Raw genomic sequence first — 288,358 nt, 5'->3', positions numbered from 1 at the left:
CCGCTGACATAAAGAACAGTGTATCAAGTGGTAACAAATAGAAAATATATGTGGAGATATTTGTCTTTTCAAACACATGGCACAAGACCAAAACCAAGTAACTGTTATTGGAATCATCATTGAAAATTAGGGACATAAATATTTAAAATAAATAAATAATACATTCATTTATTTCATTATTAAATTGGTGTTATTATAACTACTTCACAACCGGAACACCTAAACTTTGGATGGTGAAATGACACTTATAAGGCAACACAAAAATTAAGAGAAGTACATGGGAACTCCCTGCCAACGATGTATAAGTTTGTTTCATCTGGCATTTGCCAACTTGAGTGGCAATATATTGTTTCTCTCGTAGATGTCACAAATGATCTAGTGAGATAAACTTGCATTAGCTCTCCAACTAAATAGAGTATGTGGCTCAACTACTGCCTCCCCTCCCAGACACACGTGTAGAACCCACACGTACAGCATTGCCTACACTCAAGAGTCTAAAATCCATTCCTAGAATTAGATTTTCTTAATTAAACAATTTGTGTAATTTTAAGGATCTTGAAAGGGCGTACCAGTCTATACCTCATGTGCGTGCGTATGTGTGTGTGTGCGCATTTGGTGTGGTGTGGTGTGTGTGTGGTATATTCCTTTTTTGTTCTGTTAATATGGTGTATCGTACTGATGATTGATTTTGAAATTTTAAACCAACCTAGCATTTCTAAATAAACTTCACTTGGTCACAATATATTGTCCTTAACATATATTGTTAGATTTGATTTGCTATTTTGTTAAGGATTTTGTGTCTACAGCGTATTTATGAGGGATACTGGTATGTAGTTCTATTTTATTTAGATACATTTTTCTGGTTTAGAATCAGGGTAACACTGGTCTTATTTAAGTTGCAGCGTATTCCCTTCTTCTTGATTTTCTCAAAGGATAATATTGGTATTACTTCTTTCTTCATTGTATAAAGTTCACCAAAAAGCCACCTGGGCCTGAAGTTTTCTTTGTGAGTCAGTTTTCACTTACAAATTTAATGCCTTTAGCTGATAAAAGGCTGCTCAAGTTTTCTATTTCTCCTTTCATCTTTGGCAATCTGTGCCTTGCAAAAAGTTTGTCCATTTTGTACAGTTTGCCAATTTATTGTCATAAAGTTGTCAAAATATTATTCTTCTAATGCCTGAAGCATCTGTAATCATGGCTCTTCTTTCATTCCTAATATTGGTAAATTGGTTATTCATGTCTTCTCATTCTTTTCTTATTTTTTATTTATTTATTTATTTTTTTGAGTTGGAGGCTCGCTCTGTCGTCCAGGCTGGAGTGCAGTGCTGTGATCTCGGCTCACTGCAACCTCCGCCTTCCAGGTTCAAGCGATTCTCCTGCCTCAGCCCCCTGAGTAGCTGGGATTATAGGCGCCCACCACCACGCCCGGCTAATTTTTGTATTTTTAGTAGAGACAGGCTTTCACCATGTTGGCGAGGCTGGTCTCGAACTCCTGACCTCAGATGATCCACCGACCTCAGCCTCCCAAAGTGCTGGGATGACAGGTGTGAGCCACTGCTCCCAGGCTTTTTTTTTTTTTTTTTTTAATCAATCACAGGAGCAATTCCTGTGAACTAATAGGGAGAGGTCCAGGTAGAGCTATCTGATTGCAATGTAATTCTGACCCTGAGTGAAGGAAAAAAGGAAGGAAGACTGGGGAAGAGTTCCATGCTGTCTCACAGTCCAAGGAAACTTTGGTTTGGCAAGGCCATCAGGGAGTCATTAATCAAAAACCAGCTGTCAGGGGAGTCCCATTTGTCTCCCAAATAGCAAGCCTTAGCACTAAGTCATGAGCTAGGTGCAGCCCGTAAGAACTGTGGCTTCCCTTGGTGTGATCATGGAGATTTCAACTAGCAGCAGCTAAACTCCCTATAGAAAGAAGGCTGGGAGGCACATTCTCATGGCTGCCACATTCTCTCCTGTGCATTCTTAACATCCTACATTTTCAGTGCCTTCCTGACTACTCCAGCTCACAAAGATGGCCAGGCAGTACTTATTGAATGAATGAATCCTCTGAATTCCTTAGCAGTTAATAGTCTCTGGCTTATATTTGTCATTTGCCATATACAGAATTACCTTGTATTCTAGTTCTATTTTTACATTTATATATCCAGGTTATATTGAAAGCCTTGCTTCATCAAGATTATTTTAAAGTACCTCAAAAACTTTATTAATTTGTTGATTAGCAATCTTCCTAGGTATGCACAAAAGGAAAAAAAATAAGATTATGACAACTTCCAGCAATAATTTACTTAAAAATAAACAGCTTAAAGTTATTAAGGGCATGATATGGAAAATGTCACTTATCTATTTATTCAACAACAAACACTTATCAAGGATCTATTGTGTGTCAGCCATGTGCTAAGTGAGTGTCTCACCATAAGGAATAAGACATATAAGCAGTCATCATTTTGCTTATAGGTTTTTGATACAGACACACAATAAACACATAAGTACATAGACAAATATGTAGAAGCGCTAGGGTTGGAAAGGTACCAAATGATAGCCCCCTGAAATTTTATTTATTCTATGTAATTGGTTAGTATTACGAAATTGAAGCATGTTTATATATAAAAGATAAGCTTAAGATAAATTGTCACAAAATTCAAAGTTGAGAAATCAGTAAATAATGGTCACATTTCCCCTCCAGATAGAGAAACCAGGCTATCTTCTTCAAATATTTCCAGAATTGCATCTGTCACAGAGCCTTTGTACCCTACATGAGATAGAGATATCTATAAAGCTTTAATAGAATCAGATTGATTTATTAATTTATTTACCCAGTCTGTTTTTCATGCTTCATTACTTAGTTCCGGGAAACACAAAGGTGAAGAGGACATATTCCATATTCATAATTGTTTAACCACATGAGTGAATGTCTAAAGGTGACAATTTGCTTCTAGTATCTAGTGTTTATTTGCAGTCTATTTCTTTTTTCCCACTATGTCAATACTTTAACAGCTGTATATGGAATGCTTGCAACAAACCTGGTGATGGGGAATTATAAATGAATAAAATACACTTTTCTCAGCCTCAAAAAATGTCTGCAATTAGATAATAATTCTAATAGAAAATATTTATGAATCTCCTATGGATATCTTATACAACTTTACATTGTAGTCTGAAGGAAATCAAGCTTTAACTTTATAATTGAAAAATTTCTCCAAGTTAGTTATACACAGTTTACTTTGGAAAACTGACATAGTGGATATGAAATAGTTTTTGTTTTTCTTCTAGGAAAGTCTTAATAGACATCGATACTTGAATTCTTTATTTCCCAGTGAAAACTCCACCGCCTTCTATGGAATAAATCAGTTTTCCTATTTGTTTCCTGAAGAGTTTAAAGGTATAGTCCGATGTTGCTATTTAGGTGGTTTCCTGATTTTAATTTGCTTGCTTAACTTTTGATAAATATTTCATTGTAAATCTAATATATTGAGTAATAGTTAACATTTATTAAGTGTCTACTAAATGTCAGGCATGTACCATGTGCTCACATAAGAAAATAAATTCATGGCCAGTCTCTTCTAATTACTGCTTAAGAAATGAATGTTATAATTATGCACATTTCCATGTGGCTATAAAGGATAATTGTCTAATCACTTCTGCAGTTTTCTAGTGCTTTTTCTCTTCAGGACACACATGGTTCCATGGGTTATGATAGAACAAATGATGTCAATTATACTTATTTTTATTATTGACCTGGTTCTATCAAACAAATCATTTTATGTGTCAACTCCAGCCTTATTGTAGGAATTCTCTTTTGTAGTTTTTAATGAATGCATTTTATGTTATAGAAAAGCACAAGAGAAAATCTAAAATAGCAGGTCTACTAGAAGGCTACTGTTTCTTCTTTAAAAGTTCCTCCCAAAGAATCTCAAGGATATAATATAATATAATATTGGTTGTCTTTTAGTATAATATTGGTTGTCTCCCTATAATATAATATTGATTGTCTTTATATATAACAAATATATATGATATATATAATATAATATATTGTAATATAATATTGGTTGTATTTTCATTTTATGTTTCTACTCAGCCATTTATTTAAGAAGCAAACCTTCCAAGTTTCCCAGATACTCAGCAGAAGTACATATGTCCATCCCCAATGTGTCTTTGCCGTTAAGATTTGACTGGAGGGACAAGCAGGTTGTGACACAAGTGAGAAACCAGCAGATGGTACGTTGAAATCCCTCTTCTTTTCTAATCATCTAAGCATTGAAAGGCAGCTTTGAGGTCAAGTTTAATCAAAGTTGTAATGGAAACATCATTTCTCTAGGAAAATCACATCTCAGTCATCCAAAAATGACAATGAAAAGAGAATCTCTGGAGGAATGAGAGTCAAATGTCAAAGCCCTGACTTTTATTTCTGAAGATAAACCTTCCTTGCTGTGTACTCTTACTAATTGCCATTGCCACCAACACAATAACTCAGGGATACTTCCCAGTAGCTGTAATAACAGCTCAGGGATACTTCCCAGTAGCTGTATCACAGATACCAAGCTTTCTGTACAATAGCAGATGAGAGGCTGGAGAAGGTAAACATGAGCACTAAAGGCTTAAATGGTTCAAGAAAAAAAAAGTGAAAAAGTAAAATGAAAATGGATACATTTACCAACAGTGTGGCCGAATCTCCTGGGTTCTCAAGCCTCATCTTGCAAGCTCTGTCAGAAAATCTGCCCCCGTCTTCACAGGATCATATACCTTTGAATCTGTGGGCCTTAAAAGTATAGTTAGTAGTCAGTTCAGCCATAACGTGACGCATACATTCCAGAAAATCACCACCTATGCAGAATTGAGCAGTAGCATGACAGGGATTATGGGAGAAATGAGGTTAGGTTACACTACCTACGAGCTTAGTCAATGACATATGTTTTAAAAGACAGAAAACTAATAGACACAGTAGCACAGTTTTACACATGTTTACTGATTAAGAAATATGTAAGTACTGCAATAAATATAGCAATTTACCTTGAAAAGAGACTCAAAGTGTGCTGAGGACATGGGAGTTGGCAGGGCAGCAGCTTGTGAGTTATTCTGAAGTGGTGGAAGGAGGTGCCTTTGAACTAGGAAGGAAAGTGGTAAGAGCAGATGTGGGTGGGTATGACCTATAATGCATGTAGTGAACCCACCTAGCTGGCAGACGTTTGAGGGGTGTGTGCATACTTTGCTGACCTTCCCTACCCGTCTACACTCCCAACTGTTGGCATAGGGAATGCCTGCCAAACAGGCAAAGTCAAACCCCTAACCAGAGGGGATAGTCTCAGTTTGTCTGCAGTGGAAACCTCAACAGATCATTCAGCCTTCCCTTTTATGGAAAGTGTTTTGGTGCCAGCTGTTTCGCAGTCAATGTGTAGTTAGAATGATTTTTGCTTCTCAGAGTCTATATTTATTTTTGTACATTAAGTTTTACCACCAAATCATTTGCTTTATTATTGGATTTGTAATAACATGTCAATTAGACATAAATCTAATCCTTTCAAAAATTGTCCACAGTGTATTGAAGAGGGAACTTTTAATTAGAGATCTTTAATTAAAGGAATGTATGAGAGACTTTTTTTTTTTTTTAAGCAGGAACTGCCCTTGTGGCTTGACTAAAGCTGGCTATAGGGGTGATGTCAGCAGCCTGTTACCTTTTCTCTTTTTTTTTTTTGAGACGGAGTCTCACTCTGTCACCCAGGCTGGAGTGCAGTGATGCGATCTCGGCTCACTGCAACCTCCACCTCCCAGGTTCAAGAGATTCTCCTGCCTCAGCCTCCTTAGTAGCTGGGATTACAGGTGCGCACCACCATGCCTGGCTAATTTTTGTATTTTTAGTAGAAACGGGGTTTCACCATGTTGGTCAGGCTGGTCTTGAACTCCTGACCTCATGATCCGCCTGCCTTGGCCTCCCAAAGTGCTGGGATTACAGGCATGAGCTGCCCTGTGTTCACCTTTGTCAAAGTTTGGAGACCCTGCTGTATGGTCACTTAGTGAGTGTTTTTACTATGCCATAGGCACTAGAGATAGAGATATAACCTTTAAAAAAGCACTTAAAGCCATAAAGTTGCTCAAAACTTAACTCTGCAAAGATATCCAATTGTCATTCCTTTTTTTTTTTGGTCTAACTCTGCCACACATGGCCCTCCAGTTATGTTAGTTTCATCCAGTCTCAAATCCTACTCTCTTCTGCCTTTTCTGTGGATCCTTCTTCCTTTTACGTGATCCTACGATCCCTAATTTCATTCCCTCTGTCTCCTCTCTTTCTTTCAGGACTAGTTCTTTTATTCTTTTGTTCTAGTTTGTTAAGTAAAAGCAAATTAAGAGATCCACTATCAGCATGATTGGCAGCCAATACTGGAGTAATGACTAATATGGATTTATATCCTTAGGACATTTCATGTACATCCACTATAAGCATACTTAATCGGGCATCTTTATAGCCTAAAGAGTAATTCATTAATATTTATTAATTCTCTTATCTCCATCAAATAATTAGCACAACATGCATCTTTCCCCTCCTCACCCTTAGGATGGAAGTGGTGTATGACCATGGAAGCAGAGTGTCCTTAAAAAAGCAAGGGGGATGGAAGGTTGGGGCGGGAGTCGGCACACACTCTCCAGAAGAAAAGCCACTTACAAAGAGAAGTCACATATTCAGTGAACTGAATGGTCTTTTAGAAGATCATCAGTTAGCCCAAGTATTTCCTCGGTCTCTAAAAATTCACTTTTATCTTGCATTGCCAAATTTAGAATAGTAATAATGCTGACAACATGAACTAATAATTAAATGATGCTCAAAAGAGACTTTTGGTTTTCTCTTTTTTTCAGTTTAAAAATCTAGAGGATAGGCGTATTTATTTTGTAGGTTTCCAGAATCTGGAAGCCTTACTTGATTTGATAACTTGTTACATTTAGAGATGTTGGTAAGTTGATTTAAACCCTGGAAATACCACCCCTTTTTCTGTTTTTAAACAGTGTGGAGGATGCTGGGCCTTCAGCGTGGTGGGGGCAGTGGAATCTGCTTATGCAATAAAGGGGAAGCCCCTGGAAGACCTAAGTGTCCAGCAGGTCATTGACTGTTCGTATAATAATTATGGCTGCAATGGAGGCTCTACTCTCAATGCTTTGAACTGGTTAAACAAGGTGACTAGTCTCTCAACCTCTTAAACTCTTTATTTCCTTTTTTGCTTGTTTACTGTGTGTTCAAAATTCAAACAGTTTGTTCACATATATTAAATAATGTTTCCACGTTCGGAAATGTAGATGATCAAAGCATGAAGTAATTAATCAGAATATTTAAAAATGAATCACTTCTAGGCAAAGCAGTTGTCAAGAAATCAAAAGGGGAAAAATCTGAAGTCTGTCTTCAGAGAAATATTTATATTTATTTCTTAACATTTCTTAATATATACATGCTTTTTTGCAGATCTGAATATCTCATAATATCCCGGAAAGATGAGAATATATTTTTTTTATTTTCATAGAATTTCTGAATGTTAAGGTTAAAAGGAACATTAGAGACTAATTTTTTAGCTCTTTTTTGTTGTTGTTGTTTTTGAGACAGAGTCTCACTCTGTCACCCAGGCTGGAGTACAGTGGCACAATCTTGGCTCACTGCAACCTCCACCTCCCGGGTTCAAGTGTTTCTGCTGCTTCAGCCTCCGGAGTAGCTGGGAACTATAGGTGCCCACCACCACACTTGGCTAATTTTTTTGTTTTTTTTGTTTTTTGTTTTTTGTTTTTGTTTTTTTAGTAAAGACATGGTTTCACCATATTGGCCAGGCTGATCTCGATCTCCTGACCTTGTGATCCACCCGCCTCAGCCTCCCAAAGTGCTGGGATTACAGACATGAGCCACCACACCCAGCCTGTAGCTCTTTTTATAGATGAAGAAATGAAGCCTGAGAAGTGAGATCATTTTGTCAAGTCAGTAGCTGAGCCGGAGTTGTACCTTCAGTCCCCAGCCTCTCACAGTAGGGCTTTGCTCAGTATACCCCAGTGTCCCTCAGCGTTCTTAGCACTTGCCCTGACAGTGTCCCAGATCCGATATCAACTGCATGAAATTTGCCAATGAGGGTGCTATTAGTTTCTGTAGAACGTCATCAAACCAGAGTTCCCCAAACCTGAATTCTCTTCCATTATCCATTGGTTGCATTTTTAATCACGTATTCCAGGACCTGCTCTGTACACACTGTAGACGACAATGAATTATGAGTCTCCTCCCTTTCATTAGCCTAGCATTCAAAAAGGGAGGGTTTTGTACAGATAACTATGAAGTATTTGACATATGCTATATGAATGGCATAAAAGTGAAGTGATAGAAAGAATGCTTGACCTAACCGTTGCCTGTGTATAAACCACTGGATGGAATCTGAAAGACTTGGCAGAACCAGAAGCACTGGGAGGAAAGTGAGCTGCCCTATAGCACCGTCAGGAGAAAGATGACAAGACTGTTACTAGATCCATGGAGGATCTACAAAAGGATGCTGTAAGATAAAGAGAAGTAAGGGAGAAGGAAAGATATTGACTCCAAATGTCTAGACTATCCAGAACAAGCACCTAAAGATTTAATTTATAATATTAAAAACCCAAAGTATAGGCTGGGCACAATGCCTCACACCTGTAATCCCAGTATTTTGGGAAGCCAAGGCAGGTGGATTTCTTGAGTCCAGGAGTTTAAGACCAGCCTGGGCAACAGAGTGAGACCCCATCTTTACAAAAAATACAAAAAATTAGCCTGGCGTGGTGGCTCATACCTGTAGTCACAGCTACTGGGGAGACGGAGGTGGGATGATCACTGGTGCCCAGGAGGTGGAGATTGCAGTGAGACGAGATCGAGCCACTGCACTCCAGCCTGAGCAACCAAACAAAACTCTGTCTCAAAAAAGAAAAAGAAAAAAAAAAGAACGCAAAGTATATCCACATGATGAAGGTGTGTGAAATTGAACCTGTTTTGACACAGTGAAGTAAGTTCTATTTGATTTATAAAACAATTGACAGTAAACATGTTCAGTGATTGTTTTCTTTTAGATGCAAGTAAAACTGGTGAAAGATTCAGAATATCCTTTTAAAGCACAAAATGGTCTGTGCCATTACTTTTCTGGTTCACATTCTGGATTTTCAATCAAAGGTTATTCTGCATATGACTTCAGGTAAAGATCTTATTGTATTATGTTTTTCTTTATACATTTTTAATTTATGATCTATTGACTGGTTAATAATTTGTTTGAAGGCATCACTGCATACTCTTAATCCTTGTAAAACATACTTTTTACTAGAAAGAGTAGCAATTACAATGAAATGTTGTAAATGTTGTTTCTTAATTATAATCTACTTATTTTCCCAAGTGTCATTACGATAGAAATGAAAAATTTTAATTCTGTGTAAGGTACAATTTATATGTATATTTATTTGTTATATTTTATATTTTATTATACTTACAAATTATTAGTGCATAATTTATATTTATATATACCACCTTCATCTTATCAAATTTAGGTGTTATATTACCATTAGCATATTTCAATCTTAATGGTGAGTCCATCCAGAATTGCTTTGTACAGACTGTGCAGCTAATATCACGTAGGCTACATATCAGGAAGCATATTTTGAACACCTTCTATGTTCTTTGCATTTTTCAAGACATCAGCCATTTGAAAAATATAACACAAAACTTCAGATTAGAGAAAAGAGGGAAGCATATACTACTGAAGATAAATTATGTAGCATACACTATAAGCATGATGGGAATGTAGGGATAGATAAAGACAGGCTGAGGAAAAGGACTTGTGTTGGAACTGAAGGGCAGGATAACTTTGGATAGTTTTGGGGAAAACAATCATTAAAAATGCTTTAAAAACACATGAAAAACACAGAGCTGGCTGGAGACTCATCATGACCATTTGATAGAGTGCAAAATAGGTGTTCATGGGTGAAAAGGACAAAGGGAGACCCAACCAACTCCTGGCTTCATTAAGAAAATATATGATGGGAACTTTGCAGTCTTTTGAAACAGAGAAAACAGGAACTAAATTAAATTTGGATAAGGTAACAGAATCCCCTATGACTTAGTGGTCCTGAATATAAAATAATCCCTTGATCCAGATGGTATCTACCCATGGGATCTGAAAGAAATCAAGGGTGAAATTGCGTCCTTGAACAAAATGTACCCGTTTAAATGAGCATAAGTGTGCCAGAGAACTGTCAGGTTGTCAACACAGCTCCGGTCTGCAACAAGGGTCCTCAGGGTGACACCAGGAACCATACACCAGACAGCCTTAATTCCACAGCTGGCAGACCATGTAGGATTTATAATAAAATGTGCAGGGTCACTGAGTACCGTGGTCAACATCTCATTTGGGGATAAAGGTAATGTGCTTTCTAAAATCAGAAAGTATGCCCTATAAACTCTGACTTCCTTGAGAGTATAAGGGAAGGATGTGTACAAGAAAAAACTAGATTTACAAAATATCATTAAAAGGGATTAAGGGAATCCCTTATCATGGTAGGAAATTGAAAAAAAAATTAAGAAGAAGCAAAAGAATAATAGGCATTAGTCTGAATTAAGGGAAAGAGAGAATGCAGGAGTTGTTGGCATTGGGCCTTTGATTAGGAAGGAAGAGGTCCCAATCAAAATATCTTGTTTATATTGAAGATTAAACTCTAACAGTGCAATGCTAAACTGATAGCATTTGACTGCAAGAAGATCTTTCTTTGATTTATTTATTCATTCAAATATTTACTGACTTTTTTTTAAGTTCTGGGGATTTGGCAGAGAACAAAACAGACAAAAACCTTGCCCTCATTAGTAATTGAGACAGACAGTCACAAAAAATAAAAATACATGTGGCATATTGGCTGTAATAATTAACAAAGAGAACAAATGAAAACAGTGGGAGGAAGAGAAACGATCTGGTAGTAGGGGGAGTGTACAATTTGAGAAAGGGTTGCCTGGCAGGGCCTCACTCACTGAAAAGGTTATGTTCAAGTGAAGACTTGGAGAAGTGCGTGGACTTAACCACGCAGATATGTGGGGGAACATGGTTCCAAGCAGAGAGGCTGTAAATGCAAAGATCGTGAGGCAAAAACATGTCTGGCATGTTAGAACAATGATGAAGCCACTGTGGCTGTAGTGTGGAGAAGAAAGACAAGACTAGTAGGAGATGAGGTCATACTGTCCCTGTATTAGTCTGCTTTCGTGCTGCTGATAAAGACATACCCAAGACTGGAAAGAAAAAGAGGTTTAATTGGACTTACAGTTCCACATGGCTGAGGAGGCTTCAGAATCACGGCAGGAGGTAAAAGGCACTACTTACGTGGCGGCAGCAAGAGAAAATGAGGAAGAAGCAAAAGCGTAACCCCCGATAAACCCATCAGATCTTGTGAGACTTATTCACTATCACAAGAATAGCATGGGAAAGACCAGCCCCCATGAATTCAATTACCTCCCCCTGGGTCCCTCCACAACATGTGGGAATTCTGGGAGATACAATTCAAGTTGAGACTTCGGTGGGGACACACCCAAACCATATCATTCCATCCCTGGCCCCTCCAAATCTCATGTCTTCACATTTCAAAACCAATCATGCCTTGCCAACAGTCCCCCAAAGTCTTAACTCATTTCAGCATTAACCCGAAAGTCCACAGTCCAAAGTCTCATCTGAGAGAAGGCAACTCCCTTCCGCCTATGAGCCTGTAAAATCAAAAGCAAGCTAATTACTTCCTAGATGCAGTAGGGATACAGGTATTGGGTAAATACGGCCATTCCAAATGGGAGAAATTGGCCAAAACAAAGGAGTTAGAGGGCCCATGGAACTCCAAAATCCAGCAGGCAGTCAAATTTTAAAGTTCCAGAGTGATCTCCTTTGACTCCAGATCTCACATCCAAGTCATGCTGATGCAAGATGTGGGTTCTAATGGTCTTGAGCACCTCTGCCTCTGTGCTTTGCAGGGTACAGCCTCCCTCCTGGCTGCTTTCACGGTCTGGCATTGAGTGTCTGTGGCTTTTCCAGGTGCATAGTGCAAGCTGTCAGTGGATCTACCATTCTGGGGTCTGGAGGACAGTGGCCCTCTTCTCGCAGCTCCTGTGGGACTCTGTGTGGAGCCTCCAACCCCACATTTTTCTTCTGCACTGCGCTAGCAGAGGTTTTCCATGAGGGCCCTGCTCCTGCAGCAAACTTTTGCCTGGGCATCCAGGCATCTCCATACATCTTCTGAAATCTAGGTGGAGGTTCCCCAATCTCAATTCTTGTCTTCTATGTACCCGCAGGCTCAACCCCAAATGGAAGCTGCCAAGGCCACAGCCTGAGCTCTATGTTGGCCCCTTTGAGCCATGGCTGGAGCATCTGAGACACAGGGCACTAAGTCCCTAGGCTGCACACAGCACAAGGACCCTGGGCCTATCCCACAAAACCACTTTTTCCTTCTGGGCCTCCGAGCCTGTGATGGGAGGGGCTGCCGTGAAGGTGTCTGACATAACCTGAAGACATTTTCCCCATGGTGTTGGGGATTAACATTAGGCTCCTTGCTACTTACGCAAATTTCTGCAGCTGGCTTCAATGTCTCCTCAAAAAATGGGTTTTTCTTTTCTACTGCATCATCAGGCTGCAAATTTTCTGAACTTTTATGCTCTGTTTTCCCTTTTAAAATGGAATGCTTTTAACAGCACCCAAGTCACCTTTTGAATGCTTTGCTGCTTAGAAATTTCTTCCGCCAGATACCCTAAATCATCTCTCTCAAGTTCAAAGTTCCACAAATCTCTAGGGCAGTGGCAAAATGCTGCCAGTCTGGTTGCTAAAACATAACAAGAGTCACCTTTGCTCCATTTCCCACAAGTTTCTCATCTCCATCTGAAACCACCTCAGCCTGGACCTAATTATTGTTCATATCACTATTGGCATTTTGGTGAAAGCCATTCGACAAGTCTCTAGGAAGTTCCAAACTTTCCCACATTTTCCTTTCTTCTTCTGAGCCCTTGAAACTGTTCCAACTGTCTGCCTATTACCCAGTTCCAAAGTCACTTCCACATTTTCAGGTATCTTTTCAGCAGTGCCCCAATCTACTAGTACCAATTTACTATGAGTCCATTTTCATGCTGCTGATAAAGACATACCCGAGACTGGGAAGAGAAAGGTTTAATTGGACTTACAGTTCCACATGGCTAGGGAGGCCTCAGAATCATGGCGGGAGGAGAAAGGCACTTCTTACATGGTGGCGGCAAGAGAAATTGAGGAAGAAGGAGAAGTGGAAACCCCTGATAAAATCATCAGATCTCATGAGACTTATTCACTATCACAAGAATAGCACTGGAAAGACTGGCCCCCATGATTCAATTACCTCCCCCTGGGTTCCTCCCACAACACATGGGAATTCTGGGAGATACAATTCAATTTGAGACTTGGATGGGGACACAGCCAAACCATCTCAGTCACCAAGCAGTGGCCTTAGAGCAGGGTGTTAGGAGAATGGCCTTGGAGATGAGAGATGAGGGGTATGTATAGATTAATACCCCTCACAGAGGGTAAAGCCCTACACAGTTTTTTATTGGAGAGGAGATAAGAGAGAAGAGAGTCTAGGAGGATTCCCGGCCTTTTGATCTCAATGACTGAAAAATAGAATTACCATTAATGAAACTTGAAAGTCTAAGACAGGAACAGATTTAGAAGGAAACAGTAAGAGTTCAGTTGGAACACCTAGGAAGTGATCCCAGGAAAGACTGGTAATGGGGTGGGGAAATGAGAGAACCGGGGCAGCAGGGTTTCTTGATTAAACCAGTTAGTGCTGTGGCTAACCTCATGCTTAGTCCTGCTGGGGAACTCTGGCAGCCAGGGTAAAATGTACACTTCAGTGCCATCCCATCCAAGTTGGTGATTGTCGTCTTCCCTGATTCATTAGTTGAGGGTGCATCTGGGGATGGAAATGGGGACTGGGCTTGCTTTCCTGGCTCTAGGAGGAAAAGGGCTCAGGGAAAGAACTGCAGGATCTCATTGTTGCAAGTTGGGTGAGTGTGCATTGCAGTGGTGACAGCCTTAGGATGTGTGAAGGTCTTCCAAAGCATTTGCTATAACTGGGCACAAGACCTGGTCCTTTGTACTTCAATAATATTATTTCCATGTATGGTGGATGCCTGAGACTCAGGGAGAGCCATATAGCTAGTAAACTGTGGAGTCGGATTAGAACTCATATCTGTTCAACTCCAAAGCTTGTGCTTTTACTCCCAACACTATTGGTAACGTCATGTGGTCTTAGGTTTTCAGCCAAACGCTCCTTAAAACATTGTACAGAACCTGAAAGCATCTAAGAAGGGAAAAAAATCATCTAAAATATAAAAACATAACCTAATTTTAAAGCAAAATGACCATTCCCACCCAGGGTTCTTCATGAATTTTTGTTTATCAGACCCCAGAAATTTCAGGACTCAAACTACAATATGAGAATGACTATGTAAATAAACAAAAACTGTAGGAACCTACTACATATAACAGTAGTCAGAAAAATTCAGACACAGTATAACACACTGAATTCTAGGGAAGATGAGATGAAAATCCACATTATGAAGCATCAGTAACAGGTCAGACTTGCCTTCATCGCCGCATCTTGATGACAATAAAATTTAGGAAAATTATTTGAACTATTATTATTATTCCATTCATTATAATAATAATGAATAATAATTATAATTCATTAATCAATGATTAATAATAATTATAATAATAATTCGTTATAATAATAACGAATTATTATTTCCAAAACTGTAGGTTTTGGAAATTATTAATCTGTGAAATGAATAGTAAGCTCATGGAATCAATGTTTGATAATAAAGCCATTATAACAATGTACATGTTGATAGTAGTTCTATATTGGGTTAATAATGGAAATTAAAATGCTGTCTGGAGCATTATTTGAACTCTCTAAAAGCTGACATCTTTCTGAAAGACAAATGATAGCAATGCCACTCAATTCTGGGGCCAAATGGAACATTTGCCTCTGCTTATGACTGAGGCTTGTCCTTCTATTTCTTACTTCTAATCTTTGATATCTTTTTTCAGCTCTGGCCCAAATCAGGGATTATTACTAAATTGTTTCTTTGATTCTGCAATGTCAGTTACCCTTTGCATTCTAAAAATATTCCTTCTTCTTGATCTTTCTGCTTTTCTCCTGGTATCCCTGAAACTGGATCTTTGATGAGATGAACTTCCAGTAATCCTTTGTTTTCTTCAATTGATGGAGACGGCTGTGTTCTGGTTGATAGAAAGATTATTATATATATCATGTTTAAATCATGAACTATGCTAAGAATTTTGATACAATAAGATATACTTTATACACTAAATCCTATGGGGAACACAATTAGTTATTAGATAAGTTAGAAATGAGGGAAATAAATAATCCTTATTGTAAACTTGGAGTAAAACTTATGTGCTGGGCATGCTACATAATTTATGTCTTGCAAAATTGTATGCCATAATTTTATCCTTGTATTGATTCTGCATGGTAGGTTGAATGGCTGCAGTGTATAGTTGGAATTTGAACCCAGGTGTGGGACAATTAAAAACCTATAACCTATCATGATGCCTTTTAAAAATTTTACAATTTTGCCTGTCTCAGGATAATCTTAGTTAATATGAACTGTTTTACAGTAGCAAAAATTAGAAATATCTACTTATAGATCTCAAAAAGCAGATATTCATGTTAATAGTTAACATGAATAAATGTATAAAATGAATATATAGTTTCTATTTCAATCAATTCCATTATTATGCAGTCAACTTTTTGCTCCTCTGTGGACAAAATATTCCCTCTCTAGAAACTGGTCTCCAGCTGGTCGTCATGAAAGATTATTTACTTACTTATTAGTGGATTATTACCACTAATCCACCCATGGCTTGCTATAGCAGTAAACTATCAAATGTTATCTTAATAGTTTGAACTATTAGGAACTTGGTTTCAGTATCCTTCACCCACAAAGCTGACCTTTGAAAAGTGTAAATAATGATTTGATCACTCACTTGTAAGATCAATGAAGGACAAATGTTGTATAATATGAGACTTTATGTCCATGTGTGAAAACAATAATTGTGTATTTTGCAGTCTTCACAGTTGAACACCTAGTTCTCCGGGCATCCTAACATTTCTTCTCTTTTTAAAATATTTGCTTAACATTGCTTCTATTGTATAATTATATTAGCCACTTTTGAGTAGCCCTTCCCTATAATTTCTATATTTGACAATGACTAACATGAGTTAGTCTCTTGATTCTCATGGTGTGGCAGAGATGGCAAGGTATCGCCAAATATCTAGTCTTTCCACTTTCCTTAATAAAAGAAGCCCTATGTCTTAACTAATTTTCCAGCCAGCTACAGAACTCATTCCCCATCTTCCTTTAAGCTAGACTTAGCCATATGACTGAGTTCTGGCCAATGAGATCCGTGAAGATATATGTGGAAGTGTTGCGGGTTATTTCTGGGAAGTCTTCTCAACAGAGATGTATCACTTCTGCTTTCTACTTCCTGCTGTCTTAAATATGTGTTAAATGGCTGGAGTCCCAGCAACCATCTTGGACCATGAATGGACCCTGAAAATGGAAACCTTTGAATAGCAGGACAATGATAGAGAAAGAGCTTGGGTTCCTGATATCCTGAAACCCTATCCCAGCCATAGACTACCAGTCTCTCAGACTTAGCTTCCATTGTTTAGGTCCTTTGTAACTGCAACCAAACCTACTCAGAATCATACACAGATTATATAGATCATTGTTATTTTTACCTTAAAAACTAAATTTTCTAACCAAATATTTCCTCTTTTGGTAGTGACCAAGAAGATGAAATGGCAAAAGCACTTCTTACCTTTGGCCCTTTGGTAGTCATAGTAGATGCAGTGAGCTGGCAAGATTATCTGGGAGGCATTATACAGCATCACTGCTCTAGTGGAGAAGCAAATCATGCAGTTCTCATAACTGGGTTTGATAAAACAGGTAAGTGCTGATAAGACTCAGTTGACTGCTTTCCAGCATGGACACTGAGTGCAAAATGATCACCATACTGTAGAACATTGAAATTTGGTTCTGCTATGATTAAGTCCTCATAAGACCTTCACAACTTCTCAACAATCTTATAGGAGTAAATGTGCCGAGACCAGCTCAGTTGTGGAGACCCTAACCCAGCGGCGCTAGAGGAATTAAAGACACACACACAGAAATATAGAGTGTGGAGTGGGAAATCAGGGGTCTCACAGCCTTCAGAGCTGAGAGCCCCGAACAGAGCTTTACCCACATATTTATTGACAGCAAGCCAGGGATAAGCATTGTTTCTATAGATTATAGATTGACTAAAAGTATTCCTTATGGGAAATAAAGGGATGGGCCGAAATAAAGGGATAGGTCTGACTAGTTGTCTGCAGCAGGAGCATGTCCTTAAGGCACAAGATTGCTGATGTTATTGTTTGTGGCTTAAGAACGCCTTTAAGCAGTTTTCTGCCCAGGGTTCGGCCAGGTGTTCCTTGCCCTAATTCCGGTAAACCCACAACCTTCCAGCGTGGGCGTCATGGCCATCACGAACATGTCACAGTGCTGCAGAGATTTTGCTTATGGCCAGTTTTGGGACCAGTTTATGGCCGGATTTGGGGGGCCTGTTCCCAATGTAAATGTCTTGTCAGATTCCACCTGTCAATTTTTGAGTGGATATCCTGTTAAAATGATGATAATTTTTGTTGATATAAAACTGTATCGGGAACATTTAGAATAATTGTTGGGAAAAGGTAAGTGCATATTATTTTATCATACGTATCTAAAAGTTCTTTTTTCTTTTTCTGATTCCTTGGAAATTAGTGTTTGTTTTCATTTTATGCAGTCCCTGTATAAAGGGAAGTGAATTCAAACATATATTTCTACTGATTGGAGAGTGTCCGTAAGTACTGCTCAGGTTTACTTAGTTAAAATAAAGTAGTTTAAGTTACCATTAAATTACATTTTTAATCTTCTTCTCAGAGCTACTATCCTTAGCAAGAATCCAACTTAAAATAAAGAAACTTAAACATTCATAACAAATTTGAGTTTTCAGGATTTGTTACTATTTATGTTTCACTGTAGGAAGCACTCCATATTGGATTGTGCGGAATTCCTGGGGAAGTTCTTGGGGAGTAGATGGTTATGCCCATGTCAAAATGGGAAGTAATGTTTGTGGTAAGTCATGAGTTTGTGTTTAAAACCTCAATATAAATATTAAGGAGATTATTTGAATATTTTAGAGTTACAATCTACTCAAACCACTTTAGCAGTAATAATTTTTGTCCTTTAACCAAATGATAAAAAAAAAAGTGTTTTGCAAGAGGAACTGTTAAACATATTAGTATTTGAAAAAGGAAGAGGGACCTTAGTAAAAAATATATATTACATATATATCTCAAAACATAAGATAAAGTAATAATTTACCAAGGTTAATTGCTTTAAAAATGAGATAAACACACAGCTTAGGAGACTGGACTCCTGCAGAAATGTCTTCTTGTTCCAAATTTACATTTCATAACTATAAATTTTTCTTAATTTCTGTATTATAATATCTGCTCAATGATTATCAAGAGTTTTTCTTTGTTTTAAAATATACGAAAACTAAGCATTAGTATTGTTTGTGATTTAATATGCCCCTTGCCACCTACAAAATTCTAGCAAAACACCCACTAGAATTGAGAGGCTTAGGCAAATACCAAACATGCTTTTTTATTGAGTGACAACTTTTTTTTTTTTGAGATAGAGTCTCGCTCTGTCTCCCAGGCTGGAGTGCAGTGGCATGATCTCGGCTCACTGCAAGCTCCGCCTCCCGGGTTCACACTCTTCTCCTGCCTCAGCCTCCTGAGTAGCTGGGACTACAGACTCCCGCCACCACACCTGGCTGATTTTTTGTTTTTGTATTTTTAGTAGAGACGAGGTTTCACCGTGTTAGCCAGGATGGTCTCAATCTCCTGACCTCGTGATCTGCCCTCCTTGGCCTCCCAAAGTGCTGGGATTACAGGCGTGAGCCACCACGCCCAGCCTGAAACACAACTTTTTAAATGAACCACCAACCAAACTAAAATAGCTAGTTAAGAATTTTAACCGTGTTATAAAACTATATTCAAACCTATATTCTAAAACTTTTGGTCTAGAAATCAACATATTTTCTGAATCAAGCTAGACCCAAACTAAGTTACATATTAGAGCAATCATGTCATTTCTTATTATAATTTGTTCCAACATATATACAATTTTTTTAAATGCAGAATCTTTCAGATTATGAGACTGATTAAATAGTTACAGAAAAATTTGAAAGTTTATGTTCAATGACTATTAACCAATCATTCCATAAGGCAGAATCCATGAGAGTTCATGAGTGATCTGTTCTATCACCCTGATGAGACAGTTTTTATAAGTTATTCATTGAAAAAAGTCAACATCACAGAAATATATTGGCCAGAATACTAGCAACCCCATCAGGCCTCCACTTTTCAGCATCACTGGGGACTCGTACATCTTTGGAACTTGCAGATAAATGACTGATGCTAATCATTAACCCTTGCTGCTGAACATATATTATGTCCGACTGCAGCAGTGGTGGATCCTGGATTTGGGCTGAGGGGTGACTGCTTTCAAATCTCTTACAGGAGTGTTAAAATAACATAATTCAAATATTGGTTCATAATTGCCTCAATTATAACTACGTCCCTCACCACAACCTTTCTCCATCCCTCAGCTACTAAGGGTGAGTGGAGATAATTTCTGCTCTCTACCTGCTTTCATAATGTAAATCTTTAAGGGCATGCCTGGTTGGTAATCATACAGGGATTCAAATTCTTCCTGAAAGTGAGTATTCCCTGAAAGTTACAATGATGTCATATTACTCTTATGAGCAATGGCATAAGGCAGATAGTATTTCATAGCTGCAAGAGATTTCGAAGATACGGTTAGTTATAATAAAAACCAGTCTTCAGATAGGCTATTTATTGCTTTTGCCATGATGTTGCAATCTGTGTTCTCGTGTGTAAAGAAAGCATAGCACACTCGTGATTTATTAAAGTTTTACCCACATTCAAATTTTAGAATTTGAGTTATGAAATTGTATTTAAAATAATTTCTTAAGTTATTTTGCCTCTAAGAAATAATGTATTAGTTTAATACAGCTTCCAGATGCATTCATTTATTCAGTTAACAGGTAGTTTTTGTTGTGGATTTTTAAAATCTTTAAAATTATTTTAGTTTCTTCAAACAAAAATATTAGGCATACTTCTAATATGCCTAATCTCTTCTAATATCTGCTTTTGATGATACCATGTTTACATTGACAAGCTGTGATAAGCATTACATTATTTTCTCAGTAGATACTCTTTCTGAACCCAAATGAAAAATTGCTTTAATTTACAATTTCAAAAGCATCTAAAGAGGAAATAGACTAATAATTCCTTTTTTTTCCCTTAGGTATTGCAGATTCCGTTTCTTCTATATTTGTGTGACATGTTGGGCAGATCAAGAGACAGCTACAAAAATGAAGGTTTTCATAATGCAATGTAACATAGTACTTCAAAGTATTATTCAACTTCAAGTTTCAGCAACTACCTACAAAAGATTCTAAGGCCTAGTAGTATTTAAACTAAGTTTCAGAATGTTCCCTTCTTGTAGAGAGATGGACAACCAAAGTCAGTGGGACAAACTCCAGCACAGAAGCCTGCGAGGAAGCCTATGGAATAGTTTCCTGTCCTGAGACGAAATTCAGATTAGGAGATATTTTAGGCCCCTGCAACTGGGGAAGGCTACTGTTTGTTTTTGTTTGCTTATTATTTATTTGTTTGTTTATTGTGAGATATTTCAGGTGGGATCAAAGAGGTCATAAGAATTTATTTTCTTTTGTGGGGTGTAACTACTAGCTTTAGATTACCCCTATACACAAGAATGGCCAACCTAAAATTATGTGTGTCTTGTACAGTTAGTTATATTAGCAGCCCTCTGAGATGGCGTATCTATCGGAAGGATTTCAAACACCAATTGCTTTACCTGAACAAATGGTGCTTACCCTTTGAACAGCAGAGTGACCACGTAGAAGGAAGGAAAAGGGCAAAATCGCTTCAGTTAAACTGAAATTAAATGAACAATAAGGCAACTATATAAGTAACTTCTAGTAGCATTGCCTGAGAGACAAATTATTGTTTGATAATTTTCATTGTGAATAGGAATCCAATAGATCATATTGCTTACTTTGTTCTTTTTATACTATAGAATAATATTTTGTTCTCTAGTATATCAAAATACCAAAATATTATCTCATATTTTCTCCCTCTTTCTCTTACTCTTTACCAAGTTTTCCTGGTGGCTTGGCTTCCCTGACTAAAGAATTAAGTCTCATTTTTACTTTCCATTTCTATTTTCTTACCACTTGGTTGGCTCCCTTTGTCTCTGTACCTTTACCAACATTAGGATCTCACCTCTTTCTTCCTCCCTTAATTCATAAGCACCACTCCTATCAAAGTCCCATCTCTTAACCCTGGGTATCAAACAAACTGTGAGTTTTCCAGAATCTGTTTCCCAGTTTTCCCCTCAGCTTTCCTGGTCTCCCATCCGAACTGCTTCTTTGTGCACCTCTTGTTCTTTCTCTTGGCTCCCAGTCTTGATTCCTGTGATCACTCTTGCATCACTAATTGCACAAGTGATTTCAGGTGCAATTCTGATTAGCCTGCGTCCACACAGTGATCGATGATCCTATGTGCCTAGAAAGGACACTGTGTGCTGCTCATGACCTGCAACAGGAAAAAAGCCATTTCTTGTTAGCAGTGTAAGAACCTTAGAGCAAAGGAGTTGACCTTCTGATTGAATATAAGCACAACCATATTAAATGAATCAATACAAGAAAATTATTTCTGATACTATGTATGTACATATTTCTTCTCTAAAATGTATCATTCTTTTCTAATGTATATGATCTAACAAAAATGAAACATGAAATGCAGTAGCAACCACTAAAAAAAAAAATTCAAGGACATCTAACTTTTTCTCTCACTTTTGCCCTTTGTTTATCCTTCCCTGTGATTAGATAAACAAAATAAAAAACAAAATGCTGTATTTCTCTTCTTACGCCAGTCAGAACCAATCCGAAAAGAATGTGTGTTGACTCAGGTTTGGAGTTATTTCAGGAAGACAGATATTGACCTTTTAATTGATAAATATTCTTATTATCCTGGAATGCCAGAAAAGAACTATGTCCTGCTTGTCTAGTTTGTATTCGCTGACTTTCTATGTGATATAGATGCATTTGTAATACTCTTTTTCAAGTGCTAAAGGATTTCTAAAATTTCAAACTGATTAATATGTTTCTGCTGTTCTGGATTTTGATGACATTTACAATAAAACAACCTACATTTGACTTTGGTTTAAAAAGAACCTCTTCTTAAGTGTATGGCTTACATTTTGTCAACACGGTATTAATGTGCTTTATATTTACAGTTTTCTCAGCTCTAAATTAATATATCCAGCTTTTGGTTTTCTCCATAGGCACTTTAACCTCAGTGTTTCCGAAACTCCATTCGTCATCCTCCCTAACTTCTCCCACCACCCCCAACAAAAATTTCCTTTACCTCTAAGAGCCTCTATTTTGGTTAACAGAATCAACATTATGGAATCACCCAATCAATAAAATTAAGACAAATCCTAAACATTTAAGCAGGTCATCTGCACCTTGGTAACCCATCAATGAATTACCTACCTCCTGTGGCTACTGTCATTTCTTAGTTGCATGTTCTTTAGTGTCATTTATCTCCATTATTCAGTAGCCTACTCATTATTCTCTATGTCCCTTAGTCCAGACCCAAAGTCTGGTGATTCAGATTGATGTTCTTATAGTCCATCTACTGTATTTCCCCTGCATTTACATTTCTCAAAGACGTTATCAGTTTCTCTGTTCACAACCGTTCAAGGGCTCCCAATGCCTTATGATACCATGTGAGCTCTTTTAAGTGAGTTTTCACGAAGAAGCCCCTCTCTACCTTTTCAACCGTGATTGCTGCTGTGCTGCATAGTTTGATCACTCTTATGCTGTGATCCAGCCATAACAAACTACTTGAAGTCAAAGCAACAAAATCCTCACCTAATAATTAGAAGTCATAATGAAAGTCATCAACGTGTTTCTGGATGTGGTTTCACAAAGATCTCAAAGTGAATACTAAATTAGCCCACCTTACAGTGATTTTCTAGCCCATTTAAAAGTTATAAAGTGGGTCATCAGCACTAGAAGCAAGTGTGACTGGGGAGGGTGGGGACTTGCAGTCTAAATTATTTTGATATTTACATGAAGAATGACTGATATATCCTTTGATAAAACTCTTGCAACTTCTAGCTTAGTCACACCAAGAAATATAGGTGTAAAGAACTAAATATAACCATATAGTCTATGATATGGTTTAGCTATGATATGGTTTAGCTGTCTCTTAACCCAAATCTCACCTTGAATTGTAATAATCCCCACATGTCAAGGGCAGGGCCAGGTGGAGATAATTGAATCATGAGGGTGGTTTCTCCCATACTGTTCTCATGGTAGTGAATAAGTCTCACAAGATCTGATGGTTTTATAAATGGGAGTTCCCCTGCACAAGCACTCTTGCCTGCCACCATGTAAGACATGACTTTGCTTCTCCTTTGCTTTCCACCATGATTGTGAAGCCTCCACAACCATGTGGAACTGTGAGTCCATTAAACCTCTTTCCTTTATGACTTACCCAGTCTCAGGTATGTCTTTATTAGCAGCATAACAGCAGACTAATGCAACAGGCTAAGAAGGGAGTTACAGTATTGGCCAGGGTGATTGACCTGGACTATGAAGACGAAATCAGTCTACTACTCCACAATGGAGGTAAGGAAGAGTAGGCATGGAACACAGGAGAACCCTTAGGGTGTCTCTTAGTATTGCCATGCCCTGTGATTAATGTCAATGGGAAACTACAACGGCACAATCCTGGCAGGACTACAAATGGCCCAGATACTTCAGGAATGAAGGTTTGGGTCACTCCAGCAGGTACAAAGCCACAACCTGCTGAGGTGCTTGCTGAAGGCAAAGAGAATAAGGAATGGGGGTAGTGGAATAAGGTAGTCATCAATAGCAGCTTCAGCCATGTGACCAGTTGCAGAAATGAGGACTGTAATTGTCATGAGTATTTCCTCTTTATTTTGTTGAGAACATGTTTGCACATATATATACTTGTACTAAGAAAATATATTCATTTTATTTCCTTTATTTTTCCTTTATCATGTGATGTAAGATTTGTTGACTTCATATCAGCATTTAAGTGTTGTTAACTTTAGGTAATAGCATTTGGATTGGGGATTGGTGCACTTCCAGTTGTACAAAGGATAGCTGTATTGTGTTAGATGTAATTATGACCTTATTATTGGCTTCAGTTGAAGATTATGTGTGATTTCAGGAGATGTGGATGGGTTCAAGTTGACAAAGTTGTGATGGTTAATATTGAGTGCCAACTTGATTGGATTGAAGGATGCAAAGTATTGTTCCTGGATGTGTTTGTGAGGGTGTTTCCAAAGGAGATTAACATTTGAGTCAGTGGACTGGGAGAGGCAGACCCACCCTCAGCCTGGGTGGGCCCTGTCTAATCAGCTGCCAGTGTGAAAGGAGGCATGGAGAGAACAGACCTGCTGAGTCTTCTGGCCTCCATCTTTCTCCCATGCTGGAGGCTTCCTGCCCTGGAATAACAGACTCCAAGTTCTTCAACTTTTGGACTCTTGGACTTATATCAGTGATTTGCCATGGGCTCTGGGGCCTTCGGCCACAGACTGAAGGCTACAATATTGGCTTCCCTCCTTTTGAGGTGTTGGGACTTGGACTGGCTTCCTGGCTTGCAGACCTATTGTGGGACTTCACCTTGTAATTTTGTAAGTCAATACTCTTTAATAAACTCCCCTTCATATATACATCGATCCTGTTAGTTTTGTCCCTTTGGAGAATCCTGACTAATACAGTCTATTAAAATAATGATAAACGTTGACAAATAACATTTACACCAATATTCTAAGGCACTTTGGTGACAGAATATCTATTAACACATGTTTCTCCTGGGAAATAGCAAAGCTTATAAAATAAGTACTTTTATCCCCAGATGGATAGGAAACTAGGCTTCAACTGGTGATAGTACCAGATAGTTAATAAATGGCAGAGCCAGAATTTGCCCTCGAGCTTGTTGATTTCAAAGCTAGTGCCTTTTAGCCACCATGCCATTTGCCTCTGTATTATATCAGCCTAGCCACCATCAGATACTGTGTATACACACATACATGAGCACACAACAGTCATGGAGACAAAAACAATTATATGTAATTCTGAGACAAACTAGATGATATAATCCTTATAAGACCTTATAAGAAAAAACTTGCAAATGAAACCAAAGAATAGTTCAATTCCATCAAGAACTTACTGCTTGCTAGTGATAATCACTCTAGGTCAAGGTTGACATACATTTTAGATTTCTTAAATAATATTATGTACTTCCTCCCATAACAAAAATTTAAGTTTTCCCAATAACCTGGCCAAGCTAGAAAAAGAAGACTAAAACTCATGTCTGATCTAAACTCTTAGCTTAGTTAATGTCTTATTAGAAATGAACTGGGTCACTGTCCAGTCTGTGTACTTTCTTCTGGAAAGCACATCTTCTTTGAGGGGACTGTTCCTTGCTTTTACCTCAGTTCTGCATGCATTAGAGTTCACTCCACCTCCCAGACCACAGGCATGGGAGCTGGGGGAAAGAGAAGCTTTGCCCTGTGTGAGTCTGATGGTGCTGGAAACTGGGACCCAGCCTGAGACAGAAGCTGTTCTACTGCAGGAAAGAATAAAGCCAACACCTACAGAGAAGAGATGAGACAAAAAAGATCTCAGAAGAGTGTTCCAGGAATATAGCACTCCAGGAACTGGACCCAGTCCTTGTGGCATCAGAGTTTTCAGGCTCCTCTTTCAAGGCTTTTTGGACAGTGTTCATTTGAATTCTGCAAGCTAGTAATTCTTCAGTATATCCCCTCTAGACAAACTTCAGATAGATTTCTGTCTTTGGTCATTAAGATTCCTAACAAATACAATCAATATTTCAAAAACAATACAGGGAGAAAGATTAATACTTTATTATTTTAAAAATTTTGTTTGAAAGCCTTTGTACAGAATAATATAATGTACTGCATAAAATATTTGAAATAGATGAAGTTTACAAGTTTATAAAGATGAAACAATGAGATAGTGATTACATTAAGTGGTTACATTAAGTCTCAGGGGAAACTGAATTTTTAATAGGAAAACACCCTATGTACAATGTTACTATTTAAATGTATTCTTTCTCATCTTAATGCTTAGTCTTGTCACAAACAAGAGGTAATCAAATTGTTTCTAGAATTAAATCAGAGCATCGTGGTGCTGAACAATATATGCATACATATATTCAAACTGTATTTATGAAAATCCATAGAAAATAAAAAATAGGCTGTGAAACCAGTATTCTTCATAGATTTTGCAGACGATTTTAATCTGATTCATCACTGCTGAAGTAGGAGCTATCACAGTATTCTGCTGTATATAGAAATTTGTGAATGGTTGGGTTCATCTTCGGTATCCAGTGTCGGGGAATCAGGTATGTTGAAAGATTAAATAAATCTACAAATACCTTGTACCTATCACTGGAAAAACATACATGAAGATGTGTTACATTGGTTGACATGAAATATTTAAATTTTTCAATTAGAAAATTTATTTCTCAGATATTTTCCATAGTTAGTATTCAATATTATAATATATATTGCATGTTGTATATATCATATATTAAATTAGGTATTATGTAGTATTAGTATTGATTGTCTGCTTTTTATTCCATTTTCAAAGTTTATGCCCATAAAACAGTATTATGTGTTTTAGAACAGGGTGTTTCCTATTAAAACCGAGAGTCTTATTGCTGACACCTTCATAAAGATAAAGATGTGTTCTCATTTCCTACTTCTGAAGGATGCTATGCAAGGTAATACATTTAAAGCAAACAGTCTTAGATGCTCATTTGGAAATATTTCCAACTGAAAAGATGCCAAATAACTGCCCTGAAGGGTTTAATAAATTGAAATGCCATCTTAGACTCATAATAAATGTCCATGAAGTAGTTTTAACACTAAAATTGCTTTTGTGTGGTTAGTCAACAATTTTAACTGTTGCAGTTTTATGGAGGAAGAACATTTGCCTTTGAAGTTAAATAAATCTGGGTTCAAATTCTGGTTCTATCACCTACAATTCAAGGACCTTTGACAAGTTGTTTAAACTTCAATGCCCCAGTTTCTAACTCTATAAAATGAAAACTTTAGTCCTTCCTTTTGGTCAGGTCTTTTTAAAACTGAGATAACAACACACTAGAGATGCCATTTGTGTTCATTATTCCCACCACCCACTGATGTGTGTGCTCATTTGGTATAGGCAGTTATCAACTGTTTTGTGCTTACAGAATTCATTTCCAGGGACAGTGAAAATGTCTAAAAATGATGAAAATTTAAACCTGTGTATTTCAGAAACCAACCAATCTGGTAATAACAGTAGGGACGAAAGCAATGTGCTGTAAAGATTTGAGGTGGGGCTAAATGCAAATGTCTAATTTATTCTTGAATTGATTCTTCTTTTTCAAGGGACCACAGAAGTTTTTCAGTTTCCCGATGTATCCATTTGTCCATTTATCTATGATATTGTGAATATCAAAATAAGAATGTACATCCCTTAGAAACCTCTCTAGCATATTTTAAGTCCTCAATAAATGTTGATCTCTTTCCTTGTAAACACTTTAAAAGGGGCACTCTCTGGAGTAGATGGAAATAGTTTTATAATATAAAATAGCCATATCAGAAAACAAGACGCTACTTTAACTGTGTCATTTATCTAGCCAGGAAGACATTAGTAGAATTAATGATAAATGTTTTAGTCTGGTCAAAACTTGAGTCACAATGAGTTGAAGACTTTTCTGCCTGGATGTAAGCACTGTTAAACCCTTTGTGTCCTCACATATCATGCAGCCATTGATACCATATCCCTTTTCATACAGGATCAAAACAGTGAAAGTTCATAATTAAAGATTTTATAAAATTACCACCAAAAGTCTGAACTGGAATATTCTAACTACAAACGTGTTGTTAGTAGTTCAGACAGGAGCAAATAAAATGGCTTTTTTTAGATAGCAAATGTATAGGTGGAGAAACAAATTGTTGGTGACTGCCACCAGGAAGAAAGGAGAATTTCCCCACCTACCTCACAGTTGATCGCAGGTAGTGATAGCCTGAGGAACCACCGGTGCCAGCTTTGCTGCCCAGCATTCTGTGCACCATGCACACATGGTTATCTAGGCAAACATACAAATTTACTCCATGGATATTTTTCCACCATTAGTTCCACAATGTTCTAACAATGAGGGGTTGGTAATGATAATTGCTTCTGAGAAAATGTTGACAACTAACACTTGGCCATATGGAAGGCTCATACATGAGAGCCAGATGAGACTGTGAGGTTGCCTAGCGCTCCACTTGCTTCAGGCTACATGCATTTCACTCCATCCTTCGCTGCATTTAGCCCATGGATACAATAGAAGAGACCAGGATCATAATATGACTCATGAGTCCATGCCACCTTTGCCTTTATGGGGTCCTTCATTTAAAAAAATAAAAAAACTATTAAAATTAAAAATTTAAAACTGCATTGGCATAATGGCAAATAAATTACTCTTATGTAATAAAACTTTTATGACCTAAAGTTTAATTTTTCCTTTAGATTTTAAAATAAAACATTTTCATGAGCCCCCAAAAGTATTGTGGGCCTTAGGTACTGTGCCTAGTGTGTATATGAATAAGTTGGCCCTGGGAGAGAGTGATGGCCAAGCTGATTTGTATAAAAGAATGCACCCACACACAAAGGAGGGGGAAAGAGAGAAAGTGGGCAGGAGGGCACACAGAAGACCAAGATAAAGAGCACAGGAACAGCATGTGGGGAAGCAACATGGGGTGAGTGGGAAGGACTTACATCTCCATTTGGTCATCAGTGAATCTATGTCCATAAGAGAAGTCAGCAACTGAAAAGGCACCTGGAACCTAGGCTCTTCCCTAAAGGAAAAAAAGAAGAAAAAGAAGAATATATTCAAGTAAATCGAGTGTGTTAGGAGGAGCATGAGTTTGACAATCAGTTGGCCCTGGAAACAAATGTCAGCTTTGCCTGTGAGGAGCTGTGGCAGCTTTGGCTTATTCTCTCAGTCTCAGTTTCTCCATCTCAAAGATGAAATAATACTACTCAACTTGCAGTGTTTGTTTGAAGCCTAGAAAAGTCCATGTAATATACATGAAGTAATCACCTAGAGTCACACCTAACATTGGTTCTTATTAAAAGCGAGACAGGTGCACTATTACAGATTTCCCAGCCGAAAATAATCAAACACTTCTAGGCAAAGATATTAAAACACAAAAGGAAAAACCACTTTTTATTTCTTTTCATCTATTTGTTTTTTTGTTTTGTTTTTTTTGTTGTTGTTTTGTTTTGTTTTGTTTTTTTACATCTATTTCTTCACCTTTCTCAGCATATTTTCTAGTTAGGACACATATGCCTAATTGGCATACATTTACTTGAGTTTAGGAAAAAAGTCAAAAGATTTTGTTTATGTTGCCATTTTGAAGAAAGACTTGAGAAGATTTTAAAAATTAAATACACAGAAGCATGACGGCCTGTAAATATAGGTATTTTTTTACTAGTGTGATGTTTATTGTTCTGACACATTTAATTCATGAACCCTGAGGATGGGACCTTCATACAATAGAGTAGGAGTGAGTCAATATTTCAGGAATACTTCAAACTTTTTAGACAATGAAGCTAATTTTACTTGAAATTGCTGAATAAGTGGTACAGTTTGCAAGTTATTTTCACTTCATGCATTTTTTATTTTCTTAAACAGGAATAATCTTAGAGCATTGTTTAATGATAGAACACATTTCATGAGTGAGTCTCTGAGAGAGTAAACTGGCCATTTAGGACACTTAGTGTTACATAGTGCTTTTTAGACGCTTGTAATCCCAGCACTTTGGGAGGCCGAGGCGGGCCGATCACGAGGTCAGGAGATCGAGACCATCCTGGCTAACACGGTGAAACCCCGTCTCTACTAAAAATACAAAAAAATTAGCCTGGCGTGGTGGTGGGCGCCTGTAGTCCCAGCTACTCGGGAGGCTGAGGCAGGAGAGTGGCGTGAACCCGGGAGGCGGAGCTTGCAGTGAGCCGAGATTGCACCACTGCACTCCCGCCTGGGCCACAGAGCGAGACTCCGTCTCAAAAAAAAAAAAAAAAAAAAAGGATATTTGATTAATTTGTGTAGTGTTTAACCCCTTTTAACCCTGTTCAGGGAAAAAGTTATGCCTTTACTATTTAAAAGAAAAAAAAAGGGACGGGGGCATAAAACTTCATTACTAATTATCTTCCAAGTTTTCTACAAAAACTAAATTACTGCATTAAACTATGATTGTAATTTTTAGGCTTTATACTGGACATGTTATCCATATCCACCCCTCAATTTTAACTTCAGTCTCTCTTCGGATTTGCTTTACCTGTAAAAATATATCATCAATGCTCCCTGAAGTGCTCTGTATGACAGCCGTCTTTCACCTGCAAAATACATACTAAATTTAAATTTTTTAGGTCATTTAAGGTAATTTTGTATTAATTTGGCATCGTCATCTTAAAAAATTTAATGGATTACATGTGTTTAGAAATCAATATAAGTTTCAGTTTACATTTTTTATCCCTTAGGTTGAATTTGTAAACATATCACTTAAAATACAATTTTAACATTGGATTTTAAAAAACAAACTAAAAATGTACATATTTTAAATTTTCAAAACCTTCAAATAGCATGTTAGGAAAACCTGATTTTTCTAGAAAACACTTGACTTTCATAATAAAATTCATTTTCCGAGTAAAAGAATATGTGTCTTTCATTTCAAAAAAGTAGTGATGTGTTATAAGCATCATTTCAAAGTAGTTTTCATTAATTCACTTGACATTAGTTAACTTGTTTTTAATGAGCACAATTATGTAAAATCATACATGTGTGCTCTAATGAAAGACTTTCTCCCTGCTGCAGCGAAACAAGATTTTGCTATTCTTTACTGAGATTTGTTTTTTTTAGAAAACAGAAGCTAACAACCTTTAAGCTTATAAAACTTAATACCAATTTCACGTATTGCTATGTTTCGTACTTGTGTTATAAAAGTTAATTTTTACTTTTATTCTGCATATTTCCAAAAAGGTTTGGGATGCGTTACAATAAAAGTTCTAAGTCAAAATGAACGCAAAAGTTTAGAAATGAAAGTACTGATTTTATGGCTCAATAAATTTCAGGAACTAACAGCTCAGTACTAATTGTGCCGAAAGTCTAAATGTATGCTTTTCCTGGTATCTTGGTCAGTCAAGCAGATTTGTATGAAAGAACTCACCCACACACAAAGGAGGGAGGAAGAGAGAAAGAGGGCAGGAACATTCCAAGCCCAGAGAACACATAAAAAGACTCTTTGATGATAAATCCAAATAACTAAACTTAGCTAATAAAAGAAACTTAGTATGGCTGGACCACATGAATATGAGATCATAAAAGGCCTTATAGACCACGTTAAAGATTTTATCTTAATTCTAAAACAATGGGGCGACATCAATACTTGCTCTCACGGTAGCTATTCCTTCCTTTTCTTACCTCTACCATAGTGTTTACTGTTACAATGATTTGTCTTCATTTCTGTCCCTATTAGGCTGTGAACTACTTGAGAAACTATATGCAATTCATCTTGATATCCCGTATATCTGGCAGAGACTATAAATTTTTTTCTAATGTTTTTCAAATAATCTGGGCATGGAAACCCGTTAAAATAGGTTTATCACCAAAAACATTTACTCCATTTTTGTTTCTATCAGTAGAATATCAATTTTCATTCTATTTCTCCCAAGTAAGGCTTGATAGTCTTATAAAATGATGTCTTGATCTCATATTCACACATTCCAGGGAAAAGATTCATAAAGTAAAAATACCTGCCTTTACTAAGGAGATGTTCATGACGTTTCTCATCAAATAAGGACAGTAGCACCTCTTTTTGCTTCTGAAATTCAGCCACCTGTTCCTCTTTTTCTTCAGACTCTTCTTTAGCCTTTAGGAAAAATATGGCATTAATAGTCCTGAGAGAGAATAAGTAGATTGATATTTTAGAAAACTTTGCTTATGAGGAAAAGACTTATGGTTGCAGAAATGATGTACTTTTAATATTTACTGTATCTTCTAATATTACTATTTGGAAATTATGTCTTATGAGAAGGAATCTTCCACATACTCAGTGGTTCTATCCTTTTATTTAAGTTTAAATGATTTCTCAATATTAAATATTATCTTCATAAATATAATGAGCAATGGACTCAGATGGACAAAATTGGAGATAACTACCAGCAGTTAATAATGATATAATTTTAAACAAGAATTAAACACAGGAAGTAAGGTAACTTCACTTAGAAAAAGTTAAGAATTCCTAGTCAGAAGAACTATTAAACCTATTGAAATTCTATGTTCTATATTCAGTGTTGAATTCTGTAAATACAATTTCTTAGATATTTCTCACTCATGTTTTATTCATTTTCTATCTATCTATTGATTGGTTTAAGAAAATTCTTATTTTTCTGCCTACAACACATATTCTGCTTATAAGCCAATTAATTGAGCTGGGGAAAATTATTTAACCCAATTATTTCCAATTCATCAGAACCACCACACTGTGTAGTACTAACCTATATGCATATTATTTCAAATTAATTATTTATTTATTCAATACATGTCATGCTAAGATGATAGAGATAAAATTGTGTGCAAAAATTGAGAGTCGTGATATTATACAGGAATTATCTGGTAGGAATAAGACATTGAACAAATAATAACCCAGTACAGTCATTAAATTACAACCATAGACTATGCTATATGTCATAACTTAAAGTAATAAGGAGTTTAGGAAAGACCTTTCTAAAGAAGTTTTCCTCGAGCCAAGATCTTCAGAGTGGGAAGGAGTTAGTTGGGGAAGAACATTCCAAGCCCAGAGAAGAACACATAAAAGGACTCCTTGGTGATAAATCCAAAGAACTAAACTTAGCTAATAAAGAAACTTAATATGGCTTGACCACATGAATGTGAGATCATAAAGGCCTTATAGACCAGGTTAATTTTATCTTAATTTTAAAAACAATGAGGTAACATCAAAAGGCTTTACACAAAAGGGAGATGTGATCAGATTTGCCTTCTGAAAAGATTATTCAGACTGCAATGTGGAGACTAAATTGGAATAGAGGCATACTGGGAAGGTGGGGGAGCACAGTTCAGATATTATTATAGTCCAGGTGAAAAACGATGGAGGGTTGCACTTGAGTGGTAGTGGTAGATTAAAGGATGATATTTGAGAGCTAATAGGTAACATTGGTAGGACTTGATGATAGCTTGAAGAAGTGGTGAAACAAGAGGGCGGAGCCAAGGATCACTGATTGATAAGAGTCTGACGACAGCCTAGATGGATTATAGGAGAAAAAATTCTTTAATGCAGAGAAGACAATGTTGGTACAAGAGTGGATGGAAGGGGAAATGTTCAAGTTTGGTTTTATTGGTGTGTTTTTGAGAGGACCAGGAGGAAATATCAAGTAAGGTATTATATACATGTTCTGAAATCTAAGGGGATATATAAACCAGAGATAAATGTTTGAGAATTATGGTGGCTAAGTAGATATTGAAGCAGTGGGTATAAATGACACCATCTAATGAAAGAGTATAGAGATAGAACAGAAAGGATCTAAGCCAATGGACTACAAAACTCTACCATTTATTGGTCTGAGAGAGAAATAAGAGCAAGTAAAAGAGATAGAGAAATAAGGGCCAGAGAATTAGAAGCAAACATAATGGTATATACTAAATCCAAGAGAAAAGAATGTTCAAGAAAGAATAAGTAGTAGTCATTAGTATTGAATGTTTCTGCGAGGTCAACTAAGTTAAGATTAAAAATGGCCATTGGATTTATGTACATGAAGGCCACATGAGAATGATGGTACAGGAAGACAGCTTGAAGTAAGCTCAGGATTAGCTGAGAGATAACTATTCTGACTTCTGCTTTCAATGCTTTACAAGTATTTATTTAATTTCCTGTTCATAATAATCTTATGAGTTAGATATTCTTATTTTTCTATTTTGCCAATGCTGAAAGATAGGCTAAGAGAGGTGCAGTCACTTGTTCTCTGTCACATAGTTGTTTAAGAAGTGGAAGTGGAAATGGAACCCAAGTAGCATGACTTCAAAGTCTATGCTTTCAGCACTACCTGATGCAACCTCTCAAGATGTAGAATTTAAACAAGTCTTCCAGGAAATTTAGTCATGCCAAGAGGATGAGAGACCTGAAAGATAAGGGCAATGAGCAATCAACAGTATCTTTTAAGTAGGAGAAAACTGACATTGTCTGAGAGCTGCCAGAAAGCACCCAGTAAATATACAAGAGCAAAAGCAAAGCTACAGGGCTAAATAGATTTGGTTCGTTAGTCCACTGTGGGCCTAGTTCTGTCTAAAATTGGTTCTAATATAGAATTTTCAATAGAAATGAAAAATAATATTAATCTCAGCTAGTTATCATAGACAAAATTCTCCCGTGCAATGAAGGTCTTATTTTAGTATAATATTTATCACACATAAAGAAAATGAAATCAATCATGTCACATAGTCCAAGAAAATACATTTGTCTAAGAAAAAAATATGAGAAAGAGAAAAGGTTAAGAGAAAAGCAAAAAATAATTAAAATAAAATTTTGAATATTTCTGTATTGAATTTATATTAACTCATGTCATCTAAATACCTGAATCCTTATGAATTCCTCTTCCAGGCCTCTGGTGATATTTTTTTCAAGCTTTCCCCAGAAGTTAAATCCATGTGGCTCTAAACCTGGAGTTCTTTCCAGCCATGCCTTAAATAAACATTATTTTTTAAGTGAGTACATGGTAAAATTATGTAAAATGCATTGTAACCGACATGTATAAACTTAAAACAAGAAATCTTCATGGTTTCCAGAAACATATGCTACAAGTTTTATTTGTAAATGTTTTTTATTTCTCTTCAATTTCTTCATTTATGAAATAATTAATATATTCAATTTTCTTAATTTTTATGGCAATGGTTAATAATGTTTACTCTTTATTTCTTAAGAAATATGTGATTACAGAAATTCCAATTGTCTTCTAGAAATCTACAAACATATTTAAACATATGTTCTATCTAAACATATTTAAAGAGTATATTCTTAATAATTATTTTACTAATATATTCTGGTTTATTCTCAAGTTACTTTATGTCATAGGAGCTTAAGAAATTACGATATGTATAAGATACGATCTCTTCTAAATTCATGGGCACTGTATACTTAGCAACTTTGAAATTAACCATCCATGCAATTACTTTGAGATTTTAAAATGTTTTTAAATCTAGAAATAAAACTAAATTCATGTACCTCTGTGAGTTCTCATTTAACCTATACTTATTATAATTCTGAAATTAGCTTTGTAATTCTTTTTCTCCCTATTCTTATCTGCCATTATTTGGCATTATATATAATACATTAACCTAAATCCACATTTACAATACCCAGAGGATTAATGAGCAGAGTATAATTCAACACAAGAAAAGTTAATTTGCAGAAGAAAAGGCTTTGTAATGGAAAGCAAGACAATACAATCTTTGTTTAATAATCTATTTTGAAGAAAAAATTAATAATTCCTAAAGGCTACTTACAGACCTTTAGGGAATTTGGATATGAAGGGAACATTTTCTGAGGTGTATATTCTTAGTAATTTAGTTCAGCTAAGAAAAATACTAAATAACTGGAAATTTTCAATTACAGAATATTTTAAAACAATAAAGCTCACTAAATAATCACACTCAGTCTAAAAATCAGCTAATTAAGTGTTACTTAGAAGGGATATTTAAGGAATTGTTTTATTGAGATGATAAGGTTATTAAATATTAGCATACAATTGATTACATAAGTATTTCCGAAGTTCTCAGCAGGGTTCTTGACATTTTCAATATTTTAGTAACATGAATTTACAAATTCATGTATTTTTATGAATTCTTTCTATCCTTATTTCCACTGAATGTAACTCAGTTTCGATATACGTTTTTAAAATTCTGATTTAGCAAAAGCTAAATTAAGAAGATGTATTGAGTTAAACTTTATAAATTGTATGAATCCATACCTCCACTAATTCCAGAAGTGTCTTTTCCTGCTCAGATTTAAGTAGCAGTTCATTTTCTTCTCCTTTGAAGTTATCACGATAATGTCTTCTGTTATAAGGGACTCTCATGTTCTGAAGAACACCTATCTTGTTTTCTAATAGTCGGAATTGCAAACTCTGGAAGCCTGATGCTGGAGATAAGTACTCTCTTTGAGATTAAATGGTGGAAGGAAAGGCAAGGGAAGGGAAAGAGAGGAGAGGAGAAGAGCAGAGAAGAGAAAGGGGGGGGAGGGGAGAGGGGAGGGGAGAGGGGAGGGGAGGGGAGGGGAGAGGGGAGGGGAGGGGAGGGGAGGGGAGAGGAGTCCAGAGGAGAGGAGAGGAGAAGAGAGGAGAGGAGAGGAGAGAAGAGAAGAGCTGACATTATCAACCACCATAATGGTTTCTTCTATTGTAAGAGATTGTAGAGACTGTCAGTTTTACTCTTGGATATCAAGAGCAGATACACACAACTGTCTAGAGTTAGACCTGTGATTTGACTCACTGAAATCAGAAAAATGAGCTACTTAAATATCATCGGATATCAAAAATGTTATTACTCCCACTCCCCATATTATATCTTTGTGAATGTCTTTCATTTCACTGCTGCTAAGACTTTAACGTTTTAAATTCACCACAAATTCTACTTTTCCTTTGTCAGACATGTTCAGGACATGCATGTTACATCCTACACCCAATGGAAGTTTCTTAAACTTTTTTCTTCTCACATTTTGGTAAGAAAAAAGCTATCTATATGGTATTGCCTTGAAATGTACAGGTAAAATTTATGGTTTAATCCATAACTTCTACTTTGATTGACATGCTTCTGTATATATCGCTCCTGTTTTGAGTTTTTATATCTTTTAAATTTAATTACATGTATTTTATTAGCTATTTTAGTCAATGTGCTAAGTTGTCTAAAATTCTTTTTGGAGAAAAACAGAACACACAGTGATGAATTTAAATCAATTGATCATATTACGCTTACATGTAAAAATGAATAATAAAATATTTTTAATAACTTCTCAAATGCTTTGTGATCGAAGACCCCTAAGTCCATATAGTGACAAAATGTTAGTAAGACAGGCTCCTCATGGCACAAAACACACACATGCTGCTTTTACCCCACCAAAATGAGAAAGTAAATTCCATCACATTTTTTAAAATGCCAAATGTGCACACCTGAAGTCATTGAAGTCCAAGGCTGTCATCGTCTCCAGAATGGAAAACTGCTGCACCAGCAGTTTCAGGATCACTGACACTCGGTGCATCCGAGAAACAACCTTAAGCATGTTCCTTTCATCTCTGACCTGAAGGTTAAGAAATGAAACACTGAGTTAGCAATGCTGACCTCTAGAAAATACAAAATAGACAATGGCAATGAATTCCCATTAATTTTGTCTCTAATTTGGTTTTAAAGGGAAACTTTGAAACTAAAATTTGCAAAGAGTATATAACAGTTCTGAATTGTGGGCAAGGAATTTCTGCAAAATAAGAAATTTTTTCTTTCTTTGACAATAGAAAATTATATAGAAGCATAGCAGAAGTAAATTCTAGAATACAACCCCCCACTGATTTCAAAACAAGTTTCTCTTTTAGTTTTGTTTCAAAGAACAGAGGTCAAGATAACACAGGAACTTCTGAGTGAGGGTTAAACAACATGTGGATCAATCTACTCTTTACTGAGGGCCAAAGTTGCCACTGACACAAATGGGAAGTGGATTCATGCAGGCAGGAAGGGTCCCATCTGTATGGGTCCCATGTGCTCTGTCTCCTAGCCCTTCTTGGAGCAGGGGCTCAGAGGTAGAGGACCCAAGGAAGGATCCTCAGAGCCATGGCAAGAGAAAGCAGGGTGGGAGATGGAGAAGTGCACCTCAAGCTCCTGCCGTCACTGGAAGCTTTCCCTCCTCTCCTCTCACTCTTTGTCCTCCTGTCCTTTTCTTCCCCATTGCCCCATTCCCCTTTTCCCCCTTTTCTTCCTCTTTTTCTTCCTCCCACCACTCTTTCTCTACTGCCTCCTTCTCTTCCTTTTTCACTTTCTTTATTATTGCTCCCATCTTCCTGCAGCTAATATTCAGTAGAAATACAATTCTGGTACCTGTTAATTAAAGGATCCCCATTAGCTTGGTAATCCACCATCATTTATAACATCTTTGTGGGTGGAAATGAGTTCTAAACAAGGGACTTGAAACTGAAATTTGAAAGGAACCTTAAAGTCACATGTAATTTCAAAATAGCAATGGAAAAATATGACTGAACTCCTCATTCATTCATAAAATGTCTGTTTGTTCTATCATTAAAAGTTAAGACCACCATTTGGTGTTAATGTTTTTCTCTCATTAATAATACTTTCCATATCTTCCAAAAATATACATGAAACCAATATTGTGACATAAGAACTTACATGGCCATTCTGAAAGATCTCTCGAACAGAATCCAACTCCCAGAGGATTTGCTTAAACCAGAGTTCATAAGCTGTAATAAGGAAATCATTGTCAGTTGGAAAGTTATGGGAGCCTTTTTGGCCATTATTATATGAAAGATATGTTTAACATGTTGAAAGAGAAATTAAAATGTTACCTTAAAATCAATAAATGTAAATATAGTCCCATTGTGTGCCAGAAATAAATGTTAGTGTTAAAGTTGTAATAGCCTCCTTTTATTAAATGTTTTAATATGCTAGACATGTTACCTAATGCTTCATATTCATTATTATTACACTAATTCCTCTCAACAAATGCATTTTTAGGTCTTTGAGGATATAGCACATAACCTAATTCTAGCTTCCTCTATGGAAGCTGGAAGTATGTGGGGAAGCAGAAGTGATAATCAACTTCATCTACACACTGAGAAATTAATATTTCCTAACCTAAATGAAAGACTGTAGGATTTTAAGAACTTGAAAATACAAAGCTAAGTTACTTAAAATGCAGCATTTTGTCTGTTTGTTTTATTTGTGAAAATCCTAGCAACTCATAGACTTAGCACATATGGGAAAGCGGCCAGATGTTTGTGGTCAAAGGAAAATGGCAAAGCTTCATATTACTGTAACAGCTAATTCCCGGGGGAACTTTGTGGCAATTGAGTTCACATTATCCAGTAGATCATCTTTCAGAATTTCCATGAGTCCAAGGTTTATTTGTTCAAACCTGAATACTGCCAAAGCTTTTCTGTCGAAGGATTAAGTTTGTTCTCCCCTTTTACTACGGGCTGTCAAACAGTAACATTGGCATTAAAGAAAAGTGATACAGTAATGACATGTTGGAAGAAGCATAGTTGGAATCAATCTATCTGAAGTGACGGGCTGTGTCAATTGGGGCAAAACCATTTTCTTTAACTTCAGTTGATTCATTTGCAAAATGATCAGTTACCCACCTACAATTGGAAACCTATGATTCAAAACCTTAAGACTTACAGCAGTATGGTAGACATGGATAGACATTTTGACTCCTTTGTGTTGCTAGATGATTCATAGCAAATATAAATGGTTCTCCCCGTTGATTTGTCCTTCCCATAGTATTCTTTGTCACTAGAAACTAAGGACTTACTCATACTCATCCATTTTTCTTCATTACCTAGCACAGTGTCAGGCATAAAGTAAATATTGGGTGATTATTTTTATTTTTATGAATAAATTAAATAGACAATGTAATAATTAGATGACACAGGAAGTCAATAATCTTAGAGATCTTCAGTGCATCCTATTTGGTTCAATCATATGGATAAAGGCAATGTTTCCATACTAATTAAGAGAATCCAATTATAACTCTAAGTTATGTTTAAAAAGACTTTGGGGGACCTAATTTTTATATTTGAGCAAAGAACAATCAAACATTTATTGATCAGTTTATGTATATCTTTTTTAACCCTATGTAACCACTGCCTACATGTTATAACTAAAGAATAGAAGAAAAGTGTTTTTATAAAATAATGATAGCTACCATTTGTTGCATGTTTATTATGTGCTATACCTCGGGCTAAATGCTTGATGCACATTATCTTATTTATCTTCCTAGGAACTCTGTAAGTGAGAGCATCAGTAATTCTCTCCATTTTACGTATGGGGAAATGGAGGTCCTGAGATCTAAGCAACTTGACCAGAGTCACACAATTTATAACAGTAGAACTGAGATACTAAACAATTTTTAAATTCCTAATTTATGCTACCATACCATGATTCTTCTCCTATTGATATTGCCTCGGTATAAGCCACCCATAAAAGTATAAACATAAAAACAGGAGAACTGACACATTAAGCCAGTTTTTTAACTTTTAATTTCTTTACCAGAGTTTATTAATTTACTCAATCACATTGGAAAGCATCCATTTGAGGAAAGAACACAAAGAATTGGTAAGGCAGGGAAACACATCTAGATGTGGGGCACTGGCAGGCAACAGTGATTGGGCTCCAGTCATTAAGAGGTCAGTATAGTGGTACTGAAAAGCTTAAAGTAAATGTTACTAATATTTTGGGGTCACAGACCTCTTTAAGATAATATTCATGAAAATTTGTGCATAATTTTGGAGTTCAGGGACCTTCTAAACTTCTGAAGTCATGAACACATAGGCTAAAAAAAAACCCACTGCCCAGAAATCATTATAGAAATCTGGAAAGGATAAACATACATTTTTGGACACAATTTACATTTGTCTTTATTACTAGATTTGTATAGGATTATGTCAATCCAGCATAAATTTCAATGATCTTGAAAATAGTTTTTTAGTGTTCCGAAGTGAGAAACGTAACATCTTCACTTGTGAATTCCTAGTGAAATTCCAAGAGGCAGAAAGTCCCCTTGGAGTTAAGAACAAAGCTAAAGTCCTACTTCACCTATTAGCAGAGGAGTAACATAAAGAAGACTATTGAAATCCTTATATCAGTCCTATGAGAATTCATCTGGCAGCAAAATATTCTCAAACATTTCTAACAGAGGTGATTCCATGATCTTTCATCATTTTGTAGTTTAAAAATTGTAGCTTTCCTCGTTATCAATGAGAAATGCCTGTGGAATATTGTCCAAAACCTTTGTGCAACTTACCTTGATGAGTTATGATAAAAAGATGTTCATCATGGATTTTATTTCCTTTTGTTTCACTTTGCAGTTCTTGTGCATTCAAAACTTTTTCCAACTTGAAATGAAAAATAAAAAGCCTGTCTGAAATTGCAGAACTTGGTTTTTATGAACTTTAGTAAGAAGTAGAATATGATAATGACAAATGCTCCTCCAAACTCAAAATTCTCAGAAACCAATCTAGTTTCTTTTAAACAATGGACGAATCTCATCATAAAGAGTGAATTGAATTTGTGATTTTTATTCTTCTCAGAAAATTTCTATTTGGTAGGATTTTATCATAATAAATCCTATTAAGCTCTTTGAGACATCATATCCCTTTTCATGAAATGAATATGATGAAAACTTGAAAACTTGCTGAGCTGACTATGCATTTGGCATTCTTTTATTCCCCTAAAGAGCCTATTCTAAGAATATTTTAACATTCTTTATCAGTTAATCCTTAGAAACTCACCGATGAAGACATCAAGGACTAATCATTTTGCCTCTTAAAAAAAATAGAAGACAAACAGGCTGAAACTTGGCCCAGAATAATCTCCCAATACCTCATTCATTAACATCCCTCTTTATATGTTAATGATTTTAAGAAAATTCTCTGTGTGCCTTTTACATTTCGACTTCATGATAAGAGATTTAAAGGAGAACTTTTTCAAGATACATTTGCAGTTATCTAGGCTGACATTTATTAACCATGTCTTATCTATACAAGTTGCACAATGCCTGTGAATTATCCACAGTGTATCTTATCATGTATACGCCTCCCAGATTCTGGATTCTCTGCTCTTACTTCCACTGGAGATATGAATTTTATCCTATAAGTCTCTTGAATTATTCTAACAAAAGTTGAAAACGTAAAAGTGTTTATGAATAAAAATATCCTTAGGTCCAGAAAACGATTGGTGACTTTCCCTAATTCCAAGAAATAAAATCATAAAAAGTCACTTGGCAGAATTGAGTGCCTAACAATGGACACCAAACCCTGTAAGGACCCTGCCACTTACATGCAGGTAGTTCCCATAGATAAGACCTCCTTTGCTGGCTCTATTCACACCAGTTTGTGATTTGTCTTCTTCGCTGCCTTCTACGGGGAGTTTTTTAAAAGTATATCTGCAAATTTAATAAATCAAGAGGGAAAAATAGTGCTTTAGAAAACACAGTTAACTAATGATATGGGTGATTAAAATTCTCATTGCAAATTTTCTTTAGAGTAGATTGTTAGACAAAGGAATAAAGGTGACAGTTTTCAATGCTCCTTAAATTCAGAAATTAAAATGCTCACACCTGATACTTCTAAAAGCCAAAACCCACTTAGAATAAAGGTAAATACTCACCCAAAGTTGTTTCCTAAAAATGGGCACCCACTCATGGTGAAAAGGCACTGTCTGAGAAGCACGGAGGTTTGACTCTAGGCAGATGCTATCATTGACCTTCCCAGATGTTCTACAGCTGCCTTTTATGTAGCCTGCTTACCCTGCATCAGCCAATCAGCATGCTTCTTGTACTCTTAGCTAACTTCTCATTTCCATTGGTACAGAACTGAACCTCTGTAAACTTTAGAGTGGATTTATGTTGGGCACAGTTCATTTGCTAAGAGTGAGTGATCTGCCAAATTGAGTTGTATGACTTGCCAAGTTCTGCTTTTATATTCAAAGTAACAAACATCCAATGAATCAACAGAGGCCAAGTTAAAAAAATTACATTTATTCAATCCCAAGAAAACATTTGGCATAGTATTAGGATACATAAGATGATGAGCTTGTAAAAAACAAATATGTATTCTCTCAAATTTGAATATTCTTACAGCTTCTAGACCAAAAACTGAAATTTAACACCTCTAGGGAAATTAACTGTATAATAAAGTCTGGGTACATGCTCAAAGCCCACTTCCATTCAATCATCAGAGTTCTTCTGACCTAAATATCATGTAATAATCAGCAGCAGTTAAGCTCTCAACACATTGTATTGGAATTTAAATGAACATTATCAGTTTACTATTCATCTGTGGCATACCAATGACAGGGTAGCTAGCAGTCATCCACATTAGCATACATTGCCTATATAGAATTTTAAAACAGTAGTTCAAGACCAGCCTGGCCAACGTAGCGAAACTCTATCTCTACTAAAACTACAAAAAAATTAGCCAGGCAAGGTGGTGCGTGCCTGTAGTCCCAGCTACTAGGGAGGCTGAGGCAGGAGACTCGCTTGAACCCAGGAGGTGGAGGTTGCAGTGAGCCAAGATTGTGCCATGGCACTCCAGCTTGGGCAACAGAGTGAGACTTTGTCTCAAAACAAAAACAAAACAACAACAACAACAACAACAAGAACCAATAATAGCCATGTGCCCATAATTCTATACAGTGTCAGTGATAAAAATATTCTTCCTTGAAACATCATTTATTAATCTAAGCTCTAAACAATTGCCCCAAGAACAATTAAGCCAGGATAGAAGCTTCATGGCCTTATCCTTAGCATGCCACTGCTACTCACTAAGAACTATAGGCAGAAACAGCACTTAGCCTTTATTTAATCATCTACCATGATGGAATTTTGTCTAATTAGCCAAAGTCATTGGAAGTCAGAAACCTGATTTCTAGTCTTGGCTCTACGACTACCTTGTAATATGAGAAAAACTGACTGAATTTCTGTACATATCAATTTCCTCACCAAAATAGAAAGTGTTTAAGCTGATTATAATCTTCAAGATCCTGACCCAGGTTAAAATCTTGATTTTATTACTGAATAATAAATTATATATCTAGTACAGAAAGATAAACAACATGCAAATGCCATGTTATAATTGAACTTGAAAATCATCAAAACTATATGCTATACCTGTCACATTTCCCTTGAGTTTTTATGAATGATCCTGGAAATTGCCTACACACTGGATAGGGACCTTACCTGAGAGAGCGGTGGAGTCACTGTTGCTTTTCCTGGTGTCCTGGCTTAGAGTGTTTGGAAGCAGAGAACAGTTAACAGCCCCTCTTTCTCTACATAGTTGTTCAACTGGGTACGTGTTTACAGAGAATAATGCTAAATAATTTATTCCACTCTCTTTAAGCCTTTTGAGCTGAGAAGTTTCCTTCACTTATTGGTCAACATACTAGTAAAACAAATAAGGAAACAAATTTTCCTATGAATTGGAAAAAATAGATATTTTAGAAACAAAAAATTTTTTAAAGAAATGACATTTCACTCTTAAGTAGTAGTATCAATTCAATATTTGCTTTTACATCACAAGAACTGATCATTGAAAGACTTGACTTTGGGGCATCAGAGAAACTGCAAGCTAATCTAAAAATAACTTATTTTCTTCATCCAGGAGAGTAACTACAGTGGAAGGCCCCCATACACACACATCCTCATTATTTTTTGCAATAGCATTATCAAATGTATTACTAGTTATATTCTGGTCATCATTTGCCAATACTTAAATTTTGCCACTTCGAACCCAATTTGTCCATCTGATGATAATCTAATTAGGAAACTTTTATTTATAATCACATTTAGAATTTATTTCTTATTTTTATTTTTATTTTTATTTTTATTTTTAGAGATGGGGTTTCACTATGTTGACCAGGCTGGTCTTGAACTTCTGGCCTCAAGCAATCCACCCATCCCAGCCTCCCAAAATGCTGGAATTACAGGCATGAGCCACTGCTCCTAGGCTCAGATTTAGAATTTCTATGACTATAGTATCTACAGCTCCCTATTTATTTATATATTGAATATTTTACACAGACTTTCTGGAAATATACTTTAACTCAAATAATACAATGTAATAGAACCTCAGACATTTAACAGATCAAGAGAGGAGATTCTACGGGTACAGGCAATGATCTGCAGTAACCTTCTAAACCCACTCTATTTCCATATGCACATAATTCTGTGCACACATGGCTTAGAGAAGGAAGATGCTGGAGGCAACACTGGTAGATGAGCATGTTTAAGAAGATGCAAATCGTAACTAATTCTGGGCCTAAAAGTTACCCTAGAAACCATCTAATCTATATTCAGAAGTAAAAATACTAGAAAGCTAAGAGATATAGCAACTTTCTTTTTCAGACATGTAGTAAAAGAATATGAAAATCAGATATAAAGCATTATAACAAAAATCTTTGTCTCTAGGTCTTTCCTCTTGATTTCTAAGGTTAGGGTGCAGAAAAGAGTGAGCCTGCGAGGGTAGAGCAATGAGAATTAGCAGGAACTTGCATTGAGCTAAACTCTGAACGTGAATAGGAGTTTATAAAGATCATCCCTTCAGCCATCACAATATTTCTTTCTACAAAGCACCACATGTGCTCTTCCATAAGATGTTAACTTTTCTTTTTCCATCTACCCTTCACAGCTTAAAACTGCTGCAACATCTTCCTGTCTGCCAATGCAATTTCCCACTCTTTTCCTTACTCAACAGTGGTAGATTGTGGCAGACACAGAAATGCTGACTCAGTAGGGGAATTCTGAAAGGATTCTGCACCCTTCTTCAAATAGCCCAGAGCAACCCACAGTTGCTCCTGACATTGACCTCAATAATTTATTTATGGCTCTTTTCCTGTCTCAACTTCCTTAGTCCCTCACTACTTTCTGGGAACATCTCCCAGATAAATCCCCATCCCCCAAATCCTTATCTCGGGCTCAGACTTTCTTATGCAGAAGCCAATCTAATACATACAGCTCTTGTTCATCAGGAGCTATAATATATTTAGGAATTGAATAATTACTTTTTTTAACAGATTTTTTCCTTTCTAAGCCAAGAAGCATCTGTAAACATAGCAGCCATTCAATAAACTTTAGTTGACAAGATAAATTGCCATTTGGGCTGTGAAGTAGCTTTTTTCTTGTCCTTGTTTTGTTGTTCTAACGTTTTCTTTGATTCCCATAGATGGGAGTCTGAACGGAATTAAAATTCCTTAGCTAGGATTTAAATTTAGTCACACACTTAGGAGGTTTTCAAAGTCTCTTTGATAAAACTCAGAAACAGCCATCAACAACTAACGTTTGCTCAGTTGTAATTATGGCAGGCTTGAGAAAAAGCAGAAAACAAACTTAGGGCACCAATTTCAAGGGAAGAAATTATGGACCAGTGAAAGGACTACTTCATTTATCTCTGTGGATTTAGGATGACTGGTTTTCAAGGGAAAAATAAATGACATTCTTGGAAGATGTATGTAGATAAGGTTACACTAAACACTCTTACAGTTAAGGAAACTGGCCTGCCTCTCACATGGAACACATCACAAAGGAACCAGGAACCAGGAGACCCTTTCTCATCCTGGGCTTTGGAGAAATGCCTACAGATAAATTTTATTTCTTTATTTATTAAAAATCATTAACATTTTAATAAAAATAATTCCAATGAGATTCTAAATAAGTTCCAGCAATTTCAGACATGAGGTTATGAAAACTATTTTTTGGCCATATTTTGGTATATAAACACGTTAACATTCATTTTTTCCTAGTTCAACATGATATATTATCATTGAAAATTTGAAAAGAAATGCTTTTCTTTATATAATTTAATAGTATTTTTAAAAGCAAGTGTTCTATTTGTAAATAAGAAGAGGTTACCAACTATTTTAATAGTATAAATTATATTAAATAAACTTTATAATACAATCATAATGTATTATATAATTTTTTAAAAGTACTAAGTAGCATATTTTATTATCAACTACATAAAAAACATTAAAATGATTTTAAAAGTTTAGGTATTATAAAAAAATTATTTAAAGTTTAGGTATTATTCTCATAATATACAGTTTGAACCATATGAAATTGATGCTTTTGTAGGTTGGAATGGTTAAATAGCAATAATTTTATAGAATTCATATTATTACTATTAAAGTAAATACTAAATACTAAAAATACTATTAAAGGTAGTTCACAAGTCAGAAAAAATTGCAAAATAGAAACATCTGTTCTTTAAAAGGGAAGGGTGTTGCGGGAAGTCAGGGAACCCAAATGGAGGGACCAGCTGGAGCTGCAGCAGAGGAACATAAATTGTGAAGATTTCATTTTAATAAGGACATTTATCAGTTCCCAAATAATACTTTTATAATTTCTTACACCTGTCTTTACTTTAATCTTTTATCCTGTTATCTTCCTAAGCTGAGGAGATACGTCACCTCAGGACCTCTGTGATAATTGTGTTAACTGTACAAATTGATTGTAAAACGTGTGTTTGAACAATATGAAATCAGTGCACCTTGAAAAACAACAGAATAACAGCAATTTTTAGGGAACAAGGGAAGACAACCATAAGGTCTGACTACCTGTGGGGTCAGGCAAAAAGAGCCACATTTTTCTTCTTGCAGAGAGCCCATAAAGGGACATGCAAGTAGGGAAGATATCACTAAATTATTTTCCTAGCAAGGAATATTAATATTAGTATTAATACCCTGGGAAAGGAATGCATTCGTGGGGGGAGATCTATAAACAGCTGTTCTGGGAATGTCTGTCTTATGTGGTTGAGATAAGGACTGAGATACACCCTGGTCTCCAGTACCCTCAGGCTTACTAGAGTGGGGAAAACTCCGCCCTGGTAAATTTGTGGTCAGACTGGTTCTGTGCTCTTGAACCCTGCTTTCTGTTGTTTAAGATGTTTATCAAGACAATATGTGCACCACTGAACATAGACTTTATCAGTAGTTCTGCTTTTTCCCTTTGCCTTGTGATCTTTGTTGGACCCTTACCAGTAGTTCTGCTTTTGCCCTTTGTCCTGTTCCCTCAGAAGCATGTGATCTTTGTTAGACCCTTAGTAGTAGTTCTGCCTTTTGCCCTTTGAAGCATGTGATCTTTGTACCTACTCCCTGTTCTTATACCCCCTCCCCATTTAAAACCTTTAATAAAAACTTGCTGGTTTTGAGCCTCAGGTGGGCATCATGGTCCTACTGATATGTGATGCCACCCCCAGCTGCCCAGTTGTAAAATTCCTCTCTTTATACTGTCTCTCTTTATTTCTCAGCTGGCCGACACTTATGGAAAATAGACAGAACCTACGTTGAAATATTGGGGGTGGGTTCCCCCGATAGAAGGGGGAAGCAGATTCTGATGCTAGCATGTTACATTGATTTCTTTAAATGATCAACAAAATCTGCATACTACCCAAACTTATTAGCAGAAAACTCAAGAGTTCACACATTTACAGCAGACTGTATAATTTTCAGATCTCATTTCCCATGACTTCCCACACAAACACCTAGTGATAAATCTAGAGCATAGGAACTAAGTCCTGAAATCTTTAAATTTTCCATGCTTACAGTGACCTCTCCACCTCTCCACCTCTTGAACTCTCACTCATTCTTTAAGAAACATTTCAGGCCGGGCGCAGTGGCTCACGCCTGTAATCCCAGCACTTTGGGAGGCCGAGGCGGGTGGATCATGAGGTCAGGAGATCGAGACCATCCTGGCTAACAAGGTGAAACCCCGTCTCTACTAAAAATACAAAAAATTAGCCGGGCGCAGTGGCGGGCGCCTGTAGTCCCAGCTACTCGGGAGGCTGAGGCAGGAGAATGGCGTGAACCTGGGAAGCGGAGCTTGCAGTGAGCCGAGATTGCGCCACTGCAGTCCGCAGTCCGGCCTGGGCGACAGAGCGAGACTCCGTCTCAAAAAAAAAAAAAAAAAAGAAACATTTCAAATAGACTTCTTCTGGGATGCTTTCCATGATATCCTCAAAAAGGAAAATTTCTTCCTCCTTGGTGGTTCAACAAGACTTTGTTCTTTTTTTTATTATTTTACTTTAAGTTCTAGGGTACATGTGCACACCATGCAGGTTTGTTACATATGTATACATGTGCCATGTTGGTGTGCTGCACCCATTAACTCGTCATTTACATTAGGTATATCTCCTAATGCTATCCCTCCCCACTCCCCCCACCCCATGACAGGCTCCTGTGTGTGATGTTCCTCTTCTTGTGTCCAAGTGGTCTCATTGTTCAATTACCACCTATGAGTGAGAACATGCAGTGTTTGGTTTTTTGTCCTTGTGATCATTTGTTGAGAATGATGGTTTCCAGCTTCATCCATGTCCCTACAAAGGACATGAACTCATCATTTTTTATGGCTGCATAGTATTCCATGGTGTATATGTGCCACATTTTCTTAATACAGTATATCATTGATGGACATTTAAGTTGGTTCCAAGTCTTTGCTATTGTGAATAGTGCTGCAATAAACATATGTGTGCATGTGTCTTTATAGTAGCATGATTTATAATCCTTTGGGTATATACCCAGTAATGGGATTGCTGGGTCAAATGGTATTTCTAGTTCTAGATCCTTGAGGAATCGCCACACCGTCTTCCACAATGGTTGAACTAGTTTGCAGTCCCACCAACAGTGTAAAAGTGTTCCTATTTCTCCACATCCTCTCCAGCACCTGTTGTTTCCTGACTTTTTAATGATCGCCATTCTAACTGGTGTGAGATGGCATCTCATTGTGATTTTGATTTGCATTTCTCTGATGGCCAGTGATGATGAGCATTTTTTCATGTGTCTGTTGGCTGTATAAATGACTTCTTTTGAGAAGTGTCTGTTCATCTACTTTGCCCACTTTTGATGGGTTTGTTTGTTTTTTTCTTATAAATTTGTTTGAGTTCTTTGTAGATTCTGGGTATTAGCCCTTTGACACATGAGTAGATTGCAAAAATTTTCTCCCATTCTGTAGGTTGTCTGTTCACTCTGATGGTAGTTTCTTTTGCTGTGCAGAAGCTCTTTAGTTTAATTAGATCCCATTTGACAATTTTGGCTTCTGTTGCCATTGCTTTTGGTGTTTTAGACATGAAGTCCTTGCCCATGCCTATGTCCTGAATGGTATTGCCTAGGTTTTCTTCTAGGGTTTTTATGGTTTTAGGTCTAACATTTAAGTCTTTGATCCATCTTGAATTAATTTTTGTATACAGTGTGAGGAAGGGATCCAGTTTCAGCTTTCTACATATGGCTAGCCAGTTTTCCCAGCACCATTTATGAAATAGGGAATAGTTTCCCCATTTCTTGTTTTTGTCAGGTTTGTCAAAGATCAGATAGTTGTAGATAAGTGGCATTATTTCTGAGGGCTCTGTTCTGTTCCATTGATCTATATCTCTGTTTTGGTACCAGTACTATGCTGTTTTGGTTACTGTAGCCTTGTAGTATAGTTTGAAGTCAGGTAGCGTGATGCCTCCAGCTTTGTTCTTTTGGCTTAGGATTGACTTGGCAATGCGGGCTCTTTTTTGGTTCCATATGAACTTTGAAGTAGTTTTTTCCAATTCTGTGAAGAAAGTCATTGGTAGCTTGATGGGGATGGCATTGAATCTATAAATTACCTTGGCCAGTATGGCCATTTTCACGATATTGAGTCTTCCTGTCCATGAGCATGGAATATTCTTCCATTTGTTTATGTCCTCTTTTATTTCACTGAGCAGTTGTTTGTAGTTCTCCTTGAAGAGGTCCTTCACATCCCTTGTAAGTTGGATTTCTAGGTATTTTATTCTGTTTGAAGCAATTGTGAATGGGAGTTCACTCAAGATTTGGCTCTCTCTTTGTCTGTTATTGGTGTAGATGAGTGCTTGTGATTTTTTGCACATTGATTTTGTATGCTGAGACTTTGCTGAAGTTGCTTATCAGCTTAAGGAGATTTTGGGCTGAGACAATGGGGTTTTCTAAATATACAATCATGTCATCTGCAAACAGGGACGATTTAACTTCCCCTTTTCCTAAGTGAATAACCTTTATTTCCTTCTCCTGCCTGATTGCCCTGGCCAGAACTTCCAACACTATGTTGAATAGGAGTGGTGAGAGAGAGCATCCCTGTCTTGTGCCAGTTTTCAAAGGGCATGCTTCCAGTTTTTGCTCATTCAGTATGACATTGGCTGTGGGTTTGTCATAGATAGCTCTTATTATTTTGAAATACGTCCCATGAATACCTAATTTATTGAAAGTTTTTAGCATGAAGGGTTGTTGAATTTTGTCAAAGGCTTTTTCTGCATCTGTTGAGATAATCATGTGGTTTTTGTCTTTGGTTCTGTTTATATGCTGGATTACATTTATTGATTTGCGTATATTGAACCAGCCTTGCATCCCAGAGATGAAGCCCACTTAATCATGGTGGATAAGCTTTTTGATGTGCTGCTGGATTCGTTTTGCCAGTATTTTATTGAGGATTTTTGCATCAATGTTCATCAAGGATATTGGTCTAAAATTCTCTTTTTTGGTTGTGTCTCTGCCCAGCTTTGGTATCAGGATGATGCTGGCCTCATAAAATGAGTTAGGGAGGATTCCCTCTTTTTGTATTGATTGGAATAGTTTCAGAAGGAATGGTACCAGCTCCTCCTTGTACCTATGGTCGAATTCGGCTGTGAATCCATCTGGTCCTGGACTTTTTTTGGTCAGTAGGCTATTAATTATTGCCTCAATTTCAGAGCATGTTATTGGTCTATTCAGGGATTCAACTTCTTCCTGGTTTAGTCTTGGGAGGGTGTATGTGTCAAGGAATTTATCCATTTCTTCTAGATTTTCTAGTTTATTTGCATAGAGGTGTTTGTAGTATTCTCTGATGGTAGTTTCTTTTTCTGTGGGATTGGTGGTGATATCCCCTTTATAATTTTTTATTGCATCTATTTGATTCTTCTCTCTTTTCTTCTTTATTAGTCTTCCTAGTGGTCTATCAATTTTGTTGATCTATTTAAAAAATCAGCTCCTGGATTCATTGATTTTTTGAAGGGTTTTTTGTGTCTCTATCTCCTTCAGTTCTGCTCTGATCTTAGTTATTTCTTGCCTTCTGCTAGCTTTTGAATGTGTTTGCTCTTGCTTCTCTAGTTCTTTTAATTGTGATGTTAGGGTGTCAATTTTAGATCTTTCCTGCTTTCTCTTGTGGGCATTTAGTGCTATAAAATTCCCTCTACACACTGCTTTAAATGTGCCCCAGAGACTCTGGTATGTAGTGTCTTTGTTCTCATTGGTTTCAAGGAACATCTTTATTTCTGCCTTCATTTCGTTATGTACCTAGTAGTCGTTCAGGAGCAGGTTATTCACTTTCCATGTGCTTGAGCGGTTTTGAGTGAGTTTCTTAATCCTGAGTTCTAGTTTGATTGCACTGTGGTCTGAGAGACAGTTTGTTATAATTTCTGTTCTTTTTCATTTGCTGAGGAATGTTTTACTTCCAACTATGTGGTCAATTTTGGAATAAGTGTAGTGTGGTGCTGAGAAGAATGTATATTCTGTTGATTTGGGGTGGAGAGTTCTGTAGATGTCTATTAGGTCTGCTTGGTGCAGAGCTGAGTTCAATTCCTGGATATCCTTGTTAACTTTCTGTCTCATTGATCTGTCTAATGTTGACAGTGGGGTGTTAAAGTCTCCCATAATTATTGTGTGGGAGTCTAAGTCTCTTTCTAGGTTTCTAAGGACTTGTTTTATGAATCTGGGTGCTCCTGTATTGGGTGCATATATATTTAGGATAGTTAGCTCTTCCTGTTGAATTGATCCCTTTACCATTATGTAATGGCCTTCTTTGTCTCTTTTGATCTTTGTTGGTTTAAAGTCTGTTTTATCAGAGACTAGAACTGCAACCCCTGCCTTTTTTTGTTTTCCATTTGCTTGGTAGATCTTCCTCCATCCCTTTATTTTGAGACTATGTGTGTCTCTGTACATGAGATGGGTCTCCTGAATACAGCACACTGATGAGTCTTGACTCGTTATCCAGTTTGCCAGTCTGTCTTTTAATTGGAGCATTTGGCCCATTTACATTTAACGTTAATATTGTTATGTGTGAATTTGATCCTGTCATTATGATGTTAGCTGGTTATTTTGCTCGTTAGTTGATGGAGTTTCTTTCTAGCCTCGAAGGTCTTTACAATTTGGCATGTTTTTGCAGTGACTGGTACTGGTTGTTCCTTTCCATGTTTAGTGCTTCCTTCAGGAGCTCTTTTAGGGCAGGCCTGGTGTTGACAAAATCTCTCAGCATTTGCTTGTCTGTAAAGGATTTTATTTCTCCTTCACTTATGAAGCTTAGTTTGGTTGGATATGAAATTCTAGGTTGAAAACTCTTTTCTTTAAGAATGTTGAATATTGGCCCCCACTCTCTTCTGGCTTGTAGAGTTTCTGCCGAGAGATCCACTGTTAGCCTGACTGGCTTCCCTTTGTGGGTAACCCGACCTTTCTCTCTGGCCGCCCTTAACATTTTTTCCTTCATTTCAAATTTGGCAAATCTGACAATTATGTGTCTTAGAGTTGCTCTTCTTGAGGAGTATCTTTATGTTGTTCTCTGTATTTCCTGAATTTGAATGTTGGCCTGCCTTGCTAGGTTTAGGAAGTTCTCCTGGTTAATATCCTGCAGAGTGTTTTTGAAGTTGGTTCCAATCTCCCTGTCACTTTCAGGTACACCAATCAGATGTAGATTTGGTCTTCTCACATAATCCCATATTTCTTGGAGGCTTTGTTCATTTCTTTTTATTCTTTTTTCTCTAAACTTCTCTTCTCACTTCATTTCATTCATTTGATCTTCAATCATTGATACCCTTTCTTCTAGTTGATTGAATTGGCTACTGAAGCTTGTGCATTCATCATGTAGTTCTTATCTTGGTGTGGATGTCCTTTCTGTTTGTTAGTTTTCCTTCTGACAGTCAGGACCCTCAGCTGCAGGTCTGTTGGAGTTTGCTGGAGGTCCACTCCAGACCCTGTTTGCCTGGATATCAGCAGCGGAGGCTGCAGAACAGCGAATATTGCTGAACAGCAAATGTTGCTGCCCAGTTGTTCCTCTGGAAGCTTTGTCTCAGAGAGGTACCTGGCCATGAGAGGTGTCAATCTGCCCCTAAGGGATAAAGAAAATGTGGCACATATACATCATGGAATACTATGCAGCCATAAAAAGAGATTAATTCATGTCCTTTGCTGGGACATGGATGAAGCTGGAAACCATCATTTTCAGCAAACTAACACAGGAACAGATAACCAGACACCACATATTCTCACTCATAAGTGGGAGTTGAACAATGAGAACACATGGACACAGGTAGGGAAACATCACACACTGGGGCCTGTCATGTGGTTTGGGACTAGAGGAGAGATAGCATTAGGAGAAATACCTGATGTAGCTGACAGGTTGATAGGTGAAGCAAACCACCATAGCACGTGTATACCTGTGTAATAAATGTGCACGTTCTGCACATGTATCCCAGAACATGAAGTATAATAATTCAAAAAAGAAAGAAAACAAAAAGAAATTTGAACAAAATTAGAAAATAAGATTGTTGCAGGAAGTCAGGGACCCTGAATGGAAGGACTGTTGAAGCCGCAGCAGAAGAACAGAAATCATGAAGATTTCATGGACATTTAATAGTTCCCCAAATTAATACTTTTGCAATTTCTTACGCCTGTCTCTCACGTTTCTTACATTTATCTCTGAACATAAATTATGAAGATTTCATGGACATTTATCACTTCCCCAATCAATACTCTTATAATTTCCTATGCCTGTCTTTACTTTAATCTCTTAATCCCATCATCTTCATAAGCTGAGGATGTATGTCGCCTCAGGACCGTGCGATGATTGCATTAACTGTACAAATTGTTTGTAAAGCATGTGTGTTTGAACAATATGAAATCTGGGCACCCTCAAAAAGAATAGGATAACAGCGATTTTCAGGGGACAAGGGAGATAACCATAAGATCTGACTGCCTACAGGGCCGGGCAGAACAGAGTCATATTTTTCTTCTTGTAGAAAGCAAATAGGAGAAATATCATTGAATTCTTTTCCTAGCAAGGAATAACCCTGGAGAAGGAATGCATTCCCAGGAATAGGTCTATGGACAGCTGCTCTGGGAGTGTTTGCCTTATGCGGTTGAAGATAAGGGATGAAATATGCCCTGGTCTCCTGCAGTGCCCTCAGGCTTGCTAGGATTAGGAAATTCCAGTCTGGTGAATTCTAGTCAGACTGGTTGTCTGCTCTTGAATCCTGTTTCCTGTTAAGATGTTTATTAAGACAATATGTGCCCAGCAGGACATGGAACCTCGTCAGTAATTCTAATTTCGCCCTGGCCTTGTGATCTTGCTCTTCCTGTCTTCCCTTGTGATCTTTTATTGCCCTTTGAAGCATGTGATCTTTGAGACTTATGCCCTGTTCGTACCCCCTTCCCCTTTTGAAATCCCTAATAAAAACTTGCTGGTTTTGCAGCTCAGGGGCATCATGGAACCTACCAATAGGTGATGTCACCCTCGAGGCCCAGCTGTAAAATTTCTTTCTTTTGTACTCCTTCTCTTTATTTCTCAGACCGACCGACACTTAAGGAAAATAGAAAATAACCTACGTTGAAATATTGGGGGCTGGCTCCCCCAATATAAAATGATTTTATATCACAATTAGGGCTATGAAAAAAAATAAAGCAGGGTCATGGAACAGGGAATAGCAGAGAAGGAAGGTGAAGGCAAACTCCTCTGAGAGGGAGACACCAATGGAAACCAAATGGTGAGGAATCAGCCAGGCACAGATCTGGGTGAACGTAAGATCAGATATAAAGATGCATGTACCTTTTACAGAATTTTAATTCCAAGACAAATTTATAAAAACATACAAAATAAAATAATATGTTAAACATGTTTAAATTTACAAATCTAATTTAATGTTCTGTTGAAACTGAGGTATCTGCCACAGTGTGACTATTTACAAGTGTTTTAACACAGGTTTTCCGAGTCTTGCTGGTCTACAATGACGGAGCCGTGTGATGCCTCAATTTCTTGAGCTCTTTGTCTATTCATACAATCCTAAAACATCTGTTCCAATAGCACATAGTGATAACATCCAGCATTTGCTTGATGTGAACAGTCATATACCTATGAAACTCACCTGTGTTCTTTTCTCATTTGCTTAGAACAGAAGTTAGAAAAGTACCAGGTGATGACATGCATATAAACAAATGCATATCTTCTTGTATCACCGGTGAAATGTAATGGAGCTTTCTTTTGCCAACATAGAAGCACTCTCAAGGCTGGGAGGATGGAGGAAAACTCCTCATTAGCTCTGACCTACTGCAGTAGAACATTCTTCTCATAAGCATGTGCAACACAGTTGGCTAAAATTCTTAAACAAAAGCACGCAAAAATATTTCCATTTAATGGGAACAAGTTATTTTCAACATGTAATTTTTCAACCCTTTTTTATGCTGGTTTCAGAAAAAAATGTTTAAACCAGAAATAATAATATAGATGCCATTTTTGAATTTTTTCTATCTATTCATTTCACTTCAGATACTAGGAATGTCTGTTTTTAAAAAGAATTCTAATTAAATAAAAATTTTTCTTCTTCTACCAAACAAACAAATCTGTAAGATAATATGTATTTGAATGGCAACCAAATTGTTAGCTAACTCTAATTGCCCACATATCTTAGCCCAGCCCTGTTTCTTCCTCATGTCTGACTGAAGCTAGCCCCATCTCTTTCTACTCTTTTTCTACAGCTGGCAGAAGTTGCATTAAATCGCCTGCCAAAATGACTTGGTCTGTAATCTTTAACCAAGGCTGTCTATTTCTGACTCACTTCACAGATGGGAAACGGAAGTCCAGAGAATTTCAAAATATTGCCTGAGTGCATCAGCTAATTAGAGGTGAAATTGGAACAAAGCCATTTAAAAGTCTCATGACTTCAACAGTGCAATGATCGTTCCCTTACGTTTCAAAACTTCTTTCATTAAACAAAATGCTTACAAGACAGTTTGTTAAAATATTATTATTAGCTCCAAAAGAAAAAAAAACTTTAAAAAATTTAAAATATACATTCAATGGACATGAAAAAATGCAGCTAAAAACAGGAAGATAGGGAGAATGGGGCAAAAGAAAAATGCATGTAGTAAAATATTATTAAGCCATGAATGAGATGATTACAACATGATCTGTAAGAATCACGAGAGTTGTTAGACATGGGTCCAAATTTGGCCCCAAGTTTTCTGGCAGCCAACACAAAGAAGGAAATTACATAAGTAGATAATCTACAGTCCCACTAAAATAAAAATAAACTAGTTTTCAGGAATATCACAAGCAGCCCTGGGAAAGAGAAAATCCCTTCATTCTAATATAAGACTACCTAGAATGTCAGTGAGTTGGACACTAATCTCAATTGATATTTAGGCACATCATAATTCTCAATCAATAGATTGTGCCTTAATATCTATTCTCATCAACAGATTGAGAATTATGATGTGCCTAAATTCCCTAAGAAGTTTTATTAATATGCTGCAGTTTTAACTCAGCACTTTAGTAAGTGGTCTGAAACAGAATTTCTGCCATTGATTTATTAGGGGTAATAAAGGAAAGTTTCTGTAATCAAAGGCTGGCTGTACACAAGCCAATATAGATCCTTCAAAGCTTCTTAAAACCTTTAAAGTTGCCAAAGTGCACGGTGACTCTCAAATTTAGGTGACGTTTAAAAAATCAAAGAAATTTATCAATGAACTGGTATTATATAGAACATAATTTGAGAAGTCCTCTGCTAGATATCTGAAACACTGCCTAACTCACATTAGAATCTTGATGACTTATCTGGAAATGACCTTTACTGTGCAAACTTGGTAAAATAAAATAAAATAAAATAAAATACAAGAAGAAGCACGATGATATGCAACAGATAGTGACTGGTGATTGGGTATTGTAATTTTCATCCAGGAGGCAGATGGAAAAAGTGCGACTAGAATTTTCACTGGAGATGTCAGAGGTATTTGAACCAGAGTGACCTCATCTTGAATAGGGACTAAGTAAAATAAGGCTGAGATCTGCTGGGCTGCATTCTCAATAGGTTAGGCATTCTTAGTCACAAGATGAGATAGGAGGCACAAGATACAGGTTATAAAGACCTCACTGATAAAACTGGTTGCAGTAAAGGAGCCAGCCTGAAACCTCCAAATCCAAGATGGCGTTGAAAGTGACTTCCGGTCATCCTCACTCCTCCTTGTACGCTAACTATAATGCATTAGCATGCTAAAAGACACTCCCACCAGCACCGTGACAGTTTACAAATGCCATGGCAACATCAGGAAGTTAACCTAAATGGTCTAAAAAGGAGAGGTTCACCCTTTTCCCAGAAAATGCATGAATAATCCACTCCTTGTTTAGCATATAATCAAGAAATAACTATAAGAATACTCAGCTGAGCAGCCCATGCCACTGCTCTGCCTATGAAGTAGCCATTCTTTATTTCTTTACTTTCTTAATAAACTTGTTTTCACTTTACAGAGCCACCCCAAATTCTTTCTTGTACAAGGTCCAAGAACCCTCTCTTGGGGTCTGGATCAGGACCCCTTTCTGGTAACAGAAGTAGGAGTCTTTCAAGTTAGCAGAAAAGGGAATTTGAGTTCATTGTGTGTGGTCTTCTTTGCTGCAACAAGTAAAAAGCCCAGCTTCATAAGATGCCTTCATGTGGTATAAAATAACATGGATATCCTCCCTTGGATTTCCTTAAGTCTTCAAGATGTGGTTAAATTCCTTTCCTTCTCATGATGTCTTCTCATAGCACCATCAGTGCACCGTGAAATCAAACTTCTGTGATTTCAGAGAATTTATTAAACTATCTGACAAGTGTTTGCTTTGTCTCTGCATTTAGAGTGCATGTTTTGTATCTCCCAGAGAGCACAATAGCTTGTCTTGTCATGATAGTGTAAGCTGAAAAGTATCTGAGATAGGTCTCAATCAATGTAAAGGTGTATTTTGCCAATGTCATTCAACATGCCCAGGAAAAAGGAACACAAAACTACAGGACTATCTGTAAGCCATGCCTTTTCCTAAGAGGATTTTGAGGGCTTCAATGTTTAACAGGGAAAAGTGTGCAATGGGGGAAAGAGGGCATGTATAACATTACTGAATCCACATGTGGCATGTGATAAGTAGAGGGTAGAGGGAAACAGTTAATTATGTATTCTCTTGTGTTCAGTAAATCTGCACTTTACATAAAATAAAGTAAACATAGAGCAGTTACTCGTACAGACATCTGGCTTTCTATCTGTAGCTATCAGCTTAGAAACAAAAGGAAAGGCAATTTCTTGTGTGACTCAATTTCCAAGCTTAACTTTTCCCTTTGGCCTAGTGAATTTGGGGTCCCAAGGATTTACTTTCTTTTCACAATAAACACTACAGTTTTGTGACTGACTGAATGAAACAACATGATTGACTTGATTGTGTAAAAGGTTTTCTTAATAATGGTAAATGCCAAATTAAAGACTGACTTGTCTAAAGACAAGACCTGACTTGAGGATTGAAATAATGTGACATCTTTATACCTAAAATTTATGAATTTAGGCTTGTAATTATAATTAGCATCAACCTTTTAAAAGAAAAATATATGAGTTATTCCAGACAACACAGGCTAATCTAAAATAATAATTGCTAACATGTATCAAGCTTACATCTTATCTCACTTAATTCTTACAACAGCTTTATGAGACCCTATTGTCCTGATTATACAGAAGGAAAAAGTACGTTGGAGGAGTTGAGGGATTTCTCACGGTTACACAGGTGTAACTGAAATACAGGTTAGGCACTTGCCACTTGCAGAGTCCCATTATCAAGACCGATTTCTGGTATAAAGAAAGTGATTTATTCCAAAGTTAGTTTGGGGAAGAAAAACAGGTTTCCCACCTGAGGATACTACTTTGCTTTTGGAGCAGAAAGTAGACACTTTGAAAGGAAGAGGAGAAAGCGAGCAAGAGAGGGGTCCATGTGCTAGCTCTGGTGCCTTGCCTACTGTGCAGTCGAGCTGGTGACTGCTGGCCTCTTCATGGGCGGGAATAGGCCAGAAACTCCCCAGCTAGGAGATAGCAGCAGGCACGCTTTTTGACTGTTACCTCTTGAGGCAATCTCCTGGTAAGTGAGAGTTCTGTGACAGTCATGCTATTTTTTGTTTGTTTGTTTGTTTGTTTTGAGATGGAGTCTTGCTCTGCAGCCCAGGCTAGAGTGTCGTGGCTCCATCTCAGCTCACCGCAAGCTCTGCCTCCCGGGTTCAAGTGAATCTCCTGCCTCAGCCTCCTGAGTAACTGGGATTATAGGCATGCATCACCATGCCCGGCTAATTTTTGTATTTTTAGTAGAGATGGGGTTTCACCATGTTGGTCAGCCTGGTCTCGAACTCCTGACCTCATGATCCGCCTGCCTCCACCTCCCAAAGTGCTGAGATTACAGGCGTGAGCCACTATGCCCGGCCACAGTCATGCTTTCATTTGTAAATCAACTGTTAACTCTAGAGGAGAGCTCTCTCTTGCAGCACGTACTTATATGAACTTGCCCTGTACAAAGTGTCTGGTGAATGGGGTAAAAGGCTATATTTGCATTTCTAAAGGGCTGAGTAGGAAGTGGGGAACCAGGGAAACAAGAAAAGAAAATAAAGATAGAAAAAAAATGATTAATCTATCTTTTAGAAAATACGCATACTTGGTTACACAGTCAGTAAATGATAGAGCCAGAATTCAAATCTCATCTGATTTCAAATACTGTGCATTCTCTCTACTCTGTTAAGCTGCTTGCCACTGATGAAGTTGCTTTGTCTCCTAAAAGAGTATATTATCTTAAAGTTAATTCAAACTACTTGACAAAATATTATCAACTTGATGAACTATAATAATGATAAGTAGGAGAACCACAAAATGTTCAAAGAAGAAAGTCTATAAAAATAAACTCAAAATTAATGGCAGCTTTTAACTTGTTTTTGTTTGTTTGTTTTTTAATTCAAATTATTGTTCTGACCTGGGGGCCTTGTAGCTTATTTTAAGCAAAAGCTTTCCCTTATCTTAGGCTAAAAAGGCTAGTTCAAAAGAACCACATGCCCTGCAAACCTTCAGCTGCTGCCACCAACCAGGGACAGATTTTATTTTATAGAAGGTAAAGACCCATTGTTCTCTCATTGATTGTTAAATCCATTTCATGCATCGATAATAATTTCTCAGCAACACTGCAATATGTGTATACCAATAGATTTCATTTTTTTTTTAGCCACCTGCCTTGGTGTCCTGCCTGAGAAACATGTTTATCCTGGTAAAGGTTGGTGTTTGCTTTGTGTATTGTAAACACCCAGAATTGTTATTAACTATTTGGTTACTTCAGTTGTCCTTTGCAATCGTTATCTGACTAGATATTTACAAATGCAGACAGAAAACAACCTCATTCACTTAGGAATTCTTTAAAGTACCTAATGCTTTCTTTAGGAGAGAGGTTATATCAAGTTAAAAGTTCTCAAGGAAAGAACTGGTCTCAGAATTTTTGCCATAGCCACCAGCCACAGGTGGCTATTGAGCACATGAAATGTGGCAGGTTCAAATCGAGATGTGAGTGTAAAATATACACCAGATTTCAAACAGTAAGCACTAAAACAGATGGAAAATAGCTCCTGAACAATTCTTATATTGATTGTTTGGTCAAATGAAATCTATTCTTAAAATTAAATTTTAAGGCCAGGCGTGGTGGCTCACACCTGTAATCCTAGCACTTTGGGAGGCAGAGGCAGGCGGATCACCTGACGTCACGATTGTGAGATCAACCTGGCCAACATAGTGACACTCCAACTTCATTAAAAATACAAAAATTAGCCGGGCATGGTGGTGCACATCTGTAGTCCCAGCTACTTGGGAGGCTGAGGCAAGAGAAACGCTTGAACAAGGGAGGTGGAGGTTGCAGTGAGCCGAGATTGTACCACTGCACCCCAGCCTGGGCAGTGAGCCGAGATCACACCACTGTACCCCAGCCTGGGCTATAGAGTAAGACTCCGTCTCAAAAAAAAAAAAAAAAAAAACTAAATTTTGCTTATTTCTTTCTACATTTTTACAGGAAAATCCAAAATTATATATGTGTCTCGAACTATATTTCTACTGGATGTCTCCATCCTGGACTTTTCTACAACAAATAACTGTCACTCTTTATAATTTTAACTCCCTGCATACCGTTTTCTGCCCACCATCTTTCTGTTTACAGCTTACTTGTTTTACCATCCTGACCTCAGCAATCTTTCTGGGATCTCTGATGCACTGAACTAACTAACGTTTCTCTGTCCTTCACCCCTTGAGTGTGCTTGCCCCACTCTCACCTTGTTGCACATGGCGATTAATGATTAGTGATTTCAGTCACTCCTTGCCATTTACTCTCAGTTCTCTTGTTCTCTCTCACTTGGTCACACTTCTAGAGCCAAAATTCTATCCTGGATAAATTGCACTCTCCAGTGATTTGGTGCCTGCTCTCTGGCAACTGAATGTGGCTGGAGAAAAAAAAATAAACAAAAACTCAAAACCAAATTTACTAGATTCAGTTTAAAATCATAACCATGAATGTCAAGTGGACTCTCCACATTGCTAGGACATCACGCGATACATTTTGAGATCATTCTTTTGTTTTTGTTTTTGTGTTAGTTTTGAGACAGCATCACATCTCTCTCTGTCACACAGTCTGGAGTACAGTGGCACAATAATGGGTCACTGCAATCTCTGCCTCCCAAGTTCAAGCGATTCTTGTGCCTCAGCATCCTGAGTAGCTGCAACTACAGGTGCATGCCACCACATGTGGATAATTTTTGTATTTTTATTAAAGGTGGGGTTTTGCCATGTTGGCCAGGCTGATCTCAAACTCCTGGCCTCAAGTGACCCACCTGCCTTGTCCTCCCAAACTGTTAGGATTACAGGTGTGAGCCACTGTGGCTGGCCTACTAGACCATTGATTTTATCAATTTTCACACCTTAGCCTCTCTCTCAAACCTCTATTTCTACTTTCAGCTGATTACTCTGATATCTTTTTCACTAAGAAATTTCAAATAATCAGAGGAATATTACCATTTTGATATCTATAGCCTCCTAGTATGTATTCCCATATAATCTGAATTCCTATGTTCATATCACAAATGAACTATCTATTGCAAACTCTCTATTTGGGTGTTAAATCATGATTCATCGAACTCCTCAAGAATTGTGCTCTGACAAATAGGCCTTCTTCCTCCCACATATTTACTTTTTAGGGCATTTATACTTACGAATTTATAAATTTATAAAAATGGTATTATGTCTCTAATTTATGAAAAAACTTTTATTGGTTACATTTTCCGTGTCGGCACCATTTTATTGTTTTGCTTAGTAGTAAAACTCCTCAAGACAGTGGTTTGTTATTTGCTTCTACCACTTTTCTAACACTGCCACATTGCTGAAATCAATGGTCAATATTCAGGCCTCATTGTGCTTGACCCATCAGCAACATTTGACACAGCTGATCACTATGTTCATTACCCTTTCCAGCTTCTGGTAGCTTTTAGCATTCCTGAGCATGCGGCAGCATTAACTTCACCTCTGCTTCACCTCCATCTTCACACAGCTTTCCTTTCTGCACTTTTCTGTGTCCAAGTATTCTTCTCTTTTTGGTCTTTTATGAAGACACCAGTTATTCGGATTTAAGAACCACCTTAAGTCCAGGATCTTGAGATCCTTAAATAATTATATTTATAAAAATCTTGGCCGGGCACAGTGGCTCACGCCTGAATCCCACCACTTTGGGAGGTTGAGGTGGGCAGATCACGAGGTCAAGAGATCGAGACCATCCTGGCCAACATGGTGAAACCCCATGTCTACTAAAAATACAAAAATTAGCTGGGTGTTGTGGCATGCAACTGTAGTCCCAGCTACTCAGGAGGCTGAGGCAGGAGAATTGCTTGAACCCGGGAGGCAGAGGTTGCAGTGAGCTGAGATCATGCCACTGCACTCCAGCCTGGCAATAGAGTGAGACTCTGTCTCAAAACAAAACAAAACAAACAAACAAAAAATTATTTCCAAAGAAAGTCACATTCTGAGATTCTAGATGGACATGGATTTTGGGAAATACTGTTTTACTCTTTGCAGGACCTTGGTATCCTTAAATAACTATAACTATAAAGATCCTATTTCCAAACAAGGTCATAATTTAAAGTTCTGGATGGACATGAATTTTGGGAAATACTATTTTACTACAGTGTGTAAAATCTACATGAGAAAAAATTGACAATCATTTATGTTATATTATCACCCAGGAATTGTGCCTTTTCAATGTTCTATTGTTTATTTTGCTATCTTTGAGTTATTTTTGTTTTATTTTGATCTATTTTTTTAGAAAATGCATTTACCACACAACTAATAACCTTCTACTAGAATAGTGCCCAAAGTTATGGAAATGATGAGAAATCAATATTTTTGTTCTAAATAATTGACAGTCAGGTAAATGTCTCCCTGATGTTCTAGTACACAGAGATAAGAGATCAGAGTTGAGAAAACGAAACTTAAAACTGCAGGGAGAATATTTGAAGAAACCCTGTCCAAGTCACCTTGACCCATGAAATCATGTACTGTGTGGACACATAATTTGGCAAGCTAATGGGCCTACAAGTTAAGCATTAGTGGAGTCCTTCCCCATCTCTTGACCAATAATAGGAATACTTTCAATATTTATGGCAAACCATGGAGTTGTTTTAAACTGAAGCTGTCCCACTAATGGTGTGGCTGCAGCTGAGTGACAAACAGAAACCTCCCACAAACTGAACCAGTAACTGCCCAAGAAACTGGAGAACTGAAATAAGAAACTCATCAACAGGTTCCCAAAAGCCTTTTGTTTTCAAAAGACTGAACATACCAGCTAGGTATGGGCTTTTTAAAAAGTACAAATGAGGCTGAGCACGGTGGCTCACGCCTGCAATCCTAGCACTTTGGGAGGCCGAGGCAGGTGGATCACGAGGTCAGGAGTTCAAGACCAGCCTGACCAATATGGTGAAACCCCATCTCTACTAAAAATACAAAAATTAGCCCGGTGTGGTGTCACACGCCTATAATCCCAGCTACTCAGGAGGTTGAGGCAGGAGAATCACCTGAACCCAGGAGGCAGACGTTGCAGTGAGCGGAGATGGTGCCACTGCACTCCAGCCTGGGCAACAGAGTGAGATTCCATCTCAAAAAAAAAAAAAAGTACAAATGATTAGGATATATCCATGGCACATTTAATAAATGTTTGTTGATAATGATATCACAGGCATGTAGTATTTACTTATGTATATTACTCCTGTGCATATTATTTTTAAAAAGAGTTGCTTCCTATATTTAAAGATCTAAGGATGAACATTTCATGCAATCAGTACATGAAAGTAAAAATCAAAAGAATTGAACAAGTTCAACATCTTGCTAGCTACGGTCATGTACAAAAAATGGAATAAAGAAATAAGCAGTATGTGATTCACTTCTGTTTTGACCCAAGAAGTTTAGGATTTTGACTGGTAGTATATATGATAGAAAAGTATAAAATAAATATAACATAAGTAAATTCTTATTTAAAAAGAGCATCCAGAAGCTAGTATTTCTATATGTTGCCTTAAGTCTCTCTTCATAACCACTCAAATTATCGAGAGCTATAATGGTCAGGAACTCTATCTCCTTTTCTACAGCTAAACATGTTGGTGCTTTAAATTGGGAAACCCAATTTTAAAGCATTACAAGTTTGAGTTATTAAATTAGCAATGTTTTTTTCTTCCAAAATATATTTACATTATTTACTTTTAATAGATAATTGTGGAAAATGAGTGATATGGTTTTGCTTGGTCCCTACCCAAATCTCATCTTGAATTGTAGCTCCTGTGATTTCCACATGTTGGGGGAGGGACCCAGTAGCAGGTAACTGAATCATGGGAGCAGGTCTTTCCCTTGCTGTTCTCATGATAGTGAATAAGTATCACGAGATCTGATGGTTTTATTAAGGGGAGCTCCCTTGCACATGTCCTCTTGCCTGCTGCCATGTAAGATGGGACTTTGTCATTTGCCTTCTGCCATGATTGTAAGACATCCCCAGCCATGTGGAACTGAGTCCATTAAACCTCTTTCCTTTATAAATTACCTAGTCTCAGGTATGTCATTATTAGCAGCGTGAGAACAGACTAATACAGTAAATTGGTACCGGTAGAGTGGGGAGCTGCGATAAAGATACCCAAAAACATGGAAGTGACTTTGGAACTGGGTAACAGGCAGAGCTTGGAACAGTTTGGAAGGCTCAGAAGAAGACAGGGAGATGTGGGAAAGTTTGGAACATTCTAGAGAATTGTTGAATAAAATGCTGATAGTGATATGAACAATAAAGTCCAAGCTGAGGTAGTCTCAGATGGGCATGAGAAACTTGTTGGAAACTAGAGCAAAGGTGACTCTTGCTATGTTTTAGCAGAGACTGGTGGCATTTTGCCCCTGCCCTGGAGGTCTGTGGAACTTTGAACCTGAGAGTGATGAATTAGGACATCTGGTGCAAGAAATATTTCTAAGGAGAAAAGTGTTCAAGAGGTTACTTGGGTACTATTAAAAGTATTGAGTTTTATGTATGCACAACAATATGGTTTGGAATTGGAACTTATGTTTAAAAGGGAAGCAGAGCATAAAAGTTCAGAAAATTTGCAGCCTGATGATGCCATAGAAAAGAAAAACTCATTTTCTGAGGAGAAATTCAAGTGAGCTGTAGAAATTTGCATAAGTAATGAGGAGTCAAATGTTAATTGCCAAGACAATGGGAAAAATGTCTCCATGGCATGTCAGAGATCTTCATGGCAGCCCCTCTCATCACAAGCAGGGAGGCCTAGGAGGAATAAATGGTTTTATGGGCCAGGCCCAGGGCCTTGCTGCTTTGTGCAGTCTCAGGACGAGCCGGTGGGTACACAGAAATCATGGATGAAATTGGAAATCATCATTCTCAGTAAACTATCGCAAGAACAAAAAACCAAACACTGCATATTCTGACTCATAGGTGGGAGTTGAACAATGAGAACACATGGACACAGCAAGGGGAACATCACACTCTGGGGACTGTTGTGGGGTGGGGGGAGGGGGAGGGATAGCATTGGGAGATATACCTAATGCTAGATGACGAGTTAGTTGGTGCAGCGCACCAGCATGGCACATGTATACATATGTAACTAACCTGCACATTGTGCACATGTACCCTAAAACTTAAAGTATAATAATAATAAATAAATAAATAAATAAATAAATAAATAAATAAAAAGAATTGAGTTTTGGGAACTTCCGCCTAGATTTCAGAGGATGTATGGAAATGCCTGGATATCCAGGCAGAGGTGTGCTGCAGGGGCAGAGTCCTCATGGAGAACCTCTGCTAGGGCAGTGCAGAAGGGAAATGAGGGGTTCCAGCTCCCACAGAGTCCCCACTGGAGTATTGCCTAGTGGAGTTGTGAGAAGAGGGCCAAAATTCTCCAGACCCCTGAATGGTAGATCCACTGACAGCTTGCACTGTGTACCTGAAAAAGCTGCAGACACTCAATGCCAGCCTGTAAAAGCAGCCAGGAAGGGGACAGCCCCTGCAAAGCCACAGGGGCAGAGGTGCCCCAAGACCATGGGAACCGGCCTCTTGCATCAGTACAACGTGACTGTGAGACATGAGTCAAAGGAGATCATTTTGGAGCTTTACAATTTGACTGCCTTGCTGGATTTTGGACTTGCATGGGGCCTGTAGCCCCTTCATTTTGACCAATTTCTCCCATGGAATAGTTGTATTAACTGAATGCCTGTACCCCTATTGTATCTAGGAAGTAACTAGTTTGTTTTTGATCTTACAGGCTCATAGGTGAAAGGAACTTGCCTTGTCTCAGACTGAGACTTTGGACTGTGGACTTTTGAGTTAATCCTGAAATGAGTTAAGACTTTGGGGGACTGTTGGGAAGGTGTGATTGATTTGGAAATGTGAGGACATGAGATTTAGGAGGGGAGAGGGGCAGAATAATATGATTTGGCTGTGTCCCCACCCAAATCTCATCTTGAATTGTAGCTCCCAAATGTCATGATGATAGAGACAGGAGGCAGCCAAAGGTTCCGCTACCCTTCATAACCCACCTACCCCAGCCCCCTCCACCCCTGTGAAACCCTACCTTCAAGTCTAAAACAGCCTGAAGGCTGAAAAACCAGACTGCCAATCTGGATGAAGCCCGCCCTTTCCTGATTGACTCTGAATAATGCCCAGCTGTGCACTGGAAGAATGGGACGTAGCCTCAGGAAATGCATGTCATTTGTGGGGGGTGGAGCCTGGCTTCTCCTGTTCCTGGGTGGGGACCTGGGATTCAGTTTGTGAGGTGGGAAACCTGCTCACAGGACTCTTTCCTGCTTTGCTGAGAGTTAGTTTTCCTTTTTGCCTAATAAAATAAATTTTGTTCCCCTTCAACCTTTAACGTGTCTGTGTGCCTAACTTTTCCTGGTTGTGTGACAAGAACCCAGTTTTTTTCTACAACATTTTTGGTGGCCAACATTCGGCTTGAGGAAGGGTGAGTACCGTGCAAACCAACACATCTTTTTTCCTTTTGCTTCTAAGCCTTTTTCTCCTCAGACCTCTTCTGAGGGGAGAGGAAATTGTGCACTACCCCACCCTGATGGCTGCAGGCATACACAGGATGGGCAAATAAATGGTGGGTTCCTCGCTCCCCTCCCTGCCAGGGCTGGGCTGCATGGCCCAAGGGTGCCCAACAGCAGGCTGGTCAATGCTCCCTGCCATGCAACCATGGAGCCTTCCCCTCCCCCGGCCAAAAATTGTACTCTGATTGACTGCAATTAAATATATCTCCCTTGTGGAGGAAACTATTTGCATAAGAATAAGAGGTTCTTCCACAGGTATCTTTTCTTTTCTCCACCCTGTCAACAGGTAACACAGCCCTGCATTTAAACGTCTTTTCCTTTTCTCCACTGGGTCAGCAGTTGACTTAAGCAAGGGTTTTTGTTTTTTGTTTTTTTTCCTTTTGGAAGATGTTTTGCTAGGCCAGGAGTGATGGGGATCATTGTTTATATTTTCTGTAGAGTTTTAATTGTGACAAATTCTTTATGAGGTTGGTTTTAAGCTGTAGCCAATCTGGTATGCTTTGCATGATTTTCTTTTTTTTTTTTAAAGATGGAGTGTCACTCTGTCACCCAGGCTGGAGTGCAGTGGCACCATCTCAGCTCAGTGCAACTTCCACTTCTCTCTCTCAAGTGATCATCCTGCCTTACCCTCTCAAATAGCTGTGATTACAGGCATGCATGCACCACCACACCCAGCTAATTTTTGTATTTTTAGTAGAGACCGGATTTCACCATGTTGGCCAGGCTGGTCGCAAACTCCCGACCTCAGGTGGTTCACCTGCCTTGGCCTCCCAAAGTGCTGGGATTATAGGTATGAGCCACAACTCCAGGCCTTTGCATGACTTTCTGTATGGTCAGCAGTGAACTTTGCTGCAGGCCTCCATCTTGGTTTATGGACTTGGGGGCATGACGTGTAACTCCATGGCAATGTTTTGCTTAGCCTCTGCACAACCCAGGTTCAGTCATGGCTTAGCAACTGAGTCCTTTCAGGTTTGATATCTGTGTAACTTTTCTATTTGTTGATTCTCTTCTCCTCCATGAACCATCTTGGATTTTCCTTTCTCTGAGGCTTTAGTAAAGTTTGAAAGGCTGAAATACTGGCTTCTTGGTATGGCTAAAGTCAGGTAATAGGAGATTTAAAAGGATTTTCTTAAGGAGTGCTCAACTAAATTAAAGATGAATATCTAAGTTACAGGTATATTTAAAAGGCCTTTTTGTTTTATTTTATTTTTTTCTCTTCTGGGATCTTGCTTTGCTGGAAAACGGCTTTTTCTCAGTTGGCTGTATTATTTTTCTCCATTCTGCTTTGCCAATTTTAATGCACACAAGAGAGGGGAGAGATCTCTGTCTTCCTCATTGAACCCCAGGAATTAAAAGTGGATAGATCCCTCTCAAAATCTCTTTTCGCCTCCCAGTAATGCCTGCCTATTAGGCTCTAAAAGCTGCTTGTTTTCCTAGCCCTCCCTCTTAAAGGGACCAATAATCCAAATAGAAGATCAGAAAATGAAAAATCGTATGGCTACTGGGTTTTCTTCTTCCTGTCTGTGTAGTTATATATGTGTTGGGTGTGTAATGTCTATTTAAAAAAAAGGTCTAATTAATTGGCCTAAAAGAAGATAAGTGCTTGGATCAAATATTTTTTAAAGGGTAAAATAAAAGCTGTGGTACCTTTCAGTTCATATGACTTTCATCTTCAAAAAATTTAAACAGCCTAAAAGATTATTGGTAAAGTGCAGATGTCATCAAAATATAAATAGGTGGACTAAATTATGCAGGTCAACTGCTAGGTTTGCTAAATGTTTTAAGGTCATAAACTGCTTTTTGGGTTTTGAGAACTATTTGTCTTGCCTGCTCCACAATTGGTAAGGCCTGGGGACATATAGAAATAACCACGCCCTTAATTATGCTGGAATTAGTCAAACCTTGGATGCACCTAGCACATAATCAAAACAACTTACCAAGTTTTACATTAAAGTTAAAAATTGCTAGGAGTAACCATTATAACATGTAATTGAAACTACTGGAAATAGATTTACATGCAAGCTGTATAAGAACAGTAGGATGTGTTTTTAGTAAAAGATTATAAGAAGGTGTGGAAATGTAAGTTCTTGCTTAGGTTTAAAAGATTGTTTTGAATTTGATAAGATAAAGCTAAAAGTCCAAACAAGTTGTAAAGGAATTGTACAAATTAATCTTGCAAAAATTCAATATGTGAACATATTGACTAAATTCAAAAGGATATTATATGGTTTTCTTGTAAATTGAGCATTAAAGTAAAAGCAAAACAAGGTTCTCTTAAGGCACTAATCTGCTCTTTAGCAAAATTTTTAAGGGGTTATAAAAAGTTTTTTGTTTTTTAAATTTCTGATTCATCATTTTGGCAAAATAAATAACAAGGTAATCTGGAGTTCTATTTCATAATATCAAGTGTTTTAAACCGCTAACACATTTAACAGGCTTCTGAAAATCAAATTCAGTTTCAAAATTTTCTTTCCTGATGCCTGGCTTTTTGATGCTTCAGAGAGCCCTTGGAGTATCCAAAAGAGAGGAAAACAGGATTATTTGACATATTTAGGTATATGAGATTACCAAAATGGTGTTCAATATTCTTTAGGTTATATTTTGGTAAATAATACTAATATGTGTTTCAAATTTGTATGGGATTTTAAAAATTCTAATGTCTGAGTATACGCTATCATAATTAAGGTTTTTATGTTAAATAATTGTAAATGACAGAGATAACCAAGCTTCTTTGTCAATTGTGTTTCTAACTGTAACTAACCTGGACATTTTGTTATTCACAGACAATTTTCTTGTTTTAATTCTTTTCAAAAGATGGCTTATAATAAGCTGTAGAACTCTGACAGGTGCTCTCAAATACAGGTTTCTGATAACTTTGGAATAAAGGGAAAACACACAGAACTCATGAAGAGCTAAAATATTCACAAACCCATAAAAAAACTGAGGCAATCTTTTTGACTTTTGCTTGGAATATTGCTGATCCTTGTTTTTTTTTCAGAGTCAAGGAAACTTATTTTGAACTATTTATGACTTTTAATAATTGAGTAAGGTATACTCCTGTCAACAAAATACAGAGCATGTTTGTCTCTCTGCCTGGCTTCTCCAGAATTTGCAAACTAGTTGTGAATATTCTTAACTTATGGCAATATAAATGTTTGCATCAGTGCAATAAGAATCCATTTTCTTTTGCAAGAGGGTGCAATTGATAAACTAGTTTTTTTACCAAGGTGTTGACTGGAAGGGTATGCTTCCTTTTAAGGAGTCAAGCTCAACTTGCAGAGCCGATAAGAGTTTCTTGAGAAAACTGGCCTCATACCCTTGTCTACACAGTCCCTCTACAGGGTTTCTGACCTGTGGTTAGTAAAGAATGTCACTTTCTTACAGGCTCAGGAGCTCCAAGTTTATCTTGGGACCTTAAGAGGAGACGATTACCCAACTCACAGGTATTTGAGCATATAAACTGATGGCTGGGCTTGGCTTTAAAAAGTCTTATCTGAGATTCCTCGTGGAACAGATTTCCATCAAAACCAATGTAAAAGGCCTATGTAGAAATAGTTATTCCTTCTGCACTTTATGCAAACACTCAGCCCAAGTGTAAGATTAAAGTCTATTTTACAAACAACTCATCCCTATCATGATTTTTTTTAAACAAAATTGAGGATTGGAGAGAGAGAAATTATGTTTCAAAACTTATCACACATTTGTTATTAAATTCTAGACTCATCAGTTGTTTTTAAGTTTTTGCCTACATTTTAGAGTAACCCTGCTTGTTCCTGTGAACCAACCAGTAATCTCCAACTAAAGCTCAGAAGGAGTAAAAGGGATGGGTAATGTCAAAATTTTGGATCAACATTCTAGTTCTGAGCAATTAGCCTGCAAATCCTGCCAGGTGATGGGAATAAATAGGATGCCCATCACCTGGAGGTTTCCTTTTTGGGAAAGTAAGACCAAGGGAGCTAACCAAAGCCAAGCCCCATGCACCCAAATCTTAGCAAAGATAACTATAGCCACCAGTTATCTGGGCATGTCACAAGACGCCCTCTTCCTTGTTGGAGGAGGACTCAATTCCACAGCCTCACCTAAGCATTTGGCTTATAATAAGAAATCCATGCTAGCCTCTGAGACACATTTTTGTCCCAAACTCAATTCTAAGCTTCACATCAAAGCCCTGGGGGCAGGGGGAACTGGATCTGAAGGACCCAGATGCAGATGATAATGCAAGTTAAAAGGCACAATGCAGATGAGTGTGACTGATTCCTGCTGAATAAGCCAAGCTTCCCATTTCATGAATAAAGGTCACACTAGTATCCATGGCATAAATGAGGTCTGGAGAATCCAAAGGCTATGGACAGCAGGGGAGATAGGGTATACAAGGGTAAAAGCGAATACTCTCACCCCCAGACCCCCCTGTTAACACAAGTGAAGACCACTTTGACACCCACCCTGTCACAGTATCTGGGACTTGGGGATACAAGGAAGGAGGAATCTGCTCCCCTTTTTGTAGATGAGTAGCCATTCATCATTAGTCTGTATACCTTTCTTTCTTTTTTTTTTTTTTTTTTTTTTTGAGACAGAGTTTCACTCTTGTTGCCCAGGCTAGAGTGCAGCAGCGTGATCTTGCCTCACTACAACCTCCACCTCCTGGGTTCCAGCAATTCTCTTGCCTCAGCCTCTCGAGTAGCTGGGATTACAGGCATGCACCACCATGCTTGGCTAATGTTTGTATTTTTAGTAGAGACAGGGTTTCACCATGTTGGCCAGGCTGGTCTCAAACTCCTGACCTTAGGTGATCTGCTTGCCTCGACCTCTCAAAGTGCTGAGATTACAGGCATGAGCCACTGCACCCGGCCATCTGTACCCCTTTCAAATGCATCCTGAGTTTCTAGGACCCCTTTGAAAAAAAAGACCCTTCTTTTTTCGTGTTTCTCCTCTGTCCTCTCTTCACAGATAGGTAATTGTGTTTCCGTACTATGGGACACCTCACCCAGATGCATTCTCCAAACTGGGGAGAGTTAATTTCTCAAACTTTAACCTAGTTTGCTTAGGATTGGGCTCAGGGGAAGGGAACCCAGAAGCCTGACATGCTGGCTAAAGGGTAAAAGTTTTTTTTTTTTTTTTTACCAGTTAGGTTTTTGGCCTCCCTCTCCCTGTGCAAACTGGTAAAAGGCCTCAGAATTTTTTAGCTGTCCTCAACCCCACCCCCATTTTGTTTTGATACATGTTTTCTATAACCTGGTTTATTTCTCACCTTCAGGCAATCAAACTCCAAACGTTCATGCAACTGGAGACTTGGATGAGGGCCCCTTTTGCCAGGGACCCTTTGATAGGCTTCTGAGGGAGCTCTGACTGCCGTTTTCCCCAAGCAGTGCCCCCTGTCAGCAGAAAGCAGTTCAGATGAGTCTTTGTCCTTATCCTTATTCCAACAGCAGTTAGGTATACTTCTTTAGAGGGGGAAATGATAGAGACAGGAGGCAGCCAAGGGTCCCCCAGTGAAACCCTGCCTTCAAGCCTAAGATAGCCTGAAGGCTGAAGAACCACACTGCTGGTCCGGGATGAAGCCTGCCCTTTCCTGACTGATTCTTTCTGAATAGTGCCCACCTGTGCACTGGGAGGATGGGATGGAACCTTGGAAGTGCATGTTGTTTGCAGTGGGGAGGAGCCTGGCCTCTCCTGTTCCTGGGTGGGAACTTGGGATTCAATCTGTGAGATGGGAGACCTGCAAACAGGACTCTATCTTGCTTTGGTGAGAATTAGTTTTCCTTTTCATCCAATAAATTCCATTCCCCCTCACCCTTCAAAGTGTCTGTGTGCTTAACGTTTTCTGGTCCTGTGACAAGAACCCGGTTTTTTGTTTTTTGTTTCTAAAACAATGGGTGGAACCTGACGGGAGGTAATTGAATCATGGGGGTGGGTCTTTCCCATGCTGTTCTCATGACAGTGAATAAGTCTCACAAGACCTGACGATTTTATAAAGGAGAGTTCCCCTGCACACGTCTTCTTGCCTGCTCTCATGTAAGATGGTACTTTGTCCTCATTCATCTTCTGCCATGATTATGAGGCCTCCCCAGGCATGTGGAACTGTGCATCAATTAAACCTCTTTCCTTTATAAATTACCTAGTATCAGGTATGTCTTTATTAGCAGTGTGAGAACAGACTAATACAATGAGTAAACTCATTTTAATTAGTCTTTCTAGAAAAGGTGCCAATCTGAAGAATTTCTTAAATGAGTAACCACAGCATAGGTTATAATGCATAAAATATTGAAATAATCCATGAGTCCACAAATACATTTAAAAACATTTAAAAATTAGGAACATCAGAAGATGACGTTCTTTTATACAAATGAGTGCCAACAAATAAATATAGAAAGAATGCTAGAAACTGAAAAGTCATCATCTTGAAACATCATAAAAGTAATTATTTCAGACAGGATTCATTGATTTATGCTAATAACATTGTGTGAAAGATCGGGAACAAAATACTCTAACCTAAAATAACTGCCTCTACAGATTACTTGTTAGTTACAAAAAGAAAAAGGTACATTTACAAAGTAGAAATTTTGCAGACATCTCCTTAATCAAGAGATCAAAATTACTGTCACCAAATATAGGAGAACCTGAGATCACATGCTTCCTGATATGTACACGCACTGTGAAGGATACAATATCACCTATGCATTATTCCTATTGTAGGTATTTGACCTGAACTTAATCATGAAGAAGAAAACAACTCTTAACTGAGAGGCATTTTGCAAAGCCTCTGAGATGGATACTTTGAAAATAGCAATGTAATGATAAGACAAAAAAATAAAAAAATTAATTAATGTCTAGGGAAATTTTCTGGATTAAGGGAGACTAATAGACATGCAAACTAAATGTCAGCTGTGATTCTTGATTGTGTTCTGGATTAGGAAAATTAAACATCATAAATTTAATTTGAGGAAGAATTTTGAAAATTTGAATATGAATTGCATATTACATAAAGTGCTGTATAAAAGTTAAGTTTTCTAAATGAGATCACTATATTGTATTTATGCAGGAGGATATCCTGCTTAAGAGATGGGAAGTTCATACATTTAATAATGAAGATACAGCAAATGTGGGAAAATGTTAAAAATCATTGAATTAAAGTAAAGTATATGTGGGTATTCCTTGTACAATTTTTGTAACTTTGCCATAAGTTTGTACTTTTTAAAATAAAATGTTTGAAAAATTACAATAATTTTCATCATAATATGCAATAAAAAGGACAAACTTCTTTTTTTGAAAAAATTTTTTTTGAGGCTGAATCTTGCTCTGTCACCTAGTCTGGAGTGCAGTGGTCTGATTCCAGCTTACTGTAACCTCTGCCTCCTGGGTTCAAGTGATTCTCATGCCTCAGCCTCCTGAGTAGCTGGGATTACAGGTGTGCACCACAAGGCTGAGCTAATTTTTGTATTTTTAGTAGAGATAAGGTTTCCCCATGTTTTCCAGGCTGGTCTCGAACTCCTCACCTCACGTGATCTCCCCACTTTGGCCTCCCAAAGTGCTCAGATTACAAGTGTGAGCTACTACGCCCAGCCCAGGGACGGACTTACTCACTCATTGAGCATCATTTTTCTTTGCAGTTGGATAGCTAAACAAACAAAACAGGCAAAAAGTCCTTCCTTTGTAGAACTTCCATTCTTTCTCCTTATTTCTGAGCTTCCATTGTTAAATAGATGAGGGTGGGGAATGATAATAAGTACTGGATTTGATATTTTGTAGTCTCTTTCCTCACTACATGGAATTATTTCAGATGCATGAATTTGTTTGCTTTGAATAGATATACCGTGGCTAATTTCTTCCACCTAGAGCTCTATAAAAATATTGTAATAAAAACACTAACCAACAACACTTATGCATAGTCCATAACAGAAATGGCCCTATTAGTTCTGTCTTTTGTATTATTACAGACCCAAAGCAAGACACCACTGAACTATTTATTACTTTAAAAACATTCTAAGCTGTGAGGTTGCTTTGGTTTTTCCTTCTGAGATTAAGAATAAAATATCTATTTCAGATTTTTAAAAAAGCATTCCTTAGATTGTCTTTGTTTGCAGGCCTTGTAGGCACTATCTTGTTTGTCTAAATCTAAAAAGATTAATTATATCATTATTAATGGTCATGTATCACCAACAGAAAATAAAATATAAAATTTTAATTTAAAGCTAAATTAAAAAGTATTAGTCAAAGATTTTTTATACCTTTAGATATATGCCAATTTAACAGAATCAAAATTTGTATTAAAACACATAAGACTTTTTAAAAATAGAATTAACAGGAAATATTTGACTAACACATATTTATGTGTCTATATAACTGGTAATGGGTCAGAAAGAATATACTCCTCTAGACACTGCATATTGTTTTTAATGTTGCTTAGGCTCTAATTTCAAATGCAGGGTCAGATAAAAGTTGGTTGCATTGTTTTTCTATGCATGCTTTTTAATTTCATCCTTTGCATTTATTAACACTAATAGGTAGTTTTTTTTTCTTGTTATTGTTGATGCTACCTGTTCAGAGGTATTGGATAATAATTATTCAGAACTCTAGATTTTCACTGGGTTTTGTTTTGTCATGTAATTACCTACCTTATGTGTGTAGGTATTTGGGTGGTATGGGAGAGAGGAAGAAAATTTGAAATCTATCTTTTTAAATTTTTTTCTTATTTTTTTTTACAAGTCCCTCTCAATGAAAATCTACCTTTGTCAAACACATTTGCTATTCAAAACAACTTTAATGACCAGATGAAGTAGAAGGAAGGAAAGTGGGCACTTCCATATTTGTTTTTAATGAGATATCTTAGAAAGTTAAGGAACTTGAGGTCACAAAGGAGAAGCAAGGTATAACTGTGAAGAGGATACTGGCTTTGATTTCAATTAGGGGAGATGAAGGAAAATGGAAGGAGATTTCCTAACTCAACAGAGAAGATGGAATTTAAATTTACCAAAATCAGTAATAAGGTAGAAGTGAGAATGAAGTACTTTCAAAGCTAAAGACAGAAGGAGAAAAGTGTTTAAAAGCTAATTTTAAAGTAAAAGAGAGATGAGGAGTTACCAGATTTGTGTGAGAAAGAGCAAATACATTTACTGTTTTTAAATATCATAGAAGAGAGGAACAAATTTGAGTAAATAAGTTTAAGAAGAAGCTTGCTTTCCCCTTATTATTTGTTAATCAGCAAGATAGTGGGGAAAATGTCTTCAGGACATGTCAGAGACCTTTATGGCAGCCCCTCCCATCACAGGCCCAGAGGCCTAGGAGAAAAAAATGGTTTTGTGGGCCAGGACCAGGGTCCCCCTGCTATGAGCAGCTTAGGATCTTGGTGTCCTGTTTCCCAGCTGTTCCAGCCATGGCTAAAAGGGCCAAGGTACAACTCAGGCCATGGCTTCAGAGGGTGCAAGCCCAAAGCCTTGGCAGCTTCCATGTGATGTTGAGCATGTAGGTGCACAGAAGTCAAGAATTTAGATTTGGGAACCTTCACCTAGATTTCAGATGATATATGGAAACACCTGGATGTTCAGGCAGAAGAGTGCTACAGGGGCAGGGCCCTCATGGAGAACCTCTGCTAGGGCAGTGCAGGAGGGAAATGTGGGGTTGGAGCCCCCACAAAGAGTGAGAAGAGGGCTGTGAGAAGAGGGCCACTGTTCTCCAGACCCCAGAATGTTAGCTCCATCAATAGCTTGCACCATGCACCTGGAAAAGCTCCAGACACTCAATGCCAACCCATGAAAGCATCCAGGAGGGGGGCTATACCCTGCAAAGCCACAGGGTTTGGAGCTGCCCAAGGCCATGGGAGCCCACCTCTTGCATCAGCATGACCTGGATGTGAGACATGGAGTCAAAGGAGATCATTTTGGAACTTTAAAGCTTAATGACTGCCCTATTGGATTTTAGACTTGCATGGGCCCCATAGCCCTTTTATTTGTGCCAATTTCTCTCATTTGGAAATGAGTGTATTTACCTAATACCTGTACTCCGTTGTATCTAGGAAGTAACTAACTTGCTTTTGATTTTACACACTCATAGACAGAAGGGACTTGCCTTGTCTCAGGTAAGTCTTTGGACTACAAAATTTTGAGTTAATGCTGAAATGGGTTAAGACTTGGGGCACTTTTGGGAAGACATGATTGGCTTTGAACAATGTGAAGACATGAGATTTGGCAGGGGCTAGGGGCAGAATGAAATGATTTGACTGTGTCCCCACCCAAATCTCATCTTTAATTATAGCTTCCATAATTCCCATGTTCTGTGGGAGGGACCCTGTGAGAGTTAATTGAATCATGGAGGCGGGTCTTTCCCATGCTGTTCTCATGAGAGTGAAACAGTCTCAAGAGATCTGATAGTTTTATGAAGGGAAGTTCCCCTACACAAACTCTCTTGCCTGCCTCCATGTTAGATGTAACTTTGCTCCTCTTTCACCTTCCACCATGATTGCGTGGTCTTCCCAGCTATGTGAAACTGTGAGTCAATTAAACCTCTTTCTAAATTACCCAGTCTTGAATATGTCTTTATCAGCAGTGTGAGAACAGAATAATACATAATTTAACCCTAAAGAAGAGCTCTTTAATGGAGAAATTCATATATCATGAAATTTATCCTATTCCTGAAATCTTTACTGTGATAACTGAGGACCTCTAGCCAGATTCCTTACTTACATCACTTGGAATTAGTTTGCCTCCGTATAAGACTAGTTTGAACTTATAGTGCTGAGTTTACAAGTTTCCAAATATATGCAAAATATACGTAATCATACTGATGATTAATGGTGAGATGCTTATAAAATGGTGAGTCTAACAAGCTCTATTAGGTACAGATACATGCAATCACTGAATTCTGTCAAGAGATGATGCCCTTTATGCACAATAATGCACATTCTTCCATTTATTATTCAATATAATAAATTCTAACAATTTTCCAAAAGTGTTCATATAAAAAATAATCAGACTTTATGTTTTAGTAAGTTGTTTGTTTTCAGTAATCATTTATTCTTGAGCAGATATTTTTTGGTGTTTTATTTTGTCATGTTTATTGGCTATTATTTCTGTTAGAAACAGCTTCTGTTACTAAGAAAGAAACACCGACAAGGGAAGACACCTTTCCCATAAAAAAAAATTTATTCCAGCTGCGTTTTGATTTGAAGTTGAATAAAGACAAAGGTAAAAAGAAAAGCTAAGAAGACGTTCCCGGGTGAGTCATTGGAGTGTCAACTAGCCTGGTCAGGGGCTGCTGCTTAACTACACATATTTGATAGGAAGTGTCCCTTTAACTGTGAGAAAATGGTTTCCTAATGATACTTTTTGCTTTTCACTCATGAAATCACTCTGGGTTAGCTTCTCATCAGTCCATAAATGCCCATACCTGGTTCTGTCAACATTTTTGGTTTTCAGATTATGTGCTTTATGAGGCAAAACATAGCAACACAAACATTTAAATTGCTTCCATGTTTTACAACCTCAACTGCTGTATTTTATATAAAGGGCACAAAATGAATACTGTTATTGATGAAAATTGGGTTACCCTGAGGACTCTTGCTTAACTGAAATCACAAATGGAGCAGACAGAAAAATCAAAAGTATATGCTGAGAACGGTGAGTAAAGAGTGAACTCCTCAGAGCAGTAATATTTTTCATTTCTAGAGGCCAGAAGTAAGAAAAGAGAGATTTTTTTTCTTCATTTGGGAAATTTGATTTCCAATGTTACTTGAACACAATATAAGTAATATAAGTTTTAAAAATGAATAGTTTTACTTAGAAAAAAAGTTATTTGTATGAGGGACTCAAAAATAGTTTTAAAATATTACTATATGCCAGAATCTGATTTTGTTTCTTTGTTTTGTTTTATTTCTTTTGGTTTCTATTTATCCTGGGCCTGCAGGTTTTATTTTTTAAATGTAACAAAGCTGATTTGATGTTCCTCAAAATGCTTCTATGTTGATCAGCACTCAATGCAAGGTCTAGTTGTCATAATGACACTGTATATACTCCAGTCAGGAGAGTAAGAAGTTTCTGCTTTGCAAACTAGTGGGCCATTTATTCAACCAATTTTAATCTTCCTGACAGTCATACATTTACCTAAAACAATAATAAAAAAAACTCTATTAAAACACTAGAAAATAGTTGGTATTACTCCAGAAAGGCCAAACCAATTGTCAAGGATTAGATGTATATTAAATGGGCTGATTTTTGACAGGCAAACTTGAAAGTTAAATGTTTTGGGGTAATGCTTGCAACTAGCCACACTTTGCTTGTCAGTAACTAGTTACTACATTAGTCTTCCCCTTCTAATAGTTTTGATCCCTATTCTAGGAATGGTACAAGTTATCCAGAGACTGAGTTGTTCTTTTATCAGAGTAAATTCTTCGCATATGTTTGCAAGTCATGACTAAAGAATACACAAAAGAGCATATTTAAATATATTTTGCTAATTAGTAACAATAACTTTTTTCTTGTTTCTGATTTTTCTCTGGGATTATGCCAGTTACTTGATACATGTTCATTAATTTTATACTAAAAACAACATTAATAACGGTGCTATTCTAAGATTTTAGTCCAACTTCAAGCTAATCATATTAATACAAGCTATCCTGCTTAGTGAATAATAATCATAATATAATTTGTAAAATAATAATAATATAATTTGTAAGTGAATGAAATGGACTCCCTTAGAAAATGTTAATAGACACCTTTTTATAGCATATGTCCTATAACTGAATAAAAAGCTTAGCTAATTGATTGGTTATTTATGTTGTATTAAATAATGATTTAATAGTAAATGAAGCTTGAAACATCTTGTAAGTAAATTAATGCTGGATAGTTGAATACCTATATTCCAAAAGTATTATTTTGGCAAAGGATATAAAAGTTAATTCACCTAATTATGAACATATATAAAGCCATTAAGAACTAATTTTTTAAGATACTTTTAAAGCTTTTTAAAATTCCTGAATATTTTACTATTTACCACATCACCACTACATTAGCAGAATAATAAAAATAGCTAATACCCTTGAGTACTTATTATGATCTAGATAATGTGCTAAGCTCTCTCCAGGTATTATCAACAAATTTAATACAACAAATTCATAAGGCAGATACCATTGCTGCCATTTGACAGAAAAGGTATAAGACTAAGAAACTTGGCTAAAGTTGTGCAGGTTATAAGAGGCGAGGAATGGACCGGAAGCCTGATCTTCCATTGTGAAGCCCATCTCATGCTCTTAACTATATTGAACCTTTCCCTCCACAAAGGGATTCATTGCCTCTTCTCCTATGAACAAATGGAAAGAAATTTAACCAAAATAAAATTGTCAACATATCATATATTGCCAAAAAAATTTAGTGTTACCTTCCCTGGTTCTTACCAATGAATATCAATAAATATTATTGATTGATTCCTGATAGACTTGAAATGATGAATTAATTCCATGAAGAGGTAGAAAATAGATTACTTAACTAATACTACAACTGAACACTGAACATTCTGACTAAACAACCAACAAAATATAAAATAGTTGTACATTAAAGAATACGAGAATGAAAGTTACATTTACCATAAATTATACCACCATAGGACAAACATTAGTTAAGAACAGATTACTTTTAGCCATACTTAGGACTGTCAGAGGAATCAGCCTCATTTTGTTCATGACTTCTAAAGGACTTTCAGAGAGAAAGAGCATTTTAAAAATAAGAGTTAATATTTAAAGTTTATGAATTGTTGTAACCAACTTGGTTTTAAAGCTGGAAGTCACCTATTAATACCATACCACTAACACATTTACATTAATAATAGCCGTTCTATGAATAGCATTAGCATCTTCTCAATAAACCCATGTAGCCAACACTTACACTTCTTGATTCCTGAATAAATCATGCAACAAAAGATGAATTTTTAGTTTCTATGAATTACAAGTAAAAAGAGTCACCTCTTTAAATTATGTGAGTTGTGTTTTTTTACGGATAGCATTAAGGTTTCCTAATTACTTTTTTTTGTTTAATCATTTTATGGGCAAAACCTTAAGGACTCTTAGAAAAGATAAAGCTTTGCCTTTCAAAGAAACCACTGCCATCTCCCACTGAGCGAAAGAAGTTTGACCATGACTTTGCCATCTCCACTTCCTTTCATGGGATACACAATATTGTTCAGAACCGGAGCAAAATTCGCAGGGTGCTCTGGTTGGTGGTGGTTCTGGGCTCAGTCTCACTTGTGACATGGCAGATCTACATTCGCTTGCTCAACTACTTCACATGGCCAACCACAACGTCCATTGAGGTTCAATATGTGGAAAAGATGGAGTTCCCAGCTGTGACATTTTGTAATTTGAACAGGTAAAAATTACTTTTTTAAAAATAATTAGTTCCTATAAATTTGCTAGTATAATCTTTCTTGGATGACTGACAAAGAGTTTTCTCATGTGGAACTTATCATATGTAAAACCACTGAATTAAATTGCACTTAAATTGCACTCAAAAGCACAAATTTAAGGGAGCAAAGAATTCATTAATTTCTTCTTTCACTTATTTTCCATCTTTTCTTCCTTCCTTCCACAATCATATTCTAGGTAACATCCCAAATCCTATCATTAAATAGATGTAAAAGAGATGGGGGTTTCACTACATTGCCCAGACTATTCTCAAACTCCTAGGCTGAAGCGATCCACCTGCCTCAGCCTCCCAAAGTGCTGAAATTATAGATGTGAGCCACTGTGCCCAGCCAGATGTAAAGTCTTGATCCCTGCATATTAGAAGTTCATTAATTAGCAGAAAAGAGAAACATCAACAATCATAGTGCAATATGGTAATTGCACAACAAAATAAAACAATGTGCAAGGGCTCTGAAATCCCACAGAACAGATTAATAGTCTCCATCTTGGGTGTTATGGAAATCTGGGTATTAAAAGATGATTACAGCTTTCTAAGTGGAGATGAAGAAGAAATGGAAGAGGGAACTACTTTGCAAACACATAACGATATAAAATGTTCTGGTGTACATATGATGAGCTACTTAATGTAGTAGAGGCAAGGCCAGCTCCACGGGTCTGTGATCAGTGCGGCTGCAAAGAGCCCTGAGCTTAGAAAAGGGTTACACTTGATTCAATGCTCTACTGCCAGTGTCTTGAGTCCTTGACTGCAACTCATTCCAGAAACCTGCAGTCCATTGACTGTACACCAAATCTGCTAAGAGGAGGACAACTTTCCACCACTAGGCTTCCAGACAATGCTTTGTAATTGCCTGTGGTGAAGCATGAAATACCATACATAGGATTTTTGCTGAGGAAGGGAGGGCTTCTTAAGACTCACCACTTAGCTATTAGGGAAGTCACTCAGCCTTCTTAGTGTTAATTTTCATATTTATAAAATGAGATAATATCATCTACTTCACATATTTGTTGTTACATTAGATAAGGTAATAAGTACTCCATTGTGTTTCATTCCTGGGGGACTTCTAGAACAGGTGTTCAATATATAATAGATGTTATAGCCCGTTTGTATGATTGTCAATATTTCAAGAACTCAAGATATGTATCAAGGGTCCTAACAGTCGAAACAAATCAATCCTTTCCCCCCAAAAAATGATTTTCAATACTATTGCTTCATACTGTTTTAAGTAGCATGTGTTCTAACAAAAACAGAGATTGGTTGCAGTTATCCTTGACTGAAATAAAATGTAGATATTACTTCCAGAATGGCAAAGTGAGGAAGTCCATAAACTCTATCCCCTTCAAAACCAACCATAACTGGTGAAAAAATATTTATCTTAAAAGGCAAACTTTTCTTTTAAAAAAGAAACATTTAAATAGTATCTCCTCAAATTCAAGTCTACTGGAACCTCAGAATGATCATATTTTAAAATTGGGTCATTACAAATATAATTACATAAGTTGAGGTTATACTGCACTAGGATGAGCCCTAAATCCAATGACTGAAGTTCTTATAAGGAGAAGAGAGAACACACAGAGATACAGCAGGGAAAATTCATGTGAAATAGAAGCAGAAATTGATAAGGTTTTGCCACAAGCCAAGGTATACTTAGGACAAAAGGCATAAGACATAGAGAAAACAAAAAGTAAAACGGCAGATGCAAATCTAACTATATTACTAATGAAATTAAATTAGAATGGATTAGACAATCCAATTGAAAGGCAAAGGTTATCAGAATGGATTTTTTTAGAAAGATCCAGCTATATGTTGTGTGCAGGAGACACAATTTAGATTTGAAGATGCAAATGGGTTAAAAGTAAAAGAATGGAAAAAGGTATGTCAACCTTCAGAAAGCTAGAGTAGATATCCTAATCTCAGACAACATAGACTTTAAAGTAATATATGTTACCTGATATAAAAAATTGTCATTTTATGTTGAATAAATGATCAATCTATCAGGAGATATAAGTTAACCTATATAGTTAGATTTTTCAATACCCCACTTTTAGTAATCAATAGAACAACTTGACAGAGAATAAACAAGGAAATAGAAGACACAGAAGACTTAAACATCTTTATAAACCTACTAGACTTTGCAAACATCCTTAGAACACTCTACTCAACAATAGCAAAATATGCATTCTTCTCATGTGCACATGGCACATTCTCTTAGAATGGACCATATACAAGGCCATATACAAGGTAAAGTAGGTGGAAAATATTTTAAATTATTCAAATATGTTTATCAATCACAATAGAATAAAATTAGAGGTCAATAATCAAAATTAATTTGGGATATTCACAAATATGTAAATATTAAACAATGCACACCTAAATAACAAAGAAGTCAAAGAAGAAATCACAAAAAAAATAGAAAATACTTTGAGATGAATGAAAATGAAGACACAACATACCAAACTTTTGAGATGCAGCTAAAACAGTGCTTATAGGGAAAGTTGTAACTGTAAACAGCTAAATTAAAAAGAAAAAGAAGTCTAAAAATACTTAATAGCCTATGATCTAAGTACTTTTATAATTTTGGGTATGGAAACCTAATCCATTTTGCATAGCTCAAATCTCAAATCAATGATTACAGCTTTTGTGTTAGATGACATTGAAAAAAAGATAATATATCCTAGTTCAGTTAGATATAAGTATCCAGACCAACAAAAGAAGATTTAATATTTTAGAGGCTATAATGATAGAACAGGAAAATTCTTAATTATAAGAAAATTATTCTTCCTTAGGGAACAAAAAATTAAGACAATATCAGTTTACAGGCATGAAAGGTATCTCCAGCTCCCAAAGTATAATTTTACAGAAAGATAATTTGGATTCCCACTTTAAACATTATACTCAGCATTGCTCAGCAAATTAATGACAGATCAGGAAAAGTACTCAAGCTATTTTCTAGTTCTCAGAGCCAATGATCTTCAAATATTTTAGTTAATGTGCTATATAAAAAATTTGAAAAACTGTGTATTTAACTTGCATATGTCTACATTTTTAGCCATAACCCTAAGTATATTTATTTATTATTTTTAGGAGGTGAAAAATATTGTATTTTATATCAAATTATATTATCACAAACATAAGTATTATATATCATTATATTTATGAGATAAAATAGGATAAGGATTTACTGTAATAGGAATAAACATTTCATATATTTTCATGAAATTTTAACTGCTTTATTGACTAAAATACACCAGTAGAAATCATTTAAATTTTTATCTGTGGATTATATTCAAATAACCCAAAATGTGGAAGCCTTAACAAATAGTCTAGTTACATTTAAAATAACAACTTTCATTATTCTACTTAAGACTTTGTCAATTCAGTCTTAAGCAAGGGCCAAATACCCTGTGTCTAACGCAGAACTTCACTCTAGCTACAAATATGTGTATGACAAGCCAAGACAAGATTTTAGGAGCTTTGATTAATTTTTAAAGGAGTCTTCCCCTGAAGCAAAATACAATTTGTATTCCTATGTTAGGAGCCCTGAGGTTGTTACACACCAGTATGCATTCTGTGTTAAGATTTGTGATGGGTGACAAGTTAATACTTTTCTATATATGGGAGAAGAACCATTGTAAAAAGAGGATGGAAACATTTATTTCCTTAAAATTCTCTGTGCAGGAGAACACTCAGACATAGGCACATTCTAGTTTGAAGCCCATTGTTCTAAGTTGCATTTTCTCTAATTCTTTTGAAAAAAAAGTAAAGCTTAACACTGTAATTTAATTAGAGTTTACCAAGTTAGAAACTGGACAGGTCTGCTGATAGATCCCAATTTCTATACTTTTTTTGTTTAACCACCTTGTGAGTAGAAAATGGACACCTGAGATGAAGAAACTTTGCCAAGTGACTTTGGATTATAAGAAAGGGTTTACTTTTCACAATTGGTACCAGGACCCTATACCAAGTGTATGTCAGAGATCCCTTTTTAATACTTCCCTCCTCTATATGACAAAATTTTTTTGGTAATAGTCATGAAATCAAACAAATAATGAAAATGGCCTATATATTCATGTCAATAAAAATGTTAAAAAATAAAATAAACAATACAAAAATAAGAAAAAGTAATGCATTAATACTTTTTGGACACTGACATATTTTTGTTTTTTAAAGTTTTTAAAATCTGTTCCAGTTGTGAAAGTAAAATAAAATCTCAGGACCCCCAACTCACGATGCCAAAGGGAAAAGTTAAGCTTGGGAACTGCGTCACACACAACTGCTTCCCATTTTGTTCCTAAATAGATAACTGCAAAGATAGAAGGCACATACCTTCTCAGGGGCCCTCTCTTACAATTTTCTCACAGAAAATCTCCTGCGGGCCCCAAGATCCTTACTGTAAAATGAAGTTGTACTGAATTTCACCCTGAGAATATAAATCAACAGCTTATCTTCACAGGTACAGGACAAATATAGAACTAGAAGTCATCCCTCTACTCACCTGAGGCAAATGCGTATTTGACTTCTTCCTCTGGTCTATGTTTACTTTATCCTATATAAAAATGAAGATTCACTGAGCACCAGACAAACACATAGTTGACTATTCTACTACCCACTCCTTTCACAGGTAAAATGTAAATTCAGTGAAATTGATCAAAGCTTCAAAAGAATGCAACTGCTTGCCTTTATTATCCACCCTCCCCTTTTTGTTCTTTCCTTTTTCCCCTACTGCCCACGCTTTCCGCTTTAAATATTGTGTCTCCAAACCCTCTTAGGAAAAAGCATGGATCACAGATATTTCTGTGATTTTGTTTCTTTTCCCCAGGTTCATCCTCAACCTTAGCAAAATAAACCTCTAAAATGATTGGGGCTCCCCTCAGACATTTTCTTTAGTTTTACACAGAAATGAATAATAGCATTGTATTTCCATTTTTTAGCCTCTTTATGAATATTTGTCAACGACTTCATCAAAATTAACTTTATCCATGTATTGATGTTCCATAGCACAGCCATATTAGTCTAGTTTTACTTGTAATTGATTAAAGAATACTTATTAATTTTAATTTTCAAAAGTTTCTTTCACATGAAGCAATGGTTATACAAACAGAAAGACAAACTCCTAAGAATACAATTGGCAGAAATTCATAAAAAGTCACATTTCACAAAAAATTCCAGAAATTGTAATACTGTTTGTGACTTGGTTCTTTGGTATCAATTCTAGTGCTTTTCAAATGTCTTTGTGTCTAAAATTTTCACTAAAATATCTTTATAACAAAATTCATCAAAAATTTATATTCATTTGGTAAAAACTTCAGAATTTTATTTTCTTCCACTAAAATCAGAAATAATAATTGGATGTAGTGACTACTGATGCTATTTGATCCATTGTTTATGAGTAACTCGTATATTGGGTCTTCATGTTTATAATCACTGTGATTCTTTGTTTATTTCAAATTTGTTTGATGCAAGAAAAAATTGCTCAAGCATTTTTAACCAAAGGTAAAATCATTGCTTCTCATACAAATATAAAGACACAACAAAGGTTTCATTAGTTAATTAAAGAATGGTAAGACATTAAAATTTGCTCAAAGAAGAATACAAAAGGCAGACATTATTCCTCATTTTCCTTCTTCATAAAATCATCTGTAAAATGTACGAGAAATGGATCTGTTTTGGCAGGACTCAAATAAGGCCTGAGTCAGGCATCAACTTGGATTTTAGATGAAACTTACTCATTTGGGTCATATAACTTGGAGAAGTACATTTAGAACCATTGATATACATAAGAAAGACATATCTAATAACTGGTTAGCAGATGTTAAATTGTTTAAACAAATTAATATATTTTTGGTGTTATTTTCTTCTACTAGGCTCTTACCAGTTGTGTTAAATTAGAGTAAGTCAAATTCTAGCTAAGCAAGGTTTTTGAAAGGAAAACTTAGAAGAGTTTTGAAGTTCAATTTAAAATTAAAAATAAGCCAGACACAGTGGCTAGTGCCTATAATCCCAGCACTTTGGGAGGCCAAGGTAGGCAGATTGCTTGAGCTCAGGAGTTTGAGACCAGGCCAGGCAACATGGTAAAACTCTGTCTCTACAAAAAATACAAAAATTAGCTGGGCATGGTGGTGTACACCTGTAGTTCCAGCTATGTGGGGGGCTGAAGTGGGAGGATTGCTTGAGCCCAGAAGGTCAAGGCTGCAATGAACCATGTTTGTGCCTCTGCACTCCAACCTGGGCAACAAATTGAGACTCTGTCTCAAAAAATAAAATAAAATTGAAAATAAACTCAGTGCAAAACACTTTTGTTTTATGCAAAACAATATTTCTCACAAAAAATTTTCTTCCTTGGCTTAATATTGTTAGGCTTTATTTATTAAATTTAATTAATCTATATAAATTACTCTCATGGTCTCAAATATTATTAGTATAATAAAAAAAGCTTAAAAATATTTTAAGATGCCCTCCTATTTAACTTTTTTGTAGATTGTATTCATTGCTCCCATATGTATAGTAATTCCTTTATTTCTCTGCATAATCATTTTGAATATAATCCAATGAATATATTCAGGGAATACTGGCTCTGACTGTGCAGGATTTCACAGTTGTAGGGTTTTGGAGCAGATTGTTGGGAACCTGTCTGTCACTGGGAGTTGGAAACCTGAAGTAGCTTGGAGGTCCATCTCTCAATATAGGGTTTACACTGTACTTCTGCCAAAATCTGTTCCTGATGTAAACTCTTAATTCCTTAATGATCCAAGAAATACTTTTGACCAAGAAATGCAAGGTTATTAGATGTACTGTAGTTAGACAGAATACCACCATGACAGATGACCAATAGTGCCTTGGAATCAGGAAGTCCGAGGAGGATATTTACAGAGTTTTAGGACCTGGGCTAGCTTTGCAAGTATCAGAGCTAGTTAAGCAAGCTACAATATTAGTTATTGACTGTGAAAACAGTTTTTCATCTCTTAAAGAGTATGTAATGTTGGCTTGAGGTTGTTTCTCCATTTTTGTGTTTTGTGTATGCCCTACCTTGACTGAGAAAGGATTTAATATGGCTTGAATTTGAAAGAAAAATTATATGTATACATTGTGGGGGCCATGGGTGTTGGCCCCCTAAAGATAGGCTGAAAAATTAGTGACATGAGGCAGATTTATTAATAGAAGAAAAGGCTTACAATGATATTTAATGTGTATACACATGAGCCTTCAGAATAAAGCCCAACATCCCAACCGGATACAGAGGCTTATTTATCATCTTGAGATTATAGAAAGAATGTGGGCTCAGAACATTACTGAAAGCAGGTTTTAACACCAAGACAGGTTATACAGGTTATAGTAGGGAGAAAGGAAGAGGCTTGACTAGCAAAGGTGACCTTGTTATATAGATGAAGACTTCTTCAGAGAGACAAGATGGCAAATGTTTATTTTTAGACTTTTAAAGGTGTCAGAATCTCAATCTCTCCTATACCTAGCAAATGCCTAGCAAGAGGAGGCCCGGCTGCATTAATGGACGTTTTCTACAGATGCAAATTTTCCACATAAAAGACAGCTTTGCAAGGCCACTTCCGTTAGCTGACCCTGCAGCAGCCATTTCAAAATATGTCAAAAAATGTCTTTTAGAGTAAATATTTTTATTTTCTTCTCTCTTTATATATATGTATATATATACACACACATATAGATATATATTTATATATTAAATAAGATAATATAATATAAAGCAAAATAGAAATAAAATCTGGGACACAAAGGAGGTTCAGGTATGACATACAAACCACATACACCATATACTTACCAAGAGTGGAATATGCATTCCGTTCTATGCCTTTAGCAGTCAATTTAAAGAGAGAACATTTGTTCAGTTTCAAAATTTATAATATCTAAAATATGAAAGTCCTCATCATGTTTGTAAAGGAATGGAAGGCATGCAAATGAAGAACCATATGGAATGCAGAACAAAATTGCCCGGCAAGATAAGAGAATTAGAAAGTGATACAGTCGTTAAGTTAAATAGATTACTTCTGCTTTGGTGGCCAGAATGAATCATTTATTTAATAAGTACTTACCTAACACTCACTATATTCCAGGCAGGTGTCTAAAAATTTTAAGAAAAACAATTAATGTAATCATTAAAAGAACACTTTGAGGTAGGTTATACAGATTTTACAAGAGAGGAAACTTAAGTCAGAGGGAAATGAAAAAAAAATTTGCTAAGTCATACCATCAAGTGGCTGTAACAATTAGAACCTAACTGGAGAAACAGAATCACCATGAATGACAGAATAAAGGGCTTTTTTTCTAGGGATTAAGCCCCACTTCGTTGCAGGAGCTGGTTAAGCAGTCTTTGTAAGTCTTTCGCCTGTTCTTTGTGCTGGGGCTGAAGTAAGCAGGGCCAGCAGGAAGGGAAAATGGATATGAAGTCGGGGAAACAAATACAAGCTCAAAATGTAGGTCTCTTTTTCACTACCTCCAATCTTGATGGTGTGAATGACCTGCAGGATAGCTGTCATCTTTACCAGGTCGCACTCTTACCTAACCCAGTATTTGAAGAAGCTGAAGGAAAAGGTCACAAAGGAGCTGGAGGAGCTGTGGTCCTGGCTGCTGCCCGATACTAGCAAGTTGAGTCAGCAGATGGATTGCAGTGTGGGTGAGCTACCACAGCTCCTGCACGACAGTGAAACTCACATATATACAAGGATGGGAATGCTGGGAAATGCAGTTCTAATTTAGCTAAGCTGACACAGGACAAGGCCACACACAGGAAATCTGGCTCCTAAATGCATTTTTAACAACTATATATTCCCTCCTCTTCCTTTAAATTGAATCTTGAAGATCCATTAGGTGTCATCCAGATCAAGGTCTGGGGAATATTCTAGGTAAATGAAACTACATGTGCAAATACAAGATTAATTGCACAATGGGTCAAAGACTTCTTAGGCATCAAATTTTGCTTAAATGTCTTGCAAATAAGGGAGAGTGTGGGAGATAAGAAGAAGCTAATAGAATCTAGATGTTGGTATCTGTCTTCCAGATAATTATAAGTTTTCATTATTCTAACTATTGCCTTCATTCCTGCTAATAGGTTCCAAACAGATGCTGTAGCCAAATTTGGTGTTATTTTTTTCTTATGGCACATTGTATCCAAAGTCCTCCATCTTCAAGAAATTACTGCCAATTCCACTGGCTCTAGAGAGGCTACTGATTTTGCTGCAAGTCACCAAAACTTCAGCATTGTGGAATTTATCAGGAACAAAGGTTTTTATCTCAACAATAGCACTTTGTTGGACTGTGAGTTTTTTGGAAAGCCATGTAGCCCAAAGGTAACGATTTTCTATTCTTCAAATATAATCAAAGTAATAAGTTCCGTTACTGCACTGTTTCACATTGAGCTCCCACGGCATTTACTCCCATGGTGAATCAATCCAAATTTGCTTACAGATTCTATTTCATTAGCTCAGCCTTATGATATCAGGGGTATGGAATACACATGAGACAAATTTCCTCTTTCAAGCAGTTAGATAAGGAAAGATAGAAAAGAGAAAACTTGATTGCCTTTCTTGTAGTATAGTCCTTCCAAAAGAAAAACAATTTAACACAAGAGGATATTTTAATTTTTTTCATTCATCAACAAACAACCTATTCCAACATAGTATTTTTATAATCACCAAATATCCATCACTCTGCATATATGCTTATGGTATTGCATTAGAGACTATAGAAAATAAGAGGATCCCAGCATTTAACTATGAAAAATTTATATATTATTATTATATATTATATATTATATATAATAACTAGTATATATTATATATTATATATAATAACTAGTATATATTATATATAATAAACATTCACTCATAACAAATACAAAACAAATACATAACAAATACAAAATCCTGTTATTATTGTTTATAAAATTAATCTACATTTAAGATAAAGTACTAGATCTATCTGTAATCTATTAATAAAGAACTATACAGGCAATTTGATGCCGTATTTCCCGTATCAGCAATTCTGTAGCCTGTGTTGTTAGGGGAACCTAAGTAAACACAAATTCTTTGTTCTTCAATACAATTTCTTATGTTTTTGGTAGGCCGCCTTAGCACACAGTAAGCAGAAAAAAATGCCTGAGAGACATTTCACAGAGGTGAGGTTCTGGCCTAAACTCTTAACTTGGAAAGTAAGCTTTCTTATGCTGTTTTTATTCACCAACAAGTTTAACTTACCAACAAAAAATTTCATGTTAGAGAATTTTTTCAGTTGCATATTACAGAAACCCATTTCTGTTCTAGTAAACTGAAGACTAAAAGTAATGAATTGGCTTAATTAAGCAGGAACTCCAACAGTAGGTCTGGCTTCAAAAAATGCTGAACCAACGGACTCCAAGACTGTCTTTAAGATTCTGACTTTGTTTCCATCTCATAATTCTGGTTGGCTTCTTTCTGTATCAGTTCTCCCCACACCTCACCAAAATGGCTGCTGACTCCCCCTAGACTCATTATCAGAGTTTAGCACTCCAGTATCCACTTAATAATCTCACCAAAGACTCTAATTAGCTCCACTTGGGACACATATCAATTCTTGAACCAACCACTGAGGCAAGAAGGTGAGGTTTAAGCTTGGCCCAGCTTGTGTCCCATGCACACCTCTGTAGTGGTTGGAAAAGGAGGGTAAAAGGAGAGTAAAAGGGTCATGTGATTGACTGCCACACTGTGACCATACAGGTTACATTAGGCATAGCTCCTCCAAGAAAGGATGCTGAAGTAGTGCTCCACAGATAAAAACATGTTTCCATACATCTTCAGGAAAACATTAAACAAGTAATTTTTTTAAATGTTTTAAATACATGCTTAATTTTATATGAAAATGTCTCCTTTAAATAATCACATGCAAATTGACGAATGCATATTACCAAAAAAAAAAAACTATCACTGAATACACATATAAATCAGACTATTCTCTCTGATATTTCTGCAGTCTTGTTAGGTATTTGTGCTTTAAAAAAAAAGGTTATGGCAAACTTGAGAAGTGACAAAAATATCAAATTGATGGTTTTTTTTGGTTCATTTACATATTGGAGGATTTTGCACATGTCTTCACTGAATATGGAAATTGTTTTACTTTTAATCATGGTGAAACTCTCCAAGCAAAGAGAAAAGTGAGTGTCTCTGGAAGAGGTTTGAGCTTACTCTTCAATGTGAATCAGGTACTGAATTTTCTCCAGGTTCAAGACAAACGAGAATGTGTGGGGGTTTCAAAAACTTGATCAGACTATTGGGCCATATCAGATAGTTCCCACACATTGGATATTATTTCAGTTTTTGTTAATTTAGTCTAGACTCCTATGGATTTTATATAACTACTGGCTTAGAAATTAAACAGGCAAAATTTTGAGGCATAAACTGGAGATTTTTAGCTATCCTACTGACTTAAATTATTGACTCCAGGGAATGTTCATGCCACAAAATAAGAAAACCCAGAGATTCTAAGTTGCAATGTATGTAGCTATTTTAAGAGAACTCTTTGCATTGAACAATAATTTTAGAAATACGTTTATGTAAATATCACGTTTTAGAAAGAAACTCTACATACACATTTGACAAACTATAGAATGCATATCTGGAAAAGTGATGGAAAACATAATGGTTATATAAAGAATATTATATAAATAGATTTTGTCCAAGCCCAGCTTTTGGAAAGCTGAAATTGACCTAATAAGTTCTAAGTGTTTAGTCCTGGGAGGCAGATGTTCAAACACCTAAGAAATGCAGTGGTGTTTTCTTCAAGGGTTCCTAGTATAGCTCCCACCCAAGATTAGTTAATTCTGACCTTTTGTTTAAATAACTACTTCTAGTATTACACATTTTAAGGCATTCTACTTTATTATTATGGTTTTATAAAAGAGGATTGTAAAATGCTGATGGATTAAGTATCCAAAATCATACAATTAATGACAAAGATGAAAAGTAAAATTGATGTTCCTGCATTCACCTCCCAATCCAAGTGAATCATGCCATTGGCTACTTTTAAAGAATTTCCAGTAATGTACTCTTCATAGCTTCCTTTTGTATCCCATTCAAGATATTTTTCTTTACGTCCAAACATAACACTGCAAACTTTAATGCATGTACCTACATATACTTGTAATGTATTTGATTAATACTTTCGAGTCATTCAAATATTAGCCCTATGGTCAGTTCGAACATTATATTATCAATTTTTACAAACTAGAATTTTCCAAATATTTTTAGAATGCAATGAACATCTACAAATTCAATGCAATGTTCCATAGGTAAATAACATTTAGATATTTCTCCAGACTAGACAGTTAAGTGTTTCTTAGAGGGTTACAAAAGGGCCAGGAGAAATAGAGTTTTGAATTACAAATAGAATATTTAGTATGTTTGTTAAATGTAATTACATAGGCAGTTGATCCATTCATAGACGATATTCTTTATATTTATATTCTTAAGACTGTGCCTTCTTCTTATAGCCTAAAATTACAACTAATGACAGCCACCAGAAGTTTACTCTTAAATTTCTTCATCTGACAAAAGATTTATTAAAAAGAACATTAGTGTTAAAGAAATAGTGTAAATCTTCACTCTTATGGGAAAATGAATTTGAATTTAACATAAGGGCAGGGATTTTAATTGCAAAATGAAGAGGGCCAAATGATTTTCTAAGCAAATGAGTCAAAGAAAACAGCCAAGAGGGAAGCAACTAAAAGGCAACTAGGTGAAGAGAAGGCCAGAGGGAACAAGATCATTAACAGTAATTGTAAATACTTACCTGCACCTATCTAAGGTGAAATGTGATCCATGGAAAACTATAGAGGTCTTAAGCAATGAATGTCAATTGAGAAAAACGGTGAGACAAGTCTCAATCATTTTAGAAAGTTTATTTGCCAAAGTTAAGAACAGGCACCCATGACACAGCCTCAGGAAGTCCTGAGGTAGTCCGGGGTAGTCAGGGCACAACTTGGTTTTATACATTTTAGGAAGACATGAGACATCAATTAATATATCTAAGACATACATTGGTTTTATCCAGAAAGGTGGGGACAACTTGAAGCAGGGAGGAGGCTTCAAGGTCATAGGTAGGTGAGAGACAAATGGTTGCATTTTTTTTGAGTTTCTGATTGACCTTTCCAAAGGAGGCAATCAGAATAGGCATTCATCTCAGTGAGCAAAGGAATAACTTTAAATAGAATGGGAGGCAGCTCCCAGTTTGACAGAGCCCAAGATAATTTCCTTTCCCATTCCCCTGCTCCCTTTAAAAAAAAAATCTTTAGGAGAAAGCATTTTAGGAGAATATGAGTCTCTGGTCTCAGTTTTCATCTGATTTCTCATGGTTAGGATGGTTTATTACTAGATGGGTAGGTCCCAAAAGCTTATTTTTAGCAGATTGCAAAGTCTCATGTTCTATGAAGAGAAAATAGTGGGAGGAAGGGAGAAAAACAACAGCAAAAAAAAGAACAATACTGGAAATATTCATATAGGCCATGTTACTTTGAAGTCCGTACATCAGTAGGCAGGTATGAAAAGTGGCTTATGTATGTAAATAGGCTGCAGTTACTTTCTTCTAAAGTTTAAGTTGACTGGCTTCAGTTTGCCGGACTTTAAGAAAGCACAGCTTAGTTTTCAGTGACTCCAAATTAGGAAATATGGGGGAAAAAAAAGAAAAAAATTGAAAACATTATTTTGAAGGCTTGTAGCCAAGAAAAAATAGAATTTGGTCCAAACTGTAGAAAATAATAAAAATTGAAAAACACTGGGCAAGACTAGAATCTAACAACAGGTGTACCCTAGTTTTGGAAACATAATTTTTCTCTCTTCTCTAATCCTAACTAAAGGATTAATTAGGACATAAAATTTCCCATTTTTGCTAAAGACAAATCATGTTAGGACTAGTTTGCTTTATTTTACTTTGCCAAATTATTTGTATACAGTGCACCAAGAATAGTTATTTTTTACATAGGCTTTTAAATTGCCTTTGGTGGAACTTTGTTCCATAGAAGGAATGTCAGATAAGACTTTTTAAAAGCCGAGCCCAGCCGTAGATTTGTGCCATCAAGTACCTATGAGTTGGGTGAATCTCCTCGCCACTCGAGGTTCCAAGATAAACTTGGAGCTTCTGGGCCTGTCAGAAAGTGACATTCTTTACTTACCACAGGTCAGAAACCCTGTACAGGGACTCTGTACACAAAATATGAGGTCAGTTTTTCCAAGGACATTATTGGTTTCATAAGCCAAGTTTGATTCCTTAAAGGAAAGCACACCATTCCAGTAAAAGCCTTGGTAAAATAACCAGTTTCTCCAATTGTGTCCTGTTACAAGTGAAAACAGATTCTTATTGCACTTATGCAAATAACTGTATTGCCACAAGTTAAGAATATCCACAAATAGTTTCCAAATTCTGGAGAAATCAGGCAGACAGGATAAAGTATGCTCCACGTTTTGTTCATAGGAGTATTCTAAATTGTAGCTCAAAATAAAAGTTTTAAGACTCTGAAAAACAAAACAAAGGATCAGCAAACATTTTAAGTAAAAAGTAAAAAAGATTATTTGAGTCCATGCAGTTAATTCCTGTTCTGTTTAATACTCATGAACATTTTAGCTCTCCATGAGTCCTGAAAGTTTTTCCTCTTTTCTGATGTTACAATCTCCAAAGTTATCAGAAACCTGCATTTAAGGGCACCTGTTAGAGTTTTGTAGCTGATTATAAAAACACCTTCTAAAGAGGACCAAAACATGAGCACAATTGTCCTTGGATGAAAAAAGGTTTTAGGGCAGACATAGTCAAAGACACAATTGACAAGGAAATTTGTTACCTCAGTGGTACACAATAATTTTAACATAACAATTATTATTATTATTGATAATGTACACTAAGTCATATCAGAATTACAGGCCTTTCCATTAATTCTGGAACACTTACCAATAACATTTACATAAATACAGCCCAAATAAAACCAAACACCATTTCATATTTGACAATGCTTCCTGTATAATTTTATACCAAGTAAGCCAAATTATGTCATTTTTGGACTTTAGGGAAACTAATATCTTAAAGGATTAATTAGGTCAGAAAAAGACATAATTTATAATTTGATTTTAGAAAGATCTTCAAATATCAAAGGTGTAAAATACTTGATATTATGAAATAGGATTACAGGTTATTGTAAAGTCATTCATTTAACCAAAGTGATAACTCAAGGATTTTTTTTTAAAAAAAGAAAAAAACTTCATTCTTTGAGAGAGGAGACTTAATTTTCCAAATAAGAAGCCCTAATAAAAACAGCATGAAGCCAATTAAATTTGTTTTCCAAAATTTTGTAAACAATCTATAAAATTTAATCTTGACCATAAAATATAACTTCCATAAGCCTTTTATAACCTTTATGATCTTTATTAAGGAGTTAGTTAATGCTTCAAGAAAACCTTGTTAATCTGACACAGGAGTCCATATGCTGGTCTTGCATCATTGTGCCTTTGACAGTCGTGATTAATTTATAGAGAAACTGAACTTATTTTGTCTTTTAATATCGCCCATTGCAATCTCACATGCCCACCTCTTCCTCAATAGTCCCTAGGCCTCGAGGAGTTGAATGGCTTTAATTTCTGGCCCCACATCTCAAAAATGCATTTTATTTATTTATTTATTTTTTTTACTGAGACAGAGTCTCACTCTGTCACCTAAGCTGGAGTGCAGTGACATGATCTTGGCTCACTGCAACTTCCGCTGACTGGGTTCAAGTGATTCTCATACCTCAGCCTCCCAGGTAGCTGGGACTACAGGCATGCGCCACCATGCCCAGCTGATTTTTTGTATTTTTAGTAGAGATGGGGTTTCACCATATTGGCCAGGCTGGTCTGGAACTCCTGACCTCAGGTGATCCACCTGCTCAGCCTCCCAAAATGCTGGGATTACAGGTGTGAATTCCTGTGCCTGGCCAGGAATGCATTTTATTTTTATTGGAATCTGCTGTGGGGCCTGAAGATGAGGATTTAATTGCTGTTAGTGTTTAAGATTTAGTAGGACTTGGTATCCTTTTTAGACCCTGGAGTCAAAGCCCTGTAACTTAATGTCACAAGGACTTTAAAAGCACATACAGGAAGATACATGGATGTAATAACCTTAATTTGAAAACAAAAATTTTTATCTCAGTTTTTTTCCTAAGCAAACCAACACTTAATAATAATGTGACAACTTGATCATATTAAAGTTTTTGGTTTTTTAAAAAATAAATCCTTATTGTGACTTACACTGACTATTAATGACATGCTTGAACTTTCTGGTTTGACCTGAACACTTCTCCTTTCTTAAACAACCAGTCATTTTATTTTAGGACTAAATTTACCATATTATTTCTCTTTAAGCTGTCTTACCACAAAAAAACCTCCTTATTTTTATAGCTTTCTTTACATCTCTTTTTGTTTGCTTGTTCTTCTTACCTTGTTTTATACATAACCTTTAGATAAGCTTTGAATTAGACAAAATTTGTTTATGTTTTTTTATAAAGGACACACTTTTTTTTAGCAAGAATGTTTTTCTATAATATATATTTATTGGAAAATACCCACATAATGAAATATCTATTATTTAACTGAATATAACTTTATATTCTAAGTTACGACATGTTTGTCTACAAGTATTTATCCCTTACCTAACTATTTTATTTTAATTGTTCACCTAGATTATTTAGGAAAACTACGATAGTCATGATTTAAAGTTATGAAACTGCCATTGCAAAAATAAAACTGAGGCAGTGAAAAAGATACGACCTAATTGACTCCATCTTGCTTCTAACCTCCAAGCTGTCCTTGTTCATTCCTGGACTTTGGGAGGAACTGAGTTTATAGTTTAGGTTTGAAACAAAGACAATAGCAGTCCTTTCCCAAACAAACCTCCTTACTGCCTGTGGACTAGGCTGCCTAAAGCCACAAGATTAGAAATTATGGTAATTTTGAAAATTTAAGATGCAGCTATTTTCATTAAACCAATATCAATGTCTTATTTATTAAAAACTACACAAGTAATGATCATTCTGTTTGGGGCTGGGTTTACAGTTTTGTAATCTCTATGCCAAATTTTGACATTTTATAGTGTTTGGCAGGGATAAGTTGAAATAGCCTGATTAATAAACATAAACAAAAAAAGTATGCTGGCAATTCTTAAGACATTTCTGATATTACTTTACTAGTAATTTTAAAGCTAGCTTTTCTATTAAAGATTTTACTTAAGTTACATAAACTTGAAAAAGAATTTGAACTGTCTTTTCTTTTTTCCTGATAAAATATATGATTTAAACACTTTTATTTTTCTTTAAGCCAATTAATTAGAGCCCTTTTATATATTTTCTGTAGTGAAATATTGTGTATATGACATATAAATACATAGACATATTAGGTATGCCAATAAAGGTACATTTTATAGATTCATAAAGACCCTTTTATTATTTTTTTCCTATCTTAGACATTCAGATTCTTGATAACCTGTTTTACAACCCTAGGCAGTTGTTAGCTAAATAGCCTTAAATTTGCTTATTATAGGAAACAACTCAGGTGAAAATAAAATAGCAAACTTTATATCATAAGGTACAGAGAGAAAAAGTCTGTTGGTGCTAGAGGGAGATGCTTTTATTTTTCTTTGAGCCAAATCTAACATAAAATTATAGAACTCTATCATAATATTGTATAAGGAGACCAATCTTATTTAGATAGGGACTACCTATATTTTAACTGGATCTCTAAGCTCTGGGCAGAGCTCACATTGAATCCTGGGTCTCCAAAAAACGGTAGAATTATTTTGAGGTTAGACCCTGTGATGCTTTCAGAGTGCACTTAAATTTTTTTTTAACAAAGATATTTCTGAGTGTCTTAACTACACTCTTCCTTAAAAACCCAAGATTAGCCTCTGTTGCAATAACTATTTTAGTCAAAAGATCAGGTGAAAACGGAATTCAGTCAACTGAAGGAAAAAAAAAACTTTTGCTCAAAAAAAAGACAAAGTCTTAGGAGAGAAAAACAAAAAAAAAACCCACAAAAACCTGAAGGCCTTTTAAATACAAACATGCACACATGCACACATACACACACACATCTTGGATGTTAATCTTTTAATTAAGTTGACTTTGAAACACTGAGCTTCTTTAAAAAAATTCTTTTTAGACCTCATTACCATATTTCAGAAGTGCAGCCATTGCTCTTTCAGTTTGGTCTGGCTGATAAAAAGGTGGCTTTGTTATGTAAATAAAGCCCCTTTAGTAGTCAAAATAAAAAATCTTTCCTTTTTTTTTCCTCTTGATTGCTGTTTTCTTTCCACTTCAGAGGCCTTGTTCCCCATAGTTTAGAGTTCCCCTTTGGATTTGACCAAGTTGGGACACGTGTTGGACCCAAAATGTGCTGCTAGCAGACTTAGCTTTTCAGGGCTGTTATCCCTGAACAAGATTGGTCGTCCTGTGTTGCAGCTACCTGGCACAGTGTGTTAGGTGCTCAAGATGCAGCAGGGGTTGGCTCCTAACATGCACCTGCCAGCTGAGATTAGACCCTAAGTATATTCTTCTGAGGGGGATACTTATTTAGAGCCACTGCACATTTTAGGGAGCATTCCTCCCAGACACCCCCATGTGATTCTCAGTCACATGAGAATGCCCCAAAAGGCTTAGGGGAGCAAGGTGCTTTATTTCTTTGGAGTGGAAAATTCTATACTCATGAGCTAGAGGGTTCTGAGTTGGTCAAATCCAATGAGAGAAAGAACCAAAACACACACACACACAACCCCACAAGAGAGAAACAAACAACAAAACAGTTAAGCAAAACTAACAGTGATCACACAAATTATATGATTTCTGAGCGCTCTAAGTGTAAGCAGAAATTAACATCAGCTGGTTGTTAATGCTAACTTTAGTTCTTTAAAAAGAATTTGCAAGAAAGAATCCCAAACCAGTTTTCTTACCTAGTGATGGGGCCCAAGCTGAAAACTGCTCTCTGCCGATGCAGAAGCAGGTAGGTTCACATTCCTTGGTGGATGCAGTGGAAACTCCCACAAAAAAAGGAGTTTTTTTTGTTTGTTTGTTTTTTGTTTTTTTAATAGCGAATGAACCTCAGACCCCCAAATGAAAAACAATGGAAGATCAGGGATCCCTGGAGGAAAGAGTTCCTGGAGTTCAGCAATCGTCCTATTGGTTTGGGCTATAAGGTGCCCAAGCTGGTACCAAGCACTGATAGGCTAGCTGCTGCAGGCCAGGTCAGCTTCACTCAGGATCCCTTTGTGGTTACCAGACATCAATCAAGAAAAATGATGAGACAAGCCTCAATTATTTCAGGACTGTCCTGAGTAGACCCCACCTTGAAGGGACCCAAGATAGTTTCCTTTCACCGATTCAACCACTAAAGTATGTCTTTAATTTTCATACACTTTAGACAAAAAGAGATAGAAATATAACATAAAATATTTAGGATTAGTCAAACGCTATCATGAGATGATAAAACTAAATCCTAAACTTGTTTAGAACTGATATAGTCAATTTGCAATTTGGGCAAAAACATATTTTTGTTTCAGGAGGCATTCACTGATAACCCAGCCCTTGGTTTCGTTGATGCTGGGATCATCTTTGTTATCCATTCACCAAAGAAGGTGCCACAGTTTGATGGGTTAGGCTTGTTGTCACCTGTGGGAATGCACGCAAGGGTAACCATCCGCCAAGTGAAGGTAAATACTCGAGTCTGAGGAAATTAGGTGGGGTAGTGAATGCATCAAACACATAAGTAATGCTTTTCACTAGAAATTCCTTTCTCCCATGCCTGTAAAACACCATTAGAAATTCCAAAATTTCATTTCAGATTATTTTCCTTTATCTGAAGGTACATGATTAGTGGAAACAGAAACTATGTAAGTGAAAGCTGGGAAGCCTATCAAATCCAAACTTTACATTTCATTAGAAATGGAAAGGGTCATTAAGTATAAAGAGGTACCTAAGTTGCTGAGCTATGATTCTTCAATGAGACTATCTGGGAAGGAGAAAATTAGTGGGAAAAGCAGGAATCTTGGAGTCAGGCTGGTCTGGTAGGTTTCTGTTTGCCAGCCACTTACTTGCCCGGTAACTTCTTTAATTAGCTTCCTGAATTTGCATCTCCTCTCTGCACAAATAGGGAAGGGGTAATATTTTTCTTTCATAGTAAGGAAGTTTAAGTGAAGTACCATAAAGAAAGCACTTACCATTGATAGACACAGGAGACAGCCAAGGGCCCCTGGTGAAACCCTGCCTTCAAACCTAAAACAGCCTGAAGGCTGAAAAACTGGACTGCTTGTCCCAGATGAAGGCTGTCCTTTCCCACCTGATTCTTTCTGAAAAATGCCCACCTGCACATTGGGAGGAAGGGGTGGAGCCTTGGGAAGTTTGCACTGTTTGCAGTGGGGAGGAGCCTGGCCTCTCATGTTCCTGTGTGGTGGCCTGAGATTCAATCTGTGAGGTGGGAAACCTACCAGCAGGACTCTCTCTCACTTAGCTGAGAGTCATTTTTCTTTTTTTCTTTTCACCCAATAAATTCCATTTTCCTCACCCTTCTATTTGCCCGCGAGCCTCATTTTTCCTGGTCATGTGACAAGAGCCCAGTTTTAGCTGAACTAAGGAGAAAGTTCTGCAACACCATGTTGCCTGGCACATAATAGTTGCTTATTAAAGGATCTTTTTAAAATGTGATTTTCTTCACTGTTTTGTAGGTGAGCTGATTACTACACTAATATAACATTTACATAAATGATATTTTTTCCTTATATGAGTTGATTTTTAGAATACTCAATGTGTCTGACTTTATTAATTCACATTTGGGATATATGTTTAAGGATCACTATTATACTTAGCTTCAGGGAATTTCAGGTCAATAGAGTAGGCAAAATAGACAAATGTAACCAATTTTGGTTTTGAAAATCAAAGAGCTCTGAGAGGAAAATAAAAATGTGTACCAGCTTCTTGATGGAAAATAAGTGAATTGATGTAAACACATCTCCTGAACCCAGTATTTATCTTATCTTAAGACAGTTCATCAAGAATACCCTTGGGGAGAATGCAATCCTAACATCAAGCTGCAGAATTTTAGCAGCTACAGCACTTCTGGTTGCTTGAAGGAATGCAAAGCCCAGCACATAAAAAAGCAATGTGGATGTGTGCCTTTTCTTCTTCCTGGTAAATAAAGACTAACTGCCCCCTTACTTAACTAGACAGTTAAGTGTTTCTTAGAGGGTTACAAAAGGTCTGGGAGAAATAGAGTATTGAAATACAAATGGAATATTAAGTATTATTAAGTGTAATTACAGATGTTGCTGACCCATTCACAGAAAAATTATTATATTCTTAAGCCTGTTCCTTCTCTTTGCAGACTAAAATGACAACTAATAACAAAGTCACCAGAAGTTTAGTCCTAAATTTCTTTGAATTTTATGTTTATATTTACTTAATTTGAAACATAGCAAATCAACATATCACTAAATTGTTTTCCATTCTTCTGAAATTCTACACTGGAAAATTATCCATTTGCCAGGTACAACTTCGACTGACAAATTTTACATTATAAAATCATCGCAGAGATTTCTGGAAGAGAAAATTGCGATATCAGGGTGGGGCCCCAATACTTACTCCCAAAGGCTAAAATTTGATGGTCTCAAATATCTAAAACAGCACACCAAGATTTTCTTAATTTTGAAAGAAAAATTAGATCATGGATATGTCTTACCAAGCCTGAAGATTTCACTGTTGAAAAGTTATTTTCTTTGGGACTGTAAAATTAACTTCAGGCCTCCTTTTCATACAATTTGCAACTTTTCCAGAACCATGGGTGAGAGGCAAGCATTCAAGGAAGCAATGGAGCAGGGTGAATAAGAGCTGGATCTCAACCAGGCTGCTCATGTCGGCTCTACAATTTCTCCCCTAGGTGATCTTGAACAAGTGACCTAACCTCTCTCCTCTGCTGTCAAATGGAGGAGGGGATAATAATCCCATCTTATAGGGTTGTTGTAAGAATGAAAGGGGTATGTAAGTGGTTCAAATAGTGCCTGGCACAGAATATAGTCTATGTAAATGTCAGATATTTGTATTCAGGTCTCTTACATCCCCCTCCCACAGCATATCTAGAAAGATATATTGTAACACAATCTACCTGCCAAAATATTGTAACTGCCCAACGGGCTCACCATGCCTGCTGCCTAGACAGAGCTGATTTATCAAGACAAAGGAATTGCAATAGAGAAAAACTAATTCATGCAGAGCTGGCTGTGCGGGAGATTGGAGTTTTATTATGACTCAAATCAGTCTCCCTGAGTATTCGGAGATAAGAGTTTTTAAGGATAATTTGGTGGGTAGGGGACCAGTGAACCAGTGAATCAGGGGTTCTGATTGGTGAGATCAGAGATGAAATCATGTGGAGTTGAAGCTGTCTTTTTGCGCTGAGTCAATTCCTGGGTAGGGGTCACAAAACCAGATGGGCCAGATTTTTGTTCTGGGTGGTGCCAGCTGATCATTGGAGGCAGGGTCTGCAACATATCTCAAGCACTGATCTTAGCTTTTACAATAGTAATGTTATCACTATAAGCAATTTGGGGCGGTTTAGAATCTTGCACCCTCCAGCTGCATGACCCCTAAACATAATTTCTAATCTTGTGGCTAATTTGTTAGCCCTATATAGGCAATCTAGTCCCCAGGCAGGAAGGGAGTTTATTTTGGGAAAGGGCTGTTATTGTCTTTGTTTCAGAGCTAAACCATAAACTAAGTTCCTCCCAAAGTTAGTTCAGCGAACGCCCAAGAATGAACAAGGACAGCTTGGAGGTTAGAAACAAGATGGAGTCAGTTAGGTCAAATCTCTTTCAATGTAATAATAAAAGTAAAAAATATATAAAATATAAATATAAAATATGTATAAATATAAAATATATATAAAATATAAAAAATATATATTATATTATATATAATATAAAAAATAATAAAAGTAAAAAAGATATAAATTTTGCAAAAGTGGTTTCATTATTTTCCAGAGGTTTCCATAATCATCACATCCTTCTTTTTAGTATCCAGATTATTGATCTCTGGCCACTGCAAAAACTGCTGTTCTATATAAAACTGCTGGCTCTGGCTCTGATTTCTCATTCCTAATTTATTGGCAAAGTTGCTGGAAAGAAGTCTGAATTGTTTCATGCAGAATAATGTTGACAATTTTAAAAGTTATGATTATTAAACCAAAACCTACTGGCTAATGTGGACCAGAAACTAGGCAAGGTGCTATATAAAACACAAAGAATGATATCTGCATGAACTTTAGCATATATATCAAATGCATTCAGGAATATGATCTTATTTGGTTAGATTCTCACACATCCCTTTAAGTGTACTGATATATGAATAAACGGAAGATTCTAAACGTTAAACAAATTCGCTGAGGTAATTCCACTAACAATTTGAGGAAGCAATCTCCAAAACAGCTTTTCAGATATTGGTTATTTCCAAAATTTCATTGTTCTTTTGTTTGTTTGTTTTTATTTTTGTTTTCTGTGTTCCATCTACCATCTTTTTTTTCTGAATTGCTCTTTATAATGGAAGAAATATTATTGCCAGAGCAAGAAATAATTCAGAAAAATGAGGTTTTTTCCTAACTCAGTGTTGGAGGTAGTTTTTTTTTTTTACTTATTGTATTTTATTCATAAAGAGCACTTCCTTACAGTTAGCCAAACATTCCACAAATTGTCCGCACGTTGTAAGTGGACAATCTCCTTTGGTTATTTTCAAGATTACTGACTAAACATTGTGGCTAACTGCTGAGTCACATGGGCTATAGCAATAGACAAATATTGTATTAAGGCTAAAAGACTAAGTCTTTAGAATCAGCCGTAGGAGTAAACCCAGCTCTGATACATAGTGATTTTCTACTTATCTCACAATCTATAGTGGGTACTTAACAAATATTGGTACTTACCTGCCCCCTCCCCATCCTACTTCTGGAATGGCAGTCTGTCAGGAACGTGTGTGTGTGTGTGTGTGTGTGTGTGTGTGTGTGTAAATGGATAGAGGGAGCAGGATGGAAGATGTACAGAATGTGCCAAGTTTCCCCTAACTGTGTGGTCTTGAGCAAGCCACTCTTTCTGAGGCTTAGTTTCTTTATCTGTAAAATGAAAATTCTCATATGACAGGATTGTGAACCATATCAAATGAGATGATAACTGTGAAAGTAATTTTAAATTTGAAAACTACTCACATTTGAAAATTATTATTCCCGCTTAAAGATTTTAGAGTGATATAGACAGATGGAAAGAGGTATGGAAAGAAACAAAAGCATTATTCTTCCTCCCAACACATATTTTCACTGGATACTAACTTGATTCCATAGTTTTGCTTATGAAAGAATAGATGTTCATATAGAAGAATGGGTGGGTGGATGAATGGATGGATAGATGTAGGTAAGAAAGGTATTTTTGTCATTAGATCACTTATTTTACAAAATGTAAAGTCTCTATATGTTACACTTATTATTTTTAAGGATATGGGATAGAATGTGACCTACAAAAGTACTTCAGCTGTGTTTCTCCTGTACTTGGTAAGTGCTTAATTTACTTTTATTTTCAGGATTTATATTAAAGTTGCTCAAAGTAATATAAGACATTAAGTCAAACTATGGATAGCCCAGAAATTAAACAGAATATAGTATATAAGAGAAGATCTTTTTGTAAGTGTTCTTAAATAGTAGCTAACAAACACAGGCAGTATACACAAACAAAAACCCTCTGATATTAAGACACATCTAAATTTTTAAATTTTGTTCTTTTTTATAATCAAAATATCCTAGCTGCTTTTTATTGTTTCACAAATAAAACAAGTTTATTGTGAATAGTTAAAATACTACAGAATAGAAAGGAAATCATGTAAAAATAAATAGAAGTTTTATTACTGAGAACTCCTCTCACTGATTGGGAATAGTCCTTCATTCATTCACTTTATTGCATGCACTTGGCATATAAAATTTTTTCATAAATGGAATTATAACTGTACATGCCATATTTATTGGGGACAAGTTCTTATTAAAGAGCCCCCTCTTTTTTTTGCTTTCACACCTCTTACCTTAACCTGCAATAATCGCTAACACTTTAGTATATCCTACTGTAACTTTCTCCACATATACATCTCCATATTTATCACGTGAAGTCATTGGTTGTTTTATTAAAACAGAATCCCAATATATACCCTTCTATGCAACTTGCTTTTCTAACCCATTGTGGAAATATCTCCAGGGTAGCAGGAATAGATTTAAAAGGTTCTTTTCAATGGTTGTAAAATATTTCAAGGTATGGCTATAGGTAGAAGGAATCTTTTTTTATGTAGATCACAGGCTGAATATACAAAAGCCGTATTACTAACCAATAGACTTGAAATGATGTTGCCAGATTTCTTCAGATTTCTTATCCTTGTTGGAGGCTGGAGGGAGAGCTTGGGGAAAAAAACCATGCATGCAGTTTAGCGGGGACTGTTGTGGGATAAGGAGGTCAGAAGAGTGTGTGTGTTTGTGTGTGTGAGAGAGTATTATGTACATGAGAGTATATGTATGTAAGTGTGTGTGTGAGAGTATGTGCATGTGAGCCTATGTGTGTATGGGAGTGTATGAGTGCATGTGAGTGTAGGAGAAGAGTGGTGGTCTTTGCCAGCAATGCTAAAGAACTAGCAGATGCATGCTTTGACTTCTCCTAGAGAAGTCAAAGTTAGAGTCTGAAAAGCAAACCTAAAGTTGGTCAGTAACCAGGAGGTCTTGGTAAACAACTGATTCACGAGAACAAAGGGTTTCAGTATCAAAACCAAAGGAAAAACAAGAACCTGAGTATCTACCATGAATGAGGAGCAGTGAGAATGAGCACTGGGAGGTGGTCCAAAGGGAAGCTGGAGACAAACACTACCTGCTACAGGGACTTTTTTCTAGTATGCATTTGCATGGACAGCCTGGTTGCTCTGAAGGAGCCAAGAGAGATCACTGAACAGAGAACCTCAGTGGTTGATTTGGAAGTGACTGGGCCAACAGAAATAAGGAACTGCAAATACTCAGGAGCACATTTCTTACCATTGTATGTTGAGACAAATCTGAAGATGTTTACACACTTTCCATCTTTCTTCTGTCCAAATATCTGATATTTTACAGAAATAGACCCAGATATTCTTCTGTCCAAATATCTGATATTTTACAGAAATAGACCCAGATATTCTTCTGTCCAAATATCTGATATTTTACAGAAATAGACCCAGATACTTCCTGAAAATAATTTCTTAAATCCAATAAAGATCCCAATCCAGTGACTCAATGAATTCAAAGATTGGAACTTCCAGGCCTTATATTGTATCTCCTCTGCTATATTCAGAGTAACATATTTGTTTCAGAGTAAACACCATTTGTTGTTGGTAACCACCTTTTTTTAATATTGAAAGTGAAATGATAAACTTTATAAAACTATCCTACCCATGATGAAATATTTCTCTTCTCTGAATTCCCTGTCCTGATTTTCATTTCAGACCACATTGAATTTAAGGATTTATGTACAGTAGGAACACATAACTCTAGCTGCCCCGTTTCTTGTGAAGAAATAGAATACCCGGCCACTATTTCTTATTCCTCTTTTCCAAGTCAAAAAGCTTTGAAATATCTTTCCAAGAAGTTGAATCAAAGCCGGAAATACATCAGGTAACCTTACTAGCCTTTTAAATTATTGATAATTAACATAGATTTTTTTTTCTTTATTGAAAACCCTCAAAGACTCAGGAAATGAAATTCTAATCAATCAAGGGAGGCAATGGCTTTTTTCACTGAACTGACAATGAAACCATAGAATTTTAAAAGTAAATAAGATCATATCTTTCAACTCCTTACTGTAATTGTGTGAAAAGGAAAATGATGCTTGCTTGAGTAACTTGCTCATGATCAAACATTTATTGCCCAAACTGGGGAAAATAATAATGTTGACTGATAATAATGGATGCCTTAAAATATGAAAATTTCCTACCTGTACATTATACACTTTGAGTCTTCTAATAACTGTACAAGGTAGATGAAACAGAAATTAATATTCTAATTTTACAGAAGAGGAAACTGAAGGACATCGTATTTTAAGAAATGGTTCTGTGAAGGTAGTCAGGGGCCCAGAAAGAAGTTATGCCCAAGAACTTTGACGCTGGTCCCCATGTCTTTGCAACTCAGATACATGATTCCACGTCCCCTGATTAACTGAGAATTAAATTAGTCCTCTTTCTGCTATACCATACAGCCTCTTAAAAATTACAAATCAAGCTTCATAAATAACTCTTCGTTTTTTAACAGGGAAGCAACATTAGCATTTCTCTTTGTTTCTTCTTTGTATTTTTAGGACTAGGACATGAAGCAGCAATATATACAGTATATTGGTATTTGTAGTTATATCTATTAAAATAAAAATATGTTAACTAACTTAAGGTTGACGTACATTTTCACAGATGTGTGCATAATTTGGAAAGCATGCTTAGATTCCAATGTTAGCCTTGTGCTTACTTTAATAAAATAAAAAAAAATTCCCATGTAAACGCTGAGGTAACAAAGTGATCTTTACAGAAAGAAAAAGCATTTTCATCAAAACAGGGCTAATGGAGTGATTTCAAACAGCAGATAAAGTGATAAACAGGCTGTAAAATTTACAATTATGTTTGTTTACACTTCCGACTCCAGCACAGACATCTATTTATATATTTTGTTTTAATGTGGGAAACTGATTTGCTTTTAATATTGTTCCTGATGTATTTAAATATGACTTAGAAGAGCACTTCCTGTGTCTTTTGGTTGATAGAAATCTCCTGAGTTTCATAATTACTTAATATACAGAGAAAGTAGGCATGATTTTGGAGACATACTGGTGAATCAGAAAAGAAAGCCATGTATGAAACAAGAGGATCTTAGGGAATGCTGTTTTTTTTTCTTTTTTTTTTTTTTTCCAAAACTCAGATTATTCTTGAAACGGGAGAATTCTCTGATTCCCCTTGCAAAATGTGCAACAGGGTGTTGCTCGCCTGTTCGGTATCCCCGCAGCTCAAACTCCTATGGAGAGCATGCAGACGGGCAGGTGCAGAGGCCAGGGGGAGCGCTTTGGGCTCCTACCCCATGGTAGTGTCTAGCATTGGGTGCCTGCAACCCTAGGGTTACAAAGCTCTTTCAGCTTTGCTGTCTACAGATGGCTGGAGGGTTAATCAGCTCAATGGACCCTCTGCCTTATCGCAAGGGCAGAGGGCCAGTGTGACAGCCTTCTGTATCCCAAGGTCTTTCCCAGTGTCCCAGAAGAACTGGATTACACACGGGCTCGAAGGATGGGTGCAAGGTTTTATTGAGTGGTGGAGGTGGCTCTCAGTGAGATGGATCAGGAGCCAGAAGGGGGTATGGAGTGGGATTGTGATCTTTGCGTGGAGTCAGGCAGCCTGTGACTAGATTCTTCTCTGAACACCCCCGGCCGAGCTCCCCTTGGTGTTCAGATGTGCCTTCTCTTCTCTCTTTCTCTGCCACATCATTTTGCCATCACTGGTTTGTTGATCTGTTGGTCTTCTCGTCTCTTCTGGAGCTTGGGGTTTGGGTTTCATATGGAGGCAGGATAGGGGGTGTAGTGGGCCAAAAGGCAACTTTTTGGATGCAAAAACAGAAATGCCTGTTCTCATTTAGGGCCACGGGTATCCAGGTCTGAGGGTGGGCCTTTGCCAGGGAACCGCCCTCTTCTACCCAGTATTTTTCTGTTTCCTGTCCATATAATTATTAATTATTATCCAATTAATCCTATCACATAATGTACATGTAGGGACCTTACATGGTTTTAAATAGTGGAGGCCATTACCAGGAAGACTAAGGTGAGCAGCTGAACAAAGGTGGCTGGACTCAGGGGTTGTTCAACTCCCACACAGAGACAGTTAGAAGTCACACATATAATTAAGCAACTGGTTTGTGCAAAGGTACTGGAAATTAGAGAGTGGTAAATCAGAAAACAGAAGTGCAGTTTGTCAGGACGGCAAATGTGAAATGTTAGCAGCAGTCATTTTAAAAGAAGCGACCCCTAACTTAACCATGGAGGTGTATGTTTTTGTCTTCCTGGGACAGAAATAAATGCTACTTCATGGTCAATCCACGGCCTCATGGGGCTGCTGCTGTACCTCAAAATGTTGAGAGGCTTAGCTTGACTGTAGCAGGCAGTGTGGAGTTTACCCTTGAAGATAAGGGTAAATTGTGTCTGACGTTAGGCCAACTTCATTAGTAAAACAAGTGAATTTTAAAAATTGTTCTGTTTTAACTTAACAAATTTTGAAATAAAAATTGTATAAAATTGTTTTCTTTATGCCAAATTAATTCATTCCCCTAATGCAGCACTCCTGTTCAAGCATCTGGAAGCTTTTTTAGAAACTATTTTGTAATACAATAAAAAAATTCAGTTTTTAGTTTTTACTTTATAATTGTGCCTCTCCTGACACAAATATTTTTGGACTCAAATCCTGTTAAATCCTGGACAATTTCACTATTGCCATGAGGCACAGATTCAGTGAGACCCAAATGATTGGACAAAACAACTGCCTGAGAGAAGTTGAGCAAATATCACAATATTTTTGCAGGGGAAGAATTTATCTTCTCTCAAAATCACAGGTGGATAATGCTTGGATATGATTATGAATGTTGTGCTTGGGAAATTAAACAATATTATCAGTGCACATGCAAATTAGGAGCACAATGGGGGACAAAGAGATTGGAATATTACTAAAATTTCTGGACTTCCAAGACAACTTTATTTTTCCATTACTTTGGGAACTGTTTTATCATTTGTAAATATTACTGTAATCCCTGATTATCTACTTAAACATAGTACATTCTCCTGTTACTCAGGGTTAAACCAATGGAAATTAAGTAAACATATTAATGATATATTTTGAATTAAGTATATTTGGAATTATTGATTTCAAAAATTGTAAACATTAAGGAGAGTGATTTACAGCCATGTTCTTTAGGTGTATTAAAGATCACCACATAATTCTAGGAAACTCGGCTAATAGTATCCACTCTTAATGAATACTATTATTATTATTGCCATTTTAAAATCATGAGGTACTTGGTTTCAGATTCATCTTATAACACTGACAGGGTAATATTGATCCATTCATTTGGTGGTTTCATCTTTAATTTGCTCCCTTATTTGTCCATTTTACATATATCTAAGGGACAACCTATTATTTGTTAGGATTCAGGAGTCGTCTAGGTATTAGAGATACCTCAGTGTATAAAAGACAAAAATCCTGCCTTGCTGCACTCCTGTCCACTGGGATGGAAATTGGTGACCACTGTATATAGTCATGTCAGATGGCATTAAGTGCTGTGAGAGAGTGGCAGCAGAAAAGCAGTGTGGGGAAGCCAGAGTCAGGGAGGGTTGTTCTCAGGGTTGTGGATTATTGTCAGGAAAGTCCTTCCTGACAATATTTGTTGAAGTGGGGTGCACTAAAGTTGGAAACAGAAAGACCAGTTAGCAAGCTATTGCAAAAATCCAGGTGAGAGGTCATGAAGGCTTGGGCAAAGGTGGTAGCTTTGAATGGGGTGAGAGGTCATAGGAGTCCAGATATATTTTGAAGGTAACATAAAAAATGGGCTTTCCTGATGGACTGGCTATGGAGTGTGAAAATTTACACTATAAATAAGGGAAATGTGAAGGATTTGACTTGGAACGTATTAAAGTTGGAACATCTATTAGACATCCAAGTAGAAATATAAGAATGAACTGAATATATTATTGAAGTTCAAGGTAGGGGTCTAGGCTGGTGATAGAGAAAGTGAGGGCTTTCAAGACCGTGTAACGAGCTATTAGTATCATTTTAAAAGATGTTTAGCCACTCTGGTCATGTATAAAGATTTCAAACAGACATTAAGAAAACAGAGTCTTTGCCTAGGTATATTAATGACACATAGTTAATAATTAGTATTCATCGAACACCCAATATACGTCAGGCTCTGTGTCCATTTTGCATATACATAATTTAATTTTGCCTCACTGCAACTCTGTGAGCTCAGCTCTAAAATCCTGACTACTCTTGAGGAAACCATGACTTAAAAAAACCAATGTGATTTCTTGAAGGTCATGTAAGTAACAAAAGACAGAACCAAGATTTGAATGAAAATCAAACACACATTTAGATGTTTGTAAATATTTTATTCAGTAGATATTTACATTTAATGTCTTTTTCTAGTTTCTCAGGAATGAGGTGCAGAAAATTATTGGGGAAAATTATTTTTTCTTAAAAACCAACATGACAAAATGCCTTCTACATCCTGCTAATTGTGATTAATATTAACAATTCTGTGTCAGTTTAACATTAAATAGCATATAAAACAAAAATGAATATTACCTTTATTCGACGGGAATTAAAAGTAATGCTGACAATCTTAAGCTATATTAACTCTCTTTTTTATCCCTAGGGAGAATCTTGTAAAAATTGAAATTAACTATAGTGACCTAAACTATAAGATAACCCAGCAGCAAAAGGCGGTGAGTGTGTCTGAGTTACTTGGTAAGTGTTATTTAATTGCTCCTTATTTTATTTATTTACTTATTTATTTTGAGACAGAATCTCGCTCTGTAGCCCAGGCTGGAGTGCAGTGGCGCCATCTTGGCTTACTGCAAGCTCCGCTTCCCAGGGGGTTCACACCATTCTCCTGCCTCAGCCTCCCAAGTAGCTGGGACTACAGGCACCCGCCACCACGCCTGGCTAATTTTTTGTATTTTTAGTAGAGACGGGGTTTCACCGTGTTGGCCAGGATGGTCTCGATCTCCTGACCCCGTGATCCGCCCACATTGGCCTCCTGAGGTGCTGGGATTACAGGCATGAGCCACCATGCCCGGCCTAATTGCTCCTTATATTTAAAAATTTTTATCAGTTTTTTTTCTTTGATATTTAAGGTTTAGCTTACCAGTGGAGGACAAGAATCAATTGAACTTGTCATTCAGCTGCTATTTAAATCTGACATATTTCCACTCCCTAGAAAACACTGTACAACCTCACATGGACTTTTATAAAGAAAAGGCTGGTGGTGTTTCATCTCCTACTCACACTCACATCAAACTTTACCATTAGATCCCTCATCAAGTGACTTTGTAGAATGTTTCAGCAATGCTACACCTGGGTAAATGTCAGCCACCTCATACCTCCACACAGGGCTCTACCCTAGAGTGGCTTAAAAAGAAGAACCTGAGGAAGCAAAATTAGGCAACCACTGCCTGCTCACTTGCCTTCTCCACAGTCCCTAATAAACATAATGGCTAATTTCCTAGATCTCACCGCATCTTAGAGGAAGCTGTGTCGGAGACAGAAGAAGGCCTTAGACTCAGGCAAAAGTGATAGCAGTCAGACATCACAGCTGAGACCCTGAATATGGAGGAAATATGTAAATTTGCCAAAGCTCTTGGAGAAGCCTATACTTCATTATCACACTTTACAAAAACGGAATGGTCCTAAGAATGGCCTAGGGCAATGAGATAATGATTAATAATGTAATCTGTTTATGAAAGCACTGCTGGAGTAATCAGATTCAGAGACAGAAAGTAAAAGAGTGGTTGTCATGGGCCGAGGAGAGGAAGGATGAGGAGTTAGAGTTTAATGCGTACAGAGTTTCAGTTAGGGAAGATGAAAACATCCTGCAAATAGATAAAGATTATGGAATGGCTGCAAAACAATGTGAACGTACTTAATGCCACAGTACTGTATACTTAAAAATGGTTAACATGGTAAATTTTAGGGTATATATATTTTACCACAATAAAAAAGCACAAACAGTAAATATAAGTACAAATTTTAAAATATCAAAAAGGCAATGTTATGTTAATTTTTGGTTAAAGGAAATATTATGAATGCATAAAAAGAAATACAGTTTTGACACTTGATGTCACAACTTGCTTGGAAATTAATTTTCTGGAAAACATCATCATCCAGTAGTGCCTTCTGGATGGCACTCTTCTGCTCTTCATTTAACACCTAGAAATGAGTTTGTAATTATCTAGAATCTCTAATGAATTTACCGAGATTTTATATCCTCCAGAGTCTTAGAGTTATATGTTTGGAATCAGATTTTATGTTTGCTTTTCTTCTCTGCTTTTTATGATGATTTGTATGAATACCACTTTGATATTACCAATTGCTATTACCTTATTCATATCAAATGTTAAAATAATAAAATTAACCAATCTTCATCTCAGTTATGACTCTATTTTGCTTCAACTAATTTAACTTCTAATAATATTTGTTTTTTATGAAAAATAATGACATTCAATCTTTATTGGTTTTATTACAGCAGATCTTGGTGGTCAGCTGGGTCTATTTTGTGGGGCCAGTCTGATCACGATCATAGAAATTATTGAATATCTATTCACCAATTTCTACTGGATATGCATTTTCTTTTTGCTGAAGATATCTGAAATGACCCAGTGGACTCCTCCACCTCAGAATCATCTGGGAAATAAAAATAGGATAGAGGAGTGTTAATGGTCACTTAGAATAAAATAGTTTCCTTTTCATGATACCTTCAGATTTATCTTGACTAATTCATTGTTACGTCACTTTTCTATAGTTTTGAGAGTTCGATAAAAGCCATTAAAGATATGTATCTCTTCATATATATTTCTTTCTATTTGTCTTTGTCTGTGTGTATATATATGTGTATATATATATGTGTATGTATATATATATGTGTATATATATGTGTATATATATATATATATATATATGAAATAAAGAAATAGGAATTATCTTTTTCACCTTTGTGTTCCCTCCACCTAGAACAGTCAAGATTATGTAATAGACATCTCATAAATGTTTCTCAATGAATGAATATTGGTGTAGTGGAAAAGAGACATTTTTTATGACTAAATATGTAAACTAGACCCAATAAATAAACTATACATGAGGAAACAAAATATTTCTTTATTCAAGAAATGATATGTATAATTTATGCTTTATAAAGTTTTAAAGAATTTTTATTTTCATTAAGATTCAACATACTTTTTTTTCCCTTTTATCTGGAGTGTTCTATTGTAAATGACTTTCGGAGGGACAGAAATCTGTTTCCCATACAGGTGGTACTTAACATCAATCTAAATGAAAATAAAGTTAAATCTGTACTATCTTGAAAATACATGGCATTTTCTCATTTTTTTCCCAAGTACTTCTATTTACATATTTAGTCCAGAGAGGAAACTCAGGAGTTTCAGTGTTCTCTCTCCCACTCGGGTAATAGATGTACTTTCGGTGTCTCAGAATATTCAATTAAAGGTGACTTTTAGAAGATTTCTCAAACATATTTAAGAAATAATAATCAAGTCAAAGAATCTATCCCCTAATTTATTCTTGGTGGTATTGCAATTTCTCCCAGATGTAAGAGAATAACTCCTAAAAGTCTTGATATTGTTTTCCAGCTTAATGATAAGCAAGTGCTAGTTCTGTGGGAATGAGGCCAGTGCAATTTCATGGTACTGACATTAGGAATACAAATATCTCATGACTCAGAAATCTCAATCTTGGGTAAATACTCTGGAGAAATTCTCCCATAGATGTGGCATGCAGCTTCTGACTTTATTGCAATTCCTCTATTTATCTTTTCTTTTTTGAGATGGAGTCTTGCTCTTTCGCCCAGGCTAGAGTGTAGTGGTGTGATCTCAGCCACTGCAACCTACGCTGCAACCTCTGCCTCCAGGGTTCAAACGATTCTCCTACCTCAGCCTCCCAAGTAGCTGGGATTACAGATACCTGCCACCACACCTGGCTAATTTTTGTATTTGTAGTAGAGATGGGGTTTCACCACATTGGCTAGGCTGGTCTCGAACTCCTGACCTCAAGTGATTCACCCACCTCAGCCTCCCCAAATGCTGGGATTATAGGCGTGAGCCTCCAGGCCCGGCCTACTTATCCAAATATTGATTCTAATTATAGCCATGTGTAACCCTTTGAATGAAATAACTTTTTTGCTTATCTGTAGTGGCGGAGATTATGAAAATGATGTATGGATGTTTTTTTTTTCCATCTCATTAGCTATCATTAGTGTTAGTGTATTTTATGTGTGGCCCAAGAAAATTCTTCTTTCAGTGATGCCCAGGGAAGCCAAAAGGTTGGACACCCCTTAATAAACTCAGCTAGAAGATACCATTCTTACCCCTTTTTTTCAATATATTGAAAAATCTTGAAACAATTTGTATTTTGAATGATTCATAGAAAGACTCCACAAATTTTGTTGTGTCTAACATAAAATGGGTCAAGTAGCAGAATATAATTGAGAAAACGCTCCTATTTTTTGAACTTGAGGAAGTCTGTATTTTAAGAAATATTAAGTATCACATATGGCTCATGAATTTATCTTCCAATATTCCTGGGATAAGAAAACGACAAATACATATGCAGTTGACCCTTGAACAATACAAGGGTTGGGAGCACCAAGCCCCTGTTCAGTGCAAAGTCCACATATCATTACGGACTCATCCAAAAGTTAACTACTAGTAGCCTACTGTTGACCGGAAGCCTTACCAATAACACCAACAGTCAATTAACACATATTTTATATGTTATATGTATTACACACTGTATTCTTTTTTTTTTTTTTTTTTTTTTTTTTTTTTTTGAGACAGAGTCTCACTCTTTTGCCCAGGCTGGAGTGCAGTGGTGGGATCTCGGCTCACTGCAAACTCTGCCTCCTGAGTTCACACCATTCTCCTGCCTCAGCCTCCCGAGTAGCTGGGTTACAGGCGCCCACCACCACACACGGCTAATTTAGTAGAGATGAGGTTTCATCGTGTTAGCCAGGATGGTCTTGATCTCCTGACCTCGTGATCCTCCCGCCTCAGCCTCCCAAAGTGCTGGGATTACAGGCATGAGCCACCGTGCCCAGCCTATACACTGTATTCTTAAAATAAAGTTAGCTAGAGAAAAGAAAATGTTATTAAGACAATCATGAAGAAAAGAAAACACGTTTACTACTCATTAAGTGGAAGTGGATCATTATGAAGCCCTCCATCCTGTCTTCTTCATGTTGAGTAGGCTGAGGAGGAGGAGACAGGGCAAGGGTTCGTCTTGCCATCTCAGGGGTGGCAGAGGTGGAAGAAAAGCCATGTAGTGCGGTTCAAACCCATGTTGTTCAAAGGGCAACTGTATTTTGAAAGAGATAAAATGGGGTTGATGTCATGGAAGAGCTAACTAGCTGAGAATGGAGATTATTAAATTTAAGCCTCCTTAAAGGTTTGGAAAAACAGATTGTCGATCAGTTTGGTTCCCACCAACTACATTTTATTTACAAGGTGACATGCCACTGCTATTAGTATGTACCTACATGAGGTAAGAAGCTTAACATTGTTTGTTATTATATCCCCTACCACCTTCAAAGTGGAATGAAAACACCTTTACTAAAATATGGGAAGAATGTGCTAGAGGCATGAAGAGCTGAGCTGACTCCTGAGTAAATACCTTATCTGAATATGAGGGATAGTGGAGCAGGAACACCTTTGAAACAGTTTCTGGGATATGGGGATGAGGATGAAGGTCCAAGGATACTCTCTGACTTTCTCGCCTCAAAAACATTTTTCTTATTTTACTTCATAGAGTTGTACCAGCTCTGGGATTGCACTTGTGTGCCCTGCATCCTGGGAAGAATCACCATGCAAACATTATGCTGATTCTTCAGAAAGTATAAATATTACCAAGGGAACAGATAGATCGAGTGAGGACTCCACATCATGTGGCTAATGGAGGACTGGCTGGAAATGCTGGCCCAGTGCCTCTGGTAGGAATAGTCCAGTAATCTTTACCTTTCTAACAGTACTCCTTCTTGAAAATGGACAAAAGGGGATGTTCAAGGAAGGCTGTTTCTGCTACTTGCCTGTAGATGGTAGAATGACTGAATGAGAAAAATCTCACCTGAAGAGGACAAGTCTGAGATGAGACAGGTGAAAATGGAAAGGGAGAAACTGTGAGAGATGGGAAGAGAGCACCTCAATGACAAATGGGAAAGGATGCTATTATTCTTTTCCTGAGAGAGAGCCTCAGAGAAAGATAGTTAAGACTCTTAATTCTCTCAAGGTGGGGTATGGGTCAGGATCCATGCTGAGATAACCCCTGGATTTGCTTTTCCCCAAAAGTGGAGAAGTGACCTGAAGGCAAACTCTGAAGTTAACCCAACAACTCTGTTTGAGTTATTCAAAGAAAGTGTATCAATCAGTATCCCTTGATGACCTGCCTAAAAGAAGAGCAGGTTGGAATCACAATTTGGGTTTTTTTTCCCTCAAGTTATGTTGATCATATTCATACTTCTGTATATCCATTTATCACTGGCGATTCACCCACAGAATATTCATAAAGGACCCAGGGGACCTGGCATTACTGGAAGCTGCCTGAAAAGATAATGTAGAGATACAAGGGACAATAGATGTTTCTACACTAATGGAGCATCCCCTTCCCAAACATCCTTGGAAAGAGCACATATCCTCAGTCAGGAAGGATTTGATAAGATCTTGATTGCAATAATAGAGCAGCAACATAAAAATAAATGAGCTATCAAGCCATGAAAAGACATGAAAGAACATTAAAGGCATATTGCTAAGTGAAAGATACCAATGTGAAAAGGCTACATACCATAGGATTCCACCGATATAGCATGCCAGGGAAGACAAAACTATTGAAACCATAAAGAATTTTGAAATATCAGTGATTGACAGGAGCTTGAGGGAAGGAGGGAAAAATGAATAGATGGAGCACACGGGATTTTTAGGGCAGTGAAACTAGTCTGTATGATACTGTAATGTTAGACACATGTAATTATGCATTTGTCAAAACCCATAGAATGTACAACACAAAGAGTGAATCCTAACATAAACTATGGACTTTAGTTAGTAATAAGGCATCAATATTGGCTCATCGATTGCAACAAAAGTACCACAATCATACAAGATGTTAATAATAGGGGAAACTGGGGGTGGTAGGTTAAGGGGGTATATGGGAGCTCTGTATTTTTCACTCAGTTTTGTGTGTGTGTGTGTGTGTGTGTGTGTGTGTGTGTGTGTGTAAACCTAAAACTGCTTTTAAAAGTGTATTTAGTCTGGGCAGGGTGGCTCACGCCTGTAATCCCAGTACTTTGGGAGGCCGAGGCAGGTGGATCACCTGAGGTCAGGAGATCGAGACTAGCCTCACTAACATGGTGAAACCCCATCTCTACTAAAAATACAAAAAATTAGCCAGGGGTGCAAATTAGCCAGTAGCTGCAATTTCAGCTACTCGGGAGGCTGAGGCAGGAGAATTGTTTAAACCTGGGAGGTGGAGGTTGCAGTGAGCTGAGATCGCACCCCTGCCTTCCAGCCTGGGCAACAGAGCGAGACTCTGTCTCAAAAAAAAAAAAAAAGTGTATTTAAAAGTTGGGAGGCAGTGGCTCAAGATGATAGAGATTCAGGCTAGAGGAGTACATTTGTAGGACTATTATGTACGGACTAAGCCAATGTCAATGATTCTCTGGTAAGAACACTCATGTAACATTGCTATTTCCTGGCCAGAGTGCTGCGAATGAACAAGGAATTTTCCCATTGTACATTCAATTGGTTGGGAAATAGATGGTCAGTGCTTCGTAATGATACCTAGTAATATGGTTTGTCTCTGTGTCCCACCCATATCTCATCTTGAATTGTACTCCCATAATTCCCATGTGTTGTGGGAGATAATTTGAATCATGGGGGCCGTTTCCCCCATACTGTTCTCATGATAGTGAATAAGTCTCATGAGATCTGATGGTTTTATCAGGGCTTTTTGCTTTTGCATCTCCCTCATTTTTTTTCTTGCTGACAGTATGTATGAAGTGTCTTTTGCCTCCCACCATGATTCTGAGCCCTCCCCAGCCATGTGAAACTGTAAGTCCAGTTAAATCTCTTTTTCTTCACAGTCTTGGCTATGTCTTTATCAGCAGCGTGAAAACGGACTAACACACCTGAAATCTTATGTTGTTGAAAAAATTTATTTCTTGAAGGCTGAGTTATGGTTATGCTCCCCCTATTGCAGATGGAACCTGAAGTTTCATAAGCCTCTGGTAACTACCATAGTAGCAGGAAATGCATGTTATATAGAAAATCTGTGCCGGAAGGTTTGAGAAATAACATGTTCATGTTAACAAATCAACTGAGGTATGGTATATAAAATAAAAATTTAATCTCTCCACTGAAGTTATATGTTATAATAAAAGATTTATGACTTTACTTATAGACTTAAATATAAATGAAAGGAGTAGACAATAATCCTAGAATGAAGATGTGTTTGTGGAAGGAAGTACCTGAAAATCTTGTTGATGTCATATCCATGGAGATTGAATGCCAAGGAAAAAACAAAATTAAGTTTGGAAAAGTTGTACCTGCAGTTAAATATCCCTAGCAAAACCTACTCAAAGGCAGGCAAATAATGGATAAGGAAGGAAATAAGTAGTTTAAGTGGTAAAGAATTATCACAAAAAAACCTATGAAATTTTTGGACATGGTTAACACAACTCAGATTTAACCAACATTATATTTTGGCATATTTCCATCCTATTTTATTTATATGAAATCATGCTATGTACATTAGTCTGAAAACTACTTTTCAATTTTACCTGTTTAAAGTGTGTTCATGTTAACAAATAAAGATGTGGTTTATTAAACTGTTGCACAAAATTACATCCATACATATATTATGGTTGATGGATTGATTTTCCCCTACAAATGCATATTTACATAGTTCCAAATTTCCACTTATAGCAAAAATACTGCAGTGAAATTCTGTATACATTACTTTTTGGTATGTACCTGGAAGTGAAATTGATAAAATGTTGTGGTATATGCATCTTTATCTTGACTACATATTGTCAAATTGCTCCCTGACATAACTGTACCAATTTATACAATCAATAGTAGCACATAAAAATTCAGAAATCCCCCATTATCTTGTGATAAAGATTTTTCCAAACTAATTTGTGAGCATTGATTTTTTGCTGTAAGAGCTCAGTAGGCATTGAAGGGCAGATGGAATTTGAGATGTCCTAGAGAACAGGAAATCATGGAAAAGTAGGAAGAAGCTGCAGCTGAAAGATGACTGGGTATCTGTGTAATTTTGATTGGATTCAGAAGATAGCAAACCTGCTACAGAAATTGTGATGCCAAAAGAGTCAACAGGGTGAATGAACAGTCACACTTATATTTTATCACCTGTAACATGATGGAGGGTATATTGTATGACTTTCAGGTAGGTATTGGCCAATCTACCTAATATAGATATTGACCAGCTTCTTAGGTTGTTTTGTTGTGGTGTGAAAAGATAATCGCAGTAAATGTCATAGTTACTAGGGAAAGAGTATTCTAAATAAGAATAGATTTCAGATAAGTGTTGGTGAATGAATTGTATTTTAACTATTTTTCTATAAATAGCGATCCTCAGAGGTTTATGCAATTTTTTTTATCGTGAACAAAGAACAAATATTTGAAATCATTCAGAAAACAAATAAATGTATGTAGTCAGCAAGAAATAAATGGCCAGCTTTAGAAAAGATGCCTAATGTAAGGACTGTTGTATTTACTTTGTTGCTTATCTTACTGAGTCATTCCATTACTAACATTCTGAAAGCCTAGTAGAGCTTCACTGCCTTCATCTGAAGGCAGAGTGAGTGTTGGCATGTAAGACATTACCTTTAGATTTAAGGTGATAGGAAGTTTCCTTCGAAGTCTCAAGACTTAGCAAGAATTTAAAGGGTCTCAATGGAATGCCTATATCCAAAATCAGAGTTAAGGATGAGAAATGGGAGGAAGAGAAGTCAGATGAGAAGGGATTTGTATCTCAAATTTTCACTAGAATCAACTGAGATAAATTTTACCAGAGTTGGAAGTAGGAGTAGGGAACAAATAAGAAAAAACATTAAACACTACCAAAGTGCCCAACAATTTCCATAACTGGTCCAGTAATTATTCCTATAATAGTGTCCGGCAACTTTTATGCCAATCCATTATTTCATCAGATCGTACACATGTGCACTAATTAAATGCCTGCAGAAAGAAGACTGTAAGTTAATTTTAAAAAATAACTCGAAGGATTCAAATGTCAATTTTAAATGACATTTAGAAATTCATAGGCTAACAAACCACAGCATACAATTCAGTTATACAGGTTTCTGTCAGTTACCACTAAGATGTCTTGAATAAATTAATATATTTTTCTAAATCACTGGCAGAGTTTCTGCCATTATTAATGTTGTAGAAAAAAACCGAGTCCTTGTCACATGACCATGAAAAGTTAGACACACAGACACTTTGAAGGATGAGGGGGGAACAAAATTTATTGGGGGGAAAGGAGAAAACACTCTCAGCAAAGCGTGAAGGGTTCCCATTAATAGGCCCCCATCTCACAGATTGAATCCCAGTCACTACCCAGGAATAAGAGAAGACAGTCTCCTCCCCTCTGCAAAGGGCGCTCAAATGTCCTGAGGCTCCACTCTGTCCTCCTAGTGCTTAGGTGGGCATTAATCAGAAAGAATCAGTTGGAAAAGGACGGGCCTCATGCCCGACCCTGCAGTCTGGTTTTTCAGCCTTCAGGCTGTTTTAGGCTTGAAGGCAGGGTTTCTCTGGGGGATCCTTGGCTACCTGCTCTCTCTGTCATTAAGGACAAGTCAAAGTCACCTTCAGGTTATGTCCCTTGTCCTGCTATGCCCTTTACTCAAAGGGTAATTGCTTGCAACAGAAATGTACTATATCCTTGTTTCTTTCTCTTGAATTCTAGTTGGGAAACAAGCCCTCACATTAATTTTTTTTTTACAAAGAAGAAAGAAAAGAAAAAGAAAAACAATACATGATTTATTTTCAGACTGTTTATTGTAAAAATTAGTTCAGAGAAGATAAAGAGAAATAATTACTAAAGTTTTTGAGTTTCTCAAAACAGTTGAATCCTGCAGACTGGATTGTTAGAACTTGGGTAAATAAAGAGAAGGAAGCTTGAAAGCAAATGCCAGCAGCAGCAAATTTGCATTTACATAGTGTGTTTGCAAAACAGCAAGAAGATTAGCTTAGAAGAATTGGAAGGGGAATAAAATTGAGTAATCAGAAGTCCTTTTGGATCAAAAGAGAATGAATAGATTATGGGGATTTTTGAATTCTTATCCAAGATCTTCACCCTACCACAAATTAAGAAAGAGCTACTGCAGTTTCTTAAATGAGGTGGTCAGATTGCAGTTACGGCCAGAAAGGAAAGTAGGCAGTATAGTGCCAAATGTTGGCAAGGAATATAGGAATATGAGAATTCTCATGCACTAGTGATGGTAATGACCACAGGTACAGCAATTCTGGAGATCATTGCGACAGTACTTAAGGCAAATTAAATATACACATAATTAGGACCCAGCAATTTTACTCTCGGAGAATGTGTGCATGTGGGTATGAGTGTGTGTGAGTGTGTGTACCACGTATGTATGTATATAAAATTTCTCTAGCAGGAATTCTCACATAAAAACATGAAGAGACACATACATCACAACATTGGGAGTTGGGCACATTCTGGGATCCATTAGTAAAAAATATTACTTTGTAGACTGTTATATTGATGACCCCCATACCTCCCAGTATTCATACGCTTTGGTAATCTTCTTCCACATTGGGCTTGGCGTTGTGTTTCATTTTGACCAAATGGGTCAAATGTTATGTAGAGGCTTATTAAGAGCTTGCATTTAGGGGCTTGTCCCTTTGAACTACTTGGATCCAGCTGCCATGTTTAGGTCACATACTGTTGAAAAGGTCCTGTGGAGGAATATTGAGATACGTAAAAAACGGCTAAAGTCTTCTTGGACAGTTGCCAGCTAAATATAGCTGAATGAGTGACTCTAGCCAAGGCTATACAGAACAGAAGCAGCACCCAGATGAATATGCTATTTTAAACCACAAAATTTATATTAAAATAACATAGAGATATGAAAATATACAGCAAACAAGGGAAGGATAACAACAACAACAAACAAGAGAAAGAGAGAGAGAGAAAGAGAGAGAAAGAGAAGAAGGAAGGAAGAAAACCAAGTGGCTGCTGCTACATTGGAAATTGCATGATTGTTGTCTTGTGAATGATTCTCTTAAAGGTGTCTATAAGCACTCATTATTAACATGATTTAGAGAAGGGAACGACACACGGTTGTATCAGGCATGGTCTTATAGGTATGATATAGACAAGTGTAGAAAAAAATCAAGCTTGGTGATCTAGGCATGCTGGGGACAAAGAACTACATGCACAAATACCTCTAATACACAGAATATATGACTCTATTTGGTCAGAGGTGGTCAAAAAGTCCACAAAACAAAGAAGAAAAATCCCCTCAGAACACCATTTCATTAGTAAATGCTCAACCACAATAAATATTGCAAAAGAAATGGAAATAAAAGAACAAAAAATACTGTGTACATTAACAGAACACTTATATCTTTATTACACATGTGTTTCAAAGTGTTTATAAAAGCAAACATCCCACCACCAGACACCAAAAAATACAAATATGCCATAAAATCATAATATACAATGTGTATACAATATTGTATATACAATGTACTACCTATGAGATTTTTTCCATATAATTCAATATATAGATATATCATTAAGTTTTTTATAAGTTAAATTTGTTTTCATTTTTAATTATTACAAATCATAATTCAATGAACATTCTTAATCACAAAATGTTCTGCCCATTTCATATTATTTTCAGAGAATAAATTTCAAGAATTTCTTGATAACATTTAATGTGTTTTTTATGTATTTCCAAATTACCCTTCACACAGTTAAATACAAAGTAGTAGTTTAGGAGTATGTCCATTTTCCTGTATTGTCAACTAGTCAACTGCAAATAGAGTTTTTGGTTTTATTTAGAGACAGAGTCTCTTTCTGTCAGCCAGGCTGGAGTGCAGTGGTGTGATCATAGCTCACTGCAGCCTTGAACTTCTGGGCTCAAGGGACCCTGTGCCCCAGCCTTCCAAATTGCTGGGATTACAGGCATGAGTCATCACATCTGGCCGGTTATTATTTTTATATTCTTTAAAAATAATTTATATAAGCAAGGATATCACTGTAGCATTGCTTATAATAATTGAAAATTGGAATTAATCCAAATATCCAACAAAAGAAGAGTTGTGAAAAACTTGTGGATAAGCTATATGATGAAATAATACATAGTCATCAAAAACCATTACCAGGAAGCAGGGAGCAGACAACTGCCAAAGGCATAAAAAGGTTTCATGAGTGAGAATAACAATGCATGCAGGATATTTCAAATATCTCCTTATTACATTGGATTGACGGATAATTATGAACTGTCTCAACTTCCCTGGGACATACATTTTCTTTCTTATAATTAAACTCATAGGTACTAAAAGGCTTGATTGCTCCTGGTACACTCTCCTTTTGGTTTCTGGAACATAAGTAACTTGAACCTGTCATGAGCCCAAATACTGGCAGTCTCTCCCTGAGCTGCTTTTCTTTCAAATAGTTGCAATACCTACCACACAGCATTCCAGTGTTTGCTCACTCATCATCTTTGCCCTTCATTGAGGCCAGCCCCAACTCTCAATTTCCAAATTGCAAGTAGCCCCACCCCATCCTTGCACTCCTGATCTCCTTTCCTCTGTGCTTAATTTTTTCCCCATAGAATACATCGTCCTCTATCATTTAATTTATGGTTATATTATTAGGTTGGTGCAAATTATTTTTAATGGCAAAAACACAATTACTTTTGACCCAACCTAATATATTTATGGTGTATTTTCTGTCCCCCTCTGCTAGAAGGTAAGCCCTCTGAGGGCAAGGAGCTCTGTTTATTTTCCATCAATCTAACCTATGCTCTTAGACGAGAGTCTGGCATGTTGTGGGAGCTCAATTAATATGTGCTGAATGAACAAGTAGGTCTTGCTTCAGTGTATTAGGGCTGTACCATGTAGGCAACTGAAATGCACAAGAAAACTGGGCTGTACCTCACTACTCAATCCATCCTCAGCTTCTGAGTGTCAATGTCTGGCTATGCTAAAATGGTTGAGAAAATCATGGTCCAGCTACGGGATGAAATTTTATGTGAACATTAAATACTCACTCTATGTGGAAAAATGCTTAACTATGATATTGAGCGAAAAAAGGACTTGATATTGTGTAATCTTTTACAAAAAAAAAAATAAACTGGGGAAAATACTGTAACCAAAAGCATGGGGTTATTCCCTGAGAATACATTGAGAAAAAAAACCTTTTCTATTATACTAAGGATGGTGTAACAGAGAACCATTTTTAAATACACGAACCACTTTTTATGGTAAAGGGAATTTCACAAAGATATAGAATAGTTTAACCTGTTGATTAATTTCACTCCACGTTAGATCCATTACTCCAACTCTCCAAATTCTCTCCTTCCCTTGCCCCAAGTACTGATCTGTTCATAATTATTTTTATTGAAATCATTCTGTAAGGAAGAATTGACCTTTATCCCTCATTTATTTATTATTTAAGTCATTTACTTACATAAATATGAATTCAGGAAGTTTTCTTAATTATATGGGATATAATCCAATACTGTCATTAATAATTTTACATTATTAATTCAAATCAGATTCATATGAATCACTGAGCAAATCAGGTTCTTTCTTCTCTTGCAATCTGATATAGAAAAATGGATGAAGATTTTATATTTTGGTGACATTTGATATTTGTTTTCAGTATAATTTGGCAGCCTAAATAACTTATGCTTGGCAAAACGGTACTTTGTGGTCATGAAAACAGTATTATTCAATGGTGTTAGTGATGGTAAAATATTGATACTTTTTTGTTGTTATTCAGCTTAATTCATGCATTAGTTTTAAAAGGAGCAAAACTTTCTAAATGATTGTTTAATGATGTAATGATGTTTTAATGATTATCATAATATATTGATAGTAATTTAAAATCAATTTAAATCTAGTCATTAAAATGTGGATAAACATATACAATCCCATATAAATAACGTGTAATTCCTAAATTACTAAGTGAAAACCAGAGGGGGCAAGGTACTTTTTCTCTTCACTTAGAGTGGTTGTTGCTTATGGCAAATATCTGCAAATGACGTTCTCTTTTACGGCACCATTTAGAAGAAAGTGCATACATTATGCCTGAATGCTGGGATGTCTTCATATATATCAACAATGTTTTATTATCTGGTGGTAAGGATAATTGCTAACAATTTAAAAATTATTCCCTTAACTTCATAATAAATTGTGATAAGTTCTAGACATCAATAATGCAAGAAAACGGACGATAACTTTAGGTAGGCCAAGAGAGATTTAGAGGCACTGGGACTTGGTGAAGAGTGAAGACAGAAAGATTCCTCGCTGAGGTGTCCTTTGGCTGGCACTGGGACGCCATGTGATTGAATATAGCCACGGGAATTTAGAAACTTGAGAAGAAGCATTTTTTTTTTTTTTTTGAGACTGCACTCTGTTGCCAGGCTGGAGTGTAGAGGCGCGATCTCAGCTCACTGCAACCTCTGCCTCCCGGGTTCAAGTGATTCTCCTACCTCAGCCTCTCAAGTAGCTGGGACTACAGGCACCAGCCACCATGCCCAGCTAATTTTTGTGTTTTTAGTAGAGATGGGGTTTCACCATTTGGCCAGGATGGTCTCCATTTTTTGACCTTGTGATCTGCCCACCTCAGCCTCCCAAAGTGCTGGGATTGCAGGCAGAAGAATTTTTAATCTTGAGTGTTTTATATTCTGCGCAGCTATTCCCTTCTGATATTATCCTTCAAATGTTCAACAATGCTTTGTTAAAAACTACAGCATGGCATCAGTCATGGATGTGCACATGTATATGATGAGAAGGCCGTTCCAGTAAATAAATCTACAGCCAATGCACAAAACAGACCATCAAGTGGAAAACACAGATACTTTACAAGTTGTACAAACGACATTCTTCTTCACCAACTCTTCTCCAGTATTTGGAGGAAGGATACCTGACAATTCTGAACCCCTACTCTGTGACAAGGCTCTGGAACTGGCTACTGGAGCCAATGAGTGGATGTGCAGTGTCTGACCTAATTTCTCCCACAGTCTATTTGACCAGAAGACAGTAAATCATTAAAATTGTAACGGATAGAAGAATAGCAATGGTCTTTTACTCAGATGCTATGGAAGCACAGACCTAACTGAGATTGGGAAAGCTGAAAAATTTCTTCTATATTTCTGGAAGAACCTGTTATAAGCCTTAGAAAGAGCCCCCTCCCTGCCCCAAATTTCCTTTGTCAGAAGCCCATACAAATAAGATTGAAATGCTAGTCATGGTGGCAGAGTGAGGAAGACTAAGGCTGACTACCTTTATGGAGGATTCCTTCCACATCCAGCAAGACTGCTCTCTTAGCAGATGCCTTAATGGGAGGATACAGTCAAGGACATGCTTTCCCTACTTGTACAGCTCATCAGGGTTTGCTGTTGGAGTTCATCAGTCCCCAAATCTGAAAACTCTAGAACCAATCTGGGTATCAGGCAGAAGAACGTAAGCCTTTTATACACAGAGGGGCGAATTAGCATCAGGCTGTTTTTCCTCCTGCACAACATATAGGTTCTCCCGGTCTAGCCTTTATAATCGCTGTCTTGTGATCCATCTTTAGGGGAACATGTTTGCCTTCCCTGCCTCAGCCCCCACTTCTTGTGCCCCAGCCTTCCACATCCTGTTGTTCAGAGTTAGTCGTAAAGTTTAGGGCCAATACCACCTGCCATATCTTCTTCACACTCCTTGCCTGCTTGCCTGACTAGAACTTTGTTACCTGACACACACTCATCTGGTGTTAAAACGCCCACCAGATGTACGCCACTTGCCAGCCGCTTGCTTATTTTGCTATGAGATGCATCCGAGCATCCTAGTTGGAAGCTTGGGCTCTGGAATCCATTTGTCTGGGTATGGATACTGGCTTTACCCACTCACTCTCTGTTTAACATTTGGGCAGTTCCCCAAACTTTATGTGCTCCAGTTTCCTCATGAGTAAAATGGAGTCGATAATAAGAGTATATACTTAATAAATTGCTGCAAGGATTAAACATGTAAAACGTTCAAATCACCATTGAACTTGCAGTGACTGCAGGATTGCTCCCTGATTTCCATGCTGGTAGTTGTGAGCCTGAGGGCAGCAGGGATCTGGTCACCACTTATCTCAACTCTCATGTCTGTTGTTTGATGGTCAGTTATAATACAGCACAATATTTAAAGAAATATATATTTTAAAAGCAAATTTTATAACTTTTATTATAGTATTAACACTATCTTTAAAAGAACTCTTTTTAAAAGTGCTTTACATGTCAAGAAATCCAACAAGCTGTATACAATGAGTTTTGAATTTCAAACATTCATGAATCAGGAAGAACTTTTGGTAAATTCACAAAAAGACATATGGTCAGTGTGACAGGAACATTTGCTCCTCCTGAGGTCTGAAGGGTTCTGAACTTTCTGATACACTTTACTGAGCACAAATCAAGTGAAAATTGTTCCTGTGTATTCAAGGGTACAAATCTTTTGGTAGTCAACTTTTGCATAATTCTCTTTCAGTTAATACTTTGGTAATATTACTGTCAAGTGCAAAAAGAGTAAGTTGGGTTGACAGGGAAAGAACCTTTAACAGGAATACAAATGAAAAAAAGAAATATGATGTGGGTGGTAACTGACTGATGAACTAGATCTTTATAAAGAGCCTTAACTTTGTCAAAAGATAATAGGTGCTTCTTAGTGCTTTATAATTGCTTCTTATTAAAAGACTGCAAAAGAATTGTCAGGTGAACATGTAAGATCCTTTATCATCTCAAATCATGAAGTTGCTAATGTTAGCAACTTATAAAATAGTACACTTTCTTTTCTGCAAATGTTGTTTGAGAAATACCTCATATAGAACTCATTTTCCTTTATTACTCTTTTTATCACCATTTATATTATGTTGTAGTATATAGAATGTTAGAGTTCAAAAGAAACACTCTATTCAAAACTACATCTTATAAATCAGAATAAAAAGTATAAACCTTCCTATACTCTTTTTTCTTAATTTAATGACCCCTTCAACTACTCAGCTACTTGTTTTGTTTTTATAAATAACAAGGTTGATCCAATCTTCTGGTAAGGAGGAAACAAAACAATCAAGTATCTAAGATGATTGTTTTGGATAAAAGATCCAATCAATAACCTGTATATGTAGACCTGCACTGTTCAATATGATAGCCACTAGCTTCATGAGACCACTGAGCACTTGAAAAGTGGCTGGTCTGAAATTAGATGTGCTGCAAAATGTAAAATACACACTGATTTTAGTGTATAAATACACACTGATTTTAAAGTGTATAAATACACACTGATTTTAAAATGTATAAATACGCACTGATTTTAGTGTATAAATACACACTGATTTTAAAGTGTAGAAATACGCACTGATTTTAGTGTATAAATATGCACTGATTTTAAAGTGTATAAATACACACTGATTTTAAAGTGTATAAATACACACTGATTTTAGTGTATAAATACACACTGATTTTAAAGTGTATAAATACACACTGATTTTAGTGTATAAATACACACTGATTTTAAAGTGTAAAAATACACACTGATTTTAGTGTATAAATACACACTGATTTTAAAGTGTATAAATACACACTGATTTTAAAATGTATAAATACGCACTGATTTTAGTGTATAAATACACACTGATTTTAAAGTGTAGAAATACGCACTGATTTTAGTGTATAAATACGCACTGATTTTAAAGTGTATAAATACGCACTGATTTTAAAGTGTATAAATACACACTGATTTTAAAATACACACTGATTTTAAATATTTAATTAATGATTTTAAATGTATTACATGTTGAAATGATCATATTTTGCTTATACTGAGTTAAATAAAACATATTATTAAAGTCAATTTCACTGGTTTCTACCTTTTGAAGTGTGGCTACTAGAAATTTTTAAATTTAAAAATCCATGTCATATGTGACTTATATTTGGGCCTCACATTGTATTACTATTAAACCATGCTGTTAGACATTACCCTTGCAGTGTTCTTTTTTTTTTTTTGAGATGGAGTTTCGCTCTGTCGCCCAAGCTGGAGTGCAGTAGCGCTATCCCAGCTCACTGCAATCTCCTCCTCCTGGGTTCAAGCCATTATCCTGCCTCAGCCTCCTGAGTAGCTTGGATTACAGGCACGTGACACCACGCTCAGCTAATTTTTGTATTTTTAGTAGAGACGGGGTTTCAACATGTTGGTCAGGCTGGTATCAAACTCTTGATCTCGTGATCCGCCCACCTCGGCCTCCCAAAGTGCTGGGATTACAGGCATGAGCCACCGCGCCTGGAAGTTTTCTAAACAGACTTAAAAACACTGTGCTTTAGAGGAAAAAATAGTTATACTAACACATTAAGAAATTGCAACCTCCCATTATTCAATATCCTGTCCAATACTTGCGATTGAGGATATACAATTATTAAACAGGTGCCAAAATCACCACTGCACACACAAACTAGCACTGTGCAAAAGGCTTCCAACACCAGACACACTTAACTTCATAATGCTTCCTGCCTGTAATGCTTCTTCTGGCTACTGGCTTCTTTGGACAGACCACTAGGGTTTTTTGTCAGATCAATTTGAAATCTACATATTTCCTGAGACTTGTATTTTCTTCAGGCCCTGCCCTCACCTTGTCTTGGATTCCAGGACACAAACTTCTCAGGGGACTCCCCTGACCCCCCCTCTTCAGAGCCCCAGTTGCCCGGGAGCAGAGGACTCAGTCGCTGATTTCACCCATGCCTGCCTTAGACTGTAATGATTTTTACACAAAAATAAACAAAATATCTTTGATTACGTTATTTGTACTAGTACATCTAAAACTGTATGTAGTCACAGTGTCAGATTTAGGTACTGTTGTTGTCCAGAACAATATGATGGTATTATATTCATGGGTATATAAAAATTATTAATATATTGACATTTATTCATGTGATGCAGAAAACCACAAAAGGGACAGTATTTACAACAGTTTAAAAGTGTTTTCTAAGTTAATACTTTAATTTTATGTGACTCCTTTCCCCCTAATGATCTAAAACTGTTTGGTAGGCAACTGTGGTCACTACTTTACATAATTGGGAAATATATTTCATAAGAATAACATTTTAAAAACCCCAACCTATATGTAATACTCACTGATATTTTTTACCTGTAATTTTTTTTGAGACAGATTCTTGCTCTGACGCCCAGGCTGGAGTGCAGTAGTGATCTCAGCCCACTGCAACCTCCGCCTCCCAGGCTCAAGTGATTGTGCTGCCTCAGCCTCCCGAGTATCTGGGATTACAGGTGCCCATCACAACATCCGGCTAATTTTTGTATTTTCTGTAGAGACATTTTCACCATGTTGACTAGGCTGGTCTCAAACTCCCGACCTCAAGTGATTCACCTGCCTTGGCCTCCCAAAGTGCTGGTTTACAGGCGTGAGCCACCATGACTGGCCCCTATATTTAAGCCCTATTTGGGATAGACTGTACCACAGCAATTGTGTGAGTACATATAATTGAAATAGAGACATACATTCTCTCCTTGTTTTCAGGTCATCAAGAATGTGACTGTTTATTAAACACTTAAATTTAGCTAACATAATTAAATATTATAGGGCACATTTTTAGTAGACATACATAACATTAATACTCATATACACTAATCAGGACCTTAGTCATTTTGATTTTAGCTTGGAGTCAAAAGTCCTCACCAAGTGTTTACCTCAGATTTGTTTATTTCTTGGAAGTTAGCTTTCAGTCTTTCGGTTGATCTATTCAACACTACTAGATTGTCAAAACTTTAGATTGTATTCCCAAAAGTTTCAGGCCAAAATCCTAGCACAAGAGTTACTGGAAAAGGGTACTGATCCAGACCACAAGAGAGAGTTCTTGGATCTCATCCAAGAAAGAATCTGAGGTGAATCCACAGAGTACAGTGAAAACAACTTTATTAGGAAAGTAAAGGAGTAAAAGAATGGCTACCCCATAGAGCAGTGGCATGGCTGCTGGACTGAGTAAACTTATGATTATTTCTTGATTAAATGCTAAACGAGGGGTGGAATATTCATGAGTTTTCCAGGAAAGGAGTGGAGAATTCCCAGGACTGAGAGTTACTCCCCCTTTCAGACCAGATAGAGTAACTTCTGATGTTGCCATGGCATCTGTAAACTGCCATGGCGCTAGTAGGAGCATCTTTTAAACTGCTAATTTATTATAATTGGGATATAATGAGCAGTGAAGATGACCAGAGGTGGCTTTCACTGCCATCTTGGTTTTGGTGGGTTTCGGCCTGCTTCTTTACTGCATGGTGTTTTATCAGCTGAGTATTTGCTTAACTACTGTTCTACAATAATCTGTATTATTATCTTTAAAGCAAAACGTATTCTTAAATTAAGAATACATTTATTCCTAAGATATTGGGACACCTGGACATTTCCTGGGTCTGTTAAGTCCTGGGTCTGTTTGGTAAACATTATTAACCTATTCCCTTAACTGTAGACATTCTGTGACTAAGAATGCCCAACGTCCTGGGAACGCAGCCCAGCAGGTCTCAGCCTCATTTTACCCAGCCTCTGTAAAGATGGAGTCACTTTGGTTAGAATGCTTCTGATACAAAAACCCTGGAATTGTTACCAACGAAATGATGGAATTTTGGAGCAATAATTTAGTTTGGATATCACCTTAACCAGCTCCTTTTTTTCAGATGAGGTAACTGAGTTGTAAAGTTAAGTGACTTGTAAAGGCCACAAGATTTCCTCACCAGAATTGGACTCAGGTTCTTGATTCTCTGTACGGTGCTTTGTTTTTTGTTAAATTTTGTTTTGTTAACTCACACTATATTTCTTCTCTTTGATACGGTATAAGTAGCAAGGAAGAATCACAAAAGCATTTTCTATTAATGTAAAATAAATTTTTTTCCAATTTTATCCTTATAAGTAAATAGTATCCTATTTCTATTTAATAACTTTTAACATGAGCTACAAGCAAGTTAGTTTACTCATAAAAATATTGTACAAAACTATTGTTCCTATTACAAATTGCTTGTTTTAGCAAATGTTTTTACCTTCCTGCAGAATTAGCAGGAAATATTTTGGTGACATTTCAGAGCAAGATACGTGTGGATAGATTTCATGCTATACAAATGGTCTTAATGAGTAGAAATAATTATTTTTATTATATTCCTTTGAACTTGAGAAAGAGTGGAAGGAGTGAATTCAAGGTTGCACACAGGAAGTGACAGCTAGGAGACAAGATGAACTCTGTCCTGTGAGAGAATGTCTCCTTTCAGTTCTTTTTCAGATTTCAATTACAAACAGCATTCTCTGCTGCCCTCTAGAGGTTCTATAAACCATTAGTGAGGGTGGTACAAAAAAAAAAAGAAAGAAAGAAACCTATGAGGGAGGTAAGCAAATTATTTTTCCTTTCAATGACAAAGGAAATAGAACATATCATTTGGTGAATCAAATACAGATTTAAACTGAATGAAATAGTGAATTAGTGCTAAGATACATATAATATATGTAATCTATAATATAATAAATATATAACTTATATAATTAAAAATACATACCTTTAAAATGGTATTTAATTGTTAAAGTTTAAAACAATTCAGTTCAAACTGATAAACTGTTATCGTTTCACAACATTTGGTTCTAATTTTTTGGTGGTTTCCACTGGGTTTGTTTCAATAATTGGCAAAGATAAATGTATTTATTGATTTTTCTTGTTGACCCTCCTGTTTTTTCATGACATGTGCTGTCCATGATTCAACTATAACAATATCTGTTACCAAAGATTTGTAAGTTTTCATTTCTTAGATTACCTTTTAGTCTTTCTGAAATGGCAAGCCAAAGTTCCAACTCCTCTGACTTCTTCGTATTTCAGTTTGATCTGCCAACAACTCTAGTGAGTGGTTATTATAATCTCTGTCTTTACAATGACCTAACCAGGTTACACAAAGGTTAAATGACTTTACCAATATCATGGAGCTAGTAACAGGTTGTTTGGAAATTCAAAGCAGTTTGGCCCAACTTGGAAAAAAAAGTTCTATTCTCTCCTCGCATTAATGCTACCTGAAAATCATTGTTTTTTAAAAATGTATTCACCAGAACTTCAAAGCCATGCCTAATATTAGGCACCTTTCCTCTAAGCTCAGTTACCTTTCTACATCCTCCACCACGTGTAATGGAACCATCAACTACCCACTAAGCAAGCCAGAAGCTTTCTACTTGGCCCTAACCTTCTCATCCCCTTTGGCCTGTGCGTTATTATGCACTTTTAATGTGAATCTTGACTGCTCTTCAATTAGCCTCCTGTCCTGCCATCACCTTAAAGCAGGCCTATGCATGAAGTACAGTAGCCCCCTAATGCCAACCTTAAACCAGGCTCTTTCCCTCTAAATTAGCCCCTGCACCAATGTCAGCATGATTTTCTCTAAGCACAAGTTTAACAGTGCCATTTTTGTGCCTCCTCTTTTCTCCAATCTATCTCATTTCTTATTCCTCCTTCCCTTTAAATCTGGCTTCTAGCCCCACTGCTCGAAGAGGCTGCTCCCTCCATTCCTTTGTTCAACAAATATTTGTCAAGTGCCTATTTTGTGGAAGGTTCAAGGAATATCTGGTGTAAGAGGAACTAATTTAGCCATAAGAAACTTAAAGCCTAATAAGGAATCCTATATATAAACAGATAATATGTGAACCATTGTAAAGATCCTGGGACAATAGGGGAAGCTAAACTTTCCTAACAGGGAAATTTCCAACAAGAGGATATTGAGCTGAGTCTTAGCAAGAAATGAATTTGCAGCAGAGTATGGGTAGAGGGTATTCAGACAGAGCAGAGCATAGAATTACAAAGGTAGCAACTAGCAGATAAGGCTGGTTAAGGTGACAATGTTTACATGCTTTGCTAAGGTGTACAGACAATGAGTAGCATTTAAGTGATTGTACGCAGGAGAGCAATTTGGATTTGTAAAAGACCACTCTGGCAGCAATTTGAGAGTGTGGAATGGAGGTGGCAAAGGTAGGAAATAGACAGATTTATAGGGAAGATCTTGCAATTGTTCAAGTTACACATGATGAGTGCCTGGACTTCGAAGAGTGTTGGCGGAATAAAGTAGAGATTTAAAAACATGCAAGATGTAAAAATTGGAATATGAGGTATTCAAAGGCAGAGATGTTTTGTTCAATGACATTTCTCAAATATCTTGAGCAGTACCTACCCAAAGTAGATGCTAAATAAATATATGCAGGATTCTGGGAAGATGACAGTGTCAATGTAGTTTCTGAGTATTCCTAACTCTCCCCCCAAAATAAGCATAACAACTATCCCCACTTCACCTCTTTTCTTTCAAGTTACTCTTTCTCTAAGTATTATTTCTGCATTTGAATATATTTCTTCATTATGAATATCGCATATTTTCATTACTTGTATACATGTCTATCATCCCTAAATGATTCAGAGCTCTTTAAATAAGCTGATGACATTCAATATTTAACTGTTTCCCCTTTCCATGCCCAGTCTTTATTTCCTGTCACTCTGTTGGTATTAAAAAGAAATATAGCATTTAAGAATATGCTGTCTATGAGGAGTCAGTGAAAATTTATAATGGTAGCAAATAGGCAAAATTGTAAAATGTATTTACAAAATAATGGCATTAATAAAATGAAAAATAATGTTAATATTTTTATTGAAATAAAAACTGTATAGAGACACGTGAAAAAAATAATTTATTACAGACTCTTTTACACATTAACATGGAACATTTATACATATATCGATGTGCTGATATGAAATACTAAATTTAAAGGCAAACATTTTTACACAAAAGTAGTTGCACTCTATTTTATAAAGATAGATATTAATAAGTTATCAGAGACATTTAAGAGCTAGAGGCCAATTATTCCAACAGTAATGCATTCTATGCTGAAAGTAAACTAAGTTTTCTGAACATGATGTCCTGGATATAATCACATTCTTCTAAGCTAAGGAAAGGGAGCTCATTTCTGGGAATACAAGGCCAAGAAGGGCTCTAACAGCAGTATCCCAGCAGTGTGTTTCCAGATTTATTCTTGGATGTGGTTGGAGCTCCCAACATTTAGCCTGAACTAATGTAACAGCTCAATGTGAAACAATGCAGCTTTCTGTAACAGCTGCCTGTGGTTAATGAGATTTAATACAGGGGATACAGTTACAAATGATAGCATTTTAGAAGAATTATAATTGCCATATGATTTGAATTAGTAATCAAATACTTTAATAACAGAAACGTGTATTCTATATTTCTGAAAGGGAAGTAGCATACTTCAAAATAGTCACTATTTTCTTAGCATGATATGTTAATTCTTACTTTGGGAGTCTGAAAATAAATTGCATTTTTTCCCCTAAAACTTAGAATTCACTCCTTTAGAAAATGATTTCTATAATGATATACACCAACATGATATAAACTTTATTACATTATAGTCATTAAAATATACATATACATATATGTGGAACACTAAACAGATTTGGTAAACATGATATAAATATACACATGGCCAAACACTGTTCAGTTTCATTTAACTAAATTCAACAAATATTTATTGGGTGCCTACTACTTGCAGATCACCATGTTAGGTAATGCTTGTAGTAGATTTTAAGACACATGAAGCTCACATCATCCACATCAAAAGCCAAACTTTAGATAATATACTAAAGCCTAAAAAGTAATAGAAAGCAGAGCTAAGGTTGAATAACGGATAGTGAGAGATATATCTAGAAGAAAGTCTTGGGGTAATGGACAAGGACAAAAGAAAATCTGTATCCATAGGGAAGAACTGCTCCTGGGCTTGGCACGTGTTAGGAGAAAACTGGAACCTAGTCTGTACTCCTCTTCACCCCATAATCCAAGATTCAGTCATCATCCTGCTTTGTTTCCTTAAATAGGCAGAAGAAAAGAGGGATTGATTTACAGTGATAGTGAGGTTTATAATATCAATTAAATATATTTTTCTCTTTATGAGAGTGTGATCCACGTTCACATCTACAGTTTCTGTAAATCATTCCCACCATAATTCTGGGAAAAACAGGACCGCACGACTAAGATGACCAATGTTTGAGGTAATTACGGCTTAGTTTATCAGAAGAACATCAATAAGCATGTCCACCTCATAGGAAAATGATTTAATGTTAAACCAGGTGAAAGAAGATAAATATTTCAAACCCTGGCATTCTATTCCCTTTAGAAGTTGTTATGCCCTAAAAGCATCTTTAGAGAGTTTATACACACTAAAAGAGAAATATGAGCATGCAGTCTTATCCCCCATGAGGAAACAACACATCAACAGGGTAACAAAGTATCAAACTTGCTTCTGATGCCACTCCTTACAAAAGGCTAGGAAGAGGCTAGCCATGATCTTAGTGTGTGCAAGGCCTCTATGAGAGGTGTGATTCCACTTTGGATGTGCCACTGTTCTGAAGTCCATTCTAGCACATGGGCTCTGCCTGGAGTATAACCATAGTAGTAGAAAGAACTTAAATCTTCCCTAAGGAATTAATCAGATTCTAGCAAGTTAAAAATCACTCATCTATCTAGGAGAAACACATGAGGGACTAGGATTTCCAAAATTCCCCAATCACTCCATAGAAAGATAGCCTGCCCCTTAAAAGGATCTTAAGCTTCATGGTTAAGAAACCTCCCATGAACCACAGCCCTTATCTGTGGTGATCTCAGAGCCAACTTAGAGAGCTGAGGAAAGGGGTCAGGGGAGCCCCTCACAGCCCACTTACCTTTGAGCCAGACTACAGAGGAAGAGCAAAACAACCACAACAGCAAGAAAAAAAGCAGCCTTCTCAATCCAGTCTGTTGGTTTTCATTTCATTAGAGGACAAAAATCACTAAAGTATCCCCTAAAAAGTACTTATGATTGTAATTGGCTCATTAATGTTCAATTATTTCCACTGCTTTACTTAGAAGTTAATTTCTGTTAGCAAGAATTCTTTTCAAATGAAATACATTTTCAGTGATTTTGCTTTAGTTTTCCATACTTATACTCTGTCTTAAGTACGCAAATTACACTTTGATTAGTCATACCTCTGTTCCTGTATTTTTTCTGGATAGAAACCAAACTTGCATTGGTTCTTTTTTGCCCTTCATGGACACTGGGCCTCTGTGCTCCAAGTGGAATTGTGGATCTGAATTTTCTGGAGACATAAGACATCTAAAAGACAAGGGAAGGGGAGTAGAGAGAGAAGTATACACAAGTTTTATAGAGAAGGTGACATGTATCATGTTATAAACCAAGATGGCAAGAACAAATGCTGAAGTTGTACTGAAAGGTAACTCAAAGCTTTAGAAACAATGATCATATCAGGATTTCCTAAGATGATGTGAAATCATATAAAATGGAAATAATGACACAATCTTCTCAAATAAAAAGTAAACAACTCTACAAGCAGTGGGGAAGAGTGAAGGTGATAACTCTGTTAAAGCAACAAAATCTCTCAGAGAATTAAACCACATGCAAAGACACATTTTCTTTGCAAATCAGTAAATACCAAGACATTTTCTCTCACCTGTATGTATATTCAGACACATTTATTTTTCCCTTTTCTCCTGTGGTTTCTGTTCGGCTTGTGAGGTTGACAGTATTCCCAAAAAGACAGTATCGAGGCATCCGCTGTCCTATGACACCTGTAACTACCTCTCCAGTGTGTATCCCTATTGTTATCTGCAAAAAAGAAAGCTTTGCTTCAATCATTTTGATCACTAACACATGAATTTTTTTTTTTTTATTTTACTTTAAGTTCTGGCATACAGGTGCAGAAGGTGCAGGTTTGTTACATAGGTATATATGTGCCATGGTGGTTTGCTGCACCTATCAACCCATTATCTAGGTTTTAAGCCCCGCACGTATTAGGTATTTGTCCTAATGCTCTCCCTCCCCTTGCCCCCAAACTCCCAACAGGTCCCGGTGTGTGATGTTCCCCTCCTTGTGTCCATGTGTTCTCATTGTTCAGCTCCAACTTATGAGTGAGAACATGTGGTGTTTGGTTTTCTGTTCCTGTAACACATGAATTTTTGCTTACTTTATATTACAGAATAATGTAGAGTCATCATATAACATCGTAAGAGATGTCTATAAGAATTTCAAGCATATTATGGACAACTTCAAAAGCCCTCCATGAAATCTCTATCTCCCCAGGGAAATATCCTATCTCAAGAGAAACATTTGAAGTCTGAAGATTTCAAAGATGTGAATCTAGTAACTTACATGAGACATGAAAGAGGTTTTAAAAAATAAACTAGAAGGTACAAGAGGTTTTTTTCTCATCCCCATGACTTTCAGTACATGAAACGGACTAGATAATTTCAAACAGGTAGATAAATCTCCATGTCTATGAAAGAATGTAGTACAGTGGGCTGGATGAAATGCTATAGTCTTTGTTGTCAAGATGCCCTTCTTTATACACGTTAATGATTTTCCGGACAACGATATGAATCAATTGTCCAAAAAGGTTTACATACCATTATTACAATATCTACTTCATTTACTAACCTGAACAGATTCACCATCTACTTGAACCTGGCCAGCAATTTCCATCATGTCCAAGGCCAGGTGGCAGATGGATCGTGCATGGTGAATGCATGGCTCTGGTAAACCACTCACTGTCATATACTTGTCACCAACAGTCTCCACCTAACAGTACATATATTTAGATGTTCACGGTTAGCATAAAAAAGACTGTTTCATTTATTACCCTAACAAAAAACATATTTTTTCAAGTCTACCAGCAACTTTAAGCTTCCCTCCCCCTTTAATTCTCTTAAAATTCTAATATATTCAACTCCAACAAAATGAAACCTTGCAATTACTTATAATTTACACACATGATGGACACTTGGGGTCTTTGATGACGGGCAGGTACAGACATAGAATTATTTTTCCTTTAGTAAGCAATTAATTTCTCACCTCAGATAACTTTATAATTCAGAAGAATAATTTTTTACATTTCTACCTAAAACAGTGATGGCTTGACGGCATGGAGAGCCACCATTTCAAGTTCAGTGATTTATCACGGTCATTAATCATTTGTTTGTATGATGTGCTCACCACATGCTAGAGTGTACCTCAGAAAATGACTATAAAATAAATAGTCCTTGTGTAGTTATATTACCCCAGATATCTAGAGATGGTTTACTTAACATTCTTGCCTTTATGTAGCAATATTCCACTGACTTCTTTTTTCCAATATTATATTTATTTCTAAATGAAACAAAGGGCAAAAACGCCTTATAAATGTTTATCTTCTTCAAGTTGATGTTATCTAAACGCAAATCTGAGTCCTTCTCATGCTTCATGACTTCTTTACTGTACAAAGCATTTATATATCTCAGTAAAAATGTCTCTTGCAGAGGACTAAAATGAATGCTATGTTTATACTACATGTGATAAACAGCCTGTCCAGATTTGTTAGCCTAAGTGCAAATAAGATGGTGAACATTTCATTTTAACCAGGGAATCACCCACTTCATGAAACATTCATTGTGGTTACAAGGAAGAGACAGTTTTATAACAAGAGGCAATTATTTAAGAACATGGTAAAGAGTGAATACATGGAGGCTCACTGTACTCAAGGCTGCAGTGCTGGAGTCAGAGAGCTGTGATGACATGGCCTCTGGAGGGGAGTCTCAGAACGCCAGCCTCTGGATAGCTCTGCAGTCAGCGATAAAGAACACTTGCCTTATAAACAAATGGGTTTTTCCGGGAATCAGTCAGTGTGTCAAATCTGGTGTAGAGGTCGTTGAGGAGGTTGACGATCTTCATGGCTCCTTCTCCAGATGCATGCTTGCTACAGAAAGCATTGAAGCCCACAATGCCACTAAAGAGGATGGTCACATTGTCATATCTTTTGGCAGGCACTGGACGCTTGTGCCGCAGCTCATTGGCAACAGACGGAGGAAGGACAGAATACAGCAATCTGTTCAGTGGGATCAGCAGAAAGCCACTGTAAGAAATACTGGGAAAGCCTTTAGTGCTTCTGCTGTCCTTTTCACACAGCATCAGTGTCGTTTGTACTTTAAAGGCCTGGATTCTAGCAGGACATCCTCTAAAATTAGCATCAAATATTAGCTGTATTTATAAGCAAGGATTTACAGAAAACATAAATTATTTGTTCATCCTAATCACATAAGACATCCGCAAGCCCAAACTAGTTCAAACCAAATCAAAATAAGCCAAGCAAACAGACAAAACAAAAAGACTGGTAATAGAAAATCAAAGTTTTCATTTGTAGTCCTGTATTCTGACCCTGCTATTACGATAGTCACAGTATGAAGACTGTCATTACCAGCACCTAAAACATGGTATGAATAGCACAATAATGGAAACAGGTTTGCCTCTTAGAATAAGAAATATGTCTCTATTTTTGGTAAGTAATATTAAAAGAAGCAGAATTTCTCTCCAGTCTCATTCATGCCTCACTCCTCCATAGAAGAAACTGATAAAACCAGAGGAAGTTGGTCTAGAAAATAAATTATTGTATTTCTTTAGGTACAACTGAGACTACTATGGGATCATGCTAAGGGACAAATGTGAGCACACAGGAGGAGGATGACAGCTGGTGAATTTAGAGGGAAAGAAGCAGAAACTAGACCTATGGGCTCTGGATTGGAAGACTGAAGAGGAACAAATGAAGCCTTCCTGCCTTTTTCTTCCTGCCTTTTGCTCTAAAGCAAAAGGGCATATGTGGGAAGTTTAAATATGCAAAATGGAGCTGAGCTCTCAATGTTTTTCCTAGTCATAGTAGAATTTCTCCGGTCTTTCATTTTCAACTTTTAAACATTGAATGTTTTATGAAATATTAAAGCTATATTTGAATAGTAAGTATGAACAGTAAAACTACTTAGCTTTAAAGAAAATTAATAGTAAATGGTTTCTAATGACATCACCTTGAAACCCAAATATCTACAAAAACCAAATTCTAAATCTAATAATCTAAAAAATAATATAAGGATTTTTGAAGCACAGTAACTCGAAATGGTGCAAATAGTTCCTGAATGTGAAACCCACCTTGGGGAATCCAAACAAAGAAGTAGTTCTGTAATAAGTACTTATCAGCTACTCGTATTAAAGACAAGGCCGCTGTTTAACTCCCAGCAACTCCCAGTTTTGGACTCCTGGTCTAGGAAGAGAAGCTAATACTCTGCTTAAGCTGACAATTTAGGAAAAGAAGTGAATTAAGAGCTTTTTCAGTACAGAATATCTGCATATGTCATAATTTAAAGGCTATGTTATTTATAGTGCTGGTTATTTATCTATTTATCATGAATGTAGATATTAGCAAATTGAGTCACAATACAAAAAAAATGAAACCTAGATGATTTTCTAATACAAACAGCCAGAACAGAATATTGAGTAACTCAAACCTACAAACCCATGTGACTTTGAACGTTAGTCCTAAGGTCTTAGAAGCTCCGCCAAATGTTTATATAAACATTAAAAAACGAACACATAAGAACCTGGGTAAAATAGCTTATAAATGTCAGTGATGTGCGTTTAATTAGCATATGAAAGCAAGGCCAAGTAGTATGCATGCTATGTACTTACTTAAATACATTTCTTGAAAATCAAGTATTATCTTTCATGTCCTTGCTCAATATTTCATAATTGAATCCACCACTCATAGAAATGTTTTATATTTTGATATTTTTGCTAATGTATGTCACTATAGATGTAATTGTTGTCATTACATATAATATTACAATTTGTCAGATTCATTTCTTTCTAATCCTAAATTCAAGGTCCCAGAAAATAAATTTTTAAACATGTAATGGCCAGTGGTTAAGTTCATTGTGCAGAGCAGCTCTCTGCACGCGGCAGCCCCCAGCATACTGAAGATGGTCAATATATAACTCTTGTATGAAAGAATGCAGGAATAAATGATAGTTAAACTTCAATTTTTGAACTAAATTTGAATTTGAGTTATTCTCATGATTTTCCAAAAGATATTTTGGCCTATATTATTCCAACTTGGCTTCTAAAAATAGCAGACATATTTCCACCACCATTAAGACTGGTTTATTTCCTTAAGCATAATTTCTTTTTAAAAGCAATGTGAAAGATTTTATTTACTACACCAGAGCTATTACAGGTCACATGGCTTTTTAGTCTGGTTCTCAAACTTAAATATAGTAGAGTCACATTATGTTATGAATAACAGTAGTGCTCCAAGCGTTACATTCTTACGTGTCTGTCTTTTTCTTTTCATCTTCCAGGGCTCTTAACGTGAGCTGTAGCCTGTCAGTGAGGATTTCCAGTTCTTGGGTGAGTTTGTATTCCTCTCTAAATTGTTCTCCCAAAAGAACAAGATCGCGCGTGGCATCATGCAGAGGGATGTCACTTAGATACAGCCCTCTCCTTGTCAAATCGTCCAGGTTCATGACACTGTCATATGGAGAAATGAGGCAAGATCAGTCTCAACTTATATACATGACAATGCAATCCCGATTTCTGTCAAGGAATCTGATCCTGCCACCTCCTACCATTCAAAACATCAGGCTGAAGACAATAGAATTATGGAGAATTGAACGAAGATTGTGAGTTTATTCTCTTAGATATTTAAGCATCTACCAAAAAGCAGTGAACTTGAGATGCATTTTTGCCAGGTTGCACTTTTTGGTGCCATCAGTCTAAATTGAAACGATCATGTAGAAAACATCTCTATGATAAACGTTGAGGTATTTAACACAGGCTGTAATTTATTATTCTCAAATTTTTTCTCATCATAAGGAGAGGAAAAAAATCTATCTTTATTCTCTCTCTCAAGAATAATAATGCTTCTTTTGAGAAACTTTCATTTTGCTTTCTGTATTCTATGAATCTTGTAACTGCTTATTTTTCCCTTTTGGAAACAATGAGTAAAAATTCCCAACCACGTTTATGACCCAGCCTCAGCATGTAATTTATGTATCTAAAACTATGTGTCATTCTTACTTCTGGCTCTCATGTCTTCTTTTTACTTTGACAAATTTTTCTCATTTATTTGAAACATTATTCAATCCTGCTGAATTTTATGCGTCATCATTGTAACTTGTGTCATTTTTCCAACAACATAATAATGTTTATTATTTTAGTGATAATCTGACAAGTAAAAAGTTAACTGCTTTTTAAAAATGTACTCTTTGAGGCTGGGCACAGTGGCTCACATCTGTAATCCTAGGACTTTGGGAGGCGAGGTGGGCAGACCACTTGAGGCCAGGAGTTCAAGATCAGCCTGGCTAACATGGTGAAACGCGTCTCTACCAAAAATACAAAAATGAGCTGGGTGTGGTGGCTAGCGCCTGTAGTCCCAGCTACTCGGGAGGCTGAGGCAGGAGAATTGCTTGAACCCGGGAGCAGGAGGCTGCAGTGAGCTGAGATCATGCCACTGCATTCCAGTCTGGGTGACAGAGCGAGACTCCATCTCAAACAACAACAACAACGACAACAAAACCTAACTGGTTAAAATGGCATAAGGTTATATCTTTGGCTTGAATTTTTTTAATGCAAAGTCATTACTTCTGGCCACTCTGAATAATAATTACTCTAAAAGGAAAAAATTTAGTTATGTCTTTGGAGAATCTGGGATTAATAATTTGAAGAATTTTGAATTAATCCTATCCAAAATTCTTTAAAAGGGGTGACTTTGCAGAATTTTGGATTAATGCAATATATTCTCAGCAGCAATGTTCATAAAGCAAAACAAAAATTAGCATACCTATAAAGAAAATAAAACAATCAAAGATTTTACTAATGAAATACACGGTGTCTTTTAATTTCGTTAAAATGGATATGTAAATCCACTTGCAGAAAAAGACACATCTAGAAAGAAGCCAGATCATCGGCCAAAGGTATACGAGACCTGCCCATGAGCAGAGAAAAAACATGATTGTACGTTCAAAAATGAATGGTCAAAAATGCTCATACTGAGTTACAAAACTTAAATCATAACGGTCTCGTGGTTCTAAAAATGCCCTATATCATTATTTTAATGAACCATTAAGTTTTTTCTAAATTCAAACTAATCATCTTAGAATTATTTTACAAGTAAAACTACTTTTACTTGATCTTTGTTTATGTAGTGTGAGTACAAATCTTCCTACACACCTGAGCATGTCTCATAGGACAATCTGCAATTTTCTCACTGGGTGACCAATGTCTGCATATGGGAATTAACAAATAAACTCCAAATTTTCTGCTTTTATTTCTGAAGAAAACCTTTCTTTCCATAAATAGAAATTGCCCCTAATGAGAAGCTGACATTCTCCTAAGCTCAACCTGTGAAGAGGCAGAAGAAGAAAACACTTACTGATAGCAGATGGGACATCTTTAGATCAATGTAGCTTAATAATTTTTTTAAAAAGCGTTTATGTTTCTTAGTTTTGTTTCTTTTATTTTCCTGATATTTATTTCTCAGGGAAAAGACATCCATATCCTTATATTATCTGATATATTATTCTTATATGTCATAGTTAAATAATATTTAATTAATCTTAAATGTACTTAAAAATTAACGATATATTATTATTATTATTATTATTATTATTTTGAGACAGTGTCTTGCTCTGTTGCCCAGGAGTGCAGTGGCATGATCTCGGCTCACTGCAACCTCTGCCTCCCAGGTTCAAGCGACTCTCCTGCCTCAGCCTCCCTAGTAGCTGCAATTACAGGTGCCCACCACCACTCCTGGCTAATTTTTGTATTTTTAGTAGAGATGGGATTTCACCATGTTTGCCAGGCTGATCTTGAACTCCTGACCTTGTGATCCACCCACCTCGGCCTCCGAAAGTGCTGGGATTACAGGTGTGAACTACTGTGCCAACAATATATTATTCTTATTTGGCCTTATATATTATTGTTATGTAATGTATAATACAATAGTAATAATATAACAGGAGGTTGTTACAAAGTGTATTACATTTTTCAGAAATTTTAAGACCACATTTTTAAGTGAAAAGTGATCATGGTGGAATTCAGATTAAATTTTTAACCAATAGCTCACCAAAACATGCCTTCTTGACTGTGTTACTACATAATGCACCTACACTTTGTTTATACAAAATTATGAATACACAGAATATCATCTCACAATAATCCCCACAGTTATCTTTTCTATTGTTCTGAAGCAAATTTAGACATAATTTTTATATTTCTGAATTCCCATGTATCTCCTAGTAAAATGCTTTCCTAAATTGGAAAACAACAATCTATAGTTTTATTTTTCTCTGACGTTTATTAAAAATCACATTTTACATACATTTTAATTGAATAATATATTTGGAACAGTGTATTTGGATTAGAGTAGGTAAATATTTTTAATTTAAAATAGTTCAAACCCAGAAAGAGACCTTTTAGATTTTTTGCTAACATACTATAGAAAAGATAATTTTTGATGTCAAATATACCAATGTATTTATTATGCCATCCTATTAGCTGCTTTAAAAAATCACTTTTCTACATAATGCCTATTTTGAAGGTCCAAAACTATAGAATTAGCTTAATGCAGATTATTTGTCCCATGGCGTAATGGCATAAACACTCCACAAATGTATTAAGACATGGCAAATAACATAGAGTATGTGATTTCTTCTGAGTTTATTAGCAAATATTAAATAAGATTATCCTTGTTATAAAGTAATACACAACAAGGGCTGTAAAATCTAATTACACCTCAGAGAATATGTAAATTTAATGGAATAAAATATTGTGGCATTCCTTTGTTAGCTAAAGATAGGTACTGATAGCCACTATAATTAATCTAAAAATGATTACCTTGGTGAACATAGAAAAAGTATGCTATCTGCTTCAGGTAAGTAGATCATTTGACCCTTGAGACGTAAGCAGCTGATCTCAGTCCCAGTCAGTTCATCCTCACATTCTAATTTCTCCACATCCAACAATCCTTCCTTGAAAAGGCAAGATACAACCATTAATGAATGCCTTTCTCCCTACCTAAGAATTCAGCAACAAGGACACGCATATCTCATTTCCCACCAAACCACAAAGCAGAATAAGTGCATCATTAGAACAGGAGAGGGCCTTCTGTCAGAGTTCTGCCTGTAATAAGCCTAGTGGCTGCCTTGCAACACTGCAGAAAAGTGACTGTCCCGTCTGAATTCAGGACAGTAACTGTGCTACTCTTCACATAATTATTTCAAGCTTTTGTGAATCTTTTTTATCCCCCTGATTTTCCGGTATGGTTCCAACATACATTACCAGACTCTCAAAGAATAAGCCAAGCCTCCCCATTCTCCCACCCTGTATTCATAGAGCAGCTGCAAACAGTCAGTTCCAAATACAGAAAGGATTCAATGGGTACTCTAGGAAAATGACTTTTGCTGTATCTATCCCAAGAACAGAAACCGTGAGATCCCAGCACTATCTAAATTATCAACTGTGTGAATATTTCATCACTTTTATTCACCCACAAAAACGCTACTAAGAACAATAGACAATTTAAGAAAGAATAAATAAGTGGTTTTGAGTGAAGTTCCAAAAAAAAAAATCCTTTTTAGTTCTGATTTCTAAAATAAGGCACTGTAGCTGTACAGGGAGTAAAAGATGTTGGTTTTTTGATGTGAAACAAGGCCGTCTCAGAAAGACAGTCTCTAAAATTTACCTCTGTTAATTTTAATCAGTTGATAGAGTTCCACTGCTCCTCAGGCAAACCAAAAATCAATGTTATTGCCTTTTAAATAGATCTTCCTTTGAGGTCTGGGTTTTATCTCTCTATACTTTCTCAGAGAATGTGATAATTTTCCCCCCTGAATACTTCTAATTTGTGACATACCTTTCTCACATTTAATGAAATAATATCTTGATTACCTTGCTTCTCAATACAAAAACAGTATTGATGTGAGAAAGGATCCCATGGAAACTAATATCAATATGAGGACGAACCAGCGAGAAGACAGACAGAAGGCTGCAATTCCCAGGCTGGAGCTAAAATATAGATAGAGAGCAAAGAGTATCACATCAGTTAAAATAGTTTTTATACTTTGATATTAATCGCTTGATTAAATCAGCTCAGTTATATTTAAAACTAGAAAATTATAATTATTATAATTCAAGGGAAACTTAGCTGAACTATCAACTCAAATCTCAATCTATACAACTCAGTGATTAAATGGACATTAAATAGTTACAAGAACATGAAATCTGATATGGATTCAGATGACTAATATTCAAATGTAAGCTAGCATAAATTTACAATGCATTTTCAGAAGGAGAAAAAATGAAAATTTATCTTTTAAAATGTACAGTGTTATGTTAAATGTGTATGGCTTGAAATGAAATTAAAATACCAAAAACATGAGCAAACCCTCTCTTAATATTTATCTAGAGGGCTAAAAGTGAAAACAATAGGTAACACTGATTGATTGCTTACAATGAACTAAGTATTTTTCATATGCTTTCTATTCTCATGCCAGAACAAAGAGAAACAGGCTGAGAGAAGTGAAGTAATAAGTTCAAGGTCATACAGTAAGGGACAGGTAGAGTCAATACCAGAGCCAGGACAGCACACTACTCTGCTTCCATTTCACCTGATCCAACTGGGCTAATCCTGAATTTTCAAGTCTCTTTAATTACAAGCAAAAAGTATCTCTAAACGTATGCCATATACAACTCCAAAAGTTAGTATTTAAGAAAAAAAGAGTAAGCATAAAGGATTTTACCAATGGATCTGTCATAGAAGTCAACAGCAGTTTCTCATCATCATCCCAACTGCTTCCTTTGATGCTTTTTCTACTGAATCCATCATCATCTCTATCATTTTGTGTTTTAGTTCTTTTTAAAATCCCCCCTTTTCCCTTAACACCATCAATAGTTGATTTTTAAAGCTATTTACAGATGGTAGATATCCAATGAATATTTATTCAGTGAATAAATAAACATGTGAAAGGTGACTGTTACTAAAAAGTTACCCATTTTTTTTCACTGTAACAAGTATACTATTCTTACATAACATTCCTACTGTTTCTGTATGTGATTATTATAAAAAAATAGTTGTCCTAGGGAAAGTTGTGGTATGCTCAAATACACTTAGTTCACAATTAAACAATTTGTGTAACTTACAATAAACTGCATATTACCTAATACATAGTCAGAGGGTTAAATGAATGGATGGCTGCCTGTAACAATAGTATTTCTATGGGCTTTTGTCTCAGGCCCCAAGGAAGTATGCTGTCATTTTACCTGGGGGAGAACTCTGTATATAGCATTGCCACACTGAGTGACCACTAGGTCCCGGTCAAATATTATATGAAAAGGAAAAGCTTTGCAGAATGTATATGGGCTGATGCGTGATTCCTGGGTACCATTTTCTTCAAATCTGTCAAGATCTTCATAAAAATCCTCTTCTTTTGACTCTTTTTCTTCAATTAAAAATTGAGTATGATCACATTCTTCATTTCTTTGCTGAATAACCTGGATATCAAAGGGGGAAATGGCATGAATTGTCTTCATTTCAGTTTAATAAAAATACCTAAATATAAAAAATGAGTTATGAATACTGCATTTAGAAGATTAATTACAAAAATTCAAAACATATATGCAAATACTCCATATGTCTAAAATAGGAAAATATTTCTGGACTTTGATCTATAAAATTTGAAGATTGAATAATCATTGTAAAATTACAAATCTGGTATCAGTTCCCCAGTATCCTATATGGTCTCTTTGGTAGAATTAGAAAAAAAAAGCACTTGTGGGCTCTGCCTTCTTAGCCAAGCACACTTGTATAGTGAACAACCTGAAAGCCAGCTAAAAGCAAGCTAGCACTATCAAATAAGATTACAATACTATTTTAAAACAATGGGAAATAAAATGATAGAGATTCATATTCAAAAATAAATGCAATGTCATTTTTAACCATCAACTATCAAATACATAAAGTTACAATACCAGGCCAGGTGCAGTGGCTCACGCCTGTAATCCTAGCACTTTGGGAGGGTGGGGCGGACAGGTCACCTGAGGTCAGGAGTTTGAAACCAGCCTGGCCAACATGGCAAAACCCCATCTCTACTAAAAATACAAAAATTAGCCAGGCGCAGTGGTGGGTGCCTATAATCCCAGCTACTCGGGAAGCTGAGGCAGTAGAATTGCTTGAACCTGGGGAGGCAGAGGTTGTAGTGAGACGAGATCATGCCATTGCATTCCAGCCTGGGCGACAGAACGAGACTCTGTCTCAAAAAAAGAAAAAAAAGTTACAATATTAAATTGGGTAAGGTACTGAAAAAGAGGCATCTCAAATACCACTGATGAGGGGGTATTTTGATTAATCTTTCTGAAGGATAAATTGACAATAGGCATAAAAATTCCTTAAAATTTTGTGGATTCTTTGATTTAATTGCAAATCTAGGAATTCATTCTAAAGAAGTAATCGTAATTGTGAGCTAATATCTATAATGTAAAAAAATCCTACTTTTCTAAAGTATTATTCACAGGCAAATACATTATTAAAGTATAGATTTTCCTCTTCTTTTTGGGTTAAGAAATTGCAAGCAATGAGCCCTCTTACAAAGGGAAAACTCGATCTCAACGGCAACCAGACCCAAAACAGAAAAAGTTTGGGACAACATTTCTTCAGTTACAGCTAAATAAAAACAAAATGTTGTTCATTTTTCTTTTCTTTTTTTTTTTTCAGGAGTACCCTGTCGCATTCTCTGCAATTTTTAAAAACAAATCACAATAACTATAGATGCTATTGTATATATTCTTTTAGATATATTTTGTAGCAAAACTGGGATGTTACTACCTCACTGTCAGAATAACTTACTATACTGGTTAAATATTAGTATCCTTATTTATAATTTGAAAATTTTACCACATTAAGGTTGATTTCCCTAACTCATAGACAAGGCAAGAGAGTCAACCTTAAATGACAGGCCTACTTTTGATGTTCTACTCTGTTTCTATTTAACTAGAGAAATTGAATTATATGTATCCTAAACTTATGAATTAATTATTCAATTCTAATTTTTTTGCTTTGATCAAACTGGCAAAACAAATAGCTTTTCTAATCATATTTTTAACTTCTCATTGGTATATCACTTTATGACATGATCTAGTATTAACCATGTGGTTCAAATTGTCTGGTATCTCTGGACCTGATAAACTTAATGTGAGAATCCCTCGAGAAGTCAAAACAGTGCTTTTGAAAAAATTAAACACATAAAATATACCTATAAAATGCAAATATTTCAGAAGTTCATATTGAAGCACTTGAATAAATGGTCAGAAGAGAATTTAAATATTTTATAAAGTGAACCATATAATTAAGTAAATACTTGAATTTCATACAGTTTGCTAAAGCCATCAATCTCCCATGCCAAAGATTCTAATACCACAGTAATAGTAGTTTCCAAGTGTGTCCTAATTTGTGTTTCTTTCTGAAGTTTCTACGAACCTACCTCTTTCTCAGTCTGGTTAAATAAAAATAAAACCAACAGTGCATACAATATGCATATACGTTCACTCAGTATAGATGCTGTGTTTTTTTTTGTTTTTCGTTTTGTTTTGCTTTATTTTTTTTTTTTTCTCTATTTTTTTGATAATGGAGTCTCACCCTGTCAACCAGACTGGAGTGCAGTGGCGAAATTTCGGCTCACTGCAACCTGTGCCTCCCGGGTTCAAGCGATTCTTCTGCCTCAGCCTCCCGAGTAGCTGGGATTATAGGCGCCCGCCACCACGCCTGGCTATTTTTTTAGTATTTTTAGTAGAGACGGGGTTTCACCGTGTTAGCCAGGATGGTCTCAATCTCCTGACCTCGTGATCCCCCCGCCTTGGCCTCCCAAAGTGCTAGGATTACAGGCGTGAGCCACTGCGCCCAGGCGATACTGTTAGTTTAATGTCAAGAACAAAAGACTGGCCGGGCGCGGTGGCTCACGCCTGTAATCCCAGCACTTTGGAAGGCCGAGCCGGGCGGATCATGAGGTCAGGAGAGAGAGACCATCCTGGCTAACACGGTGAAACCCCGTCTCTACTAAAAATACAAAAAAATTAGCCGGGCGTGGTGGTGGGGGCCTGTAGTCCCAGCTACTTGGGAGGCTGAGGCAGGAGAATGGCGTGAACCCGGGAGGTGGAGCTTGCAGTGAGCGGAGATCGCGCCACTGCACTCCAGCCTGGGAGACAGAGTGAGACTCTGTCTCAAAAAAAAAAAAAGATTGGAAATGTGAGGTATATACTATTTTGATTGAATACCAGTGAGATTCCCAATCATGGATGAATTGTGATACTTTACCCAAGGCTTTAATTTTTAAATGTCTGCATTTGATAATGCCATGTTATACACAGTCCTACTTTCTATTAGGTTGGTGCAACAGTAATCGTGGTTTCCGCCATTACTAATGGTTGTAGAAAACTAACGATGCACCTGGAAATCACCAAAAGGTGCCACGTAAGAACTAACACCAACTTCTGAAAGAAAGAAAACCATGAACTCTAACATAACTTTACTAGATTAAATATGTGGAATATCTTTCTAATTTATTTAAATGTTACTATTTTAATTTTGGATAATACTCCACTTAAGGGTTTTAGACCTCCCAAGTGTGTTACAATATATCTATGATCTATAAGAAAGAACTGTCTAATAGGTTTTCTATAAACAAAGAAAGGTTGGAAAAAGGTATCTATCTCCCCACTTTGGCCTCAAGTTTAAAGCTACTGAGAATTGACTCTTGGGTATGAACATGCTGAACACATAAAAAGCAGCCTGACTGGGAGAAACCGTAAGGGCCAGAGGTAAAGAGAAACAGTGGTTCTCTTTGTTGTACGGTTGCCCTATCAGTACCTTGAAATCATCACTCAAAACTAAGAGTGTGTATTATCAATAACAGCACAATTTTTAAAGTACCAGACCTGGCTTCTTTCACCAAGTAACTTGATTAAAAACAAAAACAAAAACAAACACTTTCATTCACAAAATTAGACATTCCAACTATATTTCGGGGCAGACAAAAATCGACAAAGAGAAAATGATCTATAAAATAATACTTAATTTTATATTGCCTTAGAATTTGACTATCCATATTATGGATATTTTGCATGCTGAAACCCACAGCTCAGTCGTCACATATCCTTCTGCTTCCCAGCTGGTGTGTGTTCACAGGGAATGCAAAGTAAATTTCTTGTAGCCTTGAACACTATATAATTAGAAAGAAAAATCTGCTGCCAGAAGGAAAAAAATATCCTGTATAATGCACTCCCAGGCCAAATATAGAAGATTGCTGGTCTTTCCACTGTTTTGGCTTATATATACTTCCAGGGAAGAGCACTAACAGTGATAACTGCAGGTAAATTTAGAGAGTGTCATTTAAAATATTTTTAGATGTCATCTGTGTTCAGAAGTCTCCATTGCTGTTTGTTACCTTCATGTCTATTTCAGTGCCATGGATTTGTTGTGCCACTGTTTTGATGATTCCAATGACAATATCCTGAAGTCCTTCTCTCTCTGAGTAGTAGTGCAAAATGAGTCCTTTGCCCTTTTCTGCATCAGTGCACCTAAAGGAAGGTGCACGCATTCCTGGGTAGATGGTAGCAAGGTGGTCGTGCAGAGCATCAAGGTTCTGCAGCAAAGAAGAAAGGGAGACCAATAAACAATGCTTTCGCAATGACAGCAGACTCTGGGAAAGCAAGATATGAAAACGAGTCAAATCGGAGTCTAGTGGGCAGATCAGCGAAGCAGCACATGTAGCACATCCTTCACTCCACTGAGATATCTGTAAAGCAAGTGCCACAGAGAAAATGAAACTAAGATAGTAGAATTAAGAAAAATATCTGCAGCTATGAATAGTTAGTACATTTTAAGAAAAGATAAACAAGTGGGATTAAAAAGGATGGCTAAAACAGAAAAAAACATAGTTAAGGGCTAAGGCAAAGATACATTTACAAGAGCTTGGGGCAGCTGTTTCTACGTGTTGTGATCAACAACAGGGAATGGCCAAAGGACTCACACATTTCCCTTCTGTTTATACTGCAATTCTAAAACTTAATTGTCAACTCAAAAAACTATGCCCAAATTATAAGCATATAAAACATAAGCATATTATTTTGTGATTTCTATTTAACTATTCTAATATCTTAGAAATTAAAAATCTATTTTAGAAACTAAAACAATGTAATTTCTTCATGTTCTTTAGTATGCTATCATCAAGGTGGAGTTTCATAGCTAATCTGTGAAATAACTACATTTTGAAAGTCTAGGAAAACTAATAAATTGGCCAATAAATATTTTCTGTTTTTGTAGCCTTGCCATTAGTTTGGAAGATGCCACGTTTCCCTGAGTCTCAGATTACTAATATACAAAACTAATTGGTGTAAAGAGTACTAGAAGAAACGGTGTAAGCTATACATTTTATGTGGCCCAAGATGATTTTTCAAATAACACTCAGTTCATAACATGTTGGGGTGTGTGTGTGTGTGCTGCACATATATAGTAGGATATACACACAGCACAGCATGGTATAGGAATTAAGAGCAATATGACTTAGGATCAAGTAGACATGGGTTTAAATAATGACTGTCATTTCATAGGAAGGTAGCCAATTCGCCCAATTTTTCTAAGACTTTATTTCTTCTGGCAAAATGGAGATAACTTTAAACATGTATATAAAGCACTTAGCACATTTCAGACGAGGCTGAAAAAACAACTGTCTCTGAAAGATTCCCTTGCCTTAATCCCTGTGAATATGTTGTATCGCATGGTGAAAGGGATTTTGCAGATGTGATGAGGGTTATGGACCTTGAGTTGGGAAGATTATCCTGGATTATCCAGGTGAGCCCAACCTAGTCACATGGGTGACTGTGCACTTAAAAGTCAAGAAGCTTTCCCTGCTACATGGTGACAGAGAGATGTGCAATGACAAAAGGTCAAAGAGATGGGAGTATGAGAAGGATTCAACACCATGCGACTGGTTCTGAGATGTAGGAGACTGTTGAAGGACTGGAGAGAGGTCTCCAGGACTTTAGGGCAGCTGCCTGCTGACAGTCAAGGAAACTGGGTCCTCAGCCCTATAACTGCATGGAACTGAATTCTGTCAATACTTGAATGAGGAAGAAAACAATTATCCCCAAAAGCCAACATAAAGAAACACAGTCCCGTCCCACCAGCACAGCACGCTGAATATAGTCCAGTAAGACCTGCAATGGACTTCCAACTTATGAAACCATAGGGTAATAAATTTGTGTTAAGCACTTAAGTTTGTGGTCATTTGTTATGGTAGCAATAAAAAACAAATACACCAAGCAAGTAGTAATCTATTCACAACTGGTGATTATTTTTAAAGAGAAGAAAAGAAAAACAACAAAACAGTTTCAAAATGTCATGGGCATAAAAGAACATACCTAAAATGAAAGTACTGGAGATATGCCAAAATTAAACTATGGCTTTCATTCCAAATGTCTCAAAGAGGTCAATTTAGAAAAACAGAAAAATCCAGTGAGATTACTGGGAGGAAACTACGGTGAGAATGAGATGATTCCGCGGGTGTCCACATTTGAGCAATACTCTAACAGGACACTTACAGCATTAATTTTCTGTCCCTTCCACACATCCACTCAATCATGCATTCACTCTATAATGTTATTGTATGTGCATTATATATCATACACTGTGTCATGTGGGCTTGGGTGCAGGGTAGATGTTTGGATGCAGATCTGCATGATGAGGATTAAGCAGCTCATGGTTTATATCACAAATGGATGTGTAGAGTGGCTTTTGATGAGCAAATGAGGAAGCCAACAATTCAGACTGAAAGAATGGAGTTAAAAATACTTCAAACTGAAGATGTGATTTGAGCTAGGTCATGAAGTTTGACAATCTAATCCAGATAAATGATTCAATGACCTCCTCAACTCGATAAATCTGGTGACTTTTTGAACCGTCTGCATCTACTGTTTCCTTCCCCACAATTATACCTGATGGAGTCAAGCTAATTCTTAGCAAAAACATCAGTTCATCCGGATTGCCTCTAGAGGCTGCTATTGCCATGTAAAAGTAATCCAATATGGCAGCCACTAAGTATTGAAGAGGTATATATAACCTACAAACCCCGGAGTCCTAAAACTGTTTTACTTGGTTGAATAGTATGAGAGGTTCTTCCAATGATGAATCATTCTCATTAGGACTCTTCCCTTAGAAGGGACGACCTGAGAACTGCTTCATAGCCCTCTCAGACCCCTTATACTTCTACTTATGTTGTGAAACATTTTGTGAAAGAAAATCGGGTGAGAAAAAAAAAATCACTGAGAGAGTTTTATTTTTATCTGCATTTCTCACAAAGTCAAAATTGAGCTTGTGGCTGCATTTAGAAAATGTTTCTAATAGAGTCAGGCCCAGGTACTGTGTTGTTGGCTCACTTAAAAAAGAAATTGAGGCCAGGCGTGCTCTCACACCTGTAATCCCAGCACTTTGGGAGGCGGAGGCAGGCAGATTACTTGAGGTCAGGAGTTCGAGAACCAGCCTGGCCAACATGGTGAAACCCCACATCTACTGAAAATACAAAAATTGGCCAGGCGCGGTGCCTCACACCTGTAATCCCAGCACTTTGGGAGGCCAAGGCGGGCGGATCACAAGGTCAGGAGATCAAGACCATCCTGGCTAACACGGTGAAACCCCGTCTCTACTAAGAGAAAAAAAAAGAAATTAGCAGGGTGTGGCGGTGGGTGCCTGTAATCCCAGCCACTCAGGAGGCTGAGGCAGGAGAATGGCATGAACCCGGGAGGTGGAGCTTGCAGTGAGCCGAAATCTCGCCACTGCACTCCAGCCTGGGCGACAGAGTGAGACTCCATCTCAAAAAAAAAAAAAAAAAAAAAAAAAAGAAAGAAAGAAAATACAAAAATTAGCCAGGCGTGGTGGGGCATGCCTGTAGTCCCAGCTACTTGGGAGGCTGAGGCATGAGAATCGCTTGAACCCAGGAGGTGGAGGTTGCAGTGAGCCCAGATCTCACCACTGCACTCCAGCCTGGGCGACACAGTGAGATTCTGCCTCAAAAAAAAAAAAAAAAAAAAGGAAATTGAACCAAACAATAACTTCAAAAAGGCATTTTAATATTTTTTCTATACAGAATGCTTACATATTTCATAAATCAATGTACCAATGTGCTTATATCATTTTCATACTCATCTTTTTTACTGGATTATTAAAACATTTCTACTTTCACTCAAGCAGATGGCATAAGGCAATAACGACTTGCACCACTTATGTCACTGGCACCACTTATGCTGGGGCAAGTCAGAGAGTGGACACAATCATCCAAGTCAGTACTTCCTGAGTCACTAAAGATAGGCACTGCACCCTCACCAAAGGATACCAAAAACACCAAATGAGAATGTTCACCTTTTCTGTCTTTTTGCAGTAACCAACTCTCCAGAGATTTACTGTGTTATTGAATTTACTATTAGTTAATTGAACAAGTAAAGTGCTCTCCTGAATCATAAAAGATTGAACACCACTTAATGTAATATTGATTTTCTTTAGATAGTATCTAATATAAAAAATACTCTTGGGATTTCTTGAGTTACAACCTTCCTTACTTGGCTTTACTCTTTCAAAATTTAAAGTAATTACCACAGCCAGACTATTACAAGAAATGAGATTAATGATTAAAAGTTATTTTCATTTAAGTACACTTATATTGCTAATAAATGTGTCATCCTCATATACAGGCTACAATTTTTTTTTTTTGCTACAAAAAGATTCTTACAATGGCCAAGAGAAAACCCTTTCTACATTTGATAATGCTATCTAAACAAAGATGATAGTTCATCCACATTGCTCTAACAATGTATTCTGGGGAATAAGAGTTTCATATCAAAACTGATATTCTGTGTTATTTCTAAATATACCCACAGAAGCACTTACAGAAAGTAAAGAGCTGTGTGGCCAATTGCAAAGAAGTATGTCCATATGTATGAAAGTAAAAAAGACACTGAAAAAATGTAAACTCTTACATTGCAGCACAAGTAGATTCCCAGGAAACAATGATGTAAATCTGAAATATGCTTTGATTCATTCTTCTAGGCTTCATAAAATCAAAAAACAGGAAAAATATAGAGAGTAGGTCCATTCATCTATTTTGATATCTTGAGATACCTAAAGGTTTTAATTTAATAATTTCATTTCTTAATGTTCTAATATCATTTTATTGTTTTTCTACAAGCAAATGAATGTGGTTTTTCTACTCAGGAATTCTGCTCCCTGTCAGTCTAGTTTATTTTATCACCTTGCATTTATCATTTATAAAAGAAAAATTAGTTCTGGTATTCTGGGGTACTCTACTGGAATTTCAGACATAGTACACTTCACAGATTTAGAAAACAAAAGACAATTTATCATTCCTTTGAGTAATAAAGTGTCACATTTTTAAAGATCTTGGGATGTTTCAAAATAAATGCACATTTTCTTTTTGTAATATGCATGCCAAAAATAAGTTCTTACATAATTACAGGGGCAAAGTCCCCAGAAGTCAACTACCTGATTTTCCTGTTTCAAGGACATCTAATTAAATTTTTTAAAGGATCCACAGAAATGGGTAAGACCTTGCCTTGAACGTTTTAAAGAAAAACATTTTCAGTATCCAAGAATCCTTGTTTTAGTGGATGGGGAGAAGGGAGTTGTCTGTGTTGAGAATATTACTGCAGTTTAGATCTGCAAGAAATCTTTAAAACCAGTCATTGCAAACCTCTTTTTGTTTTTCAATGAAGGAGGATGAGGTATAGTATTTCCTTTCTTTCTATCCCTCACACCTCTGAAAAATAGGACCAACACCAACATTCTTTAATGAGAGTCATGTAATTTAAAAAATATTTTGTTAAGTTTTATAAGAAAAAAGTCATTTTGGAATTTGAAGATAAAACATTTAAACAAAGTCGACCTAAGTAAAATGGAACATCAAACCCTAGATGATGAGAAACACCAAAGTAAATAGCATGAGATTGGAGTAGGAAGTGAATGCTTTCATAATACTTTTCCTGCCTTTTCTTCCTGGAGCTGCTTCTTGAGAATTAAATAGCTTTTCAACTGAAAAGATATAGAGATTCTTTTCTAAAAGAAACATTGAAAATCTCTATTTAAAAAGAAACTGTACCAGAGTCACTAAAATTATTTAAATGGAAATAGCGTTAAAGCTATATCAATTTATCATTACCATCCTCTCCAAGGAAATATTTTAATTAAAGAAAAACAGTTAAAATATTTCTCTTATTCTATTGCTTTTAAACTCATGTTAAAAAAGATCCAGTCTATATAATACTACATGTAACAATTAATCAATATTTTGAAAAATTATGAAAATATATACCAGTTATTCAAACTGAAAAGCCTTACAATTCTGGAATACTTCTTATCTTCCTTCATAAGTTTTTAAAAAATAAAACTATTTTTATTATTGGATTATAGAAATTGGCGTTGTGGATGCTGAGAAAACAGCTCTTTTTTAAAATTCCAAAGTTAAAAATAAAGTGAATGGTGCTCTTTTTTCTTAAGAAATATAAATAATTTAGGGAAGTATTAGAATTTTACAGCTGTTCAGGAAAATCCTCATATTTCCTAAAATAACCCTTTGCACAAACATTTAAGAATTAGATCAGTCATCAATCTCAGATTGTTCCTGGTGGCCAAATCACAATGTTGTATTTAATAAGTCAAAACCTGGAGCCAACAGGAATTGAAGAAAATCCCATGGCAGGCTGAACAGAGGCGCTAGTTGATAAACTCAAATATATCTGAGTTGAGTGAATGACTGAAACTGTCAACATATCAAGGTTAGTTGAAGAAGCCAGTGTCTCCAGCAAATAATGAAAGAACGCTGATCTAACTATTCACCTGAGTTCTAATTTAAATTAGGTCATAATTTAAATCCTAACTGTTCTCTAAAATTGCATTTGCCCACGTATATTTTCATAGTCAACCTGGCAGCCTTCGCTGCTCATTTTAATTGCATTTTAACTCTGTAAATTTGTAGGGGAGGTAAAAACAATATAATGTAATAATAATGTAATACCATCGAAATTGAATTGGTAGCCCTGTTTGGGACTGACATGGCTCCTATTCCCAGGGGTAATAGATTATCTTATCAAATACAGCTTTCTCAAAGCTCTTGACTCATTGTACAAGCATATACACACATATTAACACAGACATAAAATATAAAGGGAAAAATAATGCACAGAGTAGTGGTCTAGTTATCCATAGCTGTATGTCAAACAACTTTAATAATTTATTTGTTATTTTTCATGGTTCTGTGGGTTGTCTGGCTAAATTAGAAAGTTCTACCCTTGGGACGGAATCAGATGGAAACTGGGCTGAAATTATCAGAATGCCGGAGCAGGCTGGTTTTCCAAGATGGATCAATCAAATGGCTGGTAGTTATTTCCAGCTCTTTGCTGAGAGCCCAGCTAGAACTGCTATCTGCCAGTCTACACGTGGCCTCTCCATGTGGCTTGTGCTTCTCATTTCATGTGTCTGGGTTTCTAGAGGTACCATCGCAACAGCAACTGTTCCAAGATACCCTGAAGGAAACCAAGACTTCCTGTACTCTAGCCTAGGAAGTTTAAATATCTCACTTCTGCCCCATTCGATTGGTTAAATAGTCACTAAAGCCAACCCAGATTCAAGGAAAAGAGAATTTTACCTCCCGCAAGGAAGAGGCAAAATCATACTACAGAAATGCATGTGAGATGGGAGAGACTGTTGCAGTAATTTAGGGAAAATAGAATGTGCCATAATGCAATAGGACATTAGAGAGTAGAGGTGAGCGTGGATTAAGGTAGAAATAACATTAAACTGAACATTCCTTATCAGCTATTTTCTTATGAAGCTTTCAAATCCCATGTATTCTTTGCAGTCTTTTCATCAGTACACTAGAAGCTTCAGATAGAAATTGACTATAGCAGCCAGGCGCTCTGGCCCATGCCTGTAATCCCAGCACTTTGGGAGGCCGAGGCGGGCGGATCACGAGGTCAGGAGATCGAGACCATTCTGGCTAACACGGTGAAACCCCCTCTCTACTAAAAAATACAAAATAAAAGAAAAAGAAATCAGCTGGGTGTGGTGGCGGGCGCCTGTAGTCCCAGCTACTCGGGCGGCTGAGGCAGTAGAATGGCGTGAACCCGGGAGGCGGAGTTTGCAGTGAGCCGAGACTGCGCCACTGCACTCCAGCCTGGGCGACAGAGCAAGACTCCGTCTCAATAATAATAATAATAATAAAACATTAAAAAACGCAAAAAAAGACATTGACTATAGCAATAGCATGGAACCACACATTTTATTGTCAATTTATGAATAAAAAAGTGGAAAAACTAGACAAAATTCTTACTGAAATATGGTCTTGTCTTTAAAACAATATACCCAGGTAAAATATATAAGATCCAAAAATCAAATTTTAAAAATGTCTTCTTTTTCTCTTTTTGATACATTATATTTTCAATTATTAAATCAACCAAAGAATAAATGCCAAAGATTATTACTTTTTTCATCAGCCCACAAGTTGATGCTTTCACTGGTGATTTAAGAAAAAATCAATTCTAAACTGTGAAATGCCTAGAGAAGAGGAGTATTTCTACAAAGTTTTCTCTAAAAATATTTCTTATATTTTATTATCCATTAAATTTTATATTTTATTTATCCATTTAGGATAAATTTTATTTATCGTAAATATATCCTAAATATTATTTATCCTAAATTTTATTTATCCTAAATATATCCCATTATATTTTATTTATCCATTTAGGACTTCTAGCTATTTTTTTGTTAAAGTCTCAGTGTGGCTTAAAATACGCATAATGCAAATTTTTTAAACTTGAATTTGTAAGCACAGGAGAGACTGCATAAGCAGGGTCATGAATTGGATATTGGCACCAAAGCCTTTCAAGGGGAAAGATATGTTAGTATTCGTTAAGTCAACTGTGAATGGAAATGATAACCTCCATGTGAGAAAACAAATATTTTTCTGGAGCTAAGCTACAGATATTATCTATACAGTATCCTCGAATAAAAAATTTAAGCAAAAGAGGTATTATCCTGATAAAACAGGCTGGACCAAATAATTATAAAGACACATATACTTCAGAATTAATTAATTCTATTATTTAAAGACTGTTTCATTAATTGCCTATTATATGCTGTGTCTAGTACTTAGAAATTTTCTTTCATTATTTCAAGAAAAGTAAAAACAATGGTATGGTATGTATATACATATATAAGACAGACCTATTCTTAATAATGTATCTAACTGAGAGGCTGTGGACAGGCAACTTCCAAGGAAATTCTGCTTGCTATGATGAGTGAGTCAGAGTTGCTCAGCTAAGGCATAATCAAATAGTCTCCCATGTTATGATTTCAGTAGCTATTTTAGTGTTCCCTAAAAGCTTAAAATGGAAATGTCAGAACGACCATTTTAAAAGTGTCAACAGATACAAGCAATGTACCCTGTAAATTAAATAATAAACAGTAATTTAGGATGTTCACCTGAAAAGGAAATTGGTCTAGTGTATGTCTCTTCTTTTATATTTCAATCTATGATTCATCCGTAAAAAAAATTACAGGATCTCACTCGAAATGGGTTATCCTGAGGCAAATAATTCAGCTTGATCTATTGGTGTGTTTGCTTCCTATTGTGTGTTTTCTGCTTTTGCACAAACAACAAATATTCACTTTTTTAAAAAAGATATTCATTTATTCTCAGATATACAGATTGCATCTGTGAAGGTACAAACATTAAGAGATTATACATGATCTCTGGCTTCCTGAAGTTTACATTCCAGTCCATCAAATGGGAATGATAATGCAGTATGAAAACTACTGTGGCTGGGGAAATAGAGTGTCCTATGAAAATAAGAGAGAGGTTAGTTACCGTGACTAGGATAGGGCAGAGCTTGGAGAGAGGAGTGGCGTCTTCCCAGAGAAGTAATTTTACCTGCAGAATTAATAGAATTTATCTATGGGGAAAGTGCTGGAAACATGCTCCAGGCAAAGAGAAGAGCAGTGGAAAAGCTGAGAGGATAGCGGGAACAAGATAAATACAAGGTTCTTAAAGAGGTTAAGTTTGGCTGGACTGGGGGAGAGGGAGAGGAAAGATGCAGAAAGGATGTAGGTTTCAATTGTTTTAAATATTTTGACAGTTTCCAGTGAGCAATAAAAAATTACTCCAGAGTTTAAGCAAGAAAACGATACGACGAGAGACATTTGCATTTCAGAAAAAGCACTAGAGTTATAGGATGGAGAAGAGATTGGAGGAGTCATGAAGAGAAGCAGGGAATCCATTCAACCTCTAGATAATGGTAGACTCTCCCAAAGAAGTGTGGGGGGAAATAGAGAAAAGTGGCAGAATTCCCAAAGCTCAGTATTTGGGAAATAGAATCTAAAGATGCTGTGACTGATTAAAACCAGGACTGAAACAGAAAGAAAGTCTTTAAATTTTTAGTGAAGAGTTGAAGTCACCATAAAGAATATTTTACTAATTTACGTAATAAAAATGTCAATATATGTGTGCTGGCATGTTAAAACAATGTATGAAAGTTAATGATTTTGTTTTATAGTCACACAGAAAAAGTCCATTTAATTTCTGTGTAATCAGCCTAATGATAACATAAATATCTACTTTTTAGAAAAGCAGTATTTTAACATATTCAATTTGCCCTTAAAATGTATAATTTCAAAACCAGGAGAAAATAAAAGAACTGAATCATAATGTAAAATATTGATGAAAACTACAGTATTCTAACTTTCTAGTTTCTTCATTTTTCACTCTCACGTTGAAAGAGAAATAAAATAAAATTGTGTATAATTTAAAGCTATGTTAACTACATTTTATATAACCAAATATATCCAAAATATTAACATTTTAACATGAAATCAATCAATATAAAATTGTGAATGAGCCATCTTTTATTCTTTTTGTACTGTCTTTGACATCTGGTGTATATTTTACACTTGCAGCACATTGCACTTTGTTGTGTGTATGTATGTATGTACACATGTATGTATGTATGTAGAGACAGGGTCTCACTCTGTCACCCAGGCTGGAGTGCAGTGATGTGATCACAGCTCACTCACTGCAGCCTCCATCTCCCAGGCTCAAGTGATCCTCCCATCTCAGCCTCCAAGTAGCTGGGACTACAGGTGTGAGCCACTCCCCAGTTTGCACATCTCATTTTAAATGCTGAGTAGCCTCATGCACTAGTGGCTGTCCTATTGGATAAAGCAGCTCTGGAATACAGAGAAACACACCTAAAAGGCCGCTTGCTCTCTTACTGTGCCATAACAAGCTTAGCAGATGGTCACAATGAGTAGAGGTTAAAAAAAAAAAAAAGGAATTAATAAAACCACTTGAATCTTTGTTTTGTTATGTAAACATGGGCATTGAGAGAGAGAGTTATAAGTCAGAACAACTGAAAGTTGAAACTTTGCTATAAGTTGATAGTGGCCAACAAAAGTACTAAAAAGTGAAATATGTATTCAAAAACCCAAAATCCCCCAAAACATTTAAGTATCAAATTTTAATCCATTTAAAATAATCCCATTAAATGCTGCCTGTTCAATTTTATTTAAATATCTCTTGGCAGCTACTTCATTTGGAAGTGGCAGCTTTTTTTGACACCAGTAGTTTAGTAAATCCATGGCAGGAGATTGCAAACCAGTTTCCAACTTGATTTAATGCTGTTTTAAGTTTATAAGAAAAATGTCACTATGTAAACAACAGACATTTTGATTAAACACTAAAGTTCTTATTTTGGCTGTTAAATCAATAATGCAGCTGGATTGAAAGTAGTTTACATTCCCTCAAAACTGGGCTTCGGTTCAGCTAGTATTGCACTGACATCATTTTCCAGCAAGATCTGGCTGCTGAAAGCAGCCAGTTTAGAAATATCCTTTGCAAACAACTATATAATTTTCAATGTTAACACATTTCAAGAAGAGGGTCTCACAAATGTCAATGCTTAAAATAGTATAGTCAATCCAGAAATAGTCTCTCATCTAATGTGTAATTTACTAGTACAATCTTTTAAGGTAATTTTAACAAGAATGTAAGACAAAGGCCTGTGATTGCATTATTTAACTTTTTCACCTGAAACTGACTTTGGACTGTTTCCTATTTTCCCTCGTACAGTAGATTAATTAATATTTAACTAATGATAATGGATCTTAAGTATGTTTTGGTGACAGAACACCTGAAAACCCTACTACTTTTTCCTAAACATTGAGCTCCAGGTAGAACTTCATAAATACTGATACATTGCTCGATTATATCTACAAACTAGGAATGTTTTGTAAATAGAAAATAAGGCCATATTAAATGTCTAACACATAAAACCACAATCACTAGGATATAGAGCCATTACCCCAAAAAAAGGGCAGTTGAACAGATCACAAAAGACCACCTGGAGTTCTTCAGGGAACATTAATTTACAACTTGCATATTCAGTATCAGCAACCAGAAGTTAAAGAAAAAATATAATGCTAAAATGTATTCGAGACGCTCCAATAACGATGATTTTATGTGAATTAGAAAAAGGTGACTACGATTCCATTTCAGAAGCAAGACACTCTTGTACAGCTGAGTGAACAAAAGTATTCTAGAGTCTATATTTGAGAGTTATAAACACAGAACTTTTAACTATAGGACCTCAAATTGCTTACCTGTAGAAATTCTCTGACATTAGAGCCCAGGACACGCAAGATTGTATCATAACCAGATTCTTGGCAAAAGACGAAAAACATCTTCCCAAACATTTGGAGGATTTCTCCAGCATTGAGATCTATTTTACAAATTCAAGAGGGGAAAAAAAGCATATAATAGGTGAAATATTGTTAATAGAAAAAATGAAGATAAGTGTTTATTAAGTAATGTAAAATGTCTTCAATTTTTGTGCATGGCAAGCATAGATCATATGAAAAAAATCCCGCCAGGACAATACAATGAAATCAGAGAAGACAACGTATAAACATGTTAATGGTGTACATTTGCATTTACAAGCAAAGCAACCAGTTTTTCAGCTTCTATTACAAATTATAAGTGGAGCATACCTAATCTGAAAATCTGAAATTCTAAATACTCAAGAACCTGAAACTTTTTGGTCACCAACGTGACACTACAAGTGGAAAATTCTACACCTGAACTCGTGTAATGGATTGCAGTCAAAATGTTGTTTCATGCAGAAAATCATTTAAAATATTGTGCAAAATTGCCTTCAGCCTATGTCTATAAGGTGTACATGAAACATAAGTGAATTTTATGTTTCGACTTGAATCCCATCCTCAAGATATCTTCTTATGGATATGCAAGTATTCCAAAATCCAAAAAAAATCTGAAAGCCTAAACACTTCTGGTCTCAAGAGTTTTAGACAAGAGATACTCACCCTGTACTTAATTTTGGCCATTTTAAAGCATATATTTGATATACTACTTCTTTTTTCCAAAAAACACAGATTTTTAAAATCATCAAGAATGCACATGACAATATTTTGATACAAAAGTCTTTATATAAATATGTATATTTAATAACTTGATTACATATAACATGTACCCTGGTGTCCTGCTTTTTTCTTAATAAACAATCATTAATATTTCCTAAAACTTAAATTTTCTGTATCACATTTTTTTTAGTTTTTTGAGACAGAGTCTCACTTTGTCGCCCAGGCTGTAGTGCACTGGTAGGATCTCGGCTCGCTGCAACCTCCACCTCCCGGGTTCAGGCCATTCTCCTGCCTCAGCCTCCTGAGTAGCTGGGACCACAGGAACCCACCACCACACCTGGATAATTTTTGTATTTTTAGTAGAGAGGGGGTTTCACCATGTTGGCCAGGATGGTCTCGAACTCTTGGCCTCAAGTGATCCACCCACCTCGGCCTCTCAAAGTGCTGTGTATCAGTTTTAATTGCTATCTTATTCAACATATGGATGCAATAATTTATTTAACCAATCCCTTCTTATTGAAAATGTAGGCTTTTTTTCAGTTTTTGATAATATATGGAACTCTGACATGAAAACACATACATAAATCTTAATGGAAAGAGATCTAATAATTTATTTAGGAAAAATTACTGAAGGTTTTAATATTTTTTTAAAAGGCTTTCATGAGGCAAAATTGTTCTCAAAAAAGTTGTCTTAACTACCATCACATTTAAAATGTATGTGATTTCCCATTAACTGTACTCCATCATTACACTAGATATTTCCATTTTTAAGACTGCCAAATTGATAATAAAAAAAGTTATTTCATGTTTGTTTCAATTTTGATTGCTGGAGGCTAGATATTTTTCTTGTTAATATTAAACATTTACCAATCTTTTAAAACAATTTTTATTCTACTATAGATAGTGTTTGCTTTCCTAGTTATATGTGGCAAAGCTAAAAGCTTCATTCTATTGTATCCAAACTATAGCCCAGTTAAAAATTAAGCACTGTGGGAATAATAGATACTACTTTGAGAACAACTTCTTCTCCATGAAATTTTTAAAACTTTGCCTTCTTCAGAAAGATATTTATCTGTGGTAGATCTCAGTTTCATGTTTCTTTTACCAATAGTTAATATAACTTGTGACTACAAAAGAGATTTGGAGAAACACATATTATACTTGAATAACTACCGTTTTCTTGACACCACAACTGATGTTGTTACATTAAGTATCAATAATTCTCTTTCCTTCCTGAATACATGGCTTTCTGTTGGGGGAGACAAAGGACTGGGCCTGGCGTGGAGGCTCACACCTGCAATCACAGCACTTTCGGAGGCTGAGCCAGGTAGATCACTTGAGCTCAGGAGTTCAAGACCAACCTGGACAACATGATGAAACCTCGTCTCTACCAAAGATACAAAAAATTAGCTGGGCGTGGTGGTGCGTGCCTGTAGTCCCAGTTACTTGGGAGGCTGAGATGGGAGGATCACTTGAGCCTGGCAGGCAGAGGATGCAGTGAGCCGGAGTTGGGCCACTACTGCAGTGCAGCCTGGGTGACAGAGCCAGACCCTGTCTCAAAAAACAACAAGAAGAGCACATTTACTCTTTTCTATTCTCTAAAGAATTTGCAAAAGGAAAAATAAGACTTGGCATAGCCTGAGCCTAACATGATATGTGGATGCCCACCACACAACTATGCAGGTTGTACAAATGCTCTGCACCACTTCTGTAACCCTGCGTTGTGATCTTGAACCATGCATTCTGTGAGCTTCTACGTGTAACTTGGCCAAAGAAGGAAAGTTGCATTCAACTTACTGAGGACTTTGCTTGCAGCAGCAACCAAATCATAAGTTTTGGAGTCATCATATATTATTCTGACAAGAAACTGTCCTTCTTCATCTAACTGTGCCTCTTTTCTGGAAAACAAAAACAAGAAAGACAGAAGAGAAAAGTTGAAGTTAAAAAAATAGCTACTATAAGTATAATAATTGTATAAACAATGGCTTTATCTCTGAAATAGAATTTGGTTTTTTTGGGCAAATTTGTTTAAACATCATCATGTACCTAAAATTCTAGTGAGAGAGCAGAAATGATGTCATATCCCCCTCCCTAAATTAAAATGATATATTTAAGTATATTTTAGCAAGATTAACAGTACATAGTACTCTACTGCTCAATACAATACCTGCCATTAAATATAATAAATTAAATAACTTTTGGGTTAATAGATGTTTAGCAAGTTTTGTTGAGTCCCTATTAGGTGCCAGACATTGTTCTGGGTACTAGGGGTACAATCTTTAGTAAAACAGACAAAAATCCCTGACTTCTTGCAATACATATATTCTGGGAAAACAGACACAACATAAAATTAATAAATAACATATAATGGTAAGTATTATACTTTGGAGAAAAATAAAGCAGAGTAGAGCAGTGGAGAGCTCAAGGACAGCAGCCAGGAAGGCCTCACTGAGAAGCTGGCATTTGAAGAAAGTCTGAAGGAGCTCCGAGAGTAAGCCACGAGCAATTTAGAGAGATTGTGTTCTGGGCAGAGGGAAGAGCAAGTGCAAAGGGCAAGGCAGGAGCATGCCTGGGGTGTCAGAGGACAGCAGAGGCCAATGTGGCTGGAACAGAGGAGGGGGAAAAGTAGCTATCAGGGAACGGGTAGGAGAGGTAACATGAGGCTACAGTGCTTGGCCTGGTTGGACGTTGGGATAACTGCCATTTACTTGAAAGAGGTGAAGGGCTTGAGCACTTGTGACATGAGTGGTGATATAAACTGCTCTAGGTTAAAGGGATTCACCTGGCTACTGCATTGAAAATAGACTAAAGGGGTACAAGACAGAGGAGGGAGACCAGTTAGGAGGCTGCTGCCAACATTCAGGTAAGAAGTGTTGGTGGGCTGGGCGCGGTGGCTCATGCCTGTAATCCCAGCACTTTGGGAGGCGGGGACTGACAGATCACGAGGTCAGGAGATCAAGACCATCCTGGCTAACACGGTGAAACCGTCTCTCTGCTAAAAATACAAAAAATTAGCCTGGCGTGGTGGCGGGTGCCTGTAGTCCCAGCTACTCGGGAGGCTGAGGCAGGAGAATGGCGTGAACCCGTGGAGCAGGTAAGAAATGCCTCAAACTCATATATATTCTAAAGGTAAATTCAGCATGATTTGCTATGGATTGGACACAGGGTGTGAAAAGAGAGGACTCAAGGAGGACACTGAGGTTTTTGGTCTAAGCAACTAAAAGGATGTTGTCACCAGTAGCTGAATTGGGAAAGACTTGTTGGAGGCGGACAAGGGGTCAAGGTCAAGAGCTATGTTTTCAACATATTAAGTTTGAGATGTTTTTAAACATATTAAGTTTGAGATGCCAAGTGGACTGATAAAATCTTCAAATATATCCTTAGCTTATTAAACACAGTAGCTCAAAACATACACAGTACTAGTGAAAGAAAATTATAATTGTTTTTAAAAGTTGTCATGATTATATAAATGTATTTATTTAGATAGGATTTGAATTACTTTTCTCAAACAAGCATTCAAAGGAGAGGTGAAATCCATTGTTTAAAACACTGCCACCTACTACGCATGTAACAAATTGCACATGTACCTCATAAATGTATGTAAATAAAAAAACCCACATGGCCAACTGTAGAAAAGAACTAAGTTCCAGATATCATTGCCAATGTTAACTTCACAAAAATACATGGAGCTTGGATGTCAACCTCTTACTCTCAATCCAATTCATCGGAATCCCTGTACATTGCCAAGAGAATACAAAGGAAAGTAGCCACTCTAATTAGGCGAACTTGCAACACAGCAGCTCAAATAACTCCTTAAATATTTTCAAGGCAGTCCTTAGTTGCTTTCTCTCCTTCAGAAGCTGTGCTATCACAGCTGCCACTCATGACTATATCTGTGTATGCTCAAGGGAAAAATTCCAAATGGTGGTATGTCTTACATCCATACCTTAGTATGCAGATAGTCTTAAAAACATCCTCTGTCCTTCAGAGCTTATAATTTATTTGCCTGCATTTATTCATAACTTTTTTTTTAAAAGCATGTTTTCTGTAAGCACAGAGATCTGCATTTCAGAGCCCAGGCTTTACCAGCTAAATGAACCGGAGCAAATCACATAAAGCACATAAGCATTAAAATCTCTCTTTTCTGGCTGGGCAGGTTGGCTCATGCCTGTTATCCCAGCACTTTGGGAAGCCCAGGTGGGAGGATCCGTTGAGCTCAGGAATTTGAGAACAGCCTGGGCGACATACCAAGACCTCTTCTCTCCTAGAAATAAAAAAAAAATTAGGCAGGTGTGGTGGCGCAAGTCTGTAGTCCCAGCTACTTGGGAGGCTGAGGTGGGAGAATATTGCTTGAGCCTCGGGAGTTGAGGCCTCAGTGAGGCGTGATCTTGCCACTGCATTTCAGCCTGGGCAACAGAGCCAGATCCTGACTCAGCTAACAAACAAGCGAACAAACAAACAAACAAAACCTCTCTTTTCTGAAGTGGAAGCAACAGATAATTCACCTTTCACAACAGTAAAGAGATAAAGTGTACAAAAGTATATTCTAAGCAGTTAAAGTACTATACATATTCCCAGTGAATATAGCACTCCCCATGTCTACTCAAACAATTATAGCACTGTACATAAAATATTAAATTCTTCTCCCTTTTTCCAAACATAAACAGCTGTTAAACAAAAGCAACACAACTCTTCGAAGACCTCAAGTCTTTTTAATACCAAAAGTCAGTGAGATATCAAAAAATTATGAAAACGTAATATACAAACATTGTCTTATCCTCTGATAAATGCTACTATATATTTTCTGCATTCTAATTTCTAATTGTAAAAATATATATAAAGTACAGGAAAGGAAAAACTAAAAAGAGAAAATAAGCCTCCACTATCCTGAGATAATCACTGCTATTATAATTTTCAAGTTGTTCATGCTTGAATATACTTATATATAGAACATACTGCTTTAAAACCCATTTGAGTGAATATTTGATGGATATCTTTTCATATCATAATTATACTTCTATACCATGGCTGCATAAAATTGCATTGTAGACATATTGAAGTCTTGGTAGGTAGTTAGATGTTTTTATTTTTTCCACAAGTATAAAAAATGTTATGAATATCTTTATAGCTTCTTACACTTCTATGTAAAAACAGAACAAATTCTTAGGAATGGGATAAATAGTTTGACGGATATGGATACCTTATGTTTTGTCATTTTGCTATTAACATTTTATTTTGAAACAACACTGATCTATAGATTAAAATTTTGGAGACTCTGACAGAATATTCTAATTAAAGATACAATAAGTAGAAATTTATTCATGTTTCACCATTCTGTTTCTTCCAATTGGAATAAATCAAATCACATAAATTTCTGTAATAAACTCTGTTTATTTGAAACACTCACCAATCTCTAGTAACCCATAAATAAACAAGGTACAAGCAGAATCCACAGTCCCTCTGCATAAAACAGGGGAACAGCCATTTCCTCAGAAACCCCCTAACCATGGGTCAATGCATTGGTCCTTTCCTTTCTCTCTCTTTATTAAAATAAGCTCCCTTATCATCAAAGCTTTACTTCCTGAAATGACCAGTGTCAATGCTCCCCAGTGGGGACTGAAATAGAAATTAAACAGTAGTACATGGAAGGAAATAATAATCTTCTTTTAAAAATTTCACTCTGAATTCCTTTGAATTATTCAAAGTACTTAGGACTCTATTTACATCTTTGGGAATGTGGGGCTACCCTTTTTCTTTTTCTTTTTTTCTTATGGAACAGTTTTACCACAAATATTTGGATGCCTATTATGTCCAAGCACTTTTCTAAGCACTTTTAATATATCAATGAACAAAAGAGGTAAAGATCCCTGTCCTCATAAAGCTTATATTTTAGCTGACAGATACAAGTAATAAGCAATAAACATGATATATAACAAAATGATATAATATGTTATGAAGCAATAGATACTACAGGAAGAGGTAGCTCTGGATAAAGACATGAGAGTGGAAATGCAAGAGGAAGGGGCTGGATGCAGTATACATATGAGGATAATATACATAGGTGTTCATGGTAGGCTTCATGGGGACAGTGACGCCGGAGCAAGGACTTGAGCAGGAAACCTCCATCCTTACCACCTTATACCTAACCTTTCTGGGGCCACTTCCTTTCCTTCTCTAGCCTATTCTTCATCTTCTTTCCTTTCAGGGGAAAAGCTAATTGGAAATACTGCAAAAGTTAATTGGAGGTATCGCAAACTCTTTAGTATGAAGCAGTTTAATACACTAAACTGAGATGGAGAATATACAATGAAGGAATAATAACTAAGAGAATTAATTTCAGATAATATGGCCTTTGAAGCTAGTAGAAATTTTGAATCAACCAAGCCTTCTCTGTTGTCTCTCAATTCTCAATACAACTTTTCTTCTAACTTTTAGGTAAATTTATATATAATCGGACTTCATGCTGTCAAATGTTTTAACCTCCAGAAAGCACAGAGATGTGATAATAACCATTTCCCAGCACTCTGCAAAATATAGCTGCCACTGTTCTTTGAGGAAAGTTTTAATGGCTTCCCTTCCCACACTGCAGGCTTCCTTCTCTCCTTAGCTTTAGGGCTGTTTTTTTATCTGCTACCTGAAGTCACAGAGGGCGACCAGTAAATTTAAGAAAAGTTAGGAAGTAAGCTAATATTCAGATTACATAAACAATTTACATAATTCAAGTAATATTATCTCATAATTCTGCATCTCCCACTTTGCTATCCCATAACTTTTAAGTTCTTTCCTCAAGAGCAAAGGCAAGAATAACACTTCTAGTAATTTAAAATTTATTTTTGTGACAAGTAGAATTTATATGGGCTTAAATTATCCAAATTCAGCCAAGTACATTCACCAAATTTTATAGACTCATTCATTCTTTCAGAATTATTTTTTGAGCTCCAATTTTGTTTAAATTGTTGCATTATGTATACATTGTTACATTATTATTATGTAATTATATAATTACATAATAGGGAAATTATGCAATTACCTTATTATTTAAATTGTACTTATTTTACATGTGAGAAAAACCACAGGTTTCCCTGAGAACCACAATTTAAGATTTTTCTGAAAATTTTGGACATACTGTCATTTTTTTCAATGCTTCTTAGATGACAAAAAATATCATATAAACTCTAAGTAAATTGGATTAAACTGTGTTCAAGAGTGCTCATCTATCAAATAATAACCAACAGCACTACAATCTTCATGCCTCCTAGTTTGTATTACAGTCTGTTGCTGCTTACTACTATTATTTTTATTTTTAAAAGTCCTACCAAATCCCAAGTGAACATAGTCTTTCACTATTTTCAAATACTATGACTTGCCATATTTACATACCCAATGACTCTGCTTGGCTTAAGCGTTAAATTTTTCTATTCAGTGAATTACTCAATGAAAGAGGTCAGCAGACAATAATAAATATTTAGAGAGGTTCAAGTTTAAAAGCACTTTCATTGGCTAACAAGTAAACCTAGATAAAGAGAAACTCCCTTGATTTCATCTATGTCATAAGTCAAAGTCTTTCCTCACACAGTATGGAAAATAAACAACTAAGCCAATCCCATGTGCAGTTTGGGCAGATTCAACTCTTGGTGTTTCATTTCCTCATCTGTAAAACAGGCTAACAGCAGCAGTTACCTCCGGTCATTGTGTTGGTTAGCAGAATTAACCTATGCAAAAATCTCAGGGTAGTACTTCTTGCACACTTAATGCCTGATACTTCCTCTAACTGGTAAGTTATAGTAGTTGGAGAAGATGAAGGAAGAAGGGAAAAAGGAGAAAGAGGAAATGGCAAGTGGAAGAAGAGAAGGGAAGAATGACAACAAAATCTTAGTCATTTTTAGTCAGAATCAAATAATTAAGGTGCACTTAGTATGCAGATTTGCTGATAGAATTTACAAACTAAAATAGCCAAGAAACAAACAAGCTCTGTTGCCCCTAAGGGCTTTAAAAATAAAGATCGAATTCTCACCTGGCAACAAAATCAGAAATAATCACATTCTTTGTATCTGTAGCCACAGTAACTGTTTAGAAGTTGAATACGTATAAGTGAAATAGTTTCCCAGTAGCAATCAACTTCCTACTTACTCTTATTTGTTGGAATTTAAGCAGATCCTTTATTTATACTAATTACCTTTTCACAAAGAGGTAGTTGGTATTTTTATAGTGGTGGTGTTTGGTAAGTTGGGATTTTTTTCTTTAATGTAATTACTGGTGCCTAACCCAGGTGCCTGGAATTGCACATGTGCTTAATAAAGGTGCACATGTGCTTAATAAAGGTATACATGTTTAAAAATTAGTGAATGAATTAATGAAATCAATTTCCCCACACATTTCCAAGCTCCCTACAAAAAAAAAAAAAAAAAACAAACAAGTAATCAAACATTACTAACAAAAGTCCATCATTTGCTTTCAAACTAAAGAATATTTTTTATTATTTATTTTTTAAAACTAGGTATACAATTTGTCCAAAATATCCAGGTAACATTTCTTATAACTTCACATACAAGGAGATATTCCTTAACTACAATATGTGAACACAGAAAAACTGAATTCATATTCTGACCCTGAGCTCCTGCTACTGTACATTTTTAGAGTAAGTTAAGAATATGACAAGACTGCTATATTTCAGTTAAAGAAGTTTTCCATGGAGTATTTTGAAATGGGAGAGCCTGAACACAGGCATGTTGAAAACATAATCTCAACACAAGGTCTGCTCTTGGGCAGAAAAGGTCAATCAGGATCAAACAATCAAACTGACCAATGACAGCTCCAAGATACTATTGATCCCATAAACAACATTATCAGAACACATGCTGTATTAAAAAACAGTACGTAGGTGTCGTTTTGATAATAAATCCTAGAATGGTCCATTGTAGTGAGCTGAATTGGTACCATAATGTTGCATTGTCCCCAACCATTATTAAAACTAAAATCTCCCACTATAAACTGTGGATAGTAACTATATATAACATCTAAAAAAGTAAAACTTTATATTGCTTTTTTCTAAGTGGCTGTGGAGCATGAATAGCCTCTAAGTTTTCAATGGCCTAATCTAATGATTCTCAGTAAGCCTGAACCCCAAAGGAGAGACTCTGGCTTGAGGGAGCTGCCAAGTGGAGAGACAGGCCCTTTAAATCCAGTAACGACTTCCTGCCTGAACCCCCTTTTAGTTAGTAAAGGTCAGTCCTTTCATGTCAATGTGTTCACTCACTCATCCAATCACTGTAAACAGTAACAATAAATACTCTCCTGAGTGACACCCATACCTTAGTTTTAGGGGAAACAACAACAGTCTTGATACATAATTGCATGTTTCTTCCTGACATGCAATTGTCAGGAAGAGACCCTTAATGGTAATTTCTCCAATTTTGAGTCACAAGAGACCCTTAATGGTAATTTCTCCAATTTTGAAAACATATCCACAAAACTTACAAATCTTCATTTGAGCTGCTGAGCCATTTTCAGCAGCTTTAACAGACAAATGAATTTACTTAGACACTTGTGTATATGCTTCATGTCAATTCGCCTTTAAAAATATTGTTGTCAAAAATCACCTGTACGCATGCTTGAACATTCCAAGAAAAAAGAAAAAGCAGCAGGCAGTACTAATACACATAAACATGGCACATGTCCTTGCTAAATTGGTTGTCTTTGGAAAGAAGAAGGTTATAGGTCTTTCTCTTTGGAGGAAAACACATAACATGATAATTACAACTTTATCTGTGTTCAAATCCCAGCTCTAATAATTAATAGCTGAGTGTTTGAGGCAGGCTTTCTTTTACGCCTCTATTCTCTCATTTGCAAAATGAGGATAATGAAGGAATCTATTTTCTGTGGTGGTGATGAGGATTAACTGAGATAATGAGTATAAAGCATCTAGGACTGTGACTGCAGAACCATATGGTATGTGTTTAATATACGTGACATATTACATTCGAAATAGCATGACATGGTGAGAGCTCAGCTGGATTTCAAATTTAATTTCAGTATTCTAAACACTGAGTTACAGTCTATGACACTGACTTTAAACAGCACCACACATCCCTGCCTTTTAGAAACTTGCTAAAGGATTCAATCATGTCCTGAATCCAATCTAGTAATTGTCTTTTGACATATGAAATTGTCATTCTAACAATAGAGTTCTTAGTCCTTCCAATACATCCACATGACATGAGAAAACATAAAAGAACTCTGACACTTCCAAAAGGAATTGCTATTATGTATTGCTATATTGCTCTATCTTCTGCCTTTGCTGATATAAGAAATGTTTATTTGGCACAGCAATGTCACTATTAACAATTACAATGAACAATTACAGTTAACAATACTATAATGAATACTTGAAATTTGTTAAGAGGGGAGGTCTTAAGTGTTCTCACTACAAAAAAAGAGGGTGCCTATGTGAGGTGATGAATATGGCAATTGGCTTGATTACAGTGATTATTTCACAATGTATATGTACATCAAAACATGAAGTTGTGCACCTTAAATATATATAACTTTTATTTGTCAATTATATCTCAATAAATCTTGGAGAAAAAGAAATGTCTATTTGAAAACAGCTTATATTTAAATAGTAGTTGAATATGTCACCATGCTGACATAAATTCTGGTTGCAGAGAAGAATCTTTGATAAAAATATGTGTGTGCTCTATTCTTTGGAAATGAAAAAGGTGAAAGATACTTCATTCACATATAAACATCCATATTTTTATTACAGAAAGAGAGCCTGATATTTTATTGAATACATAGAGAGAGGGAGAGAGAGAGCACTCTAGAAAGAGTTATGGAGGCTATTGTCATGGAGGATAGACATTAATCAGTAGTACAAATACTAAGTACAAACTCTTGCATTACAGCACTATGAAGGAAAGGGAAAAGTTTGGATGTGAGAGAAGGTTCCCTTAAGAAGTGACATTTGCTTTGACATCTCAAAGCTGAGAGGTGTTTACATTTACAGGAGGGTTGGGAGGGTGAAGAAAAGGAGACCATAGCAAGCACAGGTGTTAAACGGACACATTTAAGGCTCGGTATGGCTGAGAAACTAAAAACAGGCCCATGGGGCTGGAATGCTAAGGGTATGTAGGACAAGTTGAGTGAAAGGTTTCCATGTTTGGGTTATCTGAAGATTGACCACAAAGAATTTCAATAAATTTAACAATTTCATATTTCATGATTCAACAATGAAGGGGAAGTAGACCAGAATATGCAACAGAACCAAAGCCACAGTAACGAGGAGGTCCAATAAATACTTCAGAATGTCTACTTTTACCTGGAATAAAATCCACTTTAACTTCACTATCTTTTGATATAGTTTGACACAGAAAAAGATGCTTCATTTTGCTAGACATAAACAATAAAGACATTTTTTCTCCCACCATTTCCTCTTTAACGAACAAGGAGGCAAAGGAGAGAATGAAAAAGCTGCAAGTACTCACGTCTGCTGAGCTGTCACCCTCGGATCTAGCCAGTTAGATTTCTTTATAGCATTCATTTCCTTAAGTGTGTTTTCCTATTGATGTCTGCAGAGCATCAACCCATAACTATAGTTTTCCAACACATTAAAGAGAAACATTTGCTAGAGCCCCTTATTCTGGAGAAAGGCAAGAAAGTAGAAAGGACTTTGTTCTTGCAAATCATAACAATGCTTAGTAAATGTTTGCCAAAACTAGATCTGGGTACATTAAGAGTGAGAATACAGATTTTCTGATTTCTGATGCTCACCGTAATGTGCAAAGATCCTTCCGACACGCCAAATTAAGTGATGTACTCCTCTGATTTTTTTTTTAATTCTCAAAAATCACAGAATGCAAGGAAAATAAAGACTCCAAGACCCAGCTTGATTTCTGGGGGATACCTCAGATCATCAGAACCAAAATAAAACTCAAAAGAAACACCCACAAACTCCCTGAGATCATGTGATGACCCGCCTTATCACCTAGGTGCCTGCCATGCTGCTCACAGACATGGTCCAGGTTCTGGAAGAGCCCTATGCAAAGAGCTCAATAGCAGGTATGTGATGGAGTATACACTTGGGCATCCAGTTCCAGCTGCAAAAGATAACTTCAAACATTAGTAAGCTTAACAGCCAACACACAATACAATGCAACGCCTTCCTCTGTATTTCAGGCTAACTGGCAGATCTTTCTACAGAAAAGGATCCTGATCCTAACAATGATCTGGTTTACTTGTTTCCTTAGTCTGTATATTAATGTGTTTATTTGTACTGAGGAAGTTTCTGGGTAAGAAAATAAATGTGGTTTCATTTTTGTATGTATACTACATTAGTTCCTATTTCACAGTTATATCTTAAAAGAAGCATTAAACCTGGCAACAGAAGAACAAGGGCTGAAGTTCTGACTTTTCAGTTTCCTATATGTAATTCTCTGGGACAGTAAGTAATTACATATGGGAATTAACCTCTTGGAAAACCAACTTTGTTATTAAAAAAATTGAGCTGTAAAGTCCTTTCCTATTTCAAATGGATGTTGTAGCAGTCAACCAAAATTATAGAGAGAACAAAACTTTGGAAATTTGAAATTGCTTTATAATATAAAGTATCCTTACTACTTTAAAACATACATAGGCTCATTACTACTTAAGCAGATCTACAGAAAGGTATAGAAGTTTAAATCACACCTTCAAAAATATGAAAATCTGAATAAACACGGCAAAACATGGTGATGTGCTCTTTTGTTTGTTTTAATTTGCTTTGATACAATGGATATTAAGAGCATTTGTTGCATTTCAAAACAAAATGATGAAAAATGATGATGATGATGATTACTTATCCTAGAGTGATAAAAAAAATTTAGACTGATAGAATATAGACTGCAATAATATTTTTTAAAGGAGGGCTTAATATCTTTCAAGTAAATTGGGGAACGGAAAGTTTAAAAACTCTGATTCTAGAGTAAAATAAAAAAAAATCATCATTTATTAAGCTATTGTCAAGAACTATGTTAAGCATTTTGCAGACATTATTCAATGCATTACATCAGCTCTGTGAAGTATTATTTTTTCCTCTATGCAATGGAGGATTGGAAAGTTTAGGCAACTTGGAAAGTCCCATAACTAGTTTATAGCAAAGTGTTTCCTTATTTGAACCATAATGATTAATTTGTGATTAGCAAATTTAACAAGACACATTAATTTCAAAACTGGAAGTATATGCTATCCAACAGACAAAAGGTTACCGTATTTGAGTTATAGGCAGGAAAATAAAAACAAAATAATAAGACTAAAATATCATGAAATCTCTAGAATTTTTTTTTTGAAGGTAAGGATTACATCATTGCTTTTCTATCCTCAGTGCCTAAAACACTTGACTATACTCATTAAAGATAAACGTTTTATCTGATTTATTTAAGTCAGGACAGTGTACTTTCTTTACAGACTTTTAATCATTTGGGATTTTTCAGTGTTTTGGATCTATCTTCCTAATTTGTATGTTTCAGTGAGGTTAAAAAATCTAAAGTTGGGCTGGGTGTGGTGGTGCATATAATCCAATACTTTGGGAGGCCGAGTCAAGAGGATCACTTGATGACAGGAGTTTGAGACCAGCTTGGGCACACAGCAAGACCTGTCTCTAACTGCTTCCCTCCGCTGCTACCCAGAAAAAATATGGAAAGAAAGCAGAGAAAAAATCTAAAATTAAACCCAGTAATTTGACGCAATGATGAGTTTAGTCAGGGCTGATGGAAGGATAACAGAGATGGGAAATCAAGTATTTAGGTGCTTTTCTAGGATGTATCACTCCTAACTTTATTTATTTTCTACCCTGATAATTTTTTTGTCATTACTTAGAAATCATAGCCTCTTAAAAGGACTATTTGAATATTGAAATGAAATCAACAAAAAAAACTTTGAAATGGATTCAGAGGTCTCTTTTGCTTTTTCACATTTGTTATGGTCTAAATCAGAGGTCATCAAACTATAGCCCATGGATCACATGTAGCCCACTTTGTCTGGTTTGGTTGTTTGTTTGCGTTTTCCTGGTCCAAGAGCTAACAATGGTTTTAATATTTTTAAGTGGTTATATTTTTAATAGTTATATTGATTCCTACATAATATCCTCAGTTTTACCTTGGCCTGTAACACCTAAAACATTTACTATCTGGCCCTTTAAGAGAAAGTTTGCTGGCCCTTGGTCTAGACAATTTTTCTTCTTCTTAAGAGGAATTCAAAGCTTTTGTGAAATGGTTATATTGTTGGTAAGAGTGTAAGTGGATACTGAGTTTACAATGAAGCATTTTTGGCCCTTATCCACTTAGAATTTTCTGTCTGCTGTCTGGAATCTGTTACTTAGGGTTTTATTTGTCATTAAATGTTTGGCATCTTTTCCCATCCTTTCTCATGAAGGATGGATGGCCATTTCCTAGTGAAGCAAAAAAGTATAATGTAAATTTGTATAAACATCAATTTAGATAGTTTCTCAAAGACCAAAAGAAAAAATAAGAGTTTGGTACTTACTGAGACAAAAAAAAATGTTTTTCCTCTTATATTCAATTTCTTATAAAAGTTAAAACTGAAAGCATCTTGGACCAATGACTGCTTTAATATTCCCTGAAGCAGAGGGTAGGGAGGGGAGGAGGAACCAGAATCACCCAAGGAGCATTTTTCAATTACACTCCTCCAGGTTCTCCTCCCCTCTCCCCAGGCAGCAAGATTCTTTTCTGTGGAAAGCAAATGCTCTCCCAGGGAGCATTTAGTAATTACTCAGGGGTATTGGGTTGGAAACCAAGGAGCAGCTTTAATGCCCTCAGTGCAGAGAGTTCAACCATGTTCTCTAGCCCAGACACTAAACCACACCCAAGATCAGCTGGGGTCCACCAAAAGATGCTTAGACAAATAAAGAATCAACACTAACACCTGGATTACCAACACCAGTGTGACTAACACTTTTTCCCTTGCAGGGGCATAACCTTGAGGCAATTTTATTTAAGAAAAGACCAATATAACTTGTTTCATTTTTACCAGAAAAATTGTGTTGTGGATGATTGGAATTTTTATCCTTTAGACAAATTATGAATACTGTTGGAAGCTACTTAAAGATAAATTAGTAAGTTAATAAATAATTTTTTAAAGTAGAATGGAACAATATTCTCAGCTTGATTTTGCAGAGTTAAATTCTCGTCAATTGAATCTTTACATATTTGGACTTCCTCTGGGAAAATATAAGCAATATAAACAAATCTCTGGATAATTTTAACTTTTTAAAATGTCTGATACATTACTCTATAAAGTATTATTTTTCATCTCTGTATTTAACAGTGATCTAAACTGATAATGGCTAGGATATACAATCTAAATCTGGTTAAATTACATAATGACTGTTTAATCATAATAGCCATCTTTTATTCTGCTCTAAAAATTCTAAGCATATTCATTGTCATAGCATATCTACCAGCAAATTTGGGAATTTCTATCTTACAGATGCAAAAGCATCATATGGAGAATATATATATATATAGCATTTATAAATTTACAAAGGAAGTGGCTTAAAAATAATTCGGTAGTTAAGTTATACTGTTAACAATCTTTTTTTGATGTCTGCCTTGTTGATATCTGTCTACTAAGCAAAATAAAAATTATAATGGTATTAAGATGGCCAGAAAATTCAAATCCTAAAGTAACTTTTGGTGCCTATGTTCTCATTGGATTCAACCACATACTTGCCAAATCTCGGCTTCTGTTTATAATATGTAGGTAATATGCCCTGTGGATAATACAAATGGTTTCTGAAACATGAAAGAAACGCTCAGTGATACAGATCCAGGGGAAAGAAAAGTTACATTTTCGTGCTTAATATATAACCCTGGTCATTTCTATGGAAACAGATCGTTATGAGAAATCACCATCATGTAACTGCATAATAAGGCCTGTTAGAATTGATTGCTAATAATTGTAATGTGCTTAGGGAAAAACAGCATGGAAGCCTCACCTACCTGAGACAACAAAATGAAATCACTAAGTACAGGAAATCAGAGTGAATAATAACAGTGTATTCCCATCTGCCCACCCAGGAAACCCTTCCTTCCACCTTTGTTACAATGTGATAGTCTGACTGTTGCTCTAATATGAAAATCCATAAATAGGGTTTTGGAGTAGCTAGTTGGTGGTGGTCAGCTGTACCATAAGTTAAATGCAAATTTTTTGAGAGTGAGAGGAAAAAGGAGAGACAACTTTATTAGAGTGAAATAGTCAACCTGCCTGCAGACATGCTGACCCATCAGTCATTCCAACAGGTTTAAACTCTCAGGTGGGTGTGGTATTTCCGTTCACATCCCCAGTACTGGGCTCAAAGCTCCAGGACTGAAAGTAGAATGCCTCCTAGAACTGTTAAGTCTTCAACACAGTAGAAAAAAACGGGGGATAGGGGTTGGGGCGGGGGGGGTGGGCAGTGGGATTTGGGGAAAACAAAAAACTTCCAATTTTCACTTTATTTAAAAATGAATAAATGCGCTTAATTCACTGTTGCTCAAGAAATAATCTCCCGCGTGTTTCAGCATACCAAAAAGGCCTAACTTACGCCAGGTGTGTAAATCATAAAGGAGCCAAAGTCTTCCGTTTGTTTCTAAGGCCTCCGGGCGCAGGAACCTCGCGGAGGCCCGTGTGGTCCCTCGGGGCTCTGCACGCGTGGGAGCTGCCCGGCCTGCTGAGCCTGGGAGCGCCGGCAGCGCGTTCCCACGCTCAGGCCGGGTCGGGAAGCCGTGGTGACCCCTAGGGGCTCCTTTCCGCGGTTCTCGCCCTCGCAGCCCCGCCCCAGCCGCCCCTCCCCTCCTGGTTCCAGTCCCGGAGCGTGGGAGCGCAGCTGCAGCGAGCCGGGAGCGAGGCGCGGAGGCACCTCCAAGGATGCGCGCCCGCGACCCGGCCAGCAGGCTGAGGACCAGGCGAGGCGCGGGGGGCCTCCCACACTGGGCGCCGACCTGGGCCACAGCCAGGGTAGCCGGCCACTTACTTGATGTCTTCCCACACCTCGGGGCCGTAATTGCGGATCACCAGCAACTCCAGGGCGTGATTCACAAATCCGTACTGCGGGGACAGGGAGAGACTTGAGCGTCAGGGACCCGCTGTACCTGAGAAGCGGCTTGGGGGCGAGGCTGCTGCCTCTGCTCCCATGGCGCTGGCTTAACCTTTCACCCCGCCCCTGACTCCTCTCCCTTAGGGGTACTATGCACTAAAGGAGTCGGATCGTGGGGGCGCAACCCCCCAATCCCTGGTGGATTCTCCCCGTCACCATCCGCCCCACCCCCACGCTATCTTCCCACCCTCCTCACCTGTCACCGCTCCGGGAGAGGCTGGGCATCGGGGGCAGCGCGGGGACGCGAACCCGGAGCCTTCCCTTCCGCTGGCGCTCAGCCTCCCACACTGGTGGGGCCGGCCAGAGCCGGGAAGACCCCACGCCTCCGCCGCACCTCCCCTTCCCGAGCTCAGGAAGCTGCGGTGTGGAGCGGCAAACCCGCCTGGGAAGCAAAGGCACCGATCGCCCCCGCCACGACTCGCGGCGTTCCCACCTCCCCTGACTGGGCGCGGGCAAGGAGTGAGGCTGCTCCCGTGGCCGGCAGTGAGCGCCCAGGGCCCCCGAGCCAAGCTCCGGCTGCGCGGCCAGTTCCCTCGCTGCCAGGCCGGCCGAGGAGGGGTGAGGTTCGGGCCGCACCCGGCTGAGAGCACTTACCATGGTGTCTGCACCGGGAGCCGGGGAGGCAGCCCCCACGCAGAGGTACGGCCGAAGGGACCCAGGCAGAGGCGGCAGCGGCTACAGCGCAACCGGGCCGGGGAGGCAGCATCGAGCTGGAGCGAGAACAGCCGCCTTGGCCCGCCCTGATTGCCACCTCTTCCCAGCCAATGGCGAGTCGAGCCGCAGGGGGCTGGTCGGTGCTCCCCAGTTCTTCAACCAATCAGGGACAGAGGAGGGAATTCGGATGCTCTCAATGCTGCTGCGCTCCAGTGCCTTCCCGCCCCCGCCTGGTGACAAGGCCTTCATTTGAGGCCATAACAATGACAGTGGAGAAGCCCCAGCCGTGCTCCTTGCATGAATTCTGGAGCAGAGGAAATGCAGCTCTTGTGGACCCACTAAATGTATTATTATTCAGAGATCTGCCCTCAGTGGTTAACACAAGCAAAAGGGAACAGGGCGTGTTTGTTGTGTGAGCGTGTACGTGTGTACTTTGCAATGGACAGACCTTAAAAGGAATATCCTCTGTTGCTGGCATCCTCATGCTTATCTTTGTCTAGCGGAAAAACATTTCCTCTGTGGCTTGGTCCCACAACAGTTTATGGCAAATTTAAAGCTGGTAATATTGAGAAAAACATATTTTCACTTCTAGTCAATGAGACTAGTTGAGTGAAGCACCAAAAATTTTCAGTAATGTAGTTTGGTGGACGTTATGTTAAATCCAGTCCTGCCCTTTACTAAACTGTACAAGATCCAGCGATATTCTAGGCTTGATCCCTGTGGGACACCTTTCCCTACACCATGTCCGGGAGCCATAATTCCAGGGAGTTTGTAACCCTCTAGAGCGGGCCTCTGTTGCTGTTTCTTAGCAACAGACGAACTGGAAAATGACCAGTACAAAATGCACAGACTTTAACTACTCTACCTCCAGCTTACATTCTACCAGGCCCTTAGGTTAGTTAATGCTCTGAGTCCTGCCATAGAGAGAAGATGAGAGGAACAGGAAGTGGCAGCTTATTAAAGCTGTTTGTACCTGAGGTATATGGACTCCAGTTGACTTTTAGGGCAAGGTCAAAAGTGAGGTCACCAGTCTCAAGTGGACCTGAGAAGCCAGATGGTATTTTAAGATGTGCATATTTTGTTGTGAGAACAGTCTCAATATGGTTAGAGAAAAATGTCAAAACAATAAGATTGTGCTGACATCAGCACCGAGAGAGCTATGATGAAGGAAACTGATACAGAAATAGTGGCATGTAGCAAACAAACAAAACAACAAATTACTTTAAAAATTTCCATTATTGGTGGAATGAGTAAATAGATTACAGCCTTTCATACAATCTAACACCTTGTTTTAAACAACTATTAAAACATTAATCATTATTTAACAACAATTAACCACTAATTTTGAACCATTAAAATGGCACATTAAACAACCATGAAAAAGCAGGAGGGTGACTAGAAAATGATGATGCAGAAAAGTATTGTCAGGTTTACAAAACACCACAAGAATGTAATCATTTTCCATTTTTTAGAGTTAGTATACAGTAAGGTGCTATGTGGGTAATAACACAGGCACATACATGTTGCTGTAAGAATAATGGTTTGGGAGGAAACACAGGAAGTGTTGATATGGCTATCGTCTGTAATTAGAACCAGTGGCTGGAATGGCCATGACTCTTACTTTTTATAACTTTCTGTATCTTTTGATTATTTTTCTACACAGATGAATTTTCTTTACTGTTACATAACTGAATTTTTTTTAACTTTTATTTTAGTTTCAGGGGCACATATGCAGGTTTGTTATATAGGCCAATTACATGTCTTGGGGGTTTGGTGTACAGATTACTTTGTCACCCAAGCACTAAGCATGGTACCCAACAAATAGTTTTTTGATCCTCACCCTCTTCCCACCTTCCATCCTCAAGTAGGCCCCAGTGGTCATTGTCCCCTTCTTTGTGTTCATGTGTACTCCGTGTTTAGCTCCCACTTGCAAGTGAGAACATGTGGTATTTGGTTTTCTGTTTCTGTTAATTTACATAGGATAATAGTCTCCAGCTCCGTCCATGTTGATGCAAAGGACATGATCTCATTCTTTTTGATGTCTGCATAGTATTCCATGGTATATATGTACCACATTCTCTATCCAGTCTACCACTGATGGACATCTAGATTGAGTCCATGTCTTTGCATATAGTGAATTCACATATTAATTCACATATATTCACAAGTATTCATTTTGTGAATAGTTTATTTCATTCCATGTGACTAGTGCTGTGATGAACGTATATGCATGCATGTGCCTTTATGGTAGAATGATTTATACTCCTTTGGGTATATACTCAATAATGAGATTGCTGGGTCAAATGATGTTTCTGTTTTAAGTTCTTTGCGAAATCACCAAACTGCTTTCCACAATGGCTGAACTAATTTACATTCTCACCAGCACTATATAAGAGTTCCCTTTTCTCTATAACCTTGCCAGAATCTGTTGTTATTTGACTTTTTAATAATATACATAAAATAACTTTTAACTTGCTAAAAAAACTTAAAAAAAAAAACTATGTCTCTTATCTGTTCACCTTTGAGCAGCAATGGACCCATGCTCTCTGGTTTACGGTGTGTTGTGGTGTCCTCCACCTTAAACTTTACATAGGCAAAAGATAAGGAGATTGAATTGTTCTCTGGGAATGAAAAATGAGGAAAGCTCACTTAGAGAAAGATATGAGAGGAAATGAATAATGAGCATTTCTGCCAATGTCCCTTTCTCTCTGTCTCTTTCTCTCTATTTCAGTTCTTCTACCCTCACTTTCCCTTTTGTCCAATAACTTTTTGCACTTGTTGTTGTTTTTGTCCAACACATTTTTGCATTTGTAAATGTTTTTACTGTTTTATTTTCCAATTGTCTTATATTCATTCTGAATCTAAAAGAAGTTCTAGACACTAAACATTTACTGACTTTTGTTTGGCCTACAAGATATTACACAGGCTGTGATGTTCAGGGACAGAAGGATGCCTGCCAGCTGTAGAGGATCTCAAAAGAGGGGTCACCATTCTTCTATAAAAGCTCCCTACCTGTTGTCATCACTGCTGGCCAAGTAGCATAGGAATCATATCAGGAAGTAGATTATGCTATATTCTCTGAACAATGCATTGCATTCTTGTATGTATGCCCCAAGCTGAGGAGGATCAGTTAAAGATGAAAAAGAAGAGCTTAGGGAATGGCTTAGCCAGCCCTAAAATCAACATGAAGTTCAGTCTAATGAATGAACAATAAGTAAAAAGGCAATATGTGGCTTTCAGAAATGTCAGCTGAAGTGACTCACATTTTCAGCGAATAAAAATAAATTACTTTGGTAAGTTAAGTATTAAAAGTATTGTAATCGGCCGGGCGCGGTGGCTCACGCCTGTAATCCCAGCACTTTGGGAGGCCGAGGCGGGTGGATCACGAGGTCAGGAGATCGAGACCATCCAGGCTAACACGGTGAAACCCCGTCTCTACTAAAAATAACAAAAAATTGGCTGGGCGTGGTGGCGGTCTCCTGTAGTCCCAGCTACTTGGGAGGCTGAGGCAGAAGAATGGCGTGAACCTGGGAGGCGGAGCTTGCAGTGAGCCCAGATTGCGCCACTGCACTCCAGCCTGAGTGACAGAGCGAGACTCCGTCTCAAAAATAAATAAATAAATAAAGTGTTGTAATCATTGTTTTCAAGGCTTTGCTAGTTAATGTGAAAATTAGAAACCTTTGATTAAGGATAAAGGAAGATACATATATATTTGGGGGTGTTCCCAGGTCTGTGCATGTGTTTGTCAAAGCTCTGGTGTTTTGCCAGTTTTTTCTGTGGCTTCCATTTTTAGATCATTTTATGGAGCAGCATGTCATTTCATTTCAACTATTTCTTATACAATGATTTGCTTTATATTCATGTGCCTCTTTAATCTCTGTGGCTAAGAGCCGAATATTGATTCTTTGTGAAGCTTCTGCTGCTGGTCTTGGTTAGTCGCACAATAATCACATCTGTTGTCATTATTTTTGCTAATATAGTCACTCAATACTTCAAGCAAGGAATTCAGAATACTTACAAGCAAAGAGAAAAGCAAATTCTAAATGACACATTCGGTGATGTGATTCTAGATCAATAGAACAAAGAGAGATCCAAGAATTCAGATTCCTAAAGAAGTGACATTCAGATTTATTGTTAACTTGCCAATGAACTGTAAGTTTTGTCATATGAAAAAGGTAGTATTGAATATTAAAAGAAGCACTTTTTAAATTACTTTTTTCTACATCAAATTCTTTTAATATTTACCTTGCCATCAGAACTTATAAACAAAAAACATTAGTCATGCATACATATATATGTATATCCATTTATTTATAAGGTTTAAACAATTATGTATGAAAATTAAAAGAAATTAAAAGAGAATTAAAGATGATGCTTAGTATCAATGTTATAATAAGTAAAAGCATTAAGTTAAATCAACACATCACTATAACATACTGGGAGTATATGAAATTAAATAAAAATATGTTTCATTTTCAAGAAAAGCTTATGAATACCAGATTGAGCTATAAAGTTTTGCTTCTGAAGTCAAATTGATTAAAATAAAAACTAACTTGTTTTCATCTTCTTTACAGCCTAAGCTTGTACATGGCTGGGAGAGATTATCTTAATCTTTTTCTTTAGTTTATTAAGGATAGATCTAACATGATTATGTCAAAGATTGATTGACTTTGAGCACTGAAAGGTATTTTGGAGGTCATTTAGTCAATGATATTTTCCTATATCTGGAAATCTCTTTATGAACTTGTTGGGGAACAGTGAAAACTTAAAATCTTAGCCAAGAAGTATAATTAGTAAAGTTATGAATTGTTGTCCTCAGAAAGTGTGGAGGATATTAAGATTCCCATCAAAGTAGAGCTAAATATACTTTCTTTCCCATAGTCTCGCCCAGTGGAAGTTGGAATCTAGATTTCAAAAGCTGTCCATAACTCTCAAAAGCCTCTAGATACTATATTAAAATAATGTTCTTCTCTAGTCTATGTTGAAACTACTTATTATTATAGATATAAATAGAAAATAGCAGGGAATAAGAGCCACTAATTAAAATATTTGGTTGCTTCTTTTTGTAACTTTATTTGATTTAAAAAACAAAAATTAGCTATGGGGACAGTTTAGTGTAGGAGTTAATTGTACAGATTCTTTAGTCAGACTGCCTGTTTTCAACCATTGGACAAATTACTTAATGTATTTGAACTACAGTTTCCTCACTTGTAAAACAGGAAAAATAACAGATCAATATACTCCAGTGCTGAGAAGGTTAAAAATATTACCTACCCCACAGGTTTGCAAGTGTGATGCTTAAAGCAATGATTGCAAAATGTTAAGTCCTCACAAACTGTTAGTTAATATTGTTTTTGAGGTGGTGGTTGTTATTGCTGTGTTTGAAGTCAATGATTAATGAAACTAAACCCCTTTTGTCCACCTTATATAAATGTAATATGTCCACTGACAGTGAATGCATAGTGAAAAGAGCTGCACCATGTCAAACTAAAAGATCTAGATCACCCTTGTCAGTTACTTGCTTGGCAATTCAACCTGTCTGAGCCTGGAACTTCCCATTTTATAATGGTGATAGCATTGCCTGGCCCACCTTGCTCAACTAAGATACTAAGAGGATCAAATGAGACATCTTCGAAAGCTTCTTGTAAAATTTAAAGGACTACATAACTCTGTTACCGATTGTTTGGAGTTAGTAACAATAAGCCAAGGACTCACATATGAAACATTGAGTGACAACTGACAATCTGCAAGAAAATCTCTTGCCTACATCGACTTTTCATGTTCAGATTACTGGTTTTGTTGTTGTTGTTGTTGTTGAAAATAAAATCCAAATCTAACTAGATTCATAACATACAACTATATTATCAGTTTTCTAACAAATATAGCATGAGTAAAAATAATGAAAAGGAGATAAATTGTCCATTAATATGTTTACATAAAGCATGAGCTTTTTTTTTCCTGAATGGGTGCTTCATCAGCAACATAAAAAGTTAAAATTAGCTTATGCTAATGTATTAAAATCTTACTAAGTTTTATTGACATTTGAAGCAAAAGAATTGCATTGAGTGTATTTACTGGTATGCTTATAAAACATACATCTGTAATAAAATGCCATTTAGAATATATTTTGAAGGATCTTTAACTATGACTTACAGTGTCTCCACATGATAGTTCCCCCATGTGACAAAAAACATCAAAATATCAACCTAAAATATGGAAACAAAAATACTTAAACTGGTTTGGCCACATTTAAGGAACCATTAATGATACTTCACTTGAGAAGCATCAATACCCTATTGAAAAAATTGGAAAGTAAAGCAATATTTGTTCCAGTGGAATGATTCTAATGCTTTGTAGTTAAAACAAAAACAAAAAACAGGAGACCTTACCTCTAAATAACCTTTGTGGTTTACAAAGTACTTTCACAGGGGTTATTCCTTATGGTTTTCTATCAGGTAGATAGTATGTTGCTGTGTTTGCACATGAGGACCTGCAGCCCAGAGCAGTGAGGGGCTCACACATTAATCAGGGTCTTCACTTGCCTCATTGACCCATTGCAGATCACCTAACCCAAACCCACAACTCTTTCCTGAAGATATCATTTTTTTTTCCTTTACGTGTCACGAGAATCAACAGTTGGTGTTTTTTGTTATAACACCTAGTAGAGTGGAAAGAAATTAGAAGATAAATATCTGCAACATTATAGATATGTAAATTGGGAGAATTCACATCATTTCCCTAAACTTTACTTTTCTTGTCTGTAAAAATAAGGTAATACAAATAGCAACTTATATAGGGTTTTGTAGGGTTTTTGGTAAGGATCAAAAGAGTTAACACTTACGAAAGCATTTTATGTATAGTAATATATAATGTACATTTAATTTTCTGTCTTTATTATCAGGTTCTCTATTTGAATTATATGAATTTTAAACATTCTTAAAATAAGAAAATACCACAAAGGAGATAAGAGCATGAGTGGTACTCATAATGGTATTCTAGCTTTTGGCCCTGCTGTGGACAAATTGCTGAACGTCTCTAAACCTTAGTTTTCTCTCCTGAAAATAAAGCAATTACAGAGATTAAATGTGATGATATCTATAAAGGACATATTACAGTGATTGATACATGGTGATATGGTTTGGCTGTGTCTCCACACAAATCTCGTCTTGAATTGCAGCTCCCATAATTCCCACCTGTTGTGGGAGGGACCCTGTGGGAGATAATTGAATCACGGGGGCAGTTTCCCCCATACTGTTCTCATGGTAGTGAGTAAGTCTCACCAGATCTGATGGTTTTATAAGGGGAAACCCCTTTGGCTTGGTTCTTATTCTTTCTTTTGTCTGCTGCCATGTCAGATGTGCCTTTTGCCTTTTGCCATAATTGTGAGGCCTCCTCAGCCGTGTGGCACTGTGAGTCCATTAAGCCTTCTTTCTCTTTATAAATTACCCAGTCTTGAGTATGTCTTTATCAGCAGTGTAAAAACGGATGAACATACACCGTAAATGTGACTTTTATCATTCATTTAAGCATCCTGTTTATAAAAATGTAAATAATCCATTTTCACATATGCTGTGTTTTCGATAAAATAACTTGCTTAAATCCAATCCTGGCATCATAGATAATTTAAGCCATGGTTTTCTGATCCCGTCCTCTTTTGTGACTCCAGTCCCACAGACAGGAACCAAAGCCAGCAGAACAAAGCAGCCCCAGATGTGTTCTACTCTATTATCTGAAGTAAATGAAAATCAACCCTGAGGTATGTTTTTATATTCTGTCTACCAAAATAATGTGCATTCTGTTTATTGAACTGCTCTTATTTCTTCCTTGCAATCTGTTACTTTCATTTTCATTCCTGCCAAGAGAGAAATAAAAAAGTTGCTCATAATTTCTAAGGCGATTTAGACCTACTTTTTTGGCCTGTAATGGAAATCTGCGGTTTCTTTAGTCTGATCCTAGGTAAAGCTGATTTTAGTGAAGCCAGGGGTTTTTACACATTAAAAAGAAAAAAATGGAATGGTGGAATAAACTGAGTTAGGGAGTCCTGAGGTTTATGTGGATTCTCTTACCTATGTAACCACTAGGCATGCCATGGTGGATAGAATAATTCCCACCCCCACACGTCTTCCCTGACAAGATGTCCATATCCTAATCCTCAGAGCCTGTGACTATGTCACCTTATAAAGCAAAAGGTACTTTGCATATGTGATTAAGTCAAGGACATTGATATGCAAAGATTATCCTGAATTCTGAGTGGGCCCAATTTAATCACAACAGTTCTTATAAGGGAGAGTCAGGAGTGACAAAGTAAGAGAAGCAGGTCTGATGATGGAAGCCGAGGTCACAATGATGCCAAGAAGAGGCCATGAACCAAGGAAGGCAGAGGGCCTCTGGATGCTGCAAAAGGAAAGGAAATAGACCTCTTGGAACCTCTAGAAGGAAAGCAGCCATGCTGACACTTAGATATTTGGAATTCTGATCTCTAGATCTATAAGCTAAAAAAATTCTGTTTTTTTTTAAGTCACTAAGATTATAACAATTTGTCACAGCAGCAGTAGGATACTAATTCAGTATGTCAAGTAGCTTTCCTAACCCAAATTCTGAGACATCTCAGGGACCTGGGTATGGACTAAATGTTTGCGTCTTTCTAAAATTCATATGTTGAAGCTCTAACCTCCACTGTGATGGTTTTTAGGGCCTTTGGGAGGTAATTCTATTTAGATAAGACATTGATATGGGCCCTCCAAGGTGAGATTAGTATCCTTATTAAGAGAAAGAGACCAGAGCTTCCTCTCTACCATGTGAGGATACATCAAAAAGATAACCGTCTGCAAGTCAGGAAGCGGGACTTTACCAAGAACTGGATCTGCCTGTATCTTGATCTTGGACTTCTCAGTTTCCAGAACTGTAAGAAATTGATTTGTGTTGTTTAAGCCACCCAGTCTATGGTATTTTGTTATAGCAGTCTGAGCTGACAAAGCAGACCTAGAAGTTACATTTCTATGTTAATCTTTCAGAAATATCAATAATAGTGGAAAGTCTCCCACTCTACTTCTACATATATCCTAGTACTGTGTGTGTCAATCTCATATTCTACTGTTGGCCATGCTGTGTTTCACTGAGAAAATGGCAATACTGGTGCTGCTTATATATAAGGTAGGATTCCCCTCTCACAGATAGCCACAGCTTTCTTTAAAAGAAGGTACATTTCCCGAGGATTAATCATTAGGGAAATTATTGGTTTCTCCATTAGCCAGAGTTGTGCATCACCAGCAACAGAAACCAGCTATAGCTGACTTAAAGGGAAAAGAAACATAAATATTGGATAGCTCACAATATCATAAAGATGACTGAAGAGATGGTGAGAGAAACATAAACTATTTGTAAATTCTACTCATTTCCTCCATAAAAGGGAATGCAAAATGTCATTGATTTGGGTTAGTTGTACTTCCTATATTACATAAGTATCACGATTTGGGGTGACTTTTTACAAGGAGATAGCATTATTTAATCGTTTTTGATTTGGGGAGTTAAAAAAGTATCTTTGCTTTTTGTGCTGGTAGGTGCATTATAGGGTCTAAAGTTTTTTTCCTACCTTCCTTCTCACAGGTAGAGAACCTCCTTCTACTACCATCAAAGTCCTTGATCTGTTTCCCAACATGAATTAACCTTTCCATGTTTTCGTTACATTTGAACATCAGGAATGTGTAGACGGAAGCAGTTCATCCTGGGAGGTGAGAATGAGCATTGAAAGAGCCATCCGTGAAACCGTAAGGCTGGGAAAGAGAAGTGAAGGGGCACATGGAAGTGTTCATCTCTGGGGCAGGGAAAAACAATCCGGAGAAGATGAGTCACACCTCATTTGTAACCCATGAATGAAAATCAATACTGTTACTTATCATAAATTACACTGAACATAGTGCTTACACTTGAGTATCAATGCAGTAAAACCACTATGAGCCAATTGATTGACTTTTCTAGATCCCAATTCTATCATTCATCTTCTGGTATTCATCTTCTGGCTTAGCTACTATTTCCTGGCACAGATTCTTAATAAAGATCCTTTCTCCTTGGTCCCAGATGTAACCCTGTGGTGTATGGTCTGGCATTTTAGGGGATATCTATCTCTTCTGTTCTTACCTCAGTGTCCTGAATCATGCATACTCGTCGCTCTAACCTATTGAGCCTAGGAGACAGGAACAAACAAAATAGAAGGGGTTCTAGGAAGCTTGGTGTTTCTCTGCCTCCCTAAATATGTCCATGGTCCAGGAAGTAAGGAAATTATGAATTCACATGCTTATCTAACAATCCACAAAGTTATGGAAATGTTAGCTATTAGTAGAGCTTGCCATCCGGTGGGCAAATACTAATAGAGTTACCCCAACCCTTAGGGAAGTACTGCAATAGTCTCCTGGGATTGAAAATGCTGATAAATATCTCTTGGGGCATTTCTTTAAAATGCAGATCTCTGGAACCCAACTCTGCTGTTTTAATTGATAAATAAGTTGTTGTTTCCGGGAGTCTGCACTTTAACAAGTGCTCCCTCCCTCCAATGACTCTCAAGCAGGTGGGCCACATTTAGAGGTCCACTGTCTGGTTTCCAGGTGAAGTCTAATTCATAGTACTCTGATTTTCTCTTACCTGATCTCAAAGTTGAAAAGTAAATGGCACCCAATGTGCAGGGAACTCCCTGAGATTCCTAAGCAGGAATCAAATATAAGGAAATTACACACAGATTATTTCCAGCTGTGACAGTAATGAGCTTCTTTTAGCAACTGCATGGCCAAACTCCTGCTCTTAGTGCAAAACTCCTGCTCTTAGTGCAAAACTCCTCCTGGGAAGAAGCTACCATTGGTATGGAAATGGAGGGTGGGAGGTAACCAGATTGCAAGAACTGATAGTCCAGAACTCGGTTTATTCTCCCTTAAACTAAAGATGGGAGATAGGCGGGAACTCTGAAGTCTCTTCTCATCCCACACTGCAGCCAAAGAGAAGTGGCACCCTCTATCCACATTTTTTTTTTTTTACCTGTCAGTAAGAGATATTTCCCTGCCGCCTTTGCCAGGTGATAAAAGTCCTCTTTATTTTGGTATGTCCTTTTGTGGGCGGGGGGGGGGGGGGGGGGTTGCTCTACCTCTCCCACCTGGAACCACTCAGGTTTATAATAGGTAGAGCATGTATTGCTCTCAACTCAGGTGTATTTCATCTTTACCTGTAGCTAAAGGATTCTAGCTCTGATTCACCAGGCTCAGTAATTGATGGACACAATCCATGGAGCACTATCAGGGTTTTCTTGATTTGGGAGCACGAAGAGGGGACTTCAGACTCTCCCCATGCAGGCTCAGATGGCTTGCCACATTGATTCTTCCTTTACTGTCACTTAAACTCAGGATTACATTGCTCCCAGGCTTCAAGATGGGCCTAGTCTAGACAAAAACTTTCAGTCTCATGATTATGTGAAACTCTCAAATAATGTGTACCATGAAGTGTAGAACATTGCCTGACACTGAGTTAGCTCTCAGTAAATTACTTGTAGCAGGAATTGTACTGATAATGCAAATCATTCCAATCTTCTTTTAGCTTTTCTTGCAGTGAGGTTGGCTGTGTCACTTGTTCAAGGAAAGAGAATGTGAACAGAAGGAATACGTGTGTCCTCCAGGACTGAACTTAAAAATTTGCCACACATACTCCCCAAGATTCCTTCTCCAACTGCCCAGTAGATATATATACTCAAGGTGACATTGAAGATGAGAGTGATCTGTTGGTCCAGGTCATGAGTGGCTGGTGGAGCTTCAGCCCTCATCACCCTCATCCTTAGATAATATGTGAGAAAGGAACTGCTCCTGTGAGTCACTCAAATTTTGAGTTTGTTTATTGAAAGATTAGGCTACTTTCAAAGACACAGTACCAGCTCAGGACCTTGCAGGCTGAAGATTGCTTACTGTGATGATAACTCTGCTTCCATGAACATCCGTCTTAGGGCAAGAAGCTGAGTAAATTATTTATCCCACACTCTATCCATCCAAACAGGTGAGGGGCTGTGCCTTGCCCTTGTGTGAAGAAACCAGGTTCTATTCAAGAGTGTTACTCTTTCTGTGAACAGGAGGCAAAGGTATGAGCTGAGACTCTACCTGCTCTCAAAATCATCAGAAAGAGGGCTCAGAAGGAGTCACAATTACTGAACTGCTGACTGAAAGACTCTCTGGGGACTCAACCCATGGCTATTAATGTCAGTGTCACTGGGCCAGCTCAGATGCAAACCCACCACTACTGTGTCATCCACAAAATACATACAGCTATCGCATATCAGCATTGTGGGAGAACGGTATTAAAGTGAACTTCACTTTATAGAAACTGTATTCCTGACAGCCACATACAGTTCTTATGACCATGAATCAAATCGCATTTATATGAACAAAGGCAAGTAATTTAATAGAACCCTATTACAGAACATAGGATTCTCTACAGGACAGACTTTACACAGTGAACATTCACACTTAGTTTTATCATTAATTTTCATAGGGCAGGTTTGCTGTACTAACTAGGCATGCAAAGACCATGGGTCTCAGCAGGTAATATAAAGTGATGAGGCAGGTTGGGTGGATTTGAGGTAAAAGTGAGCGTTGGGGAATGCAGTAGATCATGAATATTTACCCCACCCAAATGAGGCAGCTCCCACTCAGGGACAACGGTTCATTGTAGAGACATTGTGGGACAAGTGATGCTGCATACAATGAGTGATCTCGATTTCTTTGTGAAATCATATGATTTAAAAATGTTAGCATGATAACCTGATCCTACTTGGAAGTTAATAAGTTAGCCTGCTGCATTTTGTAATGCTGGCAAAAACCGTAAGATTTCTGGGTCAGTGAGTAAAGAATGTATTACTCACAGCAACAGCAATAGCCAGAGTAGCCAGTTTCTTGAGTCCCAAGTCCACAGGGTGATGAAAAGAGGTCCAAGTAACGCCTGTCCATGCAGTAGGCTACATCACAAGAGAGGAACCCTGAACTTAGGGAACATGAATCTTTTATACTGAACAGTAAGCGTGCCTGCCCCTTGCTCCAGAAAGAAATACTATCTCTATCTTCCAAGACGATTTGCTGTACAAACACCCCAGGAAAGCTAGTGCAGAACAAAGACACTCAGAACCTCTGCTCATAAGACATGCATAAATATGAGAGACCACCTCCCAACAGTATTCTCCCCTAGTTTCTACACCATCTTGTCTTCTGGAGAATTTTCCCTTGGATACATCAGTCCATCAGCACTCTGATTAATCTGATCAGGAGAGCTGGGCCTAAATCTGTTCAATTTGGCTTATATAGCATTTAACTGCAGTTACTATCAACAGGACTTCAAGCAGTAGAATGAGGCCAACCTGCAAAACTGACCTGTCATGCCCTGCCTCACCATCTTATCCAGTCCTGGACTCAACCAGCTGAACTAATCCCTAAACCACCAAGTCTACCTTAGAAAAACAGGTATGTTTTTCCTCAAGTTTCTCTAGCGATCTTTCCACTTAGCCAAAGGCATTATTGCAGATACAGCAGGGTGTATTTGCAATTACACAGACTCCACCTTGGCCTGCAAGGGGAAAGTCTAGGGTGATTTTATTATCATTCATAAGGACCCTGGCCAGCAAGTTGTGTATTAGCTGAATGCCTTTGGCAGACAAGGTGGTATATTTAATCCCTTCAGCTAAAAGGGAAAATTTTTAACTGTGTGATTCCCATCACAGGGATAACAGCTTGCATTTTGTGCATAAATGATTAATTAGTTATTCCTCAAGGAAGCTTCTCTAGAGTTCAAGGATGGCTTCCCTTTGAAAACATCTCATAGTCTCATGCAGGTATCATGATCTACTGCTGGGATTTCCTTGAAGACACTTGAAGATCTCTTATCCTTCATATGATGGTTACTTTTATGTGTCAACTTGACTTGGCATCAGGGTGCCCAGATTAAATATTATTTCTGGGTGTGTTTGTGAGGGTGTTTCTGAATGAGATTAGCATCAAACTGATGGACTCAGTGGAGTGATTGCCCTCCCCTGCCTTGGTAGGGATCACCTGATCCATTTGAAAGCCTGAATAGAACAAAAGGCAGAGGAAAGAAGAATTCAGTCTTTTTTTCTCCCTCGTTGCCTGAGCTAGACCCTCTGTATTAGTCCATTCTCACGTTGCTATGAAGAAATACCTGAGACTGGGTAATTTATAAAGAAAAGAGATTTAATTGACTCACAGTTCCACAGGACTAGGGAGGCCTTGGGAAACTTACAGCTGTGGCGGAAGGCACCTCTTCACAGGGCAGCAGGAGAGAGAATGAGTGCTCAGCAAAGGGGGAAGAGCCCCATATAAAACCCTTAGGTCTCATGAGAACTCACTTACTATCATGAGAACAGTGTGAGGTAATCTGTCCCCATGATTTAATTATCTTCACCTGATCCTACCCTTGACATGCGGGGATTATTACAATTCAAGGTGAGATTTTGGTAGTGACACAGAGCCAAACTATATCACCATCTCATCTCATTGTTTCCTGCCCTTGGACTGGGATTTAGATAAACTCCCCTCAGTCTCAGTTCTTCAGATTTGGATTGAATTATACCACCAGCTTTCTTGGGACTCTGGCTTGCCGGCAGACAGCAGATTGTGGGACTTTTCAGCTTCCATAATTACCTGAGCCAGTTTCTCATAATAATACATATTTTTGGAAAACTCTAATATAGATTTTGGTACTGAGACTGCCTCTAAAGGAACATATTAAGGATGAGTTTTCTGAATTCATTCCAAGGTTTATGGAACTGGCTCTCTAATCTGATTAGATTTAAAGATACTGGACTCTATTTCCAGTAGTAAAGAGTGCAGGGATAGTCAGTGGCATGATCTGGCAATAGAGATATGCAAAATACCTGCACTATATGCTTCCAGTGAGCCACTAATAAGAAGTAAGGAGGTGGGAGACTTTGTATACGGTATTTTTGAAAGTTTCTGGAAAACTAATGCATATAACGACATAGACTGGTTTGTCCTAATGTCATTGGAAAAGTTGCACCAAAAAAGAATGAGCTCAGGGATTCAAATTCTCAGCCGTATAAATAATCAAATAGCTTCTATGGGTACCCTGAAAAAGACGCTTATCTCCTGTAGCCACAGGACTGAAACTGCTAAAAATTAAACACAAAACCTCATTCTGCAACTGGCTAAATTACAATGAAGTTGACTTTCCAGCTTTGCAGGATTTCTACACTAAAGTGAGGGCATCAATTGGAAAGAATGGGATTCTGTAAATTAAAGATAAAGACATGAGCAAAGATCCTGATGAAGCTGGAGACATTGAGTCCCTAAATTCTGATGAGTCTTCTTTGCCAGTGGAAGAAGTCTTCCAACCCCCACTGAAAGCGGCCTCCCCAGCCCCAGTGGAACTAATTCCCTAACCCCTGGCAAAGTGGCCTCCCAGCCCTCCATGACAGTGGCATCCTCACCCCCAGTTGTATTGGGCTTTCCATCCTTATCTGAGGGGTTAACCCTGCATTACCTGACAAAATGGTAATAGTCTCTCTGAAGCATTGCTATGCAAGACAATGCTGTTTCTTCTCAGGGCCCATCCGAACCATCCCTCTTTCCTTTTAGACCTATAACTAGACTCTAGTTTTAGCAGGCCTCTGAACGTGAGGTACAACATATGACCCATGAGGATGTGCATCACACTCTAAAAGAACCACTTTTGTTTTCTAACTTATGCAGACAAAAATCCAGGGAATATGGTGAGAATGGATATGAAGCATGTGGGATGATGGTAGAATCAGTGTACAGTTGGATCAGGCTGAATTTATTGACATGGGCTCGCTATGCAGAGATTCTGCATTTAGTGTCGCAGCTTAAGGAGTTAGAAAAGGCTCTAAAAGTTTCTTTGGTTGGTTGACTGAATCATGGACCACAAGATGGCCCACAGAGAGTGAACTGGAAATGTCAGACATTCCTTGGTTTAATGTAGAAGAAGGGATTCAAAGGCTTAGGGAGGTTGAAATGTTAGAATGGATTTGTCGTGTAAGACCTACTCACTTACACTGGTGGTGTCCAGAAGACATACCTTTCGCCAGTACTGTGAGAAATAAATTTGTGAGAGCAGCACTGGCATCTTTGAAGGGCTCCGTAATTTCTCTTTTCTGTAGGCCAGGCCTTATTTTGGGATCTGCAGTCACTGAATTAAGAAACCTACAGACAATGAGGGTAATAAAATCTGGAGTGACAGGGACCAAGTGGCAGAACTCAACCACCAAGAGCAAAGTAGATGTGGTAACCTTAATAGAGAGCAGAGTCAAAGCATCCATCAGAATAGTGTGACTCATGTAGATATATATAACATTGGCTACTTAATCATGATGTTCTTATAAATGAAATAGATAGGAAGCCTACTAAATTCTTACCTGACATATGTAAGCAAAAATTTTCAGGTTAAGCAAACAAAAGTTTAACTTGAATCTTAAAAACAGAGAATCATGGGCCTCAATCAATTCCCAGATTTGAGCCAGTTTACAAAGTCAGAGCCCCTTGAATGAAGGGAATGCTTGGCCCCCTTGAGGATGTACTTAGTATACCATCAAAAACATACACTGGTAATGTTTCTCTCATTCTTCCCCGAAGGAACCTCCAGCCTTTTACCAGGGTAGTTGTGCAATGGGGAAAAGGAAATCATCAGACCTTCTGGGGAAGGAGATATTGATATTGATTTGAGAGCCTTGAAAGATCACTGTGGTCCTTTAGTTAGAGTATGTCCTAATGGAAGTCAGGTGTTCGATGGAGTTTAGCTCAGGTTTAAATCACAATGGGTCCATTTCGTCACTGAACCCATCCCGTGGTTATTTCCCCAGTTCCAGAATGCATAATTGGCATATACATAATTAATAGCTGGAGGAAGCTCCACATTGGTTCCCTAACCTATGGAATGAAGACCTGGTAAGAAAGGCCATTGGAACTTCCTCTACCTAGGAAAATACTAAACCAAAAGTAATACCACATACCTGGAGGGATTAGAAAAATTAGTGCCAATATAAAGAAGAAAGATACAGTGGATGGTGATTCTCACCATATACCTGTTCAACTCTCCTATTTGGCCCGTGCAGAAGACAGACGGCTCTTGTAGAATGACAGTGGATTATCTTAAGCTTAATTAGGTCATTACTTCAATTCCGCTGCTGTACCAGATGTGGTTTGATTGCTTGAGCAAACTAACACATCTCCTGGTAACTGGTATACAGCTATTAATCTGACAAATGACTTTTTTCTCCATACCTGCCTATAAGGCCCACCAGAAGCAGTTTGTTTTCAGCTGGCAAGGACAGCAATACACCTTCACTCTCCCACTTCAGGGTTATATCAACTCTCCAGCTGTGTGTCATAATTTAGTTTCCAGAAATCTTGATCACCTTTCCCTTCCACAAAATGTTACACTGGTCCATTACTTTGATGACATTATATTGATTGAACATAATGAGCCAAAAGTAGCAACCACTCTCTACTTATTGGTAAGACATTTGTGTATCAGTGGGTGGGAAATAAATTGGACTAAAATTCAGAGCCGTTCTATCTCAGTAAGCTTTCTAGGGGTCCAGTGGAGTGGAGCGTGTCAAGATATTCCTTCCAAGGTGAAGGATAAATTATTGCATTTGGCCCCTTCTATGACCAAGAAAGAGGCACAAGGCCTAGTGGGTCTATTTGGATTCTGCAGACAACGTATTGGGATATGTTGCTCTAGCCCATTTATCCAGCAACCCAAAAAGCTTCTAGTTTTGAGTGGGGCCTAGAACAAGAAAAGACACTGAAACAGGTCCAGGCTGCTGTTCAAGCTGTACTACCACTTGGGCAGCATGATCCAGCCAGTGTCCTTACGGAACAGGTCCTTTCCATTGTAATTTACATGAATAATACAGACATAATCAATTGCAGTTTGTTTCCAGAGTTCATGATCCCCAAAATGGGTGCCTTCAATCTACCAATATGTAGTATTCCAAATAGCAGACCAAACAGCTAGGACATTAGCAACAACCTAAGAATAAGTAAAAATAGGACACAGTTGGGTTTCAGGTTAGCTGAACCATCAGGGAAAGAGGCACGGACACACAAGAAAAATCTTGAGTTGAAGGTCCCATTGAGCCAGCAGCTTTGCTGTAAATGGCAAAGTGATGAATAAAGGTTTCCCCAGAGTGATAGCAGCTACTTTTTATGTTAAGACAAGGTGCTGCTGGCAGTGGGATAGCTGCATTCTTGAATATACTATTTCCACTTACCAAGCAGGGATTGTCAGGCCCTCTCCATCTTATTAATCATTGAGTCTGAGTCAACCCACCCAAAATGAAAATATCAGGCTGGAGAGTCTCAAGACTTTTATGGGTCAGGTATTTTGTTTTGAAGGAGCATAGTAGCAAGCCAAAAAGGCTTTACATCAAAGTGATTTAACAGCTGTGTCAAGGAGGTGATGAGTCCAGACCTCAACAAAGACTTCTGGGTGAAGGCTGACCCCCTTTATCAGAGGCTCCAATCACCAAGACTATCAGACATGGAAACTTGTATCTCAGAAAGGTCATGAGGGTTGTGGGGCCCCTTTGGTGCTTGCATTTATCTACTTACTGCTGTTACTGATCAGGAGAATTTTCCACCACTTCCTGGATAAGGCAGTGTGAGCACCTCAATTTCTAATGTATATTCAGACATGGATATGACAAAAAATAATACACTGTATTGGCCAAAAAGACCACAAACAGAAGGTCACACTTGTCTCCTTTCCCTACTCTAATTTCTGACCAAACTCTATTAATGGAAAGTTTGTGTGTCCCATTCTGACAAGGGCCCTGGGTGTCAGTATACAACAGAGGCATAAAATTATGATTCCCTCCCCTCCCCAAAATCTCTGCCCCCAGCTATACTTGGGCAGTTGCTTTTGGCCTTTGATTCCACTTGGAGGCAGGGAGAGCCTGACCTCACCTCTAATCATTTATCTCCTTAAAGTAGCTGAGATCAGAGTAGAGAGAGAGGGATGGGTTAGGTGTAAGATGTAGAGAGTAGCTTTCCACCAATAAGGGAGGAGCACTTACTTTTAGTTATGAGCACACAGAGGCAGCTCAACCAAATGAACTTGCAGTGTATTCAACCTGCCCAACACTCTAATAGGTGGCAGATTGCTCATAACTGACACCATCTGTTTCAGCTTTGGGGGTCCCTTGACCAAGCAGCCATAGCAGCATTGTATTCCGACTGTGGGCATGGATTTCTACCCATCACCTGACATGGGATTGACTGGCACAGGGATAATTTTTTAAAAAGGGATGCACCTTAATCTGAGACATTTGGTGCCTCATTATCAAGCAAATATACTTAAGTTCTTGTCCAATTTAAATGCAAGTGCTATAGGAGTTTTCCAAGGCTACAGGTCTGACCTCAGCAATTTATCTACACTGTCAGTCTCTCATTCTCCAGTGAGTCGCTTTCATCAGTGTTGCATACCCAATTCAGGGGCATTAAAAGCCCAAAGATTAGTCAACGCCTGTATTTGTTTGTTAGGGTTTCCTTGATAATGAACCATAATGCCTGGGTGACTTAAATAACAGAAATTTATTGTTTCTTAGTTCTGGAGGCTGCAAGTCCAAGATCAAGGTGTCACCATCATTGGTTGCTTCTGGGGGCTGTTGAGAAAGAACGTGTTCCATGCCTCCCACCTAGCATCTAAAGGTTTGCTGAACATCTTTAGTATTTCTGGGTATATCTACGTAACACTGACTCTCTGCCTTCATCTTTACATGATGTTTTTCCTGTGTGTCTCTATGTTCAAATTTCTCCTTTGTATAAGGACACCAGGTATATTGCATTAGTGGCCCACCCTGCTCTAGTATGACCTCATCTTAACTTACCTCATTATATTTGCCATGACCCTATTCCACATAAAGACACACTCTAAGGTACTTGAGGCTATGACTTCTGTGGGGACAGTTGAAAACATAACAATGCCTTATGTATGCTTTCCTGTGGAAGTTTGTCAGCTCCAGAGAAATCTCTCCAAAAGGGACAAAACTCCCATTGGAGCCAGGACCTACTGAAAAACACTCTGAGACCTTTAACTGTCATCTCTGAAAGAATCCAAGGTTGGCATGAAAGACTGCAAGAAGGGCTCAGCCGTAAGGCTTCCCAGCTGTTGCCATTCTTCCTCAACAAGTGTTATGCATCTATTGCCCTCATCTCTCAAATGAACTAGCCAAGTTCTAATCGCTTACTCAGTTTCTGCTCATAGGGGCCATATATTTTCTTCTTTGTGGTCAGTGTAAATGTACACTGTGTTAGTCAAAGGATACAAAATTTCACTTAGGAGAAATAAATTTAGGAGATCTATTGTGCAATATGGTGACTATAGTTAATAACAATGTACCTCATATTGGAAAATTGCTACAAGAGCAGATTTTAAATGTTCTCTCCAAAAAAAAGTGTGTGAGGCAATGGATATGTAAATTAGCTTGACTTAGCCTTTCCACAATGTATACATATATCAACAGATCATGTTGTTTATCAAAAATATGTACAATTTTTATTTGTCCATTTAAAACAATTACTTGACTAATTTTTGTTTTTAAAATGGATATATCTGTAACTCTTGTCTGAAGAAGGTCAGAACCTTCCTCTAACCCAGGATGGTTATATGTTATGACCTGTAAGAATTTTCCAGGGCTACAGGTCTAACCTCAATCATTTATCTCATTGACTTGAGGCTTGAGGAGTAGACTTGAGGCTGACACCCAGTGGAGGAAGAATCTGCTCACCCAGTGAGAGTTAACAACCAAGCCACTGTTTAGGCCACTGCTTTTGAACCTACTTTCTGATGCTTGAGATGCAATGTTTTCTGAATTCATTCTCAATAGCAGGTGATAAAATTGGGGACCATTTCTCACTCTGCTGATTTATAATTTGGTTACCACATTTGCCATCGATTCCCATGAACTTTTTCCTCCAATCCCATTAATCAGCTCACAATACCCTTACTCTTCTCTTCCAGGAAGCCAAGTTTCTGTCAGCATCCCAACCTCATTTCCAAACTGTCAATAATTGTGAAGGGTCTGAGATTTTACTCTACTTGCAAGTTAAACAGCTAGACTGCCACAATTTCATGGATGCTGGCAGAAGACGTGACTCCTGGGTCAGAGAAAGGGAACTTCACTGACTCACACAACTATAGCACCTGACCAAGGGTATCAGCGTTATCTTGCACTGGTTCACTGGGTCACACACAGCAATGTGAAAACAAATAAACTACACCTGCACACAGTGAGTTGCACGCCAGAAGATACATCCTGAGTTTAGGAACACAAATCTTTTATAATGGGCAGTAAGCCTGGCGGCTCTTTGTTCTTGGGAGAGACATTATCTCTGTCTTCTAAGGCTGCTTGCTATACAGACATCTTTGAAAAGATAATATTAAACAAAGGCAGTAGGTACCCCTGCCCTCTATAACATTCAGGAGATCGATAGAAAACTGTCTCCCAACAGAGTGCAATGGAGACACATTTATCCCCCAGTTTCTGTTATAAGCCACTACACTTGGATAAGCCAAGCACAGTTTTATTTCTACGGTTGGTGTTTTCTAAAAAGTTTGACTTTATATATGATTTGAAAAACTGAGACTTTTTAATTTTGTTTTTTATAAATAGAAATAAATTTTTTTTTAATTTAGGTTTTAAAACAATTGTGATTTTATGTATAATATGAGTTTTGTTGGAAATAGGAGCTTTAGAAATAAATGTATTTTGATTATGTTAGTACACTATTTAACAATAACTTTTTGAAAAGGGATTTGAATACATTGACCTGTACAGAGCAAATGCCTGACATAATAGTTGTTAATCCTGGTTTTCCACACTGTTACGTTGGAAGTTTTCTCTCTCTTTAGTAGCAAGACCTACATCAAAGCAAATATATTCGTATAACTTGGGACAATGGTGTTTTTCCTTGATATAAAGTTCATTTTTCTTTTTAAACATAACTCATTTTAAATTTTAAGAAGATTTTTATTTAAACACTTTTATTACAATATTTAGGTGGCACAATAACTAACAAGCTTCTGAGACAGGAGGTAACATTCTCATAGACTTTGCAACTCAGCCAGAAGTAAAACTCGAAATAAATATGTCATTTAAAGTAACTATGAAGGTAATAATAAAAGGAGTGTTGTTAGTACTAAGAAGGTTTTCAATGCAGGGTCCAATAGCTATATTTACATATACAGAAAAAATGAAATTAGTTACTAAACATAACAAAAAAAACTTGGTATACCTATAGCAATGCATATTTACCAAAAACTGGTGAAAAATATATTGAGAGATATGTTAAATATTTGCTGAAAAGAAAACTACTTGTCTGTATGTGAAACCCCATGAATCATTTTACACATCAGGACCAAAAAACTAACTCCTTTTATTCCTCAAAAATCAAAAGTGGTCTCATCTAACCCAAAAATCACAGACTTGTCAGTTATTGTCTTCTCATTTTGAACATTATTTACTATTTTTTCTCTCTAAACAGTAAGTTCTTAGTCAAAATTTATTATTTTGTCCCATCTAGACAATATGGTCTATGGTACTTCACTAGGGTGGTCTAGGAGTAGATTCTAGGGAGTTCCCCAAGCTCTGGCAGTACATGTGTCTTGTATGGGGCCATATGCACATTTTTGGAGGGGTGATAGTCTATGTCTTTTATCCATTTCTCAAAGCAATAAAAGTGAAGACCCACTAGCCAACTGTAGCAGTTTCCCAAGTAAAATATAAAGATGATTCACTGGGGTAGGTGAAGAAAATACTAGAATTTCTATTTATATTCATGCTCATTTAGAAAAGAAAAGCTGTCCTAATATGTAGTATATGGATTGAGAGCAGCATGTATCAGTCTATAGAGTTGTTGTCCTACAATATTTTATTAACAGATTGCAGGAATCTAAAAGGTTGGAGAATAGTGCTCTAGGGCAGTGAACATCAAGTTCTCATATTTTCCAAAACATCTTTAATTTACATGTGCAAGGAGGTGAAGGAATAGTAAATTCTCAAATACTAATACATTTTCATTCACTTCAATGTTATAAGATACAACTTATTCAGGGAAGACGGCAGCTCACTGTGATTAAGCAGTGTCTGGATGCTGCACATCCCTGTATCACTGGGAATGATTATTTCTAAAGGCCCAGAATTCCCAGACCACTGTTGCCATAACTTTCCAAAGAGCTTCAGTTTTGCTGCTCTTGTTCCAGGTGTATAATACTTAACACATTGGGCTGTCCAACTTCTGTAATAGCATTTTTGTTTTGCTTTGTTTTGTTTTCACTTTCTCTGAAACTACCTCATAGCTCTTTCCTCAATACAGATGGATTTGGCAGCATTTCAGATGGAACAAACATCTGAGCAGATACTTCAAGATTTGGGCATTATGCAAAGTCATTTTCAGCCAAGTAATTTTCCTCACAATCTGGAAGGCTCATTTGTGATTTAATTTTCTGACATTATATAATTTAAAAAATTAAAAAACTTGACAGGCAGCCACAACCTTATCTAAATATCTTCTACCAGAATATCTGAGATTAAGTCCTGGATATGACATTTAAATTTTGTCCTGATTTCTACCCCAATGTTTAAATCCAAGATATTAACATTTTCATAAAACTAAGTTTATGATGATGGAAAAAACTGCACTGGTGATAAAAGAAGTGTGGCTTTTAGAATATCACTTTTTTTTCCTTTTGCTTAGGTTTTTCTGATTGAAATCTACACATTGATAAAACTTTTGCTACTATTTTGGCAGATACTATATATGAAAATAAATGGACATAAATAAGGTAATGGGATAGCTTTGGATGAAAAATGTGTAGGTTATGTGGGCTAGTCAAAACAGATGCAGGTGTGGCTGTAATAAGCAAAGCTGCTTCAAGGGAAGTACAGATGGCAATCAAATGTACAGTGATTACTGCAGCTTAAAATAAGAATACTGAATGAGTGCACATCATCAATATAATAAAAGAAACATTTAAAGAGGAGCAACAGTTCATCAAAGATCTACTAGCTGACGTGCTAAGAACAGAAGAAAACTAAACTCAACAAAGATGACAAAGGATTAATTGGCTCCGTTACTGTAAGCTTATGGCTTTCAGTAATTGATTCTTCCCCTTTTCACTAAAGGATACAAATATTTCCCAGGTCTTGAAAAGTATCATAACAGAGACCATAAACTCTAACACTCAATTTTGGTTGAAAATGACATTTTGGTTTTCTCTGCTTAATAAGTTAAGCAGTCACTGCTTTTAGCCTGTGTTTTAACAAGAGAACTGCACTTTGCTACCGTCTCTGCAGCACTGAATTTCTGTTTTGGAGGAGACGGTAAGTCCCTCCTCACAGGAATCGCAAGGCGTCTCTGCCCTCCCACCTCTCATATATGCTGTGTTCTCCATCCCTGCACCCTTAAAGACAGTCTTCATTTAACTGTCCAAGTACAACCACCTAAAGAGTGAAATTGCATTGAAGTGCAAAATGAGGTGAAATAAATGATCCATGTTTTACTGTTCAGTGAAAGGTAGTGATCTGACAAGCTCCTCAACAAATATGTATCAAAGATTCAATTTTACTTATTAAAATGATTTACATGGGTCAAACCCATGCACCTAAAACCACTGCAGTAATTCGTTAACCCATTCTGCTTTGGGCGACTAACATTTGCATCAACAAGGGCTTGATTGTGGATTTAAAGCATTATACAGCACTAGACTTCACTGGAGCTTTGCATGTAAAGCTCCATCTGGGCAGTTTTCCAGCTGGGTAATCTCAGAGGACTGATGTCTATTCCTCAGGCACTAGTTAGACTAGACACTCTTGTTTATTCATCTCTTTCATTTGCTAGGCCTACCACAGACCACCCTCTTCCATCCTATGCCTTCTTTTAACCTAACCTGAGACAGAGCTGGGAAGTCTTTGCCTTGGCGTGGCTGGAAATATCAGGGAGAAGAAATTTGGAAGAAATGTTAGTCAAAATGCTGAAGCAACTCTTCTTTCCTCCCTACCAAAGGATCTGAAAGACTAATTAGCCTTGAGAGTGACATAAAATTCCAATGCCAGACATCCCAGCTTTATGCTCATACTTATGGTAAAATATCCAGGATATAAAATGAATCATTTTCCCTTGATGTATAAACAGATGTTCATTCAGTCACCTGTGCAAGTAAATATCCACCCTATCCTTAACCATGCTGTTTCTAATAGTCTTTGGAAAACACACATCTGATCATACCATTCTCTTCCTTTAAGACTTGATGCTTCTCTTATCTAGTAGCTTTAAAACTGTTGGAGAGGGAGTCAGTAGCCAATGGATCTAATTTTACTCATGTTGCTTCTTTTTTTTTTTTCTTTTGTAAAATCTATTTTGAACAAGTGCCTCAAGTGAATAATAATGGCTCTTATTGTAGTTATTAATATTACTATTATGGTAATGTTGATAACTACTTAAGGTCATGTAAAGCTGTGTCATGTGTAGTTAATTACTATATATTAATATTACAATAGCAATATGAATAACTATCATGGCACACCTTTACATGACACACATACCCCTTCGTGATTTTTGCCCAGATGGTCTTTTGTCCTTATTCTCCTCCCTCCCAACTCATCCCAGGTAACTGGCTGTCCAGAATGTACTATGCACCCTCAAGACCCCATCTCTTTGTGTGCTGATTTATTTTCCTGGACCATGTCCTTCCCCTTCTCTGCTTGATGAACTCTAAGACCAAAAGACTTCTCTAAGAACTGAGTCCCCTACTTTGTGCTCCCACAGAATGTTGTAATTATGTCTTACATTTGTCTTTCACTTTCCTTTCTTGATAGATTGGGCCATATTTTATCCTTAAATTTCAAAAATATAGCAATATTCCTGGCACATAGTAGGCATTCAATAAATTCTTCATGAATGAATAAATGAAAATGAGTAAATGAATCTATTCTTATTTAGGTTTTCTTAAATATACGCTTTGCATTTTCCTACAAAGTCTAGATCGATATAGAAAAACAAAGCAAAATGGAAAGAAACATTTTAATTCTGTATTTCCCTTTGCTTCTTGATGCAAAGCATCTTTAGAAAAGTTCAGTATAACTCTGTGCTTGCCTGAGAAATATGTATAAGGAGATAATTTATATAGTGTACTCGACACAAAAAACAACAGGACAAGAAGCCATGAATGGAAACTATATAACCAGAACAGAAAGAATAGCTCCTGCATTTTCAGGAGAAACAGTCTGTTAGGGAAGCAGTCTTGAGACCCAGTCTTATTTTTTAGAATAGTTAAATGGCAACATAACTCAGTACCCGTAATCCCCAACCTGATTACAGGCTGTTTGTCCACTATTTTTCCATCTTCAATACCTCAAAGCTCTGACTTGGGCCCCTTATTTATTTTAAGAATCTATGCTCCAGGGTCTCTACTCTGGCTACCATCAGTGGTCTGGATCTGAAAAGTTTCTCGCTAATCGCTATGCTTCAAAGCAGATAAGATAGAGAAAAAAAGATATTCCTTAAATTTTTTAGCATCTAAATTGTGAATTTCGTATGGACTCTGTCATGGAAATGTATGTTCATCCTCTTTGAAGATCCACAAATTATTCTGTATTTAATGGGCCTTTGTAGGCTGGTCTGGGGAACCTATCACAGATGATTTAACTTCACTGTGAAAATATGTTTTTTGGTAATTTTTTATTTAGATATAATGCCACGTTTATAGAAAAGTTGCAGGAATCGTACAAAAAACTCCCATACAACTTTTCACCAAGATTATATACATTCCCCTCATTTGTTTTGTGTATATGCTAATACATCACAAACACACAAAATACTTTTTGAATTCTGATTGAATTATAAACTTTTTGAGTACAGATTGTAAGCAAATTGAGGTCTGCTGAAATGTTTGATCAAGACTACATTCCATTTCATGCTTTTACATTTTCTTTATTTCTATTATTTCCCCATAATAAGAGTTCGGTTCCAGAAAGAAAAATGTATTTACATTTTTTTTCCTTGTAAGTAGTGACTTAACTTCATATATTTGTGAGGATGTAACTATACTTTCTCAAGGCCTATGGCACTTTCCAATAATAGGCTGAGTGGTTTATTGAGTCAAAGTCAGTCCTGTAAGATACGGGGTTATCACTTAGTAAACAGCATCATTGTAATATCTATAGTAGTACCCTTGGAATACTAGAGGCCAATCAGTAATGAATATCCCTGATGTCACCATGGGCTAGCCTGGGTACTAAGGGAGGCAGTTAAAGAAGTTTTAAACTGAGTTATTTCTCAGAACCCCAAATAAGAGCTCAGCCTATCTATGGCTCTGCTAATATTGATTTTAAAACTATAACGTTCATCTTTTTCTTGCTTTAAATTCAAGCTGTTTTTAAAATCAAATCTTTATCCCCAACCAAAATGTAGATTTTTTAGTTCACCAGAGAACTTCAACTGACCTAACTAAAACTAAAAGTTCCTAGCTGCTTAAATGTTTATGTAAAACAAAAAGAAAAAGTTGAAGTTCCGGAAAAAATACTTAGACATTTCCATAATGTAGTCACTGCCTCATTTGCTTCATCAATACTAACAGTCGTTTTTTTTAAGTCAAGATATTTCAAGTAGAATAAAAACACTTCATATATGTATATTTAATGAGACAAAAACTTGATTCTTAGTTCATAGACATACACCAAAATGTTCAGCACAAATACTCAAGAAAAATGAGATATCCACCAAAAGAACAAGTCTTATTTTCTACTTCCATACTTAGATTTTCTTCTTAAAACTTTAAACAGCTCAGCATGGCAATAGAAGATGTCTGCTGAAGTGGGTCCATATTGTTCCAAGTGTGCCTGCACGTGTGTTTACGTGTGTAAATGTTTTACCAATGTCCTTTATGGTGGGTCCCCTGGATGATTACTTTACTCCCATGTTGCTTCCAGCTAAATTAGATTTGAATAGTATTACTGCATTTTAATAGAAGATATAAACCTCTTTTATTCTGAATACTTTGCTATTATGATAGTAAAATGAATTAATAGGAATTAAATTGCTAACATGGATTAAAATAGCTTTTACCATTGTAGAATTTTAAAAAAGTCAAACAAAAGAAATATTTATTATTATAACACACGTTACTATGGAGAGTATTTTTAACTTCCAGAACTAAAAATAATATTTGGTATTTACAGAACTATTTTATATTCATATTGCATCTAACCCCTAATTGCTTATTTTCTAAAAAGAAAAAAAGAAGAAAGTGCAATAGAGAAAAAAAGTCAGCCTATATTCAAACATATACTAACAGTTAAATGAGAAAATGCAATAAAATGCAGAGTTGAAAGTTTGAAAGAACTGAGGGTGTCAAAGAATGTAATTTCTATTCAAAAACCTTTTTTTTGACGACACTATCACAAACACACTTTAATAACCATGGCATTCCACCAGGATATGAGATTGCAGGTGACTCCATCAGTTTGTACAATTGACTACAATTATCTGATATATGTACAAGGTGCTGAATTTTGAGTACAGGTAGTAAGTGCTGGTTATATAATAGAAATACTCCCACAAAAGTAGCTTTTTAAGGTTTTTTTTTTTTTTCTTGAAGAGCTGAAGTACTGAAGTGAGTACATACATTTTGTCATGTTAAACAGGAGAAAGATTGTGACTTGGCTCCTGAAATTTTAATACTGCTTGTTAGCCATCTACAATCCCTAAAGTGCTTTCAGAGGCTCTACACATCTTCAATGAGTCAAACCCCAAAGACTTATAAATAGGTATATAGGTTGCTAATCTATTCCTGATGCTTTGCCTAAAAAATTGGCATTGCCATCTTCCACATCTTTCTTTTGGAAGCATGGTTTTGAGTTTGTTCCTTGTTGGTAAGCATCCAGAAAATGGCAGATTCCGGGGATTTCACTAGGGAAGTTTGGTGGAAGTTCCTCCCTTGATCGAGGGGTAAACACGAAACCAGGACAGTCTTTGAGTAATCTGAAAATATTAAAATATAATACTGACATAAATGTTTGTCCACTCAAAAAAAGAACACAACATAACTAACTGAATGTTACTGAGAATATTTATAAACCAGTGATTTTAGGTGTGAGTGACAGAAAAAGTCTAACGAGATTAACAGACATCTTCCCAGAAGTACAATGAAGAATCAATTCACAACAAGAAAATTGTGTCAATTAATGTATTTCACTTACACTGGAAAAAATTATAAAATATTTTTGCAAAAATAATATCCACACAACAGTGCAATTTGCAGTAGTGAAAAAATAATCCAAAGATTTAATAGTAGCAAAGTATTCACACATAACCATAACAGTATTAAGATTTCCTGAGTTGAAAGAGGTAAGATGTCCATTTATCAATTCATTAATTTTGTAAATATTATGCTAATTGTGGGCATAAAACGTAATCATGGGCAAGAAATAGTGAACCAAAATTACAATGACAAAAATGATGTGAGAACAACTTTTGAATCTTTCAATAGAATTTTTATGAATTCTAGATTAGTAGGACTCAAATGAGATTTAATTGTACATATCACCACTCTACTTACTAATTGTTATTAGCAATATTTTTTCTCCTGAAATTCATCTGTTTACCACATTATATTGTTTGCTATTTTACTACTTGTTCATTATGCTAAACCTATTTCAAATTCTAATCTTACTGATTAAGCTATTGGCATCTCTTTCCATTTGCTTCCCTAGCTTTCCATCAAATGAGAACTTAATAAGCCTTCTCTCTAACCTAATATTCAGGCCATAGATGAAAAATGTTGCATGGCTGTGGGTTCTCAACCAATTTCTACAGAAAAGCATTTATTATATTTACCCAAACAGACCATGGTCTTCTACTCACTAGTCTGTAATGTCATGTCTACATTAAATAGAATGATGATGTTGAATTAGATTTTGGTACTGTGACAACATCTATGTATTGAAGAAACCAACTGAATAGAAATCTGTCTCAAGAATGACAGTTTAATTTTCATCAGTACATCAATAAATATGTAATCTGCTAAACAATAAAACTAATGAAAATGATGCCTTAGTCATGAATTTATAAATATTTTTGAGTGACTATTATTTGAGAATACATAATGAAAAGGTATAGAATTAGACAGTATTAAAAGTATAAGCTTCAAAGTCTGATAGCTCTAGCAGCACAGATGTCCATTATCCAGCCTTTAAAATGGGGATAATAATAGTACATATTCCTTAGGACAGTTGTGAAAATTGAATAAATCAATTTTTAAAAACTGACTAAGCATCAATTAGAAATCACACCACACCTATCATATTGGTAACAGTAAGTCTGACAATATCACCTTGGAGAATAGCACACTTCATACACTACTGGTGGAGCATAGATTGGTAAAATCATTTTGAACAGCTAATTAATGCTTGGTAAAGTTGAAACTGGGTATAGCCTATGGTCTGGGAATACCATTTTTAGTTATATTATCTAAAGACATATGTATAAAGATACCTATTGAATCACTTTTTGTAATAATGAAAAATTGGACACACTCTAATTACCCACAGGTAGAAGATAGAGTCTGGCTCATTCATACTCTAGAATACACATTATATCACATGCACATATAGTAACATGCTAGATCTGGTTCATACTGGCTTGTGAGAGCCAATTGTTAAAATTCAGGAACTTTGTAAGACAGTTAAGCCATCCATAGCCTGAAACCTGCCAGAGTGGACATAGTAACACCACAGAAATTGGCAAATGCTGGAATCATGGATTCTCTACCTCATCCTCCAAAGCTGGTTTACCAGCAAACCACTCCATTAGCAATAGTTAAAATGAATAATCTAGATTTATGACTAGATTTACATTTTATCAAGGAAACTATCTCAGAAACATAATACTGAGTGGATTCAAGGCAAGTCTTAAAAGGATATGGATATGTTCACTGGGAATCTATTTTCCTCTGGCTTTATTTTTCTATCTGGCAGGACCTAAATGAAAGTGATATTCCTGCCTCTCTCTACCCATTTTCCTTCCTGGAAAGCAGAAGTGACATCTTATTGATGAGTTGTGGAGAAGCTGCTGAACATGCATCTGTATTTGGGAGACTGTCTGCAGAGAGTACATATTCTCAGCTCCTACAAGCTATAAAGCACTTAGGATCCATTGTGTCAGAGCGTGTAACAGGGACCATGTAAGAGTTTCTATTTATATTTTATTATATTAATATCTATTTACTTTACATTTTATTTTTTTATAAAACAGAAACCTGAAAGAAATATGGCAAAATGTTGATACTTAAATATTAGTATTGGCTACATGAGTGTCATCTTGTTTGCTTTGTTTTTTTATATGTTTAAAAATTAAATACAAAAATGTATGCAACTATAAGAGTCTAATAAATAAAAATGTATAAAACTATAGGTGATTAAAAAAATTTATCTATTATTTTTTCTATCTACAGCAACTCAACATTTCCTACTAAATACGGTAATGACAATTATAATCTCCTATTTAAATGTATTATATACATATATTCAGCCTTTAGAAGTGGCTTTAAAGTGCATCATTTGAATTTATTAAGGGCATTGCTCTAGATTGCACGTCTGGTAAGTGCTGTTTGTGGGACTCTAAGGCATGTCTTCTGAATACAACTTCTATGCTTTTTAAAGACACTTAACAGACAAACATAATTAGAATGCTATGGAGTTTGAAATGTTCATTATATTGTCTTTTTAAAAAATCAGAATATATAAGAAAAACCATTTAGAAAAACAAACCATTTCGATGAAAGCTTGATGATAGCAACACCCAAAAAAGGCAGCAACAGCCCAGATGTCCTCATAGGTGGACATTTTTCTCTACACCTTCTTCACCAGACACCATTTTTCCGCAAATTACTGCATCAATGCTCCAATTCTCTGTTATCTTTCCTATATTCCTTTATTCACTTTGTTCCTTCTTCTTACAGAAGTCAATTCTTGCTTCTCTAGCACAATGTGCTCAGACTTGTCCTACAAATAAGAGATTCTAGGCCTGTTTACCCCACAAACTGGACAGCATCCATGTATCCTCCCCACTTGCCATTTTTGTTTCTAATGATCCCTGGATCACCACATAATCCTCTAACATTGACCCACTGACCTGGAACTAATGTAGTAGACCTGGATCCACTGACTCACTGATCTAATGTAGTCTCTACTAGTCTCTATTAGTTTTCCTTACTTCAAGAATGCAAACAAAATGTCGAATATTATCCCCTAAAATTAAAGTAAAACTCCTGACAATGTTTAAAAAACAGGAGTGTATAACTGTCATTACACTGCTACATTCTGAATCACTGATTAGAATTTGGAAGTGGAAATTTGAAGATACAGGTTTTTTTTTGGTATAGGTATGTATTCTGTGTCCTAAATTTACCTGTATTTCAGAAATATATCATGGAAGCTACATTCAATATTAAACAGATTATTTTATTATTAAAGAAATATCATTCCAGAATTTAATGTATCATCAATAAAGCTCTCCAAAGAAAACTGCATTTTGTGCTTGTACACCTTCTTTAGCAGCCGCTTCTTGTACTATAGTTTGAGTAAAACTAAAATTATGCCCCTACCGTTGACTAAATTTCCCAAAGCATTGGATGTTTAATTGAAATTTATTTATATTATTTTAAGTTTTCCCAGCATATGGAAGAAAAGTGAAGTATCTCTGAAAGAAAGGAATTTAAAATGTTGTTAAAAGTATTTAACATTAAGTATTTATATTTTGCCTAAATAAGACAGTATTAACTACTGCTTTCCCTTAGGCAAGGCATAAATATCTCATATACGAGAATAAAAAGAAAGTAAACTATTATTGAAATCAATACAAAAGGAAAAAAGCTATATCATATTTGTCTATAAAAAGTAGAAATGACTTCAGCAAATGAGCTGAAGTTCAATATAAATTAAATTAAAATTTCAATGTCATTCATGCATGTGTATATAAACGTAACTGAAACAAAGACAGAAATGTTAATAGTTACTATCTCTGGGTAATGAGATTATGACTTATTCCTATTACTTACTTTATAATTTACTAATTTTGTAAATTTTCTGAAATGGGCATGTGTTACCACAGTAATAAAAAATTTATTTAAAAGATAACACCATCTATGCTATAAAAACCTATATGTGCATTTCTAGTAACATTGCCAATACAGTGAATCTAAGACTTAAGTCATGAGCATTGTCCTGTTGTCAGAAATATATGTCAACATGTTGTGGTCCTCTGCTGAAATACATGAGATCCTGAATTATATTTTGAAGAAAAATAAGTAGCTAATATCAGTGCCCCCTAACATGACTCAAGACCACCAGACTTTGAGATACAAAATGCAAGAATTTAAAAAGTTTAGTTTCATACTGTTAAAAACAATCAATATAGAAGAAAAAGGAAAATATGCTTTTTATATGTAGCAGTTTTGTTTTAAGGTAGGATTCCTCAGTATGCACATATACACATAACACATCACTTAACATTGAAAGAGAAACACAGGTGTCAGTGAAAGGATGGGCAACTGACTCCTACTTAATAGGATGATTCCTCTTAATGCCTACAGAGAGAGTAGAATCATATTATCTCAAGGCATGGATTCTTATCCCTACCTATTATACCCAGTAGGACCATAGGCCAATTACCATTACAATGAACCCCAGGGATTTTTCCAATTCTCAGGTTATACTGAGTTGTTTTCATACCCAGGAGTCAACAGTTAACCAGTAAATACTTCTTGCTTTCCTTCTGTGTTTCACGCGCTGATCTAGGAGCTGGGAATATGGAATGTGTACCACAGGAAGCTAACATTCTAAAAAGGGAGGCAGGCAATCAACACATAAATAAATACTGCATAAGACAATTTCAGATACAGGTGTGAACTGAGAAGATGAAATAGGATAATGAGAGGGTATGTGAGGAGAAGGTTGTTGCTATAGTTATGATAGTTAAGGAGTGTCTCTTTAAAGAGAGGAGAAGAAATGATCACTGTAAGGTCGATGGTCTGAGTAACTAGGTGGATGGTGATATCATTTTAAGGTGATTGGTAAGCTTGCCTGGGTGGGAAGTGGATTTCATCAGTCTGTGTGGGAAATCACTCATTCTAATTCGGTCCAGTTCATTTTAATATGTGAATTAGTCATCCAAGTGGAAATATGGAATAGGATATATGAGTCTGTAGCTCTGCAGAGAATCACAGGATGGGCGAAAGATTTTTTTTAAAAAATAGTTAGAGTCATAAAAGTTCAGATACAGAAGATAACAGGAAAAGAGGCTCTGAGCACGGCAACAAAGGTTTGGTAGGGAAGGAGTACCAAGAGAAGACACTGAGAAGGTGTAGACATGGGGTAGTGAGAAAACTAGGTGAATGTGGTGCCAAAAATTTAAAGAAGAAAATGTTTAAATGAGGGAGTTCTCAGCCTATTCAAATGCTTCTGAGAGGATAAGGAGAGAAAACTGACAGTGATTTTATTTTAGCAGGGCACAATGATGACCTTGATAAGAACCGTTTGAGTGGAGTAAACACTGACTGGAGTGAGTTGAAGAGAAAATAAGAGGTGGAAAAAATACAGATAGTGAGTATAGACAACTTCTTTCAGTTTTGCTATAAAACAGAGCAGAAATTGAAAATTGTAGCAGAAGCCGGACTTGGAAACAAGGAATTTTTTATTTTTCAATTCAGAGCTTTAATAGATATGGTTGTATTCTGTTGGGAATAATCATTTCATCAAAGAGAAATTGATCATAGAGAGTTAATTTCCACAGAAAAGTTATTGAGAAGGTGAGAGGAAATAGCACTGAGAGTAAAACTGTATCAACCAGGGGCAGGAGGGGAGCTGGGCCAATGTAATGGGAACAAAGAAGGAGGAGATGAGTACTGGGGTAGCTCTGCTGAGAGAACCTACAGCACAAAGATGGCAAAGCTCCTGTCTGACTTCTATTCTGGTGGTGAAATATGAGGCAAGATTATCAACTGAGAGTCTGGGCTGGAAAGGAAAGGATGCTGGTGCCTTAAGAAGGGAGAAGACCAGGTGCATTGGCTCACGCCTGTAATCCTACACTTTGGGAGGCCAAGGTGGGCAGATCACTTGAGGTCAGGAGTTCGAGACCAGCCTGGCCAACACGGCAAAACCCAGTATCTACTAAAAATACAAAAATTAGCCAGACGTGGAGGCGGGCGCCTGTAATCCCACCTACTTGGGAGGCTGAGGCAGGAGAATCACTTGAAACTGGGAGGCAGAGCTTGCAGTGAGGCAAGACTGAGCTGCTGTACTCCAACCTGGGCCATAGAGCAAGACTTAGTCTCAAAAAATATAAATAAATAAATAAATAAATAAATAAATAAATAAATAAATAAATGCAGAAGAAGAAGGGAGAAGATGCTATTAAAGAGTTATCTCTGAGAATAGGAAAGCTAACTTGCTTAGTATAATTTAGCTACTGTATAGATCTGAAAAACTCTTTTGTTACTTAAGAGTTTCCAATATAATGAGACAAAATGTACATGAAAGATATATTTCTAGTTACCACGGATTGGTTTATTTTCCGGTTAAAGGTGGATAAGTGATAACAAAATGGTAGATTTTATTGACTCAGGCTGTATACTACATGTTGTCAAGGCGACAGTGAAAATAAAGGTTCTTCTGATGCTAGATGACACGTGGCTCCTCTGACCGTGTTAACACTTGCTGCCAGTCCATAAAACTGCAATCTTTGAAAAGTGCTCGATGACCAGCTAGTTTTCCTCTGGTAAATTCTTCCCTGTATGATAGGGAATTTGACTGGCTGTTGTCCTTGATTGCAGGGAGGGAGCTTCTAAAACTCTTGGATTTTTTGAGTTATAGGAGTATCTGTTTTCCATGAGGCCCTTGGATCACTTTTGAGTTTATATTAATGAGATGACTCAGAATGGGGGCAGGGCCCCAGAAAAATCAATCTTGTGGATAGAAGGTTGGGGTTTTGTGTTAGCCTAACCTCTGGGGAGGAGAGTGGGGGTGGTGACTGAGTTCAATCACATGGCCAATGATTCAACGAATCATGCCTACATAATGAAAACAATAAGACTCCATACACCAAACTCAAAGCTCAATCAGGTGGAGCTTCCTGGCTTGTGAACCCACTGAGGTGGCTGGAGGGAGATAAGTTCTGATTCTATGGAAGCTCTGCATTTGGGACCCTCCCAAACCTTACCCAAACTGTTTCTTCATTTGGTTGGTTCTGATTTGTATCCTTCGAAATAAAACTGTAATAGTAAGTATAGCAATTCCCTAAGTATTGTGAGTCATTTTAGATAATTATCTAACTTGAGAGGTTCATGGGAACCCCCAAAATTGTAGCTCAGTCGTCTAAATGCATACTTAGGTCCTGAAGGGTGGCTGGCATCTGAATTAAGGGCAGGCTTGTTGGGTTCTGTGCCCTGTAACTTGTGGTTATGACTGTGCTGAGTCTGGGTGTTTACTGCCAGAACTGCACTGCAGTGTACTAGTTGATGTCAGAACACCTATCAACATACTAAGAGTATTAATATGTGCTTCTAAAAGAAGAATGATGGAAGACTATGTAATATCTGTCATGGATTTATGGCTGGGCCACAAACACCTCAGGCAAGTCATTCTTAGGAGGCTAATAAGCAGTGTAAAAAAGTTAAAGTGAGGATGATAAAAGTTATCACGTTTCTTTTTTCCTTACGACTAAGGAAGAAAAAAGTTATGAAGAATGAATCAAATCAGTGGGGCAAATGGCAATTGTATATAAATAAAAACAAGAGATTTTAGGTGTTTAACATAATTACTACCTGTAAGTTGTTGGGCTGACATTGATTTTTCGTGGTACACTGCAGGACTCAAATTTGTTAGCCAGAGTGACATTGTTTCCAAAAAGACAGTAACGGGGCATTTTAACTCCAACGACGCCAGCAAAAACTGATCCAGAGTGCAGTCCAATTCGCATCTGAAAGCAAAAAATAACATGATGTTCCCAGTCACTGGTAAAACACTTCCTACTCGTCAGTGTCGTTTGAATACCGTCTAAATTATTTTACCATTCACCCTCAGGACACCACCCCTTTCCTCAAAACCTTCAGCCAACTTCCCTCTACTCCTCACATGCAATTAAAAATTACTAGTGCAGAATCAACAGTCACACTTCTTAACTCTTTTCCATTTAGGTTTATTACACAAACCATCTTAATTGTGTCTGTCTTCAACATCTGAAACAAGTTTCCATGCACAGGGATCATAGTAACCACAGCAACATAGCAAGGGGGATATGAGCTGTTTATGTGAAACTGCCACCTCTCATTCAAGTGAGATAGACATAATTTCTGGACTCCTGGAATCATTTTCCCAAACACTGACAAAGAAGGGCAAATGAAGCTAGCTCTAAGGATATTAAATATATCTTTTAGACATTTTACCTCAAAATAGCTTTATACCAAACACTATCCCACTGTTCTAATGACTTACAACTGAGGAAATGAAATTGTAATATTTAAGCAGAAAATGACAGAGGAAGCAGAAAGTGGAAGGTACTTGAGTCCAATGACGATGACAATGTCTATATACATGAAATTAAAAATCCATACTGATGAAAGATCAGATTTGTGCCATGCCTAGATATAAGAGGCAGTCTGGGATGTGTTGTGGCAAAATTTTAGGAATTCTGGAAGTCTCCAATGATTTGGAAAGCCACTGAGACAGAATGTTTTATTTTATTTATTTTTTAGAGACAGAGTCTTGCTCTGTCACTCAGGCTGTAGTGCAGCGGTACCATCATAGTTCACTGTAACCTCGAACCCCTGGGCCCAAATGATCCTCCCATCTCAGCCTCCTGAGTAGCTAGAACTACAGGCATGCACCATCACACCTGGATAAGTTTTAAATTTTTTGTAGAGACAAGGTCTTGCTATGTTGCCCAGCTGATTCTCAAACTCTTGGGCTCAAGTGATCCTCCTGCCTCAACTTCCCAAAGTGCTAGGATTACAAATGTAAGTCACCTTGCCTAGCCAAAGCAGGATATTTAACAATGGAATCTTCAAAGGTCTGATTACTTGATGATCTTAAAAGATTCACAAACACTTAAATTACTGCTACTACAAAACAAGCTAAAGTGGAGATATTTTAAATGATGATGATACCATGTTAATTATTTTCAAACTCTTTGTTTACTCAACCATTTTAAAAAGTTGTATTAGATGTATGCGTTTTGAATGAAGACCAAGAACTCAGTAACTTGGATATAATTTAGAAATCAGAAGAATTCAGTTATGTCTAGTTTTAATAACTAATTTCAGATATCTGCTAGAAACTTTCCAGACTCATTTACTTTTAAGATGTCATATGAGTTCTACAAAATTTTCAAACAAAAGCACTAGACTGTGAATCAGGAACTTTGTATTCTAACAAGCTCTACTAGTAACTGGTAGTCTGGCTTCCTTAAGTCTCTTTACTTCCCTCCGATCATGTTTTCACCTATAAAATGCAGGGGTTTGATTATTTTTAAAGACCTTTCTTCATCAAAGTTTTACTTTAACAAGCAAAACTTAGATGTCTGTTATATATCTGGCTTTGTCTCTTTTAGGAGAATATTAATTTACACATTTAGCAAGTGATAGATAGATAGATAGATAGATAGATAGATAGATAGATAGAATAAAGCTCTTCTGCTCATAAATATCAACTATGACTTCAGCATATTTAGATTGAGGAATTTTTGCTTTCTGTGAGCACTCTTCTGGTTAAACCAGTTTTTCTTCCTATACTTAGTTACTCCAGCTTATTATATATTAAATTTACCATAGCATTTTTATCTTGTTTCATAATTAAAATGTAAATATATTCTGCTCGTAAAAACCGAAACGATGCAGACAAGGCAAGTGTCCCTCCTAGTCCTTCCATGCCGTGCTGCCTTCCTCCCCTTCTCCAGTTTTGAATCTCTCAACCCTAACATTTTCTTACAGAGCTTTTCAAATTCATCAGCAAGATTTAAAACACAACGTGTTTAAGACACACATCGTGCCCTGAGCATATCTCTTTTCACTGGTAACAGACTTCCCTGTGAAATAATGAAAGGCAAAGGCAGAATTCTGGCTCCCGGGAAAAGTTTGAATGGGAACCTACTAAGGGCATCTTCTATTTGAGACCACTTGTGGCATAGCCCATTTCTCATCATAAGCTTCTAGGCTTAGGAAAGGAGGGGTACTAGAAGTTTGCTTCCGTGTTCACTTGTCACCTACTGACTTTCACGGTTACACTCAGCCCACTGGTCTCTGTCACCAACCCACCTGCTGCTTTCTAAGCCTGACTGGATGGATGTTAGTGAGGAAATCAATGGGAATAAATGAATAGATGAATGATTTGCACATGTGACGTGCTAAAGGAAAGCATAGAGTTTGAAAAATAAAAAAAGAAAATATTTTCTATTCTTTCACTTCAATTCTATACCAAGAGGTAGCAGGGCAAGAAGCAGAAAAAGCCTGGGCTTTGAAGTCACATGGACATGACTCCAAATACTGACACATAGGAGACTTGACTGCTCGTGTCTGCCAGTGTAGATGCCTCTTTAAAGTGTTATTATAAGGATTAAATGAGACGATGTTAAGTCACAATATGCTCCTTTCTGATACATGTTAAAGTTTCCCTACTAAAAATACTCTCCACTCTGCCTCTGTGATGTTTCACCGGTATCTTTTAGGGACGTCAGATATTTCCCAGGGCTGCAGGTTAGTATGCATAAAAAGGTATGATTAATGATTCCCTTTATAGGTCTTTTAAACTAATCTATCATTACCCAGGTAACTATCTTTGAAACTAGCTATAAATAATTCTTCCAACTTAGAAAAATCTAAAAATACATTTCTGCAAATAACAAAAATGCCATAAATTCCCCCACCCCAAACATACACATCTTAATTATAAAATGTATTTGTGTGAAAATCACTTAAAATGTTGTTAATAGTCTAGATATTTTTAACATTTACATTGATGCTACAAGCCCCCTCAAACAAATTAGAAAGAGAAAGAAATATATAGTCCTCCTCTAAAAAAATGCAATTATCGAAAATAAATCTGAAAAAGTCAGATATTGTGATGCTTTTAAAACATACTTGCAAATTATTTTACACTCCTCCTATTGATTCTTGGGCTCTGAGCCCTCTCTCTTCTGGGCAGACTTGTGATTGCTCTGGCTGATAGAGTGCAGTGGAAGTGTTGCGGTGTGTCTTCCAAGACTAAGTCATGCAGCTTCCACCAGTCTTGTTCAGTGGGACATGAACCACCTCATAAAAAATACATATTAGGGCATCACATGTAACGCTAACAATCCCAGCTGAACCCAACCTTTCAGCCATCCCCACCAAGGAATCTGACATGTAAGTGAAGCAGCAGTCTTGGAATGAATCCTCCAGCTTCAATCGTTGCAATCCCAGCTATTCCAGGCACCCTCACCCATTTCGGTATTCCCAGCTGAGGTCCCATAGATTGTAGAGCACAGACGAGGTATTCCTGCTATGACTTATCCAAATTTTTGATGCACAGAATCCACGCATAATAAAAGTTTGTGATTTTATACCATTAAATTTAGAAAAGTATGTTGCACAGAAACATATAAATGGGATGACAATAGACTTAGAAAATAGTTACGAAGGCTTAAACATATGGCTTCTATTAAGGTTAAAGAGAGTTAAGGGTAAATCTCCAAATATAGTTTTGTTTTTAAATTTCTTCTTTCTTCTCTATATGTTTTATAGCATACCGGATAAGATTTTACAATACCTCAAAGGCTTATTTCTGAAGGTAGTCAACTGAGGACTGTCCTATAAAAATTAAGGGGCAGATTCACTGTGAGACAAAGGTAATCTGCTTATATTCTATCTGTTAAACCAATGCCTACCATGTTAACTTTATTTCCTCATGTGTGGTGAGATATTAGTCTGGAATCTGGCTCATCTAGAAATTTTGAAATGTCACGTGCCTTGGAAAATATTGGTGAATTAACAGTCAACATCCATTCAAATGTAATATCCTCTCCTCCAGGGGCTGGAAAACTAAAACTACATTTTCTAAACTAACTTGCAGCTTCTAAATGCAGTTAGGCTTGGTAAATCAGATGCACAGTTGCATGAGATTCGGCAGGCACAATCTCCACTATAACTCAAGAACAATTGTGGAAGCCTTTGTGTTTTCTATAGCATGCTTAGTAGAGAGTCCATTTTCCCATCACTCATTTTGTAAGTCATGATGCAGGATTGCCATCTTGCTGATTATTATAGTAGATGTGGTTTTGAAGAGGCAGCAGCTTTCTGAACATGGCAGTTTCCTGACTGTGGCTTTGGTAGGATAGTTTTGGAATCAGCTTCCAGATTTTTGAAAATGCAGTTGTTCTGAAGTTTGCCTTTAGAAGCCATTTTACTTTGACAATAGAAAATCCCTATACTATGGGAAACATTTTTTGAAAGCCCAACTTATAGATGGGTTCTTCTGTCCTCTCAATGATTCTGTAAGCCATTTAATACCCTATAATAAATTTCTTCCAATGTAAACAAGTTAGAGAAGATTGTGTTCTCTATATAGATTTTGCTTTCTCTCTCTCTCTCAACTAACCCCCAACTGATACACCATGGTTTTGGTAATCAACTATACGCATTTGCTCTTGTGACATCTTTTGGACAATATATCATCTGCCTTACCTTGATAGGTTCTCCATGGGGAGACATAACTTCATCAGAGAGCTCCATCATCTTCAGGGCCATCAGCGCTATCTGAACAGCATGAGTATCACTCTCTTTGTGTAATCCCCCAGCTACACAATAGGCATCGCCAATGGTCTCCACCTAGACATAATATATTTTCCATACTATAAATAAATGCTCAGGAAGAATCACAGCCTACATCGGATAGAAGAAATTAAGTCATATAGCAGAATTCTCATTGCTCAGGCCTTCTGGAGGATCAGGGTTAATCAGATACGCCCAGAAATGGCTTTCTTTTTCAGGAAATGCGCAAGGTTTAGACCCATTACATTGAGGCACTGCACTGAGAGGCAGTACAGTCCTATGAACACAGTAACAGTTGACTTCTACTCCCAGATTTGCACACTGACTCATCATATCATTTCATCTCTTTTTTTTCACCATATAAGATAGTTTTTGTAGAAACAATATATTTTTGAATTATAATAAATTGTTTAAAGATGTTGGGATCATTTACTCGTTTTATATCCTCCTCATCATAAAATAGTATTTTGCCTCAAGTCACTACTCAATAAATGTCACATCAATGCAGTAAAATTGTGCAATGTAAAACCAAGATATTAATAGTCATAAGAGTAAAGAGAAACGGTTCTTCTAAAGGACCCTTGGGGTCCTCATAGCAATTACATATCTAATGGATACTAATCACAATTATAAAAACCAAGATGTTGAACCAGCAGGTAAAAACAACGGTGGTGTTTGAAAGACCACTGGAAATCAAGCTATTATCAAAAATCTAAGTATTAACCTTATCATTATCATCATCATTATTGTTGTCGTTACAGGCAATTTTTATCTGTCTGTGATGCTGGCTGCAAAAAGCAGATAGTTAATTTTAGTCCAGAAATAACCCCCTAATTCTAAGAGCTTCATTTTTCTTCTTCTCCAAATGTTTATTGTAACTATAAGACCCTATTATTCTTACACAAAGCCTCAATTGTGAAAGGATGAGGGTGAGAAAGGAAAAAAGAAAGGAGGCACAAATCTTCAGAAATTCCCCTCAGAGTAGATGCTGATACCCTTATTATGGCTCCAGATTTCTTCTTTACCTGTCTTTCTCCTAATCTCTGACTTTATCTTCTTATTCTCCATATTGCTCACTTAGTTCCAATGTCACTGCCTTCCATTATCCTTTAAGCACATCAAACATGCTCCCACTTGCTATTCCTTTCTCCTGGAGCAATCTCTCTGCAGATAACCACGTGGTTGTCCCTCCTTTCCTTCAGTCCCTGCTAAAACCTCACCTTATTAGAAAAGCTGATTCCTACCACCCTCTAAGAAATAGCAATCACCCCTTACCCACTGCCCTTCTTCTTCCCCTTAACCTACTTTATTTTTCTTTCACATTATTATACTGACTTAAATACTATAAATTTACTCATTTGTTTATTGTCTTTGTTTCCCCTAATCATATGTAAGCCCTTTGAGTTTATCTAGTTTATTGACTCCTACATTACCTGTGCCCAGTAATGAATGAACCAGGTGGCAATGCCACCCATAAGCTTTTTCTCAGCAATGAGTACATAAGAAGTGCTCATCATGATGGCCATCACAGGTGCTCAATAAATAGGCTAATTAGAAGAAGTCCTACACCCACCCCTACCTGATGTTAGGGGCCTACCATATCTGCTTTTGCAGCCCTTTGTGCATACTGCATCCCTTCGTCACGTCATATGGAAATCTGGCATTGGTCCATTGTGCCCTCTTCTCCCTCTCCATATGTGAACTTTCCTCACAGGGATTGTACCCTCTAGCTCTGTAGCCACTGCGCACCCATGCTGGCAAATGCTGGATAACCAGTACATATTCGCTGAAACAATGGGTAAATGAACACACAGAGAAACAGAAAAATGGCCAAAAACCCAAGAAAGACAGAGAGAAAATAAAATTAAATAAAGCCCTAGTATAATCCAGTCTTGGAATAAATAACGCTGACTATTCTTTCAAAGCCATTGGCACTCATAGGGTAGGCTACGATTATACATTTTGTGTATCTGAAACCCTTCTATATTTATTTTCAGCTATCTCGAAGTAATCTCAAGCAAAATCAGAAGTGAAAAAAAAGTAGAAATGAGGGCTGGCATAGAAGGTAATTTACTATCTAGTTACAACTCTAGTTAGATTAATCAGGGAACTCTGTGGCTGTTGTCCTTATACCTTACAGTGAGGAGCATAGTTTCAAAATGCTTGTCAGGATACTTAAAAACTATACCCTATATCCTTGATAGAAATAACCAAAAGTAGAAGAGGGCTACTTCTGTTAGCAATTACAGCAGTTTGCAAGGAAGAGAGACTTCCTTCTCACAATTCTAAGACAGGAGACCGTCTCAAGATAGAAAATGGCTACAAATAAATATAGTAAATTCCACAAGAGGCCATCAAACTTAACGTAACTGAAGCCAATTATTTTTTCTGTAAGTATACATGGACCTCTTTTTCCCCAAGGGAATCATGGCTCTGTTTGGACTTTCCTGTTAGGAATTTTTAAAAGTAAGGTTTTACTTCTGGCATCTAGAATAAAACAAGACAAGAGCTTATGTATTATCATGAATAATATTCGTTTCTTCCACAATAATTTATTTATTTCCTGTTGGGTTCAGCTCTGAAATGTCAGATTGTTATGTGGCAAGTTCAGAAGATGATTCAAGCCATACAAATGAGAAATACGCTTTATTCTTAGTGCCAATGTCTAAAAGAAAGCAAAGTAATTTAAATCAGTAAAAACTTTTAATTCTAAAGAAGCAGGCAGAACTTGAAATCTCTTCATTAGCTCTCTTACTAATAGTAGTTACGTTTAAAAAGAAAAGGTATCAGGGATGGTCACTGCTGTATCCCCAGTGCCTACAATGATGCCTGGCTCATCCTGTATGACTGATGAATATCATGTATTACCTAACATAATCTTTATAACAATCCTGTTCATGAAGATTATGGGAGATAATGTGTGTTATTCATGCATATAAACTCTGTGAGTGAATATTATTTTCTCTGTCTTAGAAGTGATGAGAAAGGTTTTTTAACTTGGTCAGTTTACAAAGCAAGTAAGGCAGAGAACAAGATTTGAAGATAGGTCTTTCTTTTTCAAATGTCTCTGCCCTTGGCCAAGCTGCAAAAATGCCTTAAGTAGGTGATTTTGATTTCTGTTAACTGGCCATGAAAAGTATCATGTTAACTCTATATTGAAGTAATCTATTTAAAGGCAATTTTTATAATCCTCATGTGTCTTTACTCTTACAGATACAAAGGATAATGTTTCCTTGTATAAGCCATACTTTGAATTATCTCACACTTAATAATTCAACTCGGTTTCCACAGTGAAGTGGCAGATTCACTATTAAACTTCTCCTATTCACAGGTCCTACACCCCATCCTCCATTCTTTGAGCACCCTATCCTCCCTCCATTCTCTCCTCATTCTTTGAGAGGACAGTGTGGCAGTCCTCCCAGAACAATTATCTCTGTTTCTGGGCAGATTCAGAGCTATTGCTGGCTGGAAAACACCCACATAATGAATGCACCATACCTGCTCCCAGGACTGGGCTTGCAAGACCCTACAGAGGTGGCCTTTCAGTTGCATTATAATTCAGGTCCTAGGCACAGTGCTTGTTCCCCAGTGAGTTTGCTGGTAAAACAATTATTTCCCTGGTCCACTCCTACCTTGTAGACATCCAGCTCTCCACACTGCTGGTCGAAGCGAGTGTACAGTGCATTGAGCATGGTGATGACCTGCAGCGGTGAGCACTGGGAGCAGATGGCAGTGAACCCAACGATGTCTGAGAAGAGCATGGTGACATTACTGAACTTCTTGGCTTGCACAACTTGCCCTTGCCACAGCTGCTGAGCAACCTCACAGGGAAATATGGAGCACAGAAGGTCTACTGTCTTTTTCTTCTCCTCCTCCAGGGCTTGGTGGGCTTGCTCAAGGGTAGCCTTCAGCTTCCCCAGCCTCTTCTTCAGGCCATCTTGAGCTCGGGCTTGTTCCCCTATTAAGACCACATCCCTCAGTGCATTGTGAATTGGGATGTCTGAGAGGTAGAGCCCTCGTCCTGTAAAATCTTCTAATCTGTCCACACAGGGTGACCCCAAAAACAAGATTGCACTGGATTCAACAATGTAGATCATTTGGCCTTTGAGGTCCATAACCTATGAAGGAAAGGATAACCAATTGTGGTTTATTCAAGTTTCCCACATCTTTCTGAGACAAAAGAAGGGGAAGTAGATACAGTAATAAACCCTTTGTGTTTAAACCTGCTGAAAAGGAACAATTTGCTTTCTTATAGTTCCTATTTTCTATGAGTTCTAAAATGCGTGCAGATGTTTGAAGAGTATATTAGAGTATACTCTACACAGAAATCAAGATTTACAATGAACAATGCAAAACGCTCTTGCTTCAAGGCTTTCTCACTAAGCAGCATGCTGATGCTTTTGCTACTATATTCTTCTTAATGGTCTCACTTGATTAATCTGAAGTTCTATTTTTTGTATAATATGGTAGTCAGGAAAATGTGTCCTTTCTTTCTTCCTTCTTCCCTCCCTCTTACTTTTTTCTTTGTTCTATTTTTTTGGCTTCCTTCTCTTTTAGCATGTTTCTCTTCTCTTCCCCACTTCTCCCATAAGTACTTGCTCCATCTGGCAGGTATGGAAGTGAAAAAGCCTCCAAAGGTAAGATTTTTATCTTAATTTTTTTTTCTGTCGTGAGAGAGATGGGGCTTCAAGTGATCATCCTGGACCACAAGAAGGTTTACTTGCACATGTGTGGACAAAGATGTGCATGTGTGTTCTTGCAGCAAAAAGCCAAAAGCAACCCAAATATCCTTCAGTAGGGTACTAGTTAAATAAAGTAGAGCTTAGGAGAACGAGGCGGATGGATCACCCAAGGTCAGGAGTTCAAGACCAGCCTGGCCAACATGGCGAAACTTTGTCTGTATAAAAAATACAAAAATTAGCCGGATGTGGTGGTGCAAGCCTGTAATCCCAGCTACTCGAGAGGCTGAAGCGGGGAGAACTGCTTGAACCCCGGAGTTGGAGGTTGCAGTGAGCTGAGAACACGCCACTGCACTCCAGCCTGGGCGACAGAGCAAGACGCAGTCTAAATAAATAAAATAAAATAGAGCACAACCATATGATGGGATACCACTAAGACTCCAAGAAAGCCAAATAGACCTATATCTAATGACATGGGAGGATGCACAAAATACACTGTTTCATGATAAAAGCAGTTGTAAAATAGCATTTTTTTGTTTTAAACAAAAAATGTATATAATTAGTTTTTCATTTTTTTGCTACAATAAACACCTTTCAATATTACTCATTTTTTAAACATCTCAATATATTTTATTATTTTTATGATAGAAAAGCAATAATAAAGCTGTTTTCCTTTTGGGGAACAAATGGTGCTTCTGTTAAAGTTATACATGTGTGAAACTTCTCTCTTAGCTTTGCTTGTATTATCAACTATGAGTTAGCAAACTTTCTTTCCTGAGACTAAATAATTACCAAAGCTCTCTACCATGAGATGACAGAATATGTTTTAACTTCCACATTCGGTAACAATTAATCAAATAAATTATTTGTTTTTTTCATGTCTATTAAATGTTGATTAAAAATCCATTTAGTTGCCTCCTACAAGAAACAAGTGACTTTTGTTTGTTGTAAAACAATACCTCTTATTATTCAACCTAAGTCAGCTATTTGATAATTGAAAACATTTTTATATAAACATTTATCAAATTTCATTATAAAACATTCCATAAAGATATTAAAAGGCAGACTGCATTCAATAAATATTTTTGGAGTAATGAATCAAGTAAGCAAACAAATGCAGAAAGAATTTTGTTTTCAGTTTATTACAGCTTTACAATTCTTTTACCATTGTTTTACATATGTTTTATCAAACATTTGAAGTGATGCATATATTTTTACCCTTTTGTTTCTTGCTCTTAAATATGAAATAGCTTTCATATTCAAGATAGTATTATGTTTTCCTTACCCTTGAAGATTTTTTCACAGAGTTGTCCCATCTCCTCACTCGTACAACAAACTGCATATTCAACATAGTCATGATCCCGCTAAACGTCTGGTTGATTTTTGGAGTCAGAATTTCAAAGTATTCTTCAAAATTAGGCTTTCCTTGAAAGTCTCTCCTGTTCATCAGCCTTCTGATGCCATTGCCAAATTGCAGAATTGTCATATCTTTGTCAAACATGAAATGGAATGGAAATGTCTTGCAGAATAGCGATGTGGGAATCACCAGCGAGGACTGGGGTTTGCTGGGGGACAGGGATGGCTTGGTGCTTTTCATGTGAACGGAGTACAACAAGTAGGGCTGATTCACAAACTCGCTGCAATCATTATGGAAGCAGGGAGGCATTAACGACACTTCCACTTCCGTTTCATATAATACGTGAGCAGCTGCCTTTATGATGCCGGGAAGAATCAGGGAGGTGGTTCTCTTAGGGAAGAAGTAGTAAACATGTAGAAAATCATCCTCCTTATCCAGGCATAGAATGGAGGCGTCCTCAAGCCTGCCCCTTTTTCCTGCTTCTTGGCAATGGCTGCTCTGTTTCAGAAGGGTACTGAAGCTGTTTAAAAAATCTTTAAGGGTGCCTCCAACCACCCCAAGGATGTTTTCATCTTCCTCGTAACATATTTTAAAAACCTCTTCACCAAGAGATTCTTTGATAACCTCCACTGGAACTCCTGAAATCACATAATACATGTTCTGCCATATCAAATATGCCACCTTGGTAAAGCTGTGCCATTATTCCTATTTTCAACTTGCGTTATTTGCTGATTTAGCTCCCTTTATATCTGCTAATAACATTTCCAACCAAAATGAAACCCCTATATCCAAATTATCTACCTAGGTTAGCTTCTAAAATTCTAGTAACTGAAGAAAAATCCCAAACTAGTTCATTAAAAAAGAATGACCGGTTGAGTATAATACACAACTTTTTATCTCCCTGAAACCTAACTACAAAAGAATAATTTGAATTCCAGTATTAAGTACATTTTGGCAAAAGTCCTCCAATCTTTCTGTTAACAACAAAAGCAATCCATCCTCATGAAGAGGATCTTCCTCTATGAGGGTTTCCAGCAGCAAAAGGGTCAGACACGGAAGTTAATTTAAAATTACTGGCATGAAACTCAGTTTTGTCTAGAAATGATTACAAAGCATTTTTTCCTGAATCAAATCGCATTCTTGTTGTTTAGTGTTAGCTGAATGAATGTCTGCTTGGAGTATATAATTTACTTTCTATAGCATTTTCACGAGTGCTATAAGGTTAGAAATAAGCCTCTGTATGTCTGTGTCTTTTTACAATGTTAGGCTTTTATTAATATTATTTTTTATCATAAAAGCCATGAGTTACATGAAGTTTTTAAGGAGGCAATTTTTTTTTTCTTCTTTGAGACAGAGTCTCGCTCTGTCGCCCAGGCTGGAGTGCAGTGGTGCGATCTCGGCTCACTGTAAGCTCTGCCTCCCAGGTTTAGGTGATTCTTATGCCTCACCTCCAGAGTAGCTGGGACTACAGGTGCACACGAGCATGCCTGCCTAATTTTTGTACTTTTAGTAGAGACGGGTTTTCACCATGTTGGCCAGGCTGGTCTTGAACTCCTGACCTCAGGTGATCTGCCCACCTCGGCCTCCTAAAGTGCTGGGATTATAGGCGTGAACCACCATGCCTTGCCAAGAGGCAGTTTTTTTAGTACTTTCTGTTTACTTGTTTCTTAGAGCTGCAGGCACACAGGCTCAAGTCACTCCACAAATCAGTTAGTATTGTAAACGATACATAATAGTATGCTTAATTAATATAGAAAATATAAATGTTATAGGTTAAATATTTTGTAACAAAGTAACACTTAACATCAAAAGGAAAAAGAGATAGGAGAAAGAATTAACAAAGGAGGGTGGGTATGGTGAAGAAGACAAAAGGAGTCTTGGTTTGGGTCAGGCCGTCTTATAAGAAAGACTCTTTGAGATGGCAGAGCCTTTGGTGGCAGATGTCCAGTTTTTATCACGAGTGAATGTAAGAAGGTGTCAGGACGACCGTTTTGAGTTGTTGAAGGTTTAATTTTTTATAGTTACAGAGTCCTCTGGTGAGAACTGATAGTGGAAAAGTGTGTTTGTGTTTTTATCTTGTTGTATGTAGTTTTCATTTTTTTAAATTTGTTTATTAAATAAAACATGCTATTTTTGTTGGCAAAATGCCCTACAAAATACAAAATGGAGTCTTTTTTAAAGATGGAGTTAGTTATGTCAAGGGTGCTCTGTATGATCTTCCCTTTCTATAATCTCCTTTAATCTTTACACTCTGAGTACCACATTTTTTCTTATCTGTAATGTGGGAAAAAGAATAGTGCCCTCTTCATAGCACTGTTGTGGGGCTTATATTCAGAATAGGGCCTTGCTCCTAGGGGGGCCTCAATATACGTTAGTCATTATTATTATTATCAATATCTTATACTTTTAGAAAGATGCAACCTCGTGGTTCATGTACTGAAACTTTGGAAAGGACAGCAAGACAAAGTCACATATCAATTTTTTCTCTCAAACTAATCATTAATGTGAGAATACTGTTAACTTTTTTCCCATGACTGCTCCTAACCTTTAAAAGCATTCTTTATTTTACCTTGTTGAGTAGAATTTTTGATGTATAAATGAGGAACAGTTAGTTAGGTTCAAGATCAAAGCCTGTGAATATCTGTGAGACAGCTTCCCATCTAGCCTTATCTACTCCTCAGCAAGTAAACATAAACAGAGAAAATGTTTTAGGTCAAACAAAAACATATAGTATCAAAAAGAGTTACTCTTTACGTTAACAGAATACATAATATTGAACACTTCATACTGGGAGTCACCAACAAATAAATATGAATATTTTTGGAGAAAATGTGAGTTCTACAGGTATATGGCATACTTTCTAATTACATAAACAATTCTATTACCTGCTGCAACTGCTTGCTCTGCAATTGTTTTTTCAAAGTCTTCTCTTTCCAAAGATTTCCTGGAAATATTTCAATATTTTAAGTTATAAACTTATAAATACATGCTAAAAGTTCAGATTATAATATACAGAAACAATGATAGAAAATAGTTTAAATTAGGCCAGGCACAGCGGCTCACGCCTGTAATCCCAGCACTTTGGGAGGCCGAGGTGGGTGGATCACAAGGTCAGGAGTTCAAGAGCAGCCTGGCCAATATGGTGAAACCCCATCTCTGCTAAAAATACAAAAATTAGCTGGGCATGGTGGCGTGTGCCTATAATCCCAGCTACTTGGGAGGCTGAGGCAGAAGAATTACTTGAACCGGGACCTGGCGGGGCAGAGGTAGCAGTGAGCCGAGATCAGCCACCACTGCACTCTAGCCTGGCCAACACAGGGAAACTGTCTCAAAAAAAAAAGAAAGAAAGAAAGAAAGAAAATAGTTTAAATTCCCTTTTCTGTAGAAGCAAATCTTGACTATCAATTTTATGAGAAAGGAGCAATGACATATACCATCCAGAACAATGTTGGAAAACCCCAAAATATATATGACATAGAATGTTTTGTTATTCTTCATAAGAAATATTTACCTTTAAAGTGAACTTTACATAGACTAATACAGACAGTCTCAGACTTAGGATTTTTTTTTTTTTTACCTTTATATCGGTGCAAAAGCTGTAAGTATTCAGTGGAAACTGTACTTCAAAGTTTGAATTTTGATTTTCTCCCATGCTACAGGTATGGAGTACAATGCTCTCATGTGATGCTGGGCAGTGGCAGTGAGCCACAGCTCTCATGTGGCCATGAAATTGTGAGGGTAAACAACCGGTACTCTACAGTGCACTGTGTTGCCAGATGATTTTGCCTAACTCTATGCTACTTTAAGTTGCTGAGGACATGTAAGGTAGGCAAGGCTAAGCTATTCAGTAGGTTAAGCGTGTTAAATGCATTTTCCACTTAGGGTGTTTTCAAGTTACGATGGGTTTATCTGGACGTAACTCCACTGTAGGTCAAGGAGACTCTGTACTCAGGAGAACCTTCCCTGGCTAGCAACCTCAAATGTGAAGTGGCCAAGAAGAGGATGGTAATTCTGATAACCAAGAAAAACCTACATACAGATAGAATTCACTTTTAAGTAATATTATATATTTTCCTAAAGCAAATACATAGAATCTTTTGCTTCTTAGTTTAAGGCTGTGTTTATCTCTCAGATATCATTATATTAAACTTTAATCCTTGATTTTGTATAAAAAATTAGTAATGAAAGAAACCTATTCTTCATGCAATTACTGCACTTGTTTTACAGCATAGAAATTGAGACTGTAATAGCATGCTTTTTTATTGATAAGATTTTTTTGCAGTTTTAACTGCACGACTTGTTGATTCATGTTTGCCTAATTGTTTGTGATGATTTCTGATAGTGATGAGTGATTATGACAAAATTTGCCAAATGAGCGAAGCTTAGTTTGTCCAAACAGCACATAGTGCAATTCAAACTACAATTCCTACCCTCACCTTCAAAAAATACAAGTGGGTGTAAGCATTGCACATGCACCAGCCAACACATGTGTGCCTTATACAAATACACACACACACACACACACCAGCATGAGTTCATACATATAATGATGTGATCAAAAGATCCCAGAAAAAGAAACTAAGCAAGAACTCTCTGGGCAACCAATCCTGAGGGACATGATGGCTATACTAACACTCATTCACTGAAAAAAAAAAAAGAGGAGGGGGGCAGCTCTAGTCCTTCATTCAAGGGCAGTTTATTGGTTGATATATTGGATTTTTGTTTGTCAATTCGTAGAAGAGAATAAGCAGCACAAAAAAGAGTTAAGTTGTGTTCAGCAGTTGGCAAACTGACAGCAATAAAAACGGCAGTGACTTACCAATAAGAAAGTGAAGTAAAAAATCTTTAAACAAGAGGATACCCCAAAACTAAAAAAGCACAGAGGAACCACTTAACATATCAGCAGGCAGGCTTATGAGCAAAAATCTTGTTTCAACAACTGAATAGTTCTCATCAAGAAAATTTAAAAGTATAATCAGATTTCTTTTTTTTATATTTAGGGACATCAGGGAAGTGGTAAACAAAAATTTCAAAATTTCAAAAAAATAATTATTGTTGGCTTAAGTTTTGAGATTATTTTAAGAGGCACACTGCTGGAAACACATCATAACTGAGTATTGCAAGAAGCTGTAGGAACGATTCAGAACACAAAGCCCTGAGAATAAATTTTGAGTAAACTGGCTGCCAAGGACTTAAGCAGACAGACACAGTAGCACAGTGAGAGACTTAAGACTATCTTATCAGCTTGACTGGTTATTAAGGTCAGAGGTGTTCTGGAATGCTTCTCATGTTACTCGTGTAAACAAAGCTTCTGTCAGACACATAGATTCACACTCTTTCCTTCTGGACCTGTCCATGACCCCTTCTTGGCTTGGTCCTGCTGCCTGCAGTCTGGGACCAGCTAGTCAGCAAGGAAAATCAAGCACATATGATCCACAGAGCAGATGATCACTCATGAGTAGGAGACAGATGAATGAATTGTTAAAACATTCCTGACAATAGTGCTGGTTTGTAAAACTCCAATGTTCAGTTCTGCAAATTTCAACACCAGTATTTATTCTATTATTTATAGACCAAATAAACCTTGAAATTTCAGGGAATCAAAAACGGGGCCTATTACTTTTTTTTTTTTTTTTTTTTGAGATGGAGTCTCACTCTGTCGCCCAGGCTGGAGTGCAGTGGCACAATCTTGGCTCACTGCAACCTCTGTCTCCTGGGTTCAGGCCATTCTCCTGCCTGATTAGCTGGGATTACAGGCATCTGCCACCATGCCTGGCTAATTTTTGTGTTTTTAGTAGAGACGGGGTTTCGCCATGTTGGCCAGTCTGGTCTCGAACTCCTGACCGCAGGTGATCTGTCTACCTTGACCTCCCAAAGGGCTGGGATTTGCCACCGTGCCTGGCCCCTATTACATTTTCTGTCAGCAGTAAATGTGCTAAATTGTATTTGATTCACTAAATAAATCAGATTTAAAAAATGTAACTTTAGAGACAAGGCGCAGTGGCGCATGCCTGTAATCCTAGCAGTTTTGGAGGCCAACGCGGGTGAATGCTTGAGCTCATGAGTTTGAGACCAGCCTGAGCAACACGGTGAAACCCCATCTCTACAAAACAAAAACCAAAACAAAAATTAGGTGAGCATGGTGGCACATGCCTGTAGTCCCAGCTGCTCGAGAGGTTGATGTGGGAAAATGGCTTGAGCCAGGGAGGCAGAGGTTGTAGTGAGCCAAGATTGCACTGCACTCCAGCCTAGGCGACAGAGCAAGACCCTGTCTCAAAAAAATAAAAATAAATTTTAAAAAAGTAACTTTAGGTCCATGCCCTTAATCTCAGTTTTTTGGGAGGCTGAGGCAGAAGGATGGCCTGAGCCCAGGAGTTCTGGGCAGCAGTGAGCTATGATCACACCACTGCATTCAGCCTGGATGACAGAGTGAGACCCTGTTTCTAAAAAAAAAATAAAAAATAAAAAGTAACTTTATATTAAGCCTCTTCAGAAATGCTTTAAAGGAAAATTTCAAAGAATACTAGAAAAAAAGTATAAACAAACTGATGTTCTGCAGTGCAACCAAACTAGTTAGGAGAATACAGAAACACTTCCCTAAGGATTAATAAACAGCTGCTACCCCCCGGAACCCTGAGTCCCCCTCCTCTTAAGCACTTGATCCTTCTACCTCCTCCTGATGCAGATACTAAAGTATTAACATGTTGTTGAGATGTGTGTTGGGGATGGGGTACCTGCTGGGACCCTGCTCAAAACTTTGGCAGCATCCTTCAGGCAGGAAGTCTTGATTGTTTGGGATCCATGACTTACCTGTTGTTAAATATTTTAGAAGTTACCAATTAGTACAAAAGAATCGGCCTTACAGGAGCTTGTTAAAGCAGCAGTTTATAACTACATGCTTAAAATAATGGCTCTGAAAAACCCAGGCTCGAACCCCAGCTCTGTCTTTTCCTTAAACGGCTATAAAATTCTAAATACTTCATATAAACCTGAGTTTAATCATTTATAAAATGTGATAAATAGATGCACTTACTTTGAAATTAGTATCAGCTAAAGTACTAAGTCCAGTTTCTGACATACCACAATGATTCAATAAAGGGCTGACACATTCAGTAACTGCTGGCCATTAGTAGCAGTATTAGTCATTGTAATAAGAGGTTCACACAACTAAAGTGGTTTGACTTACCTGCTTTCTTTTATTTTGTGCTTTGCCAATGTTCTCTGAAGTGCAACATTCAGCCGTTCAAACTGAAAGTTCAAAAGAAATGTTTTAAACATTCCCTTATATAATAATTTGTTTGGAATTATATATTTAAAAATGCATCCTGAAGATTTATTTTCGAGAATAAAGCACATTATACAATTGCTTGAATGATAAATGTTATGAATTTTCACTTTGGAAACTGGAAGTGATTTTCTATGTGTTTTTCAAACTGGAGAGGAAGCAATGTGCTGAGACTAATCTGAGATTGGATATGTGTTGTGGCCCACAGGTTTAGCCTTTGGTGGTGGTCTCACTGACAGCCACAGAATAGTTGAGCTGAGTGTGAACCCAAACAGAAGATTTCAGTTTGGTAGTGTTAGGTCTTCTGCAATATAGGATTCCATGGGCATCACTTCCTCTGAGTCAGGAAATCCCTCTGGACGGGCGGCCAATACTTCAATCTCAGCATGGACCAAGCCAAGCAAATTTCTGTTCCTTTCACAAACTCCACACCCAGCTGCCCCAGTGACTCTCTGCCCTTAACTATACATTCATATCATCTTCTTGTCTAGCAAACTCTGGAGTTATCTCTGTCTCTTCCTTTTTTGATCTCTTAAATCTAATCTGTCACCAAAGTTAGTTGATCATTTATTTGAAATGAGCCTTGGGTTTACCTTGGCTTACACTGATTTCCTTTCTTTGAACTAATAATCCTCATCAAATACTTATGGTTTTATTTTCTTTTATTGATTTCTGAGAATTTCATGAGTTTCCTTATTTTGCAAGACATTTGTATGTAAGCTTTTATACTTAATAAATACATGTTGAGTAGCTATTAATTTATCTTAACAGCTGATTGTCTCTAATAAATAAGTGGAAAGTAGAGCATTGATAAGCAGTGTTGTCCATTTTTATATATTCCATGTAAAAATCATATGTATCTATGTATGTACCTCCCTCTCACTATATATGTGTGTATATATAGAGATATATATAAAACTATATATTATATATATAGAACCATTGATTCTTTCTATAGTTTCCCCAGAGGAAAGTGAAAAATTTTTTGCTGTCCCAAGTTAAGAAATTCCTTTTTCCTTAAAAACTATTTATATCTCTTGTAGAGTTTCCACCAGTCAAGTGAGGTACTGGAGTAAACCAAAATAGATCAAGGTTCTGTTTTAATGACATGAGTTATGAAAAGGGCTTTTAGTTTTAAATATACACATACAAAGCTTAGAAAGAAAATTTAAAAATGTATTGAAAGAAAACACAATTGCTGAAAAAAAATTAAAGAGAATTTAAATTTACAATGTGGAACAATTTTTCAGACTGTTCAGATATAGAGAGAAAGGATACTATCTGCCACAGGATGAAAGAAAAGCTGGTGGAAGACGCACCCAGAGGGCAGATTCTGAGTCGGGCTTGGTGAGCTATGTAAAGGCAAAGGGCAGTTGAGAAACATGTTCAAGAAAGAAACTATGGGCATATTTCCTAGACATCTTTCTCATCAAGGAAAAAGGAAGGTAACATTAAATTAGTGACACTATACATGAAGTAAATCAGCCAGGGTGCTTGAAATGTTTAAATATTTCAAGAACCATCTACTTGGTACAGTAGAAAGTTACTCCAGTTAACAGAGTATCAATGTGGATACAAATCCATGAAAGCATGAGTGGCTATGAATTATTTGTTCCTGCAAAATACATTCATATGAAAAAAGAAGTCTTTAATAAAATAAGGGTTGCTGCCTTTGTGCCTGAGCTCTCAGTTTTTCTTCATAGCATTTGCTCGCCAACTTTGTAAATTTTTCATAATCTGTCTCTTCCATTACAACAGAAGCTCCAAAAGGGCAGAGAGTGTCGGTTTTGCTTACCCCTCCATCCAAAACCTACAATGGTACCTATCCATAGGAGATGTTCAATACATATTTATTGAATGAATGAATGAATGAATGAATGAATGATGTCCACCTGCCAGCTATTCAAAGTCTTGAAGGCTTAATCTATAAAATTTTATCTGTGAAGTGATAAAGCCAGATATAGAGGTGTTACTCTCTTAGCTTGTTTACAAACAAATTTAGGTTGTTTCCAATGTAAACTATTTCAATTATATTTGTTTATATATATATTAATTGCTTCTTGAACCAGGAACTTCTTTTTTTTTTTTTTTTGGATATAGAGTTTTGCTCTGTCATCCAGGCTGGAGTGCAGTGGTGATCACAGTTCACTACAGCCAAGAACTCCTGAGCTCCAGTGATCCTCTTGCCTCAGCCTCCCAAGTAGCTGGGACTACAAGTATGAGCCACCATGCTCGCCCTGACCAGGAACATTTTGTGGGCCAGGGAGAAAGAAAACCCAACCAATTCTGCCACTGAAGAATGCTTTCTTCTTCCTCTTCCATGCTACTGGAGATACTCCACTCCTCTTTATGTCTCTGATTAAGCCATTGGGTATACTCTTTTACCTTTTTAGTCAAGATGTTTATTTGTCTTTCATTTCCTTCCTACTGCCACCAGAAATGTCTTTTTCTGGTCTTTTCCTCCTAACGTATACACTATCATTGTAAGAGGGGAGGAGAAATGGTCCCCTTCCAATTGCTAAGGTTGGTGGAGCAAATGTATGTTTGGCTTTCCATTTTGAATCAAAACTTATTTTCCTAAAGAAAAAAAGGAATAAAGTCCGTGCAAAGCATTAGTAGCATACTTGACCAATATTATGAGTGAATAGGCTTTTATGGAAATTGACATTCATCTTATACCATTGCTCTTCTGGAAAATTTTTGTAAATTCAAAACAAAACCCATAAGAGACAGAACTCACATGTTTTCCAGGCAGAATATTTATTGGTAGAGGCTGCTGGTGCATCGAGTTTCCTACCTTGGTGCTGTACTTCCTGTGATATATCCTGACCCTGAGATAATATGAGTCCACAATAAAATTATAAGCAGGATTCAACTATAAGTGAGATCTGTCACACACAGCCAACCTCAGGGCCTCATAACATAAAATCAACCACTTCAGGACTGCTCCATACCCCAACAATTCTATATATTAATTTTTGGTTTCAGATTTTAGAACTAAATCCAATATTTCCTTCCAAATTCATTCCTTACAGTTCAATATATGTAAACATTGTGTAGCAGTCTTTTGTAAATCTTTTAGTTGTCTATCACTAAAACACCCTACTATTTGGGAAAGCCTTTATTTTGAATTTTGGGGGAACAGATCCTCTTATTTGTACAATCACTGGAACCTGAAGTATTGTAGATTGTGGACTTTCTGATTCACAGAGGGGACACTTGTTCCCCAATGCAAATAGTTTGTAGTGCTCTCAAGTTTGTTTCTCTTGACTAAACAATTATCTTTTGGCTCATAAAGAATAGATCTGATTAAATTATTAAAACAAGTACTTTTGCCACAAATATACCATATATGAATACTTCAGGAAAAACTGCTATTTGATGCAACATTGCTGTCAACAATGTGAATTTTAATAAAAATATCATTGGTGTGGTTTATGGATAAGTCACTATTTTCATTGGCTTTTTAATTTTCCTACAGTGCTTAACGTTTTTCTAGACCAATAATATTTTAATTCATAAGATAAATTGTAATACTGTTTCTTTTTCTTCTTTCAACCTAATATTCTAGAACACATCTACAGACCTCGTGATTCTCTTCAAATCCTACTCTTACTAGGTACTTGATTTGGGATCTTATCATTTATGTAAGCATATCCAATTCAATTATTTCAATTCAGTAAGTGGTTTCTGATTTGCTTTGACTGTGGCTCCATTAAAAGCTCCTTCAAGACAGTATGCCTGAAGGAGCTTACAGAATTATTGGGAAACAATACCCATGAAAAAAGAGCAAACAATATTATATTATGAAGAGCAATGGGTTGTGAATGAAATGCAGAGAGTTTTCCATTTCTCCAGTTATCTTTTGCTTTAAGCAAGAGATCTAAATTTATGTGTCTCTATTTCTTAAAATAGAAATGATAAGTTTGCATTAGATGATCAAGAAGACTTTTTAAAGCTCTAGTATTCCATTACTTGAGAACGACCTCTCTCATGTTACATTTTCTAAGGATAATACATTTTTATACTTGCCTGTTCACTAATAAAAATATAACCAGGAAGTTAATTCTGATTATCTAAAACAAAAATTGTGATGTCAAATGCTATTTTAAATATCTTCTTTTGTATTATTAATACAACTGACACTAAATAGCAGTCTAAGCATTAAATCTATAAACTTAACAAATAATCAGTAAAAAAACATAACAAGTATTTATCAAAGATAAGCAGATGTTTGAAGTCATCTAGATTGAGGACTACACAGCTCAAATGTATTCAACACTGGAACATTTACTGCCATAACGATAATATCTCAGTTGGAGAGGAGTTTTAGTTACTAATGCCAAACATACCTCTTCCATCTCCTATAGTCTTGCCCTCTCTGTTACATGACACTGTAGTCAAATCTTAATGCTTATTCTTACAAACTCATGAACAAACAACATAGACTACTAAATTTTTTATATACAATTTTAATTTGGTATTGCATCCTAGTCTTTCAGTACATTTTCCTAGGAAAAAGAGAAGGGAAGTTTATAGCAGCCTGTATGGCTCTTCAGGATCAGGAGAAGGCACACCACCCAGAAACTTCTCCCTCAGCAGGAAAAGAGAGGAATGGAACATGCACATCCATAGAAAATGTTTGAGAGGCTCTCAAAATCTCTAGCTGAGCCAATTGGTGAATGTCTTTTCCTGTGAAAACCAGTCTGAAAAGAAGCAAAGAGGTGACTGCATACTCAAGTGTGCAGGCACCAATGCAAAGCTACAAGGGACACGAAAAATCAGGGAAATATGATACAACCAAATAAATAAATAAATAAATAAATCTACAGTAACCAGCCCTAAAGAAATGAAGAACAATGAATTACCTGACAAAAAATTCAATATAATGAAATTTAGTGGGTTATAAGAAAACACAGACAGACAACTAAATAAAATAAGAAAACTATGCATGAGCAAAATGTAAACATCAACAAAGAGATAACCACAAAAATAGAGCCAAGTAAAAATTCTGGAATGAAAGAATAACTGAACTGAAAAACTCAATGGAAAGCATTAACAGCAGACTTAAGCCAAAGAATCAGCAAATTCAAGAGAGGTCATTTGAAGTTATTCAGTCAGAAGGGCAAAAAGAAGAATGAATGAAAAAGAATGAAGGAAGCCTGTGGAACTTTTGGTGGCACCATCAAGTGAACCAGAATTTTTTTGTTGTTGTTGTTGAGACAGAGTCTCGCTCTGTCGCCCAGGCTGGAGGTGAACCATAATGTTTTTTAAAAAAGAGTCCAATATGTGTATGACTTCCATTGCAGAAATTCAAAATTTACCAAACAAAATGATAAAGCCAACATAGTAAGGACAGGATTCAGGGAAAACATAGAAGCAATCTCAGCTTCCTCATCATCACCTTTGGTTCATTTCTGTTCATTTCACTCTGTCCTTGAAATGAGAGCACCGATTGTTTCCCAGACTGTGCTACAAACCAACTCCCTGAGGAGGGCTCTATCCTTTATCCTAGCCAATGCTGGCTGTCTAGCAACTAGAGTGTGGTAAGAATAATTAAACATTTCCATTTCAAAGGTTATCTGCCAAAGTACTATTGTGTTAATATTATATCTGAAATAAACTCCCTCAACTTTCTGCTAAGTCTAATTTATCCATCTTTCAAACTTCAATTTCTTCTTTCTCAGTCATTCCAGCCTGGACTGTTTACAGCAGGAATTAATTGCTCTACCCTTTGAAAGCTGTGTAATTTTGGTCAAGTCACTGAACTTCCCTAGCACTTCCTGGGAGTGAAACAAGATTATCTGTTAAATTCCTTTCAGTTCTGAAAATCAGCCAGTCCATGTTTCTTTGGTGCTTTGCACACAGTAGAGGGTTGGTATTGAGTCAATTAAAAATTATCAATGTATTATGTTAGCTGGTGTCTGATTAAGTCAATGTCCAGCCAAATTCATAGGTTAAGCAAATCTATATAAAACTATGAAGACTGACAGAGGGAGGAAGACATCATGAAGACCTTCAACTGCTCTTCTATTTATTTAGGTCTGTGTCCTCTTCCCAGAAGTTTCCTTCAAGGTGGATTGACAGAAGGTGCTCTAGATCTCAACATGACACTATGCTATGCAGCTTGCAGGGCTATATGAAGAAGTGTGAGACCTAATAACACGCAGGTGTAGGCAATCACAGGCTCATGACTCCGACCCAAGGGAGAAAGTCAAGACTGGCTTGAGCAGAACTTCAGAATCAGAGCAAGTGGCCAAGGGAGATTTTCACAACTCTGAAAACTGGCAGGGGACGTATGATGCTCTTTAAAATTAGGAGAGAAAATTTGAGCAGAAAATAAGTTATTCTTTGAAGAATTTAATTTTAAGATAATAGCTAACAACTACTGATCACTTATGTTATGGCAAGAGCTATGGATGGTTTCACTTAAAACTCATTAAAACTGTAGAAGGTGGGTACTACTATTATTTCCATTTTAGGGATAAGGAAGCTGAGGTAAAGAGGCATTAAGCCTGTTGCCCAAAATCATAAAGTTTGTCAGACTGCAGTGTTCTTTTGAAAAGAATTCAAGATCATAAACATTTTAAGATAAAACACAACTTAAGAACACAATTGCTTTAAAAGAATATTTTTATGTGTTTCAAGAAAATATTCTACATTTATTGTAGCCTTGAAAGTGAGAAAGGAAGTGTTTAAATTTTCCTTGGAAAAACATTCTTCTACAATTTCAAAGTATTACAATTTCAAAATCTAAAGAGCACGCACTCACCTCTGGGAAAATCAGTTTGCAAATACTCTCTGCCAAAGTGTGAAGATAGACTCGGCTCCGACTGGTTTTTCTTTGAGGAAGACTTTCTTGTATGTTCTTCTCAGGAATGTCTTGACAGATGGGCACGGTTGCTTTGCAGCTCTCTGAGCTTCCTGCTGCCTCCTCTGAAGACTCGTTAGGAACTTGACCTGGTGCCAGTAAGGAGAAAGGACACTCTCCTGTGATCTTGAGATCCTTGAGCTTCGTGCAGAACATGGTGTTGGTGTCTCTTACCCTGCTGCGATCTCCTCCTGATGAGCTGTAGTTCTTATATGAGACTGACAAACAGAAGCCACTATCAATTCAAGGACACTGGTAACTGGGATGTCTATGGACAGCAAAAAGTCAGAACAGAAAGAGGAGTGACTTTATGCACGGATGAAAACAGAAAAAGACAGGTGAGCAAAAGCAATAGTCATGTCATTCTCAAGTTAAAAAAATTCTGCTGGAAATGCCAATTATAAAATGAGCAGGACATTTGGCAAAGATCTTTACTTAATATGTGTGAATTTCACAATATTAGCAAAATACTTCCTCTTACTATTTTAACTTTTAAAATAAAATATATTTTTCCAAAATGTTCTTAGCATCAACTACTGATTTCCATTTTTTACACTCATCTGGTCCAGTTTGATTTCACAAGAGTGGAACACCACGGTTTTATGACAAAAGCCACATCTAAGTTTATGTTTTATTCATGCTTGTACTACTACATTCTCATTATGCTCTCCTTTCTGAAAAGTCAGAACAGTAAAAACCAATGGCTTCCAAAAATACCTAAAGCAAAACAATATGTATAATGATCCCCAAGTATATGTTTTCAGATTTGAAACACCAACTTAGAAAAAAAAAGTTCAATGAAAAAAAGTTCAATGAAGATGATTATGGCAAAAGAAAAATTTTATCACTTTAAATGGTAAAGCAATTTAAAAATATTATCATCAAAATGAAAAAAACATCAGAACTCCTGATCCCCAAGAACATACCATGGGATTTGCAGGGGTCTCTGGAAACAAATCTAGACTGCGGTGAGTCAAAGACTACCCCACTTCCCACTGAAATCATAAGCATCGCCATTCCAGCATATTTCCCCCAGTACTTTTGTTTTTGTTGATGCTGTGGTTGTAAATTCTCCCACAATTCACAACCCATTTATCATTAGCTATTTGTTACTGGAACTGTCAAGTTGTGAATTCAGTTCATCAACAATACTAATTATCTTGATTAACTGGGTCTACCAGCTATTTCCTACTCTTGGGGAAGAAAAACAAAGAGTGGAAAAGAACCCATATTTGCTAATCCCCACATGTACTAAGTACTATGTGCCTGACACAGTGCTGGGAACTCTATGTTTACAATTAATCCTCACAGCAACCACATAACACAGGTATTATTATCCCCAATGGGTGAGAAGCTCAAAAGTTTAGGTAGTTTTCTCTCATTTCAAATGCTAGAGAATGACTGAACTAGGGTTCAAATGCAGATTCAGCTGACTCCAAAGCCAATGTGTTTTCTATAACTCCAAACTAATATTACTAAATTAGAGCAGTTTCTACACAATCGGGCTTTGTTAATCAACTTAGATTTTTATCTTCAAAATATGGTTTACAAATTTATATTAAAATTCAGTGAGGAACATAATTTCCTGTTCATTGGCTAGTGGTATCTGAAACATCCAAGATTCAGCCTTATATTTGAATCTTTAGAGTTGAAGTTCAATTAGGTTTTTTTTTTTTATTTTCTATGCTCCTCAATGCCCTTAATATGTTCCCATAAGCAACAGCCTGTAAATTGTCACATGTAAGTCATCTAATAAGTTTAGAACAATGAACAACTCATTTTCTGAACTGGGACAAACAAGGAAGCTAAATTCAGTATCTGATCCCCATGGGATGTCATGGGACATTAGGTATAGAGGAAGATTATGGATGCTGGCAGGCCAGAAGAAGCTGCCAAGGCTCTGTTACCTAAAGTTATAAACAAAATCTATGCTCATATATAATTTATGGAACTTCAAGAAGGGACAAAAGAAAATCCTATGCATTTATGAGTAGAAAATTTGTTCTGCCAGAACAGAATGGAAGCGGTCTACCTCAATAGACTACTGAAGTGGTCCAAAGGTAATATGGCTATAGGGGGAATGATTACTTAGGTTCTACAAAACCTAAATATCTAATAATTTTACCCACATTTGTTTTGGGACTTAATGTAATAAATATTTGTTTCTTAGTCTTTACTACATCTCAACATAATTCTATTATTGTTTAATAACTTCTCTTCTGATTTAAGCTTCAAATCAATGATCAGCTTTAAGCTTTAAAAGTGCTTTAACCTTTTCTGTAAAGGGCCTGAGAATAGATACTGTCAGCTTTGCAGGTTACATGGTCTTTATTGCAAGTATTCAACCCTACCATTGCAGTGTGAAGCCAGCCAGAGATGATATACAAATGAATGGGCACAGATGTGTTCCAATACAACCTTGTTTGTAAAAGCAGACTGTGAACATAGCCAGTAGTTTGCTGACCCCTGGTTGTAGAAAACCGAGTATATTAACTAAAGCATTTTAATTAAAATATAATTTTGACTATAGGAGCAAAGTTATTTCCTCATCTCCTCTAGTCACTCCTCTCCAAAAATAACAGCCTACGCAGGTCCAGTTTTGGTTGGGGTTGGGGAGCTTGGAGAGTTTTTTTCATTATTATTAGTAGAGAAAAGGTCTCACTATGTTACCCAGGCTGGTCTGTAACTCCTGGGCTCAAGCAATCCTCCTGCCCTGGCTTCACAAAGTGCTGGAATTACAGGCATGAGCCACTGTGCCTGGCTGGGATCCAGTTTTTGAACAACTTCAAAGTAATCAAAAAGAGTGTAATAGATAATACTAAATAACTATTTATACAAATAATAGTACCACTATTTTGTATTAATTTTCAGGGAAAAGAGCTTTATTAACTGAATGCCACTATTTCAGTTATATCAAAATCTAACTACAATAACTAGCAAAAAAGGGTACATAAAAACAAAAGGAAGACAATAAGAAATGGAAGATTATAGGTTAGGTCTGAGGATGGCATAGAATTATTACTAAAACGAATTATTCTGGTATATATTAGAATTTTAGTATTGGACTTAGAAGTTTGCCATAATATAGTTTATAATAGATCTTTCCATTAAACTTAACTCTCTCATTCACATTGGATTTCAACGCTGGTACCCAAGCCCAATATTTTAATTCTTATCTTCCTACTGAATCCAGCTGCAGTAGAATACAATTGACCAGTCAACCTTCCTTGAAATAATTTCTTTTCCTGTACTGCACGGTACTATAATTTCCAGGAAATAAGCCGAACAGTGTTTTTTATTAAAGCAAAAACAGCCAACAGGAAGTAAGTTGTGCTTACTTTAAGATAGTTAAGTGTTTAGTCTCATTAAATTACATATGTATAAACAAACTAATTAGCATTCTTCATCTGCTCAACTGATGAAATTACACTATGAAGCAGATGCACGCAGTGTTGATACCTTGGAAACCTGTTTGTCTTGCTTTTGCCTGCCAGGAATACAGAATACAGAATATTCCTGGCAGGCAAAAGATTGTTCCTCAAGTAAACTAGTGATGATTTTTATGGGTAACGTTAGCAGTAACTTCAGAAATGGTTTGGTCAGTGGGTGAATTCAGTACATAGTTGGTTGTAGAGATGGTAGTAACATGGTAAGGGAAAAACAAATAAATTAAAATAATAAATTTGGCGACAGGCCTTGGCAAGAAGTGGAATAATATGTTCTCAGAAACTTGAAGAGGTACTTCTCATTCCAAAAGTTGATAATTAAACAGCCTCCAAATAAACTTAATGCTCACTCTCTTTTTACTAGTGAGTGATTAACTTTGCCGTGGTGAGAATAATGACCCAGCTACTGGCCTAGTATTAATAACAGGGACAGATTATTGTGCAAGTAAGGCAACCCTCAATCATTTAAACTCTAGAATTTAAAATTTAATGAAGCATGAACTTTTTTTTTTTTTGTTGGAGACAGAGTCTCACTCTGTCATCCAGGCTGGAGTGCAGTGGCATGATCTTGGATCACTGAAACCTCCGCCTCCTGGGCTCAAGCAATTCTTCTGCCTCAGCCTCCCAAGTAGCTGGGATTACAGGTGGCAGCCACCATGCCCAGCTAATTTTTGTATTTTTAGTAGAGATGGGGTTTCGCCATGCTGGCCAGGCTGGTCTCGAACTCCTGACCTCAGGTGATCCACGTGCCTCAGTCTCCCAAAGCACTGGGATTACAGACGTGAGCCACCATGCCCATCCTAGAATTCAATTAGGCATGAACATCTTGTTTACTACATGTAACAAGATCATGTAGACATGTAACAATATCATGTAAGGAAAACACCCCTTACCACACTCTCTGGCACTGATACACTTTTCTCCAAAAGCAGGTCTTAAGGAGCAGATGAAAAGTTAGAAAAAGACACTTTTCAAAAGAAGGCATACATGTGACCAACAGTCATGTGAAAAGAAGCTCAACATCACTGCTCATTAGAGAAATGCAAATCAAAAACCACAATGAGATACCATCTAACACCAGTCAGAATGGCTATTATTACAAAGTCAAAAAATAACAGATGCTGAGAAGGTTGTGGAGAAAAAGGAATGCTTTTTAATTTACACTCTTCGTGGGAGTGTAAATTACTTCAGCCATTGTGGAAGAGAGTGTGGCAATTCCTCAAAGACCTAAAGACAGAAATACCATTTGACCCAGCAATCCTACTACTAGGTATACACCCAAAAGAATATAAATCATTCTATTATAAAGACACATGCACACGTATGTTTGTTGGAACACTATTCACAATAGTAAAACATGGAATCAACCTAATTGCCCATCAATGATAAACTGGATAAAGAAAATGTCGTACATATACACCATGGAATAATATGTAGTTATAAAAAAGAATGAGATCATGTCCTTTGCAGGAAGATGGATGGAGCTGGAGGCCATTATCCTGGGCAAACTAACCCAGGAACAGAAAACCAAACACCGCATGTTCTCACTTATAAGTGAGAGCTAAACAATGAGAACGCATGGACACATAGAGGGGAACAACACTCACTGGGGCCTTTTGGACTGTAAAGGGTGAAAGGAGGGAGGGGATCAAGAAAAATAACTAATGGGTACTAGGCTTAAAACCTGGCTGATGAAATAATCTGTGCAACAAACTCCCATGACACAAGTTTACTTATGTAACAAACTGCACTTGTACCCCTAAACTTAAAATAAAAGTTGAAATAAATAAATAATAAAAAAATCGAAAAAAGTTACAGGGAAGAGGCAAGCCTAAAAATTATGTATCCATCACAAAAGCAATTAGCTGTATCAAATGTCTACCATCATACCTGGTACCTGGACATGCCAATATCTGTGATTAAAAAGATATGAGCTTTTTAAGATTAAACTTGAAAGTCCAGATTTTTAAGAGTAGCCAAAAGGAGGAGAAAACTTAAAAGCAAATTGCCTTAGTAAGGATAAAGTTTGTATACTTCAGTACAAATTGTAACAACTATTTTCATAAATAAGGAAAAAGGCTTAATTTTCAGGTAGACTGAAAACTTAGAAAGTTTTCCTTACTCAAAAATTGAAAAATATTACATAAAATCCCATAAACCAGTCTTTTAAAATAGGTTTCTTTTCACTTTGTAGTAGGAAATGTTTATAGAACTTTCCCTGTGGTATATCAGGAAAGCAGGACAAAGTAGTAGAAAAATTGGTGAGCATGTCCAATTCTCTCTGCCACAAAGTTAAAAAGAGACAAACAAATCTCAGACTCCTTCATCCCATCATTCCTCTCTAGCACTACCATTCTCCCTTTATTGTTACTCTTTTTGAAAGGTTGGCTTTATGGGCTGTGTTCATTTCCTTACATCATATTTATTCTTAAGTTCAAAACCATCTGGCTTTTGCTTTAGTATGTTACTGATATCTCTTTATTAAATTTGATGATGCCTAAAAGTCAAAGCTCAAGACTCTTTTGGCTTTTAACATAAATTCTCCATTCATCTGCATTTTCTTTTTAATAATTTTGATTCCAATAGATTCTTTGGTATTACTGGATTGTCTTCTACATCATTCACGCATTCATGCACTTGTTCATTTTTCTTCCTATTCAACAAATATTTACGAAGGTCTTGCTCTGTGCCAGGCATTTTTCTAGACACAAGGTCAGAGTGATGTGTAAAGAACACCCCTTGCTCTCAAGAACTTACAATCCAGGAGGAAAACTATTTCTGATGTATCAGTTCCAAGGGTGGCCTCTGCTGCAAAAAGGGGAGGGATATAGTGCTCTGGGAATGTAAATCAGAGATCTGAACCTAGTCCTCTCAGAAACATCTGAGCTGCGTCAGGCCAAGAGAGTTCCAGAAAGAACAGCATGCTTGGGAGCCAATGTTCTAGGAACAGAAGTAATTCCAGTGTAGCAAAGGCATGAATGAGGTTAAGACAGAGCAAGATAATGGTGGTGAGAGACAAAATAGACAGAGGTCAGGATTTTGCAGAGTTCTACAAACCGCATTAAACAAGATAATACTCTATTCTAAGGGCAATCAACTAAATAACTAATAAGCAAGAGAGTAAGTGAATTAGACTGCATTTTTAGAAGATTATTTGGAATGTAGAATGAAAAATGGGTCAGAGTAGGACAGATGGTAGATCTGGGTTGGGCAAAAACAGGACCCTGGGGGGAAAAAATGAATCAATTGCAGAAGTAATTCTGAGAGAGAATCCGCAGGCCTGGGCTACTGACTGGGTGTGGGGACCAAAGCAGAGGGAAGACACATTCCTCTGACTTTACTTCTCAATATCCCAGCCAAGGAAAAACTCTAGGGACCATAGTGCACAATCAAAATAGTCCATAATACATTTCCCATGACTCTGGTTATTCAATCTTAACCAAGCCTAGAGCTTGGATTTCTAATATTATATAACACCTTGTGGGAGTTAGGTTACTCCAATTCTTCTGTTAAAATCTCATTTTGGGAAGCAATTTCTCCTTGTTCAAAAGCCCAGTAATTGTTCACTCCAATTTCTATTACTGAGTAGGGCATTCACCTTCCTAACGGACTGCATCTACATGTAAGTGTGAGCTGTCTCAAGCTATTTTTAAAGAGGAGGATGCTTACCTTAAATTTTTGTAACTCAAGAGCCCATACTGATGATTCTCCCAAAACAGAGAGGTCAACTCTAAAGACAACGGCAACCTCACTTTCAATAATCATATTGGAGTGCCCCTGCCCCCCGACTCGCCGGGTGGCAACCGCCTTGATAAAACTACAGTACTGGACACAAATTGTGTTTAATAAGCTGCATTAAATCTTTATTTAAAATAAGATGAGTGCAATCTACAATCTTTTAAAATTAGATTTAAGAGGCAATTCTGTGGCATCTTTGAAATAATAGCAAAATTCAGTACACTCAACTCTATAGTAGGGAGATTTTAAGTATTCAAATTCACATTTTGTTTCTCAGTTTTTATCAAAGTATTTACAGAATGTTTTATAACTAATTTAAGAGAAAAACCTTTGGGATTATAAATCCTAAAATATATTTTAAAAACTCTCCCGTGTGATGACTACAATTTGAATACATGCAGTTAAACATCTTCAAATTAAGTATCATCACTACTTATGATGCATCATGCTGATCATGAGGAAATCAGATAAACTTTTCAACCAATTTTCCCTAAAATATATAAAACAATTTCTTGCATCTTTTTCTATGATTCTCATCATAGTTACATTGCTAAAATAGTTCCTTGCAGAGGCTTAGTCACTTTAAAATATACTTACTGAAAATATAGTAATGATTATGAAATGAGTTAAGGAAGAAATGTAATTCCTTTTTACTCTGTAAAAAGCCATTTTGTTTTTATCTGTTTTCAAATAAGTACTGTACATTTCAGGAATGTCAATTGGCTCAGGCACATCTATCGCTAGGGAAATAATGTCAGGATAAAATGCAGGCATGCTAGATCCCCTTTGCTCCCCATTCTTCCTCTTAGCCCAGTCTGACCATATGCTCTGTCGTAGAAGTACTGTTGGACAATTTTCCTGTATTTTTCTCTTGTCTCCATAACTCAGCAGACTCAAGGCTGTCTTATAGTTCTTTCCTACCAACTACTTTCACTTTTTTCCCCTTAGGTCAAGGCCTACAATTGCTGAGGTGCAGTATTCATTAGAATTCAATGTATCTTTTAACTAAACTTTTATATTTTGGGGATTTTGTTTTGTTTTGTTTTTTTTCTTTTTTGCTTTTGTTAGTGCTCGTAAGCATTGAATGATTTCACTCAAACACATTTTTTCCCTAAGTCCTTTTATTTTTAGTGCACAGTTTTGAAGCATATGAGGTTTTCCAAGAACATCTATGCTGTGTTATATCAGAAATACTCCTACACTAATCAATGTTTGATTTAAATTTGCATATAAGGTGAAAAGCCAACCTACCAACCTGGAAGAAACACTCAACAAGATCACATTTTCTGAGACTCCACAGAGTACATTATAATTTAGGTAAAATAATCTGATGAAACTTTTAAAGTGACAACAAATCCTTGATTAAATAATTGGGCTAATTGATAGATTTCTTTTAGGTGACATAATGAACTTGATGATTACATGACATCATAATTTCTCCTCTTTTAAATTTTGGTCAGGCAGGAAGGCCTGGAAGTAAAGTAAAACCTCTACATCCTTGATGTAGAGACATACATAAACACACACACATACATACATACTTACATACACACACCCTTATTTTCCCTCTTCTGTAATGATGAGTTTTTTTTTTTTTTTGTTTGTTTGTTTGTTTGAGGAGTCTCGCTCTGTCGCCCAGGCTGGAGTGCAGTGGTGCGATCTCGGCTCACTGCAAGCTCCACCTCCCGGGTTCACGCCATTCTCCTGCCTCAGCCTCCCGAGCAGCTGGGACTACAGGCGCCCGCCACCACGCCAGGCTAATTTTTTTTTTTGTATTTTTAGTAGAGACGGGGTTTCACTGTGTCAGCCAGGATGGTCTCGATCTCCTGACCTCATGATCCGCCCACTTCGGCCTCCCAAAGTGCTGGGATTACAGATGTGAGCCACCGCACCCGGCCCTGTAATGGTGAGTTTTTAAGTGCCTGATGTCTCATGTCTCATGCAGATAATTAGCATGACAGAGACTTCATAATTTGGAGGGTTGGGTTCACATAAATGTAGGTGCCATGCCCAGTTGTTCCCTGAGGCAGTGGAGTTGGCGTAGCAGTTAAAAGCTTAGGCTACATGAACAGATGGCCTGTGTTTGCTCCCTGCGTCTACCATGTGCTAACTCTGCGACATTAGTGAAGTTCTTAACTGAACTTCACCTCAATTTTCTCCATCTGAAAAATAAGGATAATAATAGCAACTATCTCATAAATGTGTTGTGAGATTAAACAAAGCAATAAATAGAAAGCACTTAGAAAAGCACTGCTACCCAGTATGGGAGGAATACATGTTGACTATCACAAATGCTACTCGGTGGTAGTGTGACATTGGACAAGTTTCATAACTTCATGAATTCTGTTATTTCACACATAAAATGGTAAAGTCATGATGTAACAGATTCAAATTAAGAATTTGGAATAATATATATAAAGTGCCTGGTCTTGCCTAGCATCCATAGGTCCATAATTTTTTTAAAAAAAGATAAAAGTCCAGTCTTGGATCAAGTCTTCAGTCACTTGCCTTACGAAAGCTGTGATGCTTCTTCTACTAGAGCTCTAGGCAACTTTTTATAACAGGAAAAAAATGATCAGTGTCTCCTTGATAACTTCAGAGCAACCCTAAAATTTTTTTTTGGTACATACAACCAAATGTAAATGCTCATTGCATACTACAAGAAAATTGTGCTGACATAAGTTATTAAATAAATGATTGACAATTTTATTCTAGCTTCTCAGAAAGATTCCTTAATGTTTTATACTTATGAAACCATTTTTTTCATGCATCAAAGCTTGTTTAAGGGAACTCTAATAATATATCCAATGCTCATTATCCTACAAATATAGAAAGCAATCTTTACTTGATGAGCATTAGAGAATATACCAAGAAAGTTATATCTAAGTCAACAGTTCTTTTTATTGAACTAAAAAATTATAGAATTTGCAGCACAGCTTAGAGCAGAAAGATTCTATTTTGGTTTTATCTTATCTAATTCTATTATATAATAAGTTGCATGTCTAATTCCTTTAATGAAATATTAGAATATAAAAACTGGGTGACTATGTTGAATTTTAAACCTCATTTTCTACTCGTTAAGCCAAAACTATTTTATAAATCAAGCAAGCCTTATGCCATTGCACTACTCACTATTTTTTATTAATTCATATTATTCCCAATGTGGAAATTTGAAAACAAAACAAAATCTCATAACAACCAAACTTAAATAGAAATCCTGTGGTATCTGATTTTATTTTCCCAGAATGCCATATTGGGAAATGATTAGTATTTGTTATACAAGGAATCCTGTCTCTAATTATTGCTTTTATAAGCTAACTGTTCTTCTAAATATGGATTCAGTGATAATTCTTTTTTTTGAGACGGAGTCTCGCTCTGTAGCCCAGGCTGGAGTGCAGTGGCACACTCCTGGCTCACTGCAACCTCTGCCTCCCGGGTTCAAGTCATTCTCCTGCTTCAGCCTCCTGAGTAGCTGGGACAACAGGCGCACGCCACCACGCCCGGCTAATTTTTTTTTTTGTATTTTAGTAGAGACTAGGTTTCACCGTGTTGCCCAGGCTGGTCACGAACTCCTGAACTCAGGCAATCCACCCACCTTGGCCTCCCAAAGTGTTGGGATTACAGGTATGAGCCATCACGCCTGGCCAATAATTCTTTTATCTACTTACTTTCTCAATGTTAGTTTGGTGGAAAGGTTTAGGTTGTGAGCAGGTAGAGGTGAGACACTAATTGGCATGTTCACTTTAAGATATTTGTGCAAACAAGATAGGTCACCCAGAGTCCAGTTAAAGTAAGAGACACAGGGATTCCTGACAAAAGTGAAGTGACTCTGGGATTGACCTGTGGAACACTTGAATTACCTTTCTGAGCAATGAGGAGATACCAAGGTCAATTCATCCTTGATGGGAAGGAAGGAGTGACCTTGTGAGTACAGAACTCACCGAATGGTAGGGGAAAGACAAACTGGCTGGACTCTAACTTGTCATATTTGGAAAGAAGATTCTGGAATAAGAGACACTAGTGACTCTCACAGTTCTTCTAATCCAGCCTTTGGAAATTTTTCCAAGCTCTTTGAGAGAAAGGACAAGAAACTTATACAGCTATGAAAAATTAAGACATCTATGCAATGCTGGAGATAGAATCTTACCAAACCTAATCAAGAACACATTAATGGAGAAGTATAGGCCTGGCTACAGAAAGAACAGCAAAGAGAAAAAAAAAAAAAAAAAAAAAAAACACAAGGAGAACAAGAACAGATGCATCAATGGAGGCGGTTCAGGCGGTGGAGGAGCTGCGGAAGCTGGAGCAGGGCTGAGAGGGTCAGACAAAGCTAAGCTGTCATGCAGGAGAACACCAGGAGCTCAGTGATACATGAGCATTATATGAGACCTAAATTTCTATGTCCATAAATAAACTTTTATTGGAGCACAACCACACCCACTCATTTATGCACTGTCTATGGCTACTGTGTTCAAACTGTGCAGTTGAGTAACTGCTATGGAGGTCACATGACTGGCAAAGCCTTAAGTAGCTACTATCTTGTCCTTGATGGGGTCTGTTGACTGACTCCTGCTTTAAAGAGCTGTTGGGGACATCACATACATTATCTTATTTAATCTTCACAACAATCTTATGGGAAGGGTGTGTGAGTGTGTGTTTGTGTATTTTAGTATTTTTTACACAAGAAGAATCTGAAACATCGATCATGTAACTTGTCCTTGGCCATAGCTGGTGAGTGGCAGAAACAGGAAATGAACCCAACCCTATCTAACTACAGAGCTCCTGCTGTGGAGCTGCCTTGAGAAACCAGGAGCTTTTGACATATCATGGTGATTATTATTCAAGTTCCCCTACTAAAAAATGTAATCTGGGAAAACAAAGACTAAATTGTATCTGTTAAATTAGTGTACAGAATAAAATGAAAGATCAGGTTGTTGGGCATGTCAATTAAGGTAATGAAGTTTAGATATTCCCAAAATGAAGGCATGAGAGATGCTTCCAGGGTCCCAGTGAACTCTAAGGAGACTCCCTTTGAAAACTTCACTTTGAGCCTCTCTAGTTTTAGGCATCAGAGAAGAATTGAAAGGCAGCTAAAAAGGCTGTTGGTGTCTCTGCCACATTTAAAGGATCTTTACAACAAAGCCAAGGGATAAACTTTGGCAAAGTACGTTTCTCAGAGAAATTTTCTTTTATGACCCCAGAGAAAAGGCTCATAAAAGTGAAGTGTGAGATTCGAGGCCTGGAGACTCAGCAGATGTTTCTTTGGAGGTGGCCCAGGGGACCAGGCTACTAAGGTATTAGTAATTGATGGGTAGTCAGGTACCTTTTCTAGTTTTCTGACCAGCAGTAAAGCTCTTTCTGATTCTTAAGACAGGAAATGAACTTTTGTCATAACACTGGGACACAGATCCTTGATGCTTATGCTGGAATCAGGTTAGCAAAAGACGTGGCAAATTCCAACACAAACTCAATTCTGCCAAGTTTTTACATAATGATTAGTTTAGAAGAATCATTACCAGAAATGAATTTGGACTTCTGAACATATACTTTGCAGGTATATATTTGGATGCTTGCAAAGTCCATATTGAGAAAGGCTGAGTCTTTTCCCATTAAATCCAAACCCACAACTATATTCTTTTAATGCCTCTGCCATCTAATTGATTCAAAATAGAGAAAATTTAAAGAAATACCAAACAATTTTTCCTATTCATTTCAGTACCTCTTACATAAAAGTCAATATAAAGACAGAGTCATTTGCATAATAGGAGTTTAGAACTGGAAGAGGAGTTAGAGATTATTTATTGCAGTCCCTTCCATTTGCAGATGACAGAGTGCAGACTTCAGTGATGTGGCTCAAACCCCAAAGCTCAGGAGGTGTATAGGTGTATTGAGTTCACCCAATATACCCTGATGACCTCCTCTACTGAAAATGCTGAGAAGCCCTCCTTTCTTTGTGGACCACCAGCCACTGCAGGGAATACTTTGAGAAAACTTGAAAACTTAGTTATCTGAATTCAAATTTCACACTTCATCATCTTTTGAGGGTTAACATAACTACTTCATCTCAGACCAATCAGAAGATTACCTTTCGTCTATATATCATGCTAATATTAACATACATTATAAAATTGCTTTCACTGTCTACAGTTCCTAAAATGTTGCCCCAGACTCTTTTTCATAATTTTCTCATCTTCTTTTGCACTTTCTTGAGAAACTATCTTTTAGTCCCTTTTCAAATCTCTAAACACATTTTCTAAATAACTTTCCTCATTATCTTGTCTTTGTCACTTAATCAAGTTTGCTATTTTCCAGCCTTAATCAAACCAGCCAATGCAGGTCACAGTTTATCCAACTTTGGGACTGCCAATAATTATTTTCTGCTGAAATTGAAAGAACTACTGGCTCTGAGTCATCTGGTATAAACACGGAAGTGACATAGATAGGCTAACTAAATTGTTATTATTAAATTTATTCAATTTTTTTCCATTTATTTTCCCTGGATTCTTTGTATGTGAAGACACAAACACACCTCTGTAAATGACACACAATTTGACAAGCCATTTTTTTTGTTTTCCTATATATTCTCTTTTTCTATTTTACTTATTATTAGTGTTGTTTTTCAACTTTTTTCAGAAAAAGTGAAATCTCACTATACATAGAGTTTATGCATTTCCAAGGTCTGTGCTTGATAAAGAAATCAACAATGCTCATGTAATTTCCTATCCTCCTTTTGCACTTTGCTGTGAAATCAGCTAAATGAAAAACCATCCATGTTTCTATACTTGACTGCCTTATCAGAAACACTCAGCACAGAATCATCCATCATTTGGCCACTCAATTAATATTAACTAATCTCAATAAAATATATTAATATTAGGCTATTAGCTATAATCAATATAGGGGGCAAAACATGAACCAGAAAAAACATAAAATACAAATAAAAGAAAGCTAAATCAGAGTTTCTAAAATGTCTTGCTTATTGGAAATACATTTTAAAATGAGTTGTCAGTAGATCCATTTATAATTCAATCAAAATTTACTGTTTCATAAAAGGACAAAAAATATTCCTTTCTTTAATTTTCTTCAAAGCCTGATATGAGTGGGGTATATACACACACACACACACACACACACACACACTGAATTTTCTTTTCTTTTTTTTTCTTTTGAGATGGAGTCTCACTCTATTGCCCAGGCTGGAGTGCAGTGGCATGATCTCGGCTCACTGCAACCTCCACCTCCCGGTTTCAAGCGATTCTCCGGCCTCAGCCTCCTGTGTAGTTGGGATTACAGGCACACACCACCACGCCCAGCTAATGCTTTTGTATTTTTAGTAGAGACAGGGTTTCACCATGTTGGTCAGGCTCGAACTCCTAACCTCGTGATCCGCCCCGCTCAGCCTCCCAAAGTGCTGGAATTACAGGCATGAGCCACCGTGCCCAGTCGAATTTTCTTATGTATATATAAGAAATTTTATTAAATAGCTAATGGCTACAATAAAAAGGGAGAATAAGTAAAGATAGAGAGTTAAAACTGTTTATAAGAAATATCAGATTTAGGCGGTGGTGGCAAAAGAATCATCAGGGAAGCCTTCTTGGAATGTACAGAATTTGAGCTTATTTTTTTAAATGACTAAGTTCTGAAAATTAAGATTTTGGCAAGGGGCACGCCACAGAGAAAGAACAGTGTAAGTGAAAGCAAGAAATGAAGGAAATTGTGGGAAAGAGGCAGGAAAAGATGGCTACTAGAGATATTATAAAATTAAAGTTGGCATGATGTGGCAACTCACTAGATCTGAGGAATAGAATGACTCTGAAGTTTTGTGTAGAAAGATATAGCACCGTTCATGGAAACAGGTAACAGAAACAGAGCAGTAGGCCTGAGAGAAAGGATGTTGAATTTGTTTTAGATACATGGATCTTGAACTGAGGTAGCAGGGAATCTAGGGTGGAGGTGCTTTTGAAAATCGGAGTATTTACTTCAGAAATGTGTAACAGATTAGAGATGAATTTGTGCTCCTCCCCATAGCAGAAACCATTATAGTCAGGAGTTTAACTAAAACTGTTTAAGATCAAGAGGCTACATATATAGAGAGAAGATAACCAAATTTAGAACTCCAGGGAATCCTCATGTTTAAGGACTGGAGAAAGTATTATGACTATGACAGAGAAGCAGCAATTAGAAAAGTACAATGAGAATGAATATGAAAGAGGACACGTGTTCGAAAAGAAGTGTATGTCACAAGTCTGAAGAGGGTAAGGAGGACTGAGAAAATATCATTTGATTTTTAAATTAGAAAGATGTTTATGGCTTTTAAGGCAAAATTTTGAATAAGAATAGTAGACTGAAAGTGGAAGAAAATAAGGAGTTATAGTGATAAAGTACTACACTGTAACTGAGTACAGATTACATTAAGATCTGTGGATTGGGAAACAGCAAGTTTGAAAGAAGGATTGTGAGGATATGAAATCCTTTTCTTTTGTTACCTATATTTGTAGCTTTCTGTAAATAGAAATACTTACTATACAGAGCACAAAAGTTAGCTCAAAGTACAGGGTCTTTGACTTCTGGTTAAATTGCAGAAAGTCACAAGAGACTCCCACTCCAACACTAATAATGAGAACAAGTGAGACAAGCTCTGCAATCATAATTTTTTTAACCCATCAGAAAGCATCTATGAAAACTATAATTATTGAGTCATACTTGATGATGAAAGACTGAACACTTTTCCACTATTATTCAGGACCAAGCAAAGATGCCTGCTCTCACCACTTCTAATCAATATTGTACAGAAGTTAGGTCCTAGCCATTGCAATCAGTTAAACAAAAGGCCAAAAGGTTGCAGGTTTATGTGCACGTGTGTGTGTGTGTGCATGTGTGTGTGTGTGTGCATGTGTGTGTGTGTGTGTGTGTGTGTATCCAATCGACCCTTGAACAACACAGATTCAAACTCCATGGGTCCACTCATATGCAAATTTTCTTCTGCCTCTGCCATCCCAGATGTAGCAAAACCAACCCCTTATCTTCTTCTTCCTCCTCCTGCTCAAAATGAAGACAACGAGGGTGAAGATTTTTTATAATGACCCACTTGCACTTAATAAATGGTAAATATATTTTCTCTTCCTTTATGATTTTCTTTGTAACATTTTCTTTTCTCTAGCTTACTTTATTTTAAGAATACAGTATATAATACATGTCAATCAACTGTTTATGTTATCGGTAAAGCTTCCAGTCACCAGTAAGCTATTAGTAGTTAAGTTTTTGAGGAGTCAAAACTTTTATGTGGATTGTTGACTGTGCAGGAGTGTCAGTGCCCCAACCCCTGTGTTGTTCAAGGATCATACACATGCATGTGCACACACACACACACACACACACATATACTTAAAATTGTTCATGTAGGAATTCCCAGTGGATATACAAAATAACTAGAACTAAGAAGTAAATTAAGCAATGTTTCAGGATACAAGACTGATATACAAAATTCCATTATAACTTCTGTACTAGCCACAAATACTGGAAAATAATTATTTTAAAAACTCATTTATGATACTGTTAATAAATACTTAGCAATAAATCTAACCAAAGGCTTACAAGACTTTTACACTGAAAACTACGAACATTCACGAGATAAATTAAGGAAGGTCTAAATATATGGAGAGATATATACCATGTATAATATTGTTAAGGTACAAATTTTCTCTAAACTGGTTTATAGATTCAATGCAATTCCAATCAACATCTCAGCCATCATTTTAGTAAAAATTGACAAAATGAGGCTAAGATTTCATTGATGACATAGGATAGCCAAATTAATATTAAAGAAGAAAAAATAGCACTGAAGGACTTATATACCTGCTTCAAAACTTAAAAAGTTAAAGTAATCAAGAAAGTGAGGTATCAGTTTGAAAGGGGTGACAAAGAGATCAATGAGATAGAGATCCACAATTGTGTTTACAACAAAGGTGTCAAGGCAATAAAATCAGGAAAGAAAATATGTTTGTTTGTTTTTTAATAAAAATGCCATTGGAACAACTGGAAATCCATATAGAAATAGAAATAAACTTTTATCCACACATCATACCATATACAAAAATTAAATCTTAATGGACCATGCCATGGTTTGGATATTCGAACCTTCCAAACTTTATGTTGAAATCTAATCTTCAGTGTTGAATGTGGAGTGAAATGGGAGATGTTTGAGTCATTGGGCAGATCCCTCATGAATGACTTGGCACCGTTCTCACGATAGCCAGTGAGTTCTTGCTCTACTAGTTCCTTCAAGAGCTGGCTGTTACACAAAAGCCTGGTGTCTCCTCTCTCTCTCCCTCGCTTCCTCTCTCTCTCAGTAATCTCTGCACACGCTGGCTCCCCTTCACCTTCTGCCATGAGTGGAAGCAGCCTCATGCTCTCACTAGAAGCAAATGCTGGTGCCATGCTTCCTGCACAGCCTGCAGAACATTGAGCCAAATAAACCTCTTTTGTAAATAAATTATCCAACTTCGGGTATTCTTTTATAGCAAAATAAACAGACTACGACAAATCGTAAACCTAAGTACGAAAGTTACAACTATAAAACTTACAGAAGAAAACATAAAAGAAATTCTTTGTGACCAGGTTTGAAGCAAAGATGCTTAAATTTGAAAAAAAAAACATGAAATATTTAAAAAGAGCATGATAAAGTGGACTTCATCAAAATAAAAAAAATACTTTGGCTCTTCAAAAGACATTATTACATAAACAAAAACACAAGTCATATACTAGAAGAAAATATATGTAACACACAACAGCAAGGGAGTTTAATTCAGAATATACAGTTTTCCAACTCAGTAAGAAAATAAACAATTCCATTTTAAAATGGGCAAAACATCTGAATAGACAATCATTAAAGAAGGTATATAAACAGTCATAAACATTTCTTCATATGCTCAATATTATTAGTTATTAAACAAAAACCCATTAGAATGGCTAAAATTCTAGAGTTCAGCAATGTCAAGAGTTATTGGCAATGTGGAATAACTGGAAATCTCACAGATTACTGGTGGGAATGGAAAACAGTTTGGCAGTTTCTTAAAATGCTAGACATTCAACAAATGCTATTGTTTATAAGCAAAACTTGGGTAATTCACAAATCATCAGGAAAACTTGCAATGTGGGCAGAAAGGTTACCATAGTAATTACCATAGTAAGTAAAAGTGTGAACCCTCCCTGGCTACAAATACCGGTTCCATTATTAATTAAATGTATGACATTAGGCAAGTGACTTATCTACTCTGTGCATCATCCATTTTTTCATCTGTAGAACAGTGATGAGAATAGAACATTCCTCAAGGGATTTGATTAAAGTAATGCAGTTGTATTAATGCTTGGAATGTAAAATGTACCTAAGAAATGTTCACTATTATAAACTGGACTTGATATAAAATTATTGTAAAAACCTTTATGTTTACCTTGTTCAAGACACATTTGAGTTAAAGCAGCATTTCTCGAAATGTGGTTTGCAAACTCTTGGGGATGTCCTGAGACCTTTTCAGAGGATATGCATGGTCAGAACTATTTTCATAACAATATTCTAATATTATGCACCTTTTTCATTCTCATTCTCTCACAGATTGCAGCAGAGTTCTCCAGAGACTACATGACATGTGATGATGTAATCATTCTAATGGAATTTATATTTGTGTAGAATTTTCTAAATTAGTAGGTTTAAAGTATAAGTGTACATTTTTGGAGATTAACGCAGTTTGTTCTCAGAACTCTATTATTTTTCCTAACTATCAGTATACTTGTTATAATGTTTGTAATTTCATTATTGTCTAATAATTTATTATTTTGAAATCTTGAAGTTTTTCTTGGTCTTAAATGTAAACATAAGAAGTAATTCCACTTTGCTAATTTTTTATATAAACTTATTATTTTAGATTTTAATATTTATTCTAAGACCAAGTCTATTGATTTTTTCATATATATACATATATATATATTTTTGAAATGGAATCTCGCTCTGTCAGTCAGGCTGGAGTACAGTGGCACGAACTTGGCTCACTGCAACCTCCGCCTCCCAGGTTCAAACAGTTCTCCTGCCTCAGTTTCCAAAGTAGCTGGGATTACAGGCACCCACCACCATGCCCGGCTAATTTTTGTATTTTTCATAGAGATGGGGTTTCACCATGTTTGACCAGGCTGGTCTCGAACTCCTGACCTCAGGTGATCTGCCCACCTTGGCCTCCCAAAGTGCTGGGATTACAAGTGTGAGCCACGGTGCCCGGCCTGATTTTCTTCTTATATTTAAGGATGGATTCTTGGCTTAAAAAGAGGAAACTAGAACACTTTTTCAATCCACGGCTGCACTATCTAGGACTGCCATTGTGAGCTTATAGCTATCCAATACTTAAAACTTCCTGATGAGATCAGTGGTGATAGTCATGAAGGCTAACTTTTGACACTGTATAATGAAGTGTGTCACCATTTGGAAAATGTATAAATTTCAATGGACCAATATTTTCCAAATGACTGTGATCCTACATATAAGCTGATGAACAAAATCATGTATGAGTAAAGGATCCATTCCCAAGCATTCTTCAGGATCTTTCTCTTATAATCACATTACCTAATCTTCCCTTAGAATCTTTCATCAACTAATCTGATTATTTATTCACTCACTCATTCATTCACATATGCCAAAAATATTTATTAGGTACCTATTACTACATTCTAAAGGACGAAATTTCAGGGATTAAAAACAAAAACAAAGAAATAAAAACAATCCAATCCTAGTTCCTTAAGGAACGTTTTGAGTAAAGGTTGGGGCGGACAGACTTAGACCACACAAACTCAGTTCAGTGTGATGTCATGACAGGTTGTGATGGGGACATGAAGAATCTGCATGTGCCCCTGTACAGTACATTGGTAAACATGTCCCTGAAAACGTGACACTTAAGGTGAGCTTTGTAGAATAAATAGGAAATAGCGAGGCAGAGACAGCAAAGTAAGGCATTGCAGGAGCAGAAAAATAAATGCAAAAGACAAAGACTGGAAAACAAAAAAAGGTTGGGAATTAATTGCAGCTAAGACAACATGACCATAACACACTACTCAAGGAAGAGAATGATCAAGAATAAAGCTGCAGTCAGGCAGTAAAATACAGCTGTCAGATTACCCACTTAAGTGATAAACACTGCATGACTCCTACACCACTTAAAATGAGTTTTAACACACGCTCTGCAGCAAAAATTCTTGAGACTTACAATCACTGGCCAATTAGTATTTATCAAGGACAGTGAATGTAAATAGAAACACAGCCAAATACCTTTTCACTGTGTACAAAATAGACGGTGACAACATGCAACTACTAATTTCCAGGACGCGCTGAAACAGATCCAATGTTAAGATAAAAATAAACTAAAATGATTTTCCTCTGGTTTGATTTAGGTAGATAATCAAGGCCATAACATGCCGATGTGGAAAAATGTCCCAACCATCCCCAGGAATGAAGAAAACTAATAGGCAACAAAATTGTTAAAAAAAAAAAAAAAAAAACCAGCTCTTCTTAGGACATTCTTTGCTTTCTTTTGGTCTTCCTCTTTCTATTTAAGCCCTGTATTGTTGCCCAATACACCCTATTTAGGTCTCATTTTCTTATCTATGTCCCACATACTGAGCCTTTCAGTTTCCTTTTTCTCTTTACTTTAAAAAGCTATGTCCAAGTGTCATGCTCTTGATTGAAGGCAGAAAGACAACATAATAAAAGTAACCACTGCTATTGGGCAACCTCTTCATTGTGCTGCTCTTCACGGTAAAACAGGCATCTTATTGACTCCAGGAGACACTCCAAAAGATTGCATCAACCCAAAGGAGATTTAGGCCTTAGGACAGGACCAAGTGGGAGAGCAATTTTTGTGGAAGGTGGCCTTGTGATATCCCTCATATACAACTTTCTTGCTCTCAGCCAAGCCAGCAGGCAAGCCATAAAGCCATAGGTGGTAACCAGTCTAGGTTAAGATAAACTCTCACAGCTTCAAAGAGGAGGAGAGAGAGAAGAGAAGAAAAGCAGTGACTTTAATTAGGATAATTTGTTCTCCAAAGTATAAACTCTTATCAGGGCATATCACAGCTCTCCTACATACCACTGCTGGATTTTTGTTAGCATAAGATGAAACAACAAGGGCTTATGAATTATTCTGAGCCAGTGACACAGAAAATAAGCAGAAATAGATGCTGCGGTGTATTAAATTGTTATTTGGGATAGAGCTGGACAAAGAGGAATATGACTTACAATTAGTGACTACAAATATTTTAAAACATTAAAAGAAATAGAATTTTACCCAAAGACGTTTGTTTTCGCTGGGAAGCCTGCCTTTTGCTAATCATATTTACAAATGTATAGTGCTAATCTAATATATGGATATCTTGCTTTACAACTCATGTACTGACAATTTTATTGCATTTACCCAAATTTCCTTCAATGCTACATTTGTAACTCTCTAAATACTTCATATATAGTGCTAAAGATCTTGATATAACTTTATGCTCACAAATACACAATTTAAAAGTTTATGTTATACTATGGAATACTGAAACTCCTTGTCACTTATTTTATTAACTTAATAATGTAATAAAAACCACATATCATTTAACTGCTTATAATGAGCATATTTGAAGCTGCAAAGTGATATTGCAAATGGAGAAAAATAAGCAGCTAAAAATTCCAGTGCATATACTGTCACGTGCCAAATAACAATGTTTCTGTCAGCTATGGACCACATACACAATCATGTTCCCATATGTTTATAATGGGGCTGAAAAATTCCCATTCCTTAGTGACTGATAGCCATTGTAATGTCATAGCACAATGCATAACTGAAATGCTCGTGGAGATGTTCGTGCAGGCAAACCTACTGTGCTGCCAGTCATATAAAAAGCATAGTACATACAATTACCTACGGTATATAAAACTCGATAGTGATAATAAAGTACTATTTTATTGGTTTATGTATTTACTATATTATGCCTTTTATTGTTATTTTAGAGGGTACTAGTTTTACTTATAAAAATAAGTTAACCGTAAAACAGCCTCAGGCAGTTTCATCAGAAGGTATTCCAGAAGAAGGCATTGTATTCATAGGCGAGGACTGTTCCATGCTTGTTATTGTCCCTAAAGATCTTCCAGTGAGAAATGTGGCAGTGGAAGACAGTGAAACTGAAGATCCTGACCTTGTGTAGGTCCATGCTAAGGTGTGTGTTTTTGTCTTTATTTTTAATAAAAAAGCTTAAGATGTAAAAAGAAATAAATTTTAAAAATAGAAAAAATCTGTTAGAATAAGCATATAAAGAACGAAGATGCTGGACTTGTAATCTAACCCTTCTTTATTTTAAACATTTTTTTTTTACAAGTACTCTCCACATAACTTCACTGTTCCAAGTAGGCTCATGATAGCACATGTTTTCTTTGTTTCTTTGTTTCTTTCTTTCTTTCTTTTTTTTTTTTAGATGGAGTCTCGCTCTGTCGCCCAGGCTGGAGTGCAGTGGCGCAATCTTGGCTCACTGCAAACTCCACCTCCTGGGTTCAAGCAATTCTCTGCGTCAGCCTCCCGAATAGCTGGGATTACAGGCACCCACCACCATGCCCGGCTAATTTTTTGTATTTTTAGTAGAGACGGAGTTTCACTGTCTTGGCCAGGCTGGTCTTGAACTCCTGACCTTGTGATCTACCCGCCTCGGCCTCCCAAAGTGCTGGGATTACAGGCGTGAGCCACCACGCCCGGCCATAGCACACGTTTTCACTGAGTGCTTATGAGCCATTGAGCACTTGTATTAGATGACTGTGTATAAAATGGGGAACTAAACAGAAATGGTACCTCTCTCCACAAGTATCAGTATAATAGTAAAAATTCAGCAAGTAATTATTCATATCATAATAATTCTACAAAGGAAGCACAATGTGTTACAGGAAAACATAATAAGGCATGCAATTTAGGCTTGGAAGTTCAGGGAAAGGTTTTAAGAAGCAGAGCTTAGTTTGAGATCTACAAGATGTGTAGGTGTGGGCCCCACAAAGATTGAACAAGGGGAAACGAAAAGCTAGAAATGGAAAAGTGGTGTTCTCCACAAATAAATACTTCAAAGCTATGGCCTGGGAAGGCTCAGCATTACCCGTTCCGCCACACACAGGGTACACACACACACATCAAACACACACATGCACACCCACACACACATCTGATCCCTGCAGTGAATCCTTTCCTTTCCTCTGTCTAGAATACTCTTCCTACTGTTTGCCACATTTAAATCCTACAGGTCCTGTGATGTCCAACATCCTGATCTTGTTTTAAAACCTCAGCTAAGTCTTAGATTTCCTCTGGAAAGCCTTACTCAATATTTCCATCATACCGAACTCTCTTCCTTCTCCTAACTTCTTTAAAACTTATTAAAACTATTCTACAAATATTATGCTCATTGTTAAGTGCTGACATGTATAATTCTGAGACTATTTCTTGGTTTTGTTCATGCAGACTTTAAATTCCTTCAAGTCAAGGAGTGTGTGTCATAAACTTTGCTTTGTATCTTCCTCAGTGACAAGCATAATCCATAATAAACTTTATTGAGAGAAGTACAAAATAGTGGCTGAGTCTCTAAGAAGAGTGTTATAAAATATAAGACATAAAATAAGTTGAAGCTTATAAAAAAAAGAAAAAATGTCCTTTTAATTCTTGCTATGATTGCCAGATAAAGTGGTGATAATGGCATTTTTATTAGATATAGGAAGAGCACACTGGATAAAGATATTCAAATCACAGTACATGAACAAACAGGCAGAACTACTCTGCTCTTGTTTTGTTTCATATCCATTCCTTAAGAAAACAATATCCATACTTATAAAAGTAGAACAAAACTAAAAATAACAAAGGTCCAGCATGTAGAATGATAGCAAATATTCTAAATGAGTTTAAATCCATTAATTTGGAGAAATTACACTACAAAATATTGAAAGCATGTGTGGATAAAATAAAGGAATTGTTAAAGTCATCTTTAAAAATATTGTGATGAAGAGAAGTGTTGACAGAGTCCAACCATTGCCTCAATTTTCAAAATTGGGAAGGTGGATTCCATCAGCTATAATTTAGAGAGCTGGACATTAATTGCAGGTACTATTCCAAAGAGATGATTAAAAACATGGCATGCAAGCATTCAAAATGTGAAGTGCTGTTATCTACAAGATAAGGAGAGGTCACAGGAACCTATCCTTGTCAACTAACCTAGTTATCTCCTTTTGTTTTTAATAGCAGTTACTTGACATCTATTCTGCAGAAAGTGGAGACTCATTTCAGGGAGGAATTTGACCAAGTCTGTCTCAGTATACTCTCTTAAGTCACACAAAGGAATGTCAACTTCAAAGAGAGTTATTTGACTATATAACTGGTTGAACAGCCTTATAAAGAGGAATAATTTATGGACTAATGTAAAGCAGGAGTCTAACGTAAAGGACGGTGTCTAGGAATATGCCAAAGGTAGTTCCAGTTCAGCATTGTAGATAGTTACTTGGATGAAGATGTTAATTATATCCTGATCAAATCTGTTAATTCCTCTAAATTGGTGAAAATGGCTATTCTGTATCAAGGACTCAGAATCCAAGATGACCTTGACTTTCTGGAACAACAGGCTAACTAAAGGTAATGATTAAATTTAATTGCAGTAAGTATTTGTAAAAGTCCCAAATCAAGTGGCCAAACATAAAATTCGATGGGGAAAATAAGTGTATTTGCAGAAGAATGTGCAAAAAAGATACATAATTAAACAGTGTTGTATGAGTGCAAAAAAAAAACGGAGGGGGGAAGAGTAGAATAGATTTCAGGTTGATTTACTACATGATATCCAGAGAAGATAAATATATCAGAGGACAGTCCTCTATGTTAAACTCTGGGGATCACACTTTAATAAAAACAGAAGTGCATCCAAAAGAGAAAAGCCCTGGTAACAATGAGACTCTCAACCCATGGTAAATAAGCATGGGTTGAAGAAACTGAATATTATCTTAGACACTATTAAGAGTTGTTAGATGTAAAAGCATTTTCTATAAATACTCTAAGAGGTAAAAAATTAAAGATATAAATATTATAGAGACAAATTCGATAGCTGAATATAAGAAAAGAGTTCTTATGCTCACAGCTGGTCAAAGAAATGCTTACTGTATTCAAGATGAGTGTTGACAAATAATTTGCCCAAACTGACCTTAACATCCTCTGTGAATTAAAAAGTATGGTCCTCTGCTAAGAATGAAGAGTCTGGAGATAATCTGGGCAGACTAGAAAACCTGGAAAAATCCAGAATATGTACCATGGAGAATTTGATATGACATTAACTAAAAAAGAATAAAATAGCTGCACAAAGTATCCTCCAAGCTGACATTGGAGTGAAGCAATTGGTAGTTGGCTACAAGATACAGTTATGTCTCTCTTTGTCCAGCTAAATCAACAGCAAGGAAGGTAAAGCAAACATTAAAAGTGAAGCTGACATTGGGAAGGCAGGTTCTGGTAGGTCTAGTGGCAAGAGATTTAAGGGTTGGAGCAGAGTTAAAATTGTTGGTGAAATAAATAACAGTTTACAAGCAATTCTGAAGAGGCCACAAACTATATGACGGAAGAGCACACAAGGGTCTCTGTCACCAAGACCATAGCTCCATGTGGTAGCATCAAAGCATAAACAAGCCTTAATTCAAGAATAACAATGACAACAATGTTAAGCTCTTTAGACACCTACTATGCACCAAGCACTATGGATCCAACATTGGATACCGTGAAGGAGATTTGAGTTTAATGGGAGATGCAGACATTTAAACAGGTACTTTCAATGTCATGTGACATAGCAAAAGGGGATAAATAGATAGGCTGGACCTAGAAAAAAAGGTCAGGATTAAGAAATGGGTCTGCCCCATTTGCTTCCCCCCTAAGAAGGTGTTCACTCTCAAAGCCATTGTCTCGTGTCGACTTCCTGCTAATTCTTAGTATGGTGAGATAGATGACTTGGTATGTGAGTTAATTAATTTGACTTGGCCTCAATTTTTAAAATGGAGGATTTGTTTTAATGAAATATTGTTTAATGGCCAGAAAGCATACCAGAAGTTAGAAACTACAGGCTGTGAGGCACATTCTTGTGGCAAGGAAGAGCCTGCTCCAGAGTCCCTCAAGTTTTAAGATGTAGCCATTCTCTCCTACTGTGGGCTGAGAGGGAAGCCCACTCTACAGCTCTTCTTTCACCCCTCCAAAATAACTCTGTTCATCCTCTGTAAGCCTTCGAGGCTATAGGAAGATGAAGCCTATTGGCATGAACCCAGGGAAGAAGAAAAATTACATATATAATAGGTAAGACATTTCAAAATGTTCTGAAAGAAAATAAAAGAAGCAGATATGATTCAGGATAGCCAGGAAATTACTTCACCCAAAGTAAATCAACTAGTAACTAAACATTGACAAAAGCTCTTCTTATATCAAGTCAAGATGTAGACACCCAAAACAAACTATTGCAGAATGAATGTAGATGGTCAAGAGACAAACATATTTTTAATTATTAATACTTTGGGGAAAAAATTTGTTTTTACAAATGTGCAGAAAAGTAATAAATAGAAATGTTTAAGAAAAGTGGCTTGGGTAAATATTTTTAATTAACCAGTGTAAAAATAGTGCCTTCAAAATGGAATATTCTCACAAATAAAAGCCAAGCAACTTCTTAGTGAATCTGACAGAAAAAGTCATTCTCAGTAACAGCTTCCTCCAAAAATTTTTCCCATTAATGCACATACTTTTTGGCTTGTATTACTGAAATGTTGCTTTACCTTTCCATTTCCCCTTACTTGTAGAGATTCATTCTGATGGCTAATTTGATGTTTATTTAGTTCTGAAAAAAGGTTAATTAGAAATTATGGGGGTGCAGATCGTGTTATTTTAAACTAACCTGTAAAGCAAGAAATATTATCCTCAGTCCACACTCATTAGTTGCTAGCAAATGTAAATGCAGGATTTAATTTCCCTTGTATAGTTTCTGAAAAAATTCAAAGTTATGCAATATCAATGTGTCAATAAAAGTGATGTTAGATAAACATTTAATTTTTTTCAATTTCATTTGAAAAATATAACAAAATTCTTAAAATTCGGTCACAAAATATTTTACTGATGTATTTGTAATAGATATACTTTAATTTTAATATTATCACTTGTTTGTAGTGAAATATTAAAATAGCTTTTCAAAATGTCTTAAGAAAGATCCCTTAATAAGACATAATTATAAGAGTTATAAGTACTAAGCATTGTGAAGTTTTTCACACTTTTGTTTTTGGTATTGCCATAAATAAATAAAATAATTTTATATTTCCTTCCTCATTCTCCGAATGACAGAAAACGATTTTAATCATGTTATTTAATACCTGAATATCTAGAAGCAAGACCTTTAAGGGGCTATTTATATTTCATACACTATGAGACACTATACCAAGCATAAGTACTTTATATTTTGATTGGATTTCAAAGACAAAAATATAATTTTTATTTTCTGTCGTATAATAGAAAGAGATCTTACAATATAAAGTATAAATATACCTTATAAATATAAATATAAGGTACCCATCTATTAATTACAAATTTCTACTAAATACGTTCACAGACCTGTTTCCTAATACATTAAAATACATACATCTGGTCTATTTTATGTGAAATATTTAACTACGGTAACACCATTTAATTGTTCTAGAATTTTCCTTCTAGCCTATGTCTGCAGGCTGTATGTAGACAGCCTGTTGTTTTGATAAGAAAAAGTATGGCTTACGTGTTTTTACCCCGTGGTTCTTAATTTTCTATTAGGACACAGGTCCATTTTGGATATTTGACTATGTACTATCTCCCTTAAAATGCAGCCACTCTAATGTTTAAATACAATTTTAGGGACTTCACGGCCCCTTGAAGAAGATCACGGACCCAGTTGTTTAATGGCTGAACAAAGCACAGAATGCATAGACAACTTCCACTGAAGCAATAATAAAGCTTATATGTATAACTTTCAGACCAATTAAGTGTTGCTTATTTTGGTTACATCGTCGTTGCTATCATAACGAGTTTACTTTTTACCACTGTACATAATAGGGTACCTGAAATGATCACTCTTAAAGAAAAAATATGTATAGCAATTTTAGGAAAAGCAACAGACCACTTCTACACTCTGAACCAAGATAAAAAAAAATTATATCAAGTGCTTCTATGCTTACCCATATGTAACAGGAAAGTTTGACGTTTGTACAAAGACAGTTCTAGTAAGTGGTAGAGATGTATGAAATCAAATCAATTCATTAAATAGGCATTTAGTGAAATTACCATAGGAGAACTGATCCTAAAACATCACTATTGATATGTTATAAATGAAGTTCAAATGAAAGAAAAAAAAATCTGTCCTATTTAAAACTCAGCACTGTTTCCATAGGTTCCAAATCAAGATGCCTTCAACCAGTCATCGTTAAGTGAGCCATACAATCTTCTGGCTTACTTCAGAAGATGTAAACTGTTTATCGAGTGCAAAATGAAAGAATAACCATGTGAAAATCAGTGAGCAGAGAAAGACGCACGAAATCCATAGCCTGAAATCACATGACCACATTGCAACGCAGCCCCTCACACCATTGTCACTGTCAGGCAGCTCAGGCGACAGGGTGCAGACAGGCGCGGAGACCGCGGTGGCCCCCTGCTCACGCTTTCTCCAAGAGCCGCAGTCCTAACGAAAACAGAAATGGGACTGCTAAGCAGTAAATCATTTGTCTCTCTCGCACACACGCGCACACCTCGTGGAGCCGCTGGGCAGTTAGCCGGCTGCCTTCTCTGGGCAGCCCAGCGATCGCAGCTTTTGCTGTGGAGGAGGACGCGCCTCTTACCCACGCCGCAGCCGGCCGGGTGAAGTTGCCCTGAAGCCCGCCACCGCCTCCAGCCCTGCTGCCTCCGGGGTCCAGGCATCCCCCAGCTGCGCCCGCTCGCTTGCCTGCCGGCGCGCCGGAGGCCGCAGCGCTGCACGCGGCTGATGGGCTCTGGGGCCCAGGCGCCCTGGCCGTGGGAGACCAGCGGCCCCGGCGCGCCCCGCGCGTTCTCACGGCCCGGCCCCGCGAGCTCAGCAGCCGGCGCGGCGCTGCTCGGCGCCCACCCCCGTCTGTGCTCCTCCCTCGGGCGCCGCGGGTCCCCCGGGCCCTGGGCCGGCCCCTCGGGCGTCCTCTCCTTTCCTCTCGCTCCTCCCCAGCGTGGGAACCCGATGCTGGCTTCCCAGGGCTGGGCAACTGGGAGCGTACCGAAGGTTTCTCAGGAGAGGAAGGAGACCCAGCCCAAGCGGGGGTCCCGGAAGAGGGACCGCCTGTCTGAAGAACCCCGACCCGCGTGGGGATGCAGCGACCACTTACTTGGTGGCTTCGCACACCTCGGGGCTGTGCTTCCGGATCTCTAGCAGCTCCAGGGCGCGCCTCGCAAATCCGCACTGCGAATGGAGAAAGAGAGCAGGCGTCAGGGGTGGCAGGCAGTGAGCGGGAGAGGGGACCCTGCAGTGGCACCTGTCGGTCCCCGCGCGAGTGCACCCTGGGCACTCGCGGCAGCGGCACTTACGCTTGGGTCGCTCATGTCTACCTGTTCAACAGGCTAGGCGGGACGCGGCGTGCCTCGGAAACTGTATCGCCCGCGTGGCTCCCAGACAGTCCTCCTTGCCTTTGTCTCTCTGTGTCTGTGTCTCCCTCTTTGATCACCCCAAAGGAACCCTTGCAGTTCCTTTCCATAAGGCATTCGATTTTTTCAGACCTCTGCCCGCCTCCTCCCCTTCTCCGCACCGAAAGACTGAAAAAGAAAGTAGCAGCCAAAACGCACCATGGTGAGATCACGCCCGGCTGGGGTCTCTAAGCTCCTCCAGGCGCTCCCTCCCCCACAGGTGTCCTCCGCCTGGGTCTGTTCCAGGCTGCTCGCTGCTCTAGCGCAGGAAAAGTGTAGGAAAACTCTGCACTGAAACCTGCTTCTGGAAAACTGACTCTGAGCTGAGTCCCACCCACTAGGCTCAGACTAGGGCAGGGGAACTGAGTCCTGGTCTCTGCAGCCGCCCAATCGCCATAACAGAAATCACTGTGTGGAGACAGAGACCTAGGGGCAGGGGACAAAAAAAAAAAAAGAGAGAGAGAGAGAGAAAGAAAAAAATTGGAGGGGACTCCAGGAAAATTTGGCACACTTAAAAAGAAAAACAAAAACATGTCTTCTCCACTATGCACTGGTGTGGAAAAACTGTAGTTTTCCACAGTTAAAAACTCCAACATTTCTGCTGGGGAAGTTGACATCTGCGCTGATGACTCTCTTGTCCTGGTTTTCAGATTTGAAGCCAATCTACTCATTTGCAGATGCAGTTTTATGGTTACAGAGATTTTACATCTTTTCAGTAAGGTCTGGCTTCTGCCTGGTTCAGTGCATTTAGTTATATTTGTTACCGTTGTGTGTGTTGTGATATTATGCTTTTAGTCACCTTTCTGACTTAAAAAAATCCCATCATGCTGTTCCATTGTGAATTAACAATTAATCATGATCTTTATGTGATCCATTTTCAATTCAGTTCAATTCATGGTTATCTTCCTCTTTTATATCTCCCCCAAGTACACCATCTAATCTGGTCCCATTTGTAAGCTCATCACATTTGCAAACTTTCTCCCAGTCTTGCCTACTGTGCTTGCCTCATAGTGAACATTAATCAGAATCAGGAAAAAAATACATTTAAATAAGTCAGGAACAGTTAAGAAAGTCAGCAATATAAGCACAGGTAGTCACAGAAACTTTTGCCTTCCTGCCATCTCAGAAACTTCTCTTCCTCTACATTTAACCCATGATACTCTCTTAGATCAGTAGGACATTTGTACTAAGAATATTTAGAACTTCAGATGTAGAAGGAAACTTAAAAAATACACAGTAATTCATTAGTAAAAAGAAGAGGGAAGTCATACTATTTTTAAGTAAATGCTATGAACATTCAGAAGAAAATGAGATATTGTCTGACAGGGTTCATAAAGGAACAGTACTAGAGATAGGACTTGAAGGATTGGTTATGTTTGGAAAAAGATAAAATAGAGGACTTTTTTGTTGTTTTTGCTTTTCTCTGACAGAGGGAAACTTGTGAGCAAACATACAGAGGTTGGAAAGGCATGACACTGTTATTCAAGAAACAAGGAGTAATACCATCTGGTAGAAATAAAAAGTACATAAAGAAAAGTGTAGGAAGATACGGTGGAAAGATAGGCCGGGTTCAGATGCCTGATCCGCAGTTGTCACGTGTTGCAGGCTTGTATAAAGACTTTGTTGTTGCTGTTGTCCTCGTCTGTTGATACCATTACCAATATTCCTTTCATTCTGGAAAATGACTTGTTTAACCCATTAATTTCTACTTTTACCATTCTCAAGTTTTATGGCACACCAAACTCCTTGATTAGTATTGCATTTGACCCCAGTACATTCTGCCAGGAGCTACCGAGTTTTACTAAGAGTAGACTCTCAACTGGATAGTGTCTTGTCTTCTTCCTCCTCTATCCTTTCTGACTGTCAGACAATGGGTAAGAAGAGGAAGCAACCAATCTAAACATAAGGGTGGCTAGAACCACCAAAAGGTGACTGCAAAAGACATTCTGTAATCTGGATGTTTGATATGCTCTAAAAAAGTAACAAGAGTTCCTTGTTGTTAGGGAAATACTAATCTTCACAGCCTAATTTCCTAGTAATGAAAATGGTTCATAACGGGATTCACTAAAATGCCTGCTGAGTGGATAAATGAATACCTGAATATTTCATCATCTTCCAGGTCCAATCTTCTTTCTTATAGTTGACTTATGGGTTAAAACCTACTTTCCTCCACTTTATGGAGAATAAGAAAGTTGTCATGACAACTTAATAAAAATGTTAACAAGGAAAATTACTCAGTGTAAAGCAATCTCCTTAGCCATGTTGATGCTGGCAGAAAAGCTCAAGAAATTTTTATTTCCTCTCAAGATGCTTTGTTTTTCTTGTACCTACAACCCACAATTGACAACAGCATGAAAGCATTTAAATGTACATTACTTTCACACTTGCAAATGAAAGGACAATGGCAACTAGAGATAGTATCTAAATCCTTGCTACTCAGAGTATGGTTTCTATATTAGCAGTATCCCATAACCTACAATCTTGTTGGAAATACAGAAGTTCAGGCCCCTCTCTAAACCAACTGAATCAGACTATCCATTAAACAGAATCCTCAAGTGATTCCTATGCACATTAAAGTTTGAAAAGCACTGGTCTACTATCAAGGCATTAAGTATGATAAGCCTCAAAACACATCGTATGAATCTTTCTAAATTCAGGGATTTTTAGAACCTGCATCTTTATTTTTCTGGGTTACTATTGCCATGTCAGTTCAAATAAAGTAATGGGACTAATGGTTTCATCTCTACTGACTTTGTGGACCATAAAAAATCCATAAACCAAGGGGAATTAAGAACGAGATAGAGAACAGTAAAAGGGTAGAAATGAGAGAAGTGTTACATATATGTCAGGGTCAGAGCTTTGTTTTATTTTTAGCAAACGAACAAACTATGGATTGTATGGTTTACCAAATTAGGATAACCTCTCAAATATAAGAAAAATAAGATAAACTTCTGGCTCCTTATTTCCTCCTTTTCTTAGTATTATTCATTTTCAATTTGTTTTAATGTACCTGGTTAAAGTTTACACTGGTAACTTGCAGTAAGATGATGCAAAGACTCCAAAATGTCTCTTTTGTATGAATGTAAAGCTTTAGTTAGAAAAACTAGATCTTATTAGGTTGGCGTCCACGCATTTCTAGTCCTGGTATAGACATTCACAAAGCAGCCTGGACTGGAAGAGATTCTGATGGTAACAGAAATGCTGTCCACTATATTTTTGCCAAGGAGTTGGTGTTTGTGAGCAGTAAATACAGTGGTAGGTAGAATAATGGCACTCCAAAGATGTCTACCTGCTAATCCTTAGAACCTGTGAATATGCAATTTTACATGGCAAGAGAGAAGTAAGGATGCAGATAGAATTAGGGTTACTAATCAGCTAGTCTTGAGATGGGAATATTATTCCAGATTAGGTGGGTGAACCAAATGCAATCAAAAGGGTCCTTGTAAAAGAAAGATTAAAGCAATAGAGTCAGTCAGAGTCGGAGTGATGCTATGTTAGAAAGAATTGATAAGCAATTGCTGGCTTTGAAAATAGAAAGGGGGCTGGGTGCAGTGGCTGACACCTGTAATCCCAGCACTTTGGGAGGCGGATGCGGGTGGATCACTTGAGGTCAGGAGTTCGAGACCAGCCTGACCAATATGGTGAAACCCTGTCTCTACTAAAAATACAAAAAATTAGCTGGGCATGGTGGCAGGTGCCTGTAATCCCAGCTACTCGGGAGGCTGGGGCAGGAGAATTGCTTGAACCTGGGAGGTGGAGGTTGCAGTGAGCCGAGATCACGCCATTGCACTCCAGCCTGGGCGAGAAGAGCGAGACTCCGTCTCAAAACAAAAAAAAAGTAGAAAAGAAAAGAAAATAGAAGGGGCTTAGCCAAGGAATATGTGCAGCCTCTAGAAGATGAATAAGGCTAGAAAATTATCCTCCCTTAGAGTCTCTGGGACAGAAAGTAGCCCTGCCATCACCTAGGTTTTAGTCTAATGAGACTCATTTCAAACTTCAGACTTCCACAGATGTAAGATAATAAACGTGTGTTGTATTAAGCACTAAGTTCGGGGGTAATTTGTTACAATAGTAATAGGAAACTAAATGTCAAAGTGTCTTTGGTATTGGACAATGGCAAAGGCTGGAAGAATTGTGTGTAGCCAGCATTTTAAAAACCTAGATTGCAGGGTGGGGGGATGGGGGAGGGATAGCATTAGGAGATATACCTAATGTAAATGATGAGTTAATGGGTGCAGCACACCAACATGGCACATATATACATATGTAACAAATCTGCACGTTGTGTACATGTATCCTAGAACTTAAAGTATAATAATAAAAAATAAAATAAAATAAAAACCTAGATTGCCTTGAACACATTGTTAGTAGAAACATGGATGCTAACTCTGCTAGTGAGGCCTCAGAAGAAAGTGAGAGGCATGGTAGAGAAAATCTGTATCATCTTAGGGAATACATAAATCATCATAAATCATCATGAACAGACTGCTGGTACAAATATGGACATTAAAAGTGCTACGAACAGGATACAGGTGGAAATGAGGAAAGTGTTATTGGAAGTTGTAGGAAAGGAGATCATCAGTTGATATGGTTTGGCTGTGTCCCCACTCAAATCTCACTTCGAATTTTAACAATCCTCACATGTCAAAGGCAGGGCCAGGTGGAGATAATTGAATCATGGGGGCAATTTTCCCCGTACTGTTCTCCTGGTAGTGAATAAGTCTCACGAGATATAATGGTTTTATAAACGGGAGTTCCCCTGCACAACTTGTCTTGCTTGTTGCCACATAAGACGTGGTTTTGCTCCTCCTTCACCTTCCGCCATGATTGTGAGGCCTTCCCCAGCCATGTGGAACTGTGAGTCCCTTAAACCTCTTTTTCTTGAAAAATTACCCAGCCTCAGGTATGTCTTTATTAGCAGCGTGAGAACAGACTAATATGTCAGTATATGGTGGCAGAAAACTTAGCCGAATTATGTCTCACAGATATGTGGAAATATTGATCTTGGATATTTAACTGAGAAGATTCCTAAGCAAAATGGTGAAGGCACAGCCTACTTTCTTCTTGCTATTGTAAAATGTGAGAAAACAGAGAAAGATTGAAGGAAGAACTGTTAAGCCGAAAAAGAACCAGAACTTTATCTGGGAAATCCTCAACCTATCCACATTGCAAATTTTGCTATGTCATCTTTTGTCATGGTAAACGTGTCTTTTTACTTTGCAAGTCTGAGAGATTTTATCATTTCTCATATTTGAAAAGCCTGCTACATGTCTAGATACAGGAGGCCTCTATATGTTTAACTTATATTAAAATAATAGTTATACTGACTTTTAGTTGCCAATAGTTAGCCCTGATATCATTACATAGGCACTAGTATTCCATAAATTGTATGCACTTTGAATTAAAACAAAATGGTATCCTATAGGCCCTGACATATTTAATGCTGTTTCAAAAATACTCTACCATAGGGGTAACTTACAAATTCAATGATTTTGGAAAACTGAAAAAATATAGAGTGGATACAGTGTCATATAAAAAAGTAAGATGAATGAGTTAATGGCTACTGCAAAATAAATATGAAACTTGTTCAAAGGTGTTTTTGAGTATAACTCAAGATATTTCAACACAAAATATCTCAAAAAAGTTGATCAGTTTCAAAAGAAAGCTTCAGCCAAATGAAGAAATGATGTGTTAAAAAAAATTCCATGGAAAGATAGCTGTAGTTAAGCTCTCATTCTAAGTTGGTTCAACAACACTCTGTTTTCAATATTGTTTTTTTCCTCTAGCTTAGTACCCATTCGCTATCTTGCTTCTTATGAGATTTCTAGACTTTCCAAAATCATTGGCCATTTGAAGACAGAGTCCGTGTTTTATGGGTCTTTGACTTTACTATTTTTTTTTTACATAGAAAACTAATGCCAGGTGCCAATCAAACAAAACGAATTATCAAAATAAGGACGAATGATCTCTTTGCTGTTGTTCTAACATTTTAATTGTCAAGAGAGAATCATCGTTAATCATAAGTTAACATAATAGGATGATAATTATCCACCAGGCATTATTCTAAGCACTTTGTATGCATTACATTATCTGTTTCCCCTAAAATCCCTTTGAAGGTGAGCATTATTATCATGTCAGCTTTACAGATGAGAAAATTGGGGTATAGGGAGATTAAGCATCTTTCCTAAAATCACACAGCTAGGAAGTGGCAAAATTAGGACTCAAACTCAGGCAATCTGGTTCATAAGCCTGGGGTATTAATAATTCTGGTTACTCTGAAAGGAGCTTGTGAATTATCAAAATAAAGATCACCAGCTCAGATTTATTAAGTCATATTCTTTGAGTAGGCTCCAGAAACCTGTATTTTAACAAGCATCTGTAGATCATTCTGAGAGTTGAGGATCACACGAATACTAAAAATGTCAAGGTTGTAATCTTATTGAAGAAGCCTTTGGGTGTTTGCCCTCTGGTGATGCCATTATGTAATAGGCTTGAGTTTTCAATATTAGCACATCAAACTGATCTCTTGATGTCTTTGCTTAACATTAGTTTCAGCTACCAAGTGACTAGTGGAGAATATGAGTTTCAATAGCTTGATTTCCTAGTAGAATGGCTAACTACATAGATGTCTTGTGTTTTCATTTAATTATGCGTTTGTAGAAAAGGAGGGAAGAAGGGGAGGGAGGGAGAGAGGAAGGGAAGGAGAGAGAAACTTGACTGAAGGTCAGCAAAGCATTGGAAATATATCCAATGAAGTTACTTATAAAAGGAAATATTCAGGAAAATATACTTAGGTGATTTTTTTCCAATTCTTCAAATGTCACAAAAGTTGTCTTATTCTTGCTTCCTTTCATGGCAAAACCTATTCAAAAATAATTGTTGATTAAATGAAAGCCTTTCACAGAGAGTTGAAAATTTTTAACATCTTCTATTTTTAGACACTGGACATGTAAACAACCCAAAAGCTCCTGAAGTTGAAGCTCCAAAGCATCTTGCTCAACCATATGGCTGTCTGCTAGTTCAGGAGGTCTTGCATAGCTGAGTTAAAACAGAGTTAAAAAAAAACAGCCTTAATAGAACATCAATCACATTTAGAAGGGCACATTTACTCAAAATTATTATAGATGAGGTTTTTTTTTCATTGTGGAGACTATGAGCATGAGCCCTTATATTTGAAGAAATATTCAAAAGTAATATGAGCTTCTGATCTTTAGGAGAGAGTCATCTGTATAAAAAAAAGTTTGTAAACTTTCAAAGAACTTTTTTTAAAAAAGTAGACTTTATTTGCTAAAGTGCCCTCTCTTTAAAAGTATTGTAAGAGATAAAACATTTTCTACTTCTTAGATTATACTTTCATAATTTAAAGCTACAAAATATGGTATGAGAAAAATCATATGCCACCAATTAAGCTGTCCTGTAAAAATAAGCCCAGGAAATTTTCTTTATTCTCACACAGGACACCCACTCACTGGGGATGTTTTGTATTAATGAGCTAATGTAACTGTATCCGAAAAATCTAATGAATGGGTATGAGTTTTGCTTTTGATTCTCACTGTGCCTTAGAAGTCAAGATGTTTTCTTTGAACCTAGCTCCTAAGTGTGTTTCATGCCTGCTTCTCCTCCTGGAAAAAGGGAAGCACATAGATCTCAAAACTGTAAAAGGCAGCCAAAAACACTGAGATACTCTTAAATGATAGTCTCACCAGACAGGGCCAAAAGGCATATCCTGAGCCATGGCTTAAAAAAAGAACTGATTCAAGTCTGAAAGTAAAGAGAACTCTGTTTTGACATAGGGAAAAGGCAAATTATGCAGAGGCAGGCTTGTTGAAATCTCACTTTATGAAAATGACAGCTATGGCTGCCGCTCTCATATTTATAAAATACTTTGTTTAAACAGTTGACAATATTACCTAAGAGAAATAATGTCTTACCAAATCTCTTTCTTATTACTTTTTAGAGTATTCTATTTTGGTCTCATTGTAACATTAATGCAAGGAGCTTTCCCTTTCCAACACTATGGAAGATGTGCAGAGAAACCCTTCCTAGTGCTGAAAAGCTGACAGGCTGAATAAAAATTTAAATATGCTTTTAAGGCTTAACCAGGCTGCCTCTTCAGAAAAGGTAATGTGATGAGACCAGAAACAAGGAGAAAGGGTGCCATTGGTAAGCAAGCATGGTGTCTGGCAATTGCCCTGAGGTCACCTACTTATAACTGGTGGGCTTAGAGCCTAGGTTATCGGGTGACATGTGCAGGGGAGACAGAAAACAAAACTAGTTGTGCAAATTGAAAATGACACCACACTAATAATAGCCTTGGGTGGGGAAGGAGAGTGTTTGCACACAAAGTACCTTGTCTCTTTAAGTATTGGCTGATAATGGAGCAGGGAAAAAACACATCTCTACTGAAAATTTCTGAGCACAAGCCTCTACTTATACAGTCTTTTATTTGAAATTTATACTAACTCTGTGGCTTGAAAATCCCCAGGCAGAAACTGTATTTGAAGTGGTCCGTGTTGAGAATGCCCCAGGAGCCAGGCAGAAGCAAACATAAATTCTCACTAGGAAAATACACTTTAAAGATAAGCTTCAAATAATCACTACAAATAAAGTATCAGGGAAAACAAGTCTGTAATAAGGAAGTTATCAAATACATGAGGAAAAAAGCTGCCATAAATCATAGAAAGCAGAACTAAAGAATTTAAAATCAGACCAACAAGGACTATAAAAGCAGAAATTATTCAAAACAGAATATATGTTTAATATATATATTTAAATAAAATGTATTTGTAGCATAACAAAGAAACCAAATAAATGACTTGACCAGTTTGAAACTAAAACCAAAAAGAACTCCCAGAAATTAAAAACACAATAATTAGAAATAAAGTTTCATGAATGTATTAAATAGATTAGATAAAACTGAAGAGAAAATTAATGAACTGGAA

General features: G+C 36.9%; 5 protein-coding genes and 2 long non-coding RNA genes across 41 annotated transcripts in view, besides 2 other annotated features; 3 read left to right on the top strand and 4 right to left on the bottom strand.

Annotated features, from left to right (window-relative positions):
• Positions 1 to 22,423, top strand: part of CTSO (cathepsin O) — a 29,749-nt gene extending 7,326 nt beyond the window's left edge. The window contains exons 2-8 of the mRNA NM_001334.3: positions 3,277 to 3,385; positions 4,085 to 4,224; positions 7,003 to 7,170; positions 9,058 to 9,179; positions 16,836 to 16,999; positions 18,113 to 18,205; positions 20,471 to 22,423. Of these exons, the coding sequence (NP_001325.1) occupies positions 3,277 to 3,385; positions 4,085 to 4,224; positions 7,003 to 7,170; positions 9,058 to 9,179; positions 16,836 to 16,999; positions 18,113 to 18,205; positions 20,471 to 20,505 (831 nt within the window). The 3' untranslated portion in view covers positions 20,506 to 22,423. The remainder of the gene's footprint in view (positions 1 to 3,276; positions 3,386 to 4,084; positions 4,225 to 7,002; positions 7,171 to 9,057; positions 9,180 to 16,835; positions 17,000 to 18,112; positions 18,206 to 20,470) is intronic.
• A 3,711-nt stretch (positions 22,424 to 26,134) lies between these two features.
• Positions 26,135 to 42,845, bottom strand: TDO2 (tryptophan 2,3-dioxygenase). The gene is made up of 12 exons (NM_005651.4): positions 42,748 to 42,845; positions 42,418 to 42,523; positions 41,384 to 41,474; positions 38,749 to 38,819; positions 37,527 to 37,654; positions 36,330 to 36,516; positions 34,937 to 35,044; positions 32,107 to 32,218; positions 30,629 to 30,686; positions 29,067 to 29,146; positions 28,302 to 28,392; positions 26,135 to 26,704 (listed from the first exon to the last, which is right to left on the bottom strand). The coding sequence occupies exons 1-12, from the start codon at positions 42,780 to 42,782 to the stop codon at positions 26,551 to 26,553; spliced, it is 1,221 nt and encodes a 406-aa protein (NP_005642.1). The 5' UTR covers positions 42,783 to 42,845; the 3' UTR covers positions 26,135 to 26,550.
• A 19,734-nt stretch (positions 42,846 to 62,579) lies between these two features.
• LOC105377507 (uncharacterized) lies at positions 62,580 to 91,807 on the bottom strand. 2 transcript variants are annotated; one of them, XR_001741901.2, is made up of 4 exons: positions 91,677 to 91,807; positions 91,211 to 91,239; positions 87,643 to 87,693; positions 62,580 to 62,609 (listed from the first exon to the last, which is right to left on the bottom strand). It is a non-coding gene; the product is annotated as an uncharacterized LOC105377507 (long non-coding RNA). The 2 variants fall into 2 exon arrangements; XR_939389.3 differs by lacking the exon at positions 62,580 to 62,609 and having other exon boundaries at positions 79,633 to 87,693.
• On the top strand, positions 80,264 to 116,812 carry ASIC5 (acid sensing ion channel subunit family member 5). 2 transcript variants are annotated; one of them, NM_017419.3, is made up of 10 exons: positions 80,264 to 80,354; positions 82,787 to 83,093; positions 92,227 to 92,464; positions 94,225 to 94,350; positions 102,711 to 102,860; positions 104,187 to 104,334; positions 107,672 to 107,728; positions 109,684 to 109,852; positions 114,626 to 114,717; positions 116,495 to 116,812. In NM_017419.3, the coding sequence occupies exons 1-10, from the start codon at positions 80,315 to 80,317 to the stop codon at positions 116,683 to 116,685; spliced, it is 1,518 nt and encodes a 505-aa protein (NP_059115.1). In that variant the 5' UTR covers positions 80,264 to 80,314; the 3' UTR covers positions 116,686 to 116,812. The 2 variants fall into 2 exon arrangements, with proteins under 2 accessions (NP_059115.1, XP_016863780.1); XM_017008291.2 differs by lacking the exon at positions 94,225 to 94,350.
• Positions 116,813 to 138,729: 21,917 nt separating this feature from the next.
• GUCY1B1 (guanylate cyclase 1 soluble subunit beta 1) lies at positions 138,730 to 187,520 on the bottom strand. 8 transcript variants are annotated; one of them, NM_001291953.3, is made up of 15 exons: positions 187,398 to 187,520; positions 187,000 to 187,185; positions 186,681 to 186,754; positions 171,473 to 171,573; positions 168,899 to 169,017; positions 156,630 to 156,827; positions 152,455 to 152,685; positions 151,084 to 151,200; positions 150,031 to 150,164; positions 146,467 to 146,664; positions 143,962 to 144,328; positions 142,777 to 142,917; positions 141,794 to 141,948; positions 141,312 to 141,438; positions 138,730 to 140,155 (listed from the first exon to the last, which is right to left on the bottom strand). In NM_001291953.3, exons 5-15 carry the CDS (start codon positions 168,989 to 168,991, stop codon positions 140,132 to 140,134), a joined length of 1,785 nt encoding a protein of 594 aa, NP_001278882.1. In that variant the 5' UTR covers positions 168,992 to 169,017; positions 171,473 to 171,573; positions 186,681 to 186,754; positions 187,000 to 187,185; positions 187,398 to 187,520; the 3' UTR covers positions 138,730 to 140,131. The 8 variants fall into 8 exon arrangements, with proteins under 8 accessions (NP_001278882.1, NP_001278881.1, NP_001278880.1 ...); NM_001291952.3 differs by lacking the exon at positions 187,000 to 187,185 and adding an exon at positions 173,788 to 173,939 and having other exon boundaries at positions 143,962 to 144,199; NM_001291951.3 differs by lacking the exon at positions 187,000 to 187,185 and adding an exon at positions 161,212 to 161,277 and having other exon boundaries at positions 143,962 to 144,199.
• Positions 186,473 to 186,742: a silencer, noted in NCBI's record as "silent region_15770". NCBI's record gives its function as "represses an Ori minimal core promoter by ATAC-STARR-seq in GM12878 lymphoblastoid cells {active_cell/tissue: GM12878}" and the evidence as "EXISTENCE:reporter gene assay evidence [ECO:0000049][PMID:35858748]".
• Positions 187,193 to 187,342: a silencer, noted in NCBI's record as "silent region_15769". NCBI's record gives its function as "represses an Ori minimal core promoter by ATAC-STARR-seq in GM12878 lymphoblastoid cells {active_cell/tissue: GM12878}" and the evidence as "EXISTENCE:reporter gene assay evidence [ECO:0000049][PMID:35858748]".
• Positions 187,521 to 188,125: 605 nt separating the features above from the next.
• Positions 188,126 to 222,123, top strand: LOC105377506 (uncharacterized). Of its 2 annotated transcripts, none has more exons than XR_007058484.1 (8): positions 188,126 to 188,351; positions 195,124 to 195,213; positions 197,156 to 197,188; positions 200,809 to 200,938; positions 207,079 to 207,181; positions 218,565 to 218,711; positions 218,982 to 219,007; positions 222,035 to 222,123. It is a non-coding gene; the product is annotated as an uncharacterized LOC105377506 (long non-coding RNA). The 2 variants fall into 2 exon arrangements; XR_007058483.1 differs by having other exon boundaries at positions 197,064 to 197,188.
• On the bottom strand, positions 209,482 to 279,693 carry GUCY1A1 (guanylate cyclase 1 soluble subunit alpha 1). Of its 25 annotated transcripts, XM_047450144.1 has the most exons (12): positions 279,576 to 279,693; positions 279,122 to 279,195; positions 278,358 to 278,451; positions 276,649 to 276,735; positions 249,419 to 249,785; positions 242,548 to 242,609; positions 238,247 to 238,305; positions 235,290 to 235,999; positions 232,958 to 233,443; positions 229,239 to 229,382; positions 224,349 to 224,503; positions 209,482 to 216,511 (listed from the first exon to the last, which is right to left on the bottom strand). In XM_047450144.1, exons 5-12 carry the CDS (start codon positions 249,671 to 249,673, stop codon positions 216,310 to 216,312), a joined length of 2,073 nt encoding a protein of 690 aa, XP_047306100.1. In that variant the 5' UTR covers positions 249,674 to 249,785; positions 276,649 to 276,735; positions 278,358 to 278,451; positions 279,122 to 279,195; positions 279,576 to 279,693; the 3' UTR covers positions 209,482 to 216,309. The 25 variants fall into 25 exon arrangements, with proteins under 25 accessions (XP_047306100.1, NP_001366598.1, XP_005263014.1 ...); NM_001379669.1 differs by lacking the exon at positions 276,649 to 276,735 and having other exon boundaries at positions 277,952 to 278,451; positions 279,321 to 279,693; XM_005262957.4 differs by lacking the exons at positions 276,649 to 276,735; positions 278,358 to 278,451 and having other exon boundaries at positions 249,419 to 249,606; positions 249,692 to 249,785; positions 279,321 to 279,693.

The sequence above is a fragment of the Homo sapiens genome, chromosome 4 (assembly GCF_000001405.40).
Source record: "Homo sapiens chromosome 4, GRCh38.p14 Primary Assembly".
Classification (NCBI taxonomy): Eukaryota; Metazoa; Chordata; class Mammalia; order Primates; family Hominidae; genus Homo; species Homo sapiens.
Note: the sequence above shows the minus strand (reverse complement) of the source record. Positions and strands in the feature narration are given on the sequence as shown.

Bases quoted from the DNA above. Each gene is read 5' to 3' on its own strand.
- GUCY1B1 (XM_011531901.2), bottom strand. The intron at 146,665-150,030 runs GTAATCATTTTT...TCCATATGACAG, and splicing joins CTTTTTCTATGTTCACCAAG to TGTCATGAACCTGGACGATT. The intron at 141,439-141,793 runs GTGAGAGAAAAT...CTTGTCTTTTAG, and splicing joins GTGTCTGAATATACATACAG to ATGTCTTATGTCTCCAGAAA.
- ASIC5 (NM_017419.3), top strand. From the start codon at position 80,315: ATGGAGCAGACAGAAAAATCAAAAGTATATGCTGAGAACG. The intron at 92,465-94,224 runs GTAACGATTTTC...TACATATTGGAG, and splicing joins GAAAGCCATGTAGCCCAAAG to GATTTTGCACATGTCTTCAC. The intron at 102,861-104,186 runs GTAAATACTCGA...TCTTATCTTAAG, and splicing joins TAACCATCCGCCAAGTGAAG to ACAGTTCATCAAGAATACCC.
- TDO2 (NM_005651.4), bottom strand. From the start codon at position 42,782: ATGAGTGGGTGCCCATTTTTAGGAAACAACTTTGG. The intron at 38,820-41,383 runs GTAAGTTGCACA...TCCTTATTACAG, and splicing joins TTTTATCATAACTCATCAAG to CTTATGAACTCTGGTTTAAG. The intron at 37,655-38,748 runs GTAAGTTCTTAT...CTTAACCTTCAG, and splicing joins AGATCTTTCAGAATGGCCAT to GTCAGAGATGAAAGGAACAT.
- GUCY1A1 (XM_047450147.1), bottom strand. From the start codon at position 278,687: ATGCCTGGACCCCGGAGGCAGCAGGGCTGGAGGCGGTGGCGGGCTTCA. The intron at 238,306-242,547 runs GTAAGTCAAACC...AAATATTTCCAG, and splicing joins CACAAAATAAAAGAAAGCAG to GAAATCTTTGGAAAGAGAAG. The intron at 233,444-235,289 runs GTAAGGAAAACA...TTTCCTTCATAG, and splicing joins CTGTGAAAAAATCTTCAAGG to GTTATGGACCTCAAAGGCCA.